At 49.1% G+C, this 244,727-nt stretch overlaps 3 protein-coding genes, 2 long non-coding RNA genes and 2 pseudogenes across 5 annotated transcripts; 3 read left to right on the top strand and 4 right to left on the bottom strand.

The window, feature by feature from the left end:
* The first annotated feature begins 4,181 nt into the window (after positions 1-4,181).
* On the top strand, positions 4,182-82,218 carry LOC144166949 (activating molecule in BECN1-regulated autophagy protein 1-like). The gene is made up of 16 exons (XM_077696384.1): positions 4,182-4,260; positions 5,280-5,665; positions 9,191-9,418; positions 17,692-17,823; positions 18,169-18,359; positions 21,838-21,973; positions 30,964-31,057; positions 34,511-34,618; positions 39,693-39,997; positions 54,283-54,469; positions 54,543-54,626; positions 64,248-64,534; positions 79,439-79,498; positions 81,411-81,589; positions 81,670-81,811; positions 81,963-82,218. Exons 1-16 carry the CDS (start codon positions 4,182-4,184, stop codon positions 82,104-82,106), a joined length of 2,742 nt encoding a protein of 913 aa, XP_077552510.1. The 3' UTR covers positions 82,107-82,218.
* Positions 82,219-89,632: 7,414 nt separating this feature from the next.
* On the bottom strand, positions 89,633-121,799 carry LOC144168701 (heat shock protein 60A-like). The gene is made up of 6 exons (XM_077697638.1): positions 121,642-121,799; positions 113,524-113,687; positions 107,118-107,812; positions 102,015-102,378; positions 96,608-96,943; positions 89,633-90,141 (listed from the first exon to the last, which is right to left on the bottom strand). The coding sequence occupies exons 2-6, from the start codon at positions 113,674-113,676 to the stop codon at positions 89,989-89,991; spliced, it is 1,701 nt and encodes a 566-aa protein (XP_077553764.1). The 5' UTR covers positions 113,677-113,687; positions 121,642-121,799; the 3' UTR covers positions 89,633-89,988.
* LOC144168702 (uncharacterized) lies at positions 92,276-93,643 on the bottom strand (annotated as a pseudogene).
* On the bottom strand, positions 93,901-96,081 carry LOC144170868 (uncharacterized; annotated as a pseudogene).
* A 331-nt stretch (positions 121,800-122,130) lies between the features above and the next one.
* LOC144168703 (10 kDa heat shock protein, mitochondrial-like) lies at positions 122,131-130,902 on the top strand. The gene is made up of 4 exons (XM_077697639.1): positions 122,131-122,289; positions 122,465-122,626; positions 125,887-125,976; positions 130,722-130,902. The coding sequence occupies exons 1-4, from the start codon at positions 122,287-122,289 to the stop codon at positions 130,770-130,772; spliced, it is 306 nt and encodes a 101-aa protein (XP_077553765.1). The 5' UTR covers positions 122,131-122,286; the 3' UTR covers positions 130,773-130,902.
* Positions 130,903-138,880: 7,978 nt separating this feature from the next.
* Positions 138,881-147,784, bottom strand: LOC144168700 (uncharacterized). Its single transcript, XR_013322206.1, has 2 exons — positions 147,697-147,784; positions 138,881-139,030 (listed from the first exon to the last, which is right to left on the bottom strand). It is a non-coding gene; the product is annotated as an uncharacterized LOC144168700 (long non-coding RNA).
* Positions 147,785-203,386: 55,602 nt separating this feature from the next.
* Positions 203,387-211,996, top strand: LOC144168699 (uncharacterized). The gene is made up of 3 exons (XR_013322205.1): positions 203,387-203,658; positions 204,377-204,496; positions 211,538-211,996. It is a non-coding gene; the product is annotated as an uncharacterized LOC144168699 (long non-coding RNA).
* Positions 211,997-244,727: the final 32,731 nt, after the last annotated feature.

Here is a 244,727-nt window from a genome sequence, read left to right as displayed (position 1 = left end):
ACGTCTGGGGCGCGATCGTGTGGTGGCGTTCCACAAACGTTCCCATTGTATTTGCATGGGAATAAACAACGCAGGCTTCGGCTATGCACCTTCTCGCACACAGCCGTAACGAAAGCCAATTTGTTGAGGAAGGGAATGTATGCCATACAGCCTGAAGAAAATATCCACACGATCTTTGTGAGCCTCCCAAACATCCCCAAACCTCCTAATAAGACGTTTGTGGCGGTGCAGATAAATTAATGCGTTGGGCACAGAAAAAAAAAACAACACTCATCTGATACAAGTCAACAACAACAAAAGAAATAGAAGACGGCCGTTTTGTTTCCTGCTGTGGATGCGTGTGTGTGCTTGGTACGTAGCATTATACTGTTGAGTGTTCATAAGAGCATCTCAAAAGTACTTCAGGGAAGCCTCCGCATTTTGAATAATCCTCGAGTAGGTATGAGGACTGAACCTCGCGAGTAAGCTAGAAAGGACGAGCTACACACGATCTTCTGACCGATGCTCTGAAGAAAGTTCTCTATCTCCTCGTGTGTTGCAAACTTGTGGGAGATACAGCTTGAAATTATTTAGATGTGCCAGAAGCTGGCAAAAATAAGTGAGTTACTAGAACTGTGATTTTAATGTACTAAAGCAATTAAAGCGGGCGATTTCTAGCACAGACGCTGCTGCCCCTCACTAGCGGAGTGTAGCAGACGACAGCGGCAAGAGTCCCTAAGCCGATGTCAGAGCCAGGGGGCGCCACTCAAACATCTCGCCGCCAATCACGCTTTCTGGAAAAGAGCTAAAACTTGTACGCATGCGCAGAGATGAGCCCCCGGTAGGACGGTTATCCATATGAGGCCAGTTGGAAGTGCAGCGCAGACCTTTTCTCTCTCTTTTGCACTGTTTCTTTCTCCGATCCTTGTGCCGACATGCCCAGTTTTCCACGTAAATCAGAGCACATAATTCCCTAGGGAGCTCTTCCCGCATAGGTGCCAGAGATCGCCTTTTCTGGAGGTTCTTGATGCCATCAAAAGCATGCCTTTTTAGCAAGGAACAGCCTACATGCCAGAGTATAGGACACAATACTCACTCGCACTTTGACACAGCTCTGCAGTACTCTTTCCATCAGTGGAGTGGGCACAAGCCCTTATGGTAATGGCTTTATTACAGGGTGAAGTTGCCTTCCCAGAAGATATTCGAAGACGCTAGTGTGAACATTCACAGAAGCATCCAAACTTCACTACACATCCATAACACACCTATGCGCCCCCCAAACGCTCATTCCGCAGGCCTCTGGCGCTCTACGCAGCCCCACTGTGATGGGACGAGACTTAAAGGAGCCATGAAGAGAAAATACAACTTCGTTTAATTTGAAAGAACTAGGATTCAGTATCTCACTCAGCTCCATTACAGCCGCAAAATATGATTTTTAACGAAAAAGAAGCAAAAAGTATTTAAAAACTTTCAAATTTTGCGCCACAGTGACGTGTTATGAGCAAGAATGACGTCATACGGGCCAACAATAAAACATAATTTTGAGTGCGTTAACTGCACGTTAGCATTCAAGTGATGCGGTCAAATGGAACTAGAGGCCCCATTACAGACGTCCAGTCAAGTGTCGTCGCGACAGGTCAGTTAGGCGGCCGCCAATCGCACAAACAAGGTACCGTGACGTCAGAGAAAAGTTGCGGGAAATTGGCTAGGGGGTCGCGACTGCTTCACACGTTTTCTTTAATATCTCCGTTATTTGTTCGAAGATTGCGATGATATTGGTATTATTCTTATCGGGACTAAGCCGTCTTTCTAATAAACCCAACTTGTATTTTGTCTTCATGGCTCCTTTAAGGCAGGCGCCAGGCCAAGCCTGGGGTGCCCCTGAGCACCTCGTGAAGCAAAATGGCCGAGTTGGAGTACTCTTCTGACGTCAGTAGGTTCAGAACTGACACATTCACGCCAGACACATAGCATGTCCCTGGTTAACGCAACACTCTAAGACCAGGTACTATCACTACACTTGCACTAGCTTTCCACGTGCGTCCAGTTCCTTTCCCCGCGTACAAACACTTTCCCCGCGTGGGACACCTCGAGTATTCATGGTGACTGTGTCGGCGACACCGCGGACCCCAAACATGAGCTGGAGCCAACCATGGGGGAGTGGGGGTCAAGCTCTGGTGTTCGGGCTCAGGGAGGGAGCAACACTGCTTTATACTATAGCATATGGTATTTTCTACACCCCCTCCCCCCTCCGAAAAGGGGCCACACCCAAGTTTGTTTTCCGTCTCTATCAACCGTTCCTTTCCCAAAGCCAGCTTCCTGATCATTGAACCTGCTGAAAAAGAAAAGTTTGTTGCCTCACTGTCCGTGTGGTTGATCACTAAGTTGGTAGAAGGAATAATCGGAGAGTCCTACAAAGCAAGGAAACAGAGAACTGGAGAACTGCTGGTAGAAGTCAATGCCCAGCAGCAGGCAACAAACTTCCCGAGCCAGACACGCATCTTAGATCTTGACGTCAGGGTCACGCCCCACCGAAGCCTTAAAGGGGCACTGACACAAAAATTTTGTATCTTGTTTTTTTTTTTTTTTTTTTTTTGCAATAAGTAGCTAGTGACCTACTTATCACCTGTAGAAACCTCTACTTCAGCGTGCAACAGTTGTTTAATTAGAGGCATTTTCAATGCGGCCAGTCGCAGTTTTGGTTTCAGTGGGGGCCGCGAAACGATGGATTTTGTGTGAACAAAGCTGACCACCATCGGAGGGATATCACAGAGCAGAGCTGCCGTAGCACTGTCGAATCCGCGTCGCCGGCAGGTTCTGCGAATGCCCCCACGTACTGATCTCGTGAGCCGCTTAATTAAAAAGCGACTGTGGATGTGACGCAGGCGCTGCGAGTGCAAATGCTGCCATGGCTAGAGAACGACGTGTGCCAGACAGTGGGGGACAAAACGCGCGCTGGGAGCAGCCGGCCAGTCTGCCTACAGGTCCGCCTACAGATGTGTTCGGCTTAGCACTGCGGCGGATATTCGAGTGCCGCTCTCGTAAGCGGTGCAGCTGACAATTTTTAATGCAACAGCGGTAACAAGCTATCACTCGAGCTACCTGTGCCGGCCTGCGCCACTTCGCGGCTATGGCCGCCACCTGCACAGCGACCGTGCGGCTCGCTCAGTGGGCTTTTTGTGTCTCCGGCGTGTTTTCGCGCCCAATGTAAATAAAAAGTAATAAAAATAGAGTGCCTGGAATCGCTGTAGAACTTTGGTCGTGGCCAGCCGCCCGATGAGCCGACAAAATCATAGTGCCTTCACCGCCAATGATTGGGTCGTTCGTTCTCGAGAGCAGAAACTTCACCCTCTGATTGGAGCGGCGAGCCGGCGAAAAACGCCGGTAGTGCGGAAGTGGCATACACAAACTCGTGATGTGTTTGGATGTTGTTTATTTACAAAATATCCGGGGGATGTCGATTGCGCGTGGTCCTCTGCTGGCTGCTCGGTTGCGTTTTGCACACTTTAAAATTTGACTTTAAATACGTTCTAGGCTGTATTCGCCGCTGATATTTTTCAGATGATGTATGTGTGTTCCAACATTTTTCGTCTTTTGTCTTCCTCTTCCTGATCTCCCCTCCTGTAGATGGTATTCGTTGAAAAGTTTAGCGGTCAATTTCTTCTCTTGGCAACACTGGAAACGGCCACAGACATGGCCGATGCGCCACGGACATGGACAAGTACCGCCATCCCGCGGAGCCCGACGTAACTAGTGACGGCGCACTCACAGGGTTCCATGGAGGAGAAGAGGGGTGCCTGACCTGGGGGTTGTGTGCACAACGTCGCCTAGCAACAGACGCTTGGCCACAGATATGGCGGCGCACTCGCATGGTTGCCTGCATGCATTCCACACCATTGAATACCGGCCATAGGTTGAAGGGGCACTAAAGGCAACCACCAAGTTGCTTCCAAGCCAGTCTGGCCTTCTCACAGCCATGTGTGGGGTGGAAAGATGCCTCGATTGCTGAGAAACTGCCACTCCAACAACTTTCGCTCGTTTACCTTGCAGCAATTGTGCGACGCAAACAGCGTCGTGCTGAACTGCTATCGAGCGAGGCACTGTGGAGTGGTTTAGAAGCAACCGAATACCACACATCCCCAGCTAGCTGTTCCTTTGTGCTATGGACCGCTCGGCAAAATGGTATCGTGAACCAAGCACCCATGCATAGCTTGCCCCCACAGGCGTGCCTCTTCGCACGGGGAAGTGGCGCCTTTGAGCAGCAGCTAGGGAAGACGTTGGGTGTGCGTACACCTGAAAGGACTGGGTTTTGAAACGTCAGAGCTGGTTAAGCTTTTGCTTGCACCATCTAGCGTTACCAGCGAAAAAATACAGAGAAAAAATACTGAGCACACACGAGCGTGCGCCCCGTGAGGAGTGCGCGACCTCCGACCTTCGAGAACTCTCGGCGTTCGTGGCGTGTGCTGTTCTCCTCGCCACTTCACGTGCATCCGCTCCTGAAGTGGGGAGCACAGACCCCCCCCCCCCGAGTTCGCGAAGCCGGCTGCTGCAAGTTCTAGCGCGTGCTAACACTTTGGGAGAGATGCGAACGCCTGCAGAAAAAATGATCCAGGCTTGCCAGTCGTAGAAGACTTCCAGCTACCAGTTCGGAAATCCACGTGATGTGCAACAGCCGGGTAAATGTGGCTATGCCCACAGCACTGTACAAGAGTGGCACAATTGTCTGGCCGGATATTGCACCGAAATCGGAATGAACTTGTTGGCGTTTGGGGTCATTGCGGGATCTATTGGCTGTACTTTGTTTTTTTTTCCTTGATTTTCAAACATCACACCACAAAATCTTGTAAGTTAAGTTTTTATGAACTTGTGAAACCGTATTGTGAAGATGGTTGTCGAGCAATTTTAACCACGTCCAGTGTTAGACATAGCCAGGGGCGGCAACACCTGCTGTGACGTTTTCGTTCTTGTTTCAGGAGCACTACGCTTGTGCTACTTGTCTTCCCTTGAGCCTTGGCGCTCGCTGAGCGAGAGGCTTTCACTCCACATGTGGTGCTTTGGCCGCACACTGGCTGGCCTTCAGGGGGCCTCTTCGGAAGCTCTCGGATGTCGAGTCTCTCGTGACAAGTGCTTTCTCCAGTCTGGTGTCGGTGCTGTTTTTTTCTCTTGGTGTGGTCCTCGCTGCTCTTGGCCCGCCTTTTGGGGGTTCAGCATTCAGGCTGTTACAGTCCGATGTTCAACTAGAACATAGCATTGCTTTCTGGAGTTGGCTAAGGGGCCGTTAGTCTGACGCTGGCAGTGAGGTGTGGTGACAGGGTCATTCGTGCACTTGTGCAGCACCCGGGTGGCCTCGACGCACGGGGACCACCGGATCCACGTGTGCGAGGTGTCCTCGGGGCGGCTGGCGCACACCCTGGAGGGCCACCCGCGCACCCCGTGGTGCCTGGCCTTCCACCCGACCTGCAACCACATCCTGGCCTCGGGCTGCCTGGCGGGCCAGGTGCGCGTGTGGGACCTGCGCGGCGGCAGCGAGGTGTGGCGCTCGCGCGAGGGCACCGTCATCTCCTCGCTCGCCTTCCACCCGCTCGAGCCCCTGCTGGCCATCGCCACCGCCAACCGGGTGGTGCTCTGGCACTGGCGCCGGGGGGCCGCCCTGGCCACCTGCAAGACGGCCTCGCAGCGTGAGAAGGTGGGCTCGGTGTGCCTTTCGGGCAGCCACGTTTTCTGTGCGCCTCAGGGGAGATGACAAATGACTGGCCCTGTCAAGTCGGATGCGTGTGGGTAAACGACAGTTTTGCTAAAATCAGTAGTCATCTGCCATGACTCGCACCATGCGCAAAATGCAGAAAATGATGTGTTAAGACACCCTTGCTTCGTTGTGATGGTTTCGTGCGAGATGCAATCGCGCGTTTTTATGGTGATGAGTCTTTGAGTTGATGTTACAAGGCAGATCATTTATGTATAGTATGAATAATAAAGGGCCAAGCCCAGAACCCTAGAAAACACCGGAAGGCACACTTGAAACTGATAATTTGGCGCCGTTAAAGTCTACATACTGCAAGCGGTTGCTAAAAAAATGTGAAATCCAGTGACAATTTGCTGTTATTGAAAATGGCTTTTAATTTGCAGATGAGTTTTCCATGAGACACTGTATGAAAAGCTTGCAAAAAGTCTATGAATATTGCATCAGTTTGGTTTCCCAAGTTCATATACAGTAGAATCTCGATGATACGAATCTTGCGGGACTGCGAAGAATATTCGTATCACCCAAAATTCGTATGAACGAATACAGACCAAAAAATTGAGCATTAAAAAATAGTTTTCGTTTATTTCTTTTCTTACTTCCGTGTAAACCCTGTAGACTGCTCGATTGCGGACATGCCGTGATCTTTTTCTAAACCCAGCCGTTTCTCTCAGTTGTGGGAAATGAAGGCCTTGCTTGCTCACCCCTGAGGGTCTGTAGTTCTCCCACATCTCCCCTGTTGGGAACGAGCATCAGGCTGGGGGCACCTTTGCAGTCTTTGATTGACCAGCCTCCATGGCCACGCAGAGCTCGGTCCCCAGCTGTGTCTGAACTGGCCGCCACTGGAATGGGCTCAAGAGGGAGCGCGGAGGAACTCTGCAGCGTTACGTTAGAGGTGGGGCGATGAGGTTGCACGGAATTCCCACAAGGTGTTGGAATCGGCAGCGAATACTGTGAAAGGTGCTGCTTCTGCAAACAAGGGGCATGGGTGCTGGCAGTGTACCGACGACGACCTGGGTCCTGTACAGGACAGTGGGCAGTGGGGATCGCAGAAGGCCGGACGTTCAGAGGGAGAGTAGCCCGGCGTTGAGTCGGCCAGAGTGCACGAGTGCAGAACGAATTTGGGCTTTTAACTGGAGACATGTGCACACTAAATGACAACCCCACGCGGTAATCTGTGTGGGGTTGTCAGTTGTTGAAGAAGCTGAACGTAGGAAGGAGAGAGATGGACTGGGCAAGGTGCAGGTAACTGACAAGGTGGGCCACTGCAAAACGTAGGAGGGGAAAGTTGTCGAGGACACTGGGCACAATTCAGTTGGTGGAGCTGTTGAGTAACAGATGCATTTGTGCCTACAACTTGGCAAGGATTGAGGAAGAGAAGAGGAAGCAAAGGTGTAATGTATGCACTGATAGATGAACAAGGTAACATTATTCACAGCATGGGTAAGGTAATACTAGTAGCAGGGTTATTTTATACCAGGCTATGCGCTAGCAACATACTTGGGATGAATGGCCACGCGAGCGGTTGACCACACAATCGAACCAGCAGGAACTGCAGCAACGACGACAAGAGGAGCCGCACGGTGTTGTGATCGCGAGGGCTTGAATGACGATGGCTGTAAGGCAAGCGGTGGAAGTTACGTGGGGAACGACCCCGGGGGATGCCTGGTCCACCAGTTGCCGACGCTCCGTTCCGGCTGTTGAGCGGCGAGAAACGCATCACGACGGAATGTGAGCGCAATCGCTCCCGGGCATTGCCCTCGGACCTTCCGAACTGCCAGAGTATATTGTGTAGAGTAGACTGTGTTGTGCTTTTTCCCATCGTATCTTATGCTCCCGTCGTGTGCTTGTCCTGCATCTTGTTAAATGCATCTTCAACGTGTTAAGCAGTGTTCGTCTCCCCCTGCATGGTCCTTGGTCCATTTTTCCTGCGGCCACCCCTGTCCAATCGCCACGTGCTCGAAGCGCTGCAAGTACGCGTGTAGGTCGTCGTGTCTTTCATCAAACAGGGGTAGGAGCTTCTGCGGATTCACGACGGGCACATTTGGGTTGATTTCGTTTCCGGCAGTAACGGCGGTGGTGCTTGAAGACGAATCTTCAGCTCCAGGATTGGCATTTCCCTCTTGGCAACTTCGTTGGCTACCTCGGCAGCTTCTCGCCGTCCCTCTTTTTCCTGTTCTGCAGCTTCACGGAGTGCCTCTCTTTCAGCTGCCCGCTGGGTGTCGATCCACTGGCGAAGTTCAGTCATGAGAGACCCAGCTGCGTCCCGATCACCACGAGCTTTTCCACATCCATGATGGAATCTTCAATCACGTGTTTTCACAGCACTCAACTTCTTCCTGCAGATGTCAAGGGTGTGATCCTGGCAGGCTCGCCACTTTTGTTAGCAATGGGCCGAGGAGCACGCAGGCGGAGACGAACGCTGTTTAACACGTTGAAGATGCAGGACAAGCACACGACAGGAGCATAAGACACGATGGGGAAAAGCGCAACACAGTCTACTCTACACGATATACTCTGGCAGTTCGGAAGGTCCGAGGGCAGTGCCCGGGAGCGATTGCGCTCACATTCCGTCGTGATGCGTTTCTCGCCGCTCAACAGCAGGAACGGAGCGTCAGCAACTGGTGGACCAGGCGTCCCCCGGGGTCGTTCCCCACGCAACCGCGCCCTGGTCCGCCGCTTGCCTTACAGCCGTCGTCGTTTGAGCCCTCGCGATCACGACACCACGCGGCTCCTCTTCCTTGTCGTCATTGCTGCAGTTCCTGCTGGTTCGATTGTGCGGTCAACCATTCGCGTGGCCATTCATCACAACCATAATGGAGGGCCTACAAGTCTAGCTTGTGAGTTCCCACTAGTAGCTAGAGAGGAAGTAGAAAAGGCACTCGCAAAGGCAGGAAAAGAGGAAAAGTTGCAGCTGACGATAGGGCAACCGTGGATCCCTTAAAGGAGGAAGGAGATATCGGGCTGGAACTGCTTGCTGTACTATGTATTTTCATTAGGAAACTTTGTCAGATGAATAGAGCACAATCCTGGGAAGAGACTACAGGCGGTGGGATTCGTTATGTTGGCCGGACGGTGCGGCCAAACGGACGCGCTACACCACTCATTGTAGCCCAGACAAAAACGGAACTCTTTGTTCAAGGATGCCTGTCCTCTATGGCATAGTCACGACTGTGTGGCTGTGCTATTCATTCAAGGACACACGTGTCACCTCTTGATGTCTACCTAGAATACCTGAACGGCGGCACCTGGTGCCAGCCCACCACAACACCGCAGGATCCTGCCAGGCTTCGGTGCACGTTTTTGAACGGAGAGTGCCAAGTGCAGTGGTTGGGCCTAGCCTGCCAGGCTGCTTTGTCCCACGATGCTGGCGCAGGGAATGTCAGCGCAGTGTGGCCAACTCAGTTGGCCGATGGTTCGTGTGGATTGGCGGCGGGGTGTCTGATGGTGTGTGTGGCGCCCCCTGCGCAGGTGCGCTTTGTGCAGTTCTGCAGCGGCCCGCGGGGGGACTCGCTGGTGACGGGCATCACCAACGTGGAGGGGGGCCCCTCGGCCTCCCCGCGGGTGCTGGACCCCCTGCTGGGGCCCCAGGTGGGGGCGCTGCGGGTGCCCGCAGCGGACGTGGGCGGCTCGAGCCAGCGGCGCAGCATCCTCACCCGCCTCATGGCCATGTACCAGCACCTCGAGGGGCTCGAGGAGGTGGGTGCTGCAATTGTGGAAAGGCCCGCCGAGCGAGTGCTGGCTGGGGCTGTGCAGAATGGAGCCACCTGTAGTCAGACGGGCAAGTGCACCTTGAGCGACCCCATTGGGTGGTGATTGGTGTTTAGTAAGGAGGGACAGAAAGTATGGCTGCATAAGTCGTAATACTGGCAACACGAATTAGTAAGGTGGGATTAACACAAAATGAGGACGTGTAGTGTGGCCGACAGTAGGATGGGCATACAGTCAGACCCAACTACAGGCGCCTGAATTGTCACCGCGATCAACTCCATTTCCACTGCACTCTGAAAGGCTAATCTTGCTGCTTTGTGCCATCCATTGCAGCAACACTGCAGAAGTGCGCAAAGGACGCAAAACGGCAGTGAATGAGAAAAGCATGGGGACAGCTTGTCTGTCTGAGAAAGCGCAGAGTGGGCCAAAATCATTCTTTTTCGTGGCATGGAGAAGAGGGGGAAAAGGCTTCTGCCGCCCATGAGAAGAAGCTGGGCGAAACCACTTTTACCTTTTCCACAGTGGGGAAAGACCAGCTTGAAGTGGAGCTCCTGCGGCAGCTGACTTTAGGTATACAGTTAAACCTCGATGTAACGAAGTCGGTAAAATTCGTAATTTACTTCGTTACATTGAAATTTCGCTACATTGAAATTCGCGGTTATAATGAAGTGTTCATCCCGTGAAGCGTTTCCTGAAAAAGAAAACGTGGCGCGCATACACGGCCGGCGCACTGTTTCTGTTTCTATCGGTGCTTAATCGTCTACGCGGGCATCAGCGTGATCCGCATGGAGCGTTTTCTTCCCGCAAAAACGCGCCCCGCAAGCCACAGGCGCGCTGACGCAGCCGCGGAGACCACCCGCGCGATGCGGGTAGCACCAGCGACCGATTCTAACCGCTCGCTGAAACGCAACTCGAGGGGCAAACGAGAGGGGTATGCGAGAAAAAAAGCGGATAACGTGGGCGAAATTTTCACTGTAAAACGTCATACACGCCGCTTACGAGAGCGCCCATCAAATATCCTTCGCGGCGGCCTTATCGTCTAGCCAGCCAGCATTCCCGAGCGCTTCGAAGCTCCCGCCGTAGGGTGCGCGCCTCCCCATTGGCGAAACCGTGGCGAAACTGGTCAGGCTCCTCCCACCTCTGCGCGCAGCGCGAGTCACTTCCCGCCGCCGGCACGCAATCGCGGACGCCGGTGTGAAAAAAAAACGCGCGTGCAAGGCTCATAAAGATTCACAAATGCTTGCTGGGACGACGAAACCCAACAAGCATGAGCGAACTCGAACGAAGTGCAAAGCGGCGGCTTGCGGCGGCGGCGGCAACGCCAGTGGCGATTAGGCTTACCACCGCGGAGGATATTTGATGGGCGCTTTCGTAAGTGGCGCGTGTCACGTTTTACAATGAAAATTTCGCCCACGCTATCCCCTTTTTTTCTCGCACGCCCCTCTCATATGCCCCTCGAGTTGCGTTTCAGCGAGAGGTTAGAAGCGGTCGCTGGAGCTACCCGCATCGCGCGGGTGGTCTCCGCGGCTGCGTCAGCGCGCCTATGGCTTGCGGGGCGCGTTTTGCGTTTTTGCAGGGAGAAAACGCTGCGTGCGGTTCACGCTGATGCCGATTAAGCAGTAGACGATTAAGCTCCGACAGAAACAGTGCGCCAGCCGTGTATGTACGCCACCCAGTTTGTAGGCAAGGGACTTAATCAAAGACTCCGTGGCTGGCTGCATCCGCGACATTGGGCGACCCGTGTCGCCGTTCGCGTTTTATTGGGACCCCATTTCGGCGCTTGCGTCTCCCAAAATCTACTTCTACAACTTAAAGGGACACTGAAGTGAATTTGTCAAGCTCCCGTTTTTACTTGCACTGTGTAGACTGGCTCAAATTAACACACTATTCATCGTTTATCTGGTTGACAAATCGGTAATTATTTTACAAAGCGCGAAAGAAGAAAAACTACCATGCGCGGTTTGCGGCGGCCGCACCAACTAATGGCTGTGACGTCAGGAGGGGGGGGCACCGTGATTGGGCGATGCCCAAGGTTAGCAATCAAACAAGTTTCGGTTTCGGTTTCGGTTCTGTAAAACAACATGCTTGACATCCGATGGCGTTGTTGGATGGCCATTCTCGATATCTCAGTAATCGCCGTACCGCGCTTCTGCCATGTTGTCGGCTGTCAAATGTCTAAGATAAACCTCCCAGGGCGGCTTGGAATCGTAGAAATCACTAGACGAGGCCTACGCAGTGGATGAACGCCCTCCGCGTCACCGCAGACTCTCAAATGCCATGCGCTTTTCCCGCATATTCAGAGCTTGCCTCACTCATGTCTGTTCGTAAAAAGCTAGTTCGCACCAGGCCAAGGGTGTGCTGATTGAGGCCTGGGCCCACTGCCCGCAAGCAGTCGGTGCTTGTGGCAACAGCACGCCAACGAGAACTCGCTAGCGCGTCATTGCCAGTATGCGCGCGTTCTGCGATCTCGCTCGTGGAGCAGTGAACGTTACGGCCCAAAAAGGGTGAACTCAGTCCAGAAAACATCGGCCGCATACGAAAAAAAAAAAAAAAAAAAAAAACATGTACTCTCGGGGATTCGAACGTGCGACTTTCAAAACGGTAATCCAGCGCCTCAAACCACTAGGCCATGAACGGGCACTGACCGGGCTGGATATATAAGGTCTATAATGTATAATCAGTTTACACTTTTGTTTATTTTAAGCATTTCAAGTACTTTATGTGACTATTTGTTGTATAGCGCTCCTGCAGTAAGCGTCCCCCAAACTTCCACAATATCTCACGTCTAGCAATTGCATTTTTTTGACGGAAAAGCGTTCGCAGATGTGCGGTCGTGCTGCTGACCGCTGTGCTTGTTTACCCAGCGCAAAAAATGCTTCCTGCTCCCTAGTTTTGCGCTGTACGGTAAAAGTTTCAGTTGATTTTATTTTCATAGTACCTATATTGACTTCGCTGACTCTTCTCCCGCCTGCAATTGGCCTTAGATTTTCCTACTAGCGTAAAGTCAGCGACGCGTCGCATGTGCACTTGTGCAGCGCTTGTGTGGAGCGACCCGGACACTGAGTTTGACACAGTGTACAAACTAACAAAGTAAAGAAAGGCACATTCTTTTATTCACAAAGGTGTTGTGGCTTAGTTTAAATTGAGCGAGCGAATAGCGACGACCCGTCGGCGGCCGGCGGACGAAACGCTGGGCCGACTGACTCGATCGGTAGGTCGGCTCGGCGAACCGTGCAGTAGCGCAGCCATTTTCCAGCTCATCTCCTGCTGACGTCACACGAAAACGCCACAGAAAATGGGCGAGCGTAAAGAGAGGAGGACAGCATTTTCGAATTGATTTTTCTACTAAATAAATTCGCGTAAACGAGGCCAGAGTGGTCGAAACAAGGCCTACGGACTCCGAACTACAGTTTGCGCTAGTAATCCCGCAATGTTTACAAATCACTTCAGTGTCCCTTTAAATATCGTGCCTCGTTTTCCATGAAACTTCGTTACATTGAAATTCCGGCAAACGGGACTTCGTTACACAGAGGGTGAAAATACATGGTGTGCATACGCTTGAAGTTACAAAAAATTCCGTGGTTCGTTACATCGAGGGTTTCGTTACATTGAAGTTCGTTACATCGAGGTTTAACTGTATCATGATTCGCTGCCATTCCTGTTTGATGTAAGCACAGTTTTTGCTATATAGGGTCACTGTGTGCATTCCATGTTCAGAAATAATTCAATTCACAGGATAATGCAATATGCAGTAATCCCTCGTTAACTTGAAGTGCGAGATTTTGGCGCACGTTAAAGATCCCCAAGTGGTAAAAATTAATCCGGAGCTCTCCACTACGGTGCGCCTCATCGCCTGCATTGCGTCGGCGCGTTAAACCCTACAATCACTCAATCAACTCGAGTCGTACAATCCGGTGAAAATTGTGAGATAGGCAGAGTTTCGAGTAAAGTGAAATGCTGAAAATTTGTGGCCAGGTCACAGAAATTAGGGCTAGTGCTGGCAACAAGCTCCATGGCACAGGGGAACTTTTGTGATAAAGGCAAAAAAGTTTGCATTTCGGAAGGAATAACTGCGTGATATTCACCTGTTTTGCGTTCGCACCTGGTCCCAGAAAAGCGTTGTCAAGCTGATCAGTGCATCGCCTCAAGTGTTGATCACCACCGCTACATCCTGCCTTGTTGCGAAGCAGGTGCAGCAGCATCTCTGTCCTCGAGGCTCCTTGTCGTCCGCGTGATCAGCTGCGTTGTCCACAGATGTCTTCCATGACGTAGGACAGCGTTCCACTAACATCGGCCTCGTGCAGTGCTACTCCGAGTAAATTTGCTGTTCAGGAAGGTAAGCATTTGGACGGGGGCTTCATCAGCTGCCTGCAGTGGGCTTTGCCTCGTGTCCTCCTGTGCCGAAATTTCGGGGTGTCCACGGCTTCCCGCAAAAGCCTCTCAAGATCAGGAAGGCCTACGGGAGGTAAACGCAAGGCGAGAAGAGTTTTAGACTCGACTGGTATTTGTCCTTGTGGCTTTGACTGAGCACCCTCGGCGCAATCTAGAAGAATGAGCTCCTGGGCAGCTGCTTACGAAGAGAGCCACTTGATACTGCTTCTGCATGCCAGTGACGACTTTGGAAGTCCCGATTAGTGCAAAGAAGCCACGATGGGAGCGTTCTGAAGTGCAAGGAAGGGTGGGCACAGCGAGGCCCCCCCCCCAGTGGGATTGCTGCACTTGCTCATGTGCAGATGTGGACGGCTTCAGCTGTGACAGGAAGCGCGCTGTCTTCTTGTTTATTATTCTCCCCGACACTCAAGAGGAGGAGCATAATTGGCCGGCTCGGTCGTTCTCCACCTGTGGAGCTAAATAGGAAAACTTCAATGCAGCAAAGACTCGCCACAGTGTGGCGGGGGTGGAGAAATTGGTGGTGGCAAAAGGGGGACCGCCGGCCATTGAGGGGTGGAGGTGATGAAAACCTAAAAGGTGGCGTCGACGGTTTCTTCGCCGGCAATAAGTAGTACAGGCCTTCCATGCCCAAACAGCGCTGCATTAAAGCTTTACGGCTCGCAGGTGGGTGGGTGTGGCTCCCTGATGCCAGGAGATAATTCTTGAAGAGGCCCAAGGTATGGCTGGCTTCCCTGGCGTCGGCGGCAACTCGGGCCAGGCTCATTGGTTCAGAAGCCGGGACAACTGGGTAGTGATCGCAGCAGCCCGTTTATTAGATGCGAACGCATCTCATTCACTCGCCTCGTCCCTGCATCCATCCGGCGTTGTTGCGGCGTCCACCCCTCCCCCATTCTCCTCGCCGCGTGAGCTGCGCTCTCCACCGCTCACCCCCTCTCCTCTCCGATAGCAAACACTCTCTCGCGAGGGGCATTGGATTGGCTTGGATTGGATTTGGATTGGATTAAAGTGGATTGTGTTTGATTGTGTTCCAGCGCCGTTCCTCCTCCGCTGTCCAACGCTGCAACGTGAACCCCCTATGCGTCGCATCTACACAGGGGTTCCTGCGAGGGGAGGTGGGAGTTTTTTAGTTTGTGATGAGCATATGCAAATGTTGGTTACGTAACTGCTGATTATCACACCCTCGCCAGTCCAAAGCGATAAACTGGGATGTCTTCCGGAAAGCAGAACGACAAGAGGGTCCCGGTAACCCGACAGCTCCTTAGATCAGCACAGGAGGCTACTCGACATCTGATGGTAGACAAATCAGCTCCTACCACGGTTAAGCACTTGCCGAACGTGTGGACCACACGGGAGAGCCTTCACAAGGCCTACCTGGCCCATGGCCGGCAATACAGGGATCTCCTCCGAGGGCGCAACAAAACCGCTCAGGCCTGCTAATTCGCCAAGCAGCTCACCCGCTCGAGGTGGTTGAAATACTGCGAAACCTCCGGCAAGCACACAGCGCTCGCAAGTTATGGCAAACCCACCAAGCCATGTCTGGCAAGCGCAAGACATAGAACTCAGCACTGAACATGCAAATGACCATCATGCCAGAGGCATTCAAGGAGGCCGCTGCTAAGGCGTCCTTTTCACAACTCTGTCTAGACTTTGGACGCTATATGCACGTGTCTAGCCCTCCTTACCGGGGGATGCATTCATAGGCGGCGGCCGCCACAACCATGTACTTTCGCCGCACTTTCTAACGATCTGCTTCGTTATGAGTTTACCTAATTAACAAGTGCGTCTTGTGCACCGGTGCGTCTTATACACCGGTGGGACTTGTATACGTTTTTTTTTTTTTTTCGGAAGAACTGTCATTTTGAGGGGGGTGTGACTTATACAAAGGTGCGACCTATAGACCGGAAAATACGGTACCTACGTGTTTTTACGAAAATGGTAAGCCTCTGACAGCGCTTTTCTTAGCAACTTTATTGTATGAAATTTCAACTTTTAAAAATGTTCCAATTTTTTCTGCATATTGAACCCTCCCCCCGAATTCATGCCGAATTTTCTAAAAAAAAAGTGGGTTCATTACGGGAGTAAATATGGTAATGTTACAGTCATCAGTAGGTATGAGCTCTCATTGGAAATGACCTGTCTTCTCTAAAACAACCGCGTAGCCATTCCCAGGTCGTTGCAGAAAATTGTTCTATACCTACTGCACGTAACCACACTAAAAGTAAAATGCCTGAAAACGATGAACATTCTAAAGGTACTATCTCATCCGCCCTGGGGAACGGATACAAAATATCTGCTGGCACTTCTTAATAGTGTTGTTTGGTCAAGAATAGACTACGCCTGCATTGTATACCAGTCTGCAATCAAAACAGCACTCAAAATGTTGGACCCAGTTTACAACTTGGGGCTTCGTTCGAACAGGTGCATATCGAACAAGTCCTATTTCATCCCTTCATGTCGAATCAAATCAGTGGTCTCTAGGGTACCAGCACGCCTACGCTGCTCTGATGTATGCCGCAAAGATCGCTTCTCGGAAGGAACACCCTCTGAATACCGTAATGAAAAATAACGCAACTGATCATCTCTGAAAACCGACCATCCATAGCTCCACCTTTTCCGCTGGCCGCATCACACCTCGTCAGCGAGTTCCAAGTTCCTCTTACTGATGTCTACTGTACCTCAATTTATGATTTGGTTGCTCCGTGGGACACTTTCCCAATCCACTGTGACATGTCCTTTAGAGAAATACAAAAGAAAAATGTACCATGCTTCGTCATCACTCGGCATTTTCTGTTCCTCTGCGACAAATACACAAGGCAGCTGAATTCTACGCAGTTGCTGCAAATGGCCCCCTACTTAATATGTCCAAAACAATGAACAGGAACACAAGTATATTTACTGCGGAGGTGCACGGTATTCTACTGGCTTTGAACCACATTCTTCAAAACAAAATTAAGAACTCGGTTATGTACACAGACTCTCCGAGTGTCGTCTCAAAGCTTTTATCTGTGAAGGTCAGTAGAAAACCTACTTTTAATTGTGTTTTAAGAACTCTCTACTTGGCTTATGGCTTGAAACTCGTTGTCACAGTCTGCTGGGTAGGCCGACTGTAGGCTGCTGCGGCATTGCTGGAAATGAAGCTGCTGACCGTAGTGCCGCAGCTTCCGCCCTTCGAAGCAGCATAGACATAAATGAGGTCCCATATCAAGATCTGAAACCTTTTGTAAAAAGGAAGCTGCGGGACCACTGGCAGAAACAATGGGACAGAGAAGTAGAGACTAAACTACATATCGTTAACCCCAAAATAGAAAAGCCACCTGCTGGAAGACATGACAGATTTGTAGAGGTAGCATTTTGCAGATTAAGAATTGGCCACACACACATCACACACTCGTACCTTTTAACAGACTCAAACAAGTCGCACTGTCATCGGTGGAGGGGGCAGCTCTCAGTTCTTCATATGCTTATTGAATGCGAGATGTGCAACATAGAGAGAAAACATCACTTTCATGAAATATACACTCATTGCATACCCTTGCACCCTTCATTATTTTTATCAGATAGTCCCATGTTTTCTTACAGATGTGTCTTTAATTACCTTGCCGATGTTGACTTCTTAAGGTACATATCATACTCCCCATGACCTCACTTGGCCTCATGTTCCGTCACAAAACAGTGGTGGTATCGTGGAGTTTAAAAAAAAAACACCTTGCATGCCAACATTTCTTACTTTTTTATTATGGCCCTATACACCAACTTGCATAGTTTACAGATCCCATTTTAATATCACCCCATGGCATCCCACCATTGTCGTGGCGCTCTTTGAAAACCCAGAATCATCCTCATTGCAAAGCTGGGGTTACTGGCTGCAGGTGTCTGTGGAAAGCCGGCAGCAGCCGCAGCCGGTGGCCAGCCCTGGTGTGGACGAGGCCCTGCAGCAGGCGCGGGAGTATGCACGCGACGTCACCCGCTTCTCCCAGCGCCTGCACAACCTGCAGCAGCAGGTCAGTCTCCCCTGGGTGCAGGCAGGCCATGCGTGCAGGCGGTCAGAATTGAGCCCAAGTGCCAAAACATAAGCGCCTGCTTTCCAAAACTAAACTGCAAGGGGGGCTGGCCTGCCGCCTACGGCCAAGGCCTTGCGTGTGCGTGGAGTTCCACTTGGCTGAGCCAAAGGCATGGACAGTGCAAGCTGGGACCCTCCGGGGATCTGCAGGCGGGGAATCCATTTTGAAAGGGGCAGTCCATGGGTGGCCCCGCATCCAACGCCTAAGCAATGTCGTTTCCAGGTTCCACCTTTCACAGCAAACAATTGAAAGAGCATTTCCAGAGGGCGTTATTTGTCCTTGCAGCAGCAGCAGCGAGGCGGCGGCGGCGGCTGGGCGGAGGAGGGCTCGTCGGCCGAGGACGAGGAGGGGCCCGCCCCGCGCGTGGGCAGCGGCCGGCACTTCTGGGCCACCTTCTACCGGCTGCGCTCCATCTGCTCCCGCCTGGAGCGCCGCATCCAGCAGCACCACCAACTCAGCTCCGCCACCACCGCTGGGTGAGCAGGAGCACTTTTCAAGGGGGAATTTCATTGTTCCCGTGAGGCATGCGCATAGGAAACTGACTTCCAGGCAAGCCTTGGGGGCCATCATTGAAGTTTGCAACAGTGCACTCGGTGGAGTTTGTAGCCTCTTTCATGAGCTGGTTACTAAGGCTCTCGCACGTCCTTACTCCATGAGAAGAACGTCTTTACCTACAGCCAGTTCTCTTTCTCTCCATGACTTCGTGGAGCGGCAACAAAATGACAAGGACAATCAGGGGGCGACGCGCATTTGCCCGTCGCCCCCTTTGTTTTTGTCGTTTTGTTGGCGCTACATGAAGTCATGGATTACCGCTACCAGCTAGCCCGAACCCAAACTCTAATAAGCTATAATTCTTTCTCTCATTTCTTCTTTTAACACGAAAGTGTTTTCCGCCGGAGTACACGAACCTCACCGACGTCATATCCGTCACAGAAATGACATTACCAGAAAAAGTTCGATTGGCACGGTGGCGCCAGGTTTCGAGCCCACCGATCACTGGCTGCAACGTGAGGTGAGAAAGGCTCTACCGACTGAGCCATGAAGTCATGCCCGGGTAGCTGTACAAATGCGGCTGATGTCCTTCCCTGCAACTTGTCCACTCAGATGGTGCTGCCATCTAGGAGAGGTGAAGTGAAGTAGTGCATCAGGACGCTAATGAGCGCCGATAGTTGGCGCCTCGATAGGGCAGCGTGTAGCAGCGGAAGCTGCTGTGTTTACCCATCCTCCGCCTACGTGCAACGCCGCTCACCCTGGTGGAATGCCGCCTCCGCATTCCACAAGCTGAGCTCGTAGCAACGCAAGTGTCTGGCGTACATGCCACGGAGCAGGACCAAGCACGGAGCAGCGCGCCTGTGGAGTGCGCGGCGCGTTTTCACGAGCAGAAAACAAAACCCTGGCCATTCCTGTAGAACGAGCGACAAAAAGGGGAGAGAGAGCCCGTACGTCGCCGTTGCTTGCTCGCTCGGCAGTCGGGCGCCTCGCCGGCTCGTTCGTATCATCCACCAGGCCGCGCAGGTTCGTGTGTAAGAGCCGAAATTTTTCCCATCGCAAACAATGCAATTTCGCCGGGACATATCAGAAATTCGTATCATCCCGAAATTCGTATCATCGAGATTCCACTGTAGAAGTAAAAGTTGCGCAAAACAAAATACAATGGAGATGGCTGGTGTATAGGGCCAGGATGATTACACGTGATATGACAAGAGTTGCAGAAACTTTACCTCAGCTAAAAACTTAAAAACACGTTGACTAGAAAACATTGGTTCGTCGGCTAAAAAGTATCATGGGTGCAGTGGAATGTGCCGTCTGTATAGTTCAGGCAAGTGTTTGTGTCGTGTTGTGTCAAGTGCCTTGCATGTGACTAGTATGTGGACTACGGATAGGTCCCTTCCACACCTGCTGCACATGGGTCGCGAAGGTCCAGTGAGCAGGTGGGAGTGCGTCGCATGTGTGTGGCCTATCCGCAGCCTAGCTAGGGCGACTTCAGTGTATCTGTTGTGTGAGTCAGTTGTGTAGCGTCCCAGTTGTGGTTTTATTACGTGTAGTTTGTTGTCTGTTTGCTGACTCCAGTGTACCTAGTTGCCACGTGTTACGAAGCTGTCGTTTGATGTGCGTCTTTAGGTCAGTGTGCGGTACTGTTTTTATGTCAACTGTGGTCATGAGAGCAGCAGCACCAGCCATTTGATCGGCGGCCTCATTGTCAGGGATCCCACAGTGCCCTGGTAAACAGCATATAGTTATTTGAAGATTTGAGGCATGTGCAGTCATTATAACCTTTAAAAGAACATTGATTACATAGTTTTTAGACGACCTTCCTGATGACAGTGCCTCCATAACGCTTAGAGAATCTGTGTAAACGATGGACTTGGGAATTTTATGTTTGATGACGTGATTTGAAATGAATAAGATGCCATACGCTTCTGCTGCGTAAATACTGCTATGAAAATTCATTGTTTTAGTAACACTAAAATTTGGTCCGTGTGCTGCACAAGAGACAGTAGAAGCAGTTTTCGACGCGTCGCTGAAGAATTCTGCGCACCCGTACTTGTCCTGCAGGAACAGGAAGTGATGCAGAATTGCACTCCTGGGTACCCTATCTTTTTTCTAGTTGCGTGAATGACAGATCGCATGGTATAGGACGAAGATGCCATGGTGGAATGAAATTATGGATGGGAGTCTTGTGCATGTCTGAAAGGGGGACATTGAGTGCAGAAGCCTCCTCCCCCCCTCTCAGAGAGAGAGGTAAGGAAATAGATGGCCTGTTTAAAAAGAGTTGCGAGTTTGATGTATCGTTCACGATAGGATTAACAGGTTGGTTGGTGAGAGACGCGATCTTAGATGCATACAGCAAGTGAACAACTCCCGCTGATGCCCTAGGCACCATTTGTCGCACTCGATATACAGACTCTCGACAGGGCTAGTGCGGAAAGCGCCGCATGAGAGGCGAAAACCAAGATGCAGCACTGGGTCGAGCATTTTCCGTGCTGTTTTTGTTGCCGACCCATACACGACACTGCCGTAGTCAAGCCGAGACCCTACCAAGGCAGTGCAAAGGTGCAGCAGGAGTTGTTTGTCGGCCCCATAAGATTGCTGTGAGAGGACCTTAAGAATGTTCATTGTTTTTAAGCATTTGCATTTGAGCTGTTTGATATGCGGTATGAATGTAAGCTTTTCATCGAATAAAATACCTAAAAACTTATGCTCCTTGCTCACAGATATCGACACGCTGTTAAGAGTTATGTCTGGGTCTGGACAACACAAGAGCTTTTTCCAGGATTCGGTTTGAAACCATTCTTGTCAGCCCAGCTGGAAAGTTTGTTGACACCAAGCTGGACTTGACGATCGCATATGGACATATGACATGATTTAAAGGATATCTGGACGTCGTCGGCATACATGGAATAAGAGATTGTAGGTGGCAGTGCCTTTCCAAGGGCGGTCATCTTTACTATGAAGAGAGCGCAGCTCAACACATTACCTTGCGGCACGCCATTTTCTTGCACGTGAACCTTTGAGAGTGCACAACCGACTCACTCTCTGGCGGGTACTGTAACAGTTAAAGGGGAACCTTACCCAAGGAAAGCAACAGCAAAGTGCACTGTGGGGCACCTGAATGCGCATCAGCCCAGCCAACCAGCGGCCAGGTTTTTATTGTCATGGCAACGCCCAATTGAGAGAAACGCTTCAGTGAACGCGGCGGGCTAGAAAATTGCGTGTTAGAATCCATCGGCTGCTTTGTAGCACTGTCTTTCTTTTTCGGCCGTCTGTGCATTTGTGAGCGAGCGGTGATAAAAGAAGCGACCAGAAAGTGGAAGTTAAGGCTCGGCCGATTCAAGGATGCCAAACGTTGTGGTGTCACTTGAGCTGGCACCAGCACCCATTTGTTGGCCATTTGCGACTGTTCTGTGGGGAGGAAGCTCGGGGTGCAACAGAGCAGCCGTTGTTGTTGCACAGGCCCTCGACCTCGAGGGGGGGCGACAGCCAGCAGTCCCTGTCCCTGGTGTCCCTGCTGTCCCGGCTGCAGACGTCCCTGCAGAGCCTCAGCAGCGCCGCCCTCACCACAGCCGTGGCCCGCGACCAGATACACCAGGTGGGCCCTGGGGCCTTCTTCCGAGAGGCCCAGTGTCGCTCCATTTCAAGGCACGGGCAAAATATTGCCACAGCCTCTCCAGCAGAGGCTGCTATGTCGGGTAATAAATAATGAGGCCTTATTTCCACTGCATAAATGCAGACACAGAAAAAGGAGTGCTGGGAAAAATCCGCCTACCACAGACAACTGGACAAGGAGGCTGTACTCAACAGCAGCGTCGCGACAAAGCACACGCAGCCAGAAAGATGAATGCTGAAGAGCTTACGGTTGCTCATTTCTTTGCATCACGCGGGGTTCCCATTATACGGGTTCCCAAAGATAGGCGATCGAGAAAGCAAACGAAGGAGACGAAGACAAGGCTAGGCACACATTTTGCTATGCCTGGCACGTACTAGCTGACGCTTCGAGCGTGTGTATACTGCATCAGAATCGCCACACAATGAGTGAGAAGGCAGAGCCCCAGTACTCTGCAGGGACCTCGTTATTCCTCAACTCTTTCGTTGCCAAGAAAAGTTGATTGAATTTCAGAGTTCTAAGAAAACATTTTTTTTTTTGTGCTAAACATATCGATTAGTCACATACTGCAGTGACAAAAAATACAAACAATTTAACGCCCTTGGCAGCAACAGCAGTTTTAATGTTTTCATAAATAATGGTTGCAAAAAAAAAAGATTAAATTTAAAATCTGTCCAGATCTTCAAGAAAATCAAAAAAAAAAATTACTTATACATAGGACTGTGCACACGGACAGGACAGCAAAAAAAGAAGAGACAGGACGATTGCATAACCGCAACTAGTTCATTGAAAAATTTTACGTGCCTACCCACACCAGCACTTTGCAGAAATGTCACCTTCTTAATCGCATAAAAGACTGGTTTAAAAATTTGTACACGTTTCCATGCAAAGATATAGATAGATATAGATGGTTCACCGATACACTGTTCAACATGCTTTCGAATGTAGAAGGCCTAAATTATGTCCCTTGCCACCTGTTCTCTGGCTTTTGCTAAGTGGTTTAGTCTGATTCAGAAACGGCTTGCATGGCTTGCTTTCACACGCTACTCAGTTGTGCTGAATGTGGGAGCCTGTTTTGTTCCGCATAAACAACTGGGGTTCCCTTAACTCTTTCGTTACCACGCCTATTCAAATCGATCACCGGTGATCGATGATTTATATTGCCTATTTCGACATGTTGTAGTCGTTTCTCGTACACCTAATGCAGCCAGTGATTAGTCTAGGCATTGCCCTTTTAGAATCAGTTTAAATTTTCCCGCTCCGGCGACATTGAGATTTTTGGCGGCGTTTTTTGCGGGCTGAGGTGCGCGTGTTTTTGACGAAGGGGGCGTGGCTGCTGCACTTGAGAAAAAAGGATGCAGGTCGTGGTTAAGCTGCATTACCATAATATTTTTTTTTGTCAAAAGGCTCCTGGCAAGTCAAATACCAAATAATGGGGTCAGCTTTGTAATCCGACAGCGTTGAGAGGTGATAATTACTTGAAAATGGCCCCAGCTATTCACTAATGATCTTTGGTTCGGACAAAGGGCAGCTTTATTCTCCCAAAGCTTATTTCTGATGGTCCCCCGCATGTCTAGCAAGTGTGCCTGGCATTTTCAGCCAGTTTCCAGCAGTTTCGGTTTCGTTTTCGCATTGCGAAATTCATATTTGGCGCTACTACGCAGTTACCCAACTACAAGCTCGTTTGCCATGGCGCCTCCGTTGCCCGCTACTGCTCCTCAAAACAAGCATGCCGCTCTCGCTTCCACTCTATCTACGCCTTGCTTCTGCGATAAGAGCTTCCGCTGAAAGTCAAACGATAACACCAAGTCGTCGGGTATCAGTTCAGACGAGGAGAACGCTTCCAATTGGCCTTGAACACCGCCAGCTGTTCACCGGCCAGTTTCGGTTTCATACGGGGGTATTTCCGGAAGTCTAGTGTCGCTTCTTAGTAGTACTGTTTATTCTGACAAAGTCTCCAACAGCCTTGTATTTGTTTCTTTTCGAAATTGTTAGGTGGCGCTGCAATGTAGTAGGCTCGTAGTGCTGAACTCGCTTCACAGCCCGACGGCGGCTTGGTGAAAGCTTGCTGGGCATGATTCTAGAACATCGTACCTTATTCCTGCAAGCAGGGCTACCATAGTGAGTCCGAACATGATAATAAAACGCAAGTGAAAGTTCTGACTGATGAGGGATCATCAGAACGTCAACAAGCATCCACCAAAGAGTTTGGTTCTCAACTCCAAGCGGATTTTTTCACATCGCTTGCTTGCCTTCAATATTGTGCCGGTCATAATCATTGACAAGGTGTTTTTACATCACGTGGAGGCTAATTTGGGCCTTTAATAATGTCAAACCACCAGATTTCTTCTAGAGAACTATCCAAAATAGCAAAACTTGAAATAGAGGTTGGGCTTCACCACATGGCTTGGGCACCACGTGGGCTAACATTTTCTTTTATATCTGACAAATTGTACTGCGCAACTCAATTTTTTTTCTAGGACGGGTTTTTGAAATGTCTGCCTACAAAATGTATATTCTAAATTTTTTCTACTACACGTGGTTTATTATACACAACTTACTTTTTTCTTTTTTCTTCAACGCGCGGACAAAAATTTCGAATTCGATAATTTTTTTCGGAATCATTATTTAGGAAAACATTAATAAAACTGGTGTCGTTGGAAAGCGCGTGGAATAATCTGCATTGTATGTCACTGCAATGTGTGCCTAACCAATATGTATAGCACAAAAAAATGTTTTGTTAGACCCTTCAAAATTGGTCAATTTCCCGCGGTAACGAAAGAGTTAAAGGGGCACTGACACAAAATTTTGAAGGCGAGATAACTTCGGAGGTAGATTGGTGAGAACACATACACATGACCTGCAAAATATCAGCGGCGAACACAGCCTAGAACATATTTAAAATCAATTTTAAAGTGTGCGAAACGCAACCGAGCAGCCAGCAGAGGACCACGTGCAATCGACATCCCGAGGATATGGTGTAAATAAACAACATCTAAACACGTCACGAGTTTGTGTTTGCCGCTTCCGCACTGCCGGCGTTTTTCGCTGGCTTGCCCGGCTCGTCGCTCCAATCGGAGGGCCAGAGGGCGGAGCTTCTGCTCTCGAGAACAACGACCCGATCGTTGGCGGCGGAGGCGCCGTGATTTCGTCAGCTAATCGGGCAGCTGGCCGCGACCAAAGTTCTACAGCGATTCCAGGCACTCTGTTTCTATTACTATTTATTACCATTGGATGCGAAAACGCGCTGGAGGCACGAAAAGCCCACTGAGCTAGCCGCACGGTCGCTGTGCAGGCGGCGGCCACGGCCGCGAAGTGGCCCAGGCCGGCGCAGGTAGCTCGAGTGGTGGCTTGTTACCGCTGCACGAAATTGTCCCCAAGTTCCGACCATGGTGGCTTACATGAGAAAGGAGTTAATGATGCGATGGCGGGTTGCATTAAAAATTGTCATCTGCACCGCTTACGAGAGCGGCACTCGAATATCCGCCGCAGTGCTAAGCCGAACACATCTGTAGGCGGACCTGTAGGCAGACCGGCCGGCTGCTCCCAGCGCGCGTCTTGCCACCCACCGTCTCGAGCGTCGCGCGTCGTTCTTTAGCCGCGGTAGCATTTGCAGCGCCTGCGTCACATCCATGGTCGCTTTTTAATTAAGCGCCTCACGAGATCAGTACGTGGGGGCATTCGCAGAAACTGCCGTCGATGCGGATTCGACAGTGCTATGGCGGCTCTCCTCTGTGATATCCTTCCGACGGTCACGTGGTCATCTTTGTTCACACAAAATCCACAAAATCCATCGTTTCGCGGCACTCGCTGAAACCGAAACTGCGAGTGGCCACATTGAAAATGCCTCTAATTAAACAACCGTTGCACGCTGAAGCAAATGAGGTTTCTACAGGTTATAAGTAGGTCACTAGCTACTTATCGCAACAAAAAAAAAAAAAACAAGATGCAAAATTTTTGTGTCAGTGCCCCTTTAAAGACAGCGGCCCGACTGATGCCAACCCTCCCGCATATGAGCGGGACCATGTACACCACCCCGGTTGCGCACCTCACATATGGCGTTGCATGCCTTTCCAGGCAAGCTGGTGTTTTGTCTGTTCCTTTCAGGATCTTGAGGAACAGGGTACTGGAAAGAAAAAAAAAATGTGTATAACAAACCACCAATAGTAAAAAAAATTTAGAGCCTTTCAAAAACCCATCCTAGAAGAGAAAGCACATAAAAGGCAATTTGTCTGATATATCAATAAATGTTATCATGCGGGGTGAAGCCCAACCTCCATTTGAGTACAGTCGAGTCCACTTATAATGATACTGTTTATAGCAATATATCGGGTATAACGATGAACAGCTATGGCACCGTCCGCTTTTGTATGCTTTTCATGGGAAAATAAACCGCTTATTGCAATGCTCCAGGGCCGCGATATTGGATATAACAATTGAATCGGGTTACAGCAAGCACCGAAAATGCGAGCTGCTGCCGGCTCTCTACGCCAACCACGACGACGCCATGCGCCGCGATGCGCCTCGCATCCCGTCCACCTCTCAGAAAACGAGTCAACTGTGCCGCTTACGAGGAAGCGAGAGGGGGAGGGGATCCTTCCAAACCCCCCTCCCGATGCCGCCGCTTTGGCCCCGTCCCCGTCCTGCTGCTTTGAATTTGACTAGGCGCCTCTTCAACTACGTCTGTTTTTTCGCGGATCAGACGTCGGGGACGATGTTTTAAAAACGTCCGAGTGCCTCACCTAAGAGGCGACCGTTGTGCGGATACGTGTTGCAGACAGCGGTGGCAGTGACAGCTCTGACGACGCGGTTGCACAGCCTACTCGGGTAGCACCTTTGCAGGAGGCCCAATGCGTGACACAGTCCCTCGTGGACTTTGCATCCACCAAGGACCCTTCGCTCAGCTGGGTGAAAAAAATGTGCGCCAGTTTCACGTGCAGCAAACACAGCTGACCGAGTTTGGCTTTTTTTACACAAATTGGTAGCAGTGCAACCTTGCTTGCCTGCAGATAAAATGTTTTGAGCTCTGCTCCCTCTTTTTATTAAGCAACCCGCATATAACGATGGGATTTCCTTGGCACTTGGATATTGTTATAAGTGGACTAGACTGTATGTGCAATTGTGGGTGGTTCTCTGGAAGACATCTGGTGGTTTGGCATTATTAGAGGCACAAATTACAGTCTAGTTCACTTATAACAACATCCAAGTGCCAGGAAAATCCTATCCTTATAACCGATAATTGTTGTGAGTGGGTTGCAAAAAAAAAAAAAAGACTTAAACAGAGCTTAACCAATTTTATTCACAATCAAGCAAGCTGGTACTAGTACTCCTCATTTGCAGAAAAGAAGCCATGGGCGCACATCTTTTTCCAGAGCATCTGTAGGGGCTTCACCTAGCTGAGCAAAGGATCCTTGGCATGGAAATGAAGTCCCTGAGGGGCTCTTTGGCGAAGGTGCAACCTGAGTAAGCAGCGCAACTGCGTCTTCAGAGCCATCGATGTCCCAGCACATATCCACGCAACGATCGCCTCTTCAGTGAAGCACGTTTCCAAAACATCGTCCCTGATGTGCCATCCACAAAACGACGGGTGCAGTTGAAGAGGCACCCCGTCAAATTCCAAGCACTGTGCAGCAAGTGACCCAACAGGGGAATGCGCAGGCAAAAGTGACCCAACACGAATGAGAGCGCGAGGGTCGGCGCAAGGGGGGGTTCGAAAGGAGCACTGCTCCTCCCTTCCTCTTCTTGCCTCCTTGTAAGCGGCGCAGTCGACTCGTTTTCTGACGGCTGGAAGGGATGTCCAATGTATACTCGCCCGCATGTGAGCGGGATCATGTACACCACGCCGATTGTGCACTTCACGTATGGCGTCGCATGTCGTTTTAGGCAGCCTGGTGTCTGTTCCATTCCTTTCAGGATCTTGAGGCACAGGCCAGCCAACTTGTTAGGCGCAGAAAAAAACGGTAGCCACATTTTTGAGGTTGTGTTGTGCCACTCGATGGATGTATGGAACCACCACGGGTTTCTTGCGCCTAAGGTCGTCTGCCCTTTGGGGCGTGTTCCCTTTCAACTTCTGAAGCAAGGACTGCTGTCACAACCATTAAGGGAAACCCAGCAGCAATCAATCGGGCAACCTTAGCATCGAAACTTTCCTGAATCTTGTGATGGCAAGATTTTGTTAGTGCTCCTTGAAAGCAAGAAGAAGCAACTGCCCTTTCTACTGTCTTCCTTACCTTTACGGTTGTTGCCTTACCTGTCTGCGCACTCGAAGACAGTAGAAAGGGCAGTTGCTTCTTCTTGCTTTCAAGGAGCACTAACAAAATCTTGCCATCACAAGATTCAGGAAAGTTTCGATGCTAAGGTTGCCCGATTGATTGCTGCTGGGTTTCCCTTAATGGTTGTGACAGCAGTCCTTGCTTCAGAAGTTGAAAGGGAACACGCCCCAAAGGACAGACGGCCTTAGGCGCAAGAAACCCGTGGTGGTTCCATACATCCATCGAGTGGCACAACACAACCTCAAAAATGTGGCTACCGTTTTTTTCTGCGCCTAACAAGTTGGCTGGCCTGTGCCTCAAGATCCTGAAAGGAATGGAACAGACACCAGGCTGCCTAAAACGACATGCGACGCCATAAGTGAAGTGCACAATCGGCGTGGTGTACATGATCCCGCTCACATGTGGGCGAGTATACATTGGACAAACGGGCCGCTGTCTGAACGACCGTTTAAGGGAACACCAGCTGAATATGCGTAATAAAACTGGATCCCACCTTCCGCACCATTGCATGGCTTGTGAAAGCGAGCCATGCGAGCCATTTTTGACTCAGTCAAAGGTGCTGAGCAGAAGCAGAGAACAGCTGGCAAGGGAATTAATCGAGGCCTTTTTCATTCGAAAGCATGGTGACAAGTGTGTAAGTGAACCATCCATATCTTTGTATGGAAATGAATATGAATTTCTAAACCGTTATATCATGTGATAAAGGTGGTCACATGTGTGCGCATGTGCTGGTGTGGGTATATTAGCATGCTCCATTTTTCAATAAACTAGTTGTGAGTCTGCGCCCGTCCTGTGTCTTCTTTTCCTTGTCCCGTCCGTATGTGCAGTTTTAAGTATGCCTACAAGTAAGCTCGGCCAGCAAACCCTTGCCAGACTTGCGACGCAGCCTATATTGGTGAAACCGGAAACTTCAAGAGGCGCCTAAAGGAGCACAAAAACGACTTTGCTAACGGCCGCACCCAGCTAAACGCCTTGGCAGAACACTGAAACGTAACCGGTCATGTCATTGCTTGGGACTCAGCCAGAATCATTGCCACCGAGAAAATATTATCAACGCGCCTACTCCGAGAATCATTCCACAGCCAATCAACCCCGCACACTCTTAATTGGACGCATGGGCCATGCCTACGACATACGCGTGCGCTTTGCAACGTTCCACGCATGTATAATTACGGCCGAGCCCCTTTTCGTTTCATATGTGAACAAGAAACCCGTACGGGCCCCGAAACGTCATTTGTTTTTACCTATCATTTTTAGCTTTTTGGCGAGTGTCAGTTTGTTCGCGGAAATGTTATTTCCTCGCCATGTCAGTTTGTTCGCGGAAATGTTATTTCCTCGCCAGATGAGTTTTCGTCGGACTTTGGACTACTATATTAACGATAACAATGTAAAAAATGCGCGGGAGGGGAAAGATGCAGAAGGCTTCCTGGCAAGACATTGTTTGAATTGCAAGGACTGTTTGCCAGAATTACAACACACTCACCGTCATTATAAAGTGCAAATCACAGCTCACGTGAAATTGTAGAATCCGAATGGATTTTAACGCTTGGTGAGGCATGCGTCAGCGTGGCCTCTATCACCTTGTCTGAGGAAGAAATTTTCTACGCATGCGCAGATAAGCCTTAGGTTGGATGGCTCTATGTATTGTCTCTCTTTCAAAATAAAACCATTCGCTAGTTCAGCGCAGTCCTTGTCGCATATCTGTCTCTGTCTTCGTGTTTTTCTTGCACTGTTTTGCCTAGATTATGTGCCAACACACCCAGTTATTGTGGGGCTCGACTGTATAGGCCAGTCGGGCTTATTTAAGAGCTGCTTGCGCAAGCCCTTAGAAAAAATGACAGGGCCTGCAATGACAGGCTTCAAGTTGTCCCATGCGAGAGATGCACTCTTCAAGTCTGTACGTAGACAATAACCACAAAGGTATCGAGTCGTGTAATGCGTGTACACGTTGCTGGAGGGAGTCAAAGTCGAGGGGACGAGGGCTTTTTTTTTTTTTTTCGTTGAAAACTGACACCTTGTGAAGTTGCTGGTGAAGCTGGTGTGAAGTTTGTGGGAAGCTCACCAAGGAATGGGGCAATGAGTGTGGGTACCACGGCAAGCATTGTGCACTGTTTTACTGAGTTGCGGCTCGGGTGATGTGTGCTTCTAGGGGCCAGTTCCAGAGGGGACACAATGGCCTCGCGACATGTGCCAGCTGGTGGGGTGGAGCAGAAGAGAGGGGCGACGTGGTGTGGGCAGGCGGAAATGGCTGAAAATGGTTTCGACGCTCCAAAGGGGCCTTTGTAGTAAACAGGCAGAGTCACTGTATCGAAAGACAGTCTGCAGTGGGCCCCCCTGTGCTGGGGCAAACAAGGACAAGCTGGCGAGCCTGCCGTCCGTAGGCAGGAAGTGGGAGTAGTACTCGAGGCTGCTGTCTTGAAAGGATAAAGCTGATGCTCTCTAATTTTACAAGCAAGCTTTATTAGGTTTGGTTGTTCATTGAGTGTTTGGCCCAGTGTCTCCTGGGTGGTGCCCCTCAGTGGAGCAGGGGGCATTTGAAGCGGAGTTTGGCGACTAGCCTACATGTATGGAAGAGCTCTGGCAAACAAGGAGGTGTATCAGTGGGCAGTGGGAGGGCCTCGGGATGTTGTGAGAAGTGTGCTTTGCCTGGGGTGCATGCAGCAGCGCAGGGGTGCTGAGTGGGGACCCGGTGGGGTGGTGCAGGTGCGGCTGCGCATCACGGAGATTCTGGAGCGGCTGTCCAATGTGAGCGGCTACCGGGCGCGCCTGACCAGCATCCGCGACCAGATCTACGAAGGTGGGCCCTCGTGCGCGCAGCTCTGTGGCTGCTCGGGTGTGCGCCTGCCTGTGTGCCACTGGTGGTGCCTCCCTCTCTGGCCTCCTTGTGCTCCTTCCACTAGCCCTGCTGGGCCCCGGAGGGGACGAGAGGCACCACGGCTGCTGCCAGGCACGCCAGTAGTCAGGCTCTGGCCAGGCGCGTCTGTGGCAAACCGCTTTGCACCAGCAGGGGCCTTCTTTAGCCACAACTGCTTCACCGCGAGGCGTGAGGGCGGTCCCTGCACGTGTAACTGCAGCAGCGGGCTGTGCGTCAAAGGAGCTGGGGCCAAAAGGCCGCCGCACGGATCCTGGGGGAATCGAGAGAGGGTTGACGTGGCCCGGAGGTTGCCTTGTGGGGGGAAACGCAGTCAACTCGGCCTGCGGGATTAATTGCCAAACCTGGTTGGGTGCCACCAGAGGGAAGCAAGGAAGAGGCTGCTGCGTTACCTGGCCAGCACCCTAGAGTGCGAGAAGCGAAGCCACTGTCCCCTAGGAGGGGCCACAGAAATGCTTGGCGTGCGTCATTGCTTGGTCAAAATGGGGAACACTCTCTGGAGCCACCACTGGTAAAAGGGGTCGAGCAGCGGGCAGAAAAACCCCCAGGAGGGGAGGACCTCCAAGGGGAGAAGAGGGGGCTGGCATTGCACATGGCCTCCTTCCCCACATGCAGCGACCCCAGTCTCAAACCCCTGAATGCCCTGACAGGCTTTTAGGGTACTGAAAAAAAAAAAAAATGTGTAATGGGGGCATGCTATTTGTACAAGGTATGATCATAGCAGTTGTATACAGTAGCCAACCGATTTTCATACCTGGAGGGGAACGAAAAATAGTCCGAATGAAAGAGCAGTCAGAAAAATCCGCCAGTTGCAAGAACGAGCTTTTATTTCATTTAAATAGGACCGAATTAGTCGCGAATGGTTCGGGACAAACATGATGTTGCCACGTATGACCCTGGCTACGTATGACCCATTTTCGGCTTTTGAGATTGCTTTCGCCGCAGAATATACATGCAAAATTATGGCCTCCAAGATGAAAGTTTGTTACCCCAAGTTAAGCCAATGCCCATGCAATCTGAAGCTAGCCAGGTGGCTTACTGGCATCCTGGGGCCGCACCATGGCTCTGTTGGGGAAAATCTCGCCCAGGAAATCCAACTTTTGGCTTGATTTTGTCCGAAATATTCGTTGTTCATATACGTCACTCCTATGGGACAACTGGCGATTCCTTGGGGAAGTCCGGAATATCCAGCAAGTCAGAATTTTCGGAGTTCGAAAAAACGGTCGGCTACTCAAAACCCCGCAATAACGAGATGCCACGACTACAAAATTCTCACGGCAATGAGACATTTTTGGATCCCCACTAAACGTCCATTGAAGCCCATGTATTTCATATTCCACACTAGCAAAATTTGCTACAACCTAGGTGAAAATATTTATTTCTAGCTGGACTATTGCACCAGAAACTCCGTCCAGCTAGAAATCATTCTAGAAATTTTCTAGCTAAAGCAGCAGCTTCTTTTCCAGCTGGAAAACTTCGAATTCATGCTGGAATGCGGACATTTCCAGCTTCTTTCTAGCTAGAAATGTTTTTTTTTTTCTTTCTAGTTTAAGCAGTGTTACCAGCTGAAAATGTTTCAAGCTTCATTCCCGAGTAGAAATCATTTTTCTAGCTGGAGCCTTGCCATTTCTAGCTAGAATCACCATGATTGCTAGACGTAGATTCGTAATTTCTAGGATGCAGGCAGTAGGCCTACTGCTAGGCTGCAGTAGGCCTAGCAATATTCCTAACGATGTGGACAATAAAAAACCACAAAGGCATAAATGCTGGGTGATTGGTTTCACTGCACACAACAAAAATGTTGAGCTTCCGGCGTACTCCTTGAGCCGAGAGGTGTGAGACCTGCAACAGCGGTAATACTTTTCACATTAAGGCATTAAATAGGAATGTAACAAAGAACCCACAATGAACAGCTCACCAACATTCCCCACTTGTACTCGAACTCTGTGTACACAGGGCTTGCACTGATGAAGGCTGAGTTCTTTCGAAATCTGGCATGGTAAAAAATGCTGCAAGCACAGTAACACATCTTGTGCACAGCTCCATGTGACAGGAAATGTACCTTGGTTGCCTTGCGTGAAGCCCCCGAAAGTGCACCGCCCAAAAGTCTGCTGCACTCCCCGCAGGTGATGCACTTGCAATGGAACACCATCTCTGCCCGATATCAAAGCACCTATCGGAAGACCGTCTTTCTCGGCACCATTTTGCTTGCCATCTCATGTGTACAAAACTGCCGCCCACAATCAGTTATCTTGTCAAAAGGGGTCACCGAAGTTCTCATTTTCTATGTAGTTCACATTTTATGTATGGTTGTTACGACGGTAATTGGAATATGATTGTTACGACAATGGAACGCTTTTTTTTTTTAATGAGCGAACCGTCGCTCGGTTCGCACTCAAACTTCAAGCGAAGGTCACATTTTGTGGTCTATTTTGTTTTGTGTTTTGTGGTCTATCTAACACCGACGGTATTCACCTGTTGTGTTCTGAAAATAAGCAAAAACGATTTTCGCCTGTGGGAAAATGGCAGCCAATTCTGATGTGCGAGCCAGTGCAAGCGGATCTTGGAACAGCGGCGCCACCTGGGGTATGCAGATGGTGTTCTCGCAAGCCCCAGAGCAGGAGTTTGTATCGCTGCAAGGTGTGGCAGCCATCATTGCCCAAGCCAGTGGCCCAAGTGGAAGAGTTCGGAACTGTGTGCAGCTCACTACCATTTTGAAAAGCAAGGCTGCCACTCTGTGGGGGCGCACAGCAAAACGAAGCAGTGATGGCAGCAGCCTTTCCAGCTGTTGATAATGTGGAGTGCACTTTGTTTCATGAACAGCATTGGAACGACGAGTGTCTGGCAGAGGCCATCTGCAGAAGCTGCTGGATTTTGCTTGCATGCTCAGGCATGATCGGGGCTGGGTACCGAGGGATGCCTGGGATGCGTCGGACATGGTGGGGTCGTCGGTAGGCGCTTCTCGTAGTTTGTGAGCTGAGCTGTGAAGTTGGTGCATGGAAAGGCTCGCAAAGTAGTATGGCCTACCCCTCGAAATAAATATCCGGTTTTGGGGGGACTTTCCTGTCGTTTATAGTATTTCATTCACGCGGCAACGAAATTCTTGCAGAAGGGAGTTTTTTTGGCTTTCCCCGGTGGCTTTGGTGTGGCGAGGTTTGGCTGTAGAGGGGGCAAATAGGTGCACCCGTTAGTGGCGCTTGCACGGACATTGGCGTGAGTTGGGAGGAGAAGGCAGCTGCAGGCGCGTAGAATTGCGCCTACCTGTGCAGCCTGGTAGGCAGCCTCGATCCTGGCCTGGCAACAGTGCCGCTGTGAGTGGGCCGCTGTTGCGTGGCTCTTGCCAGTGCCTCCAGTGGAGCCCTGCTTTCTCGTGCGCAGCGGCTGCAGCGGGCCCCCCCTGGCCAGGGCCCCCGTGGCAGCAGGAGCCCCCCCAGCAGGGAGTGGTCGTCCAGCACTGGGACCTGGCCTACTGCCTCTGGCTCGTCGGTGAGTGGGGGCACTATGGGCAGAACGGCGGTACCAGAAGGCAAGCTGCGTCGTGCGGGGGAAAGAACCGATGGGGAGCGAGGGTCCCTTTTTTTCAATGAAAAAAAAAATGTATGCGGAGAACTCGTGTTGCATCCAGCGCCACGTATAAGTTTTCAAATCAACTAAACAATTATTTGACAGGTTTTACAAAACTTTACATCATGAAATAAAGAACTGTTTAGGGCCATGGATAAGGAGAAATTTAACAAACAAAGCTTCTAAGACCAACTGGTAAGCAGCGGCCACCAGGAGCACCGCTTACAACGGGAGTCCACCTGTAGAAATTTTCATCGCAAAAGGGACGCCCCTAATCAGCCCCGAACGACACACCTCTCTGTTCTAGTACACTGTAATGGTACCGAACTCATTAATGCCATCCTCCTGACATCCTCCTGGCCATAGGAGAACGACGACTGGCGCTTTTCATGAGAGATGGCACAGGCGTGGCCGTATACATAGCTCCTTGTGCACAGGGGAAAACAAGCCTGAAGTTATTTTTTGGGGAAAAAATTTCTCCTTCCTCAAAAAGATTACCAAAGTCGGCTCGGGTCACTGAGTGCCCTGCGGAAAATTTGGAACTTCTGCTACTGTAAAAGAAAAACTACTGCAGCAGCTGCCCTAGTTTTTTTTAATGTGAGGATTTTACGTGCTCTCAAATGATTTAACGCATTCATCGTTGGCCTGCGGAGCGAATTCTTCTTAATAAAAATTTTGAATTAGAAAAATTTTAAAGATTGGGCCAAATGTCGCGCCTTTTTCTTCTGCATCTAAACAAGCTAGGTGGTTCAACATTTTTAGTGCTATTTTTCTATTATTGCCCAATCTTCGGGCCAATTTTAGTTTCTGGGCTCAAGGCGGTTCAATTTCGAAAAAGCACTACTGTAGCTAGGAGCAGAATGCACAAAAACCGATTGTTGCGCATGAAAACCAATTTGCAGAGTGTGTCGAAGGTACCATGTATTCCATTCCGCTGTCTTGTGGAAAAACGATTGTATGCCAAACGGGATGATGCCAGAGTGAAAGAATAAAAGAACATGACTATGGTGTACATAAGGTGATTGGTGGCCACTTAGTTGTCCACTGTCAGGATAGCCAAGGCTGCGCCCCGATCTTTCACAAAACACAAGGATGAAATAACCCGAGAAATAGTTGAGGCTGCAGAAATAGAGTGCCAGGGATTTTTTGTTCCACAGATAGCACGTGTGTGTGGCACAAGGTGTTGGTACAGTGTGCTTGGGTTATCTCCAGCTTCGAATCATGTCATTTCTGCTCTCTTGATTCTTTGACTGTCAGCGTGTATATGTGGCATGACGAAAAATAAAAATTCAGTTGTAAGTCAGCGCCACTTTCTTGTGTTTCATCGGTGTTGCCTGTTCCCCAAGATTCGCTTGGGCCTTAACCATTGCAATCGCTACTAATCAGTGTGTTGAACCGAAAAAAATATTGGTTCGGTTACGGTTCTGGCTCAGGCGAAACCATTTCGTTCTGGTTCAGTTCCGGTTCAACAAAATCACGAACCGAACCGGTTTGCAAACCGGTTCGGGAGCTTGAACCGGTTTCACAAACTGGTTCGATGAGTTGAATTATCACTGAAATTAAAAAAAAAACACAGTTAGTAGTTTAAAACGACAGCCAAATCAAAATACCGTATTTATTCAAATCTAGGCCGGCCCCGATTCTAAGCCGACCCCCGAAAATCCGAAGCCACGAAAAAAAAAAAAAAAAACTTGAATGTAGGCCGAACAAAAGGCGAAGTCAGCGTTCACAAAAAGAAAACACGTTTATTGAACATGAAGATGCGGTGCTCATTCTAAGTCGTCATCGCTGCCAGCCTCTGAATGCCATCCTCGTTGCGGCGCACGCAAATATCCTCTCCCGTTGCGTCCTCCAACGACGGACATTTTTTTTCATCCACGCCGAAGTCCCGCCCGGCTTGAATGTTCGACGACAACTCCGCGGCTAAAACAACTTTTCTTTTAAAAGCGGCACTATAATGGCACCGCTTGTTTGGTGCTATTGCGCTGTCAAAACCAAACGCCACACCGCACGCAGGCCACTATCCGCACAGTTCAAAATGGCGGCATCGCCCCCAGCTATGGCCCCTTAAGTGGCTACTGGTTTGTCTAGTAATGGCTACAATACTTTCTTTTCTGGTTGGCGCTAGCTACGCGCCACTTCCCTCAATTTCACTTGGAAATTGGCGCGTGTTTCAAAATCCTCGAATCCAAGCTGACCCTGGAGTTTGATATATCAGTATTTCAAAAAAACTGTCGGCTTAGATTCGAATAAATACAGTAGCTGAAGTGTTGCTACGGCAATTTTGCAAACGCAGCAAAGCTGGATCGTTGGTTTTTTTGAAGTTTTTGAAAACTATCGCTGGATCTAACTTTCTGCCGCCCCCTGCAACGCTTGCCTTCTCTAGGCATCCACTGTGTTACCCTTAATGACCAGCGGTTACCTTGCCTTCGGATTACATGCCCTGCCCACACCGATTTCTTCTTCTTAATTTCTACTAATATATCCTTAACACGCGTTCGTTCCCTGACCCACTCCGCTCTCTTCTTGTCCCTTAATATTACACCTATCATCTTCCGCTCCATTGCCCGCTGAGTCGTCCTCAATTTAAGTTGTGACCAAAATGCAGATTTGGTGGAAGTTCCACCTTTAATCGTTATAATGGCATAAATGGAGATCATTGGTCTCATTGGGATCTGACAAAATCAAAATCTGACAAAATCAAAATTATGCACCTTGTACATCTCCCCCAAAACAAGACAATAAACAATACTTTCTGCAAGACAACATTAAAAATACAAAAAAAAATAGCGTAAATGGACCAAATCTGCAGTGCGCCTTGCATCTTCGGTAAAAAAATCATAATTTCTGACGTGAAGGCACTTGATCGCTATAATGGTATAAATTTACATGTTTGGCAAAAAGACACAAAAGGAAACCTCAAACGAATAAAGTAATGCAACGGCTTTCGCTACTCATAACCACATCTCGGCATAAGGAACTCGCGCTCGAGACAAGCGGCACAAGAATGCTACACATCAGTGGACAATTCTCTGCATTCCTGCAGATTTTTTTTTTTTTTTTCGCCATTGTCTTCGCTTTCTCTTTTTTGGTTAGGGGAGGGTTGCTTTGTAATCAGGCACATTTCTGGACTGTAACTTAAAACCGCCACCTTTTTGTCTTGCGGACATCTTTCTTTCTTATCACTCTGAGAACCTTTGTTTCTAAGCGAGAACAGGCCCGTCACCATATGCCTGTAGCTGTGTCAACTATGTTAATCATATGTAAAATAAATATGTGAAAATGTGAATATTAAATGTTCGCTGTGAATGAGTTTCTATGAGTGCACACGTGAGGAGCAATGTGTAAAGCCGAGAATTATTAAGAAATACTCCAACTGCCGTTCCCATTCTAAACTTGAATTCTACAACCAACAATTGTTTCCATCAGAAACCAGAAGCGCTCGCGAGAGTGATATTTGTTTCATGGAGTCCAATAACGCCAAGGCTTTGAGTCTTAAAAAAGTGCACTATGACACCCCACTTCACCTCAGTGGTGCATAAAAGGAAAGCATTGAAGAAGGCGAGTCCGAAAGGAGCTCAAAAGAAATAATTGTCTTCCGGTGCAAACTCCTCCTTTTGCACCGCGTCAATATGTCTTTCAGTCCTTGGGGTTCAGTCCTTGCAGGCGTCGGAAATTAGTTCCGCATGTGACTCGGGAACGAAGTCGGGAAAGAATTTACACCATCTCGAAACCCGATTCCCCCTAAAGTCTTCCACGCATGGGGACTTCAGAGAAGTTTCTCAGAATCGAACCCAGACATCAGTCAACAGTTTTGAGCTTGCGTTCTGCCTCATACGGATTTCTTGTAAGGGTTGCAATTAAAAGACTTTCATTACGGCTTCGTTTTGTAGCAAAAGTTCAGGGTATAGTTACCAACAGTGCGTTTCTGTCGAGAAAGTGCCGCCAAAGGTGGGCTCTGGTTCTGCCGCGTGGGTGCACACATGGAACAGCGGCGGCTGCCCGATGCCCTCCCCGAAACTTGGGCGGGAGTTTCATGACCAGAAAGGCATTAATTAACGCTGTCGATAATGAAAAAAAAATAGGCCGCCATCGCAAGAAGTGTAGGCCTGTCCAAGCAGGCGGTCCACTCGACCATCAGGAACAGGGATGCTGCCGAAAAACGCGACTCCGGTGAGATTGAAGAACACTCTTTCGAATACACTAAGTGGCGCTAAGTGGTGTGTGCCTCTTAAAGGCATACTAGGAGAGCGGCTGTCCCGGGCTTGGCCGAGAGCGTGGATCTCCAGGAGCTCGCTGAGCCGCTCACTTGGCCCGTCTCCCGAGGGGAGACTTGCCCTGTTGGGGCAGCCCTTGCGCAGGTCGACTGTGCGCCGAGAAAGGAGAGGACACGTGCAGTGGACCGAGTGCCAGAAGGAACCGCAGTTGCTATGGGCGCTGCACGGACAAAAAAAACTGTTCACCTAATAAGCGTTGCGGATATAATGAACAGAACAGAACATGACAACCCTCTACCACTGAGCCTTTTTAAGTTACCGGCGCTCAGTACAAGAGCTACGATGAACGATTGCTTTAATTTACCGGTTGCTAAAAATGTATGCAGTCGGCGGCCAATAGAATTTCATGGTGCTCTTATTTGGAGTGCTGTACAGGCAGATGTGAAAGCCACACACAACTTTTCTGCGGCCATGAAGTGTTTTATGTTATAGGATAGTTACTGTAGTTTGAGTAATAATCTGCACTTTCCTTTGTCCCCAAAAATGCGTTGTGTAATCCAGTATAGTATGTGTTTGTACCTGTTCCGTTTGCCACTGGCTACCATTTGCCGAGTTATGCGGTGTCTAACCATTGGTCCCGACACTAGGCAGCCAGGCTATGAGATTTTTTTGCATCAAATGTTGAAAGTGACAATAAAAAACAAAGAAGTCCAGGGCCTTTAGATGGTCCGAATGTGCCGGGAACCGAAGCTTCACTCGAGCGTACTGTGGCGGTGCAGAGATGAGCCTGCAGCTGACGCGGCAGATGCAGCGCATCCTGGCGGCCGACTACCGGCTGACCCAGCTGCACCTGAGCGCCTCGTCGTCCCCCCCGGCCTCGGCCTCGGCCTCTGCCGGGCCCCCGTGGCTCGGCCGGCGGCCCGGGGGGGAGGAGTCGTCCTCCGACTCGCTCGACTCGTCCGACGAGGAGAGCCTCAGCTTTGGCCGGTCCCTGTCCAGGTCCCGGGTGCAGCGGCTGGCGGCGGGACGCTTCTGGGTGGCCTCCCCGCCACCCCCGGCCGGCGACCACCAGCCCGCTCCCGAGGTGGGCGCTTTGACGAGGCTACTTCTAGGCACTCGGCCCTCGCAAATTGGGAAGGTCAGGCGGCTGCTTTCTTCCCCCCGGAAAGTGGTACATGGTGTCACTCACAGCGTTTAGCTACAGTGTGGCACAGCGATAAATGAGCGAACTTTTTTCGAGCTGCTGCCTTCCCACTCAAACTTCACTCCAAGGTCACCCTGTGTGGTCCATTGGGCTTAACACTCAAGAATGGCAGCATTCCTGAAAACAACAACGGGAAATAAATGAAAAAATTTTGGCCTATAGGGGAGCCAGCACCTATTTCAGACATCATGGCCATCTTGGAAAGACAAACACTTGCGTGTCGACGTTTTGGCACTCTTAAAGGGACACTGAAGTGAATTTGTCAAGCTCCCGTTTTTGCTTGCACTGCGTAGACTGGCTCAAATTAGCACACTTTTCATCGTTTATCCGGTTGACAAATCGGTAATTATTTTACAAAGCGCGAAAGAAGAAAAACTACCATGCGCGGTTTGCGGCGGTCGCACCAACTAAGGCTGTGACGTTGGGAGGAGGGGCGCCGTGATTGGACGATGCCCAAGGTTAGCAATCACACAAGTTTCGGTTTCGGTTTCGGTTCTGTAAAACATAACCAATGGCGTTGTTGGATGGGCATTCTCAATATCTCAGTAATCATCGTACCGCGCTTCTGCCATGTTGTCAGCTGTAAAAATGCATAAAGACAAGCCTCCTAGGACGGCTTGGAATCGTAGCATTCACTAGCAGAGGCCTACGCAGTGCATGGACGCCCTCCGCGTACCCGCAGACGCCCAAATGTCATGCGCTTTTCCCCCATATTTGGAGCTTGCCTCACTCATGCCTGTACCGTAAAAAGCGTGTTCGCACCAGGCCAAGGTCTGTTCATTCTGGCCTGTGCCCACTGCCTGCAAGCAGTCGGTGCTTATGGCAACAGCACGCCAACGAGAACTCGCTAGCGCGCCAGTGCCAGCCTGCGCGCGTTCGTGGAGCCATGAACTAGTTCGTGGAGTCATGAACAATGCGGCCCAAAAAAAGGTGAACTCAATGTAGAAAACATCGGCAGAAAACGAAAAAGTTAACTTACAAAAAAAAAAAAAAAGCACGTACCTGCGGGGACTCGAACTCGTGACTTGCAAAACACTTGTGGTGACATACCTAGCGCCCCAGACCACTCGGCCATGGGACGGGCTCCGCCAACCTTGGTAATATAAGATATATATTGTACAACAAGTTTACACTTTTATTTAGTTTTGGCATTTCAAGCAGCTTAGGTGACTATTTGTTGTATTGCGCTCGTGCAGTAAGCGTCCCCCGAGTTTCCACAATAGCTCAAGTCTAGCAATTGCATTTCGTAGACGGAAAAGCGTTCGCAGATGCGTAGTCGTGCTGCTGACCACTCTGCTTGTTCGCCCAGCGCAAAAAAGTGCTTCCCGCACCCTATTTTTACGCTGTACGGTAAAAATATCAGTTGATTTTATTTCCTTAGTACCTATATTGACTTCGCTGACTCTTCTCCCGCCTTCAAGAGGCCTTATATTTTCCTACTGGCGTACCAGTCAGCGAAGCGTCGCATGTGCGCTTGTGCAGCGCTTGTGTGAAGCGACCTTGACTTGGAGCTAGATACAGTGTACAAACTAACCAAGTAAAGAAAGGCCCATTCTTCCATTCACAAACGTGTCCTGGCTTCGTTTCAACTGAGCGAACGAATTGCGACGACCCGTCGGCGGCCGGCGGACGAAACGCTGCGCCGACTGACTCTGTCTGAAGGCCGGGGAGCCGTGCAGTAGCGCAGCCAATCCGCCTCTTTCATTGCGGTGTGCTGCCACCTAGCGTGCCTAGCGGAAGTTGAAGCCGTAGGGTTTGCCGGCGTTTCCTCCGGCTGCGTTCTCGTTGTATGCACGGCAATCCCACATTACGGCGAGGAGCAGCCGAAGTTTTTCTTCTGTGTTGGTGTTTTAACGCCTTAAGACGACAGCCCCTGGTCATCACATAATGCCAGGCGGCTTCTTATCACTGAATGAGGGCTGGCAGAGAAATCTCGGACAGATCCGTATGCCGTCCGAGTGGCAGCTCGAGCAGTACTTGGAGTCGTCTGGCATGAAGTGCGATCGCCAGTTCAACAAAGGCCGGCAGTTCGCAAAATGCCTTTAAGCGCTGGACACATGTACGATTGGTACACGCGATTCGCATGCGACTGATCATTACGACTGTCGCCACTAGTCGTACGCGTGAATTTGAGACGGCCCGATGCGCGCATGAGATGCGTCGTCGGCGTCGCTCCACCCACAGTTTTTGCACCATGGTCAACTACGACGATCGCTGAGCTGAATTTGTAGATTCTGCGCGTTTGTTCGCAAGAAATGGATAAAGCAAGCAATCGTGAAGCGTTTTCTGCCTTCGGAAACAGTCCGCGCACACGCCGGCCGCGCCTGCCAGCTCGGCACACTCAGCGGCTCGAACCGGCGCAGACCACGGTAGCAACCGCGCTTGTCGCTGCTCTTCTGAATCAATCTGATCGCTAAAAAGCTCCACATGCGAGAAAGTAGGTGTTAGTGTGGTGAAAAATTGTGCTAGGGATTGTTGTCAGGGCTTATTTTAAAAGCGGCGATCAGATATATCTGCCGCGATGCAAGCCTACGCTGACCGCTCGCCGCGGCGCGCGGTGCGCCGAGCAGCCGAGAGATGGCGATACCTGCGCAGAAGCATCGAAACAGGCTACGCAGATGTCTTGGTCACCGATCGCTCAAACGGCAGTTATAACTTAAATAGAGTTCCACATGCGAGAAAGGGTATTATAGTGTAGTGAAAAGTTGTGTTGTGGATTGTCATTCGCAGTTGCACAGATAGCAGCGATCAAATATCCGCCAGGATGCTAAGCCTACAGTTCCCATCACCCGAGCCGACGCGAGCGACGCAAGCCACCGTAGCCGATCGCGTGCGGCCGACGGGAAGCGATAGAAGCCGGCACCGTTCCCTTTTCGGCACTCCGAGTTACAGCGGAACGCAGCACAAGTTGTGGGCATTGTTCCGCGCACAACGAGCGCACACAAAAAATCAAACGATGTAAATACAACCACGACCCCTTCCCCCTTGTGCGGGAGCTGTGGGGAATGTCGTCTGCTGCCCCTACTGGACTGCTTAGGGACTTGGCCGCTAGGGGATTGCGCATGCGCAGTGGGGTTGTGAAAGAGGCGGATTGCGAGCTCGGCTCCTTTCGACGTCACACGAAAACACCGCAGAAAATGGGCGAGCGTAAAGAGAGGAGGACAGCATTTTCGAATTAATTTTTCTACTAAATAAAATCTCGTAGACGCGCCCAGAGTGGTCGTAACATGGCCTGGGGACTCCGGACTACAATTTGCGCAAGTAGTCCCGCAATGTTTACATATCACTTCAGTGTCCCTTTAACTCCTTCCTTACAGGGTCATAAGCCATCGAACACAGAGTTCCGATGCATCGGAACATCTCGCGAAAGCTAAAAACTGCGCCTTGTGGACAACTGACACCATCTGGCGTATTTATTGGCAACAAGAGAATGTCTTGTTGACATTTCACGTGCGGAGACAGCGCTGTGGGTGAAATTTGAACCCCCAATAACGGCGAGTTGTGCAAAAATGGCGTCCGCTTCACGGCACGCTCCACAAAAGGGGAAAGCTGTGGCAGGGACTTCGACAGCTGCTGCTGCTGATGATTTTTGTTACCCCAGCAGCAGTGATGACTCCGCCAACGATGTGGATTTGTTAGATTTTAGTTCTGACGAAGGCGCTCCCATTCAAATGCCTCGGGCTTCGACAGGTGCTGCCAGGTGGGTTCATTTTTAGATGCGACTGCATCTCATTCACTCGCCTTGTCCATGCAGCATTGGCGTTGTTGTCGTCCGCCCCTCCCCCATTCTCCTCGCCGCGCGAGCTGCGCTCTCCGCCGCTCACCCCCTCTCCTCTCCGATGCCCCTCTCTCGTCCACACCCCTCCCTCTACACTATAAAAAAAATAATAGTTAGCGGCGCCCGGTTTCGATCCCACGACCCTGTGGGCGGAACGCGAGGTACATGGTGCTGTTCCCACTGCGCCACAAAACCGAGACAGAATCAAATGCTACGAACGCGCCTTATATCCTTGACTCATTCAAACTACGTCAAGAAGCTACTGATACAACGCATGATGGGGCAATGATTAACACTTGCAATAAAAGAAAAGAAGCTCTCACTTACAGCAACAATGATGGAGTAAAGGTCGTTGCGACAGCGAAGCCCCAAGCATACCACTTAGAGAGATTGACCAAGATTGGCCAATAAAACATAATAATAATAATAAAACATAATAATCATGCACGTTCCCGACACGTTTCACGCGATTTCAGAACCAATCCAACGGAAACACCAAGTGAACCCCACGATGCGTCGCATCTACACAGGGTTCCCCTCGTGGGGAGGTGGGCGCAATTTTTTCACTTCGCTATGTATTTATACAGTTGAACCTCGTTATAAGAGACATGGATGTAAGAGACAAATGGGTATAAGAGACACTATTCACCGACATGGTTGGCTGCCCTATCTTTCCCATTAAATTGACCTCTTTTATAACAGACATCGGATGTAGAAGATTGGTTATAAGGGACAGGTCATCCTGGAACTTTAATCAATAATCTCACTTGTAACAGACATTTTAACTTCAGATGCAGAGCCACCGGTCACTAATTGCAGTTGCTTCCATTCTGGAAACACAGGTGGATGACAAATGCCTGCAGTCACTATTTATTATAATTTCAGAAAACACAAAGTGGTTCAGTCAGCTATGAAATGACAATGAGAAGCCCTGCCAATGGAAATGCATCTTACAGAAGTGGTTGAAGCTTACTGCCATCCATTGGAGCGTGATTGCACATGCGGGCTCTCCCACTCACGTAGCTCCCAATCAAGAAGCATCGCAAATGTTGAGTCCTGCAAGCATAACGAATAGCCTGAGCACACAGCGGAAGAAGCTGTGCGCCCTGGCTATTCATCAGGCTTGTGAACTCAACATCTACGATTCATCTTCCACAAACAGTGAAAGAAGAAAAAGCTTGTAGAATCGGTTGTAAAAAACAGTGTAAGTACAGTCATGAAGCAAACAAAGATTCAGAACTGTTTCATAAATTCTGGGGGCCAAACATAAATTAGAATGCATCTTTTGAAACATACTGTAGCGTTCTTTTGAGCTTGTTTTAGTCATACGGTGCCCACATTGAACTAGGGTCTGATTAGTAAGTGAAAACATGGTTCCCTGCTTATAAGAGACATCTCATATAAGAGACAGAAACTGCTCCCCGGTACGTGTCTCTTATAAAGGGGTTCAACTGTAACCAGAACGTGCTTCCTATCTGACGACTGCAGTTTTACTTTGATGTGCAGGGTCTGGACAGTGTACGGCGGAGATATTTGGCAAATTCACCACACCGTATCACATTATCACCTTTAAAGGAGCCATGAAGAGAAAACACAAGTTTGGTTCATTCAAAAGATTGTCTCGTTAGAATCATACTGACACCACTTTTAACGTAAACTTCGCTCAAATAAGCTACATAATTAGGAAAAACGGGAATGGTCATGTGACCCACCAGCTCATTTCCCGCAACAGAACCTATGATGTCACATGAGCTAAGCTCTGCGATTGGGCTGGCAGAAGCAGACGCAAATTAGGTAGAGCTTACAAACTAGACGAACGAGCGATTTGCGCTTTATGCAAATCGCTATGGCAATATGGCAATATGCTCTACGGTTTCCCGATCCCAGCCGCAGCATACACAAGTTTTGTCCTGCTCCCTGTAGATGGCCGTGTTTGTCCATGTTCGGAGACGCCCCCGCCCATGCTTCAAAGAGCAATGCACTGCCTTGCGACAACCCTTTCCATTCTCTGTACCCAATTCGTAGTCTCTGCTGCTTTTACCTGCTTTTTAACTGTTGCGTATACCCCACTTTCCCTTACCGACTTTCCGTACCGGTTAGTCGGCTGTCTGGTTCTCCGTCTCCACGCGTGTCCATGCTCCTCATACGCAGGCACCTGAACACTCCCATGGCCCATTTTTCCTCCCACATGTCTCGTAGCCTTTCCTCAAATTTTGTCTTCTTCTGCGCCTCCCTTGCCTCAAAGGACGGCCAGCCCATATCCCCCTGTACCGCTCCATTCGTCGTTTTGCCATGGGCCTACCGCGCCGATACCAACAGGCCCGCGCAAGTGAGCCAGCTTCGGGAGGGGCCGGTCTTCGCACTTCCCCTTCTAACCACCTTGTCCCGGAAGTCGCACCGTGGTTTTGTCGCCGAAATTGTTGTCTGGAAAATCGAACATTTGGCTTTATTTTGTCCAAAATATCGGTTCATATACACTACTCATGTAGGACAACTGGCGGTCCCTCGGGAAAGTCTGGAATATCCAGCAAGTCCGAATTGTCGGAGTCCGGAAAAACGCTCGGCTGCTGTAGTAGCTGTGTTAGAAAATGTATTCTGGTTCGTAGCTTCAAATCAGGCACATACCTACGCAGAGATTGGACAGCAGGTTCCCTACCTAATTAGTCGGAACGCACGCACAAACTTCTTCTTTTCTTTGGGGTATGTGTCAATAAACACCTCATGTTCGATGGGACTGTTCGACGGGTTCTGGACTCTGGTCTTTTCGCAAAAGTTTGGTGCCGAAATCCCCCTGAAGACTCGACGAAACCTCTCCTGAAGACCACTGAAGAAGCAGCCTGCACGACTGAAGCAACAAACGGCGCTTCTACAATGTGTTTAGTCCTGACCCGACGTTTCTAGCTGCCCTCGAGCCTCACGCCGCCTCCGCCTCAACGCAGTGGTGTGCTACGCCGTTCCTGATTACGCGGAGTCGATTCCACGCCAAAGCCCTCCACAGAATGGATCGACACAAGCGCAAGCGGGCCACCCTTCGAGCTGGCGTGACGAAGACCATTAGTGACAGCAACGCTTTGTTGGACTCCCAGACTGCGTCTATCGGTGAGCTGCAGGACTTTTTGAATGTTCTTGTGATGAAAGAATCAGCACTCCGAGACATAGACAAACAAATTGAAGACACCGTTGATGAACAGAATTTAGAACAAGAGTGGGAAGCTGCGGAAGGGTATTACGTTTCGATATGTGTGGCAAAGTCCAAGCTCTCCCGAAGAATCGAAGAAATTCAGCGCCCACAAGCATCCAACAGCCCAATAAACAACGTAGAGCCATCGAGCGCAGTTCGTGTGCACTCAAGCGCCTCTATTAAGTTCCCTCGAATGGAACTAGGAAAATTTGATGGAACCATTCAAGGCTGGCGTTCCTTTTGAGACCAGATGAGGCCACCATACACCGGAACTCGCAGCTGTCGACCATTGACAAGTTTAAATATCTCAAAGGCTGCCTTGTTGGTACGGCGCAGGATACGATCAGTGGACTTTCCCTGACTGAAAGTAACTACCAGATAGCGATAGATCTACTGGAGGAGCGCTTTGGACGGAAGGACCTTGCGATCAACGACCACATGACTCGTCTCCTACAACTGGAGGCTGTTGATTCAGCGCAAGACGTTGGGGCACTGCGACGCCTTTACGATGAAGTTGGAAAGAACGTCAGGAGTCTTGAAGCACTAGGGGTGAAGCAGGAGCAGTACAGTGCTCTGCTCAGGGTGGCTATCGAGAAGCGGCTACCTCACGAGCTTGTACTTCGGTACTGTCAACAGAAGCCTGAGGAAGCTGACACTCATAGCACATTTTCAGCGCTTCTAGACTTCCTGAAGAAGGAAGTTCGCAGCAGGGAGGAGGCCATAGAAATCGCATCGGACGGGTCAACAGTCCACAAGAAACTCCACGACAAAGCGCGACGCCACTATGTACCTTCAGCAGCCACCTTTACCACCACTTCCGGATGGGACAAAGAACCGTGTTATTTCTGCAGTTCTGAAGAACACTCCTTTACTGCGTGTGATAAAACGTTAACCCTTGAGGAAAAGAAGAACATACTCAAGCGAAGCGGCCGATGCTTTAAGTGCTGCAAAAAATTCCACCGAGCCAAGGACTGTCGAAACTCGAGATTTCTGCGTTGTCAGAACTGCCAAGGCCGACACTTCACGTTCCTCTGCGACTCCAAATACGTTGCTCCTTCGGCAATTGACACTCAGAGGCAGTTCGTCACGAAAGGAATTCAAGTGACCAGTGCTGTGACTCAGGCCCAAGATACTATTCTTCTACAAACAGCTAAAGTTTGGGCACGTGGCTCCACTCAGCCACGACTTGTCCGCTGCCTTCTGGACGGTGGTAGTCAACGAACGTTCGTCACGGAAGACACAGCCAAGAACCTTAGCTGCAAGGAAGTCGGAAAGGAGACTCTGAATGTGCAAACGTTCGGAGCAATGGGCCCATCTAAGCAGACTCTACGACGCGTGGAACTGTCGATTACAAGCCATCACGACACCGAGGCCATTCTGATCGAAGCCCTCGAGGTGCCAACAATATGCGGTGGAACTCCGTTCTCAGTTCCTACTTCTTGCATGGGAGAGGACGTTCGGGATCTTCGCCTCGCTGATGATGCTGATGCTCCAACAGATGACACTATTCATGTACTTATAGGATCAGACTATTACTGGAAAGTCACAACTGGAAAAATTCGGCGGCTTACAAACGGCTTAACTGCCGTTGAGACGTCTTTCGGGTGGACGCTACAGGGCCCGGTAAAAAGCACGGAGAATATCCGAGGAACGTTTTCCACTAGCGTCATGAATATATTGGCCCAGAATTTCAGTGACGACAACGAAAAACTGTCTCAACAGCTGCAAGCCTTTTGGGAGGTTGAGCAGATGGGTATCCTTAACCACAAGGATGAAGAATCTGTCGAGGATCCAGTTCTCACTGAATTCAGAAGAAAAATAAGGAGAAAGGATGAAAAGTACGAAGTTTGTCTTCCCTGGAAGGATAACGCTCCGGAGCTTGATTGCAGTGTAAAGGAAGCGAAAGATCGGCTTGCCAAGCTCACGCGACGTCTTCAGAAAAACGAAGAGCTTCTCATTCGGTACGATGCGACGATACGCGAATATGTTGAGAACAACTTCGCCGAACCCGCAACGACACAAGAAGCAGCCGGTCCAGTCTACTACCTGCTGCACCGAGCAGTCATCCCCAACGACAGGGAAACAACCAAGACTCGAATTGTCTTTGACGCGTCATCTAGTTCACCTGGAAAACTGTCACTGAATGACGTGTTACACTCTGGTCCGAACCTGAATCCATCGGTACTTTCCCTGCTTCTGAAGTTCAGGATGTACAGAGTCGCCGTAACAGCCGACATAGAGAAAGCATTCTTGCAAATTTTGTTGTCGGAGAACGACCGTGACGCACTTCGGTACTTTTGGTATGAACACCCGCCGACTCCTGGACAGACCTTGCCGAAACAACTTGTCTGGAGAATGAACCGTGTTCCCTTTGGTGCTACCTCAAGTCCCTTTCTACTGAGCGCCACGCTGCACTACCATTTTGAAACTTCGACAGGTCCGCATGATGAACTTACAAAGGCCATGAAAAATCAATTTTACGTTGACGATTTTGTGACAGGCGCCGACTCTACCGAGAATGCCTTGTTGTTATGTGACAATGCAGCCAAAGTCATTAGCAAAGCAGGCATGCACCTCAGAAAATGGACGACTAATGAACCGCAACTGAAGGCCGCTACTGAAGGGGACAACAACGTTAACTTTGATGTTGAGTTCACGATCCCTCAAAAGAAGAAAGTTCTAGGCGTGTTATGGCACCCGGACGAGGATACCTACGGGTTCGACACGTCTGAAATTATGCAACTGGTAGCCTCAATTCCAAGCACGAAGAGGAATATGCTCTGAAAATCATAGCCAAAATATACGATCCATACGGCTTTATTACTCCGTACACAGTGAAGGCGAAGGTACTCTTTCAGAGGGCTTGGAAGAGGAAGGTGAACTGGGACGGAAATTTGCCGGATGACTTAAAAACTGAATGGGACAAGTGGTGCGAAGACCTTCGTCTTCTTAACGTGATACATAGGGATGGGCGAATATTCGGTATTGTCGAATATTCGATCGAATAGCTCTCTATTCGTTATTCGCTTCGATCCGAATGCAGGTATTCGATATTTTCGAATTATTCGATGCTCCCGAATAGGCAGCTGAAAGCCAAGCTTTTCGGTCAAGCTTTCCGAGAGTTACCCCAGGCTTGGCTCAAGACCCACCGACGCGGACATTTCTATTATCAGTGCCGGCACTGCCGAGTTGCTGCCTTGCCTAAAGGTTCGACGAAGCTCTCGGCCGCCAGCACACTTTAGGTTAAAAAAAAAGGCGGCACTGAAACGACACCGCTCCGAACATCGCGGCACCAAGCCAGCAGACTTGTACAGGCCGCCATTTTGAATAGGCATGCCGCCATTTTGAATAGGCTCGCACAGCGCGGCAGTACGCCGCACTAAGCGAGCCTATTCAAAATGGCGGCCAGCCACTTGCGCTTTGCTTGGCTACGGCCGAGGATACTAGTGGCTACAATACTTCTTTTTTTAAGGGGGCTCACTGGTCTTAAACCAAAAAAGTTTATTTTTGCAGTCATGATGATGAAAATTGGGGGGCACATGTAGTTTCTCATTCTGATTGTAGATATCAAGCTTGTTTTTGAGTAAAATGATTATATTCAAATTTATTTGGATTTTTATATTCACTTTTTGACAGCCTTTGTAAAAAAACGCTGGAGGGATGCAGCTAAACAGGGAACCAGTGAACTGCGCACAAATCAAAGAGTGCAATAAGACTAACATTATCATTCTATCTGGTCTGTAGCAGAAGTTACGACCATTTGAAGTTTGGGCCTGGAAGATGGCAACCAGAAAAACCGGTTTTGCCTTCCAGGCCCAAACTTCAAGTGGTCGTAACTTCTGCTACAGACCAGATATAATGATAATGTTAGTCTTATTGCACTCTTTGATTTGTGCGCAGTTTACTGGTTCCCTGTTTAGCTGCATCCCTCCAGCAGTTCTTTTACAAAGGCTGTCACAAAATTGAATATAAAAATCCAAATAAATTTGAACATAATCATTTTACTCAAAAACAAATTTGATATCTACAATTAGAATGAGAAACTACATGTGCCCCCCCCCCCCCCAATTTTCATCATCATAACTGCAAAAATAAAGTTTTTGATCAAAGACCCTTGTGCCCCCTTACTTCTAGGCGGCGCTTAACTTTGCGAGTTTCTAGGCGGCGCTTAAACTTGTGAATGAGCAGCCGGCGGAAACTGCTGCACCTAGAGCATGTGGCGCAACAGGCATTTCTTCATGAAAACTTGTGAATACAGCAAAGGAAAGCTGTGTGTAAGATTTCGCAATACATGTTCAACTGGTAATAGTTTTACACAATGCTGTGACTACGTGTGTTCTAATTATTAGAAAAAAATGTGTACATTAGTCAGGTCACAAGTTGCTCATTTGTCTTTGTGATTTGCAATGTGCACTATTCGAACTATTCGATTCGAAATTATTCGACCAAATCACTATTCGCTTCGAATTCGCTTCGAACCTCAAAATCTATATTCGCCCATCCCTAGTGATACAGGTACCACGCTTTGTGCTGTCAAATGAACCCAGCAAAACAACCTTCCACGTGTTCTCTGATGCAAGCACCTCAGCTTATGGATCTGCGGTCTACGTGCGAGTCAAAACTACCAGTGGCATAATGACTAGACTGCTCATCGCCAAGACAAGAGTCGCCCCCGTGAAAACGCAGACCCTACCAAGGTTGGAACTTCTTGGGGCTCTAACAGCAGTTCGGCTGATGTCAACCGTACAGAAGGAGTATGGTACCCGCGGCCAAGTTTCGTTCTGGACAGACTCATCTGCGGTTCTAGGATGGTTGAACTCGAGCCCAGGAAAGTGGAATACGTTCGTGGCAAACAGAGTGAGTGAGATCCATTCCCTAACCGATATTGAACAGTGGCGTTACTGCCCGACAGATCAGAACCCTGCAGATTTACTAACGCGGGGAATATCGGCTAAGAAATTGCAAGAAAGCAAACTTTGGTGGGAAGGACCTGACTGGCTGCTCAAAGGAAGTGACAAATGGCCAAATAGAACATTTCGCGGCGAACCGTATGCGGAAACCACAGAAGAACGGACACAAGTTTTACCCGTAACTGAAAGGAATATTTCCGAGCTTTTTGACCTCGCAAGGATCAACAACCTGACAAAGGTCTTGAACATCACGGCTTGGATAATGCGGTTTGTCCACAATTCTCGTAACCCTCGCGGAAAAATAACTGGACCCCTAATCACTTACGAAACTGAAAACGCCAAGAAATTTTGGATTTACAAAGCTCGAGAACGGGTGTTTTGTCCTCAATATTTGACCCATCAGCAAATTTTTGCCCTACCGTGATGAGGATCGTTTGATTAGAGTGGGAGGACGGCTACAGAATTCCGACTTCACGACCAGCGAGCAACACCCAATCGTACTTCCTCCAGACGACGAATTTACAAGATTAATAATTGAAAACGAGCACAGACGGCTTTTTCATGCCGGCGTTCGAGATACGTTGGTGCAGTTACGTGAGCAATATTGGATCATCAGAGGTCGTTAAATGGTTAAAAAAGTGATCAGTCAGTGCAGTACATGCAAGAGACATTCAGCGAAGGCAATGAGCGAGCCATTCGCCCCTCTCCCAAGGGATAGAGTCACCAAATGCGAACCGTTCAGTATCATTGGAGTTGACTTTACTGGACCATTGTACCATCGAGAAGGAGACGGAGCCAAGAAATGTTACGTTGTCATCTTCACTTGTGCCGTCGTGCGAGCAGTACACCTCGAGCTTGTGCGAAGCCTCAGCATGCAAGACTTTTTAGATGCATTCCGTCGTTTTACAGCCAGGAGAGGAATATGCAAGACAGTGTATTCAGACAACAGCCTCACTTTCAAAAGAGCTTCGAAAGATTTGAAAACTATTTGGAGGACGATACGAGACAAGGGAACATTGAAGTACTTTAGGGAAAACCAAATCCACTGGAAATTCATAGCCAAACGAGCCGCCTGGTGGGGCGGATTTTGGGAAAGACTTATAAGAACGATCAAGGAATCACTGAGAAAAGTTTTAAAAGCTAATTGTTTTGACTATGATGAGCTGTACACTTTACTTATAGAAGTTGAAGCCATTGTAAACTCGCGGCCACTGACTACCCTTTCAGCGTCCCTAGAGGAGGAACCCTTAACTCCTGCACATTTTTTGATCGGCAGAAGACTGCTGTCGGTACCGGACGGTGGAATCTTAGACATCCAGAAGAAGTCATCACAAGAAGAATTTCGGGGACGCTGGCGACGACGGAAAGAGTTACTAGATGCCTTTTGGAGTAGGTGGCGTAGAGAATACATACTGCAGCTGCCATCCGCCCACACTGTATATAATGCATCTTCAAGCGACGCTAAAGTTGGCGATGTTGTCCTCATTGTGAACGAGAAAACACCTAGGTCGCTTTGGGATCTGGTGGTGATCGAAAAAACTTTTCCGGGCTCTGACAACAAAGTTCGTCTTTGCCTTCTCAAGAAGTCGGACGGATCTCGTATTCGACGTGCAGTGCAACATCTGTATCGCGTGGAAGCTTCGAGTTAATGCTCCTCTTTTCGCCGGCGGGAGGATGTTAGAAAATGTATTCTGGTTCGTAGCTTCAAATCAGGCACATACCTACGCAGAGATTGGACAGCAGGTTCCCTACCAAATTAGTCGGAACGCACGCACAAACTTCTTCTTTTCTTTGGGGTATGTGTCAATAAACACCTCATGTTCGATGGGACTGTTCGACGGGTTCTGGACTCTGGTCTTTTCGCAAAAAGCTGTACTCTGAATACGGTCCACGTGCATATTTAGATCCGCATTTCTCCAAGTCATGTTGACCGAATTTCGTTAGTGCGGATGGGATCAGAAGTGGCCAGTGCATTGGGTGTAACACCAGTTTGAAATCATCAGCTGGCAGGGGAGTGAGCTTGCTCAGTGCTTGCTCAGCGCTGCTGCATGTTGAGGCCCGCTTGGATGGTGCGTTGCTGGATGTGGCTGTGAAGCGTAGCCCTGCCTGTCTGCGTTCCCCACTCTTGGTCGCTTGCTCGGGCCTGTTTTGCACTCGGAGGTCAACAGCTGGCCGAATGAAGGGTAATCGGTCCACTGTGGCATGCCTTCAGTGCAGTAAAGGCGATTTTGGGCATTTCTGGATGAATGGCTCCTCCAGGGGAATAATTGGCACTGTCCACTGTTGCCCCGTGCAGGCGGCCACCCTGCGGCAACGGCGGCGGCGGCCCCCGGCCCCGGCCCCCTCATCGCGGGCCCGCTCGCCCCCGCTTCCTCCGGTGATCCTGTCAGGGCCCTCCTCGCGGCCGCCGCCACCAGACCCGTGGAGTGCGCCCGCCTACGTGTCCGTGCCCTACGAGGGCAGCTTCCGGCCACGGCTCAGTAGTGAGTGGGGCCTCTCCTTCCCTTGGGGCTGGGGATGATGGCCACTAGAGTGATTCCCCTTTCTCCCTGCCAGGCGTGTACGAGGCGGGACCCAACCTGACCCACCGCATCCAGTGCTGGGACATCACGGGCTCCCAGCTGCCCGACATTGGCGATGGTGAGTGCCTTCTCGGGGACCCGTTCTCTGAAGCCGTTTCAAGAGCCCTAACCACCTGCTGTGCATCTTGTTCCTTCTGCCGATTCTTGTGGAGCCACTTTAGCTGCTTCCTGCCAGGTATATCGCTTGCAGGAGCTTGGGCACTCTTAGTCGTAGGTTATTGACTTCGCTAATTGCATGCCAAGGCTTTTCAAAAACGAAACTGAAACCGGCATGGCTGACTGAATACTGAGGGAAGCAGCGTGCCTCGCAGTGTATAAAAACTGTACTTTGTGTTTGGATATGATGAGCTCACGGAAAGCTTTGGTTTATGTTTATTTCACGTGTTCAACCACTTGGGAACTTTTTTTTTCCCAGGAAAAGATCTGTAGGTGCTTATCCAATGAGTGCTCACCGTTCATCACTTTTGTGACGTCACAAACCGTAGTACCCAAATGCTTGTTGGGCTCCGTCCCCTGTTCTCACATTTCTGCCTTATTAAATCACTTGGTTTGACTTCCTCTTCATCAGCATCGTAGCAGACGACGCTAATCATCGTTATTTCATTGCGCTCGTCACGAGCGGCTCACGCGCGCCGCTTTCTAGCAGATTCCATTGGAGCCTCATCCTATCAAGACGTGTCTGAGCATCGCGCTGCAGCTGGAGGACCCAGACTTCGAACACATGGTGCCGGGACTTCTGGACGACGCCAAGCCCATCAACGCACGGAGCCGCAAAAGCCGAGGAAAAGACTGCGATCTTGGCGAATTCTCAGCTGCGTGCGACCGAATGGAACGGCAGCCTACGGGCGCAACTGGATGGCCTTCTAGCGGAAGCGGAGGGCCGCATGCAGAGGCGACGGCAGGAGCGCTGAGTGTACGGCTCGAGCCAATCGGTGCACTTTGTGGCCAGGTAGAGAAGTTGGACGAGACCTAGTGAACAGCAGGACGACAGACGCTGGTCAGCACTGCCGCGAATCTTCGTCTCAAGCTGCAAGAATGCCGGCTTTCAATACCACGTCCGACGACCGTCCACGCATTACTAACCGGCAAATGCAAGCTTCCCCAGCTAGAGCTCCTCAAATTTGACGGGAACCGCAGATCATGGCAGCGATTCTGGACTCAGTTTTCGGCGGCCGTCGACGAGCTCAGCACGGCTGACAAGTTTAACTACTTGAGCAGCCTCGTGACTGGAGCAGCTGCAGCAGCCACAGCCGAACTGCAGGCTACCCAAGACTGCTACAAGGACACCATCGAGATATTGAAGAAGTGCTTCGGAGATGACCGCACCATCGTGCAATATCATCTGTGGGGCCTGCTGGACTTGAAGCCGGTGTCGTCGTCATCCGGCGTCCGGCAACTGAGGCAACTTTACGATCGGGTCCAGGTTCATATCCAGAGCCTCAAGGCGCTTGGCATGAGCTCCACGACCTAGTGCACTATGCTGCGTGAAATCCTGCTAAGGGTCCTGCCGACAGACATGGTCCCGCAGTTCCACGAGGGGCACAGGACGCTGTTTTCCTCAGATGGGGCTTTATCAAGCCCATACCGCGACTCCTGTAGTGGAACGGCCCCTCCAGATAAGGAGCTTGAAGTGCTTTTGGAATTCTTCGACCACCAGCTTGTGTGTCGAGAAGTCGTGGCTGAACGCGCGGCAGAGAAAATTCAACGCACCCCAGAGAAAGAAACACGAAAACCCAACCGCCCGTGTGACGTTCCCACGGCAGCTGCTCTGCAAAGCTACGTGAGCAGGCCACGGCAGGGCTTTTTCTGCCACTCGGGAAAGCCTGCGATTTGACAGAACTCGGCCTTTCACGCGAAAAGGAGACACTCGCCAAAACAGGGCGAGGCTTCCCTTGCCTCAGGAAGAGGGGCCACATGGCTAAACAGTGCAGAAGCCAGCCTAAGTGTGGCAAGGGCTCGAGGAGGCATGCAACAGGCGTGTGCGCCTCAGACAGTACTGAGAACGACGAGGGCAAGGTTACCTCGACCCCCCTCAACTGGGTCTCCAAACAAGAGGGCTCAGTCGTGCCGCTGCAGACTCACAGCCAAAGTGGGAGGCGTGAAAACGTCCGGACGCTACCGAGTTCTCTTCGATGGAGGAAGCCAGCGGAGCCTCATTATAGCCAGTGCTTCGTAAAGACTCAGTTGCCAACCGCTGGGCGAGGGCCGTAGGTGTGTTTGGAGGTCAACACGTGCGGAAAACAATGACAAAGGTGCGAGTCTTCATTTTCGCTGGAGGCGATCAGTATCGAAGCCCTGGAAATGCACACGATTTGCAGCAAAAAGGTTCCTGTACCAGAAGAAAGAGTTCTAAAGAAAATGGATAATATGCACATCGATACAAGGATTGGAGGATAAACAGATTGCGGTCCGATCAGACTATCAGTGAGGCCTAGAGACCTAATTAGGATGGACTGTGCAAGGCCCATTGCCTGTAGCCAGTGCTGTTGTGCTGCGATCGTACTAAACTTTTCCCTCCTTTCTGGGACATTGGAAGCATCATCGGAGTTGGTGCTGCCGAATTGCGAGCAAAACACCACAAAGAAAGACATCCCCACAACCAGAGCATCCGCTACCCGGCTTATACGCCTGGAAAATGACTAGCCTTTTGGAGCTAATTCGAGTCCTGTCCTCATGAAGGCTACCTTGAAGCACCACTTTCAACTCTCTGAAAACCGCTACCCACTGGCAGACCGACCAGCACAATACTCCATATATACGAACGATCCGCTCATAACGAAGAAACGATGGCGAACCAGGAATGACTTCCACGAACCGGCCACGAACCGGCCAGCAACACCCCTGCTGTAGTTTCTACCTTCGAACAAGGAATGACTCCGCCGGAAAAATCCCTCTACTTCCCTCCTGGAGCCCTAAAATTGCTCGGCCTTCTTCAGAACCAGTGCTTGGATACCTTTTCGTTCAAGCCCCAGAACATCCTGCACTCCATCAAGGAAACAAAGGCAACAGAAAATCTTCGTGAGTGAACGTCTGCAATACGAACCGAGTCGGAGAGACACAAACGCAAAAAGAAAGAGCGAGCCAGGAGAAGTCATGCTTCCCAAAGTGAGGCTTCTAGGGAAAATGTACGTGGTCCAGACAAGCACAAACACTTCTGGCGCTCTAACCAGGAACCTGGCTTGCAAACACACTGTGTCATGACCCGAAGGTGCAACAGCAATTTGTCAGACGGTGTAAACACCGATGGCGGAGAAAGCTGGAGGATCGATGCTCGGAAATTTCTCCTGGAAACAAGAAAAGCGCCTACTCATTGAAGCAAGACAGTATGCTACTCTGCAAAACTGTGTAGTTTCGGAAAGAAAAGATTTCATCGGCGGACAGACACGATGGCTTCATCTGTCATCTGCCTGCGGGGCGGACTGTTGCGACTTCCTCATCAGCATCGTAGCTGACGACGCTAATCGGCACGAGCGCCCGCTTTCTAGCAGATTCCATTAGAGCCTCATCCTATCAAGACGTGTCGCTCCGCTGTCTGAGCATCGCGCCGCAGCGGGAGGACCCAGAGGTCCCACACAACTGCTAGTTGTCAGAATGGTGAATCTGGATTTTGGGCGCCATAATCTACCAATGGAGGCCAACTTGTTTCCACCCTTTAGTGTCCCTTCAAACAGTCCAAGTCAAAGGGGGTATCTAAGATAAAGAGCATCCGCTGGATGTCCAAGTCGTGGTCATGAGGGCTTCCAGGGCGTATTATGACGCCCTCCGGTGGCCGGGGTTGGGAGTGGAGTTTGGGTAGAAATCGGCTGGTCCCATCTCAGGTGGCCTCGGGTATCTGCGCCAATGCAGATGTGAAGAGGCAGGCGTTTCACACCGCGAGTTTGCCGGCGTGGCTGTCCAAGGGAAGTCGCGAGTACGGCGGCAGGCTTGACAAGGAATCGGGACGATGGTTTCCACCGCATGCCTGTTGTGGGGCAGTCCCTGTGTGCAGGAGGCGACGACGAGGGTGACACTGACGATGGGTCCAGTGCCCTCATCGTTGGTACAGTCGGCCAACTTGTCGTGCAAGCGCAGGAGACTGCCTTCGTGGGCAGCACTGGTGACATTTAAGCTCGATGGGGCAAAATGCTAGCCGGGGTCGCTTAACCCTTTCGCTGTCACTGACGTACCGGTATGTTTTCACATTTCTCCTCTGCAGTGTCACTGACATACCGGGACATTTTCCATCTTGCGTTCAGAAATTCGTGCCATAGCGCAAAGCTGCCTTGCCTGGACTGTTTGCGCCATCTGTCGAATCTTTCTAGTAGCTCGTATTTTCACTCGCAAGCTCAATACACGGTGTATGGTCTACACTTGTTACAGCGGATCCAGTAGCAATGGACTTCCGGTTACAAGAGACTATTTCTGTTCGTTTGTTTGGTCCCCATGCATTTTAAATAGGGTCCTCTCCGCTCATAACGGACTAGAGCAGACTATTTTAGGCGAAAATTGTTTCGACTGAATGTTTATAGTGGACTTCTGCGGGGGCCAGCATCCAATATGCTTCTTCTTTGATTAGTTTGGTATGAAAACTGTTATGTCTGGCAACATTGTTGGCAGCTGGTTTGTTGGTGCAGCCAAGCCAAGCCAGTGGCCTTTTTTTTTTTTTTTGCGACCAGTGGCATGAGCGGCAGGGTAACTGATTTCACTGTCGGATAAATTGGGCATAATTAATGCTGTCGAACATGGGGGAAAAACAGACCGACATCGCCAGAAGTAGAGACCTATCTATACGGACGGTACGATCGACTGTCAAGAAGAAGGCCGGTGCCGTTAAACGCGATTCCAGTGACATTGAACTACAGCACTATCGGATACGTAAAGTAGTGCACCGGGGTTGAGTCTGCCCTCGTCACAGTTTTTTTTTATGTAATAAAGAACTTGGGTTCAGTGAAGTTCGGTCTTTATTTTATTATTCCCACGCGTGCATCGTTCGCGTTTCTTCAGTGAAAAAGGTAAAAAGCAGGGGGTTGCTTCCCATCCATTGTGTGCAATCTGCCAGTGGCTGTGCGCAATCCAACAGGTCTAACTTCCGATTTCACAGCTGTCCATCAGATCAGCTGTTTCAGTGACCAGACTAAAATCATAAAAAATGTGGGAGCTGTCTTGGGGGAACGTCAGGCAGCGATCTGATTTGCTTCATGAACGGTTTCGGGTTAACCTGCTTTGTCATGAAGGACGTACAAGAAGGACGTACAGAGGACGTACATGTATGTCCTCTGCAAACATCTTCAGAAAGGTCAATAACGTACATGTACGTCATCGCTTGTATGTTTAAAAAGCACGCCTTTTTCGCCAACTTCTCTTGCTTGGCATGTGCTGCCACACCGCGGAAATACCTGTATTTACATGATTGTAAGTTGACTCGAATGTAGGTTGACCTTCCCAAAATCGCGTCTCTCAAAATAAAAAAAAAAAAGAAAGAAATGCGAGCGCAGAAAGCAGCCCATTGAACGCTGCTGTAAACGAATGCCGAAAGAGAAGCTGTTCCGTCAACTGCCAATCAACTGCCGTCAACTGCCCCTACGGCGGCTCTTCCATCAATGATCGATGCTCCCCCAAGAGCCGTACGCTTGTGGTGCGTACAGTAGATGTTAAAAAAGAGAAGCTTCTGTGTGAGCAGGCGGAATAACGATGTGCTGTGGGTTTAGCGGGAAACTTCACTTCTAATCATGAGAACACATTCGCTGCGAGATCACAACGATAGAAACTACCGGCAGCGGCCACTGCCGCGCGATATCAAAACAAATATGGCGGCTGAAGAAGCGGCCGCTCGCGATTTCCTTTTATTCGTGAGTGCATTATTCGCATTCAAGAAGCGTTTTGTTCGTTCCTAATAAATAAATTAAGTATTAGCGAATTCCTTGATTCAGTGCGCGGCGCTAATGGAGCCACAATCATATCACGTTGTTCAGTACACTTCCGAAACGCAATGGTGGGAGGTTAATCGCACAAAGGGCACAGATCGCGAACGCTAACTTTCAATGTCGGTATGACCTTTGTTGACGCTAGAATGTATGCAACAGTAAATTAAGGGGAGCACTAGTCTTGAGGACCGAAAATTTGCCAAAAAATCAATTTTCTGTATTAATTTTATTTGCAGTCTGCAGGTCCCAAAGAATGTACCTGCAAAATATTATAGCTGTTTCATAAGTATTCACAAAGCTGTCGCCCTTTGAAGTCACCTAAATGACCATTTTTACCCATGTTTCCAAACTTTGTGCCCTGTTTTCTCAGAACCAATATTTTCCCCACATGGTCAGCTGTCGGGTACAATATCTTGGGATGTACTGGTTCGATTTGTATCATTTTCACTGCATTTGAAAGCGTATGAACTGAACAATGCAATAAAACTACAAAAGTTTAGAATTTCTTTTTGCTGGTGCGAGATTTTATGCAGTTAATTTCACAAAAACATTGGAAATTGATGACCTGACATTTATGAAGTACACAGCGCTTTCAGACACAAGGCTAAAGTTACTGCTATGGTATAGTTGCACTCCCTGGTCCTTCTAGAGCACAAAGGGATAAAAGTTATTTGAGTACTTCATAGGTAGATAATGAAAATATTGCCCGAAATGGAGTGGCATAACATGTTGCACAACGCTAAACTTACACCCCATAGATGAAAACTATTTGGGCTCAGGACGTTGAAATACACTCAATGTGTAAATCTGAAGCTCATAAGTTAAAAAATAACAAAAATGTCCTCAAGACCAGTGTCCCCCCGTAATACGCTACGCTTCGACCGTAACCATGGAAACGAGGGTGCAAGGCTCTCCCCATCTTGTAGCACACCCGATTTCTCGTTTCCCTTGCCGTTACTAGCGGTGCACGATTTGATTTCGATTCTAAGTCGACCTCCCAACACTGGGTAGTCAAATTTGAAAAAAAGGGTCGAAAAATGGTGTAAATACGGTACGTCAAATTATTTTTTTGCGCCGATGGCTCTTCTTTCTATTTTTTTTATTTACTTCAGCGGCGCACCGGCTATCGCTGCACATCTGGTAACGAGGGGGCGCGCTGGGTATCGCCCACCTAAGCCCCCTTACGCCCACCGGGCGCCTCCAGCTTTGCGCCTGCCACAGACCAAGGGCGCCTGCGAAACTGATGAGGTTCTTTTCTCCTTTTTTTGTGTGTATTTTTAGAGGCGGTGCGCCGTCTATCACTCGCGCATCCGGCCGCGTGCGCAGACGTAGCAGCTGGTTTTGGTATCTTCCTCCGGGCGCTTCCCGCTTTTTGCGCCCGCGAAACTGATGTCTATCTGATTTCGATTCACTCGAAAGGTGCCGGCTTGTTACTCTCCCGTTTTTATTTAGAATTTTTCTTGTGTTACCTGTGAATAAACCACATCTATGTTACAACACACAATTTTTTTGTCACTTTATGGTCACCCTAAAAAAATTACGATAATTTTTTCTCGAAATAGATTCATCCGAAGAATTTAAATCGGCAATAAAAAGGATCGACCCTGGGGGGTCGCATTTGACGAAAAAATTCGACCCTCACAGGGTCAAAAGAGCCCAGCTAATTCTGATGGCCACGACTGATTTTTTATAGCTGGTTAATAATTGCTCCAAATTATATTCTTTCTGTATTTGCTCAGCTCATCGTGCATCTTTCCACAATTGACCGCATGCGCAAGGCTTTTGTGCTAAGCTTTGGAAACGGTTTGTAGGCGGTTATTTGCCCTCAAGCGAGCACTCTGCAGAGGTGCTGTGGACGTGTAGAAAGAATATGCTTATGCAATACTGTCAGAGTACCCACTTTTGCGCTCATATACCCTCCCTTCCTGGGTACTGCATGCTCCGGCTATAGCGGACTTTTTTTGTTTGTTTGTTTTCCGAATTAAAATGGTCTGTTGTAACAGGTGTAGACAGTATTGAAGAGCACGGAGCGACCATGCCGACCCTATGTTTCTGGGGGCCATGGCTGCTCCGCACGCCGAGATGAGTGACCATGCGGCACGTGTGCTTTTTTAAATTTTTTTTTCCCCCATTCTGTTTCCACGTCTGCTACAACGCGCCAGGTAAGTCCAGCGCACCGTTGCCTCTCCAATAGACTGAAACGTGACTCAATCATGGGTTTCGCTCGTCCGCTGCGCTCTCACTTGCCGCTGTCAGGAGCAAACCAGGTTGTTGTTTCAATCCCCTTTTTATCTCTATCTGCGATCATAATTTTGCAACGCATCATTTCTGTGTGCCGTGTGGGCTGCTGAAAGTGCTCCCTCCATACGCGCAGCTACTTTTGTCTGGCTGACTGCGCGGGGCCTTTGAATGTGGACGGGGGCGATGGTTCTTTCGATTCCGATCCGAATACGAGCTGAGCTCGGATTCGCATTCTGAGAGTTTCTCATCCAAGGAAGGGACGCGAGTTCCGCAGTGTCAGATTCTGATGTTGAAACGGTGGGCTCAACGTCCCGGAAGCGTGCACAACAAACTGAAAAGGCGATTTCTCACCCTTGCTGTTTCCTTTGGACGTGTTACGTTAAGCCACTCCTTCCCTGATATTCCGGAAACCGAGCCGGCTCTGGGGGTGCGTCCCGGCCTGGCAGGGAAACGTTCGGAGAAGGTTTGTTTTCGACACGGTGACCTTGTGGTCAATTCTTGGGACATGCCGAGACCCGTGTCTCGCAAACTCTGCATCCACTAAGCCATGCTGGTCATGCATGTGAACGCCGCACTGTAGAGTCATCTGGCTGGAGTTTGTTGCATGGGCCAGAGGGTTGTCGGTGATGTCCCTCCTGTCGGGACAGGGGCAGCTTGCCGGAGATGGGGCTTTCGTTGTGTTTGGTAGTGTGTACCACAGTGTGCGTCTTGTGAGTGCTGTGTGGCAGGAACTGTTGAGCGCTAGTAGACGCGCCAGCAGCATCGCAGATGGTCGAAATGCGTGGTGAAGCAGTGTCTTCAGCTGAATTCTTCAGGTGGACAAACAGGGCGGGGTGGTTGCCGAAATCTCACTTGGGTCCTCAGGAGCTGCTTTCGTGACAGGTGGTAAACAAGGTTTCTTCAGAGACAGTCCCGGGGTTTGATTGTGTGGGGCTGCTGGCATGCAGTCGGTGTTTGTTGTCGATCCATGGGGCAGGGTGCTTGACAAGAGGCCCTCAACGGGTGTGGTACAAGGCTGGCCGGCTGGCACGTGTGGTTCTAGGAACCGACGGTGGCGCTCAAGCAGGACTGCCCTGAGCTTGTCGTAGGGCTGGGCTTCAGGCTGTTGCAGAGTGGAGGCTAAGCTTGTACACCAGTGAGTAACGGTCCTGCTGCGCTATTATACAGTCAAAGAAGCATTCCATCTGCCCGAGTCGCACAACGAGGTTCTTGGGGCCGAACGGCAGCAAGGTGGCAAGGAGTGAAAGGGTGGGAGCACCAAGAGTTGAGTGGCTCGGCACGGAGAAAGTGGCCGGGTGGTGGTGCCTTTGCTCTTGGGTTGGAGAGTTGTTAGGGCACAGGGGGGCGCTGCATGCGAGGAAGCAGGGGCTGATGCGTCGTCATTGTGGTGTGTGCCTGCTCACAACGTCGGTCGTGTCGTGAATGACAAAGTGCGCTTCCATTTGGAGGGCAGGCGAAGCGGGGATCTGGGTCACCGATTAATGCCGGAGCGCGTGCGGCTGACCTTGCCAATGCGATTCGGTGGCACCCCGCAGCCCAGGCGTGCGTGGTGGCCCCCCGGTGCAAGATCCACAACGACTCGAGCGTGGCCCTGTGCGGGGAGCTGCTGGCGGCGCTGGTGCCCTGCGGCCTGCTGGGCGCCTCGCTGTGCGTCTACGGCCTGCACCAGCGGCCCCCGCAGCTGCTGCACACCTGGAGCTTCGGGGCCAACGCCATCTCTGTCAGCCTCTCGCCCCTGGCCCGCTACCTGGTCGTCGGCTTTGCCTCCACCCGCCACCACCACCAGGGCTACTTTGCCCCCCCGCCCCCGCACGACCGCGAGGTGAGGCACGGGGCCCGTGGTTCTCTCTGGGGTTTCGTGAAGAGGTACGCGCGGGAAACTAAAGAAGAAAAAAATGAAGGAAGCTCACTCTAACGCGCAAGGCTTGATAGTAGCGAAGCTATGCACAAGCTTCACAGCCATCATGACACAGTTTCAGTCCATAACTGCAGCCGATTTACTTCTTCTTCACTGTCACAACGACCTTTACTCCACCATTGTTGCTATAAGTGCGAGCTCCCTTCATTGTCTTTGCAAGTTACAGTGTAACCCCAATGATACGGCTTTCAAGGGACTGTGCAAGAGCGGCATATGACCGGGGTGCGGATAAATGCCGGCCTAGTGGACGGTCACACACTAAGAACTTATTTAAATCCTTATGTTTAGCACATTCTTGCGTGATTTGTGAACCTTTAGCTAAAATCCCAAGTTTAAAAAAGACAAAATGCCTATTTTGTGCCTCCCACCCACGGAGTCCGAGCTAGCCCGCCAGCCGAGCACCGTGCACCACGTGACCCGCATGCCATCCGGCGCTATTTGTAGTCCGCCGGCCTAGAGCCGTGTGTGCGCAAGACGAGGCCCTCGTGGTCGAGCAAACTGAGCGGGGGAACAAGTGAGTGTGCATCTGCCAAGGCCAAGCAAAACGAGGGGGTACCAGGCGGCGATGGAAAAAATGCGGCAAAGAAAGAAGGGGGGCAACAACACCGCTTTCAAAGACACTGGTCAGCAGAAAGCAGAGGTAGAGAGTGAAAGAGCGTCGAGAAAAGAAGAAACTTAGATCGCACGGGCGAGGAAAGCGGGGGTTCAGTCATGGCCGTGGAGTTGCGTCGAATGTTTTCGCGTTCGTTGGCGGCTTGTTGGGAGCTTCAAATTCACAGTCCGCCAGCCACCTCAACTTTGACTTCTCGCAGTTGGCTCGTTGGCGTTCTGCTGCTCCCACGCGGGGCCGTCCAAGGTAAACTCCTGCTCACGAGTACCCGTATGAAACGGAAGCGCGAAGAAACGACGACAACCAGAAGGAACGATTACAATGGGACGGAGCGCTACTATCAGCTAAACTTTTATTAAAAAAAACATGAAGAAAAGACACAATAAGATGCTGCATCACTTGGGCCAGACACAAGCGAACCTTTTGTTAGGTAACATCCAGGTAGCCTACTTCAAGATTAGACAGACATACACTTATCACCCATTTTCGCAATGTGAGCTGCCTCCACGATTTTGCGCATCTTTTTTTTTTTTTTTCAAATCAAATCAAATGAAGCTTATTATTTCAACAAAAGAATACAGGCGGTTATGTTTTGCAGACAAGGGTCCCAAAGTCCAGGGACTGCGATGGGACCCTCGATAAGGAAATGCAACGAATGCAGTCAATATGCAGGGTAGCAGCAGAGGTGAATGCAAAAAAATAAAACACTCTTTAAATGTAATTTATGCAAAAATGATTAAAAGTTGATAAAGAAAATGCCAGTAACATATGCAAAAAAAAAACGCTGCAAGGGTACAGACGTTCAGTGAATGTGATACAGTTAAACCTCGATGTAACGAACTTCAATGTAACGAAACCCTCGATGTAACGAACCACGGAAATGTTTTTTAACTTCAAGTGTATGCACACCATGTATTTTCACTCTCTGTGTAACGAAGTCCCGTTTGCCGGAATTTCAATGTAACGAAGTTTCATGGAGAACTAGGCACGAAATTTAAGTTGTAGAGGTATATTTTGGGAGACGCAAGCGCCGAAATGGGGTCTCAATAAAACGCGAACGGCAGCACGGGCCGCCCAATGCCGCGGATGCAGCGAGCCACGGGTCTGCGAGCGAGCCCCTTGCCTACAAACTGCGTGGCGTGCATACACGGCTGGGCTGGCGCACTGTTTCTGTTTCTGTCGTAGCTTAATCGTCTACACGGGCACCAGCGTGAACCACATGGAGCGTTTTCTCCCCGCAAAAACTCAAAACGCACCCCGCAAGCCACAGGCGCGCTGACGCAGCCGCAGAGACCACCCGCGCTATGTGGGTAGCTCCAGCGACCGCTTCCAAACGCTCGCTGAAATGCAACTCGAGGGGCAAATGAGAGGGGCGCGCGAGAAAAAAAAAAAGCAGATAACGTTGGTGAAATTTTCACAGTAAAACGTCATGCGCGCCGCTTACGAAAGCGCCCATCAAACATCCTCCGCGGTGGTAAGCCTAATCGCCTCTTGCGGGGCCGCCATGCGCCCTTCGTTCGAGTTCGCTCATGCTTGTTGGGTTTCACCGTTCCAGCAAGCATTTGTGAATCTTTATGAGCCTTGTGCGCGCTTTTTTTCACACCCGCGTCCGCGATTGCGCGCCGGCGGCGGCTTCTGCGCCAGGAAGCGGCTCGCGCTGCACGCGGCAGTGGGAGGAGCCTGACCAGTTTCGCCAATGGGGAGGCGCGCTCCCTATGGCGGGAGCTTCGAAGCGCTCGGGCATGCCGAGGATATTTGATGGGCGCTTTTGTAAGCGGCGCGTATGGCGCTTTACAGTGAAAATTTCGCCCACGTTACCCGTTTTTTTTTCTCGCATGCCCCTCTCGTTTGCCCCTCTAGTTGCGTTTCAGCGAGCGGAAGCGGTCGCTGGAGCTACTCGCATCGCGCGGGTCGTCTCCGCGGCTGCGTCAGCGCGCCTGTGGCTTGCGGGGCGCGCTTTTGCGGGGAGAAAACGCTCCATGCGGTTCACTCTGATGCCCGCGTAGACGATTAAGCTCCGATAGAAACAGAAAGAGTGCGCCAGCCGTGTATGCGCGCCACGTTTTCTTTTGCAGGAAATGCTTCACGGGATGAACACTTCATTAAAACCGCGAATTTCAATGTAGCGAAATTTCAATGTAACGAAGTAAATTACGAATTTTACCGACTTCGTTACATCGAGGTTTAACTGTAGTGAAAGTGATAAAAAATGATACAAAGCAAGAACACTGAAAAAAAAAAAACAGTCAAGAGTTGGATAATTGACAGCAAAAGAAAAAAACCAGCAAAACAACAAAAACGAAAGGAAAGGAACCAAAAAAAAAGGGGGGGGGGGGAACCATACAGTTAACTCTTTCGGGACCGCCCGAAAAAGTGATGAAAAAGTGAGGTCTCGCTACAAATTTTTTATTACATAAAGCAAAGGCACCATCCTACCTTAGCATATACCAAAATGCAGCTAATTATATGTTCTTTGACATACAATACCAAGTTTTACTTCAACACTGACGATAGAACCATGAAAAAATCTTAAAGTAAGAACTTTGTAAAAAAACTACAGAAAAAGATAGAAAAAAGCGTAAATATACAAATATTAAAAAGAATAAAATTATTTCAGGATACACAAAATCTAACACAATGCTTTGTTTCTTCATCGTGAAAGTTTGATGCGGCTAGGTGTAACTGGTTTTTTGTTTTGTGCGTGATCTCTTTGGCACTAGGGACATGGCTACGTCGTCGCCCAGGTACACGCCGGGCTTTCGTCTCGGCGAAAACTTGATCCCTTTCTGAGATGGTGGCAGGAGATCACCACCATAGGTAGTTAACACCCTATCGAACAAATATAAACCAGCCAGAACATATTTCAAGCGCACATACCTACTCCAGAGACAATTGAAACAGAAACCAACATTCACCTTTGAGCGCGATTTGATGTTCCAGGCTGATCGACACCCAAATCCTCACTCGAGCTGTAATCCGACCTCTAAAGCCGCATTCTGACTCTTCACTGCCACTCTCATCGTTAAAATCCACAGTAGAAGGCGAAGATATGCCAGACGAGACGAGGCGGATTTCTTATCGCGCTCGCGCGAGTATGACACCATGTTTGTTTACATTCGAAACCACTGCCCGTCAGAATAAAATATCTGATGCGTTGCCGCCTGGTGATAAAAAAAGAAACTTCACAAAAGAGAAAACTCCAGTTTTCAAACTATCTTCTAGATGTCGCTAGGTGTTCCATTGAGCGAAAATTTGTATTCTGCAGGCTTGCGAAACCATCGATCATATGTGATCGATGGCCTATGGAGCGGTCCCGAAAGAGTTAACACGGTCACGGTCTTTTGGTGACAGTGTCGATATAAGATAGTAGTTGCATTGAACAAGGGATGGCATCCACACGACGAGCAATGCGTGGACATGTTTGAAAGCTTATCTGTTTTTAGGGCCCTTTCATGTTTGTGCAGCCGGATATTCAAACAGCATCCAGTTTTCCCAATTTGGGCAAGTTTGCACTTCAGCGGTATCTTGTAGACCACCGCCACGCGGCAGCCCACGCATGAATGAGTGTGTTTGACAGAACAAAGGCCGGACCCTGAGCATGATATGGCCTTTCTTTCACAGCTGCCGCACAAATACGAGAAATCTTACCCGGAGCACTAAACAAAACATCAACCAACATCAAAACATTTTGCCACTTTTTTCCAATCCTATGCATGCAGGGCACCGCCGCTATCTTTCTTTTTCTAATTTCATCCCTGTCTCGGTTGGGCTCGGAACAACACCAGAATTTACCCACTTCACACGCTTCTCACGTACACTCGACAACAGGTTATCGGGAAACCCAGCAGCCTTCAACCTCACAGAATGGGGACAGAATTTTGAGAGGGCAGACGTGATGCACGAGAGCGCGATGCCATTCCTAACAACTTTTGAGTGGGCCGATCCGTACTTTAGGAGCGGTCTGGAGGACCTAAGCCAGAACCACCAACATCGTAAATCAAGAAACAGGAGAACATTGTCCTTAGGCAACTCAAAGGTGAAATTCAATCCAAAGCCGCACTCTGGAAAAATTTTTTAAGATGCCAACGCAAACTCTGTGGTAATCGTGCCTACCTGACAGAACTAGAAAGTCGTCAATGCAACGAAATACACGTTTATGCAGCCCATGGAGATACCTCTCCAATAGGCGATCCACCCTGCTAAGGAAGATTTCACAAAGGATAAGGGCAACCCTCGAGCCTGTGCAAACACCCGGCTTTTCCAAAAAAATAACTTCATTCTGCCATCCTGCAAAGGTGGAAGGAGAACAGTTCCAGAAAACTTTCCATAGTCCTGAAGGCCATTTTCTTCAGTGATGCACAGTTTCACACTCTCCATAAGTTTATCATGCGGCAGGGAGTAAAAGGATACTGAAACCATAACAAGAACCGGGATTTTCATTTTGTAGGAATTCAACTACAGTCTCAGAATTGCGTACGCGAAACGGGTCCCGAATTTTCAACGAGGAACGATGGCGCTGTAGAAACCCAGACACCACGTGTTGCCAGGGGCCCCTTTCAGACACAGTAGCACGAAAAGGGATGTCAGGCTTGTGCGTTTTTGCGGAAAAAAAGATTTGGAGGTGAAGCCCTTCAGAACTATTTACAACAGAGGCCTTGGAGGTTCATTCCTCCCACAAGGCCCGTTCTCTGACCCTCTCTTCTTGTCATGTGGATGCCGTCCCTTGTTCAATGAAACTACTGTCTTGTATCGACACCGTGACCGAAAGAAATCGTGGAGGCAGCTCACATCGCAAAAATGGGTGATAAGTGTATCTCTGTCTAATCTTGAAGTAGGCTACCTGGATGTTACCTAACAAAAGGTTCGCTTGTGTCTGGCCCAAGTGATGCAGCATCTTATTTGTGTCTTTTCTTCGTGTTTTCTTTTTTTCAATAAAAGTTTAATTGATTACAGTAGCGCTCCATCCCGTTGTAATCGTTCCTTCTGGTTGTCGCTCGCTTCCGTTTCATTATGAGCTCTTAGCGACTCTCCCAGCTTTCTGTGTTACTTCACGAGTACCCGGCTGCCTGTGGAGCTTTGCACGTCAAGCAGCGTCGAACGGGGGCCAAGAATAAAGACGGGTCGAGACGAGGTGGTGGAGCGGTGTAAAAGCGAGGGAAAAACACCGAGGGTTCGTCGTATGAAGCGGACCGCTTGCAATCGAGCATTATATCAGGGGGAGTTTGCTGGCACCGGTCAGGGGACGTATCAAGTCAAATTTATTTTCCCCGAGCATGCAGCAGCCACAAAAAGCTGCACTGCGTGGCAGCTCGACGAGGCAGCTGACGAGGCAGCTGCGAGGCAGCCGAGGCAGGGAATAGGGAATTGTAAAATAAAAGCCTTATTTTTTCAGGTTATACCATTTTTTCTCGCATATGAACCCATTCGGGTAATGAACCCTCCCCCCCACTTTTCTTCTTGAGAATTTACTTTTTTGTCCCTTGGAATAAAAAATGCAGGGGGGATCTGTTTTCATCTCAGCATGGTTGCTGATGCTGTAGGCGATCGCAGTAACTTGGTATCATGCCACAGAACACGCAGAAACGCTAAAAACGCCTTCGAACAAAAAGAAATCTCAACAGTAGCCCTAGACGTGAGCGGGAATGCCGTGGCTCACAATTTAAAAATTGCGCACTTTCGCACACAAAACAAACCTTGCGCCACACAAACGTTGCAGCGTGCGAACAAAGCGCAAAACGTACTCCGCACTCCTTCCCTGCTCTTTGCCGTTCCGGCTGGTTTTGGCGGCATGCGAACAAAGCACTAAATGTACTCTGCACTGCCCTCCTCTTGCTGTTCCACGACTTCGCCATGACGCTCCGTGGTGGTGGTGTTCAGCTGTGTTCCGACCTTTTTTTGTGCTCCTGGTGCGTGCCTTACGATGGGCCAGTGCATGAGCTGCACAGCCGGATTTAAACTGACTGTGGTGGGGCATGCGTTGATGCACATGGAAACCGCGCGGCTGGGCGCCACTTCATGTGACCCACTGCGTGTAGGCTACGGGCGAAAACAAGGTTTTTGGTCGGTGAACAAGGATTGTCGTGTGTTTCGTGGGCCCAAAGAAGGGAAGTTTCCGGGTGAGAAAATAACATCTGGGGTGCCTTGACGGCCCGGAAGACAGTGCGCTGTGGGCAGACTACGAATGTGAAGCCACAATCGGGTTCAGTGAGGAGGACAGCTCCATGGCGAGTATGGGGGGGGCCACTGGCATGTTCAGAATAAGAAAGAAATTCCATTACATAATCACCCAGGCGTTTTTACGAAACTAATAAGGCTCTGACGCGCTTCTTCTAGCAACTTGATTGTGTGGAATTTCAGCTTTTAAAAAATCTGTTGCCATTTCTTCCCGCATAATGAACCCTCCCCCCAAATGCATGCCGAATTTTCTGGAAAAAAGTGGGTTCATTACGCGAGTAAACGCGGTATATGAGGGGTTCTATTTAGCGTCCCAATTATTCTACACATTTTTATTTTTTGAATTCGCTAGCATTAATGTCCCAAGGTACTAGAAAAGCGCACTCCTAGCACTGTCATAGTCTCAACTATAGCCACCTCTTTTGTACCAAGCATTGATTTAGGAAGAGGTACTATATTTTTCGGCCTAAATAGTATGCCTTTTGTTTTGTCAGCATTAATACAAAGGCAAGTATCTGTCCACTTTAGAAAAATGGGTAACATTTCTTGACAAATGCTGTCAATATCCATTGTACTTTTTCTTGCAATTAGAAGAGTGGTGTCATCAGCATAGCATATGGTTAACTTCAGGGCGTGTAACAATACAGTGCAGATCGCTAATGTGCAGGAAAAAATAACAGGGGACCTGCGGTACTCCTGTTTTTACGCATCTAAGTTGGTATGAAAATTTACCGAAGGATATGTACTGTTGTTGGTTATTTGAGTAAGATGTAAGTAAGAGCAGTACTGCGAATTCCATAGGTGTGCAATTTATTAAGCAGAACCTTATGACTCAATGAATCAAAAGCTTTGGATAAATCACTATAAATTCCCAGTATTAATAAATTTTCGGGAAAATTTTTTACCGTATAATGCGGAATATAGGTCGAGGCGGAATATAGGTCGACCCCCTTACCTTGTAGCCGAAAAATGCCAAAAAAATAATTAGGTAACAACCATGTTTTTATTGAGACTATAACTTGTTTCGTCTCAGATTACTCATTTAAAACTGTCTGAAGTATCGTCGGACGACTGCTTCTGGCTCGCTGTTGTCCACACAGCAGGTCGTCTTGGGTGCAGTCCAGGCACTTCTTAAACACACTCAAGACAATGTCATCGTGAAGCGAGGGCAAAGCATGGGACACTCGTGTGCAGACCGGAGCGACAGCCAGTCTGTGCAGGCGGTCAGCAAACATCTTGGGGTATCCATTTGTAGAGACATCGCACGACGCTAGCGGACAAAATTTGCCCCTTTTGTAGAGCAGCACAGGTGCACAGAGCAGCGCCCATGAAATGATGCCTTCCGAGCGTTGCATACCCAGAGCTGCCCCTTCAGCTAACGCCGCTAGCAATACTTCTTTTGGTGATTCCGAACTGGCGCAAGGCGGACACGTCATTGGCCTTGGGAAACCCCCAACTTTTCTTTTAAATGCTGCTGTGAACTCGCACCAAGTGCCTAAACTCATTTCGAGCAAGAAGAAAATAGCACGGTCACATTCGCCGACAGTGAGAGAAGCAACAAAACAAAGATGGCGTCGCATACGATTGATGGTGGTGGCGATGGTGCCCTTGCGGTGTGGATGGGCTCAATGGGCTGCCCGGTGGCCCGGTCGCCACATGACAACTGCCAGTGACTGCAATATAGGTCGAGGGGTGACTTTTCGACACATTTTTCTGTAAAAAATCTCGACCTATATTCCGCATTATACGGTAGTACTATTGTTTCTTTTTTGTTTAAGTAACGCATTTTCGGTAGAACAATGCGTGCGAAAACCATGTTGAAAACAGGGAAGCAAACTATTTTTAAAGAGATATTTAGAGAACCTACAATATGTAATCTTTTCAGTCGCCTTCGAAAAAAACGGGTTATATTGAAGCGCTGACGAGCAACTGGTGAAATTTGATAGAGTTGGCAATAAATAGAAGGAAACAACGTCATCATACGCCAGTGCGAGAAAAAAAATCGAGATAAACAAAGCTTGAAAAGCGGCGTCGGCTATAAAATGTGATAAAACACACAAACATTCTTTTCATCCAGCCAGCTACACAAATCTCCCGCTCAACGAGCGCCACAGAAGGCGAATTCGCGCATGCCTCCCCCTTAATGCTTATAACTGAAGCTTCAAAGATTTCGCGGGATCGGGCATCCCGGTACCGTTTTAAGATGTGGGTTTCGTTGAGCTTGGGGTAGCAGTCTTTGCAATTCTTGCAGTGTAAGGCTGTTCCTGTGCGCATGTCGTATGCGTGCTCACGAAGGCGGTCATTAACGCACCTGCCACTCTGGCCTGTGTAGAGCCGCTCGCACGAAAGTGGGATCTCGTATACTATCCAGTCCACGCATTTAACACACTGTTTTTCATGCTTCTTAGCCCTGGTATCCTTTCCATCATTGACTATGGCGCACAAGGTGGCTAGTTTGTTGGGCGCTGAAAAAAACTGTCCGCACTCCTGCCTTGTCGCCTATCTTCAGGGGGTGTGAAACGCCGTGAACATAGGGGATGACGTTGAGGCAGCCCCTGGTCTGAAGGTAATGCCAGGGGCCGCCTCAATGTCATCCCCTACGTTCACGGCGCTTCTTTGTTCATCTCGATTTTCTTTCTCGCACTGGTGTTTGATTATGTTGTTTCCTTCTTCTATTTATTGCCAACTCTAATCAAATTCCCTCTCTCTGTCCAAGTTTGTCGCGCTGTTTCCTAAGGTGTCGGGTGTACCCAACCACCCCAAAGTCAAGCTTTAGTTACTAGAAAATATGGAAGCTAAGCGGGCGCTAAACAGGGTTCCAAAGGTTGCGATTTTATGTGCGCAATTGCCGGAGTACTATCCGAGGAATGTCCTGCCGCAAAAATGGTTTAAAAGCATTGAGTATTAGCCGAGTTATTGTTCGTTAAAAAGGGCCCGCAATAAAATACCCCCTCACGGCCGCCTCCGAAGCTGTGAAGCTGTGACGTCACTGGCCACCTAGAAAAACGGGGCCAGTTCGAGATGCACGCAGCCACTGGCTCCGCCTACGACAGCCGCTGCCGCTCCGAGGGGCCGGTCAGTGGTCGGCCTGTGTGGAAAGGCCGTGCGGCTGTATGCCCCATATAATAGCGGAAACAAGCTCTTGAAGGCCACATAGGGGGGTTCCAAACAGGAGCGATATCGGAGATTACCACTAGTGCAGGGATTTATACGCCCCCCAACACCTCCCCCTCCAGGAGGATACCAACACCTCACTCCCCTCGAAAAAAAAAAGATTCCTCAACCACGAGCCCAGGGATTTATGCACACTCTCCCAACATCCCCCAACACCCTCTGAGGAAACTTGTCAACGCATAAATGTGGGCTAGTTGGTTCAAACTGTGAAACATGGTTAAGTTGCGCGGAATAGATGGGATGAGTTGATGTCCAGCGCTAGTCCTGTGCAGTCTCTTTGTTGTCCCATCTATTCCATGCTACTTCACCAGGTCCCCCAGAAGAATTTCAACCCCACCTCCCCCTTGAAAATAGAAATTGTGGACAAACCCCTGCGCAAGCGTTTCTGCGTGCGGGTCACGGGGAACTGGTCCCTCCGAGGTCGGAGAAAAGGCTTAGCATCACCGCAGTCATTCAGACACCGCTTTACGAAGCCACGCCGACGACCATCACCAGCGTAGTCTTTCACTGCACTATCACCCCCTCTCGCGCATTTATAAACAGATCTTCAGCGATAGTCCCGCTCTGGCGGGCGGTGACAAGTTTTAGCAGCTGTGGTGCATGCTGTATCAAGCATACACCACTGCACAGTGGGCTGATTGTCAACCAAGCAGGCAGATGTTTTCCGCGGTCGCGCGTGTAGCGGCATCATACGACACGCTACATGTACAAACTTGGCTAAGCTCGTGTGACGGATGGCGACGATTGGCATTCATCCCTACTTGAGGTATGCCGTGCCGTCGGTGCCTGAGCGCCGCTCACCAGAACCGCGCTCGCGTTTCCCCCAGAGCCAAGCACACTGATTGGGTACAGTATTTAAAGGGCCCGCCAATAGCGGCGCCGTACTGTTCGGTGCTTCGTGCGTCATAAAGGCTGCATGAGAGCATTCTGCCGCACGTCAGAGCTTGGCAGTATGGCAACAAGGATCGGTAGGTAAGCAAGGAAAAAAAAGAAGGGATCTTTTTTGCATCATCCTTGTGCAGCCCCTGCTTTACGCAGGGGTGTAATATTTGGTATACGTTGTTGTGATGGGGTACTCTAGCGATTGCACGATTGAAATGGCGACCTTCAGAAGCTTGTTTAGGGCCCCTTTGAGCAGGAGCGATCTTCTGCGACATGCAAATCGTTTTGGCAAAATTTTGAGCCTGCGCATTGATTCACAAAAAATTTATTGAATAGATTTGCTAACGGACGCCCCGAGATAGGCTTATCAGGGCGTCAACCAACCGGGAAAACAGGGAAAACCGGGAATTCTCAGGGATTTTGAATAGTCTGGAAAAACTCGGGGAAAACTCATGGAATTTGGGCTTCTATCAGGGAAAATTAGCTGTACTTTATAAAGGAAGTGAAATTCACGGTAATGCTGGCTCAAGTAACAGCAAATCAAAGGTGGACAGCCCTCCGGAGCTGTCGCTGGTGGCGCCGCCTGGCTCCAGTGAGAACTAGCTTCATACAGCTTGCAAGTCACCTCCCCGCCCCCTGCCAACCCCGTGTACACTCCCTTCATGTTCTGGCTTGTTTCCCAGACTCCTGAAAGGTGTAAGAAAATGTTGCGCGCCACGATAGCTTGTTGTGGCAAGGGAGTCTACAGGAACACCTGGCACCATCTACTCTGGATTCTAGTGAGTTGACGCATGTCGCGAATCTTTGAGTTGTGAATCTGGCGTAATAATAAAAGCACATTTCTCTCAATTTTCAACTGTAAAAGTTCACGTCTGTGTTCAGATTAAGTCTTAAGTATCGAGTATAGACATTGTACCCCGTTTTAAGAGTGTCTTTTAACTGCAAGCCGGCACTATATTCCGCTGCGCAGAAAGACAGCGTGTTTCGGCTCTGTAGCTTTCGCTGCGCGCCAAAAGAACTTCACATGGAGTCACCATAGCGGGCTGTAGTTGGGGGTGTTTCCGATTTCGAATGTGAATGTGAAACTTTTCCCGCTCCTGGGAGGCTCCTTTAAAATAAAAAAAGAAATTTTGGCTCGGGCGGGGTCGAACTGCCGATCCTCCATTCGGGCGACGGGCAAGGTGCAAGAACTTGGTGCACAATGCCTGGGCATTGTCAGTGCTGCCACTCCTGCGCCAAATGCGCCAATTTGCGCCAAATGAGGTATCCTGCGCCATCCTGATAAAAAACCACGATTTTGCAAGCAAGTGCGCCAAAAGTGCGCCAAAATTTGTGTTGCGCAAATCGCGTGCAGCCTGTTACAAGCACTACTTCACAGTGGTCTCTAGACATGTATAACTAATTCGGGTTGATAACTTGAACTCCCTAGCACCCGTCATCGTGTTTTCCGCGGTGAGTTTGGTTGGCGCCGTCACTGTACCGCCGATACAGTGTTTTCGTCTAGCAAGTCATTGCAGCGCTGGCGTACCGTGGTTAAAAACTTTCCTTCTTGCTGTAGTTTCCAATAATTCCTCCTATAAACAATAGGTAGCTTTAGGTGGCGTTTATTGCCGGCCCTCTCCGCTCCGGGATCCAGTGGGAGCGCCGTTTCGCGGCATACGTGACGCGCTCGGCTGCAAGCTCTCGCTTCGCTTGTTGGGCTCGCGGAGGGGACCGCCGCAAGTGAAGCGGGCTGTGAAAAACGGCCAGTCTCTCTAAAGCATGAACCTCATGGAGCGTTTTCTGCTCGCGAAAACGCGCCGCGTAAATACGCTGCGCGCGGCGTGGCAACATGGTGGCGGCTTCGGCCGCGAAGTGGTGTGGGGAGCTCGAGCGACCACTTTTAAGCGCTCTCTAAAACATCGCTCAAGGCACGCACGAAGTTGCTTGTGTGGTAAAGGAGCTTATAATGTGGGCGAAATCGGTACTATAAAACATCATGCGCGTCGCTAGTGAAAGCGTCCATGCAATACCTGCCGGTGTGGTAATCCTAAAAACCGGAGCCAGCCGGCCGTGACGGGGCTGTCTCGAGCGCTTCAAAACCGCCGCCATGAGGCACGCGCCTCCCCATTGGGGCAAGTCGCCAGGCTCCTCCCACTGCCGCGCGCGACGCGCCTCATTTTCTGAGCGTGGCAGAAACTGCCGCGTGCGTGGAATCGTCGACGCGGGCGTGAAAAAATCGCACGCGCAACGCCGACGCGCACGAATCGCATGCAAAAGCTCCATGCGCATTTCTCATGCACATTTCCAGCTAGCGTGGAAATGCGCACGAGGACTGCTAGCAAGCGCCTGCATCTAATAAAATGAAAAAGTAAAACACGAGGGCTTGCCTCAACAATTAATAAACTAGAAAAGAGGCGCGTTGTTTTTTTGCTAGGCAGGTTTGTCGAAGCCTTTCAAAATTCATTATCGTGTTGCAGGTTGTCTTTTATCCACACCAGAAAGGAACTAAATACCTTGAAAATTATGTTTTGTTGCACTTTTGCTATTGCGTGGATACTTAGGGGATTTGATTGCATCAAACTTCTGGCGACTTCTAGCGACTGTTTCAAAATAAGTGGAAAAAAAATCCCATTGCCCCAGGAATGCCAGTTTGAGCTATAAAGAGCCTAATTTGGCTACTTTTTCTTGTGGTAGTAGAAATTTTCTTTATTGGCTATTTGGCTATTCTCGGGCTATTGGGAGAGCTGACTGTGAAAGCTATTTTTAATGCATGTTTGAGCCTGCCAACTATGAAGCGTTTTCAGTGACTTCTTGAAAAAGTCTTCCACTGGTAGGGACAAGGAGACCATTATTCTTCAGCTGTGTCCACCATTTGTGATCGCATGTGTGAAAATCACATTGAAGCCCATTCAATGGCGACCTCCACATCAATTACTGGACGATACTGGTCAATTTTTAGTGTTGAGAGATGCTTTGGACACATCTAGCAGTTGATGTTTAGTTGCTCCAAGGTGCTCCAAAACTGGCATTTAGGTGCTCCAAATTGCTCCAAAATTAATAATTTACTGATACAAAAATTGCTCCAAATCACCGTTCATCAGTGGCACCACTGCATTGTGCACCATGTGTGTGTGCAGTTTTTGTCATTTTTCAGATATTGGCAGTGATGACGTCTGTTCATCACGACCGGGTCTTGCAGATGAGCCCCGTCGTGCTGGCACTGCCAGAAGTGAAGCCAGAGCTCGCTCGTTTGACTCGTGGAGAGCTATCGCACAGTTGCAATACTCCCGACGCAGGAGGCCTTTCCATCAAAAATAGCTTGGTTGAATTTGTCTCATGGCAGCCGATTGCTGCTAGAGAGAGAAAAAAAGGAGAAGGTGAATGGAATGGTGCTTCCCAGTGAAGAGCACGTCCCCGAACGTTCAGACGCTTGGGCCGGACTGAAAGCACCGAGTCTGCCGTACGCTTGCAGGTGCTGAGAGCAGAGAAAGCGGCTCATCGTAACACGGCTTGGAAGTACTTGAAAGGGCACACAAGCGCTTGAAGTGTCTGCCCTTGCCACTATCTGCGGTTAAGTTTTATGCTTCCTTTAAAATGTGCCCTACAGCATCATTTAGGCTCGTTAGGTTGATAAAGTGACCTGTACAAAATATTGCAAGTTCAGCCAATCGTAGGGTGTGCGCGTTGCGCTGTCATATCCGGAGGCTTTGGGTGTGACGTAGGCAGTGCCGCATTTGCTTGTATTTGTAGGTGTAAAAAGTGAACACCTTTCTTATTTTGGCACCGATCCTGATAGTTATTTTTGCGTCTGTATCTGAACGACATGAGGAGCCGATGTGGGGCGAGAAAAGTACCTGTGAGGAAAGCGTTGCAGAGGTAGTAAGCAGCAGCAGCAGCACGTCCACTGCTGTCCCAGCTCCTTCCCTCCCTGCGCTGGCTTCCACCATAGTCGGCACACCCACACTTGGGGGCCCTGGCCTGTGCAGGTGGTGGCGCAGATCTTCAAGCTGAGCCCTGCCGACTCGGATGGGCCGTCGTCGTCGTCGGTGAGTAGTGCTCTGGGGCCCAGACTGTCGCGACCTGCTGCGTAGCAGTTGCTGCACTCAAAAGGGCCACGGAAACCTTTTTGCTAACGGGATGATGGGCACAGCACTTTCAGTGGTACGCTGCTGAAGTTACTGCCGTGATGTACGTGCACACTTTCTCGCCCTCAGGCGGACGTCGGGTCTTCCAGTATTCAATGGGTACACTGTGAAAAGTGGGCAGCAGGACAGCAGTACAGACTTGGGCCGCACAGCCATTACGTATTTGTGCTCAGAATGTGCCCTGAAAGTGCCCCGGGTGCACAGTTACGAAGTGTCTTCAAGGGCACAAAGTTGACATTGCAGATGGGGTGTGTACTGTTGGGCCTTTCAGAACTCATTCTCAGCTATTGAAATTAAGAGTTGGATGGATCTGGTCGGGATAACATGGGACAACAATTAAAAACTGACTCCGAGCGCGAAATTTTCTAAAAACAAAGATGCTTCAGCTCCTGAATGGAAGCCTTGTTCACAATGAAAAGGGGGGTGTGGAGGTGATCCAGTTGTGTAGACTCCAAGATGCAATGTAGGCACGTGCGTACACGTGGGGGAAGTTGCCATCATTGCCATTAAAGAGACCCTAGAGGGTGGAAACAAGTTGTCCTGTATCGACAGATTGCGGTGCTGACAATGTAAATGCACCATTCTCGCTACTAGCAGTGTAAATAAGGCAGAAAATCCTAGAAACGTGAAAACAGCTGCCGACACCCCATATGCTTTTGGGTGCTACGTTTTGTGACGTCACCAGAGTTGTAAACGGTGAGAGTTAATTGGAGAAGCATGCATGGGCATCGGCAGGATTTTGTCTTGGAGGGGGCAAACCCATTGTATTGAGCGTTGCCGGGAGCAGTTGTTCTGGGCTGGCTCGGGCGTGCAAGGGCCCCTTTTGCACCCCCCTGCCGACGCCTGTGGAAGCATCAGTAAATGTTTTACAAGCAAGCTCTCAGCCTACCACCCACCGCAGCAACTGGCAAGCTCCTGTCTTTAGTTGTCCAAAGCACACCCTATAAGCCAGCAGAAACGTCCCACGCTCGCTCCTACTGGCAGACGTGTGGGATATTCCACCAACACTGGGCCGTAAAGACCTCGAGCTCGGGGAGAAACTCAGCGTGGCACCCCGAGCAGCGTACGGGGCGAGTATCGGCGAGAGCCAAATTCCGTCAGGTTGAGGTTCACGGATGCAGCCAAGCATGTGCACTGGCCAGCGATGGCAACGCCTGTCATCGACCCACACCTGCAGAAGACGCACCCCCGGCTAGAGCTATGCTGGGCTCTCTTCTAGAGCGTGGCCTCTCTTCGTGGTCACCAGCGCCGCCCCAGCGCAGGTGGCTCACCCGACAAGCCTTTCCTCCTCTGCACAAGTCCTTCACGAGAGACACACGCACCCTCCCGCTCCCAGGAACTGCACGCACCCTTCAAACAGATGGCCTTCCTGCATGGCTCAGTATGCCTCCCTTCACCACATGATGCGGGCCTGCCCTAACATTCCCCGAATACCCAACCCAGCTCTTGAGCACCAGTGGGAGGCTGCGCTGCTCAGCTCGGACCCAGATTAGCGACAGCCGCTGATGCGGGCCACGAGTGCGGCCAGAGCTACAGGGGCCCCGGAATGAGGACACCTCCCTCCCTCAAGCAAAGGACACCCTTTCTTCTTTGCCAGTGTAAAATAACCTCCTCAGATAAACAGTTTTTAAGTGGCTGGGCATGTGAAGTGATTGGGAATCAAAAGTTTCTGTGGGCTGATCTTATTTAAAGAACACAGACTGAGCTTTTATACATCGCCAGACAGGCTGCTTTCCCGTTCTGCTTCGGTCACGCTTCAGCTAACCATTTATGCGACCCCAACCATTTAGTGTTGTTCCCCCCCCCCCGGCAGTGCCCCCGTGGCCAGCTGCAGCAGGTGGGCAACCTGAGCCAGCCGGGCCCCCCGCAGCAGCAGCAGGGCGGGGGGGGAGGAGCCCCCGTGAGCCTCAACTCGGTGCGCTGGCTGCCCCGTCCCGGAGAGGGGCTCATCTACGGCACCAACCGGGGCTCCCTGTGCATCTGCCGCCCGCTGTGAGTAGCACCACCGCTTCAAGCTCCTCGGCGGCCGCTGCTTTGCCGCGCCGGCTCACGAGTGGACTGCGCTGTTGCAGGAGGCCCATCTGCCGGGCGGGGGAGGAGGAGGAGGGGGCCCCGCCGCCCTCGTCGCACGGGGGCCCCACCCGGGACGCCACCAGCCCCTTTGTCATGCTCACCGACCAGGTGGACCGGGCCGCCAGGGACACCACCATCCGGGTGAGCAGCAGGGGCGTTGCAGGGCAGTGTGGCAGTGCCGGTGTGTGCCACGGAAGAAGCTCGTGGCCACGCAGGGGAGAAGGGTTTTGCAGTTTGCAGCCCCAATTGGGTGTGTCGGCACGGGAGTGCAGGAGCTGGACGTGCTGCGCAGGTGCTGTCCACCGCTTCCCAGACGGCGGGGCCCCGGACGCAGACCACGGGCACGCAGACGACCCTCCGGGGCTCGGCCATCCTTGTGGGGCAGCCCCGCACCCGGGAGGAGTACGAGGCGGCCGGCTGGTTTGTCTCCTCCTAGCCTGATCTCAGCAACCACCACTACCTCCAAGCGTGTGTGCCGTGGCACTCTACGGGTCCCCCAAGCGCCCCTGCTCCCACTGCGGCAAATAAAGTTCCCCTGTTCAGCCCAGGCCGTGTTGCCATTCCAAGGTCCACCAGCATAAGGGGGCGCAGCAGAGACGCAGCAGCGAGGCACGATTCTTTCTTGTATTGATGGGAGCCACACACCCGGAGTATCTTTTGCAGGCTGACAACAAGTACGCAATCGGTTTTGACACCAGGATGCAGTGCCGTGCTGCGCCACCCCATTGCAGCGAGGTTCTTGGTCAGCTATCTGCCAGATGCTACCTGCCTGCATTATCAAAGGACCCAGGAGTTGTCTTTACTTTCCACGCCACATAAAGTATGGCTTCGTGAAATTTCGTGTTACAAAGGGGCAATATAAAGTGCAGAACGTCTTACACTTCTGCCGTGACGTGGATCATTTCCACAGCTCAATCCATTTGGTGAGGTTTGACATGCGGCAAAGTGAAATGTGACCTGCACACGCTGGGATATTGCGGGCAGCGGCTGATTCCACAGCACATCGTGGGAAAGGGAGCAAGTTCGAGCAACGTAGGTCAGAAATGGAGGCAAACGAGGTCATTTATGCAAACATTGTGCGTAAGCTGTTTTTTGTAGTTCTCTTCTTTACGCCGATTATACCAGGGTCTCCTCTTGAGTGCTCTTTAAGTATGACGTAACTTTACGGTATGACTGGAAGGTTGCATTTGTGGTCGGTCACTTCTGCGGGAAATATGCACAGACGTTTCTTGTTTTTCTCTTAGGATGCCCCATGGCGTGTGGGTTAAATGCAGGGGCTGGTTGTACACTTGAAAATGTGGTACGCACACAGTTGAACCCTGGTTTTGCAGCTCTTCCCACATGGTAGCACTTGTCGTCCCGAGACACTCATCGTGGATCTTACGAGCCAAACTGACCACCTAGGAATATTTTAGGAAGAAAACGGGCAACCAGGTGCAGTCGTGCAGCGGGCCCATGTCAAGCTTGTTGCTTGTGTAGGCATTCCCCACTGATCGGTGAAGCTCAGCCGTGCCGCATGTCCCTTGTGTTTCCCTCTTGTCTGCTGTGGCCTGCGAAGGGCAAGTCCCGATGAGCGTGCGCTCTGGCCTATGGGCCTACGATGAGCGTGCGCTCTGGCCTATGGCCCTACGCAGGGCTGTGTCCGCGATGCGTGTCGCAATAGAGTAGGGTGCTGTGTACGTACTGCACATGCACGGCTGTTCAGAGCAACTGGTGAACTTTGTGGTGTGTGTCGTGCCAGCCACTGGGCGCGCATGATTAAAGTGATTTTTCCCCGTGATTCCGTGTGACTAGCACCGCAAGCTCTTAGTTGGATGAGGGCAGGCAAGTTCTGTGCCGCCTTGAGCACGATCCTGCAGTCCTGTTTCGGGCGAAGCCTGCGGCAGTGTTGTGGAGGAAAAGGCTTTTCTCGCGAGACATGCATGCACGTTTAATGGTGGCAAAAATTTTATTCCTTGAGCACAGGTTAACCTTGTGAGTAGGGAAAAGACATTTCCCCTTTTCAGTAAAACTGCAAAAGCTGGCTCGGCCCACAAGCCACGTTGGATGCATTGCATGATATCAAACACAAACTGTTGCAGCTATTGCCGCAGGTACTTTTCTGTGGACATTTTGCATACATACTTTCAAACGAGTCGATGTGCTCATTTTTTATTTTCACTGAAGTTCCCAGTAAAATCTACAAACAACACATCTTCAAATATTGCCAAAATGTCAGGCCCTGTTTCTCTGTATCTAAACAAGCTAGGGAGCTGTATTTTCTAAAGTATTATTCCCCCAACCTTTTTAATTCTTGCAAATTTTAGTTTATTTGTAAAAAGGATTTTCTGTGAAAAATGTGCTGCATTGCAGGTAAGTCTCATTTTTCTCAAATTAAAAACCTAATATAAACAAAGGACATTTTCGAGTTCTTCCAAACTTTCATTAATCGAAGCGAAAGTTGCTCTCTATTAGGGGCTTCAAAAACATGTTGCGCCATTTTTATAGTTTCGTATCTACAAAGCACTTTCTAACTGTGCTGCGGTGACACAGCAGCAAACATGATGGCAGCACACGAGAAATGGACAGTACTACTAAAATAGTACCAAAGTGCAATTGAGGGAACCATGCTCTCTTGCTATTTGGGCTCAAGCCCAAACTTCAGCGTTCACCTGCTCATTCAGAAAGTAAATAAAAATGACGTTTGCCTGTAGGCATGGAGGGAAGAAGGTTGACTTGGCCCTTTTTTTTTGCACTTGGTCTCGCCCGCACTGTGTTCTGTCCATGTGCCCTGCGAAAGCAGAAGACGCGCCTCCAGCGCGTCGTCTGCTCCGAGGTTCAAGCAGCTAGCAGGGGTCGTCGTCGACTGGCGCGAATGCGCTGCCGGCAGTGAGTTGGGGAAGTGTAGCCGCAGCATATCCAATCGCGATGGGGGAAAATGCGAACATGGAGCGCCAGGTATTTGGTGCATACAGCTCAGTCTGGCGGCGCACAGCTGATCTGATGATTTGGGTCGATTTTGATATGCACTGGCTGTTGTAGGAAGTGTGCGTTCCCCAAGCACGAACTGACAACGGCTTTATTTCTCTTGGTCGCAAAAGTGCCCTTGTTTTGGGATGAGCACTGCACACACGGTGCTTCACCACACAATCGCAAGTGCAGCCTGCTGGGCCTCGGGATCACTCTTCCATGCCCAGACACACGAAGAAGCAAACACTTGAAGACTGTGACTGGGGTGAAGCGAAACGGACTGCGTAGGAGGAACTAGCTCTGGCCTTCTGGCATTAGACTCGCTGCCAACACAGACCCTCCAACACGGGGATGCTGGACACTGGGACGAGGTGTAGCCGATTACGTCGGGTAACTCCCTTCGGGGTCTCCAAGACTTAGCACCGGGGACGTTACACTGGTTGCAGAACCAACATGGGGCTATTTATGTCTCGCACCCAGACTTGCTCATCATACTTGAGGGGGCGTTGTCCTTCGGTGAAGTCCAGTGCTTCCTGCTTCCTTCGACTGGCTTGATTACCCAGGTTGAAGGACTGAGGCCATGGTAGCTCGAGCTGCTGCAAAGTCTTGGAACTCTCTCGAACTCTTGGAGTCGTGCAGGGCTTACCCTGTTGATGCCCGGAGTGTCCCTGTAGCTGATTAAGGCGGACTTCTGGGCAAGTTGGTATTCCATTGCAAAACCGTTTGAAGCGCAAAACATAAACGAGGGACGACGAGAGAGCACAGGGACACGCGTTGCTTCCAACTAAGATTTATTAGGAAAAGAAGGCATATATATGCACAGAAAATCTAGGCAAGCAGTGCCAAGTAAGGATCATCCGCATTGCGCAGCAGGTCCTTGATGGTCCGCACCATTCTCTCCAATTCGCTGTTGGACTGCGGGAACCTGGGGCTACTGGTGACATGCTCGAAGCCTGTGTGAGTGTAGAAAAGTGCTTGGTTGAGAACTGTGGCTTGTCACTACGGACCACCTTTGGGACGCCATGATTTGCTGCAATGACAGCCGGTGACGTGGTCAAGCGCATACTGATGACTTCAGGAAAGTGTGACCTGTAGTCAGCCAGCAAAACATAACCTTGACCTTTCAGGTGGAAAAGGTCTACTCCAACCTCCTCCCAGGGAAGACTTGGAATCTGAGAAGCCATCATTGGGTTTCAGCACATCTGACACAGAGACGAGGGTCTCGATGTGGCTGCTCCCCACCATGCCGACTCCTAAGCAATGGCTTTGCGTCGGTTGATACCTTGATGCGTGTCAGGAATGAGATCAAGCATAGAACAGCACCACAATGCGGACTTCTTTCAGAAGCCCCCCGTCGTGGACACTACTCCTTGACAGGAAAGCGGCAGCTCTGACTGCCTAGGCCAGCCCCTGGTGCAGTATTTAAGTAGAAGGCTGCACTCGCCATCGTCGGCTTGGGCATCTTTCCGGGGAGAGATGAAGTGAGCTCTCCAACAAAGAGCGAAACTTGATCAGCAGAGTGCCGTGGTGGAGGATCATCCAGCGGTGCACACGAGAGAGTGTCTGTCGTGGCTAGAAGCTTGCCGGGTGTGTGGAGGACCTGGAACTGGAACCGTATCAGCTTCAATCTGAACTGTTGAATCCGCGGAGGCAGCACGAGCGCTGGCTGGCAGTCTGTTTCAGTGAAGAAGCTTGGACAACGGACATACTGGTCGCAACGAATCACACCATCCCGTTCTAGCTTGTCCAATTCCACCTCGCAAGGGCAGGTGTCCCGTATGCTTAAGAGTCGCGTCAAGTTTCAGGCAGATAGTGTAGGAAGCGTTCCAAGTTCTTAAAAAATAGCGACAGTCAAGTCTCGGCTGACCACAGGGTTATAGAGCCTTGGAGACGTAGTCTAAAAACTTGCAGACGCCCAGGGATTAAATGGGCGGGCAGCCAAGCAGAGGAACTGTACCCACTGCCAAGACGTAAAGCTGCCGCTTGGCCAACTTAATTGCCATGCCACGTCAAAGTAGGGCTGTTGGTTCCCACTCCCAGAACTGGTAGGACGTCATTGCCCAGGCCCTTCAGCTTGCCCTCAGGATCCCGAAGCTTGGCAGAAGTGCTGGGAAATGCTGGACGCTCAACAACTGAGACTCAACAACTGGACGCTCAACAACTGGGCACCTTGAACGATGGCACGTGACCATCTACAAGCACTTCAATGAACACGAAGTTCATTGAAGTGCTTAGGTTAGGTTAGACAATACCATATAGCATAGTATAGCATAGCATACTATAGCAGGGGACGGGGGTACTTTCTTCGCTCGGGTTACCCTGATACCGAGAGAGGTCCCGGAGGCCCCTGCCTGGTAAACAGACGGGGAGCGCATCTGCTGGAGCTTGACCTGGGCCCATTTGCCCATACGCATAAGTTCCCCATTTAATTCCCGCTAACGAATAAGACGCCAATAAGTCGAATTCGGCCACGGCAAATAAGCCGGTTGCCAGAAAACCCGACACAAATGCTACCTTAACCTAGCGTTTGTATGTTTTGAGCAAACGACTTATTACCTACGTAGCGCTACAGTCGTAGTTGAGAACTTATTCCCACACTTTTTGCGTTCGGGCAAACGGGCCCTGGGCTCCGACGGCCACCGCTTGTGGTTTCTTACCCTTCACCTCTAAACACATTACCACGGTAGGTCACAACTTATGTTGGGGGGCTCGGGATCCGTGGTGTCGCCAATACCATCACCAAGATTGCTCAAGGTGCCCCGAGCAGGGATTCTGCCCAATTAATTACACCATTTACACCATTATGACGATTAGGTGGATTAATTCCTCCAATCGTTATCGTACAAATGCAGGATTACACAGTTGGTCCGCGGTCACCGTTATTTATTCGTGTTTCGAGTGCTTTTTTCCAGACTATTTTTCTAGCATGATTTTGGGAGATGCATATTCTTTATTCCGTTTTTATAAAATATTATTTCAATATTGCTCGATTGTTCAAAATTTGTTTTCTCCATTTACTCAGTTACGACGATTGTGTGTTACTTCCACCAATTGCGCATCCCTGTGCAAAGGTGTTACATGCTCTTAGCTGTTGGGGAATGCTACCCAGTAAAAAATTTATAACCTTTTTTTACCCAAGTCGTGCATTGGTATTATATACATATAGCACAGCCTACGGAGTGCACGAAAGAAAATGCGCTTGTATTTTGCAATGCTGCCAGCTTCCCAGAAATTAGCTGACTAAAACTTTGAAGGACTGGAATTTGTCGTGCTTGTCTAGCAGACAAACACGGCAAGTTCCCGTGCCCCTCCCGCAGCACACATAGTGACGGGAACAGATGGGAACTCCGCAATATTTACAACTTCACTGCGAACTATGCAATCATGAAAGCGGATAAAACTTTGCACAACGTTGAAGTCACCTTGGAAGCCAATTGCCACATAAGTGATTTCAGGATAGCGTTGGTAAAATCAGTTACAATACAGCTGTTTTCTGTAACAATACTTTCTCTGTAGACAGCAATGCGTAGACCACAGATGGGAATTCTGTAATGTTTAACCCTTCCACGTTCCATGTTTAACCCTTCCACAAGAACATGAATCTCAACATAATGATAAAAGTCTTAGCAATAATCAGCTCTGCCTCTGCACGGCATCTTGCGAAGCCAGCAATGTATGCCCCGGTGAGATAAAAGGAAAACAACAATAGTGCAAGTCACGCCGCGAGTGCATTCAAAAGATTTGATGTTTTGTGTTATAAAAAGTCTTACACCAGCAAAACGCGAGGTGGGTAAGCATCACGAGATGAGTGACTGTACTCTGTCCTCCACTCAATGTGCTCCCTCGATGCCTTTTGCATGCGAAAATCTCCTCCGAGGATCTCCTAGACTGGAGGCTCGAGTGGAGGGGGCACTCGGAATACCAGCAGGGTGAATGAAGTTCTGCACACGCTTCTCGCAGAGCTACCCCCGTAACCGTGCTCGATGCCGTTTCCGGGGAGCTCGAACATTCTTCGCCTGTGGCAGCTAAGGCAATTGTGCAGGGACTATGCTGCAGCCGTTGGACACACTGCAGGCAACAGCCACAAATTGTGCCTCATCAACTCCTACGCCCCCAGACCAACTTTGGTCATGCCCCGGCACTAGCCGACATTTGTGATAAACAAGCCATTGAGAGTTTGAAGCTACCACCACCTGAAAAATTAGCAGTGGCTTAGCTCGGCTATGCCAGGGTATACGTATCGTGGGCCAAGGCTCAGCTGGTTATTCTGAGGTTTCCTGGTTGTCTAGGATTAGCAGATTATGCTTACTGCTGCTAAAACGATTTCCAATCCAATCCAATCTGGTCCAGTCGTCACTGCTCCTCGCACATGCGCAGCACAGCTCTTCAGGAGCCACGCGAAACGGCTATCAAGTGGCTCCTGTGCAGCGTCAGACTTTGCTACTGCACAACGGAGGCGCACAGCTAGGCACGCGCCGGCGCCAGTGCGTCTGCCGCGGCTATGATGTCACTCCCCTGGAATGCACACACCGGCGAATGTGCATACCCAATTCTCTACACACCCGTACTCCAATTGGATTAGTACATTGCAATCCAACAAAATCCACTTTAATTCAATCCAATCCGATCCAAACCAATCTTAATGCTCCTCGCTTGTGCAGAACGGCCCTTCACGGCCCACGCGAAACTGCTCAACCTCGGCCTGTGTAGCTTACGCTACAAAAAGTTGACAACACTTACAACCATAACTCTTACTCAGTGCATTAATACACTTTTCCTAGTTGGAATGCGCATGCTGCCGGACTACAAGTTCAGGCCACAGACTACTGGTTGTTGGCACAAGTCCAACAAGAGTGATTCGTCTAACAGCTTAGAGGACGGACACGCGCCGCACTGGTGGCTTATGCACAGGAGAAAAAAGGGGTATTGCCGAAGGTTGAATCTTGAATGTGAATTTAGGTCTGCAGTACTTTGGTACACACATGCGAGAAAAAGACACCACACTTGTCCCCATTCAATATGAAAATGACAAAATCGCGCTTTTATTTTTACACGTCATCTCTATGAACAATAATAACAGGGCGAAAATGGGCGGCTTCCCCGCTCCGACAGCGGGAAAACCCAGACTATGCACACAATGGGTGTGGGGGGGATGGTCCCGAGCAGTTTGTCGAGTCACTACACTGATGTCCTGACGACCGTGGGCAAGCACTGCAGCCAACCAGGCACCACTCAACACGGGGGCGGCTGCACTTCTCGGAGCCTCCGGACTACATCATCCCACAAGTCCTGCGATGCGAGCGGGAGACTGGCCAGTCCCAGTCAGCTGCAGCGCTGCCAGACAGGGCCCAAGGGGAGTACTCTGCTGCTCACATGCCCATGCCCCCCATGCCTCCCATGCCACCACCCATGCCGGCCATGGGGTCGGCCTTGTCTTCCTTGGGAAGCTCCACCACCACGGCCTCCGCTGTTGTCAACAGCGACGCCACGCCCGACGCGTCCAGCAACGCTGTCCGCACCACCTGCACACGCAAAGACTCGGGTCAGTCACCACTGCGCCAGTGCCCCCGTTGGCCTGCATCCCATTAAAAAAAGTTTCGAGCAGCCTTCGTTGGTTGCTCTGCTCAGCAACCACAAGCAGTTTTTGTACAAACCTTTCTTGGCCCATCGCATGCGGCTTGGCTGCATTCCTGCCTATCATTCAGCCTCGTCTGTAGACACTGGCCGGGCACTTTGCCCGCTGACGCTAGATGACTCCAACAGAAAACACCATCTAAGTCACTGGCAACTGAAAATTATTTCGCTAAATCAGGACGGTCAGTTTACAGGCAGTTGGTTCCTAAATTCGATGTCTAAAGTGAGGCACATCCCCGCAGCTGCCATGACACCCAACTGCGGCGGCACTCGCCTGCCGATAATTTTAGCTAGTGCACGGTGAAAATAACAATAAATGGCTCGGGGTTCTGGGAAAAACAAGTTTCTTTCCTCGCACGAAAGCCTGGGATTCTTGCCTACATGCGCTTGGCTAGCATTGGGCAGACAGACTTTTCGTAGGTAGCCCCAGCAAGGCGCCTGAGCCAGTCAATAGTGCCCGTCTACTGGCCTGGGGCGGGCACAGGAACTTGACCAACCTCCGACACCTTGTGTGCGCAAGAAACTGCGCAATCGTTCACAACCTCCACCGTGTCCGCACTCAGGTACCGTCTTTACTCGTATCTAGGCCGATACTTTTGAAAAAAAAAAGTCGTTTACGAAAGTTGGGGGGTCGGCTTAGATTCGAGGGTGCGGCTTTCCTGTCACCACTAGCCACTCAACGCCCTCTCGCGGCCATAAGCTTGCAGCCTGCAGGATTGCAGGCGCCATTTTGTTCATTTGAACGTTGTGAACTCGGCTCTGAGTGCTCTGTGTCTGCTTGCGTTCGTTGCTGCGTGACCTCGAGAAGCGCCCGTGTTTGCGGCAAAATGGCACCCACCAAGCGGCGCCACTACACCGCGGCTTTGAAGCGGAAGGTAGTCTTGGAAATCGAGAAAACTTCAAACCTTCAAGCACAGCGCAAATTCAGCGTCGATGAGAACAACGTGCGCCGATGGCGGAAGCAACGAATTGAACTTTTCAGCTGAGCTGCCAAGCGAATGGCCTTCAGGACCCAAGAAAGGTCAACACCACGAGGTGGACAAGGAATTCGTTGACTTTATCTGGCAGCAAAGAGAGGGTGGAATTCCTGTGACGACGGATAAATCAGGCGAAGGCGAGGGAGATCGCAAGCGTACGAGGCGTTGCGCGGACTCGGTTCAAGGCCAGCAGGGATTGGGTCACTCGCTTTACGAAGCGGTTCGGGTTTAGCCTGTGACGGCGGACGTCTGTGTGCCAAAAGCTGCCCCCTGACTTTGAGGAGAAGCTGTTTGCATTCCAGCACTTTGTCATCAAGAAGCAGGTGGAAAAGGAGTACCGAGTGGGCCAGATCGGCAACGCCGACCGGACCCCGGTGTATTTCGACCTACACTGTGAATGACAAGGGCACGAAAGAAGTCAAGGTCAAAACTGCAGGCCACGAGAAGCAGCACGCCACCGTTGCATGGCCGAGAGGCAAAAGCTGCCACCGTACACTATTTTTAAAGGGACCCTGCAACACTTGCCATCGACTACTAGTAATGTATTTTGGGATAAAGTCTATTGTCCCAGAAATCTCCTCCCGCAAGAATTATGAAAATCCGTTCACAATTAACGAAACTACGTGCGATGAGAAATCGCGCATAATCGTTCCCTCTCAACTCGACCGTGGTCAACACGACGAAAGCTGCGCGCTCTCTCCCGGAGAGGGGGGCGGCTCGCGGCGTTCTCTTCGGCGGCCTTCGATATATCACATGCCGGGTAATTTTCTCCTTTTCTCCGCAACGCGGAGGGGCCTATTTCCGGTCTGGTGCCACAAAAAAAGCAGGCATGGGTGCCTGTTCGCAAGTGCGCGCTCGGGCTGGTAGGGCGTTTTTGAAGCAATAAACGTTTGTAGTCGAGTGATCCCGTTGAAAGGGAAGTATTGAGCTCATCACTCAAACTCCGCGCGCACTCAAAACACAAAAGAAACGGCAAAACTGTGCCTACAGGTTCAGGCATAGAAGAGGTTCGTACACAGCGATGACGACGACGGAAATGGGAGAATCTAGCCGCGAAGTTGACCAGTGACAGCCGGTCGGGCAGCCATGGCCTATGTGACGTCCCTTAGGCCATGCATAATGAGGGCAACTGAAGAGAGAGCGGTTGGTTTTTCCGCGTCTTTCACATCGATTTGCGCGCTCACCGCTTCACGTGCACGTGTAATATTTGGCTCAGGTATTCCTGACAGTGTAATCTAAACGTCGTGCAGGTTTATTTGCACTGCTCAAAGAGTGTTGTAGGGTCCCTTTAAGAGGAGGACTCTTGCGTTGTGTGAGCCCACGAGAATGGTTGGATGAGTGGTGCCCTCGTCGAAGATTGGGTCGGGACTGTTTGGCAGTGATGTGCCGGTGCTCTGCTGTTTAAGGAGTAACTCCTGGTTCTGGACTCCTACCGTGGCCACTTGACAGATGCCATTAAGTCCGTGCTTTTGGAGGGCAGTACGGATATAGAAGCTATCTCCAGCTTTTTTTCTTTTGTAGTTCGGCGAAAGCTGTTTGCCTTGACTAAGTAGGTGAAGTCGTTTTTCGCTACAGCCCCTTCCGAAAAACGGTCCGTGGATTCCAGCAGGCACTTGAGTTTTTTGAAGCTTTGACTTCCTCCCTTGCATTGTATTGGGCTCTTTTCTCTTTGAAGTTGTCTGCCATGACAGTGCTTGTTTCTGGATACCTATGCCGGGCTTAACTCTTCTGAAATGGGAACGTTCAGCAGGCCGCCATGGTTTTTTGCAGCCTCGCAGATACGCGACAGCTCTGCCAAATTCTCGACCGCAACCTGCCTGTGGATGCTGAAGCCTCTTTCCACTGAGGCCTGCCCCAGAACTGCGAGGAAGAAGCATCGTGCTTCAGCAGCCGCACGAGAAAAGTGCCCTGACGTTCATGACCTTTTCCACAGTTTTCCAAGGCAAAACCGTGCGCACACAATGTCTCGTTTGTGCTCAGGGTTGTCGATCAGGCAGTCAGGCACAATTCTCAGCTTCCCAAGGCAGGGGTCGAAACATGAGCCCATGAACAACAGGGCACCTCACACTTCCCGGATCAGGTTCACCAGGAACTTCCGGCACTCTACTTTGTAGACTGTGGTTGGGAGTGACCTTCACGAAAGCCTACTCCTTCCTCATCGGGATGGCCAGCAGCGCCCACTGTGACGCTTGCGGGGCGGAAGAGACTATAGAACATGTGCTGTGTCGCTGCCCCGAATACTCGTCAGAGAGGAGCGTGCTTGCCACCGCGCTGAGCCGATTGGACAATCAACCATTTACGGTGGAAACTATTCCAAGTCATCGGTCTTTACCATCGACCTCGCAGAAGGCAACGAAAGCCCTTTTACATTTCCCGAGTGAAACGAACTTGCGTGAAAGACTATAGTGCCCGAAACGGGACTAGAGTGCGCGCTTTTCCCCCCCCCTTCCCCCCCCCCCCCCTTTATTCCCTGAGCCCCATTCCCCCAGTGCAGGGTAGCAAACCGGGCTCTACACCTGGTTGACCTCCCGGCCTTTCCTTTCTTTTTTTCTTCTTCTTCCGGCACTCGCTTTGCTGCTTTGCAAAATCTCCTCAGCTGCTCCACCTTTTCAAATTCTGCGTAAAAGCATACCTGCCAACCTGGTGACATAGAAATTCGTAATATCTGCGGACTGGGAGAAGTGGTGGGCAGCACACTTGAATTTTTAAGTCTAAAATGATTCACCTTTTCTTCACGTGTTCTCATGTTTTCAGAACCATACATGAAAATTGTCAGTGTTGAAGAGTAATGAGCAGCAACTTCATTGGGAAGGGCAGCAAATTCGGATATCTACGATTTCGAGAACACTTGGTAGTGCTTTCGCGGCTTCGAGCCCGCCTTTGCACTGCGAAGCAACTACCGCAGTCGTACCACGCACAGGACGTGGCAGTCATACAAAGAGCGCCACGAACATGGAAGTCGTAACCGGCCCGTGGACAACATGCTATAAGCAGGCTTGCCGAGGTAGCAGCGAGTTCACCCCGCTGCGTAGCCCACCCCGAGAAGACGACAGAAATCGCAGCTTCGCAGATGGTGATAACAAGACTACGTATTGCTTTCTCGTGGTGGCGCAGGTTCCACAGTGTCGTTTAAATGGATGGTCCCAGTTTTTTTGAAAATTCGCAAGATTTCAGGCAGGATTTGTAAAATCGTAAGACGCGTCAAAATGCGTACATTTTACGGAAAATTCGGAAGAGTTGGCAGGTATGGTAAAAAGCAGCATCTTCAACATCAATTCGCAGCAGCTTCGTGATGCTGCTGGCTTCTGTCATTGCGGAGCGCTTTAGGCCCCTCAGAACACTTTCAAGTTCTTTTGCCGGCAAAAATGTCTCGGGAGAATCACTCTGGAAAAACAGCCAGGAAAGGCTGCAACATTTAGGGAAAAGTTCAGTTTTGCAGCTGGTCATTTAAAAAAGCACCGACGTTTTCATATGCTCTGCATTTTGGCGCGGGTAGCCTGCGGCCACTCACTGCTTCAGTGTATCGCTTCAAGTGCTCCCAAGTGGCCAGAGCGCTTTCCAGAATGGGCACGCTCGCGATCCAATGGTGAGATACGAAAGCAAATGCAGACAAACTGCTCCCTGTCTCTTGAACAAAATATTCACCCCTGGCCGGTGCATCATGAAACAGTGAGAATACGGTACGCGTCAACTGGCCAGCCCGTTGCGTGCATTCCAGCTTTGTAGGCATTATGCACTGTGTGAAGGCCACACGATCCATTATCCAAACACTGAACTTAGAAGTCATTTTTCATGTGCTGCTGTAACTTGTGGAAAAGACTCCGGTTGACATCGGGACCATCCATGGAAAGCTGTACAATTTTGCTCATCGGAAAGGACACCAGCGCTTCCGTCAAATTCTTCATGAGAACGCCCGCTGTGCTGTGACCCACGAATGCCGATGACACATATCTTGTTGTCACCTCAGCATTGTTCCACAGTCTCACGTGAACATCATGTTGTTTCTTTTGCAGGTATTCGTTCAACGTATCATCGAAAAGGACAACGAAATGGTCAGATTTCTCCATCATGTCTAAGACTTGAGAAGTGAAAAATGAGCGCAGACCATGGCCCGCGACGTGCGCGCATTTTGTTTCCAAACAAGTGAAGTTTTTTACGACATCGTTATCCAGAAAAATCTTGTAGAATAGTTCAGAAACTGACCCACTGGAGCTGTATAACGCACAACTTTCATCATCCACAAAATTTCGGCTTCAATCACGGAGTCATGCCTTCCGCAATCTTCATCAATGGTCACAGCTCGAGAGGATGTTTCCGTGTTTTCCCACTGAAAAGTCGTTTCTGTGATGTTTGCCGCTTGCAAAAACCTCGTGGTGGAAGAGCAGCCCTCGCCTGCCACAACTTTGGATCGGTACTTGGCACTTTTCTAATGGCTCTTCAAGGCAGACTCCCCCATTATTGTGTTGCAATGTCAACCAACTTCCGACATACTGCGCACTTCGCTCGATAAGGACCGCTAGCCTCCGGCCTCACCCCGTGACGATATTCACTGTGTTCCAGCCACGCAGACTGAAACTGGCACTCTGCGCCTGGCATCCCATCAAAGTAAAGTTGCAGGCATGGCACGCAGCACAAACGCGAACCTCCGCTGAAAATGACACGAGAGACCGGCGCACGGACCGAGTACCGACCGCCCGTTGATATAATTATTATATTGGATCGTATTGGATTATATTGGATTTCTGGCTTGCATTTGTTGCCAGACGACGCAGGCATTGCAGGTTTCAAAACCAAACTTGCCGTTATTGCCCTTCTGTCAAGACTGCTTGTTTTCGTGGTCAGTAAACGCATTTTTGAAATCAGCGTGACTTACGCAACCAAGTTGTTCATTTGCTTTATTGCATTACATTCCTTAGTGAACAGTTCAGGTCGTGACTCTTGGTCTTCCCGGTTTGTTTTTTGTGATTTTTTTAATCAAATAGTCGTTCACAGTCGACATGCCTGTTGCACATTAACCTCTAAAAAAATGAAAACTAAAATACATTGTGTTGTACAAAAAAATTCTAGAACTGTCACGACCTCATCCATTCATTTTGGAATGCAAAGCACTCTGAACAAGTTTTCTATCATGTTTTATAAGTTGCTCCAGCTCGGTACAAGCGGAACAGAAAGAAAATTTATTAAATAAAAGAGTTATCAAAATAGTACCTTGAAATTTTTACGGTGTTATCACAGAAGTATTACCAGTTGCAGTGCCAATTTTCATCGGAATCCACAAAGAAATAAAAAAGTTGATTTTGAAAGCCCTCAAGGGGAAAGCACTGCTGCTCCAGGGAACCCTGTCTCCCTACACCAACCAACGCCCTTCCCGACGCACCTTGGTGGGGTCGATGATGCCGGCGTCGATCATGTTGACGTACTCGTTGCGCATGGCATCGTAGCCGAAGTCGGCCTTGCCCTCGACGACCTTCTGGACGACGACGGCGGCGTCGACGCCCGCATTCTGGGCGATCTGCATGCAGGGCTGCTTGAGGGCCTTGCGCACAATGCCCACGCCCGTGCGCTGGTCCTCGTTGTCGGCCCCCAGGGCCTCCAGGGCGGGCAGGCAGCGCAGCAGGGCCGTGCCGCCCCCGGGCACAATGCCCTCCTCCACGGCCGCCCGCGTCGCGTTCAGCGCGTCGTTCACCCGGTCCTTCTTCTCGTTCACCTCCACCTGCACGCACACCACAGCGTCAGCTGGGTTCACCAGCTGTTGTAGCTCCCCACACACAGGCCTTCTCGTTTGCTGCCTCACACCACGGAAGTGCAACAAGTTTACACAAGACGAGAGCTTTTCCTTTTTTTTCACCGCCTGCTCAAGTTTATCGCAGATGCATCCTAGCAATGGCACCGAAAGGCTGGCCCACAAAAGCCCCAGCCCAGCCCAATCCAGAGGTTAGTGGGAGGGCCGACGTTTCCAGCTTCGTAATGGAGGGCATGGCTTCTCAACTTTTCTGACCTCACGGGGCAGTGAAGGATTCTAAATAGTGCTCTCATCGAAATAGTTGACAGTCAGTGCTGGCTGTCCTCTTGACCGTGAATCCCACAGCCTGTTTAAATTACAAGGCACACAAGCAATGTGTAATTTACTGAACAAACTTCTACTGTCCCTTTGATGACCTGGTCTGCGTGTTCAAAAAGCACGGGAGAGCTGACAAGTGTTCCATGCAAATGACTGGATTGCAGTGCCACATGAGGCATACACAAAGGCACAAACAAATACAATACGTATGAAAAAATTTTTGTTTGCAAGGCGCACTTGAGATTTGTGATACAAGGAAGGAAACAGCTGCCCGTAATTCACCAGGGATTTACACAGCTACAAACCTCCTCTTCTGGTTTGTTTTCAGTGCATTTTCAAGGCATTTCCTTCTCACTTGCTTGCCGCAATCTTGTTGTTAGGAAAAGGGTTTGCAATCACTACCACTTTCTCGTTGAATTCAATTTAAACCGATTTTTCAGTAAAAATAGCACAACAGTGGAAAACAAGCACCGCCAACGATGCATGCCAGCCTGTTGACTGTTTCTTCGGTGCTTGAGCACAAGTTCGACGCAATAAACGCCAATTCCTAAAAGAACCTCCGTTAGCTTTTCACTGGGTACAGTGACACGCGATGGGCACATTCCGCTTGCTACGAGATGGCGTCCTGCTGGGCGCATGTGCAGGCAGCCCCAAAGTGCAACCTTTCCCAACTCGCATGCAAACGAGCCTTTCATGACTAAGTTTCCCATGCCTATGTCAAATCTATCAATGGACAGCTGTACCTTGGACACACGAGAACCTCGCTTCTTTCTTCTAAGGTAAGTGCTCTCTACACACTTCAAGGCTGATACAGCTGCCGAGTTAACCAAGTTTGCTGTCCTGCCAGAAGGAACCCAGGCAAACACTGCCGCCACCAACACTACAGTGCAAGAAGCCACTTTGGCCATCATTCAAGCCCCGAGAACCACCACCCTTCAGGGGTCCCCTGGTGAAGGCCCGGAAGAACGGTTGGAGAGGCTGGTGCGCATCTAGATATTAAACAGGTGGCCCAACACTTGGGCATAGTCTCTTTCACGGAGAAAGATAAACAGGAGCGCCGACTTCGCTCTCTCCTGCGGGCTCTTAATGTCCATAACTCGCGGAGCACAATGTAGATGGCGCAGCGAAAGGGACCTTAGCCGGCGGCGGCTAAGCGGCCGGCGTTCCCCGTGCGCCGGCGGGCGAGTTGGCGGAACGCATTCCGTCGGCTCTGTCGTCTGCTTCGGCGACGGTAGTTTTGGGCACGGACTGCTTTGGGCCTGCTTTGGCGCCGCTTCGCGTTCATTGCGCGCCTCCTCCGCACAGTTGATTAACTTGTTCGACAGCACCTTCCGGGTAACCCGGGCCCGAAGGAATTGAGTGGCCGTACGGCAGATACGTTAAGGATTGGTTTGCATGGCGGGAAAACAAAATATAGAGACCACATACAAACATATGGCTGCTATACAAACACTACCTTTGGCGCGGTGCTTGCCGAAAATGTGGCTCCGTTTTGTAAATTTGGGAATACCAATTTGGCTGTGTTTTAACAGGTTTTACAAAAGGCGAAAGGAGCAACTGGTTCTGATCACTGGCGATTATAAAAGTTCCCTCAGCTTTCTCGCAGTTCTGCAACTTGCGTCCAAAACAGAGTGCGCCTAGAACACGGGCCGGCACTTACACGCTCATCAGAAAAGAACAGAAATGCGATAACATCACCCGCGACTGCCCGCGACGCAGCAATCTGCTCAAGATCAAGTCCCTGACAGTGCGGTCTTTTCACAAGCCTTCATTTCGCGATAACTCGCCGAAAGAAAAGGTTTAACGAGCCGCTTGTTTTGCTGGTCAGCCGCTTAACGAAAAAAAAAAAAAAAAAACGCCGGGAACCCTGGTAGGCCAAAAAATTGCAGCCATACAAATCGCAGCATTTTATTTGGAGACCGCGGTGTTACCGACGAGATAACACGACCGTAGAGCGACAGTGAACATCGGGCGGTAAGTTGCGGCATGAGTTAAAATTAAGTATGCGTTTGATATTCTTGGGTTCCTTATCAAGCTGACAGTGTTTTTGTACACTTGATACAACAGGGCAGCTGTCCAATTCAGTCATTGGCACAGAAATGTGCATCATTGCCGTTTGCCGATGGAGTCTCCGGGCGACCCTCGTAAGCGTTGTCCGTGCGCAGAAGCAGCATAAATAATTAAGCACGCGGCCGGAGAGCGGGATAACAACAGAGGGTAACCTTTGCGCTGCATCGATTCGTCGTAAGCAGAATCAGGCTAGACTGTGTTGTGGCGTTCCATATTACTCTTGCTCATTCTTTGGTGCTTCTGAAGTCGTCGTCGTTCAGTTGCGTCTTACATGTGCTGGGTTAGTACAATATTTTTAGTGGATATTCATAATGTCAGACTAAACGTTCCGGGAATAAGCGATCGCCATGTATGCGGCGGCGTGCGATTATCTGCGCCGTCTATTGCGGCCGCTCACGGGTGTTTAAATTCCGCGCGTGCACGCATGCCTCCTGCATAGTAGGACAGGCATAAGACAGACGTCGCTGCGCAAGAAAAGATGCCTCTGGGGAGAGCGAAGAAGGGAAGAGCCATGTACAGAGGCACAGAGACGAGAGGGCGAACGAAGGAGGAAGAGAGCAAAGGGAAAGCTGGGCGGCCGCCGGCGCGTGGACATTATCGGCCCGAGCAAAAGATTTTTTCTGGGCCACAGTCGGCGCTCCTCTTTATATCTTGCTCCGTGGTCTCTTTACTCTCTATTCTTTACTCTTTATTTATTTATTCTGCTCCAAATTAGTTCCGTGTCCATGATAGGCTCCCGTACGACTGGGGTGCTTTTCAACAGCGAGTTCTTGAAGACATTCACTGCCGTCGTACGAAAGGAATGAGCCGAGCTTTCGCTGCAGACACGCACGCAACACCCCAATCAAGTGGTCCCTATTTTTGTTAAGGGGACGAGACTATTTCACCATGCTGACCCGCATATGAGTGAAGAGAAAGAAGTGCAGTTCTTGATGCGCGGAATAAAGCAAGAATTCTTTGTTGGCCTTGCCCACAGCCTACTGAAAACTGCTAAATTTCTCTCAGATGCAGTCAGGATCAAGAAGGCCCTTGACATGCACTTAAGGGGGGACGACCGGCAAATCAATGCTTTACCCCCATAGATGTCCTCTGTGCAAGCTGGCCAGATCTAGCGTCACTGCCCTTACAATAAACTCAGTCTGCGAGGTTTTCCGGTCAACGCCCGAATGAGACGAATACCTGTCGCACACCAGCTGACGCCTGCAGCGCTTCAACTGCTCGCCATATGCAGAGATTGCCAAGTTGCTGCAACGGCACTGACTTGGAGCACGGAAGGTCGCCCAGTTGACATAGAAGGGAAACTAAAAGCAGCAGCTTCTGGACAGCAGCGACAGAATGCAAACCCTCCAGCGCCGCAACGACACAAACCCTGATGATGCAAACCCTGTGGGCATTCCGTATCCTTAATCCTTGACATTAGCATTAAGGAACAGGATAGAGTAATAGAATAACGCGCCGTCGTTATTCTCACTGCTCTCGCGCAGCACCGAACTGGCCTGCCGAGAGACTCTGCCCACAACGAGTTCGAGAGCGAGCCACGACTCTTGCCGCGTGCGTACGTTGTCAGTCACTTCAAAGGAAGCGAGATATTTCATAGTACAGGGGTTTATACGCGAGAAACCATGATACAAACGCTACGCCGCACTACGCACCTAGCCCCTGGGGCATACAGCCGTCAGCGTGTGCCCAGTCCGTAGTCGGGCAGCAATTAGCGTCCGCGGGCGTTGGCCGGCCGCAATGCTCGCTGACGTAGGAGAAGGGGGCTCTCTGTGGCCGCTACACTTTTCAAGCCACTGGACTCGACCGGGCGGCATCGGCGCTCGTCCACTGACCTTAGACAGCGCAAGCCGTCACATCGCGGACGTGGGGGCAACCCATCAATGAGTGGAATATGCCCGCGGAGACTCGCCGAGCATCCTAGATAAACGCACTGATGCAAATCGAGGCATGCGCTAATCGACAAGGTGGGTACCGTGACCCAAGGAAGTGGGAAACAACGGCCAATGCAAGACACGGCCAAAAGTGGCCAAAGGGCATTTACGTACTGTGCGATCGCTGCGCGTCCCAAGGGCGGTCTCACCGGGGAGTCTCCTGCGCGCATCCCCCGTCGCCTCGTAGGGAGAGGAGGGAAGTGCGCGAGGATCGTCCTCGCCCCACCAAGGAGGAGGACGTCGCTATCGCTAGCGCCTCCTCGCCCCGATTTGAGGGGCTTGGCCCCCACAACCCGACGTGACCAAAGCATCACCCACAAAACACCGACTGACCAGCGCACGCCAGCAGAGATGTGATGTCGATGACGCAGCCTCAGTGAGAAGCTTCTCGCATCTTGGACCATACATCTAATTTGTCTACGAGGTTGTCCGATGGCGACTGCGGCACATCCCGAGAATGCACGTGGCTTGAAGTCATCCACATGATTTGCCTCAAGCCATGCTACGCCATATGACGGACGGTGAACCTTGTCTGATTTTACTTGTGTTTTTAGTTAACCGCCTGGTCCCATTTTTCTTTCTTATCTCGTGTTTTAAGCATTGCCTTCCTTCTTTGTAGGCCACACCGGCCACCTTGTCCTCAAAGGGAAAGGTTAGCTAAATCGAAAATGTTCCCGACTCCCATTTAGGTTTCCAGTAACAAGAGCAAAGTGGAGCCTCACCTCGCTGGAGCCCCCGACGCGCAGCACGGCCACCCCGCTGGCCAGGCGGGCCAGGCGCTCGCCCAGCTTCTCCTTCTCGTACTCGGAGTTGGAGAGCTCGATCTCGTCGCGGATCTGGGCCACCCGGCGGTCCACGTCCTCCTTCTTGCCCTTGCCCTTGAGCACCAGGGTGTCATCCTTAGTGATGACCACCTCGCCGGCCTGGCCCAGGTCCCCGGCCTGGACGTCCTCCAGCTTCACCAGGTTGGCCTCGTCGCCAAACACCAGGCCCCCCGTGGCCACCGCCATGTCCTGCAGGGTGGCCTTGCGGTTGTCCCCGAAGCCAGGCGCCTTGACCGCCGCCACCTGCAGGCCCACCTTCAGCCTGCACGCACAAGGCAACCGGACCACCGTTCACGGCCAGGGCGGTGTTGGCCCACATCAGCTAGGATTTAACGCGCCGACGCAGTAGTGGAGGGCTCCGCATTAGTTTTGACCACCTGCGCCGAAATCTCGTACATTTTCGCTTTTCGCCCCCATCAGGAAAGCGGCCACTGCAGCCGGGAATCAAACCCGCATCCTCGTGCTCAGCAGCACAATGCCACTGTCTTTAGTTATCATCAGCCTGTCCACGCCCACTGCAGGGCAAAGGCCTCTCCCATGGATCTCCAATTATCCCGGTCCTGTGCTAACTGCGACCGATTTCTCCCCGCAAACCTTTTGTTCTCATCTGCCCACCTAACTTTCTGCCCCCCCCTGCCAACGCTGGCCTTCTCTAGGGATCCACTCAGTTATCCGTAATGACCAACGGTTATCTAGCCTTTGCATTACACGCCCTGCCTACGTCCATTTCTTCTTGTTAATTTCCACTAGTACGTCCCGTTGCGATGCTGTTACACAACCCGGCTTCAGCGCTCAGGTGAACCACCCAAAAACCTGCTGCCGGTCTTTCCTCATCGGCTTTCCACGACCCGGCGTGTTCACAGTGGCGAACTGTGCAGCTACTTGACAATAGCCTTCAAGGGGGGACGCGGCGTTCAGCTTCGGAAAAATGACCAAAACATCGTTTTTTTGAAAGCCACATATTCGGCTTCTATGTTTCCTATTCTGTGCGTCTGCAAAGTTTTTCCACTGAAAAGCGTCGCAAAGTGACAAAAAAATACTTTTGCCAGGCGCGGTGACAAAATATCAGCGCAAAAGGGCCACAAAAAATGGCAATTTTCGGAGCGCTGTATCTGCGCAGCAGTGCCACCGTGCGTGGCCATTTTGATATTGTTAGATCGGCCGAGCAATTGTCTTTCCGGTTTTGCTCATCTCTTTTATCTTCGTTCATTCACAAACGCACAAACGGCAGAAAAGAAACGATGCACAAACGAAGCTAGGAATAGATGCTGAAGCACTATTGGCCCTCTGGTCGGGGTGCACTAATACGACCCTCCTGATTGGGTGTCGCGGAGGCAACGCAAGACGGCAGCCGCGTGAACTCCGTACTGCGCGTTTTGAGTTCATTTTCGCTGCTTCGCTTGGCCAAGTTTCTGTTCAGTCTTCCGGCAAATTCGATTAAGCAATTACTTTTATGCCCACTGAGCCCTAAAGAAGCCGACTTCTCCACATCACAGCTGTCTAACGAACATGGGTGAAACGAAGATGACCACGTTCAAAGACAGCAATGCATTGCCACCAGCACTCGATGTTTAAGCCGTAGTGAAGAATTCCGTAAGCTGTGCTTGGCGTTTCTTGACCTCGTATGCTGACAGCACTAACAAGGCTTGCTCGTAAACATTCGCGTGCGCCTGCGTGCCTCCGCAGAACGTCGATGGCATCCGTCCCTTCCATATCACTTCAGTGGCCATCGACCTACCGTCGGTTTCACCGACACTTCCTCAGGCTCTTGTTCGGAACACTTTTCCTTCCCTTGGAGTGCTCACGCTGCTTACAAGACTCACCTAATGATGCACGAACAAAATATTAATGTGGTTATCAGTGAGCACAACCTAGCGCAGCAGCACCGTGAGGAAGGACGCGTACAAAAAAAGCTTGAAGTAGGCTTCAGCAGCCTAAGCATAGAGGGCGCTGGCGTAGGCAACGATGGAGACGTTAAAATGGTGGCTGCACTATTCAACCGTCTATGACCGCTAGCGGTTTGAGCAGCTTCTTTCATCGCTTTTAAATTGTTGTCAATCACAGATTTCACCGCTTTTCTTTCACCTTAGCCGTTTAAGAGTTAATGCGGGTACTGAATGTTTTCAATGTAGGCTCTGAGAGGCAAAATAAAACTTGCCTCGACCGGAATTTTGTTCTTCCTTTCTTGCCGCAACTTCATTAAATCGGAAACGCCACACGAAATTACTTCGTAAAATCGAGATAAACATACATGCATTTAGCAAAATTTTGATAGAAAACTTGAAAAAATTTGTTGTATCGCGAATTTCGTTAAATCGAGGTTCGTTATATCGAGGTTCAACTGTGTTTTGTCTTCATGGCCCCTAAGACCAACCAAAGTAAAAATTTACTTGCACCAAATTTAGATCCAATGTGTGGAATACAGGCCTAAAGTTTCTTGTGATCCAATTTTAAGTTCCACACATGCACAGCAGCTGACGCATCAGCTAGCAAAGTGTGGCCACTACAGCAAACTGAAATACGTGATGTCGAAGTCTCATCCCTTCGTCTCTCCTCAGTAGCCCTTGTCATGAGTGGGCAGTGTAACTCGTGCCTCGTGTGGTTGGGGACAAATCTTCACGCAATGCCAACCACAACGTGACTTTCTCCAGCAAAGAACCCCTCGGCAACACCAGGAATAAGTTCTCGTGCCTTCTCGAAATGCGAGAAGCTGAAGAAGAGCTGGGTTACCGCGATGAAGACAGCAAATTCAAATACAGACTGGGCGAGGAGTCTATGCGAGGTGATACACCACCGGAAAGCTGGCAAGTGCTGCAGTTGCATGATGCCCGATTCTGTGGTTTTGGGTCGACTCTACGACCACGGGAGACACGAGTAAAACCGATGCAAGGCGAGGCACTGTTGGTGCGGCCAATCCACTCGACGCCTACACAAGAATGACTGATGCAAGGCAATACCGTTGGCGTGGGAACGAGTACGGCAGTCGTGCAACGCATTGCACGTGCACAGCCGGTCGAGGACGGTACCCTGCTGGTGCGACCAGTCGACCATACGAGATGATACACTGTTGGTGCGGCCATTCGGAACGGGGTTCATTGCGGCAGCTGCACGCACACAGCTGGTCGACTCTACGAATACGCAAGAAATGAGTATGGCCGAAGCGAGACACACTGTTGGAGCAAGGTGGGTCGACCCTACAAGCACGCAAGACAGTACAGCCGACGCATCATGATGCACTGTCCATGCGATCGGTCAGCGCATGGATGGGTACGACAGCTAAGCAGTGCACTGCACACGCGCAGCCGGTCAACTCTACCACCACGCAAGGCATGTGTACGGCAAATGCAAGATGATACACTGTTGGCACAACCGGTCAACTCTACCACCAAGCAAGACCAACAGATGCGAGGCGGTACACTGTTGCCACAGCCAGCCTGCGTGGGAACGAGTACGGCAGCTGGATTGGTGCACTGCACGGAATTGTTTCAGTTCAAAATCATGTAAAAAAATAAAATCTGGCCGCTGTTACCGACAGTGAGCAGAACAGTAAAAAAAAATCAAAAAGGAAAGGGCTGCTACACAATTGCCAGAAAGCGGGCCGGTGACAATACCAGTGCCACACGAGTGTTTCAAAGCTCCTTTGAGTTAGTCGAATGGCCTTTGAAGCTTGAAATGCCATTGGAACTGGAAGGAGTTCCGCTGCTCTACCCGACAATTTGAGGGCAGTTGAGTTTTCACATTCCCCTGCCATGTTTTGGTGTCGCCACAGCTGCCCAAATTTGTTCTCGTAACTTGACAAAAAGTTCAATATTAGAGTTAAACTTGGCTAAAAAATAAAAAACAGTTACTAGTGGCAGAACTGATAAAACCTACCAGCACGCTCAAACAGGCAGTTTTTCTTTTTTTGCACCACCTGTGTACCGAACCAGGTCACACTCTAATCCCATATCAAGTGTTGGAAAACAGAAACAAGTGAAAAGTTATTACGATCAAGCTCTTTAAAATCGTTCTAGACTTAAATAATTGTTTTTCTAACTACAGTTTCAAAGTCTTTTGAGAACCCCAAAGTCCCGTTTGCTGAAATTTTAATGTAATGAAGTTTGGTTATAGAAGTAGATTTTGGGAGACACAAGAGCTGAAACAGGTGTCGATAAAACTCAAACGGCAACACGGGCCACCCAATGCCACGAGCGAGCTCCTTGCCTACTGTGTATGGCCTTCGATCAAGTTCGCTCATGCTTGTTGGGTTCCATCGTTCCAGCAAGCGCGCGGCAAAGCATTTGTGGGCCTTTATCAGCCCCTTGCTCCCGTTTTTTCACGGCTGTGTCCGCAATAGTGCACAGGCGGCAGCTTCTGCCTCGGCCAGAAAGCGACTCGCGCCGTGCGCAGCAGTGGGAGGAGCCCGACTTTCGCCAATGGGGATGTGCACACACTATGGCAAGAGATTAGAAGCGTGCGGGGATGCCGGCTGGCCCCGCCAGACGATTAGGCCTACCACTGCGGAGGATATTCGATGGGTGCTTTCCTAAGCGGTGCGGATGCCGTTTTACAGTGTAATTTTGGCCACATTACTAGCTTCTTGCCTGCATGAGTAACTTCGTTTGCCGCACGTGTAGCGTTTCAGAGAGCGGTTAGAAGCGGTCGCTTGAGCTACCCACAACACGCAAGTGGTCTCCTGCGCGTATGCATCAGCGTGCTCGTGACTCGCGAGGCGCGTTGTTGCATGCAGAAAATGCTCCATGCGGTTATGGCCGCGTAGATGATTAAGCTCCAACTAATGAGGTTAAAAAAAATCCTTGGCTCTGACAGTGCCAGCACAAACACAAACAGTGCGCCAGCCACGTTTTCGTTAGCAGGAACTGTTCCACACGGTTAACACTTCATTTTAACCACGAATTTCAATGTAGTGAAGTTTCAGTTTCACCAACTTCATTACATCAAGGTTTGACTGCACTGACAAAGCGACTCTGAACAGCCCTCCCAACGGCCCCAGGTGCACACCTGTTAAGCACGAGCGTGCTGAGGGCCTCGCCATCGACGTCCTCGGCAACGATGACCAGGGGCCGCCGCTGGGCATTGGCCAGCTCCAGGGCCGGGATGATGGACTGCACCGAGGAGATCTTCTTCTCACTGAGCAGCAGCAGCGCGTCCTGGAACTCCACCTTGGCCCCCTTGCTGGTGTTGATGAAGTAGGGCGAGATGTAGCCCCGGTCAAACTTCATGCCCTCGATCACCTCCAGCTCATCGTTGAGCGTCTTGCCATCCTTGACGGTGATGACGCCGTCACGGCCCACCTTCTTCATGGCGTCGGAGATGAGGTCCCCGACGGCCTTGTCCCCGTTGGCCGAGATGGTGGCCACCTGGGCAATCTCCTCGGGCGTGGTGACGGGCTTGGAGAGCTTGCGCAGCTCCTCGACCACCCGCTCGACGGCCAGCATGACCCCCTTGCGGATCTCGATGGGGTTGGCCCCCTTGGAGATGCGCTCAAAGCCCTCGCGGGCGATGGACCGCGCCAGCACCGTGGCCGTCGTGGTGCCGTCCCCGGCCTCCTCGTTGGTGTTGTTGGCCACGTCCTGCACCAGCTTGGCCCCGATGTTTTGGAAGCGGTCCTTCAGCTCAATGGCCTTGGCCACCGTCACGCCGTCCTTGGTGATCTTGGGCGACCCCCACGACTGCTCCAGGATCACGTTGCGGCCCTGCGCAAAGACGGCAGGCAGGAGGGTCAAACATGGGGCTGGGGTGCAAGGCAGAGGTTTTTTTTTTCTTTCCCATTTACTTCTATGGAAGACAAACACTCCAAGCAGACGATAACACATGGAGTTAAAGCCTCAGCTCTGATCTCCCACAAAAGAGTGGTAGGGTCAGCGTGCTGTCGGACTGCGGAAGTTGTTCTCGAGTGCATGCTCAGCACGAACAGTGACCATAGAGATAATATACTGACTCTAGAGGGAAAGCGCGCCGCTGAGCCAATGCATTGGAACCGTATGACACACAGTGGCAGACATGATACAACGATTTGAAGGTTGCCAGCTGAGCTTTTGCTTACTAAAAACGGCAAAAGCGATGGGTTGTAATCCGGCAATGTGCTGCTGTGGCGTTTCCGCGTCCGGCTAGCGAAGCATGTCGGGATTAATTGTAACATGGCGGCCCGCTGGCCAGGCGGATGTTGTGTAGGCGGCGTCGACAGCATTGCGTAGTTTATCTCCTGTGGGTAGGTAACCAACGTGCTTTCGGTTTAGCGTGCGACATATATGTACTGATACTATTTGAACAAGATGTGGCAACGCTCACACAACACTTAAGCTCGAATGCGACGGATCGTATGCATGAGGACGCCAAGGAATCAGCTGATCCGCACTGAGATGCACAGAAAAATGAATCTCCATCACGATCTTCGTGCATTTTTGCACTGTGCCGCTTTATTTGCCATTCTGTGACATTTTGCAAGGCGCTCAATGCTTTTCAAATGAAGTGAAGTGAACTGTGGCTTTAGCTGAATGTGAAACCTTTATTGACACACACACAAAAAAGAAAACGTTTTCACATGTGCCAACGCTCATATTGCCGGTGAGTCGCGGTCCCTTTGAAGCACAGGAACGAAAGAGCACGGTCGATCGCAGGCCAACGGAGTGGCAGAATGCATGCCAAGGGAGTATGCGAAATACAATCAGCGGCGTGTCCCGTTTTCCTTTCTGTCTGTATTCGTCAAGTTGTAGCTGCTTTCCACCACTTCAAACGAAAAGCTTGCGGGACTGAATGGGGGCGTAACTTGCCGCACAGAGCGCGCGAGGAGAGAATATTGACTTATTGTGACTGATTAAAAAAAGAAACCTCATTTCGTTACATATTTTTTCGTTCTACCTTCACGAAGGTTTGCGCTAAAGTTCGAAGCACGGAGAGCCGTTCCATGAATAAAACAACTGAAGCGGAACGATTATAAAAGCTCCTTTTATTTCTTTTCCAATGGGAACGACCACTGGCTGCCACTCCGTAGCCTGTAGTGAACTTGCGGTAGTCAAGTTCAGATCAGAATCACTGTTCCAGCGTCAGTTCAGGGGCAATAGATAAGGTGCTTAACGTGAAGAAACGAATGACGGCCTAGCAAGCGCCCAGGGAGGCAGTTGTTCAGCGCGTGCATCCGAGTTGTTCCCGTTGTACACGTTTTGCACGCACGCGATCTGAGCTGGAGACTGCACACACAGACACTGTGCAAGCCAGGCGCAAGGGCCTCGCCACTTCCTAGTACACTTAAAAAAAATCGAAACCAAAACTGAGCGTACTCTTTGTTTGCACTTTGTTTCAAAGACTGCATGTGTCAAATCTGGCATTCCCCAAGGCTCTGTCTTGGGTCCTTTGCTTTTCTTGGTCTACATAAATGACATTGACACTAACATGACTTCAACTATATGGCTTTTTGCTGATGATTGTGTTTTGTACAGGCAGATATCTACCCCAGATGATGCTACTGATCTTCAGGATGACCTAAATAAGATAACTGAGTGGTGTGAGAGATGGCAAATGCAAGTAAATACCGAAAAAACAAAACACATGACATTTTCTGTGCTTTCTAGAACCCCTACGAACTCTTATGTAGTAAACGGCACTGTTATTGAAAACGTAACTAAACTTAAATATTTGGGCATCTTCTTAACGTCTGATATGTCATGGCGAGCTCATATAGAATCAATTACCAATAAGGCTTTGAAAAAATTAGGTTTTCTTAACTCTTTCGGGACCGCTCCATAGGTCATCAATCACATATGATCGATGGTTTCGAGAGCCTGCAGAATACAAATTTTCGCTCGATGGAACACCTAGCGACATCTAGGAGATAGTTTGAAAACTGGAGTTTTCTGTTCTGTGAAGTTTCTTTTTTTATCGCCAGGCGGCAACGCATCAGATATTTTATTCTGACGGGCAGTGGTTTCGAATGTAAACAAACATGGCGTCATACTCGCGCGAGCGCGATAAGACATCCACCTCGTCTCGTCTCGCATATCTTCGCCTTCTACTGTTGATTTTAACGATGAGAGTGGCAGTGAAGAGTCCGAATGCGGCTTTAGAGATCAGATTTCAGCTCGAGTGAGGTTTCGAATGTCGATCAGCCTGGAACATCAAATCGCGCTCAAAGGTGAATGTTGGTTTCCATTTCAATTGTCTCTGGAGTAGGTATGTGCGCTTGAAATATGTTCTGGCTGGTTTATATTTGTTCGCTAGGGTGTTAACTACCTATGGTGGTGATCTCCTGCCACCATCTCAGAAAGGGATCAAGTTTTCGCCGAGACGAAAGCCCGGCGTGTACCTGGGCGACGACGTAGCCATGGCCCTAGTGCCAAAGAGATCACGCACAAAACAAAAAACCAGTCACACCTAGCCGCATCAAACTTTCGCGATAAAGAAACAAAGCATTGTGTTGGATTTTGTATATCCTGAAATAATTTTATTCTTTTTTAATGTTTTTATATTTGCGCTTTTTTCTATCTTTTTCTTCAGTTTCTTTACGAAGTTCTTACTTTCAGATTTTTTCATGGTTCTGTCGTCAGTGTTGAAGTAAAACTTGGTATTCTATGTCAAAGAACATATAATTAGCTGCATTTTGGTATATGCTAAGGCAGGATGGTGCCTTTGCTTTATGTAATAAAAAATTTGTACCGAGACCTCCCTTTTTCATCACTTCTTCCGGCGGTCCCGAAAGAGTTAAACGAAGCTTATTTTTAGCCAATGCTGATACTAGACTTCATGCGTACACTACTCTGATCCGGTCACCTCTAGAATACGCATCGATCATCTGGAATCCTCAACAAGACAATTTGACTAACATACTCGAGGCAGTCCAGAACAAAGCTGCAATGTTTATTTTGCGTTCTTACTCTCGAGACCAAAGTGTATCGGCCCTTAAAAATTCTCTAGGTCTTGTAAACCTTAACGTGTGTCGTAAATTATCTCGCCTTGTTTATTTCCACTCACTGTATTACAACGGCTCGCTATTTTCTTCAAAACATATTTTTTCCAGCGCATCACATCTCGTTACGTGTTGATCATGCGCACAAGGTGTCACCAGTTTTTGCCCGGACAGAAAAATTCAAATCATCTCCCCTCCTCCTTTCAATAAATGACTGGAACCATCTACCCGCCAGTATAGCATCCCTAGCGGATGCTTCTTTATTTGAGGCCGCGTTACTCGGTCACCTTCAAGCGGAAAGTGCTGTTCAATTCTTCCTGTAGCGCTTCTTTTTCCTTACCTTACTTTGGTCACACCGTTTATACTGTTCCATGTTTTTTTTTTTTTTGCCGCCTGTGTACCTTTATCTTGCGATGTTTCTTTGTGTTCACACTTGTATCAATTGTTTATCTTTACTTTTTTTGCATTCTGTGTTGTAGAAAATCCCCCCCTATGTAATGCCCTGACGGGCCCTTAGGGTACTGAAATAAATAAATACTGTTTGCTAATTAAAGCTTAATTTCACTAAAAGTTTTTTATAAAGCTAGTTTTAATTACTGAGGCAATTGTGTGTAACCGTTTTCCTTCAGTTCATTGTTTTAGATAAATAATTACAGAACAACTTTTTAGAGGCCTGAATACAATTGCTCTGGCAACCATGGGAATTGTATCATGTCAGCGCCCACGATTCGTACGGTCTCGGAGCTCGCTTTACCCCCCTGACAGACACTGGGCCAGTTCAGCAGTGTCCTCTCTGTGTCCTGCAGCAAAGCATCGCAATGCAAGCACGCCCACAGAAGCGTACAAGCTTGCCCAAAGCGATGCGATTCCCCATCTGCTGCTTCAGTTCGACAAAGCTGGAGGCGCCAGGCATGCTTTTCCTTGCTCAATCTGCACTGCATGGGCATTCCAGCCTTTCCCACTAACCTTTTCAGATTACACCCACAGAGCGCTGACAGCCGGCTACCGTTACATTCAAGTGCAGATTCGAAAACAATGCTGGGTGTTTCAATTAACAAGCCCCTCGTGCCATCTACCATTCTGCGAGAAAAATGCAGCCAGGTGGCAATCCTGCAAAAATCCCAAATGGGATTGGCAGTATGTTAAAATAAATAAATAAATAAAGAAATTTTTAAAACCCACAGCAAAAGGTGAAACTGCATATCAGTTGCGGAACAAGATGGCCCTGTGTGCAGTGTGATGCAAGCTATAAAATGCCACAAATCGCGCGATACCACTGCGTCTTCGGTGAATTTCAACAATTTTAAAAGCAGAAATTAGGATGTGGACGATGCGACATTATTGAAGCTCAGTTCCTAGAGGGGTAACCAGTAAGTTTCTGTTACTTTTTGGAGTTTGTTTGGCGTACTCTGTAGCCGGTTGAGGTGCTTTACGGATGCCACAAACGTTATTTATCTTATCTGACAGTGTAAACATCATGTAAACAGGACTTGCTGCCTTCTCATCTTGAGGAGAGACCCAGTGCTATGCCAAATGGCATGCACAGCTGAAAGGCTGGCAGTCATGTGTTCCGACTCAAAGACCACTCAAGCAAAGACTTCAAATTTTACCCGGAATTCCATATGAAGAATAAGACTGTATACTTCAAAATGCGATTAGTTGGTTTGTTTGCTTTTTGAGATACAGTCGACACCCGTAAAAGAGACACTACGGCGATTTCTAAACACTGCTGAATTACTTGTGCAAATTGTAGTCTGGAGTCTCTAGGCCATGTTTCGACCCCTCGTTGTGTCTACGTGACTATTTAGTAGAGAAATCAATTTGAGAGTGCTGTCCTCCTCTCTGCACCCTCCGTGCCAATTTCCTACGACGCTCACTGGAGATGGCGTGGCTTGAGTGCGCTACTACTGCGTGGCTCGCTGACCCTCCAACAGAGTCAGTCGCAGCGTGGTTGGGGCACTTTTTCGGGACATTTACGACTGCTCCCGTGCAATCGAGAGTCTGGGAAAATTGAGAGAGTTGGCAGGTATGTAAACCGCTCACACAGTGCTGTGTGCAACAAAGTCTCCTGCATATTTTTTCCATTCTGCGACGCAGTCTTTTCATAAAGTATCAAAACCAGCATGCCCAAGTTTCCACTGTGCAACAAAGCCGGCTGAGAACCTCAAAAAAGAGACGCGTGTTTCAACTGGCCTGTCGCTTCATCAGCTTGTCAGTTGCAGTGCCGCCAACAACAGTACAGAACACGGCCCTGTTTTTGTGCTAGACAATTTGAATTTTGTCGAAAAGTGGTGGTCACCTCCATGCTTCACACTTGGAGCAGCTCCCGATTTAACTAGCAACTATCTAGCAAGTATCGATAAATTTCTGCCACTGGATTGCACGTACCATTGCCGGGACCAGCCCAAATTCCAATCAAGCAACTAGGAATTATCGAGAGTCAGCTGTATAAGCACTCGTCAAAAGAAGCAGGGGGGCATGAGAAAAAGAGAGGGGCAGGCCCACCTTGGGTCCCATGGTGACAGCCACGGCATCGGCCAGCACGTCGACGCCCTGCAGCATGGCGGCGCGCACATCGGGGCCGAAGCGGACGTCCTTGGCGTAGTGGCGGCGCAGGGCCTGGGACACCCACCCGCGCACGGGCACTCGGCGGTACATGGCAGCAGTGGCTGCACGGGCACGGGTGAGAACCGCATTTGCTCCACACTCCCTTTCTCAGACAAGGAGGTTGTTGAAAAACACACCAAACAAAAGCATGCCAACGCAGCACTGTATTCAAAACAAGGTGCGGCAATGAATGTTAAGAACAGACCTCTAACAGCAGAGCTGCTTAGAGGCCCACCATGCCCTCCGTCTGCTGTCATGCTCCCAGTATGGAAAAATTCGCAGCAAAATAAAATGTCTGTCCGGCAGCACATTGGTGTTTACAGGCAAGACTGGTTGGCTTGGTCCTTGTCAGCTGCTGAGGACTTCGAGTGTGACGGAGAAATTCAAGGCGGCAGAAAACAATTCACTGGCAATCGCGCAAGCCTCCTTGCCAGCTTCAACGCTCCCATTTCTTTGCTACTACCTGCTCACTGCATTGCAATGCACTCCTTGCACAGCCCTTCAGCTACCCTCATGCTGGCTCTCCCGTATGAAACAGGGGTGAACTGCTAGAACAGTTGGCAGTGGCCACAAACACCGCCAGGAAAACCCTTGGCCCAAAAGTGGGGCTGATTGCACTGTGCACACCTAGGCAGCAAGACTGCCATTGTTTGAGGTGCGGAGTACCTTAGGACTGCACCTTTGTGCACATAGCATTTACAACCTTAGGACCGTCCGTGCGCATAGCATTTACAATCACAAAAAATCCTACAGGCACCAGCAGGATTCCAGCCTGTGTCTGGTAGACCAGACAGAGTTAGTGTCAGCCGTCTTACCCATGGGGCTACGATCACAAGTTAGTACCCGAGATTCAAACAGCTTACTTCCCCGCCTGTAATGATGTGGAGTATACATACCATAGGACCTCCCAATGTCCGCCCGCGTCCATGCATGCGCACACCACCATCAAGTGAAATTCGATTTGAGCCGTGAGTTGTAGTTTCACTCAGGGCTCAAACTGAATGACGGTCGGGGCACAAATCGCATGTCACTCGGGATGCAACTTGGATGTCATTTTGAGTCCCCGTACTCCGCACCCTTGCCATCATCGATGCTGCCATTTTTCGGGAGCTTCAGCCCACTGGGTCTTCCGCTTGGGGGGGGGCTAGAGATGACGACCTCCCATTCTGGGAAGAATGAAGGACGAGACGAGTTCTACGCGATCCCAATATGTCTGGGCACGACCAAATGACGACGTGACACGGGGTTTGTCCTACTGAACTCCGAGATGAAGAGTGGGAAGGGAGAGCTGCCCGAGAAGGACCGAGCAATGGAGGCAGTGGCGAAAATGGCCCAGGATATCACCACAACTGTAACGAGGTGCCACAACCCGCTCCAGGCACTCCGAAGTGGCACAACATGTGCCCACACATTGCATCCCCCACCTTTGAGACACTTGGATGGAACTGAAAACCCGGTGCACCAATGTCGGAGGCAAGTCATCAGCTACAGTTGCTCCTGCCAGCACTTCCCCATGTCCCCACATTCAGGGCGAGACAATGAACAAAAAATTACAGGGGGTGGAGTCCTGGGAGCAGGCAAAATTGCCTTTTGGAGCAGGCTTGGAGCAGCCAGGAAGGCCGTTGGGCTGGGGCTGGCACAAGCTTCTGTGGCAGCCCCCGGCCGATTATGTTCCAGCTATTTATGCCACATTAAGCATTCTACCTTGCACTAGAACCTACTCCAAACCAGGAACACGGTTCCACTACATCTGAAAGTTTGCAATAGGTGAAGTAATCTACCTCCGGACCCAGCGAGTGCACACAGTTACATCACCCTTCAAAGGGTAAACCTCACGCACAGAGTGAAGGGGATCACATAACAGAACCCTTTTACCAGCCAAAAAAGACAGGGACCTAGAGAGAAGCAAACAGGACAATTGCTAGATTTTTGATGCCTTTTGAACAATTCTTAAATATTCCTAAGACTCTTTCTATCACTTGCTGTCTGGCCTGACTGCTGTCCCCTTTCACAAAAACTATGAAGTCATCCCCATATCTAAAACACTTCACGATACTACGGTCAAGGCACGCTCCGATACGTTTGTCACAGTACGCTAGAAATATTTCGCAAAGCATAGGGGCAATACACGAACCAACGCACACACCATCCCTCTGCACAAAGTACCGGTCATTAAAGGAAACACAGGTGGGTTCAAGGTAAAAGCTTGAAAGGTTCATAAAATCGCTGACAGACAACCCGCTAGCATTCTGGAATGTGATTGGTCCAGTTTCTTCAATTAAAGTCCTCACTGTGTCAACCATTTCTCTTTGAGGCACACTATAAAATAAATCCTCAACGTCTATAGAGAAAGCAAAGTTAGCTCCAGTGCTGCCTGATTTTGCTGAAAATACTACTAGCTCGAATGAATTGCGGATACGAAATGGGTCTTCCATGGAGAGGTTGCTTAAGTGCTTTTGAATAAACTGCCATACCCGCCGCGGTGGCTCAGTGGCTAAGGCGGCGTTGCGCTGCTGAGCACGGGGTCGCGGGTTCGTCTCCCAACCGCGGCGGCCGCTTTTCTGATGGAGGCGAAAAGCAAAAACGCCCGTGTGTACAAGATTTCGGCGCATGTTAAAGATCCCCAGGTGGTAAAAATTAATCCGGAGCCCTCCACTACGGCGCGCCTCATCGCCTGCGTTGTGTCGGCGCATTAAAACACTACAATCAATCAATCAATAAACTGCCATGACTCCCCTCTCAGAAACAGTGGCCCTAAGGGGCAACCCTTCCTTGTGGGTTTTTACTGAAAAGAATATTTTTGAACTGTCCGTCTTTGCAGCCTGAATGCCTTTTTTTGCAGGGGAAGCAGGTTCATTTGTCCCCACTAGTTAGCTGCCTCTTTCTCAATTGGTCTTTTGCCGGTTGAAAGCAACAAAGTTTCTATCGAGTGCCTGACTAGCTTTTTCCTCGTACACTGAACGGGGCATAACAACAAAACCGCCTTTTTTATCCGCCGTCAGCAAGGCTAGTTGTTCGTCTTTTTTGACACTCAACGGCTTCTCTAAGTGCCTGTCTTTTTTTCCTGGTAAAATGATTCTAAGTCAATACCAACTAGCCAAACTTTCAGCCTTATCAGACAACGGGCCACCACTTCTGGCAGTGTCAAGTGAACTCACGGTAGCATTCCGTAAAACAAGGCGGTTGCCTGCATTTTTCTTCTACCGAATAGCGGTTTCCTTGCTGGCAAAGCAGAACGTAGCTTTGCCTTCGCCCATCACGGGTTTGCGAGTCGACGAACGTGTGCCATACACTACACAACAAGAGCAGGTTAGAAGGAATACTTAATGCTGGACCTTCCCCAACATAAGCAAAGCTAAGCGAAATTGAGTAATTACCTCACCTCAAAGGCGAATTGAACTACAACGCGAGGGAAAAGCGTCCAAGACCCTCCTTGTTCGATGCATGCTGCTACGCTCACCCAGAAGGAATGACAAAAGTAAAGTCCCCCTTTAATAAACTGCAACCTTTCATTGGTTATCTTTCACTGACTGTGGTGCAGCGACCGGCACTGGAAAACTGAACCGTGCAAACGCAACACAAATAGGCCTAAAGTGAAAGCGGAGAAGGCACTTAGTCCCTGCAGTCTTACAGCCAAGCAAAAGCCACCTCCCATAGCCGCATTGAAACCGAAAACACAATGTTTCAGCCACATTTTCAGGCACAGAGCATCTCGGTGGTCCCATCTCGTAGCTCCACTTGGAATCTGTGGCGCAGGACGGCGCTGATAAGCGAGCTTGGCGCAATAGAGGATCGGCGCAGGAGGGCGCAGGTGAACTAGTTTGGCGCTCAATGGCGCAGCCGTTCCAGCCCTGTTTCTACACTCTGTACACAGACCACGAGCAATGCCAGGATTGATTTTTGCAAAGATTCAATCCACAGTCGCCTCAACAATAGGTGCAAGTGAGAGGAACTGCTGCCCATCTCTCTTCATCACTGACAACAGGACCACTATGCTTGTGGCCGTAAAAGCCAGAGGTGCCACTCGCTGCTAAGTGCTGCCAGCAAACTAACTTAACAAGAGCGGGCCATACTCAAGTATGGAATTTGTGGCCAGCTGCTTGGTGAAGGGAGAGGAGGAAAGCTACGCTGCAGCATGGCAACAAAATGCAGTGCACAGCCCCTTACAATGGCCAGTGGCGCACACAGGATTTCATTTCGGCAGGGGCTCGCCAAAAAACAAGAGGAAAGGGCAAACATGGAGGAGGAAAAAAATTAAAAAGAGAGAGAGTTAAAGAAAGGAACTTACTCAAACAGGCTAAAAAAAAAAATCTCCGGGATGGTGGTAGACGTAATGTACATAACCTCCGCATAGGTCTGTTAATTTTTTTCCCCCAGTTAAGCTGCCAAAATGCTCATCGCCATGAGGAAGGATCCCACAGTGAAAACACACATGGTTGGTGCGCTGCATGCGAGCCGAATTTAATTATCGGTTGTCACTGCTCGATGCTGACTGAAGTTAGTGGCACCATACGCTTAAAAGGAGCACCAGCCTTGTAAACAGTGAACTACTATTGCTGCCATCTTTTGGTTACACAGCGGCCACCCTCATTGCAACTGGCATGGCAATTATCGCAACTTCTGATGTTGCAGTCTGCTCGAAGCTGAAAAGCTATCAGGTGCATGCTGTTGCTGCGAGGAGTATTGGAAGTGAAACACAACCAGGTACGCCCTCCCCAGATTAGGTGCACAGTGTTGGTTGCAAATGCCCCATGCATAGGCATGGCGGGATTAATGCACTTGTTCAGAACACTCCCTCATACATGCTCGAAGGAAAGGCCACAGGTGGAGGCCACTACAATTTGCACTTATTAGGCCAGTCAGATTGGTTTGCCTTGCCCAGACAGCACTATGCTCTTCCGGCGGAAGCGATGCCCGTGTGCCAAGAGTTTGGCTCATGTTGGGGACCTCTAGGTGGCACAAATGGTTCCCTATTCTAGGGCATGCCCCACTGTTCAGGTGCACCTTCTGAGCGTAAATATGTGCAAACAAAACACTAAGACCCCGTTTTCAAGGAACCTGGCACGCCCTCTAGGGGGGGGCCACTGAACGGGAGCAGAGAAGGGACCCTTGCAGGACAGGGGCGATGAAGCCCCGTCAGGCCCCTGTATGCGTTTTGCACGCCCCCATGCTGTTGGCAAACACCAATGAGCGGGCACCTTACACGGACGAATCCCATAGTGACACAAAAGGAGGACACAGGCTTCCATGCAGACAAAATATGCTCGTTTCATTCGAAAGATTTCGTGGTTTGGAGTGCCCCCACCGCTTGCCCTGCACCAAACGGTGCCGTCTTCACCGAGAAATCTATCAATTTGTGTTAAAATTTTTATTTTCCTGCCAAATAGCGCGTTTTCATGACGTCTGCCAGGAAGTCACAAGGGCGGGCATTCACACGAACTTCCAGTGCACCCTTAGGCTCTGCAGCCTTGCACACCGACAGTCCTCTCAGATGGCACTACCATACGGAGCCGCGGACCATTGTCCGCTGTTGCTTTCTTTTTGACCATATTTGCACCTGGATTGTTTTTGTTACGGCAGAAAGTAATTGTTTTGTGAAGCATAGGCTATGCTCAACAAACAATACCACGTAAGATGTCGCGTATGCCAATCGGCCAGTGTTGTGCAAGACAACTCTAAAGCGGCGGACTGCTGTGCAGCTAAAACAAGCATAGTGCACCCAGTACCAACAGCAGTGTGCACCACTACTTCTACGTTTATATGTTTTTGTTGTGATATGTATTTGTTAATCCTAATTACACTCTGTGCCTTGACCTTTGTCATCGGAGGGGGAGATGGGGGAAGGGAGTTGGAGGAAGAGTGTCCCGACTAAATGTGGTCCTGTGCAGTCTCGAAGATATATGAGAAGAGAGTCGAGGACCATCGTCCTGTGTTCTGTAGACCCTAAGGAAGATGGCTCCACTCCCACAGCATTTGTGGCCAGACTGGAGGAGGAATGAGCGCATGTGCGTGGTTTCTCTGGTCCTTCAAGGCAGGGCAGCTCCAGAGCAGATGGTCAAGGTCAGCGACCTGTTGGCTGTCAGGCGATCTGCACTGTTTGCAGGTACCGTCACTGGGGTGTAGACGAAAGCGTGCCATGATGTGCGGCGTTACGGCAGTGTTTGTCCAAATGCGTCAGACTGTGACCGTTGCCCACCGGTTATAGCCGGATGGAACAGGGTCATCCTCTTCGGGTAGACGAAGCCGAAGCGCTGCACGTCGCTCAGCACGTACTTTGGCAATAGCTTCTTCGTAGTCATACCCTTCCTTTTCCAACTCGTCGGGCAGCAGCTCCAAGATGGAGGTGTCGACACTTGGAGAGCGGGGAAGACGTTTGTCGGTCGTGACGGGGGTTTCTGGCAATTATCGGGGTTGGAAAGCATCTCCCGTGCTGCCTTGTGTGCCTCCTCGTTGCCCGGTATCCCGTTATGTCCAGGGCCCCAGCGAATTGTAATTGTGCGGCCGACTTGTCAAAGGCCTCCTGGACTACGCGTGTTATTTTTCCCGCATTCTCTCACGGCTTCCTTGGAGTCCGTGTAGAGCAGGAAAGTTTACATCTATTCTCGTAGCTTTCATTGCTTACCCCGCCATTCTTACTGTTGTAAAATGAATATCCGTTATATTTAAGCGCAAATAGCTCGTCTGTCTAACTTACAAGCCCTGCCTAATTTGCGTTTGCTTTTGCCGACCTATGTAGGTTCTACATCATAGGTTCTGTTGCAGGAAGCTATTGGGTCGCATGGCCATTCCCTTTTTTCCGAATTATATAGCTTATTTGTTCACGAGGGTGCTGATTTGGGCCTGTTGATATAACATAACGGAGAATTGAAGCGCTAGGACACAGGGACAAGCGAGTGGGACACACAAGGCAAGCGCCTTGTGTGTCCCACTCGCTTGTCCCTGTGTCCTAGCGCTTCATTTCTCCGTCAGCTTATTTGTGCGAAGTGTGTATTAAAAGTGGTGTCAGTATGACTCTAACCAGGCAATCTTTCGAACGAACCGAACTTGCGTTTTGTCTGCATGGCCCCTCAAGTGGAAACCCTGTGACATGGGAGGGCAGCAAACCCTCGTTCCCCTTCTACCTCGGACTACGGCTGCCTATTCAGGGTAATGTGAGGTAGCCGCATGGAAGAGGCCTTCCCCCAACGCGTTTCTTTCGCCTGAACTGCTTTCCACACTACGTCCTTGAAGTCGTCCACAACGTGTGTAACAAGGACTTCACCACTCCGTGGAAAAAAGCGCATCACGTGACGGCACTCCACAAAATCGCACAAGCGTGCGTAGCGGAAAAAAAAAAGATCGACTCCTGTTGTAACCGCCCTTAGGTTAGTCTAGTCCACGGGTTTGTAACTTAAAAAAAAGCGCTGGTGAAAATGCAGCCATCGGAACCTCCATTTGCTTCACTAAAACACAATTTTACGCAAGCGGGGTCATACTGCAAAAACTCATACACGCGACGACTAAGGAAGGACGACGGGAAAAGCCCTCTCTTATTTGCCCCACGATCCACAAGCCACCGCCTTTGCATACAAAAACGTTAATAGTATTTCCCTTGGGCTATCAGGTCATGATTTCGATATATTAAAATTCTCACCGATCCTGAAAACTGCGGACCGCCTGTTGTAGTTCCCTTCATCCCTGGCTACCACCGCGCTCGAGCTGCATCGTGCGGTCCGCGAGCGCGATGGCCTCACGCGAGCACGAGACACTCGCAGCGCGGCGTTCCTCGTGCAATAGCTCAGTGTCGCACGCCAGCAACGCGCGTTTGCTCTCCCCGCGCACCACTCCTACTAACCGCCAAGTGACCACCCGGAAACCTCACTGAGCACCGGCACGCCGGCACTACGTCGCCTGCTACACGTGGGTTTAGGGCTAGATCTCGTACTACGCAAAGCTAAAACAAAGTGCGGGCGATGCTAGCCCCCGGACATCACAGAGCGGACGAACTACGAGGCATTCTTGGTTTGCTCTACTCACTTTTTTAGCAGAACGACGTGAAAAATGGACAAACTTTGGTCTCCCGACTCGCCGCGAACCACGCTGCTCGTCGCCTGCTTCTGGAGCTTTCGGCAACTGGCGAGTGCGATTGGCAAAGGTGGAAAAAAAAAACGAAAGTTGTTATCTGCGGCCCCGAAACAGCATAGGCTGCTTCCCTTGCCAAAACACTAAATTAAATTGTATATATTTTTAATCTGCCTGTATGTTTTAATTTAAAAATAATAAACTTATAGTATGTGTCAAGTAAATGTCAGCTTGATGCAGTATTTTTCGCAATAAGCTTAATGTTGTTAGTTATCCTCTTCTGGGGCCTAAACGTTCTAGAAACTACCAGAGACAAAATAATGTTTCAGCACTGCTTAATTAATGTGTTTTAGTTAATCTTAAAACTAATTTGAAAATAAATTATTGCGACTGATATTTTATATTCAAATTTTTTGCTCTTTTTAGCGGGGCTAATGGGTTGTCTGCTGTTGTGCGCATGCGCCGTGTTGGATAAGAAACCCATGTGCTCGCCGCAGTCGCCCTTCAACCAGCATACACCGGTTCGCAGCCGTTAGGTTTACGGTTTCTAGAAACTTCGCGTTTCGCCCTCAAGTTAGCGCACACCGTTAAAGTCCAGTCATGGTAAGTAGCTTCGCGCACACAGAGAGCCACGTTCGACACGATCAGTGCGTTCTTGACGCTGTGTGCTTTCTACTGGCGCTTCCGGGCAGTAGCATCGCGTGCGCACGTGCGGCCGTTCTGGAAATGGTCGTGGCGTGCGAGGCCCCCCGCTTCAAGCCCCACTCTCTGGTCGCAGGCTGGCGTGGGCAAGCGTCTGATCCCGCTGCTGGACCGCATCCTGGTTGAACGGTTCGTGCCGGAGGCCAAGACCAAGGGCGGCATCATGATTCCCGAGAAGGCACAGGCCAAGGTTCACAGCGCTACCGTCGTCGCCGTCGGACCCGGAGGCCGCACAGACGTGAGTGCGACTGGCCGGCGGAGCGCGTGTTAGGGTGTTCCGCGCGGCTCAGCGCGGGTACACTCCGTCATTGATTTCACTTTTGGAAAACGAATGATCAGTTCTCACGTTTTTTTTCTATGAGCGAAAATGAACTCCACCTCTCCGGCGGTCCCCACCCAGAGCCGGAAAATATGTATGAATAGTTACCGTCCAGCGGCCACCGGGCGCCACTCTCCCTATCGCATTTGAGAGTAATGTTTTGTGTTGTTGTTCTGCTCGCGTTAGCACCAAGGTCCGAAAGCCGGCATGTACTATCGTGATACATTGAAATACGAACAACGGAGTGCGTGGCTTTCAGTACATGCCGCGCGTCCTGGCGACGGGCCGCGTATGGGCAGCAGGAGCAAATTAAGTTACGAGAGTTCGTGACCAACCTTGGTGTGGAAAGGCCATTGTCTTCCCATCCGCTGTTGAGCGCTCGGTACCAAATAAAAAAAAGAAAAAAGAAAACAGGAATATGCAGTTGACTCAAACTGATGTCTCGATATATTGGTCAACTCGAAACTTTTTTCCCGTGCAATTACCTCTCAGGAGCTATGTATTTGCCCCCCCACCCCCCACCTTTATCTCGAAACTGTTTTTTCGTGGGACTGCGCACTGCTTGAAATGTCGACAGAGAGGACACAAGGCAAAGACTGCGCTACAGACAGCTGATAAGGTCTCCGTGCTAACACTTCGCTCCCACTAAGCGCCGTACACGGTCGTGAACGGCAAGTTTATGCTGTACGAGGTCGATGTTCCTGTAACCGGAATGCTGTCTGATGCCTACATCGTTGAGAGTGCTGTGGATGATGCAGCTGAGCATGAGGACGAAGAGGACCCTGGAGAAGTGCCGACAACGACAGAAACAACAAAGATGCTGTGCCTGCTTCGCAACAAGGTAGAATGTAGTGGTGGCGACCAACAATTGATGCGATGCAGCTTGAGAAAGCTTTTCTGGGACCAGGTGCGAACGCACAACTGGCGAGCTCCACGCAGTTCTCTCTTGCGCAGTAATAAAATTTGTTTGTCCTGCCAACTTTGTTGCTTTTATTGCGAAAGCTTCCCTGTAGAGTGGCGCTTACGTTACCAACATTAGCTCCTGTTTCAGTGACTTGGCCACAAATTTTCGGCATTTCGCTTCTCTCGAAATTTTCGGTGCGTTTTACGACTTTGAGTTAACGAGGGACTACTGTAGCTGTGTGCGCTGTTTTCACTTAGTGTAGGTCTGAAATTAGATGATCGCGTGAGCGGGTGCCGAATGCGGTGGCAAGACAACCCAAAATGCTGGCACGCCGAACGATGGTCTTTCCATACCAAGGTTGGACACAAACTCTCGTAACTTGTTCGTACTGCGCATGCGTGGCCCGTCACCGGGATGCGCGGCATGGACGCACTCCATTGTTCGCATTTCAATGTGTCGCAATAGTACAGCCATGAGCTTAACTTTACGGACCGCGAGAGCAGTGGCCAAAACTAATTGCTGCGCCATCTGGTTGCTGTTGCAGGTGCAGCCTGTCAGTACGAACCCCATGCCACTATCGCTCACCTTTGTGTAACTGCCTTATGCATCGATAACCCGCCACGGTCGCTCAATCAATGGCTCGCGCGTTCTGCTGCTAAGCACGAGGTCGCGGGTTCGATTCCCGGCCGTGGCAGCCACTTTTCTGGTGGAGGCGAAAAGCAAAAACGCCCATGTGTACGAGATTGCGGCGCACGTTAAAGGAGCCATGAGGAGAGGAGGACGAGGAGAATAAACATTTATTGAGCATAAGTGCTGATAGCAGGGCACTTGCCCGGTTGAGGGCATCCTTATTCCGGGATACCCAGGCTGCGACTTGCCGTCCAGGCCCTCTAAACAGAAGTTCGGTTCATTCGAGAGATTGCCTCGATAGAATCATACTGACACCACTGTTAACGCACACTTCGCTTAAATAAGCTACATAACTAGGAAAAAACGGAATGGCCATGCGACCCACCAGCTCATTTCCCGCAACAGAACCTATGATGTCATATGAGCCCACCTGTGCGATTGGCTGAGGACGAGAAAAGCAAACACAAATTAGGCACGGCTTATAGGCTTTCTGAACGACCTATTTGCGCTTAAGTGTAATGCATATTCATTTTTCAGCAGTAAGAACGGTGCGGTAAACAACGAAAGTTATGAAAACGCACGTAAACATAGAAATACCGATTCACACTGCTGTTGGTACTGGGCGCACTATGCTTGTTTTAGCTGCACAGCACTCTGGCTGTAGAACATAACAGAGCTTTAGAATGTTAGGAGTGGTTGAAATCACCTGTCAGGGATGACACCTGTCCCTTGTGTACCGGCCTCAGACATGTGGTGCTGTTATTTGAACCCCAGGGCATGAAGCGGGCTAGCGGTAGCCTGCGCAGCATCAGAGAAAATGGGGCGTGCTCTTCCACCAAACCTTGACCAGTTTCTAAGAAAGCAATTGAGGCAGTTCATCCGTGAGCGATTTGACCACAGAATAGCAGGTTAGGAGCACATGGGGGGCTAGCACAAGCAACAATCGCCTCCTCACAATGGCAGCCGGTGTCAAAAAATTTTATGCTATGCACAGGCGGGCATCTTGCTACAAATGGCTGACGAATTTCTAGTCTGGCTGCATGATTTACACTGCTTGTTTCGTTGTGCAATACCGAAAACCACCTTTGAGTTTTTTCGATGAAAAGAGAAAGTGGACTGCAAAGTAGTCATAACTATGACCGTTATCTTGGTGGTGTTCTGGGCAACTTCATCATGCCCTGAAGATTAGTTGGTGTGCGACTGAAACATAATTTCAGTAGACCCTCGTCAATACAAACTCGGTTATGACAAATCCTGTGGTTAAGACGGACAAAAAGTTTGCTCTTATGCGACATCCACAATGCAAAAAATGTATGCCTAAAGCAGATTTCTCATAACGCAAACGAATTCTGGCAGCGGGAGTTTACTGGTTGGCTCTTCACTGCCATTGGCCTATTTTATGTTTTGCGCAGGATCAAAGCCTCTTGCTCCAATCTTGCAAAGGTTGGAAGGTGGAGAATGGGAACACTGTGCAGCTATGAAAATTTTTCAACAAGTGTAGAAGAAAGGGAAAGTGCAGACTAGCAACTAAACTTTCATTGCGGAGAACAAACTCTTCATTTTAGAAATCGAACGCGTGCATTTTATTGCGTAAAAGTGTTTGTTTTATATTCTCTACAACTCGCTACTGCCCTGGCTATTGCAGTCTGGCCAGACGATCCCGATCTCCGTGAAGGCTGGCGACAAAGTCCTCCTGCCTGAATACGGCGGCACCAAGGTCGAGATTGAGAACAAGGCAAGCCTCTTTGTGCTCGTGCAAGCTGCATCGCAGTGGCTTAGGCATGCACAGGGGGGAAAATATCAGCATCTCCATTGGCAGCCTTGTTCGTGGTAATCTTGGGTGTGAAGACTGTTACAGAGATGCGTCCACACACCAATGTTCTCTCCAAATGGCTTACGGAGGGTGCGTGAAAACTTGAGCGCACCTTAAAGCGACCATTCCCGAGGCAACTTTATTATTGAAGACCGGAAGTTAAGGTACAAAAAAGTCAAGGTGTCGGGCACCTATAACACTGCAAAGTGTCATTTAGGCATATATGGGCGTTAAAACGTAGTTTACGCGCGTATATAGGCCCAATTCGTATTTACTTCAGCTGTGTATTTTCTCAAAGAGAGGGAAACAAAAAGAAAGAAAGAAGGGAAGGAAGAACAAATTGAAGGAAGGAAGGAAAAAACGACGGAAACAGCGGACAAATCTTGTGCTATGGGGAAGTAATTTTATTTTCTTTGTGAAATGCACCATGCAAGAGGCTTCATTTAACAAATTTACGTGAAAATTGGGTGATTAAAGGTGTTGTGCCACCAAATTTTAACTCTGTAAAAAGCCTGCTGTAGGCTTCCTCTGCATGCAACGACCCTCAACACGAAGTGCTTAATATATATTTTAATTCGCTTCTAAAAATTACCTAAATGCTCTTCTGGAAATTGGGACCCATCGCTAGTGCCACTAACCATGACGTCAGTGAATTGCCAGCATAGCAAAGTTTGTGACATCATACAACTTTAGCGACTCAAGCGACGTCAACGTGAACTCCAGTTACCACAGTTTGTTTGGTCGCTTGGTCGTATCGACACACTATGCCGATACGACGGCGACGCCGATGAGTCGCCAAACCATCGGCCAACTGCCGAATTACCAGACCGCATTGTCACACTACGCCGACGGCGACACAAACACGTCGGCCGATGGACAGTTGCCGTAGTGTGACTGACTCGCCGACTGAAGACGCCAACAAAACCGGTCGCCTGACTGGTCGCACGACGCGTCGTCGGGAATCGACCGAGAAGCGAAAACTGCGCCCCAACAGCATTCGTGCCGCAATGAACGCGGCTCTATTTTGTTAGTTTCTGGAGGGTAATAAACTCAGTAAGTTCCATGAAGCCCATACAACTCAACACTAGCGCTAATGCGATCCGTATTTTGGCGTTCGACGCTTCGGCCGTGCTCTTCGGCGACGCCGCTACCCCAGAATGCGTGTGCGATCGGCTCGCCTGTAGAAAATATAAGGTCAGTTTCGTGCAGAAGAACAGTTACGTAGGGTAATTTGGGTAATAAGAGATCAGTATCGGCAAAGGTTTTTAACGTAAAACGTAAAACCAAAGTACGGCAAGCACTATCCCTTCAGTGCAAAATCGCAGTCGCAGCCGGGCACACTTATTTTTGCGAGCGCTTTCGCAGAAGAGCAGAGTTGATGGCGACAAGCTGTTGCGGGGGCTTCGCGGAACCTTGCTGCGCAAGCGCTATTTAAGAAATTTGAGTTTACAAGCCAGGAATTCTGTAAACTAGCTAGTAAACACCGACGTACGACTCCAAGGATGGGCCTCCATCTAGTACACCGGCTTTATCCCGGCGTGAAGCCGTTTGTTCACTGGCTCAATGGTCTCGCGCGTTGCGCCCGCGCGGTCAACGTTGAGGGTTCGATTTGCGGCTGGGGCAACATTTTTTTGCGTTTTTTTTTTTTAGCATTTTCATGGTTTGCATATCCATGGTTTTCATTTGTCTGCATCCTCGGATGCAGACAAAGAATCTGTGTCGGAGCTGTCGCGGCTTGACGTGACGAGTCGGCGTGTTTACTTCCGTGGTGAAGCATGTATGTGGGGGAGCAGACGCCGCAGTAAAGTCGCAACGTACTGCAGCGCCGCATGGTAGACACACGTAGCAGAGCCTCCTCGCAACACTGTGACGTCACTGCTTGAATCGGCGCCCAGAAACCGAAACCGAATCCTGTTCACATGAATCGTGCGATAATATATTTTTTACTCAGAATATGTGCATGTGAGAGCATGTATCATGCTTTCTAACGAATTATAAAATGTTTGCAACAAAGAATGCACAAGCAACAAATTTGGTGGCACAACACCTTTAAGCACTACAATAACAGTTTTTTGGCCACGATAATCCAGCCGTTGGAATGTTTTATGGCACGATCCTTCAAGTCAATATTTGGGTGCAAAAACAAAACACTGAACGTCCACTGAAGTTGGCGGAAGCGTACTTGTACTTTGGAACGCTCCATGATCTAATTCCATCTGCAATATCAATGTTTGGTGCTCGAACCTTTGGAAGTTCTTCCACCGCAGATTATCCAGGAACGTTATGGCGTACGTTTGAGACAGCTGTAAGATTCAGAATGGCTCTGTCAGAATGGCTCGGTCCTTCGGGTGTGGCGGCAGACCTGTCCCGTACCTTCAAAATGAGCTCCGCACTCCGATTTAGAGTGCTGCCCACTGCTGAGTGCTTTCCGCTGAGAACGGGAAATAAGCACGCGAATGGGCCAAGTTGCGTCAAGTGTAGCGTGGTCTGTTCCGCTGAAAAGCTGCGCATAACCGAGAAGTGTGTGTGGTGAAAGTTCTCAGGGGGCAACAGCAGCCTCTGGTGGAGCAGCCACAATGGGTGACTGCCCCTTGACGACAACTCTGGTGGATAACACCACGAATAGTGCAGTGAAGTCCAGATTCTAAAAAAAATTGAGTCTTGCTGTCGTGCAGAATGGGATGCCCAGCAAAGCTGCTGGAAATAACACCATTTAGTAGCTGTGTTCTTCATGCCGATCAAAAACACTAGGCAGCAGGTGAGAATATTTTCAACTAACCCTTGGTGCTAGATTGTGAACGACCTTGAAAGATGCCCGGCACGGAGGTGCCCACTCTAACCTCTCTCTCCCGTTCCTCCTTTTTCCCATTCGTGCTGCTTCTTGGCTGCATCTTGGCGGCTATGTCCCCATGGTTGGCTGCACCTTGAAACTTTCACGTGTCGGATGTTCACACGGTTTTCCCCTTGAGCGGCACATGCGCAGTTTGTTGTATTTAATCCCGTCTTCACTTCTTTTGTATTGCATTAGCGGTGGACTGGGCATGTGGGGGAAAGTTCTAGCCATTGATACCCGGACACATCGCGACAGAATAGCACAGAACCAAAAGTTCATGTGGACAGCTGGCGGTGATGTTGGCTGCGGTGTCGATGCGTTCGGGCCTCTGGTGGCCTAGTTTAGTTTCTCGGCGTAGCTCAACGCGAAGTTGCAACAGCTCAAGCATGGGTTACAGCGTCACCTCCTTGCAAACAGCACGAGTCAAACCGAGTTGCAGGTTTCTGAAGCGAGAACAGTTGGCCAATCTCGCATTTAGGGAGATTGGCCTACATTGGCCACAAAACAACTCCAGCGTTTGCCATATTATGGCCACACTTGTTGGAACGAGAAAGACATGTCATAGTGTACACTCCCTCATTCGTTCGATCTTGTGCCACATGCACGCACTGTGTACCTTAGAAGAGCCACAACTTGAATGTCGAAGTTGCTGTAGGTGATCATTGACTCTGCGTGGGCCGGCTGCGAATACATGTGCATGGCCAAGGAAGAGGCCGCGCTTCAAGGGGCTTGGCGTGCAAAGCATCCACTAGAGACGATAAGTCGCACTAGCAGAGTGGTGTACGAAAACGTCAACAAAAAGTAGCAGTGGCTTAGCTCGGCTATGCCAGGATATACGTAGCGTGAGCTAAGGTTCAGCTGGTTATTCTTAGCTTTCCTGGTTGTCTAGGATTAGCTGATTATCATGCTTACTGTTGCTAAAAAACGATTTCCAAACCAATCCAGTCCAGTCCAGTTCAGTCACTGCTCCTCGCACATGGCTCCTCCCGCAGCACGGCTCTCCAGGAGCCACGCGAAACGGCTATCAAGCGGCTCGGCACAACGTCAGACTTGGCTATGGTGCAACAGAGGCGCACAGCTAGGCACGCGCCGGCGCCAGTGCATCCGCTGTGGCTATAACGTCACTCCTCTGGAATGCGCAGACCGGCGAATGTGCAGACTCAATTCTCTACACACGAGTACTCCAATTGGATTGGATTTCAATCCAACACAATCCAAGCCGATCCGATCCAAACCAATCCAATGCTCCTCGCACTTGCGCAGAATGGCCCTTCATGGCCCACGCGAAACTGCTCATCCTCGGCCAGTGTAGCTTACGCTACAAAAACGACAAGCTCACTCTGGCCTTGCTCAACTTAAGGTTATTGAAATGCTATGCTGCCGACATCAACCACGACACCACAACGATAATGAAGCTCAACTTTGTTACCTACAGCAGCTTTTCCATTCAAGCCTTCCGTGTGAGTGGAAGCTTCAGCAATTTTTTATGGGGGAACGTGCATGCGAAAAAACCCTGAAAAGGAATATATAACCCAAAAACGGCATTTTCAGTTGCTAAAAAGCCCACATAGGCAGGAACCTCAAAATAGGCACAATAAAGTATTGGTTATAGTGTTCCTTTTCCCTTAATTCATGCTTAAATGTTGAACAGGCTTGATACAGACTCTAGAAACAAAAAAAGGGCATTTTCCCTAAGTTTGCGGTATCTATATTTCTCTGCTCTGGATGGTGTAACTCAGTGGTAGCTGCAAGTGTCGGCTGCCATGGTTGCAGTGCTGCGCTGTTTTTGTCGTCGTGCTCAGCCCTTTCCCTGCTGGGCTGTCTCTGTGTGCAGGAGTTCTACATCTTCAGGGACAGCGATGTCTTGGGCAAGTGGGCCGACTGAGCAACTTCCTGGCCACTCCTCTTCCATAGTGTGTCATCATCTCTCTCATAGGGCCTCCGTCATGCTGCTGTGCTGCACCAGCCTCTTTCTTTCGTTCCCTTTTGTACACAAATAAAGAGCTTCTACTGTTCTCCGCAGTCACAACTGTGCACTGAGCCCACCCAGCACTCGGTTGGTGTGGGGCCATGTGCAATGGGTGAGGGAGAAGAGACGCGCACCATTGGCGTGCCAGTTTGGGCTGCCGATCATGGCATGAAGCACTCTCGCGAAGCGATGGAGTGCAGTGCGGGGATCTCGTCAAGGTCGGAGGTTCCGGGCGAGAAGTCGCTGCCCAGCATGAACACGCTGAGCTGGCAACTTCGCCTTCACTAGCGTGTGAACGTGGTGCTCACTAAACGTGAGCAATGGTTGAAACAACTTGTCAATGTGGAAAAAAAATTTTTTCTTGAACGCATTCTGCCCCATAGTTTCATACTAACATACACTAGAGGGTCACTGGCGCTAGTGTCTATGCCGCCGGTTGTCTGCTTCAAGGAGGTTTATAAAAATTGGTCTGCTTCAATCAAACCCCATGAGGGCGGCCATGCTATGGTGGCTGATGGACGTGTGATTTTCGAACTTGGCTTGACTCGGCCGTCATCTTTACTTTGATCAAAATACTTTTTTTAAATAGAACGTTTATTAGTGCATAAATTATTAGTCCAGCAAACAACTTGTACTATATGTTAAGTCTAAATTAAGGTTTAGAAGTATTCTTTTATAAGACAGGAAGAGATTTGTGCTCTATAAACGGCTGCATTTAGCCAAGCGGAACCAGCGATTCGGCGGCGAAGGGCTTTTTTTTTTGGCTGCGTCTGCTGCAACCCGGGGCTTCCGAGCACGAGAGCTTCGCCGCTGCGACATTCCACAATAAAAAAAATCAAAACATCCCCCTCGCGAGGGGCACGATCAAATGCAGAGCATATCCGCGGGGGGCGTGCCTGCAAGTCTTATGGATTACTTATTGGTTGTTGTTTTTGTAATTGTTGTCTTCCAGCGTAGACATTGTCGATGAAGTCGATGGTGAAACGTGAAACGTGCCGTGAACCCCCTGCCGCGGCTATTACGCAACGTGGAGAGGCTACGACGCAACGTGGCGCGGCTATGACGCAACACAATCCACTTTAATCCAACCCAATCCAAGCCAATCCAATCGAATCCAATCCAATCAAATGCCCTTCGCGAGAGAGTGTTATAGCGCCGAAATCGCGCCACCACATGAACGCGAACCGAACGCGGCGACAGAAGGTGTTGCGAGCGGAGAGAAGGCGAGGAGGACGCGGGGGAGAGGGCGCACCTGTGGCCGACGGTTGAATGAGTCAAGGATATTGGCGGTGAGCGCGAACACAGGCGGCGCTGCGAAGCGCGCCTCCGTGACGTCAGCTTAGGGATTCTTGCATTTGTCGTCTGCTTCACTCAGGATCGCTCTCCCTGCTGTTTCTTTGCGCTCGGTCAACGTCTGATGCTTGTCCGCACCAGAATTGGCGTGTGGGTAACTTTTTATCATAATAATAGGCTTAAAATCGCATACACTAGCTCATGGGCTCATGGTGTCAATTAAAGTATAGTTTTGGATACCGCTCCGGGAGAAACATTGCCGGCGCCACCCCATTCCTTGCGAAGCCGGTCCTGTGCGGAGCGCGAAGAGTCGGAGCTAGGCGTCAGCTTCTCATGTAAGCATTCGAACAAAAGGAACAGTCAGCTGCTAATAACCGACAACAGCGAAAATGGAAGACCAAAACAAATTCTAGGCCTTCAGGGCTGTCGGCTTTGGCAGAAGGCATCACGATTCCCGGTAATCATATGTAAGGTAAAACAGTTTTTGCAACCTTGCCGAACGCTCGAACGTGTTTTGTCACATCACTTTACGTTTTCAAGGCATGAAAGTTTGCCGACGTGCACTATAGACTGCAAAAACTGTAGGTTGAGTTCCAAATAACCCAGTGTGCATATACGCGCGTTCTGATTCTATACCAGGCATCTAACCAGTATGGAGGTTTATTGAGCAAAAAGAGTCACGTCTTTGTTAAATTTATAGTAACACATATATGTTTGTTAAGACCTGGAGGGATATTTCGGAACATTTTGCACAGCCACATCTTCCCGATATTCGGATATGCGTTATAGGAAAACTGCACTCAAGAGGAGGAGGAGGAGTAAGGGGAGGAGGGGAAAACTTTGTTTAACAATTAAATCGATCTGGTTAGTGGGCCGGGTCCTCAGTCCAGGACAAGAGAGTAAAAGTAATTTTCTTCAAATCATAGAAAGCCATCCCGAGTAAAATAGGATTTGTTCTTCGCGCCTGGAAGGGTCAATAAAGAGCTACTTGGAATTCTTCTTCGGTTTCGAGTCTTGTAATATATGCAGGTATACTATTTATTACGTTAGTTAGCGAGTATATCATGCCTTCAACACTGTAATCATGTCATCATTGTTCGAGTTGAGAGTCAGTTCGTTTGATAACTATATAATTATGATAGAAATTCGGAGCACAAAAGCCGCCTTCGAGTGCTGTGGACCACGTTGTTTAGGGCGCGATCGCGGTGGCGTAGCACAAACCTTCTTATTGTATTTGCATGTGAATAAACAAAGCACGCTGTGGATATGCACCTTCTTGCACGCAGCCGTAATGAAAGCCAATTTGTGAAGACGGGAATGTATGCCATACAAAATGAAGGAAATATCCACACGACCTTTGTGAGGCTCCCAAACATCCCGAAACCTCCTAATAAGAAGTTGGTGACGGCGCAGAAAAATTAATGCATTGGGCAGAAAAAAAAGCAAGAAACATTAATCTGATACAAGACAACAACGAAAGAAACAGATGAAAGCCGCTTTATTTCCTGCTGTGCGATGAGCGTGTAGAGGCCGCTGCTTGGTACGTAGTATTAGACTGTTGAGTCTTCGTAGGAGCATCTCAAAAATACTGCAGGGAAGCCTACGTATTTTGAATACTTATCAAGAAGCTCTGATCGCTGATCCTCGCGAATAAGCAAGAAAGGACGAGTTACACACATCTTCTGACCGATACTCTGAAGAAAGTTGTTCTCTATCTCTTAGTGTGTTGCAAACTTGCGGGGATACAGCTTCAAATTATTCAGATGCGTCAGAAGCTGGCAAAACAACTGAGTCGCTAGAAATACGCTTTTTAACGCACTACAGCAACGAAGCGGGCGATTTCTAGCCCAGGCACTGTTGCCCCTCACAAGCGGAGTGTAGCAGACGACAGCGGCGCGAATCCCTAAGCCGACGTCAGAGCCAGGGGGCGCCACTCAAAGATCTCATCGCCAATAGGGCGCGTGCGTAACCTTCCATTCTGTGTCGGCTCCGTGGAGCAGTCGGCAAAGTGCCGTGTACCTTGCGTTCCGCCCGCAGAGTCGTGGGATCGAAACCTGGCGCCGGAAGGTATTATTTCTTTATATAGTGTAGGGTGCGGACTACGTAGTGATGCGGACTACGGTCGCCAACGCGGGTGACATCGTGAGTTACTAAAATGCTCTGCATTTAAAACACAATAAAAACAACGTACTCTACTCTCGCTACCAGACCACTGCTCGGTCGTGATCTCTGCGCCCTCAAGCGTGTTTTTTTTTTGTCTTTTTTTTTGTCTTTCCCGGCATGGCGGCTTCTTGTCGCGTATGTGCGGTCGTCGCTTTTCAGCAGCGGCGGGTTAACCAACGGATCGCCAGCGATGCGACATGGCGAGTGTGGTGAGTACATACGACCAGTTTGTTACGATTCAATGCTTTGAATACCTCTACGCTTCCTTCTTTGCTGTCCCGCCCCGAGACTGTTGTCGCGAGGTTTCACACTCGATCCGCGAGGACAAATTAAACGGACGAACATTGTAAATTTACCGCAGCATCTAGTGACTGTTAGAATCCGTTGACATTAGCTGTTAATAGTGCCAGTCTTTGGTGTTTCGCGGACAAGCTGGTTGCCCAACCTGAATGCAAACGAATGAAAACGCAGCACACATTAGGTATGGAGGGAGCCAGCGACGCGGATGCGACAACTGGCTGCCTTGGCATTTAATTACAGCAAAATGTTTGCACCAAGAAAATTGATGAGCTATAGCGATCGCCATTCATCACGTTAAAACCACATTCTCGCAATCTGTGTTCCTTAACTGAAAGGTACAAACGTTGCTTTGTACATTGTTCGCGACCCTGCTTCGTCTCACTTTCTCTCGCAGTTTTTTTCAGTCTCTCGCAGGGCATATTGTCGCGGCATTAGTTTAGTATGCACTCTTACGGCTAAAGTCAAGCCTAGGGATTGTCACGCGATGAAAGACTTCGCAACCCCTTTGGCTCTTACTCGGAAATAATGTTGGGGCGTTGCTATACCCAGCACACAACAAAACAGAGTACAGTGCATGTGCCACACACTTGTCTGTAACAGCGAGCCTCTGAAAACGGCGGAAACAATCTTTTACAAAAACTGTGAGGCCAAAAGTGGTCGGTAAGATTTAAGAACGCCATGCCATAGTAGTTTTCTTTATATTCTTTTCGGGCGAGGAAGGATGAGGCTAGAAGTACGACAGTTGTGTTATAGATAAGTGTGTTGCTCTCTGTACATACTATATCACCGGTGGTTAAGGAGCTAGGGATAAAGGAGTGACAAAGAGGGAAAGGAAAACTGTTCAAGTTGGCTATCATTTTTGACAAGTGACTTTAAGGCACCCTCAACATTTTTGAAAGTACAAGGGCAGTCTCACCAAAACTGATTTAATGTGACGGGTTGGCCTAGTTTATATTCCATTGCTCGAACAGTGGAGGGCAATAAAATGGACAGGGGCTGTGAAAGGACAACACAAGTGCGCTACTACAACTGCAGTTTATTATACAGACACTCTTTTTAAAAACAAGCTAAGGACAAATAAAACTGTGCAGAAAGAAAAAGAACAAATAAAGGGGTAATCACGTGTGATTAATTCTGCACGCTCAGACACCCGTCAACCCATGCGCCATCTACAAAATTGATTTCAATTCAATTTCTCTGCCTGATGGTGCAAGTGATACACACCGATACACCTGTCTTATGCAGTCTTGAGTATTTGCTGCTTCTACTTTTTATTTTTTAATTGTTGAAGTTTGCTAATCGGCATAAAAACTACCTCCCTACTGTGCCGATCGCTCGATCGACTGCAGCGGGTGGAGCTGAGATTGGGTAAACCATTCAGGCATCATGGGACCCACTGCAGTGGCTATGGTGTTGTGCTGCTGAGCCCAAGGACGCGAGTTCGATTCCCGGCCATGGCGGCTGCATTTCGGATGGAGGCGGAAAGCAAAAACGCCCGTACGGTCGAGATTCGGTGCACGCTAAAGATCCCCAGGTGGTCAAAATTAATCCCGAGCCCTCCACTACAGTGTGCCTTTAGCGAAGGTGTAGCTTTGGCACAAACCCCACAAACAATTATTCAAGCATTGTACCAGGTGAAGAAAAAATAACGTAAAAAGGCAAATAAGTTTGAATTGTTTTCCTTTCATGCAAATAAATTAAACGTGCTGCTGGTCATAGCAGAAATTTTAGGGTTCAGTTTTTTTGTATGAAGGCCTCTGGTACTAGTGCTCCCTTTAGTACGTGTGATCAAATGCTGTGTGCTGGCCACCAGACCCACCCGCAGCTTGGAGAACATCTTCTACAGCCTTCTGCTCAGTTATTGTTGGCTTGGCCATTTTTCCGGGTGCAGCATGATTAGGCTTCCGTTTCGTAGAAACAAATCTGAGCTTTTTTTGTTGCTTGGAGTATTCGCCACCGGATGCTGCACCTAAGAGCTGCTTGAGAAGTAGTGCGCGTGTGTGTGTGTGCGAGTGTTGAGTCATGCAAATCAGTTGTAATGTAAACTCAAGGGTAGGCATGCAGGTGAAAGTGTTATTTGGTGTGTTAAACCCGAAATTAGACTGCTTATCCTTCCGGTTTATCAACCATTCTTTGGTGCTGTCTTCGTGTGGCACCCAACTTGTGATTCCCATTATAGCTACTCAGGACCATAGCCAGATTTTTTTGGGGGGGGGTATGGATTTTGGGAAGGAGGTAGTTTTCCCGAAACAACAGTAAGTATTGCTTACATGCTGCCTGGAAACGATTTCGGGAGGGGTTCAAACCCCCAAACTCCCCCTCTGGGTACGGCCCTGTAGCTACTGCATGTAATTCAGAGTTCAGCTGACCATCATCTGAAGTGAAACTTTGCTTCTTTTGCAGCTGACCATGGCCACGGTGACTGCGACACACTGGGCCATCTTTGGATGTGCAGAAAAATGGAGCAATAAATTTGTACGCTTTATTAACAAAATACTTCTGTTGAATGGTTACCTGTGTTACCAGAAAACTTTTTCTTTGAGATTTATGGGCCGATCAAAATTCATCACATTGAGGTAATGGCAGGGCATTATTTTCTAGTACCAGGGTCCTTTCACCTGACTGTGGTTCCCAAGAAAGACACGGGGTCCCTGGAAAACCACACCTTTACTTGAAGTCCCGTTCCCCCAAGGTGCGATCATCAGCAGGTCACGCTGTGCACACCTAGTCCAGCACTGTTGGCCATGTTCTAATCCAGGCCATGTGATGCCACATCTTCGTCTTCCCCTGGGACATATCCCGTGGGATTGACCACCGCCACCGTTGTCCGGTTACCACAATTTGAAACGACGCGCAAGGAGCAGTATAATGGATGAGCAGTTGTGCACAAGCAAATTACATAGGCAAAGTTACACATGCCGTGATCCACGGCTAGTCATCATTTGTCTGGCTGAAGTGCAGAATAAATGTCTTTCCATTTCTGACCATTTTGGTGTTGCCATGTCACTTCCTCAGCAAGTGTGACAGGTCATGCGAGGCAACAAAATGAGCCATAATGGAGTAAGGGATACAACAGGAGTTGCAAGTTATTTGTTTTCATAACGTTACTATTAGTAGACTACCTATAACAAAGCTACCTTTCAGTTCTTATGAGGTTTCACTGTAAATGCCACGAAAAAGTAAATCCCTGTTAGTCCATGAAGAAAAAATGAATGTTTGGTTCATTGGAATGACTGCCTCATTAGTATGACACTGGCACGCATTATGGGACGCAGTGCAACTGGCTGATGCCAGCAAAAGCAAGCGCAAGTTGTTAGGCAGAGCTTATGAGCTTGAAAAACAAGTTTTTTTTTTTTTCATTTTATCATAGTAAGAATCGGGAGAACAATGGAACTTGAAAAAAATATGTAAAATAAACAAAAGTACCAGTGTGCACTGTTGTGCTGTGCACACTATGCTTGTTAGAGCTGCTCAGCAGTATGGCGCTTTGGAGTTTTCTCAACACTGGCCGATTGGCGTAAGCGACATCGTCTTGCATGACCCTATTTCTTGAGCATACCCTATATTTCACGAAACGATTACTACATGCTGTAACAAAGACAAGCCAGAAATACAAGCCAGGTGCACATACGCTCAAAAACAAAGTGAGTATGGACAGTGGGCCTGAGTTGTATTCATGCGCCATCTAGAGGACCAGCGGTAAACGAAGAAATGAAATTATAAGGCATTTATTTTGCCACAGGGCATAGATGAGGGAGTAGGAGTTGATGATGACAAAAGTTAATTGAACATAGAAATGTTCACTTCGCAGATGAAGTCCAAGAGAGAATGATGATGAGGCCCATGTATCCATGTAGTGTATGCAGTTGCGTCGCCTACGCGGAGGCCTGTCACCGCAAGATGTTGCATCCTTGTCGGATGCAAGGCAAGGTTTCCCCATCTGCTGCAGCCCTAGGTAACGTGCTCAACATTCATTTCAAATGCCTGCCCTGGATACATCATCGCTGACATCACAAGAGACATATTTAGCGAGAGGATTGAAACTTTGGCTTAAATTGTGTAATCTCTTAATGAATAAAACATTATTCGCTGCTTGGCAAGCAGTAGGGGCTCTATAAGACACCCAATGTTGTGAGTGAAACTGGTATTTTGTCCTAATGGCCCCTTTAACATGAATAAAAGGTTTGCTCTACAACAGGATTTGTAGCAACTGCGAAACTTAGCAAAGAACTGTAATGTTGTGGCACAGCAGATAAGACGAACCATGGTTGAAGGTTATGAGCGATCTATTTACATCATTTACAAAATGGCCATGAGAGAGTCAGTGCTGGCTTCGCCCCCACGCAGCTTCTCCCTCGTAATTGTCATCAATGGTCAGCCATGGGAATTGTCCACCATGCCCCGTGACAGAATGGCACCTGGAAAAATCAAGGAATGGTCAGGGTTACTCATTAAAGGCCAACGGTACTCACATTTCAGCTCGGCCAGATTTATCAATTTGTAGTAAGTACCACCCAACGCCGCCTGTATAAACATTGCTTGACACGTCGCGTGCTTTTCAATAGGAAGGGTAGGGACGCTTAGTTCAGCCACTCATCCGCTATGTGGTGCGCGCCGGCGGACATTTCTCCTTACGTCGCTGCTCTGGAGTCGCAAACGCTGCACCCACTTTTGACGCATGTCTGTCGGCTTGCCTGTTGGGTTTCAAGAGCCGTTTCGGTCACATCTTAGGCGCGACGGGGTGATAGTTCTGGGGCGCGCTGGGGATCTCGTTCAACATGTTGCTCGCTTTATACTTGCTGCATTTTTCCAAAGATAACTGACGGAGGAGGAACTGAAATATATGTGTAAGAACATATTAATTGTCAGGTAGATAAATAGTGAACAGAAACACTATATTTTAGGAAGGTGCAGCCATTATTTTACTGATGTTTTTTTCTCTCTGGAGGATTTAGGGAAGAAAAAATTGCCTGCACATTTTTCATTCAGGCGCTCGCTTCCACCATTACTTTCGCAAAATATCACGTGCTTGTAAAGTTTAGAAGATTATAGAAAAAAAAGGATAAGCAGCTGAGGGTTCCGCCACGCTGTCCGGACACCTCTACAGTACAGTCCTCAATTTTAAAAGTGCATACCGATGCGGAGTGCGAACAGCGGGGAGAAAACAAGACCGAAATGCGGAGGGGACAGAGGGGGGTATGCCCCACTCAGAAAATTTCGGGGCCCGTGATTCAAGTAGATAAGAGCGCAAAGCTGGCACCAGCCTGCGGCAGCACAAGTGATTTTGCTCCGAGAGAGAGAGAAACAACTTTGGCTGAGCCCATTTCAGGTGACGCTCGCAGGCGTCAGACGGGGTGGAACCCTAGTCACGAGTCCCATATGAGTCCAATAGCTCCTGGCCCCTGGACGCGAGCTCTTGCTGCGTCGACAGGTCGGGGCTGGACATCAAGATCTCCCATCGCTCGGGTAGGGGGGGAAGGGGAAGGGGGAGGGAAGGTAGAGGATTCTTGAGCTCAGTACACTCCGCCAGTATGTGCGGCAGGGTGCCTTCCGTCTTTTTGCAGAACGGGCAGATGGGGTCGTGTTCTGCCGGGAACATCTTGTTCAATAAAGCTGGGTGCGCCAGTGACCCCGCTTGTGCGCGGCGCACTATTGTTTGTTGCTTGCGGTCGAGTTGCTGGTGCGGCACAGGAAGCCTGCACCTGGCGCTCCTGTACAGCGTGGTAATCTCGCGGTAGCTCGTGACTGGGTGCGGTAGCTCCGACTCGTCCTCGGCCCGGTCTGCTAGTTCGCGGGCGTAGTGGTCGGCGAGGGCGTTGCCTTCCACTGTCGAGTGCGCCGGAACCCACACGAGCTCTACGTCTCGTCCCGGTGGGCTGCGCTTTGCGAGAATTGCCATGGCCGCGTGGGAGACGATCCCCTTGCGGTAGTTGCCGTAAGCCGTCTTGGAATCAGTGACGATCGTATGCACGTCTCCGTGCGTGAGGGCGAGAGCGATGGCCATCTCTTCTGCTTGGCTGGCATCTGTCGTCCGTAGCGACGCGCTGGTCACCAGCTTGTCGATGGTCGTGACGGCGGCCACTGCTTTGCTGCTGTGCTGGGGAAGTGAGGCGTCCACGGGCAAAGGCGGTTTTATCAGGGACAGACCAAGACAGACAGGCATGGTGAAATGATGATGATGATGATGATGATTAAAGGCCTCCCCTTTGAATCGGGGTGATGGCGTGCGCCATCTAGCCTATCTTAGTAGTTTGAATTTAAATTTAGTCCCTCAACTCGGATTTCTTTTTACTTCTGCCCTGCCGCTACCCCTGGCTGCGATGTTATTTTATCGACTTCCCTGCTTTTTTTCCACCAATACTCTAGCCGCTGCTTAGTAATACCTACTGCTGACCAGTTAATGCTTCCATCATTTGCGAAGCCCAGTGCCTCAGGAAGTAGGACTTTCCCCCCAATTCTATCCGGCTGAATCTTTTGGCATCCTATTACTATGTGGTCGATTGTTTCTTTATCCCTGCCACATACAACACATGTATCATCCTGGGACGAATATTTGGCGTAGGAGCGCCACCTGGGGAACCCTAAACAAACTTTAAACTATTTTGCATAGTTTCCGAGAAGCGGTGCTGGCGGGCGGACATGAAAGCACAAAGGAAGGCTACGGAGCGGGGAAGGGTAGGAGAGAGCAACAGGAGAGTGGCTGTTTGCCCATTTTTCCGCTCACGTGTTAGGCAGTAATCATACAGACGGCGCTGGTACCACCAAATCAGCTGGGACACTAGTGGTGGCCCCGCGAAACGCTTTGTTAATCAGTCGGAAGAAAGCTATGCGTCAGACCACGCTACACCTGCCAGAGCATCACAAACAGCCATGACGCGCCTGTTATGCTCCAGCCAGCCACGCAACTGGAGAACCAGTCGAGCTCTGCTGTGAACACTTCACCCATTTGCTGCCCCATGCGCACGCAGAACTTGCGCGCTGGACAGCCGCAACATCACTCCAATGGCTGCGCTCTTCTCGATTTTGGTTTCAAAATCGACAATTTTTGCTGACCGCTTGCGGCTTCCACGCAAGCATTTCAGCTGTTGTATTTTCATCTCACTTTCTTTTTCAGAAGACCATACAGGAATATCGTTTTCAAGAGGTTGAAATTTTAGTGCAGTTGGCCTTTAAGAAAAAAATATTTTGGTGAGGGTAGTTTGCAAATTTTAACACTGCATAATTAGTGTTTACTCTATTGCTAAGTTCCAAGCACATTTGCAGCATTGTTGAAAACATTTATTAAAATAAGGGGAAGGGGAAACAGAAAAAGAAGCAGTGGGTGGTTATTCCAGTCCCATAGGTGGTAGGCTGCGTGCATTCACAGCTGTACTGCCCTGGGAGATCATCAACTCACTGTCTGAGCAAGTTGCTGTGCAGCAAGCCCTTCCACTGCTTTGAGGAGGGGGAGAGAGGTAGGGAGTTTGTGGGAGAGCCATGCCAGGTGGGGTATAGTGTGAGGGGGTATTGAGGTAGTAACAGCAATTGTTGTGTTAGATGAAATCCTGTGAAGTTTGCGCAAAGGTGGTGATAGTGAGCGTGGGTTTAACGATCGTTTTAGACGCACCCATCTGCCATGGAAAAAGAGTGGGGGGGTGGGGGGAGAGAGGTGGGAGGCCCGGCAGAGGTAAACATTCTTAGCTTGGAGAAAAGGTACAGGATGGGACAGTCTTGGAGCAGGGTGTAAATGCCTTGAATGCAAGGTCACAGAGCACGTGCCACATTATTCCAATGAAGAGATGCATGGGCAGGGACAATGACAGTCTAGGGCCACTGAAAGGAAATGGTCGCTGTGAAAGCCCCAAGGAAAAGCACCCGCATGCTGCCTGCAAGTTTGTGAGTACGCTAATACAGGAGGAAGAGCCAATGCAATGGCTGCTGCTTCGGCTGGGTCTCGAAGATGGTGAGGAATCGAGGAATAGGAAGAGTTACACCACTGGCATGGATGGCTTTTCCACATTACACCAGAGCTGTGCAGAACAGCCCTGAATATGTGGGTAAGTTTCAAAAAAAAAAAAAAAGCAGTAATTGTGAATTGTTTTTTTGATCACGCACGCCAGGCACAGAAGTGCCGTCTTTCTTCCGTTACCCCTCCTGGCTACCTGGCTCTGGCTCCCCCGATGCCTCGCTCTGCGGAAGTATTCGTCAACAAAGCTAGGGCCAACGCAGCTCTCACACCCCACATCACTGTTATATACTGATGGTTGCTGATGGAATGAGGGACAACGGCTAGCTTTAAAGTTGGGTTTCACAGGCCGCCATCGTGTGTGTCTCTGCCGACGCTAGGCCTGTCTTTATTGACAAAAGAACCGGCACCCAGAGGGCGCTAGTGATGATACATATATAACATGCCACCACACAAGTAATAAAAACATAAACAGTTAATGACTGACAGGATCTTAGTACAAAAATCTTGACGGAACTCTCACAGATCTTCCTGAACGAGTCTGGCGCTGCTGTGCTTGCAGTGGCAAGTCTCTTGGGTTTGACTGACTGGGGGAGTCACTGGAAATGAGCGAAAAGTCTAGAGGATAGTAGTCCTCGGCCGTCAGTTGGGGGTTTCTCGAGTCTACTTCCTGGTTCCGCTCGGCCTTGGGCTCTCCTGAGCATGTTCTTATTCGGAGGTGATGGCGGTTGCGTGCGTAGCTCTGGCCATCAGATGATGTCACCTTGTATCTCCGCGGTGCTGGACCCACTTGGGTCACAACTGCTTGTCTCCAGCTTTTCCCATGCCAGAACCATACTGGCTGTTTCTTGTGCAGAGGAGGCAGCTCTTGCGCATGCTGATCCCCATGCTTATGTTGTGCACGCTGCCTAGCTTGAAGCTGCTTGGAGAATGACTTGTGTGGATAGTGTGGTAGCAAGGTGCTTGGGGAGGCTGGTATTAGAGTCCTTATCCTTCTTCCCATCAGCATTTCTGCTGGGGATGGAAGGCCGTTACTTGGGGTTGCTCTATAGGTCATCAGTACCAGTGCCAAGTCCTTTCCTTCAGAGAGTGCCCTGGTCATTGTGGCCTTGATGGTTTGTATTGTCCTCTCTGCCTGTCCATTGGACCTTGGAAAGAGTGGTGAACTTGGATTGTGGACAATGTCCCATTCCTTGTTGAAACTTCTGTACTCCGCAGAGTCAAATGGAGGGCCTTGATCACTCACGATTTCATTTGGTATGCCGTGACGTGCATACAGATCCTTGAGCACAGCTATAAGAGCAGATGCTGTTGTAGTCGGCATTTTCTCAACTTCCACAAACTTTGAGTAGTAATCGACTACAAGCAAATAAGTGGTGCCGCTGTGGTGGAAGAAATCCATGGCCACTTTCTCCCATGGACGTGTTGGTAGGTCTCGGTCGAGAAGTGGTTCTTTCTGATTTGCTCTTTGATGTCGTTGGCAAACTTCACAGCCGCTGACCAGCTCCTCGATGTCTTGGTTTAACCTGGGCCAGAAGACACTTTGAGAGGCCAGGTTCTTGCATGCAACGATGCCACGATGGGTGATGTGGAGTCTTGAGAGGACATCCTTCTGGCATGCTTGTGGAACTACTAGTCGTTCACCATAACAGACGAAGCCATCTGTTACGTAGAGTTCACTTCTTCTTGAGTAGAAGGGCTTGACCGATGGGTGAACCTTCGAGATTTTGTTTGGCCAACCGTGCTCGATGTAGGTCATTACACGCTTCAGGACGTCATCTGCTGCCGTGCTAGCTTGGATTTCAGCCAGCTTTGCCGTGGATGGTCGAACCAAGGTGCAGACCAGGACACCCTGTTCTTCATCAGCTGTGCTGATGCTCTGTGCTGGGTCAGGCGTGCGAGAGAGTGCATCGGCAACTGCCAAAAGTTTTCCAGGTATATGAACCAACTTCAGAGTGAAACGCTGAATGCGAAGAAGCAATCTCTGAAGTCTGGGGGAAACCTTGTGGAAGTCTTTTTTGTGTAATCCAATGAGGGGTTTGTGGTCTGTCTCAACAACGATGCTGCGACCACAGATGTAGTAGTAAAACTGTTCACAAGCAAACACTACGGCCAACAGTTCCTTTTCAATTTGCGCATAGCGCTGCTGTGCTGGCGTCAGTGCTGCTGATGCATATGCCACTGGGAATCCGTTCTGGAGAAGGACGCTGCCAATTCCATACGAGCTAGCATCGGTCGATATGACAATTGGTTGAGCTGGATCGAAGTAGTGCAGCACTGGTGCAGTTGTCAGGCTGCCTTTGATTTCGTTGAATGCATCTGACATCTCACGGGTCCAATGCCACGCGACGTCAGACTTCAGGAGCTCACGCAAAGGTTGCGTCTTTAATGAAAAGTTTGGAACGAACTTCATTAGGTATGTTGCCATCCCAAGGAATCGAAGGAGCTCTGCCTTTTCAGTTGGTGGTTGTATGGCATTGATTGCCTTTACCTTGTCGGGGTCAGGGGCAATGCCGTCTTGGGTAAGCTGGTGTCCAAGGTAGGTTACTGAAGACAATCCCAGCTTGAGCTTGTCTTTGTTCAGCTTGAGGTTGTTGTTGCGTGCTGTCATAAGCACCTTTCGCAGATGGGTTGTGTGCTCACTCGATGTTCTGGAAGCTACCAAGATGTCGTCGAAGTACGGCATCACGATTGTTTGACGCTCAAAGACTCTGTCGATGGGTTGTTGAAAAAGCTCTGGGGCTGTGCTGAGGCCAAAAGGTACTCTCCGGAATCTGTAGCGACCCCAAGGCGTGGCGAATGTGCACAGGTACGAACTCTCTTCATCAAGAGCTAGCTGCCAAAAGGCGCTCTTTGCATCAAGCACCGAGAACACAGTGCACCCAGATAGTTGTGCAAAGAGTTCTTCTGGAACTGGGATGCGGTAGTGGTGCCGCTTGACTGCTGCGTTCAGGTTTCTTGGATCCAGACAGATTCGCACAGTTCCATCCTTCTTTGTGATGATGACGATGGGATGGACCCAATCTGTTGGTTCTGTCACAGCCGTGATGATGCCATTGTGTTCCATTTGTGCAAGCTCAGACTTAACAGTCTCTTCAAGAGCACTTGGCACTCGGCGAGGGGCAGTCACTGTAGGCTTTACGTCAGGCTTGAGGTGAATGCTGTATTCTCCTGGTAGTCTACCGATGCCCTTGAATACATCTGGAAATTCTTGAAGGACGTCTTCAAAGTCTGATGCAGGGTGAGGGGCCTTCTTCGTTGCCTCGACGAGCCTCACTCGATGCAACCGGTCTAAGGCTGTGCACGCAGATGCTCCAAGTATAGGCTTCAAATTTCCTTTTACAAGCAAAAACTTGAGGTTGGATTGGGTGTTCTTCACAGTGCAAAGGAACTGGCACTCATTCTCGATGTCGAGTTGCTCTCCTAGGTAGGTCGTGACCTTTGCTTTAGTTTTCTTGACCGCTGGATGGGGCTTCCATTTGGACACAAGTTGCTCTGGGAGAATGTTGACATCGGATCCCGTGTCCAGCTTGAACGTCACTGGGTTGCCGCTGACGTTGACAGTCTCAAGCCAGTCCGAGTGCGACTCTTCTGTGATGTCGTTTACAGTCAGGCTGCCCAGTCCAAAATCTTGAACAGCTACATCTTCCTCCATATCTAACATTCGGACGTGCCGCGGTGCTGCTCGCTGTTTCTGTCGGCAAACGTTTTGAAAATGCCCGAACTTCCCACAGGCGTAGCAGGTTGTGCCATATGCAGGGCACTGTCGGGGCAGGTGGGTGGTTCCACACCTACCACAACTTTTCTGGGGCTTGGCTTCTGAATGTTGAGGCTGGTTGCTTCTTTGTTGAAACCGGGGCTGTCTTTTCGGCTGTTGCCTGTTCTGCTGTCGATGTGGCTGCCTGCAGCGGTTCAGGTTGTCGACCACCACTTCTTGTTTGTCAAGAGTCGTCGCCAGGGAAGACACGTGCTGTTTCGAGATCTCAGCCGCTCTGCATGTCGTGATGATCTTTTCTAAAGTCAAGTCCCTCTCCCGAAACAGGCGTTCTCGCAGAGCTGCGTCGCGGATTCCGATGATAATCCTGTCGCCTAGAAGGCGGTTGTGCTGGTCGCCAAAATCGCACTTTCTCGACTGGCACTGCAGCTCAGCTATGAAGTCGTCAACTGGCTGATTTTCCTTTTGGTACATGCAGTTGAAAACAGCTGCCGCCTGCGTAACGTTTTTGTACGGCAGGTACTTTTCATCAAACTTCGTAAAAATGGCAGCGACGGTGTCGGTAATTGGCTCACCGCTTGCTGGGGCTGTAAAGCTGAAGGTGTCGACGATTTTCCGTGCAGCGGGGCCGATAACGTGTAGTAGTAGTGCTCTCCTTGTTGCTGGTGGCTTTGTTGTGTACTCACACGCTGCTTCGTAGAGTTCGTAAGCCGTCTTCCATTCCGACCACGTTTCGGCGGGATTGCTGCCCGGCTCGAACGGCTTCGGCGGTTGGATCAGGGGAAATGCCATCACAATTTCCTCGTTGCTCTACTGTAGTTGCTTTGTAGAGTTGCTGCGTTGCGAAATTTTAACTTCTGACACCATGTTATATACTGATGGTTGCTGATGGAATGAGGGACAACGGCTAGCTTTAAAGTTGGGTTTCACAGGCCGCAATCGTGTGTCATAGAGTTTCATACTAATATACACTAGAGGGGACACTGGCGCTAGTGTCTATGCGAGCCGTTGATCGTCTGCTTCAACCCATAGAGTTTCATACTAAAGTGTATATTAGTATGAAACTCTATGTCGTGTGTGTCTCTGCCGACGCTAGGCCTGTCTTTATTCACAAAAGAACCGGCACCCAGAGGGCGCTAGTGATGATACATATATAACAATCACTAGAAAATTGATTTACCCAACGGGATCTCCACCTGTCCCCATTGCCGGATGACCCTATTCGCCACCTTTGACCAACACCACAACGAATGTGATGCATTGTGCGGAAGAAGCAGGACATGGAATAAATATTATTGGGGCTCTTCGATTGAGTGTGAAACCTCGCGACAACAGTCTCGGGGCGGGACAGCAAAGAAGGAAGCATAGAGGTATTAAAAGCATTGAATCGTAACAAACTGGTCGTATGTATTCACCACACTCACCATGTCGCATCGCTGGCGATCCGTTGGTTAACCGGCCGCTGCTGAAAAACGACGACCGCACCTGCGCTACAACACAGCCGCCATCGCGCCGATTCGAGAGACAAAAAAAAAAAAGGCAAAGGCTGCTGCACCCCGGGGATCATTTCCCCCGGGGTGCTCCAGCCTCGCCCGATCGGGGCTGGCTGGAGCGCCCCACGGAAGTGACGTCACCTGTTTTTTGTTATTATTTCTTGGATTTGGTCGTCGTTGTTGATCGCCGAAATTAGTACTAAGTACCATGCCGGCCATGCAAAGCGGCCGTGCCGGCACTCATGTTTAGGTCGGCTGTGCTTTCGTTGTGTACGATGAAAAGCACGCGCTTTTTGTACGCGCAGTAAGCGCAGGCTGATAACTCTTCTCCTTGGTACATCGGCTGTCGTTCGGTACGTGTTGTAGCATCTACGGCGCACCGGCGGGCAAGGCAAAACCACTCCGAGTGGAGGATTCGGAGGATTGTGTTGCACGTTTAAATTCGCCGGCTTTTGTAACCGCACTTCTTTCTTTCTTTTTATTTGGAAGGTGTGTGCGCGCCCCATATCACGCCATCAGGTTTGATCTGCTGTGGCTCAATAGGGAAGAATGGGTCTGTGTCCTCAAACGTGGGCACTGGCTGAAGGCTCTGCCGGCAAATGTCTAAATAGTGTTGCACGAAGGCTGCTTGCGCTCCCATTTAGATCATAGAATCTGTGGCTTTTGTGGGGAGAAGAATAGGCCGAAGGAATACCTTCGAAGGCCCTCATTTGACAAGAGTTCTCTTGGGTCTAGATTACTGGTGCCCAGTGCACTTGATCTTCGACTCTGGTGCACTGTAGTACGCGCCGCTGAACACCAGCGTTTTTGTCCGTATAGTTTCGGCGCAGCAGCCTAAAATGTTTTGAAACCTCACCATACTTTCTGTGCATAAAAAGACCAGCAGGTGCCTTATTTTGGGGAGTGAAATCAGCCCAGCTGGGACAAAAGAGGCCTGAATTATATTAGATGTGACAAAAAGATGTTTGGAGTAAACGCGTGTTAATATGCCTCTTTTCGTCATGCCTACAACTCTATATTTGGTCATGTTGTACCAACTTTTCCGAGCTCCCAAAGTTACAAGGTACACTGCAGTGTTACAAGTACTGATCACAATTAAAGTGTCAAAAAATTTGGCTTCTGGCACAAGCACAACTTGGCACCCTTGTTAGTGATGGCCTGGAAAGAATCACGCCGAAGCAGTGCACCGACCAATCCAGGAGATACACTCTACTTCATTTCACCAACTTCACACACCGTTGTAAAAATTGCGCTGGCAACTAATAAACAGCGTGAGCACAGCGCTGTACCACACGCTGGTAAGGGCAGCGCCAATATAGTCTCGCCCACAGCTCCTGTCAACACCAAATTGATAAAAGCGTTGTTGCACATAATTTGTATACAAACGTCATGTAAGTAGTGCGCATGTTGCTTCTGGTCATAGCAGCAGCTGTCCAACAGCCTACCACTGCAAGTGATGAAGAACCGGCCAACCATGTGACGTTTGTTGATTGATTGATTGTGGGGTTTAACGCGCCGACGCAACGCAGGCGATGAGGCGCGCCGTAGTGGAGGGCTCCGGATTAATTTTGACCACCTGGGGATCTTTATCGTGCGCCGAAATCTTGTACACACGGGCATTTTTGCTTTTCGCCTCCATCAGAAAAGCGGCCGCCGCGGCCGGGAATCGAACCCGCGACCCATGTGACGTTTGTTGTCCAAAAAGAAAGAAGCATACAGGCCTTCGTTTTCTAACAAGCAGACTGGATGCTCATCACGCTGAAGTTCCCGAGAAGTCAGAGCTGTGTGTGCGCATCCGTTTACGCGTATACGTGCTGCCACGTGCACCTGCAGCTGGCAGCACGTGGCAGCAAGGTTCCATTCTGCCAAGGTGCCGGTTTAGCACCGTAGTGAGAGGATTTGGCTGCTTCTCTGGCGAAATGAGTTCAAGTACACCAGTCCATACAGCGGTGGCCCCGCCGACGCCACGTATATGTACAGTCGGTAAAACGCTTGTCTATAACAGCAATTTCAACTTCAACCGGCTACTACCGAAAACTGCCGAAACATACGCGTTCCAAACATGTCGGAGGCAAAAGCGAAGGGCTAAGACTTCAGAATTCCGCAGTCGTTTTATTCAAATCCCGCTCCGTCGGGGCAGAATAGGGCTGAGAGTACGAAAGCTGTGTTATAGACAAGCCTTTTACCGGCTGTACGGTCAGTTTTCGCGTTTGATGTTACACCTTCGTCTTTAAAACTGGCGAAACTTGCACTAAGTGACGCAAGGCGAGCTGGAGGATTTCTTTTTAGATCCTCCTGAAGCACTGAATGACACACCACCACGTATTGCGCGAAATTTGTTTATTTACGTGTTCCGTCGTCGCTTCTCACTGTGGCAGTAGTAGTCATGAGGTCCATAAAATTATCGTCATATCCATCTTCCGCATGCATGACTGGCTGACCCGGATTGCTTTGTCCGCAGGCTTTCCCATTCCTCCTAAAGTGAAATGCGTCGGCACGCGGTAGAACCGGCTTCGCGAGCTGGGCGTCTGTGAGGTGTCTTGTGCTCATCCTTGTGGCGCAGACGTACGTGACTGTTTTCCTGGTATTTTTCCGAGCACCACGGGCAAGCCAGGTTGATGCCGCACGCTCATCGCAAAACGCGTGCACACGTGCGGGGTAAACGGTGGGAGTAACTATGACATGATGTTTTCTGATGACGTCGCACACATTACGGCCAGCAACGTATGGCGGCTGGTCGCAATTACTGTGCATTTTAGAATGGGCACAATAGCAGTATTGTCGTAAAAAAGAACTGCAGCTAAATTATAAATCCTAATTGTTGTATGCTAGTGACATGTTGCAAGAAAATCGGAAATGTAAGTTATATCCCTTCGCTCACCAGCTGTACAAGTTGTACCTGCCCCATGAACCTTCAAATGCTGATTAGTCTCATGGCCAACACATGAGCCATACATGCTCAACTGTTCCCAAAAGGACTAAGCAAACACACCTCCAAGAAAACACATCCGGCATTGGGAAGAAACATTTAAAAATGGCTCACTTTATTTGACCAACAACCAGTACATTTTGCTTATATAGCCCACAAAAGACCATCGCCAGCACTGCATTATGGCTGAAGAACTTTTCTGCAGTTGGCTTTGGCAACAAGCAGAATGCACCATTATGAACTGGAAACACATATGACAAGCCACAGCTTTTACCAGACCATTGGTTGCACTGGGTGTCAAGAGATAAAAAGGAAGAACCAGCAAAAATGCTTTAATGTATGCACAATGATCAAACATTAATTCAGAGTGTAGAAAAACATCCCTTCCAGCATGTTCGGCTGATCAACCCATTTGGGACAGCCTTATCGAAGTGAAGGCAAGAACGAGTCCGTGGCAGGATGTCGATGTGGGCTTTAAGAACTGTAGGCTGTCTGCAGTCATAATTACTATTGTGCGCCAAACACCCTAGTACACTGAGTGCAGTGAACTTCAGCAAAGTAGTCATAAGAAATTTTTATCGTATGGTGACCGTTGCGAATCCTAGTAAACCGCTACAAGCACCTGGCATGCTGGCAAGAGAGAGGTAGAGATAGTAAAAGATTTTTGAAAGGAGAAGAGGCCAGCCTGAGAAACTGAACTTGGGCCTGCTACTTAAATCCCACTGGGGCAAGGAAGGTACTGAATACTGAGGGTATGAGAAATGACAGTGCAATCAACCAATGAACTTTGTACACTTAAAGCATGTATGGGGCGCAGAAACAGACTAATCACTGCATAATTCGCATAACTTATTTACCGACCATAAACCGCAGTTTGTGAAATTTCACCACATAGACCCAAGAGTCCTGACAGGACAAGCAGCGATTTGACAGCTCGATCTTGCTTCTTCGTGTCAGCCCACGTGCCAAAAATCTTTCGTTCAGACAGAGGGTAAGCATTCAAGCGTAGTAAGGCTGCTTCAAGGTGTTTTCACCCACTAGTATACCTTGGTCAAAAACTATGCAAATGATCAATTGTCTCTGTACAGTCTTACACAGAAGGCAGTCTGGGCTGTCCTCGCGTCCGATTGTGTGCAGATACTTTCAGGTCAATGCTACTTTAAGCCGCAGCCTGTGTAACAAGGTTTCATTGACTTCTGTGAAGTTGAGGGGCATGAGCGAGCCAGAACCTTTGCTCGGGATCAGTCCTGGGGAGCTGTTCCTGTCAATTCTGTGGGTCAGACCAATGCAAGGCAGCAGCTTGTGCACGGGCTCTGTAGAGTATTGCATTGCTATCTTGTCTTATGATGTGTGTAGCCAAAACAGTGTATATCCTCTAGCCGGCACAAGGCAGCATTTCCTTCACAGAAAATTAGTTCTATAATTGCAATTACACTAGCTAGTTTCTAATAATTTTTTCAAAGAGCACGACTACAAAGTGTAACAAAGGGAAGGGACAGCAACGACTTCCAGCTAGTGCCTTGTTTGAAACGTATGACCCATATAAATACCATGCGCTTTATAACATCAACATAGCAAAAACAGCACGGCGTCATGCTGCAACTTTCTTCTACGACCCCCATGAGCACTGCCAGCTTTCATGTCCGCAACCTCGTTAAACTCGGTTTCCCCTTGAGAACATGATTTTAGTGCTAAAGATGACAGACACACTTTACTGGTGCTTGCATCTATCAATCAAACACCAGCAAACGTCAGTTAATTTGAAATGATACGGGGTAAACTTGGAAGCTGGCACAACTAGGTGGGATGGGAGTGGCAACAAAAATCTGTGCACAATACAACCCTGTTGTGGCATTTTTCAGCACGGCGACAGTTGTCACACTGCCCTTGTTAACCTATATTCGAATCTCCTGATACTATGGAGAGACTTGTTGCATTGGTGGCACACTGGAATTACCACTGTGTTGAACCATGGAGCCTGCCAGTTGCCATTCGAGTATGAGAGTCTGCCGATGGAAATTTTTTCTGGTGACTGTTGCACTGCCCTGCAGTGCTTCATGAATTATTTCCTGCTGGCACAGCCATTCCATTCCACGCAGACAAACAAAATGCGCACAGGCCGCATGCAACAGGCATGTGTTTGTGTTGTGTGGGAAGCAGGTTTGCCAACGGGTACCAGTCAGCTGCGCAGTAGTACCCAATGTATGCTTAGATGCAGATATACCTAGCGGGTCCACCTTGGTTCATTCCACGGAGGCAAAAGCAACGCTTTCTCATGTTTCTCTGATGGTGCTTTTATATGGCCTCAACTTTGCATAGCATTAAACAACGAGACAGAGAAATATTTTATGGATTTGCGAGCAGAAGGATGTTAGGGCTTCCACCCCGTGAGAGCCGTTCTTAGTCCAAATGCACTGAAACCCACAAGCGCCGTCAAAGTCGCCCACCCCGGACTTTCACTACCGCCTTCACCATCGCTACAGTTACATCTGGATTTTTTGAATTATTAGTAATGATTAATTATTAATAGTGACTCTAAATGGCTAGTCAGTGAGTGGAAGTGGCTTGGTTTGTTGGGTAAAAATCAGACCAGACTGCTTTCACTATATGTTGTGAAGTGGGCGTGACAGTGACCCTGGCTCGTCAGTGAGCAGAAGTGGTTTTGCCGGTTGGGTAAAAATCAAACATGACTGCGTTGAGGGGCAGACGAAGAGTGTGGAGCACGTCAGACATACTTTTAGCCTGTGCGATCAGTGTACGTGCTTTGTGCCATTGAGAAATTTAGCAGGTGTATTGTTTTTTACAAGTTTGTCCAACATAAGCGTTAAATCATTCATTCCTTTTAAAAGCAACACGAAGCCAGCAGGTGAGAAAGAAAAAGGTATGCTAGTAATACTAAAGGAAATTCAGGCTATTAGCAATGGTTCAGAATGACATGCAAACAATCTTTGCTAGCATGCAGAGTAGCTGACGAAATACTGCAGGGTAACAGTAGCACATGCACACGTGATTACAAAGAGGGTTATGGCATGTACAGGTAAGTGTGTAAGGTTGATTTAGTGCTAATATGCTGCGTGCACACGTAAATAAAAATACCCTGCAAAAAAGATGAACGAGGCAACTGAGGTCAGAGCAAATAGAAACAACAACTACGCAGAGTCACCTAGATGGTATGCTTAGAATGTAGATATAACAGTTCAACACAGCACGAAGCATCTGTTATTGCTGAAGCCACTGACGCATCACCTAGCCTGTCATAAATGGGCACGATCACGTACGTTTGGCGACATCGTAAATTTTGGAGCACACGAACACAACACACACGGAAAATGCCACAGTAACTCCCGACAGATATCCGGCGCATTTTTTGGCCACGCTTGTAACGACAGGGATCACGGCAAGTTGAAGCGAACGAACTCGCTGTCACTGCGACGCACCATTGCTAGCTGATGCTCTAGATTTTTCACGTATACACTCCTGCAGCGACACGAATCTGGACACTTGCAAGTCGAGTACGGAGCAGTATCAAAGTATTTGCCTCGCGTTGTGATACCGACACAACACCGTGTATAACAATGACTGTGATGATAGCATCGATGACTGCGGCGCCAGGAGCTTCACACAAACAAACCTCTGGAAAACTATGACGCACCACACACATCGGTCACGTTTTGAAGGAAACACGGTGCTTCGTACTTTACTGCACATTTTGGGGCAACATTTGGTTCTGATACGTACGTATTTGATATGAAAACATTGCGCTCTGCGCAAGCGCTGACCAGCACTTCGCGTTGCTGCCACGAATAGACATCGGACTTTGAAGACTGTGAATTACTGCAGAAGATACAAGCGCGGTGACACAGGCTTGGAGCTGAACACCTCATATGAAACGAAAACACAGCGCAGCACCGCACCGCTCGTGAGCGACTCCACACAACGGCGACGCTCGTAACATTCTTGCTTGCCTCGGCACCGCGCGAAGCCGGAATGAACAAACTCGGGACAAGCCCGTACTAGAGTGAACTCTACCCGTACGTATGCCAATACGGGGCCAAAATTCGCTCTTCGATAGAATTCGGCCTCTTCTCCATGCCGCTCGTCCGTAGGTCATCCGTAAAACCCGTGGTAAATCTATAAAAAGTGCTTTGTTTACACAACTTCTTCTACGCGAGTGTCAAAAACAATAACAAACTCGAGTTTCGCAGAGAAAAATATAATGCAAACATCTACAAAGCGTGTCCATGACGTCACGGTGAGTTGGTGACGTCATATTAAAAGATAATAAACTCAGGCTAAAAATAAATCTTGATATTGTAATATTAGTGTGTCACTGCCAAAAATATATGCAATACTATTGAAGTAATTGCAATGTAATGCAATTACGCAATTTTTTTGTTGACGTACGTCACTTCCGTGGGGCGCAGCAGCCAGTTCGGGGGGAATCGGCTCGGAAGCCCCGGGTTGCAGCAGACGCAGCCAAAAAAAAAAGAAAAAAAAGTACGCTTGAGGGCGCAGAGATCACGACCGAGCAGTGGTCTGGTAGCGAGAGTAGAGTACGTTGTTTTTATTGTGTTTTATTGTGGAATGTCGCAGCGGCGAAGCTCTCGTCTTCCGAGCCGATTCCCCCCGAACTGGCTGCTGCGCCCCACGGAAGTGACGTACGTCAACAAAAAAATTGCGTAATTGCATTACATTGCAATTACTTCAATAATATTGCATATATTTTTGGCAGTGACACACTAATATTACAGTATCAAGATTTATTTTTAGCCTGAGTTTATTGTCTTTTAATATGACGTCACCTAGTCACCGTGACGTCATGGACATGCTTTGTAGATGTTTGCATTATATTTTTCTCTGCGAAACTCGAGTTTGTTAGACACTCGCGTAGAAGTTGTGTAAACAAAGCACTTTTTATAGATTTACCACGGGTTTTACGGATGACCTACGGACGAGCGGCATGGAGCAGAGGCCGAATTCCATCGAAGAGCGAATTTTGGCCCCGTATTGGCATACGTACGGGTAGAGTTCACTCTAGTACGGGCTTGTCTGTTCCGAGTTTGTTCCGTTGGCCTATTTCAAATATTCCGGCTTCGCGCGGTGCCGAGGCAAGCAAGAATGTTACGAGCGTCGGCGTTGTGTGGAGTCGCTCACGAGTGGTGCGGTGCTGCGCTGTGTTTTCGTTTCATATGAGGTGTTCAGCTCCAAGCCTGTGTCACCGCGCTTGTATATTCTGCAGTAATTTACAGTCTTCAAAGTCCAAATGACTATTCGTGGCAGCAACGCGAAGTGCTGGTCAGCGCTTGCGCAGAGCGCAATGTTTTCATATCAAATACGTACATGTACGTATCAGAACCAAATGTTCCCCAAAATGTGCAGTAAAGTACGAAGCACCGTGTTGCCTTCAAAACGTGACCGATGTGTGTGGTGCGTCATAGTTTTCCAGAGGTTTGTTTGTGTGAAGCTGCTGGCGCCGCAGTCATCGATGCTATCATCACAGTCATTGTTATACACGGTGTTATGTCGGCATCACAACGCGAGGCAAATACTTTGATACTGCTCCGTACTCGACTTGCAAGTGTCCAGATTCGTGTCGCTGCAGGAGTGTATACGTGAATAATCTAGAGCCCCATCAGCTAGCAATGGTGCGTCGCAGTGACAGCGAGTTTTCGTTCGTTCGCTTCAACTTGCCGTGATCCCTGTCGTTACAAGCGTGGCCAAAAAATGCGCCGGATATCTGTCGTGAGTTACTGTGGCATTTTCCGTGTGTGTTGTGTTCGTGTGCTCCAAAATTTACGATGTCGCCAAACGTACGTGATCGTGCCCATTTCTGACAGGCTTGGTGATGCGTCAGTGGCTTCAGCAATAACAGATGCTACGTGCTGTGTTGAACTGTTATATCTACATTCTAAGCATACCATCTAGGTGACTCTGCGTAGTTGTTGTTTCTATTTGCTCTAACCTCAGTTGCCTTGTTCATCTTTTTTCCAGGATATTTTTATTTACGTGTGCACGCAGCATATTAGCACTAAATCAACCTTACACACTTACCTGTTCATGCCATAACCCTCTTTGTAATCACGTGTGCATGTGCTACTGTTACCCTGCAGTATTTCGTCAGCTACTGTGCATGCTAGCAAAGATTGTTTGCATGTCGTTCTGAACCATTGCTAATAGCCTGAATTTCCTTTAGTATTACTAGCATACCTTTTTCTTTCTCACCTGCTGGCTTCGTGTTGCTTTTAAAAGGAATGAATGATTTAACGCTTATGTCGGACAAACTTGTAAAAAACAATACACGGGATATACCTGCTAAATTTCTCAATGGCACAAAGCACATACACTGATCGCACAGGCTAAAAGTATGTCTGACGTGCTCCACACTCTTCGTCTGCCCCTCAACGCAGTCATGTTTGATTTTTACCCAACCGGCAAAACCACTTCTGCTCACTGACGAGCCAGGGTCACTGTCACGCCCACTTCACAACATATAGTGAAAGCAGTCTGTTCTGATTTTTACCCAACAAACCAAACCACTTCCACTCACTGACTAGCCATGTAGAGTCACTGTTAATAATTAATCGTTACTAATAATTAAAAAAATCCAGATGTAACTGTAGCGATGGTGAAGGTGGTAGTGTAAGTCCGGGGTGGGCGACTTTGACGGCGCTTGTGGGTTTCAGTGCATTTGAACTAAGAACGGCTCTCACAGGGTGGAAGTCCTAACATCCCTCTGCTCGCAAATCCATAAAATATTTCTCTGTCTCGTTGTTTAATGCAATGCAAAGTTGAGGCCATTGAAAAGCACCATCAGAGAAACATGAGAAAGCGTTACTTTTGCCTCCGTGGATTAAACCAAGGTGGACCCGCTAGGTATATCTGCATCTAAGCATACATTGGGTGCTACTGCGCAGCCGACTGGTACCCGTTGGCAAACCTGCTTCCCACACAACAACACAAACACATGCCTGTTGCATGCGGCCTATGCGCATTTTGTTTGTCTGCGTGGAATGGAATGGCTGTGCCAGCAGGAAATAATTCATGAAGCACTGCAGGGCAGTGCAACAGTCGCCAGAAAAAATTTCCATCGGCAGACTCGCATACTCGAATGGCAACTGGCAGGCTCCATGGTTCAACACAGTGGTAATTCCAGTGTGCCACCAATGCAACAAGTCTCTCCATAGTATCAGGAGATTCGATTATAGGTTAACAAGGGCGGTGTGACAACTGTCGCCGTGCTGAAAAATGCCACAACAGGGCTGTATTGTGCACAGATTTTTGTTGCCACTCCCATCCTACCTAGTTGTGCCAGCTTCCAAGTTTACCCCGTATCATTTCAAACTAACTGACATTTGCTGGTGTTTGATTGATAGATGCAAGCACCAGTAAAGTGTGTCTGTCATCTTTAGCACTAAAATCATGTTCTCAAGAGGAAACCGAGTTTAACGAGGTTGCGGACATGAAAGCTGGCAGTGCTCATGGGGGTCGTAGCAGAAAAGTAGCAGCATGGCGTCGTGCTGTTTTTGCTATGTTGATGTTATAAAGCGCATGGTATTTATATGGGTCATACGTTTCAAACAAGGCACTAGCTGGAAGTCGTTGCTGTCCCTTCTCTTTGTTACACTTTGTAGTCATGCTCTTTGTTTGAAAAAATTATTAGAAACTAGCTAGTGTAATTACAATTATAGAACTAATTTTCTGTGAAGGAAATGCTGCCTTGTGCCGGCTAAAGGATATACACTGTTTTGGCTACACACATCATAAGACAAGATAGCAATGCAATACTCTACAGAGCCCGTGCACAAGCTGCTGCCTTGCATTGGTCTGACCCACAGAATTGACAGGAACAGCTCCCCAGGACTGATCCCGAGCAAAGGTTCTGGCTCGCTCATGCCCCTCAACTTCACAGAAGTCAATGAAACCTTGTTACACAGGCTGCGGCTTAAAGTAGCATTGACCTGAAAGTTTCTGCACACAATCGTACGCGAGGACAGCCCAGACTGCCTTCTGTGTAAGGCTGTACATAGACAATTGATCATTTGCATAGTTTTTGACCAAGGTATACTAGTGGGTGAAAAGACCTTGAAGCAGCCTTACTACGCTTGAATGCTTACCCTCTGTCTGAACGAAAGATTTTTGGCATGTGGACTGACACGAAGAAGCAAGATCGAGCTGTCAAATCGCTGCTTGTCCTGTCGGGACTCTTGGGTCTGTGTGGTGAAATTTCACAAACTGCGGAACTTTTTTTTATGGTCAGTAAATAAGTTATGCGAATTATGCAGTGATTAGTCTGTTTCTGCGCCCCATTGTATGTTATACATGCTTTAAGTGTACAAAGTTTATTGGTTGATTTCACTGTCATTTCTCATACCCTCAGTATTCAGTACCTTCCTTGCCCCAGTGGGATTTAAGTAGCAGGCCCAAGTTCAGTTTCTCAGGCTGGCCTCTTCTCCTTTCAAAAATCTTTTACTCTCTCAGCATGCCAGGTGCTTGTAACGGTTTACTAGGATTCGCAACGGTCACCATACGATAAAAATTTCTTATGACTACTTTCATTGCTGAAGTTCACTGCACTCAGTGTACTAGGGTGTTTGGCGCACAATAGTAATTATGACTTCAGACAGCCTACAGTTCTTAAAGCCCACATCGAAATCCTGCCACGGACTCGTTCTTGCCTTCACTTCGATAAGGCTGTCACAAATGGGTTGATCAGCCGAACATGCTGAAGGGATGTTTTTCTACACTCTGAATTAATGTTTGATCATTGTGCATACATTTTTGCTGGTTCTTCCTTTTTATCTCTTGACACCCAGTGGCATATGACAAAGCTGTGGCTTGTCATATGTGTTTCCAGTTCATAATGGTGCATTCTGCTTGTTGCCAAAGCCAACTGCAGAAAAGTTCTTCAGCCATAATGCAGTGCTGGCGATGGTCTTTTGTGGGCTACAAAAACTAAAATGTACTGGTTGTTGGTCAAATAAAGTGAGCCAATTTTAAATGTTTCTTCCCAATGCCGGATGTGTTTTCTTGGAGGTTGTGTGTCTGCTTAGTCCTTTTGGGAGCAGTTGAGCATGTATGGCTCATGTGTTGGCCATGAAACTAATCATCATTTGAAGGTTCATGGGGCAGGTACAACTTGTACAGCTGGTGAGCGAAGAGATATAACTATTACGTTTCCGATTTTCTTGCAACATGTCACTAGCATACAACAATTAGGATTTATAATTTAGCTGCAGTTCTTTTTTACGACAATACTGCTATTGTGCCCATTATAAAATGGATAATAATTACGACCAGCCGCCATACGTTGCTGACCGTAATGTGTGCGGCGTCATCAGAAAACATCATGTCCTAGTTACTCCCGCCGTTTACCGCGCACGTGTGCACGCGTTTTGCGATGAGCGTGCGGCATCAACCTGGCTTGCCCGTGGTGCTCGGAAAAATACCAGGAAAACAGTCACGTACGTCTGCGCCACAAGGATGAGCACAAGACACCTCGCAGACGCTCAGCTCGCGAAGCCGGTTCTACCGCGTGCCGACACATTTCACTTTAGGAGGAATGGGAAAGCCTGCGGACAAAGCAATCCGGGTCAGCCAGACATGCATGCGGAAGATGGATATGACGATAATTTTAGGGACCTTATATGACGATGACTACTACTGCCACAGTGAGAAGCGACGACGGAACACGTAAATAAACAAATTTCGCAATACGTGGTGGTGTGTCATTCAGTGCTTCAGGAGGATCTAAAAAGAAATCCTCCAGCTCGCCTTGCGTCACTTAGTGTAAGTTTCGCCAGTTTTAAAGACGAAGGTGTAACATCAAACGCGAAAACTGACCGTACATATACATGGCGTCGGCGGGGCCACCGCTGTGGACTGGTGTACTTGAACTCATTTCGCCAGAGCAGCAGCCAAATCCTCTCACTACGGCGCTAAATCGGCACCTTGGCAGAATGGAACCTTGCTGCCACGTGCTGCCAGCTGCAGGTGCACGTGGCAGCATGTATACGCATAAACGGATGCGCACAAACAGCTCTGACTGCTGGGGAACTTCAGCGTGATGAGCATCCAGTCTCCTTGTCAGAAAACGAAGATATGCTTCTTTCTTTTTGGACAACAAACGTCACATGGTTGGCGAGTTCTTCATCACTTGCAGTGGTAGGCTGTTGGACAGCTGCTGCTATGACCAGAAGCAACATGCGCACTACTTACATGACGTTTGTATACAAATTATGTGCAACAACGCTTTTATCAATTTGGTGTTGACAGGAGCTGTGGGCACAGTTTATGTGGGAGACTATATTGGCGCTACATTTGCTGCCCTTACCAGCGTGTGGTACAGCGCTGTGCTCTCGCGCGCTGTTTATTAGTTACCAGCACAATTTTTACAACGGTGTGTGAAGTTGGTGAAATGAAGTACAGTGTATCTCCTGGATTGGTCGGTGCTTCCTGCTTCGGCGTGATTCTTTCCAGGCCATCACTAACAAGGGTGGCAAAGTTGTGCTTGTGCCAGAAGCCAAATTTTTTGACACTTTGTGATCAGTACTTGTAGCACGTGTCTTTGTAACTTTGCAATTGTAACTTTGCAAGCTCGGAAAAGTTGGTACAACATGACCAAATATACAGAGTTGTAGGCACGACGAAAAGAGGCATATTAAGTTCACGCGTTTACTCCAAACATCTTTCAGGCCTCTTTTGTCCCAGCTGTGCTGATTTCACTCCCCAAAATAAGGCACCTGCTGGTCTTTTTATGCACAGAAAGTATGGTGAGGTTTCAAAACATATCAGGCTGCTCCGCCAAAACTATACGGACAAAAACGCTGGTGTTCAGCGGCGCGTACTACAGTGCACCAGAGTGGAAGATCAAGTGCACTGGGCACCAGTAATCTAGACCCAAGAGAACTCTTGTCAAATGAGGGCCTTCAAAGGTATTCCTTCGGCCTATTCTTCTCCCCACAAAAGCCACAGATTCTATGATCTAAATGGGAGCGCAAGCAGCCTTCGTGCAACACTATTTAGACCTTTAATTGCCGGCAGAGTCTTCAGCCAGTGCCCACGTTTGAGGACACAGACCCATTCTTCCCTTTTGAGCCACAGCAGATTAAACCTGATGGCGTGATATGGGGCGCGCACACACCTTCCAAAATAAAAAGAAAGAAAGAAGTGCGGTTACAAAAGCCGGCGAATTTAAACGTGCAACACAATCCTCCGAATCCTCCACTCGGAGTGGTTTTGCCTTGCCCGCAGGTGCGCCGTAGATAACACAACACTGAACGACAGCCAATGTACCAAGAATTAAGGAGAGTTATCAGCCTGCGCTTACGACGCGTAAAGAATGAAAAGCACAGCCGACCTAAACATGAGTGCCGGCACGACCGCTTTGCACGGCCGGCATGGTACTTCGTACTAGTTTCGGCGATCAACAACGGCGACCAAATCCAAGAAATAATAACAAAAAACAGGTGACGTCACTTCCGTGGGGCGCTCCAGCCAGCCCCGATCGGGCGAGGCTGGAGCGCCCCGGGGGAAAGGATCCCCGGGGTGCAGCAGCCTTTGCCTTTTTTTTTTTGGCTGCATCTGCCGCAACAGTGGAAATAATAAGGGCGGAAACAAAAAGCTGCTAAGAAGCAACTTGGCAGGGTTTCTGCCCCGTTTTGACAGCAAAAGAACAGCAGAAAAATTAATACAAATGGTTGAACTTTTTTTGGATGAAAAGAGCATACACAAAAGAATAATTGTCACGTGGATGCATCTAAATACAAATAAAAATGTACATTAGCAGTCATATGGACACTGGGATATACTATATAATAAGAAAGTAGATACAAACTCACATAACATATACATACAAATATTTGTTTAATGTACCTGATGCAATATGATGCAACGGATGTTCATTAGTACCTACCATATGGTAAGTACTAATAAACATTCGTACCAAGTGGAAAAACAAACAACCTGTGTAGTAAAAACATACAGCCAGAGAAATAATATAGGCTCATGTAACAAACTAAAAGAGAACATTTTCGGTGAACAAAAAACAGGGAAAAACAAATTGCATTATAGGAAATGTTTCGGAGAGAAATCCATTCAAAAGAATATAATTGCGGTGTGCGTGGCCGCGTTACAAATTTATTAGTGTCATAAGCGAATACCATTTCTATGACGTGCTCTTTCCATTTTCTGGTGGAGATAATATTTATTTGGTTATTTTTGCTAGCTAAATTATTTAAGAGACTGGGCATACAGTACTGTAGCCTGCGAAATCCGTGGTTTGTACGTGAGAAAGGAGTCATCCAAGGATTTTTATGTCTGATATTATATATAACTTCCAAAGGTGTTGTAAGGTTGGATAAAGTGAGGAAACATTTGTTATTGTAATGGACAGCCTTGTATTTCATCCCAAGATTATAATTATATAAGCTCGGCAGAGGCAACACCTTAAATTCTGAAAAAAGTTTTGCAGTGTGGGCGTCGTATGAAACGTTTGCAATATGGCGAAGCGCTTTCTTTTGCAAGAAAATAATTTAGTCATGCTTGCTTGAGATGTGGTGCCCCATACAAGATGGCAGTAATTTAGGTGGGGGGGAGTGCGTTGTATAGGAGCAGTTTCGTTTTGGTGGGGATAACATGTCGCAGTCTGGAAAGAATACCGCAAGCATACCCCTGTCACACGGGCACTTTCAATCGCGATTGAAGTGAATCGCGATCGAGTTTTCGAGCGCGCTCGACGTACTGCCGCTGCTACACGGCACGTTTCAATCGCGATTGAGAAGTTGCACGGGTTGCGCTCGTGTTCGCCAGATGGCGCTAACCATGTACTTGCGGCCGGCGTCTGGTAACTTCGCGCGGTCGTAGGTATACGTAACTATGTAAATATTACCTCACGCTTATTTGGGTCAAGTTATTTGACACAATTTGTGGCGTTAGTTGAAGTTGTCACATTCTGTACCATTACTGAGCGGAGACGAGAGTATCGCCGCTTTCGTTCGATCGCGCTTGGAAGCCTCGATCGCGCTTGAGAAACCAGGATTGAGTTCGAGCGGGATCGAGCTCGATCGCGATTGAAACTGCCGTGTAGCAGGTGCCCGATCCGGATTGAGCTCGATCCGGATCGACTCAATCGCGATTGAAAGTGCCCGTGTGACAGGGGTATTAGCCAAGCTTCCTCCTACGCGTTGAACGTGTGTATCCCAAAATAAATGTTCATTGAAGGTTACTCCCAGGGTTTTGACTTCTTTTACAACCTCTACTTTCTCGGATCCAAGGTATAGGTTTAAATCCGAAGTAATGTTTTTTTTGTGCAGTAGAAAATAGTACAGCTTTCGTTTTTCTTGTTTATTTCAAGGGCGTTTAACTCACACCACTTCAGCAAATTTTTAAGGGTCATATTGGCTGAGTTTGAAAGTTCATTTAGGTCATATCAGACTGAAAAAAGAGGCTGGTATCGTCAGCGCAGACGACATCATGGGCACATTCACTAATATTGAATATATGATTTATAAAAATATTAAATAAAATAGGACCGAGAATGCTACCTTGCGGAACTCCCGCTGTTACGTTCCTTAGCGAAGATCTATTCTTTAATCCTGACACATTGTTTCCTGAAATTCAGAAAAGACTTTATAAGTTCTAGAGTAACGCCACGAAAACCGTAGTGTTCTAGCTTGGTTAGCATAATTTCATGGTTTATCCTGTCAAAAGCTTTCGACAAATCGATAAAAATGCCTAAAGTAATTTTTTTTTTCGAATCCGGTATGTGTTCTTTTTGGGTTAATTAGCAGGGCGAGTTCTGTAGACATACCTCTTCGGAAGCCAAATTGATTCGGTGATATAATGCAATGTTTCTCACAGAAGGACGGTTACAAATTATTTTTTCCAATCCTTTCGACATTACAGGCAATATAGAAATAGGTCGATAATTGCCAAATTCATTTTGGTTTCCAGATTTAAACAACACCGTAACTAAGGCGTGCTGCATATTTTTTGGAAAAGCACCCGTGGATAAAGATAGGTTAAAAATATGGCAAGCACGGGCACCAACAAGTCAAGTACAAATTTTAGATGTTTTATTTGAAGGTCATTAATATCGCGCGCTGTGCTATTCTTTAGGGACATATGAAGACTGAATAAACCTCAGAGGGAGTAGTTGGCTCGAAAAAGGCCGAGTAACTGTTTGGTGGACCCAAAAACTGTTTCAAACGGTTTGTATTAAGCACTAAGGTTGTAAAATATGTATTGAAACTGTTCGCCAGCTCGACACCCTGTATCGTTCTATCACCGATTAATAATTCAAGTTTTTCAGCCTGCCTTGACCCACGGTTTAGGAGCTTGTTTATTTCACGCCATATGACGTCATTACGGGAGCGAGAAAAAATATTCTCAAAGTGAGTTTTCTTCGCCTTACGCAGGAACTTCGACACAAAATTGCGATACTTCTTAAAAGTTTTGAAATCATCCGGCTTCTTTGTTTTGATGAACTTCGAAAAAAGGGAGTTTTTCTTTCTAATAATCTCAAGGCATTCATTTGTTAACCATGCTTTCCTTATCTTTTTAGATGTTCGTACTGTCTTTAGATTAAAGCAGTTATGATAAACTGCCTTAAGAGTCAAGACTATGCTCAGCTTTTACTTTTCCGAGTGTTTCGTTGCGCTTATGAAAAATGTAGATGGGAAAATGATCGCCCAAGTCCGACATAATAGTCCCAGATACTATGCTATCAGACATGTTATTTGTCACAAACAAGTCCAAAAGGCTTTCAGAGTGGCAGGTGATATATGCGTAGGCTGCGTAATCACATTCTTGCACGAAAAGGAATCGAGTAGCAAAAGCAAATCTCGAGATACTTTTGTGCACTGCAAAAGATCAATATTGCAGTCACCACCTATTACTATATCTAGGTTGTTCAGAGGCACAAAAGAAAGCAGCTTTTCCAGAAAAGAGTAAAATTGATCCGTTTTCTCATCGGGTGGGCGGTAAACAACCGACAAAATTAACCTATTGCAGGGTCAGAACTTCAAAATCTGATGTTATGGTTGAAAAACCTCCCACCTCCCCTCGCGGGAACCCCTGTGTAGATGCGACGCATAAGCGGAGCGGCGAAGGGGCCGCGTTTTATAGCGCGCATAACGTTGAGGGGACTGCGTAAGCCGGTCCCAGACGATGACGACATTGGCGTACTTGTAAAGCGGCGTGGACTCTAGGTGTTTGAGCCAAGCGTGGATGTTGCTTCGCCGGAGAACGGTACACCGGTTATATGCGCAGCGCGCCCGAAGGAGAGGAAACCGCGGAAGAGAGAGTATTGCACATGCGCCGGCCCCAGCGCGTCTGCCGCGGCTATGACGCAACACAATCCAACACAATCCACTTTAATCCAATCTAAGCCAAGCCAATCCAATCGAATCCAATCCAATGCCCCTCGCGAGAGAGTGTTCGCTATCGGAGAGGAGAGGGGGTGAGCGGCGGAGAGCGCAGCTGGCGCGGCGAGGAGAATGGGGGAGGGGCGGACAACGCCGCCGCCGACGACGACGACGCCGGAGGGACAAGGCGAGTGAATCAGATGCTCTGCATCTAAAATCTGCTAGCATGCTGCATGCCAGCTCATTTGATACCAGCTGCATGACACCGCCGCCGCGTCGAGATGATCTATAAAACTATTCAAGCATATGGTCCTCCACTGCCCTAACGAAGAGGTATGTCAGGAATGTGGCATAGTTCATGCCTTGAAAGAGAATGATATCTGCAAAAACGCTTGCTACTGCTCCGTATGCAAAGAAACAGGCCACTTAGCCACCAGTAATAGCTGCCCAAACCGGAGAAAGCAGAAAAAAGGGCCCATCTCCCCGCGAGGGGGACTCGAGTAAATGCGTCGCATAGGGGGTGGGTGTATTGCGTTAACGTTTAGTGTTTGGGGAGTTGGTGGTAGTGAATGCGTTGTATCAGCAGCTTCTTGACGTAGTTTGAATGAGTCAAGGATATAAGGCGCGTTCGTAGCCTTTCATTCTGTGTCGGTTTTGTGGCGCAGTGGGAAGAGCACCATGTACCTCGCGTTCCGCCCACAGGTAGTGAATGCGTTGTATCAGCAGCTTCTTGACGTAGTTTGAATGAGTCAAGGATATAAGGCGCGTTCGTAGCCTTCCATTCTGTGTCGGCTTTGTGGCGCAGTGGGTAGGGCACCATGTACCTTGCGTTCCGCCCGCAGGGTCGTGGGATCGAAACTAGGCGTCGGTAAGTATTATTTTTTTATATAGTGTAGGGGGAGGGGTGCGGACCTGTTGTTGAGAGCGAGGAGGGTAGCGTGATGCGGGAGAGGAGGAGTGGGGGAGAGGGCGCACCTGGAACGGCTGTTGCGGACGCCGAGGCACGCCAACGCCGGGTGACCTCGTGAGTTAAAGAAATGCCCTGCATTTAAAACAACAAAACAATCATTCGACCGACGCACCAACAGAGCCAGGAAGCGCTCGCGTTCGGGGTCCCATTCCCGCTCCCGAAGCAAGACTCGCAAAGATACAGCAAACAGTGCCAACAACTCGTCAGGCATGGACCTAAATGCCTCCAAACAATGATCCGACGTCGTCTCTGACCAGTAGCCAGTTACGTCGCGACTACGCGACAAGGAAAGACGCCTCCAAGAGCTGACTCGTATGATTGACGACTTGCAGAAGACATTAGAAACTGCGAGGCAGGAAATGACAGCGCTCACGACGGAAATTAACCTTGAACGCAACCGCCAGGTGCGAATAGTCTCCCCACCAGGATATCGGCGTGAGAACTCCAAACAGCATTCCCAGACACACTCGTCAGCGCCACCTAAACAGTCAACCTTAGCTACGAAATCGGATCTCTTTCAAATTAAAGCGCAGGTTCTCCACGAAAATTCAAAGGAAACTCACAAAGAAATGCAAACCCTCAACGCGAAACTCGACAACAGTAAGCAGATCCACCGCACCGAAACGGAAGCCTACCAAACGAGAATAAACATCATTGAAACGAAAGTTAATGACATCGCTGGAGCAATCAGCAACCTCAACACCACAATCATGGCCCTGCAGGAGAGAGGGGAATCGCTAGTACCTTTGCATCAAACCCCAAGTCAAGGAAAGACCCCTTCCACTCATCGCGCTCCAAATCGATCCGCTCCGTACCCACCCGTGAATGGGACGTAATTACCCTACCATTTTGCAATGGAATTGCCGCAGCCTCACATCAAATGGCACAGACTTGAAAACTCGGCTCACGGAACAATTATCCTATGCGAAACGCCCCATCGCCATCCTTCTACAGGAGACTCGAACAGCCAACCTTCACATTCCTGGATACATCAGCCATTTTCTTCCTACGATTACACATAAGGCGACAGAAAAGCCTGCGGGACAGAATGGGATGTTCATTCGCTCCGACCAAGTATACACCCTCATCGACACACGCAAATACTGCACCTGCATGCAGGAGGTCATCGCAGCACCCATACAGCTGGCCACCGGCTCAAGAAAATTTAAGACGTACCTCCTGGTATCGGCATACTACCGCCCAGAAACTAGCAAGAGCACAAAAGGGTCCTTCGAGTGGGTCGGAGAACAGACCACATCATCATAGATGGGGATTTTAACGCCAAGAACACCACCTGGAACTATACCACAAACTCCCCGCGAGGCAACGACCTGCAGGCTTCCATGGAAGCGTATGGGTTCTACCTTCAGATTAATATTGCCACCCATACCAGAATCGGTTTGCACGTGAAACAAGGGACACTAACCCAGATTTGACTTGGGCAGACGTCCCCCTCGTCCATGACTGGCACGTTGAAACAGACCCTTGGGGTAGTGATCACTACCCCATATGGTTTGGACTTAAACGAGCTCAACTCCGGCAGGGCACACGGCGAATCACCACCACCAATTGGGAAGCCTTTCGATCCTGCTCCATCTGCCCAACTAAAGCGCACGAGATAACTAGTCTCGGTAACGAAATACAGCGCGCTTATCAAACAAGCTCTCAATGTTCCACAGTAGATGAAGACTGTCCTTGCCCTGACCGGCACTTGCAAAACCTATGGGATACCTACAACATACTCGTGAACAACTACAAATGTAATGGGAGGCGATTTCGAGACCTGAATCGAGCCCGGATCAAACATAAAGAAATTAAGCGATACGAAAAAGAACTGTCTTTCTTGCGTTGGACGGAATACTGCGATAGCTTCAACAAAGACACCTCTACTAAAAAGCTGTGGCACACATTTCGATCCCTTAACGGCAAGAAAAAGACTGGTAACTGTATTGTCAAAATTGCTCTTAACATTGGCTGTTCTATCGAAACATTTGAACAAGAGGCGGCTTACAACTTCTTCCCCAACGCCAGCCTTACGCCTCCACCTCCCCACCCTCGCGTAACGGTTACGGACGAGGACAATGAAGAATCACTGTTCACTATGGCGGAAATGGAGACTGCCCTCCACCAGGTTAACAAGCGTAGCGCTCCTGGTAAAGACGGTATCACTTGGACTATACTTCAGAATTTAAACGAACAAAACAAACAACTCCTCCTCCAACTCCTCAACGATGTTTGGAAATCTGGCTCCATCCCTACCTCCATGAAACACTCGGTTATACAACCTGTCCCCAAACAAGGGAAACCAACAAACCATGTCCGTAACCTCCGACCAGTCTCTCTAACATCTACGATAGGTAAACTTCTTGAAAGGATGGCTGCTAAGCGTCTCACTTACCACTTTGAACAAATTACCAACCACTTTCACCCTGGTCAGACTGGTTTCTGCCCCAACATGGGGACTCATGACAGTCTGTGGCTTCTAAGACGGCTCATCAATTCAGCTCGACCAGGCCCGCCATCAGGACAACCACATATTCTGGTGCAGTTGATCTGCAGAAGGCCTTCGACATGGTGTCGCACGAAGCCATATTGGCCGAAATCGAGAACCATTATCCGGGCAAGAGGATGTACAACTACGTTGCCAGTTTTCTAGAAAATAGAACGTTCGAGATCCGAACGGGCAACGACCATCCGAAGACCTACTACAATGACCGCGGAGTACCACAAGGGTCCATAATATCACCCCTCCTATTCAATTTGGTGATGAGAAAGGTGGCAATTGACATACACAAAACCAGCACCAGCGGCGCGCGCCTCACCGTCTATGCGGATGATATCACGCTGTGGACGGAGCGAGACGATTATCCTACCACCGAGGAGGCGTGCATAGACCTTCAAGCAGCCCTTTTTGCCCTAGAAAACGCCATCCAGGCAGCAGGAATGCATCCCTCACCGGAAAAGTTCACTTTACTGCTTTTGGGTGGCAAAGAACAGGAAAGGCAAAAAGTCCATCTTTACCTTGAAAATCAAGAGATTCCGCTATCCTCGCAAGGTTGGATCCGCCTACTCGGCGTTCCTATCAGTCAAAAAGGCAACGCCACAGAATGGCTCAAGCAGGTCCGACAGGGCTGGGATTCTATACAGCCCACCTTATCCACAGAATCGGCACAAAATTCGGTGGCGCAAGCACCGCCCTCATACGGAACATCGGTAGAGCCATTCTAACTTCCCGGCTAGCATATGGCGGGACCTGCTTTAACCTGTTAAATAAAGTTCGAACTTTACATCACAAACTGCTTCGAGTCATCACCGGACTCCCTCGGCACACCAAGCTAAATGACTTGTATACTTTTGCATCGCTTGCACCAATTGAAGCAACACTGGAAGCATCGCGCGACAACCATTCCGACCGTCGCGAACTCACCGTTCAGGGCCGTCATCTCATCGCCTACGATGAGACACGAACTTTTATACCTGGCCCGTCAGCAGACATTTCTTTGACCCGAAACCCGCCTTGGCAATGGACACAGCCGGTAAATCACAAACCAAGGTCGACAAAAGAGCGCAAAAGGCACAAGCATCAAAGAAACACCCTATCTCGCTTTCAGCACCTACTAGAACCAGGCACATATGCCATCTACACTGATGCCGCACTAGCATGACCGATTTACGTGCGGGATACACCACGTCAACGATCCGAGCTTGACAGAGTACATGACGTTCTCTACGAAATCCGAAATCGACCCACTTACAGCAGAACTTAAAGCCATTTTACTGGCCACCCCCTACTTAAGAGGGATCTCCCGTCCATCAAGACAAAACACAATCCTTCTAAAGTCGTCATATATACTGAGGAGTTCTATAGGGATCTGTACAGTAGCCGGGACATACAGGATAATGCCGAACGAGACAGTAGTTCAGAGGAGATAGACATCCCACCAGTAACGACCGAAGAAGTAAGGAAGGCTTTGAAAGAAATGAAAGGGGGCAAAGCACCTGGTGAGGATCAGATAACAGCAGACCTCTTGAAGGATGGCGGAGAAATTGTACTTGAAAAACTGGCAAACCTGTATACGCAATGCCTAATGACCGCAATGGTACCGGAATCTTGGAAGAACGCGAACATCATCCTAATCCATAAGAAAGGCGACATGAAAGACTTGAAAAACTACAGGCCGATCAGCTTACTGTCAGTCGTCTACAAGGTATTTACCAAGGTAATCGCTAACCGAATCTCTGCAACCTTAGATTTCAGTCAACCTAAAGAACAAGCAGGGTTCCGTAAAGGTTATTCAACAATGGACCATATTCACACGATCAATCAGGTGATAGAGAAGTGCGCTGAGTATACTCAACCCCTATATATAGCCTTCATAGATTATGAGAAAGCATTTGACTCGGTCGAAACCCTAGCAGTCATTCAGGCATTACGGAACCAGGGGGTAGATGAGCATTATGTAAGAATACTAGAGGATATCTATAATGGGTCTACAGCTACTATCATCCTCCATAAGGAGAGCAGTAAAATACCTATAAGGAAGGGTGTCAGACAAGGAGACACAATCTCTCCAATGTTATTCACAGCATGCTTACAAGAAGTATTCAGAACGTTGGATTGGGAACAGGTGGGAGTAAGGGTTAATGGAGAATACCTCAGTAACCTCAGATTTGCTGATGACGTTGCCTTGCTAAGTAACTCGGGGGACGAATTCCAAAGCATGCTTTCCGCACTGGGCGAACAGAGTAGAACCGTGGGCCTGAAAATTAATATGCAGAAAACTAAAGTAATGATCAATAACCTCGGGACAGCACAGCAGTTTGAGATAGATGGCGAGGCAGTGGAAGTGGTAAGCGAATACATATACTTAGGCCAAGTTGTGACCCCACATCCCAACCATGAGGCAGAGATAATTAGAAGGATCAGAATGGGGTGGGGTGCATATGGCAGACATTATCAGATAATGAATAGCAGCCTACCATTGTCGTTGAAGAAGAAAGTGTATGACAGCTGCATCTTACCGGTACTCTCCTACGGGGCAGAAACTTGGAGGCTCACTAAGAGGGTTCAACTTAAATTGAGAACGACTCAGCGGGCAATGGAGCGGAAAATGATAGGTGTAACATTAAGGGACAAGAAGAGAGCGGAGTGGGTCAGGGAGCAAACTGGTGTTAAAGACATATTAGTAGAAATTAAGAAGAAGAAATGGACTTGGGCAGGGCATGTAATGCGAAGGCAAGATAACCGCTGGTCATTAAGGGTAACAGAGTGGATCCCTAGAGAAGGCAAGCGCTGCAGGGGGAGGCAGAAAGTTAGATGGGCAGATGAGATCAAGAAGTTTGCGGGGATAAATTGGTCACAGTTGGCACAGGACCGAGGTAATTGGAGAATAATGGGAGAGGCCTTTGCCCTGCAGTGGGCGTAGACAGGCTGGTGATGATGATGATGATACTGACAATGCAGAGGCAAACAGCACAATGCACTCTCCAGATCCGCATGACTACATCTCCAATGCAATTAGACGAACCATCGACAACCTTGCCGAAATGAATGACACCACAATTCTTATAGAATGGACCCCCGGCCACCAGTTCAACCCTGGGAACGAGACGGCCCATCGCATGGCATCTGTGTCACTTCGTACCTCCCAGAACTCTCATGCGACGCCCGCCCCACTTCCCGAACCTGCCCTCAACAACCCAGTCGTTGAACGCCGTATCCGAAAAATGCGGCGACACCGCCACCTCAAGGAAACGACCCCAAGGCCAGACCCACCAGTTCCCGAGGACATCCCGCAAGGCCTCCAGGTCCTTCTACACAAGGCCCGCTCCGGCACAGCGGTCACTCCTGACGTCCGCGACCGATGGACCTGGTACCGGCGTTTCGGCAGAAAAAGACCAGATGGCTCCACACCTGTTCCCCCTCCTACCCTTCCCTGTCCCCTGTGCAGTGCCGACCAACCCACCATACAGCACCTTCTCCGGGACTGTGCCGGACTCTCCGAGGAACGGCGTAGGTGTCTACCTTCTCACGTCACGTCCCTTCAAGAATGGATAACGCCGTCGAGCGACGTGAAAGAAACTTTACTGACCCTGTGGGCATTTGCTGAACGTACAGGTCTAGTGAAAATGACCTAAATCAAGTGGTCCGTGTGCGGGGCGGACATGCGTTGTCCCAATCCCCCCGCTGGTTTATTTCCCCTCCTCTTCTTCACCTTCCCCTGCACGAGGCGTTCGACCTCTCCCTTCTAAATAAATTCATTCATTCAAGCCAGGCAGACGGAACACTTCGTCTTCACACGTGTACCAAGTTTCGGTGGGCATGACTACTTTGAAATTAAAGTGAAACTCGTTTAAAAAATCTCCCACCTCCTGTGTAGATGCGACGCATAGGGGGTTCACGTTGCAGCGTTGGACAGCGGAGGAGGAACGGCGCTGGAACGATGGAGCAGAGCGGCGCAGGCACCGCGTTTTATAGCGCGCATAACGGTGAGGGGACGCGCCGGCGCCAGTGCATCTGCCGCGGCTATGACGCAACACAATCCAACACAATCCACTTTAATCCAATCCAATACAAGCCAATTCATTCGAATCCAATCCAATGCCCCTCGCGAGAGTGTGTTCGCTATCGGAGAGGAGAGGGGTGAGTGGCGGAGAGCGCAGCTCACGCGGCGAGGAGAATGGGGGAAGGGCGGACGCCGACAACAACGCCGACGCCGGATGCAGGGACAAGGCGAGTGAATGAGATGCAGTCGCATCTAAAAAATGGTAAGATCGTCGTCTTTGTTGCGTGCAGACTGCGCATTGCAGTGCAAGAAGGAAAGATAGCGACCATAGGATACTTGATATCGGCAGGTGATGCCATCGTCGAAAGGAAGCTCACGTACGCCTTAACACTACATTATTCACAAGGAGTGGACGGGACGGGAGTGGTATCGTGCATCTTTCCCAGATCTGCTTCACAAGTTATTTGAATGGCCCTTGAAATTCCGTTTTCCGAGCAAAGACTTTGCCGCCTATTGACCATGCGAAGCGTAAGTTCAGTTCTATTTTCTTTGCAATTGTCATTCCCAACAGTTTCTTTATTTTCGGGCAGAGGTGTTCATTTACATAAACAGAGGTTTTATGTAAATAGAGACAGAGGTGTTCATTTACACCTATAGGTGGCGCCGCTGAAGTTAGGGGGAAATATAAAAGAACCGACAATTGGGCGAGTTGGTACTTATTCATCTTCCCTAACAGCGCGCACACACGAAGAATAAGGCAAAGAAGGGGACAGGACGAGCGCTGACTCACAACTGACTCATGTCTTTCTTATTGAAGAAAGACATGGAATTATACACCATTTTCCATAAGCAGCCGTGAAAGGAGGAAAATACTCTCAAACCAGTTCTCTCGGCGGCCGACCAGTGTTGCCTGTGCGCGCTGGGCTGCTAGCATCGCTCGGCGCGGTATGCTCCGCTGCGTATACAGGGGGTATTTGGCACCGCGTGCTTATTTTTTGCGGAACTTTCAACTGTTTTAGCCAATGCTGCGATGCCGTTCAAGGCGCAAACGTCACTTGGTCAGCACTGCGCAGTGGTGGGTTATTGAACAACCAGAGAAAGTGAGAAACAGTCGCTGACAGCACGCATGTGCACGACACTGCCTGGAGAAAATGCAGTGCGGTTGCGGCGTGTTTTTGCTACATCGCTTCCCAACACACACCGAGTTGAGATATTGGTGGATGCCGCTGATAAATCGCAACGACTTTGTACCAACGACCAACTCCAGGGTTTGTTGGGTGCACTTGGACGGCAAGCAGACGGAGCAAAATCCATTTATAACACGCAAAGCTGCGACAGGAAACGGAACCCCCTGAAATGTTAGAAGCAACTTTATCCTTTACCATACAGCATTGATTGATTGGTTGATTGATTAATTGATTCATTATGGTGTTTAACGCCCCGACGCTTCATGGGTGATGAGGCGCGCCGTAGTGGAGGGCTCCGGGTTAATTTTGACCACCTGGGGATCTTTCACGAGCGCCGATACAATACAACATTACAATAACTTCTGGTTCCTTGTAGTCAATTTAAAATACCATATATTGTTTGGTCATTACAGCCGATTGGCATTAAACAATACCCTTTTCATCTAATCTAACCTTTAAAATCACGGCATTTTGTTTACTTTTTTTCAGGCCAACGCATTACACTGCCAAACCAGATAACTTTCTCCATCGCACACTGCTGGTCGATAGCAGGATAAGCAGGCAGCCCAATGTGGAAACGAAGCTCGAGATACGCGTGAACGCTGCATTTGGAAAATAGCTCAACCTGTTTACAACGCGGTCAAAGGAAAAGCTTCTAATCCTTTTGCGTTGTCACGGAGGTAATTACAATTACAAAACAGTTACTGCTGGTCGCGTAAAGCATTTGTGGTGCAAGCAGCGGTTTCACAAAGGTGGGCTCCGAGCGACAGGCCACATGCGCTGCGCAGAGTTAGGTCAATCATAATCACGATCATGATCAACGAGAATTAACTCGCCCGAACGTCGACCCTTCTGCTCAACCTTCGAAGAATAGTAATTTGACTGGTTGTGCGGTCGTGTTATTTTTCCGCCCAGGTAATTTCGTTTCGTCAGTAACCGTCATAAGTCTAGTTAAGAAAGATTATATTACATTGCAATGTCAACAGCGTAGCAATCGCCTCGTCGAAAGTCCATCGCGAGCACGGATCACCGTGACCCACATATGTGCGCGCTTCGCATTCGACGTCCGCGCTTCCGTAAACGTGACTAATCGGTGAACATAACGAGCACGGTGGCATTGAAAACACGTATTTACTCCCCGATATCGTTTTCTATGTCAGTCGGTGCTATACCGGTACGTTTGCATCGCGGAACTGCGGAGCACCACCGACACCACCACCACACTGCTACTGCTGCTCGCAACAGCCGGGATCGGCATTTTACGCTCTGGCAGCAAATTAGGACCTAAAATTCGTCCGCAGATGATGAAAACAAAACAGAACACACACACATACAAACACTGCAACCGCTAACTTAACGCCAAACCACTACGGTTCACTTGGTAATGCACGGGTACCGAGCAGACGCACGGAAAGAACGGAGCACTTAAAGGGGTCCTGAAATACCTCCCGCCGATGCATGGATGTACATGTACCCAATAAAGCAATGTATTTGCAATCTCCTCCCGCAAGAATTTTGTTAAAGCGGTGAGTATTAGCTGAGAAATCGTAAATCAAAAACCGCGCATTATCGTCGCTCCGCGTTTCCTCCTCCTTTCGACTTACTCTCCGCTGTTGACGGCGCGAGAGCCTTGCCTCCCATGATGCTGCGCTCCGCAGCGGTGACGTACTTCCGCTATTGCGCTGCTCAGACTGTCGTCTGCTACGGGCAAGCTTTGTTGACACCATGAATCCCGCACTCCGCTCAAGGCTGGAAAAGCGAACGAAAAATCGGGCCGCGGCCTGGCCTTGCCCTTTCGCGGTGTACGTTGCTGGCGGCACATGACTTTTTATCGGCGGCGAACTCGCAGCCGCACGGGGAGGGTCGTGCGCTCGTTCCCTTGATGCACCGCGCACTGTTTATCCAAAAAGCGCCGTATCAGATGTGGCCCCGCTGGTGCCGGGCGGCGGTGGTAATTCCTGCCGGCGGCATGTGAAAAAGTCATATTAAACCGGTACAGAACCCGTGCACAAAACGCTTCAATCATGTGACTAGACCAGTTCAGCTTGGGGCGACGCGTGGTGGAGAGCGCAACGTTGGCAAAACATGCTCCGTCGCGGCTCAGAGCTTTCTAGCGCTGGAGCGAGCGCCATTTCTTTGACAATCTCAAACATCGGTTGCCTTGGCAACAAGGCACAAACCGCTCCAGAAGTCAGTTACGGTTGCGTGATCCCGGTTCAGCTTGGGGCTCCACTTCGCGACATGTGGGCACTGCAGGCGTACCACTCACTCCCATTGGGAAGTGCGAGATGCGTTTGGCATTACAGGAGGCGATGGTGTGTGTGTTGTGGACGGCTTTGTTTCGCGATGAAATGCGACGTTGTGCTTCTGCGGGTGGATAGTGCTTCCCATGGCCTGGATTATCTTTCTCGAGCGACGTACGACTCAACCTCGCATGGGGTATGTGCAGTGTGCGTGGCTAAAAGCCATCGGCTTGTGCGCCAGAGTTAAGTGACTTGCTGTTCGTCCCAGCAAACCGCGCGCGAGGTGAGTACCGAATTTACGACGGGCAGGAGGCAACCCATCCTCTGTCAATCGTGGTTCAGACTTTCAACGCATGTTGTGACGTTGTGTTCGTTAGAAACGCATCTCTGGATTGTTTTGAAGTTGAATAAAATGTATGCGTCAAACCCGGGCATTCGGCTCAGGGCGTTCTCTGCGATTGCACGAAAGAAGTGCCACGGGGCTTCAACGCTTTCTTTATGGAACGTACTCAGGTAAGAGAATATCCATGTCGTGTTATGGCCATGTTGCATTCAATACAAACGGTTAAGCGTTTGTTTTACACTTGTTTCGTTTGTCGTAAAATGCCCAAGCACTCTGGCACTCCGCTGGCAGATCGCCGGCGAGCCGACGCTGAGCAGACGACTCATCTCTTTGCCGGAAGTGCGTGAAAAAGCCGCCCAATAGCAGGATGTCTAGCTCATGACGAACATCTGGGAATCGATGATGCAGACATGTGAAGATGGCGGCGTCCAAAAACACGAAGGAAAGGTGAGAAAAAAACGACAAACTTTGCAACAAAAGTGTGAGCTTTCCGCTGCGCGTAAAAGAGTAATACTTGGCACAGAGGACGTTGACGACCCAATCTAACGGTTGCGCTAGTTCATTTAGTGTGCTCAAAATGCCTTTCAGGGCCCCTTTAACAGCCCAGCGCGGAAGTTTCGGCGGTCGCTTCATAGACGGCGCTAGCGTCCGGTCAGAAAAAGCAAATGGCGGCGCCCACCTCTAGCAAGGAAAATGGTGTATACACTAACAAAACACAAGCTGCGCATGACAATACAAAGGAAAAGCATCAGATGAACATAGAGCTTGATATGGATATGGAGTGACAGCTGTCTACGTAAATTCGGGCACTCCCTTACGCGTGTACGAACGCCACAGCGGCGTTCCCGAGAGAGCGTGAGCTCGAGGTGTTATACGCCACCTGCCCTTCAGGGGAGGAATTAACCGACCGTTTCGGCGGGTGAGGATGAGCGCTAGGCGGATGTGACGTCACGTTTGTTCCCAGCGCTCCCGCGCGGTATGTTTACATTTTTCCGAGTGCTGCCTACACGGCGTGCGCGCCGTAGAGATTCAAGTAGCCGCGTTGGACTTTTGCTGTCAACGCGAGTGTGAATGGTTGTCGCCCTGTCAATCGTCGTTCAACAGCTCCAGCGTCTTCTGGCTCTACGGCTGTGCAATCAGCCGTGGGCGTTCAACTGTACACCATCGGCCGACTCAGGTGAGCGCTCCTTTTTGGCGGGTTTGCAATCAGTTCGCATATCTCCTACTGAAAAGCTCAATTGCTTTCTGCTCGCTGCAGTTATATTAGCGACGTTTACGAAATTCTTAACGGCGCGTTCTCACCGTCTTGCGTCATTGTCACTGTTTATGCTGCTCTGTTCGCCTCTGTCGGCGATCGCGAGCTGTTGACGGTTTGTTGCACGCCGCAGAAACTCGCTCGCATGCAAACCCGTCTCGCCCATGGCGTTTCTTTGTCTCTTCTTTAATGTGGCGTCATTAAAATCACTTGTTAGCCTCGAGGCTTTTTCTAGACAACGTGCCTTGTGCTAACCGTGTTGTAACGAAAATGAACTTGCAGTACGATCTATTGGTGAAGTTAGGAGCGTGACAGGACGCTGTTGGGAAGGTTTTCGTGTGTGCGTGTGGTTCGTGAGGGCGTTGTAACACACTGCTTTAGCCTGTTGCACTCGTTACTGCATCCAGCACTTTTGCTTGCCAGGAGTGCCTGCCAAGGGATGCTGACTTCGTTATGTGTTTTCATCTTTAATAGTGAGGCCAGTCGGCGTTCAATAACCAATGGAAATTCAGCGGGAACGACCCGGATAACGCAGGGCGGGCAAGAGCACTGCTTGTGTGGTCTTCTCTGTCGTTTGACCTTTTTTTACTCATCCTAGACTGTTTATTTACTGCTGCCTGAACGGTGTTTCATTCCTCATGTTCCATTTCTTTCTCTTGCAGCATCTCTTGACTGCAGTCACGGTACCCCTAGCCTGCCTGCAGCACTCATCCTGCCATTCCAGTGGGAACTAATGTTCGCAGGCCACTTGTCACAACCTAACGGGTTCCCGCACTTGCCTGGCTTGTAATTTATGGTATACTTGCGTTCACCACCATTCCACCATTGCGTTCTCACTCTGCGTACATTTCAAGTGAGGGTTTACAGTAACACGGTAGTTGATAGCCATGAAGACAGCAGCGTGCGTACTGGAAATCAAACTCAGTTATTTAGGCCAATGTCAATACCACCCTGGTCTACGTATCCATTCCAGCCTGACATTTTCAAGCACAAGTTTTTCAGTAAGTAGTGAAACAATGAAGAGGTAGGGATAGCTTATGCACTGCTTATTTACTACCTTTATTTTTTTACTGTTGAAAATGTATGGACGATGCCATATGTACCACCTAGTGAAGTCCCACCAGAAATTGTTATATGCACTATCGATATCGCGCAATCTATGAGGCAGGCTGGCGTGACCTTCGTGCAAACGGCATCGTACGTGGTTTCCGTCACGACAAAGTTTGCACTGTAGTCTTGGATGTGTAATGGGTTATGGCTGACCACAGGGCTATTTACGGCGCCTTTCACATTCCAGTGGAGGCAGGCACAGAAATTACGTGGTCGGCCAGGACACAATACATGGTGTTGGTCAACACCGTAGATATACGTGCCTTGGCTGCCCACGTCATTTTTTTTACTTTTGAGTTTTGTGTAAGCAAGTATGTATCTAGTGCCCCTATGCTGTCTATCCTTGGGTTTTGTAAACCCTCTAAATAATATCACACGGTAGCTTTATTCATCTTCATGAGATTTCTGAGGTGCCAGATTGCTCAGATCTCTCATGGTCTCCTGTGGCTGCAGGGATGTACAATGTCTGGGGTTCGATTCCTGGCTGCCGAGGCTGCATTGAATTTACAAAGCCAAAAAAATTACCTTTTGTACGCGATGTCTTGGTTTACGCTGAAGATCCTCGAGTGAGAGGTCTACTACGCTGCCCTGTGCCTCATAGTGCGAAGTGCCTTCAGTTTTACTCGATTATGCAGCAGTCAATTAATGCCTGCTCATGCAAACTCTTGAGTGCAAACGGGAGAAGGTGCGCCTACCTTGCCTTGAGCTGCTAGACCAAGTTGGCTTTTTCACACGACGTCTAAGCTGTGCGAGAAAGCCATACAAGGCTAAGAATATTGTAAAATACGCCTTTTATGTGAAGCAGCTCATCCATAGCATTTAAAAAAAAAGCTTAAAGGAGCCATGAAGACAAAACACAAGTTTGTGTTATTCGAAAGATGTCGTGTTTATAGGGCCCCCAGCGCTTGTCCGCATGCAAACGGTGCTTTATTCACTGAGAAATTAGTTAATGCAAGTTAAAATTTTGATTTTCCCACTAAATGCGTTTTCGTGGTCTGCAATGACATCACAGGGCCTTGTTTACCGTTAGTGAACCTAGATGACACCACCACACCGCGGCAAGCCATTTTCTGCCCTTGGTTTGTTTGTGAACGTATTTGTACCTGGCTTGTTTTGTTCATGGAGACAATCGTTTCGTGAAACATGGTGCTCCCTCGACAAATACGGTCATGCAAGACATCATCACTTGCGTCAATCGGCCAATGTCGTCTGAAACAATCCCAAAGCCCCGCAGTCCTGTGCAGCTAGACCAAGCATAGTGCAACAGCAGTACGCATCGGTACTTCTATGTTTACGTGTGCTTTCGTAACCTCCACTGTTTGTCCCACCATTCTTAGTGCTTTAAAAAGAATGTGCCCTCAATTTAAGCGCAAATAGCTCGTTCTGCAAGCTTATAAGCTCTGCCTAATTTGCGTTTGCCTTTGCCGCTCTCAGCCAATCGCAGGGCTGTCTGGTATGACATCATAGGTTCTGTTGCGAAAAATGAGCTAGTGGGTCACATGGCCATTCCCTTTTTTCCTAATTATGTAGCTTATTTGAGCAAAGTTTACGGTAAAAGTGGTGTCAGTATGATTTTAACGAGACAATCTTTTGAATGAACCAAACTTGTGTTTTCTCTTCATGGCTCCTTTAAGGCACATTATTTTGCAATGCGATCATTAAACGTTTTACACCCTCCTACCACCCTGCTTTTATTGTTAATAAACGCGCTTTGTATTGTAGACACAGGAAAATGAAGCAGGAAGACTTTTAGATATTTTTTTCAGCTGCACAGTGTCCCAGGCTATGCACCTGATGTAATGCTGTTTCTTCATCACGGTTTGCATTGTGCTTTGAAACAGTTTGTTACCAAGATCCAAAGACTCAGTTGGAGATTTCATGTCATGAATGATACAAAAAGATCATCTGTGGAAGCAATGCCCATCTTATTCTTGTCATTTTGTAGTTTATGAGAGCTGCTGCATCCAAGCATTGTATGGTATATTTATGAACTAGAAAATACATGGAAAAGGCAGTCTCTAAGCTGGAGGAAAACTGTCGAGTAGCATCTGCATTTAGTTTAAATAGTGGCGTGTTGCCCAACTGCTGGGCAACCGGTACTAATTTTATGCCATGTGAACTCTTAGGCGGTTACATGTTGATAAAAAAATTACGTGGTATCTTCAGTCATTCACTGCAACTCGTTTGTGCTCATGGGGAGCATTCGGAGTGTGACGCTTAGCATGACAAAAATCAGAACGCGCCTAATCAGTTGGACTCAAGCTATACCTGATCATGATGCGTCTACTTCTGAATGCTTAAATACCTGGTCATATATGAAAAACGGCCAACTTAACAAGCTGAAGGGAAGGAAGCAGCCCCACCCCTTCACCGTAGAATAAAAAGAATGTTTGCTGGTAATTAAAAATAGGTCTGCATTCAAAAGGTCCAAGGGACAAGGGAGGCTGTTGTTTCTTACGCATTCAAGAATACATCAATACTGTTATTGTTTTACAATATAAAGTGGATTTTTTTACACTACTTCCTCGGCTTCAGTTGGTGTTGTCCTTTCTGGGTGACCTATGAGACCAAAGGTACAATGTAATTAACAGCACGGCAATACTGGTTGTAAACGTGATACAGGAAGAGCACAAAAATATCCATGGCAAAACTCAGGACTTCTGTTGTGTTGTTTTTAACTATAATTATTAGTTAATTTTGTTTCGTCCTATGGCACGATTCAATTCTCGAAACCAGCTTTCCTGCGAAACTTATTGAGCACATTTTTCATACCAGGCAATATTATGTGCAATGGCTGCACAACACTTTCTGCTGAATATAAATGTGGCCAAAAAATGTCTTTGTTATTTTGAAGCAGGCAGTTTTCATTGCCAGTCAGACAAAATGGGGCCAGATGCCATCTGTGCAGAACCGCATGTGACCGCACCATGGGAAGTGTTGTCCAGTTTTTTGCAAATCACTTGTTAGCCCTGCGGGAACCACAGCACGTCTAGTGACCGCCATAATCTTTTTCTCAGCCATATAAATTGACGTGAACCTTTCTCGTCCTTATTTAAAACTGATTTCCTTTTTTATTGTTTGAACCCTTTTTACAGTAAGCGCTATTTTTTTTGTAGAGAAAAGGAACTGCCACCTAAAGAAAACCACCTCTGTTTCGAAAATGATATGCTCAAGATTAGTATCATACTACACAATGAGAACATATAAATGTTAAAATGTAAAACATTAGCCATATACACAAATAACTTATGAAGTGTGCCTCTGGGCAAATTGGTTTTCAATACATAAACAAAGGAGTGCTTCAAAAAGAAAGAATGGTCTGTTTCACCACAACCTAAAATGATGTTTCGGCTCTGAGGAAGATTAAGTACACTATTTATATGGTACTAGGAAATGTCTAAGCAGCATTCCTGACTCGCCCAGTCTTTCTCCGAGCATTACTGACAGTTTCTCTCTTGTTGATCAAAGGAAGTAGTGAAATGCACTGAAAGCATCAAATCTGCATTCGCACCGTTCAGTTGCATGGTCTGGTTCATTAACAAGGAACCACACGACGTACAGACATGCTCGCACGTCAGCTCAGAGTTGTGTATCGAGAAAGTCTGGGCGAGCTAGAGAAGCTGTTGAGGAAATATAAGCTTGCCAGTCGACACAGGTGTTGAACTTAAACATCAGTAAAGCACGCATTATGGGCCAAACCAACGATGCCAGAAATAGCTACATTCATACTGGGCAAGTGTTCGAACCACTGTGGTGGGTGTACGCCGCGATCGTAAAGTTGCCCCGCCAGCTTGACAGCCCTGGCGCGAATTTTGTGTGTCAGTCCAGCCCACAATTGAAGACTTCCACGTTATTATTGCGATTTGTGGCAGCCAGATTGGTGGGATCAGCCCATGGATGATCGGTCAGAAGCAGTGACCAGCAGCCATGTTGACCCTCCGAATGCTTAAAAGTACGTGAACACATATAAAAAAGTGTTTCTGACTGCACCTAGATAATGCTATATTGGTGTTGGGTATAGCAAAATGTGGTGGGACTGTGGGACTTCACTACGTAGTACATATAGCATCGTCCAAAATTTATAATAGGTTACATCAATACTTTTTCACACTTATAGGTTTTGATCATGGAGTATCCACAAGCTCGAATCCACACATTGAAAACTGGGAACTTTTTACTGCAAAGCAGTACATGTCTAACCCCCCCCCCCCCCCCCCCAGTTTTTTTTCATTCCGGTGTCATCGATTTACTCGGCGCTGCTCCGGGGTTCCTCCTCACCACCGCTCACCCCTCTTTCACAACTATTTTCCCCCTCGCCTCTGCCGATGCCCCTTTGGCAAGTTACACAGTCGGCAGCTAACAGCGGTGGTGCGGTTATCAGATGATTGCGAAAAATAAACAGAAGCAGGGACTGGCGTAAAAATGCACTCATGATTACTACACTCCCTAATATGAAATATGTGCGCAGCGCGAGCTGCAGTCTTTTCGGTCATGGCGCATTTCTGCTGAGTCTCAGGAAGTGTTCGCGTTATCAGTGAACATACGGCGGCGTGGGTTACTCTGCTGCTACCTCGTAGTGCGCCGCCGCCGCCGGCCAGCATGTTGCAAATCATTTTCGAACCTCCCGCGCAATAGTCACATGGTTCGGATTAGCCCGGCACAATTGAGCAGCGAGCATGTTGCTGCATATGGTGTTTGAACCACCCGCGCAAACGTCACGTGGTTTGGATTAGCGGAGAATGGAACAGCGTCTGGGGAAAGTGTCAGGGGGAGGGCACTCCTTGGTGGCGGTGCATAAGACGTGCGAGGGAAAGGCAGTGAAAGAGGTGACGCCATAGCCGCACGTGTCGTACTCCCCTTCAGCCTCCGCCAGACACTCCTCTCCGTTTTCTTCCTTTCGTCCCTGCTGTGTTCGCTCACTAGGATACGTGGACAAAAACAGACGCCGCTCTCGCGAAGCCCAGGTAGCGGTTACCAAAGGGCAGCCCCCTAAAACGACCGAAACTCACCGTCACTGTTGACGCTCAAATTCACTTCGCCAAATAGCTGCGAATCCCTGCCGGTAAAAGAGAAACTTCCCCAGTGGGAATGCCGGCTTGAGCCCATATTTCTTTTTGAGCTTGGAAGGCCTTCCGAGCGACATTTTCGCCGGTGTCTTTCACGCCTAAGTATGCGCCATCATCGGTGGCCGGTTTATGCGTGCACAGTGTGCGGGTAAAAAAGGGGGGTGTGCACGCACAGCTAGGCTTCTTGCCGCTGCTACTGAAATGCCGGTGGCGCTGGTGCGAGATTTAGATGTCAAAATTACATGGCTCTATGCAGTTAGTTGGCTGTCCTCCTTAATCAAGCGGTTCGGGTGGGGGTTGATGTGTTACACATACATCTTACACACACAGGAAGATCCATACGAGCGGGAAGGAAAACGTACAGCCACATCTTTGTCCTGGAGAATAGAGCTCAAGGGCTTTAAGGTTTTAAATCGTTATGTGACGGATGCATGCCGTTTGTTTGGAGGACGAAGAGCAAGAATTGAAGCGTTGGCCCGATCACAAGCGCCAATGGGCACAAAAACAACAGAAAGCTGCTGGCGGCGCCGTTACCGCACCAAGTTCACCTCTTCGAGTAGCGACAAATCCCTTCCGGATGAACAACAGCTTGCCCGCTTGGAGCGCCAGCGTGAGCCAATATCACTTCAGAGGGCTATCAGGGGATATTTTCGACGGTGTCTGTCACTTTTAAGCACGTGCACATGTCTGGCTGCCGGTTTACGCGTGCGCAGGTTTGTAGTGAAGAATAATGGGAGGGAGGAGGGGGGGCGGGCACGCGCAGCCATGGGTTTCTTGCCCGCCCTGATGGATGGAATGTCCGTTGTGCTGGTGTGAGGTTTAAACGCGGACGTTAAACGGCCCAATGGGAACTGTCCGGAGCCCTTAGTGGTACAGCGGATTGGGTTTGTATGTTAAGCTAGACTACCGACGCAAAAGCCGCATCGTGATCTATGGACGAAAAAAATGGCATGTCACGCAGTTCGTTTGGCTGAGACGTGAAATGACGTCATTCTTTAAAGTTATTACGACAGTTGTGGCAACAGTCTGAACCCGGCGTTACACAAAGAGTAAGATGGTTACGACGCGGGAGGGACACAGGCAGGACCATGTTTATCTGCAAGAACAAAGCTTGGATCCTTCAGAGGTTCATTCAGCTAATTGGCTAGGAAGGATGCTCCATCGCAAATTACGACAAACGTGTTTTGTTTCGTGCACTCCGTGGACTGCATCCAGCTTTGCAGGTCATCCTTCACACAGTGGAAGGGCACTCATTTTTTAATTGAAATTCAGTGGAGATGAGGTTGACAGAAAACAAAAGGACTAGGCTGCACTTCAAAATAATTAACACAGAATAAAGCTTCTTCCCACCACAACGAAGCATGTAAAGTTGAGCAGCTTTATGCGGCAAAAATGGTTTAATATACCAAGTAATTCGGAGTACGAGGAACTGCCTACAAGAAACATGGTAAACCTTTCGCCAGTTCGTACCTTTCGTGTCTTTCGTTACGTGTGTACTCTTCATGCAAGTACCAAGAATTTTATCACGGTAGTTGATAGGCACACTTAGCTGCCAATTGTTGCAGGGGTCCAAGCTGAACGGAGATGCATTCCTTCTGTGAACGAAAAGTTCGACATCCTTCTGAAGTGCAGCCGTACAGTAACAAAGGAAAACTGCACACCTTTGCGGGAAACTTGGAAGTAAGGAAATACGAAAAATTTGTCCTTCGGAATTGTTGTCAAACATTTTCATCGCAGAAGCTTGCTCCGTCTTGGGTGTTACCCCGTTTGTCCTAGATGAGTTTTGTAGTAGAAATTGTACATTTTTGTCTAGTGGGTTTCACAAAGCGATCAGGGTGACAAGCAAAAGCACATCAAGCACCTCAATAAGAAACGCTTCCCGTGGTCGTAATGGAACCAGCATCCCTTGCATTATGAAACCATTGTCTGTCAGACTGCGCCATTCTGACACGGTCGAAGCAGTTTAGATTTCTGACTTTGACTCAAGTTGCAAGAGTGAAAGCTTCGAGTTAAGGAGGCACATCGGTCTTTGATCAAAAACATTATTTTTACAGGTATGACAATATATTTTGGGGGACATGTAGTTTTTCATTCTGAATATAGCTATCAAATTTGTTTCTGTGTAATGCGATTATATTCAAATTTATTTGGATTTTTATGCTTGATTTTACGACAGCCTAAAAAAAACTGCTGGAGGGACGCTGCTGAACAAAGTACCAGTGAACTGTGCACAAGTCAAGGAGTGCAATAATACTAACATTATCATTCTGTAGCAGGGGTTACAACCATTTGAAGTTTGGGCCTAGAAGGTGGGAACCAGAAAAACTGGTGTTGCCGTCCAGGCCCAAACTCCAAACAGCTGTTACTTCTGCTACAGACCATATATTATGATAATGTTAGTCTTATGGCAGTCAGTCCTTGATGTGTGCACAGTTCACCGGTATTGTTCAGCTGCATCCCTCCAGCAGTTTTTTTACACGCTCTCTCTTTACCTTCTCCTTTTTTTACTGCTTTTCATCTTTTTTCCCATTGTTCCCCTTCCCCACGTGTAGGAAAGCAAACTAGGCCACAGCCTGGTTGACATTCCTGCCTTTCCTTTACTTTTATTCCTTCCTTCCTTCCTTACAAAGGCTGTCAAAAAATCAATCATAAAAATCCAAATAAGTTCGAATATAGTTGTTTTACACAGAAAGAAATTTCATATCTACAGTTTCAATGAAAAATTACACCTATCCCTCGATTTTTATCGTCCTAACTTTTAAACCCATGTTTTTTTGGTTTAAGACCAGTGTGCCCCCTTAAAAAAATAATTTGATTTTTGGTAGACAGCTCGGTAAAAGACCTCCTAAAAGCAAAGATTGAGGTGTGTTTCCACCATACTACTCTAGGGTGCTGGTGGCAACTGCCCGGGATGAACCTCTTTTAAACTTTATTTCAGGAAATGAGTGAAGGTCAATCCCCTTTTACGGTGGGGCGCTACATGAATGATTCATTTTTAGCCACTAGATCCAAATGTCATGTCTTCATCTTCTCTTTAAGGGGTTTTGGCACCTCCCCTTAAGGGTGATTGACCTTGACTTGTGACAGCCACGCAGCACTTTTTCCATTTGTAACATCCTGCCGATTTGCAGCCCCACTTCCAGTTTGGTTCCTCCTACTGTGCACTGTGGAGTACAGACTACTGGGTGGTAGTAGTGTCGCCAGCAAGCAGTCCTCTAGCTCCCGTGTTGCTGTTCATCTATTCCATCCAGCCACACGCCTGGTTGACGGGAAAGTACAGTGGCTACTAAGACTCCCAACCCTTAATTTCGTCCATTTGCCTTATTCTCCCTCCCTGTTCGGCTGTGTGGGAAGGTTCAGACGCAACTGCTGTGCTCCTCTACTGCTCCCTTTCCTGTCCAGACAGTGCCTCTCCAGATTTCCTTCTCTGCAATAGGCATGTGCAAATCTGTGGCTGTTGTCAGTTTCATCATTGCTCCTTGCTCTCCGTTACTTGTTCTTTCATGTGTTCATTAATTGACATAATTACAAGTAAAAAAACATCCACCCCTTTGTCTTACGACAACAATGGTTAACTCGGTTTTCTCGTGAGGGATTCCTTGCTTTATTGTCATCTGAGCTTAAACATTGACTCGTTGAGCTATCACTTCGACTTGCACGCAGTTTGGACTTTTGTTCGCAGTGGCTTTGAAACTTCGCCGCTTGATTTTGCATGACGAAAGCTTCGCATTCAACTGCCGTCGTCGTTAGATTGCGAGGTACACTATTTTTGTCTAATTTCAGGACCCTCACACCACAGAAACGAATCAGGACCCTCACGAATCAGGACCCTCACACTGCGAGGGTCCTCATTCGTTTCTGACTACAGGAAGCGTTTTATTTTCTGCACTTCTTCACCCACGATCACTATCATTGTCAGAGAAAGTTGGCTTTTCTGCAATGCCTTTTTGGCATGGCATATTCCACTGGTGAGACATAAAAAGTTTTGCTTTAAAATCAGGGGTCTTCCAGGACTTTTGGTCCAGTGAGTAGCAATCTGCACCTATTTAGAGCCATACAATACTTAGCAAGCACCCTTTGGTCCTTCCTGTCTTGTGCTAGCAGTCTAGTCATCTAACACATAAAGGTGCTCTCGACTTTTGTCCACACTTTTCACTTATCCCACAAACTGACCCAAACTCTTTTGTTGATTTCCAGTTGTGCACGTCACATTTGCATTCAGGGTCACCTTGGGGCAAATAAGTGCCTGTTTGTATTTTTATCAAGTGGTATTAGCCACAAAGCATGCTTTGCACTCTTGCGTGAGCAGCGTTATGGGGCCTTGTTGCATGTCGAGCAAGTGATGTGATGCCATGTCAATAAACATTCTTCAGTGTTTGTGACGACTTTGGTGTTTTCTTGGCTTCACTTTCACATTGTAAGAGTTCCTATCCATCAAGAAGCATACACTTACAAATGCTAGGTATTCTTTTTTTTTTCTTGGAGGTGACATTTACAGTTTCCTTGGCAACACAGCATAACATCAAAACAAACAAAACCAACTAAAATGGCAAATTTGGCGTATTTTTAAAAATAATAAACAGTGCAAAAACAACAAAGCACGGGAGAGAGAGAGAGAGCACGAAAAGTGACAGCACTGCCTGTTTGTACTGTTTTGTTGTTTTCGTGCTAAAATTTTCAAATAAATAAATATGCAAGTAATGCAGATAAAGAAGGGTAACTTTTTATTCGAGTTCGTTCCTTGGACATACAAGTACATTTCTTGAATCAATTGCTGGAATCCTGGATGCAATTTTCGATATTAGGCAAGCACTGGATTCTCGAAGGGACACAACAGTAAGTTGGTTCAATTCTTATTTGCAGTTGCATAGTGCAGTTTCACCCGTACAAAACATTTTGGCCAGTCCAAAGCATTGGTTTAGGTAGAACAAAAAAAAATGCCTGTGTGCCAAGTTTTCGAAGCATGTCAAAAGATTCATAGGTGGCCTGACTTAACCTATAGCCCTCCACTGCAGTACACCTCATAGTTGGCCCAAGCTATGCCGAGCTTTGCCATGTGAAACCTAAAAAGTCGAATTTTGACGTTTACAGCTATGCTGTGCAATGTATAAGCCAAGCATAATTTACTCTTCAGTATTTTGGCTCTATCCAGGTTTTCTGTTTATTACACCACAATCAAAGTGCGCAGTCAGTGTTGAATTGATGAGAGTCAACCCATTCAGGTTGAAAGCACGAAATGCTATCCAACAGAAACGGCAGTCTTCACATGTGATCAAATACATAGTTCTTTAACACTAAACAAGGGCAATGCAGAATGCCAGGAGCGTAAAATATACTCGACGAGGTGCAGTTGGCCAGTGTGTAATTTAAGCAGCATTGTTTTAAGACAAACGGGGATTGGTGAAACAGCCGTGAGCTTCTGACAGCAGCTATCATCGTGACTGGCCAATTCACCTGAGTGGGGATGTTATGGCTATGTGTTGTAGCTTGAGCGTGACCTAATGAATCGCCAAGAAATTTCAAACTCATAGTATCTCGGGTTGCTTGTACCTCTGGACGTTTTTTCAGTTTAAGGTCACAATGCGCTCCCTGGGTCCACCTTTAGTCAGCTAGAGCCACTGAGCTATAGTGGTGTCAAGGATGTAATGCTGGATTTGCACTAGGGACGTCCTGGGTTTGGTTCCTATGCGGTTTCAACTCTTCCCAAAGTTGTTTTGAACTCAATTCACTCTTTGCACTGCCGGCCAATTTAGGAGCTGTTGTGCTAGCACAGACAGTGGATAGTGGCTGCTTAGTCAATGGGCCACATATTGCTTTCGCGTTGATAAGGTAGCGTTTTCAAGATTATGTGTTATGGTCGGCTACAGTTGCTACATTTAGGGTGCTTAAATCCGACCATGTGCAAGTTGCAGGCCTGTGATAAATAGGTACAGGTGATTATCTAGATGCACAAAACTGCGCTTACTGTCAAGGCATGCCGTGAATTTGTTGGTGGAATGGACATTTACAAACATGCATTGACATGGTTTACACTGCAGCATAAAAATTGAGGCTCCCTATATGACGACACAAAAGGTGCATTGTACGATTGGACTACGGTAGCGTTGTCTATGGGTCAGCCACTAAAACATTCCTCAGAATGCTGGACCCTGTGCCTCATCTAGGGCTCCGTTTGGCGTGTGGTGCCTTCCGGACTAGTCCAGTTGAAAGCATGTATGTGGAGTGCAACAAATGGAACCTACAACGCCAGCGAGCATACACAGATCTCCTTTACGCTTTTAAAATTTCATCCATGCCTCGCCATCCTTTTAAATCAGTTTTTCATGACACATCGATGACTGAACTCCTTTAAAATCAAACATCGTTCTCTGCGCCCTTCTCTTACAGAGTTAGAGAGGAAGCGTCAGAGCTTGCTGTCTACTTTTTAGATACAATCCGAAGTTCTCTAACATATTTTATAGCACCATGGCATCTCCGCCCTGTATCGTGCGACACATCTTTCACACACGTAGATAAAAACCGAGCTCCCACATGTGCAAATCTGCAGCACTTCTTGTATTTGCAGCAGAAGCATCAGTGTTCTGAATTTTATACGGATAACATGACAATTCCAACAGGGACAAGACCACTGTGTTTTGGGGATCTTTACCCAAAAAGACCATGGCACTTGGCAACGAAAAGAGCCCCAGCAGAAAACAGAGCAAGGCCTCACGGCTTGTAGAGGATGCCCTCATGGTAGAATGAATGATCCAGCAGTAACTGCCTGACATCATGTGATTTCGATTGCCGAGGCGTCTTCGCCGCTGTATTGGCATTGAAGGAAGGCGACAGGAAAGTGTCCACAAAGTCGTGCGCCAAGGCTACTATTCCTGTTGACAATGTCCAGACAAAAGCCAAAATTACTACTAAACTAGTTTTCTGCACAACAAAGAGGTCACTTTCTTGCTTTGCCAGAGTTAATAACTTGCCCTTAAATAATCCATGCACAACGTATCTTCATCACAGATGGGTTTGGGTGCATCAAATTATTTGTTATACAGAACCTTTTTTACTGCACTAAGCAGTGCGAACTCGCAGGAAGCAGTTTTATTTCGTGTAAAGTATTTCCAAGAGCAGCGCAATCACTTTGTTCTCTGTCTACCTTACTCATACTATCAATTCTTAAATTTATACCAGCAAATAGATAACAAATAGATGGAAGAACACAATTCTGCACACGAGATATCCCCAGCTGTTCATTGCTTTGATTCTCGCAGAAAGACTTGTAACGGTCAAGCTGGCATAGATCCGTAGATCGTTTGGTTTTGTTTTCACTGGCAGGCATTTCCAGTACACACGCTGCTGTCTTCATGGCTATCTACTGCCACGTTAGTGTAAACACTCGCTTTAAATGTACGCACAGAGTGAGAACGCAATGGTGGATCTAAAGTATACCATAAATTACAAGCCAGGCAAGTGCGGGAACCCGTTAGGTTGTGACAAGTGGCCTGCGAACATTAGTTCCCACTGGAATGGCAGGATGAGTGCTGCAGGCAGGCTAGGGGCACCGCGACTGCAGTCAAAAGATGCTGCAAGAGAAAGAAATGGAACATGAGGAATGAAACACCGTTGGTTACAACGCCCTCACGAACCACACGCACACACGAAAACCTTCCCAACAGCGGACGGACATCATCATCGTCGTCGTCGATGAACCTAGCTTCGTTCAGACTCTGCGAAAAACGCATCAAAATCGCGGAAAAGTCCTCATCTCCCCCGAAAAACCATCTGACCACCCGCCCAACATCGCGAGGACCTCGGGGAACCCAACATTGTTGCTGTAAGTCAAGATTTCATGAACTTACGGCCATCTGAAGTTTCGAAGCGGGAGCTCACGAGCTAAGCCTACTTTGGAACAGGCCGGCTCAGACGTGTCTCCCGATGGCACCGCCAGCTCTGGTCGGGGACGCAGCAGCTTCCGTGGCGGTGGAGACCGATCGACTTGAAGACACGCGCATGGAGTTGAATCAGCATGATCAAGAGAGCGACGACGAAGGGACTTCCCAAGGCAACTGGATCGAGGTAGTCAGTAAGTCAAAGAGAAAGAAGAACAAGAACGAACTGCAGGGAGACCAAGCAAAGCTTCGTCCCACCACAACTACATCCCAGGGAGCAATAAAAGCCAAGCCTCGCGTTTCCCCGAAGCCGCCACCGCTACCGAAAGACGACTTTAAAATGGTTATCAGGCCCATGGAGGGTCTTGACTTCCGCAGATACCAAGCTGCCACCATCTCCGACAGCATACTCAACGCCGCTCAACTCTCGTGGAAGCAAGCAAGCATCAAGATCAGAATAGACTACGAACAAAACATCGCGACCGTCAGCACTCCTCACGAGCTCGCAGCAAGAAAACTTGACAAAATTACACAGCTCAACATCCAAGGCAAGTGTTTCAAAGTTAATCATTACGGACTCTTCCCCCAGGATTCAAGTAAAGGCGTCTTGCATGACATACCGATTGAGTACACCCCCCAAGATATTCTCGATGATTTATGGATGCCCGGATACGAATTCGCGGCATGCCGACGACTTGGACAATCGGGCTCGGTGGTGATTACCATCCTGGGACAGAGAGTCCCCTTCTACGTCTACTACAAAGGAGTAGAGACTCGTTGTTATCTCTACAAGAAAACCCTCCCGTACTGCTTCAAGTGCTTCAAGCAAGGCCACCGCTCCGACGTGTGCCCCACGCCAGACGTTATAGCATGCGAACGCTGCGGTGCCCGTGACCCACTACCTGACCACCTGTGCAACCCCAAATGTGAGCTGTGCCAGGGGGACCACATTACAGCGAGCAAGGAATGCAGGATGCGGTTCCGGGAGCCGTACCTTCTCCGAAAGAAGAAATGGGAACGCGACCACCCCTCCACTCAGACGGAGTCCGCCCACCGGTCCCGCAGTGCCACCCGGGGAAACAGTGGGTCAGCCGGGCGCTCAAAGTCCCGATCAACCGTCCGACTACAGGGGAGCCGCTCACGGTCCCGGTCAAAGTCCAGACAGCAAGGGGAGAAGCGAGAGCGGCAGTACAACGACACTGAGCGCAACAAGGTGAGCTGGGCATCCGTTCTCTCTCCCACTGCTCGTCAGTCCACTCCACAATGTAGTGAGTGTGATAAACTGCAAAAAGAAATCAGGACACTCAGGGCCGAAATTCAATCACTCAAATCCCTCATGACACAACAACTCGAGAAAGCGTCCGCACCAACTCCACAATCACAACCGGGTACACTCCCTGGAGCTGTCTCAGTAGAACCCATCACGACACCTCTGACACAACAGCTTATGGAAAAGAAACGAAGGCGACAACAAGCGTCACCCATGCAGGAGGAAAACGACCCAAGCTACATAACTAAAGAAGAATTACAGACCAGTCTCGAGCAACTCACCACCCTTGTTCAGGACGAGCTGAAGTCCATTTCTATTCAGCTGGGACAAGTTGGAAGTCAAGTTGCACAGCTGTCGGGACAAATGCAGGGCACACAAGCCAGAATCGAGCGCCTAGAGTTTCAGCACCCGGCAGGCCCCGGCCGACATCCAAGAAGGGAGAAACCATACCTCCGCCCAGGACAGAACGACACGATGGCTGAAAACTACACCACCACTCATGATGACTAACTTCAAGCAGAACGCACGATCCCCACTACTAATCTGGCAATGGAATTGTCGAAGTTTTAAGCTTAAGAAGGGGGACTTACAACAATATGTAGATAGCCAATCTGATCCCCCCGACGTAATAGCGCTACAAGAAACAAACCAACATGCAAAAATTCCCGGCTACACAACCCACATCACCCCATACGGGAACGACGTCTGCACCCTAATTCGAAAAGACATTACGGCGATTCAACACCATCTGGCAACAAGTACTCATCATAATATCCTAACAGAACTGGTTCCACAAAACATTAAAAAATCTCGAAGCATTTTCATTCTGAACATCTATTGCCGGCCGAAAAGCAAGGCCTCGGGGCTGGCGGATATCATTCGGCGGGCGAAGAGTCTTGTGGGCTCTAGCCCCTTTGTCATTGTAGGGGACTTTAACGCCGCGCACCCAGCCTGGGGCTACACTTATCAAACCAAACGAGGCAGAGAACTTTCAGATATCCTACACGAAGAGAATCTCACCCTTATTAATGACCCATTCACGCCTACTAGGATCGGCACAAGCACAACGAGAGATACCTGCCCGGATCTCACGTTAACAGCAAACCTCTCCAATGTCAGTTGGAGGAGCCATGAAGAAAATTTGGGCAGTGATCATATGATCATCGAGACCAAAGTGTATGGGCCGTACTACAGAAGAAAAATAGGAGAAGCGAAATTAACAGACTGGGATGCGATAAGGAAAAAGAGAAATCAGGCACAGACGAACACGATAGAAGACATACGCGCATGGACCGAAGAATTATGCAACGACATTACGAACCATACAAAGAAAATTCAAATGTCTAATCAAACACCGGCGGTAGACAATCACTTGCTTCATCTCTGGGAAGCCCGGCGCAGCCTACTCCGGAGATGGAGAAAGCAAAGGCATAACAGGAAGCTTCGCTTAAGAATCGCCAAACTAAACAAGGAAGCGGCCCAGTACGCGGCGGACCTCAGCCGCCAAAATTGGCTAAACATGTGTGAGAGCTTCAACGGAAGACTCACCACTTCCAAGACCTGGAACATTCTTAGATGCCTTATAGATCCCACCAAGAGCAGGGGAGAAAGTAAAAAGACGATGCGGACTATCATACATCAATACCCAGGCTCTGAAAAAGACCTCATGTGTACCCTGAAGGATAAATATTTCCCAGCCACCCCCAAGGATCCTGCTCCGCCATACACTGGATCTCCGAACTCCACTCTTGATCAGCCAATAACAACGGCTGAGGTGCGGGCGGCCCTGGCTAAGATCCGGCGGAACACCTCACCGGGTATGGACAAAATAACGAACAAGGCTCTGGCAAACCTAGACGACGCTTCCATCGGTGCTCTAACCTCCTACATGAATGAGTGCTGGACTGCCAGCATCCTCCCGACTGCATGGAAGGAGGCAGAGGTGAGATTTCTACCAAAACCGGGCAAGACGCCATGCGTCGACAACCTCCGCCCGATCTCCCTCACCTCCTGCGTCGGGAAGGTTATGGAGCACGTTGTTCTAGACAGGCTACAAAGATATTTAGAAAGAACTGAACAAATGCCACATACGATGTTCGGGTTTCGTCCTCACCTTTCAACACAAGACATCCTACTGCAACTGAAAACCGACATCTTCGAATCGGCCAGTAAGACCACGCCCAAGGCCATCCTCACGTTAGACCTCAAGGGGGCCTTCGACAATGTTGCTCATGCCGCCATCCTAACGAACCTCAGCTACCTCGGCTGCGGCGAAAAAATGTACGGATACGTCCGCGACTTTCTTACGGGCCGGCAAGCTGTCATCAAGGTGGGCGACCTGCGATCCGACCCCTTCATATGCGGAAGTAGGGGTACGCCGCAAGGCGCTGTCTTGTCTCCAATACTTTTCAATATAGCCCTGATAAACCTGCCAAAAGAGTTGAACAAAATCCCGGACATTAAGCACGGCATTTACGCCGATGATATCACTATCTGGATAAGCAAAGGGTCCGCAGGAGCCATGCAGGACCGCCTCCAACAGGCTGCAGACGTGGTGAATGCCTACGCCAAAGGGTGTGGTCTCACCTGTGCGCCTGAGAAATCGGAACTTGTCATGGTGCAAAAACGCCGCCGAGATACAACCACGGACATCTATATCACAATGGATGGGACCAAAATCCATCCCACCCCAACCATCAAAATACTCGGCATGACATATCAGGCAGATTGCAAAAACACCCAACTAATCAAAAAACTGGACTCGTCCACCACCCAAATTGTCAGGATGCTTCGCCGCATTGCCAACCAAAATCATGGCATGAAGGAACAGGACATGCTGCGTCTGGTCCAAGCCTTCATAATATCGAGAATAACGTACGTCGTTCCCTACGCCACCCTCCTGGCAACAGAACGCCGGAAGATTGACACCATCATACGCAAGGCCTACAAACAAGCCCTCGCACTTCCTACCAGCACTTCTACCGCTCGCCTGATGGCTCTGGGAGTACATAACACCCTAGACGAACTTGCGGAAGCGCACCTGAATGCCCAAAAAGCGCGACTAAGTACTACGCCCACAGGACGCCAAGTACTCTCGAACGTGGGGCTCATGTCGCCAACGGAAGCAGATACTGCGATAGACATACCCTGGGATATAAGATCCAAGCTATACGTTCCCCCACTTCCAAGAAACATGAGCCCCCAGCATCACGAAGGCAGAAGAACGGCCAGGGCGCTGGCCCTCGAAAGACAATACGGCGACTCGAGTACGACAGTCTTCACCGACGCAGCGGACTACGCGCGTGAAAACACTAAAACAGCGGTCGTCGCCACCCCCACTTCTCTCATTACAAGTGTCACCCTTCGTAAGTCCAGCATCCTCGAAGCAGAAGAAGTGGCACTTGCACTAGCCATAACGCAGACCCAAGCCACGACCATCATTACGGACTCACAAGCGGCGTGTCGAACGTACACGGCTGGAAGAATTTCTAAGGTAGCCGCACGAATTATAACCCAGAACCCCCCCAAGAGAACAGTCAAGATTATCTGGACACCTGCTCACTCGTCTCTTTGCGGTAATCAAGCGGCGCACGCTTACGCCCGAGAACTTGCTCGCCGGGCACCGCAAGAGGACGATGAGAGGACCCGTCACTCACTCATCACATACAGCGACATCACCCAACACTACATGCTCACACGACGCACCTTCCCGCCGCCGGCCGACCAGCTAACAAAAGAACAACAAGTCACCCTTCGACGGCTTCAAACCAACACATTTCCACACCCCACGCGGCTACACACCATCCACCCCACGTTATACTACCCCCTGTGCAAATACTGCGGCAGCCAAGCTACGCTATACCATATGGTTTGGGCCTGCCAGTCAAACCCAGACCTTGATCCAATCCCTGATGCAACTCACGAGCAGTGGGAGAGTGAGCTTGCCAGCTCAGACCTGTGTAAGCAGCTTTGGCTCGCTGAAAGGGCGAAGACGGCAGGCCGCACCAACGGAGTCCTGGAATGAGGACCCCGACCACGATCCCGCTCGACTTCACTGTTAATAAAGTTTGTTCCTCCTTCCCAACAGCGTCCTGTCACGCTCCTACTGCAAGTTCATTTTCGTTACAACACGGTTAGCACAAGGCACATTGTCTAGAAAAGGCCTCGAGGCTAACAAGTGATTTTAATGACGGCACATTAAAGAAGAGACAAAGAAACGCCATGGGCGAGACGGGTTTGCATGCGAGCGAGTTTCTGCGGCGTGCAACAAACCGTCAACAGCTCGCGATCACCGACAGAGGCGAACAGAGCAGCATAAACAGTGACAATGACGCAAGACGGTGAGAACGTGACGTTAAGAATTTCGTAAACGTCGCTAATATAACTGCAGCGAGCAGAAAGCAATTGAGCTTTTCAGTAGGTGATATGCGAACTGATTGCAAACCCGCCAAAAAGGAGCGCTCACCTGAGTCGGCCGATGGTGTACAGTTGAACGCCGACGGCTGATTGCACAGCCGTAGAGCCAGAAGACGCTGGAGCTGTTGAACGACGATTGACAGGGCGACAACCATTCACACTTGCGTTGACAGCAAAAGTCCAACGCGGCTACTTGAGTCTCTACGGCGCGCACGCCGTGTAGGCAGCACTCGGAAAAATATAAACATACCGCGCGGGAGCGCTGGGAACAAACGTGACGTCACATCCGTCTAGCGCTCATCCTCACCCGCCGAAACGGTCGGTTAATTCCTCCCCTAAAGGGCAGGTTTATACGCCTCGAGCTTCACGATCACTGCGCCGCCTGCCGCCGCTTCTCAGCGGCGTTTACGGGATTAGCGCTGCGTGGCTAATAGGTGGTCATGCAATGTTTTGGTTCTCTTTCGCTTGTCTTTGCTTTTCTGCGCACTAAAAACTTATTATGGTGACGTCTGTAAGCACATTGCACGTTTAGGGCACGTTTAGGGCTCGGTGGGCAACATTGTGTGGGGCTGGCGAAATTAGAGTGAACTAGTATTCTAGTTCACTCTAGGCGAAATAAACACCGCCGAGCACAGCAGCTCGCGGTCAGTCACCATCACCACCAGCACGCTGCAGGTCGTCTCTCTTCTGAAGGGTACCCCTACCCTCCCAGGTTCACGAACGCGGGGCTAAATCGTGACACTGGCGACGAAGGAAGAAGCCCGCGGAGCGGCCGAAACCACCGAGAGCGCCGCCACCGAGAACGCCGAGACACCGCCCCCTCAAGCCAGCCGCCATTACGCCATGCCGCTGTACGGGAGGCTCGAGCCGTCCGACGGTGAAGGGTCCGCCTGGCCGGTCTACGAGGAACAAGTCGGCGTGTTTTTCCGGGCGAACGACACACCCGAGGCAAAACAGCGCGACAGCTTCCTAGTCAGCTGCGGGACCCGCGTCTTCGCCCTCCTGCTCGACCTGCTCAAGCCGGCCACGACGCACGACAAGTCGCTGGGTGAGCTGCTCGCCACGCTGCGCTCACACTTCAGCCCGGCTCCGTCGACGTTAATGGATCGTTTTCGCTTCAACAACCGGAGCCGCCGAGACGGAGAGACGCTCGGGCAGTTCGTCGCAGCGCTGCGAGGGTTGGCGAGCGGTTGCGCCTTCGGGGAGCAGCTCGACTCGCTGCTCCGGGACCGTTTCGTCTGCGGCATCAACGACCCCGCCATGCAGACGCGACACCTGGAGCTGCCCGACCCCTCGCTGGACGACGCCGTGAAGGCAGCGCTGGCGATGGAGGCTGCGGCCAAGGACGCGGGCGAGATAGCACGTGCGGCCGGCTCACCGTCGGCGGAGGCGGCGGTGAACAAGATGGCGACACGGCATGGCAGGTGCAGTCGCTGCGGTGGTGGCCACCCCCCCTCACAGTGCCAGTTCGCGGAAGCGGAGTGCTTTGCGTGCGGAACAACTGGGCACATTGCTCGGGCGTGCCGAGGGGGGACGACGGCGGGTGGACGGAAGCAGCAGCCGGCGTCGAGCACAGGTTCCGCGCCATCCCACGGCCAAGGAAATCGGCGCAAGGGTAGGCGGCGGGGGCGTGCGGCAGCAGCTTCGGGTGCAACGGCTAGGCTTCACGTCGTGGCTGAAGACCCGCAGATTTTCGACATGTGGTACGCGGGCACAGTGCATCTGTCGGTGCCACCATACTTGCTGACCGTCGAAGTCAGCGGGCGCCCCATCTCCATGGATCTGGACACAGGGGCCAGTGTGTCGGTCATGGCCGGGAAAGCCTTCAAGCGCACCTTTCCCGGAGTGTCCGTCGAGGCGTCGGGCGTCATGCTGCGCAGCTACTCCGGACAGCTCGCCCAAGTCGAGGGTCAAGCCCAGGTCAGCGTTCGCCTTGGCAGCAGGGAGGCCACCCTGCCCCTGTATTTGACCGAGGGGCCGTCACCGACGCTGCTGGGCCGGAACTGGATCCAGGCTTTGGGTGTGCGGCTGCCAGAGTACCAGGAAGCAGTGCGTGCGGTGGAAGACATCCCGAGCCTCCTGACCAAGTACCAGGCCCTGTTCCACCCCGGGGTGAGCACATTCACCGGCACGGCGGCGAGCATTCATGTGCCAGAGGGAGCCAAGCCCCGATTTTTCAAGCCCCGCCCGCTGCCGTTCGCCCTGAAGGACGGGGTCACCCAGGAGCTGTAACGGCTGTAGCGAGACGAGATCCTGGTGCCCGTCAAATCTTCCGAGTGGGCTGCTCCCATCGTGCCAGTCCTGAAGCAAAACGGCAGTGTAAGGATCTGCGGGGACTTCAAGGTCACTATCAACCCCGTCGCTACGGTCGAAAAGTACCCGCTGCCCCGCATTGAAGATCTCTGGTCGGTGCTGTCCGGGGGACAGAAGTTCACCAAGCTCGACCTCAGAGATGCGTACCAGCAGCTGGTGCTCCAGGAGTCGTCCCGGAAGTATGTCACTATATCGACTACGTTGGGACTCTTCCAGCACACGCGCCTAAAGTTCGGCGTGGCCTCAGCTTCTGCCATTTTCCAAAGGGAGATGGACAACCTGTTCAGGGGCATGAGGCATGTGGTGGTGTACTTGGACGACATCCTGGTAACCGGTACCGACGACAAGGACCACCTGCAGAACCTACACAACGTCCTGGCACGATTGCAGGATGTCGGGCTGAAGCTCAAGCTTGAGAAATACATTTTCTTGACCCCCAGCGTTGAGTACCTAGGCCACGTCATTTCCCAGGCAGGCCTAGCCCCGGCACCCCGCAAGGTTGAGGCTGTGCTCAAGGCGCCCAAGCCCCAGAACAAGAAAGAGCTGCAGAGCTACCTCGGCCTCATCAATTTCTATAGGAGCTTCCTGCCGAACCTGTAGTCGCATCTGCAGCCGCTGCATCTTCTGCTTCGAGATGGACAGCAGTGGGCGTGGAAGAAGGAGCAGGACTTGGCCGTCCAGCGCAGCAAGGAGCTGATCACCAAGGCTCCAGTGTTGGTGCACTTCGATCCGGCCAAGCCTGTCGTCCTGACGCAGTACGGCGTGGGAGCTGTCCTGGCCCACCGAGAGAAGAATGGCCAGGAACGCCCTGTATCGTTTGCGTCCCGTCGGCTTCATGCGGCAGAGCAGCGATACAGCCAGCTGGACAAGGAAGGCCTGGCCCTCATATTCGGGGTCGAGCGCTTCCACCAGTACCTGTGGGGCCGAAAGTTCGAGGCGGTCACGGACCACAAGCCGCTGCTGGGACAGCTGGGGCCTGACAAGGCGGTTCCAGTGCAGGCATCGCCTCGAGTGGTGCGCTGGGCCCTGAGTCTCGCGGCCTACAGCTACCGGCTGGTCTACCGCCCGGGGAAGGACATGGCATCACTGCGAGCCGGCCTAGTTGGAACTGTCCGTGTGTTCCTTTCTTTGTCCCCGTTTCTGTGCGCTATTAACTTCAAAAGGACCTGGCACCTGCTGACGCCCTGAGCCGACTACCCCTGCCGGAGGTGCCTGCTGCTGTTCCTGAACATGCCGAAGTGTTCATACTGGAGCACGCTTACCCGGAGGTGCTGTTAAGATCGGCAGTGTCGCAGGCGACCAGCCGGGACCCAGTCCTGTCGCAGGTGGTCAAGGCAGTGTCCCGAGGGGAGGAGTTGGCTGAGCGGACGTACAGCCACAAGGCCGCCGAGCTGAGCCTGCAGCAGGGCTGCCTGCTGTGGGGTTCCAGGGTGGTGATTCCGCAGAGCCTGCGGTCCAGGGTCCTGCAGTTGCTGCACGCGGGTCATCCAGGCATGGAGAAGACCAAGATGGTGGCCCGGTCCCACGTTTGGTGGCCTGGCCTGGACCAGGACATTGCTCGCATGGTGCAGAGCTGCCAAGTCTGCCAGGAGAACCAGCGAGCCTCGCGCCATGTGGAGATAACCCCCTGGCCGTTCCCGGAGAGACCCTGGTTCCGCCTACACGTGGATTACGGGGGGCCGTTCAAGGGCCACTACTTCCTGGTGGTGGTGGACGCCCTCTCCAAGTGGGTGGAGGTACTGCCGGTCACCATCGGCAGGAGCAACCATTGCGGTGCTGCGGCAAGTCTTCGCAGCCCAGGGGTTGCCGGACGTCATAGTGTCCGACAATGGACCCGCTTTCGCCAGCGAGGAGTACCTGGCCCGGCTGACGAAGAACGGAATCCGTCGGATGATGGTTTCGCCTTATCACCCTGCGTCGAATGGTGCTGCCGAGGGGGTGGTGCAAACGGTGAAAGACAAGCTCAAGAAGAGCAAGGCTGGGGATTTCCGGACATAGGTTGCCCGAGTCCTGTTCCAGTACCGGACCACACCCCATGATGTCACAGGCCGTGCCCCCTGCGAGCTCCTATTGGGCCGGATGGTGAAGACACCGTTGGTCATGTTACATCCGGACCTCCGGACCACAGCGCTTCTGAAGCAGAAGCTGGCTGCTGACCGAGGTTGCCATCCTGGGCCTTTGCCAGAATCAGGGGCTCTGGTCTTTGCCAGGAACTTCCGGCCTGGTCCACCCTGGTCCGCTGGACTTGTGCTCTCTCCAGGGAGTGCGTCATCATTACTCGTCCGCATGTCGTACGGGACCACGTGGCACCGGCATGCTGACCATGTGAGGCCACGCCTGGCAACCTCAGCCGCCCCTTCAGGAAGCCAGCAGGCAGGAGAGCCAGCTACACCGACCGCTGCCAGCACAGCACCAGGGGGTGCTACTCACGCCACTGTGGCGCCACGTGCAAGTCCTGCGACACCTGCAAGGCTGACGGACGGTGCGAGAGTGATACAGGCGGCACCCGATGCTGCCACACCTGCATCGACACCTGTGCTCAGGCGGAGTGCGAGACTACGGAGACCGCCAGACCGTTACTCGCCGGGGTGACAGGTGTTGTTTCGTGTTTGTGTAGGACAAACAAACTTGGGGTGAGGGGTGTGACAAGTGTGTGGCGACCCCCAACCGTGATCTTCGTTGGCCGCTAGGTCCAGTAGCCCCATAGAGTTTCATACAAATAACATTGTAAGAAACTCTATGCAGTAGCCCACCTGCCCTTCAGGAGAGGAATTAACCGACCTTTTGGGCGGGTGAGGAGCATTGCTAGGCGGATGTGACGTCACGTTTGCTCGCAGCGTTCCCGCGCGGTATGTTTACATTTTTCCGAGTGCTGCCTACACGGCGTACGTGCCGTAGCGATTCAAGTAGTCGCGTTCACAACGCAAGAATTCATAAACTGGCGATGGTTGTCGCCCTGTCAGTCGTCGTTCAACAGCTCCAGCGTCTTCTGGCACTACAGCTTTGCAGTTATCTGTGGGCGTTCAACTGTCCACCATCGGCCGACCAGGTGAGTGTTTTTTGGCGGGTTTGCAATCAGTTCGCATATCTCCTACTGCGAAGCTTGCTTTCTGCTCGCGGCAGTTATATTAGCGTCGTTTACGAAATTCTTAACGGCGCGTTCTCACCGTCTTGCATTCTCTGTTCGCGTCTGTCGGCGATCGCGAGCTGTTGACGGTTTGTTGCACGGCGCGGGAACTCGCTCGCATTGCAAACCCGTCTCGCCCATGACGTTTCCTTGTCTCTTTAATGTGGCGTCATTAACATCACTTGTTCTCCTCGACGCTTTTTCTAGACAACGTGCCTTGTGCTAACCGATCTTAATATTGTAACAAAAATGAACTTGCAGTACGATCTGTTGGTGAAGTTAGGAGCGTGACAGGTCCCTGTTGGCAAGGTTTTCGTGTGTGCGTGTTGTTCGTGAGGGCGTTGTAACACGCTACTTTAGCCTGTTGCACTCGTTGCTGCATCCAGCACTTTTGCTGCCCGGAGTGCCTGCCAAGGGATGCTTACGTCGTTATGTGTTTTCATCTTTAATAGTGGGGCCAATCGGCGTTCAATAACCGATGGAAATTCAGCGGGAACGACCTGGATAACGCAGGGCGGGCAAGAGCACTGCTTGTGTGGTCTTCGCTTTCGTTTGCCCTTTTTTTAGTCATCCTAGATTGTTTACTTACTGCTGCCTCAACGGTGCTTCATTCCTCATGTTCCATTTATTTCTCTTGCAGCATCTCCTGACTGCAGTCACGGTGCCCCTAGCCTGCCTGCAGCACTCATCCTGCCATTCTAGTGCAGGCCACTTGTCACAACCAAACGGGTTCCCGACTTTTCCTGGCTTCTATTTGATGGTATACTTTAGATCCACCAGTGCGTTCTCACTCCGTGTACATTTCAAGCGAGGGTTTACAGTAACACGGTAGTTGATAGCCATGAAGACAGCAGCGTGTGTACTAAAAATCAAGTTTAGTTATTTATGCCAATGTCAAAAAACCAACCTGGTCTATGCATCCATTCCAGCCTGACATTTTCAAATACAAGTCTTTCAGTAACTAGTGAAACAATGAAGAGGTAGGGATAGCTCATGCACTGCTTAATTACTACCTTCATTTTTTTACTGTTGAAAATTTATGGATGATGCTATATGTACCACCTAGTGAAGTCCCACCAGAAATTGTTATATGCACTACCGATATAGCACAATCTATGAGGTGGGCTGGCGTGACCTTCGTGCAAACAGCACCGTACGTGGTTTCCGTCACGACAGTTTGCACTGTAGTCTTGGGCGTGTAATGGGTTATGGCTGACCACAGGGCCGTTTACAGTGCTTTCCAGCTTCCAGTGGAGGCAGGAACATAAATTATGTGGTCGGCCAGGGCACAGTACATGGTGTTAGTCAACACCATAGATATACCGTGCCTCGGATGCCCGCGTCATATATACATATTTTTTAATTTTACTCTTGAGTTTTGTGTAAGCAAGGATGTATCTAGTGCCCCTATGCTGTCTATCATTGGTTTTTGTAAACACTAAGTAATATCGCACGGTAGCTTTATTCATCTTAATGAGATTTCTCAGGTGCCAGATTGCTCAGATCTCACATTGTTTCCTATGGCTGCAGGGATGTACAATGTCTTGGGTTCGATTCTTGGCTCCTGGGGCTGCATTGAATTTATAAAGCCAAAAAAATTAACCTTCTGTACACGATGTCTTGGTTTACGCTAAAGATCCTTGGGTGAGAGTTCTACCACACTGCCCTGTGCCTCATAGTGTGAAGTGACCTCAGTTTACTCGATTATGATGCAATTACTTAATGCCTTTTCATGTAAACTCTTGAGTGCAAACGGGAGAAGGTGCACCTACCTCGCCTTGAGCTGTTAGACTAAGTTGCGTTTTTCGCACGACATCTAAGCTGTGTGAGAAAGCCATACAGGGCTAAGAATGTTGTAAGAAATGCCTCTTACGTGAGGCAGCTCATACATAATTTAAAAAAAAACCGTGTCACATTATTTTGCAGTGCGCTCTTTAAACGTTTTACACCCCTCCTACCGCCCTGCTTTTATTGTTAATAAAGGCACTTTGCATATGTAGACACGGGAAAATGAAGCAGAAAGACATTAGATATTTTTTTCAGCTGGACAGTGTCGCAGGCTATGCACCTGACGCAATGCTGTTTGTTCATCACGGTTTGCACTGTGCTTTGAAACAATTTGTTACCAAGGTCAAAAGATTCACTTGGCTATTTCATGTCAGGAATGATACAAAGGGATCATCTGTGGAAGCAATGCCCATCTTATTCTTGTCATTTTGTAATTTATGAGAGCTGCTGCAGCCAAGCATTCTATGGTATATTTATGAACTAGAAAATACATGGAAAAGGCAGTCTCTAAGCTGGAGGGAAACTATCGAGTAACATATGCATTTAGTTTAAATAGTGGCGTGTTGCCCAACTGCTGGGCAACCGCATTAAGTTTATGGTGTGCTTGTGATTTGTTCAAGTATGTGAACTAGTCTTAGGCATTTACGTGTTGATAAAAGAATTCCGTGCTATCTTCATTCATTCACTGCAACTCGTTTGTGCTCATGGGGAGCATTCGGAATATGACCCTTAGCATGATAAAAATCAGAATACGCTTTAATCAGTTGGACTCAAGATATACCTGATCAGGACACGTCTACTGATGAATGCTTAAATACCTGATCACATAAAAAATGGCCAACTTAACAAGCTGCAGGAAAAGAAGCAGCCCCATTCCTTCACCATAAAATAAAAAGAAGACAAGAAGAAACTATTTTACATTTGAAAAAGGTCCAGGCGAGGCTGTTGTTTCTTACGCTTTCAAGAATACATTAATACTGTTGTTGTTTTACAATATAAAGTGAATTTTCCTTACACTACTTCCTCGACTTCAGTTGATTTCCTTTCTGGGTGACCTATGAGACCAAAGGTGCAATGTAATTAACAGTATGGCTATGTTGGTTGTAAACATGATAGAAAAGGAGCACAAAAATATGCATGGCAAAACTCAGGACTTTTGTTGTGTTGTTTTTCATTTATAGTTAATTTTGTTTTGTCCTATGGCACAATGCAATTCTCGAAACCAGCTTTCCTCAGAAACCTATTGAGCACAATTTTTCATACTAGGCAACATTACATGCAATGGCTGCACAACACTTTTTGCCTGAATATAAATGTGGCTTAAAAATGTCTTTGTTATTTTGAAGCAGGCAGTTTTCATTGCCAGTCAGACAAAATGGGGCCAGATGCCATCTGTGCAGAACCGCGTGTGACTTCACCATGGGAGGAGGAGGACAAACATTTTATTGAGCCTTTAAAGGCCCCTTAGGGGACGTGGTGACCGGCGTACCGGTGTCCGCAGCAGCCCTCGCCGTGACCACCCGTTGGGTAGACAGGTCGGAGCTGCCCAGTGCCTCAGCCGAGTGCCCACCGTCTGCTAAGAGAGGATAGGGGTTGTGGGGACAGTTCCAAAGAAGATGGTCCAGTGTTTCCACTGCTCCACAGGCCGTGCAGTTGGTGGAGGGGTAGACGGAAGGATAAATATGGTGCAGGTGGTAGCGACATGGGAGGGTATGGGTTTGCACCAGTCGCCATAGCCGTTCTTCCCTGTTGGATAAATCCGGGTGTGCGGGGGGGAGCTGGCGGCGTGAGAGGCGGTAATGTGCCGTAATGTCTTGGAAGGTCAAGAGACTGTCCCGAGCTGATAGGGCTCTGTGAAAGGGTTCGAGGCTAGGGCCTGCTCGGACGGTGAGCTCTCGAGCGGCCCTATGTGCTGCCTCATTTCCCCCCACACCCATGTGGGCCGGAGTCCAGATCAGCTTTATTTGTATGGTAGGAGGATTTTTGAGGAGAATTCCGAGCGCCAGGGGCGAGATCATGCCTCTGGCGTAATTTCGAATGGCCGTTTTCGAATCCGAGACGATAGTGATAGGGGGCGGCCTATGTGTAAGGGCTAGCGCAATAGGTGACCGATAAAAAGCGCAAAGGCTCATGGGTACGTTGTCTGCTCCAGCCACTTCCGGTTCGAGATCTCGCCTGGTCTCCCGTACGCCGGCGGCTTTCACGTGCGTGTGTGCGTGTTGTTTATTTATCACAGAGTGCTAACCTTTCAGAGAAGCCCCTAGTAGAATTCATTGTTGTTACACCTTGAATGTGCGAAGCATGAGCGGTTTTTTTTTTCAGTGGAAACAGATAAACAACAAGCACAAGCGCGCGTGAAAGCCGTCGGCGTATGTGAGGTCAGGAGAGCTCTCGAACCGGAAGTAACAGAACTCCGCGGGAGCAGACAATGCACCCATGAGCATTTGCGCTTTTTACCGGTCACCTATGGCCGCCTCTTCCGCCTCAGCGGGTCAGTTGGTGCGGTCTGTTTGGGATTTAAGAGGAGGAGTGTTGGGATAGTTGATTACTACTGCGACAGCGTATGCATCCTGCCATCGATAGCAAGCTGCGTCCACGTAAACTGTAGTGAGGTGGACGGGGTATTTCTCTGTAAGTGCTTGTGCTCGTAGTTCCCTACGCTGCTTGTTGAAAACAGGGTGATATTGCGCGGTAAAGGGTAAATAGTGAGGGAGCCATGAATGTCGGCTGGTACCGGGAGCCTGTCATCGCAGAGGATAGGGGCTTTAAGGTTAAGAGTAACAAGGAGAGTGTGACCGGTGGGGGTGGATGAGAGCCTATTTAGCTGACCGATAAGGTGGGCTTCAATGAGTTCCTCCGCAGTATTGTAAATGCCGAGTTTCTCGAGTCTGGCAGTGGTAGTGCTCTGAGGGATTTGTAGCGCCGTTTTTTAGGTCTTTCGAATGAGGCAGTTGACTTTAGAGAGTTCGGTACGCGAGGGCAAGAGATACGGGAGAGAGTAAGTGAGAAGGCTGAGCCCAAATGCCTGTATCAGCCGGATACGCTCCGTTTCTTTGAACCCCTTGTAGCGGGCAGCAATCCTGCGGATGAGGGCGATCGTCTGATTCACCTGAGAAGTCAGCTGTGCTAGGTACTTAATGTTTGCACAATTGCGCTGTATGCAGAGCCCAAGTATTTTCAGGACTACCACTTGGGGAACATCTCTACCATCAATCCGGACCTCAATGGTGGGTGTCTGGGCTGGGTTGCCGGTTGATTTGGCAGGGAGGATTAAAAGCTCAGATTTTTCAGGTGAGCATCCAAGCCCAACTTGCGCGGCGGCGGTAACTAAGTCAGCTCCCTGTTAGAGAACCTCCTCGATTTGAAAGTCGCTGCCTCTGGTGGTCCACAGCGTGATATTATCGGCGTATATGCTGTGGAGTAAGCGAGGGATCGCGGCGAGCTTACTGGGAAGGTGAATTAGGGCAATGTTAAATAGGAGTGGGGATAATACTGCGCCTTGAGGCGTGCCAATGGTTGGGAAATGGATAGTGTCGGATTGTAGGTCACCGAGCTGAATAACAGCCGTGTGGTCCGAAAGGAAGTTACGGATATAGTTGTATGTGCAACGACCCGGAGTGAAAGTGGCAACGTTACACAAAATAGCCTGGTGTGATACGCGATCAAAGCTTTCTAAAGATCAAGTGCCAAAATGGTTCAATTAACTACCTTTGAAGGGGCAGCGATAATTCCGTGTTTTAATTTGCAGGAGTACATCTTCGGTTTCCGCACCATGGGAAGTGTTGTCCAGTTTTTTGCAAATCGCTTGTTAGCCCTACGGGAACCGCAAAACGTGTAGTGAGTGCCATAATCTTTGTCTCAGCCAATTGACGTGAAACCTTTTTCCTCCTTACTTAAAACAGATTTCCTTTTTTGTTGTTTGATGCTGTTTACAGCAAGCACTTTTTTGTAGAGAAAAGGAACTGTCACCTGAAGAAAACACCTCTGCTTCAAAAATGCACTGATCAAGATTAGTATCATACTACAATGAGAACATATAAATGTTAAAATGTGAAAAATTAGCCATATACACAAATAACTAATGAAGTGTGCCGCTGCACAAATTGGTTTTCAATACATAAACAAAGGAGTGCTTCAAAGAGAACGGACAAGAAAAAGGGCAGGGGTGTTTTCTGGTCTGTTTCACTACAACCTAAAATGATGCTTTGGCTCTCGGGAAGATTAAGTACACTATTTATATGGTACTAGGAAGTGTCCAAGCAGCATTTCTGACTCGCCCTGTCTTTCTACGAGCATTACTGACAGTTTCTCTCTTGTTGATCGAAGAAAAAAGTGAAACGTGCTGAAAGCATCAAATCTGCATTCGCACCGTTCAGTTGCATGGTCTGGCTCATTAACAAGGAACCACACGACAAACAGACGTGCTCACACGTCAGCTCAGAGTTGCGTATCGAGAAATTCTGGGCGAGCTAGAGAAGCTTGCCAGGTCTTGAACTTAAACATCAATAAAGCATGCATTATGCGACAAACCAACGACGACAGAAATAGCTACCTTCATACTGGGAAAGTGTTCGAACCACTGTGGCGTGTTAACGCCGCGATCAGAAAGTTGCCACACCAGCTTGACAGCCCTGGCGCGAATCGTGTGTGTCAGTCCGGCCCACAATTGAAGACTTCCGCGTTATTACCGTGATTTGTGGCAGCCAGATTGGTGGGATCGACCCATGGATGATCGGTCAGAAGCAGTGACAAGCAGCCATGTTGACCCTCCGAACGCTTGAAAGTACGTGTAAACATATAAAAAAGTGTTTCTGACTGCACCTAGATAATGCTATATTGGTGGTGGGTATAGCACTTCATAGGTTGTATTCACTGGTGTGGCCCACAAGTGGGCGACCCTGTGTGTGCGCCGCCATGTATGTGCCGCAGCGTCTGTGATACGTCGGACTCCATGAGATTGCAGTAATGGACCTTTTTCTATTACCAATCTGCACATGCGCGGGCTGGTAATCCGCCATTCTAGGCAGTCGTCTCGGGCAAAACAAACAAAAGGGTGCCCCCTCCACTTGTTGCTGGGGTAGCAGCTATGCTTTCTAGTGATGCACGTTTTTATTTCTTCTTTTTCGATAGCATGTGGTGAGTTGTGCGTGTACACAAAGGATTTCAAAGGAAAGGGGTGAAGACTTGAGGTTGACCACGGTACGAGCACATGGCTACCAGCAAGGGGGTGAGCGGTGCAAGCATGGCACAACTCGGGAGATGGCATCACGTGCACTGGCTTCATTTAATATAAATATAGAATATAAATATAAACCGGCGTGTGCATAAAGCATTTCTTCGAAAGCAATATTTGGTTTTTGTTTTCAACTGTTCATTAAATGGCACTTGTGTCAACATCGGTAGTCGCAGGCGACTGCAGCGTTGCCTCTGGCATGCCGTGTCGCTTTCGCTCATAGCCGCAGTTTCACTCTACAGTGATGCAAAGTTCTTGAGGGCAAGGAGAGCACCACCACGTAATTTGAGTGCAATTAATAGGTCTTCTCTTAATACTAAGGCCGACAATCAGGTTGAAGTGGTGCAGACGATATGCACCGAGGTTTTCTTTTTTCTGCGAGGTGTGGGCACAATGCGCAGGCACAGACGTGGTGGTTTCCAGTGTTGTCGGGTGAAGAAATCTCCCTCTGAAATTTTCAGTGAATACCATCTATTGGGTTGCAGTCCAGTATTTCTGAAAGGTTCTCTGGTATTGTGTCAAATTTTTTAGAGCAGTCATGGTCGCTAAGATGGTAGTCATGAGAAGCTGAATCGCTGTTCCAGAGGAGGCTGGAACAACTGCGCTATTGCTCCGCTTGTTCCCAGGCTTGGGTTATGACATCAGTGTCCTGACAGCACCACACCTAGCTTGCTCATCCCAGAGCTTGCAGTCTCCTCCTGATGCATTTTTCTTGCTCTTTGCTCCACCTCCTTTCCATCTTGAGGTTCGTGCTTAAATACTCTCATCATGTCTTTGCAGCACCTGCTGACTGGGCTCTAGCCTGTGCCTGCTGGTGAAGAGAAGTTTGCTGTGAGACGAGGGTCTTGACAAGCACGTAACTCCTGTTGTTAAAGTGAAGCTTTCAGGACCTCACTGATTACATTCAATGTGGCTACATAATGCACTGCAGGAAAGCTAACTTTACACAGTGAGTTTCACAAAGCGATGAGGATAAGCAAAAGCACATCAAGCACCTCAAGAAAAAACGCTTTCCATGGTCATAATGGAACCAGTGTCCCTTGCATTATGAAACCATTGTCTGTCAGACTGCACCCTTCTGATACGGTCGAAGCAGTTTAGATTTTGGACTTTGGCTCAAGTCGCAAGAGAGAGAGAGAGAATAAACTTTAATTAAATGCGCAAAATGCTTCAGAGAGGTGTCCTCATTCCAGGATGCCTTGAGCTCAAGCCGCGTTGACAGTCCTTTTGATCAGGCGCAGCTGACCTTTTGAGGCCGGAGCTGGCCAGAAAGCTTCGAGTTAAAAAGGAACATCAGTTTTTGATCAAAAACTTTATTTTTACAGTTATGATGATAAGAATCGGGGGATGCATGTGGGTTTTCATTGAAACTGTAGATATGAAATTTGTTTCTGTGTAATACGACTCTATTCACATTTATTTGGATTTGTATGTTTGATGTTAAGACAGCCTTTATAAAAAAACTGCTGGAGGGGCGCTGCTGAATAAAGTACCAGTTAACTGTGCACAAGTCAAGGAGTGCAATAATACTAGCATTATCATTCTATCTGGTCTGTAGCAGAAGTTACAGCCATGTGAAGTTTGGGCCTAGAAAATGGGAACCAGGAAAACTGGTGTTGCCATCCAGGCCCAAACTTCAAACAGCTGTCATTTCAGCTACAGACCATATATAATGATAATGTTAGTCTTATGGCAGTCAGTCCTTGATTTGTGCACAGTTCACCGGTACCTTGTTCAGCTGCATCCCTCAAGCAGTTTTTTTACAAAGGCTGTCAAAAAATCAAACATAAAAGCCAAATAAAGTTGAATATAGTTGTTTTACACAGAAACAAACTTCATATCTACAATTTCAATGAAAAACCACATGCATCACCCAATTTTTATCGTCCTAACTGTAAAAACTATGTTGTGTTTTTCGTTTAAGACCAGGGTGCCCCCTTAGAAAAAAAGAATTTGAGTTTTTTGGTAGACAGCCCGGTAAAAGACCCCAAAAGCAAAGATTGTGGTGTGTTTCCACCATACTACTCTAGGGTGCTGGTGGCAACTGCCCTGGATGAATTGCTTTTAAACTTTATTTCAGGAAATGAGTGAAGATCAATCCCCTTTTGCGGTGGGGTGCTACATGAATGGTTCATTTTTAGCCACTAGATTCAAATGTCATGTCTTCATCCTCTCTCTAAGTCTTCATCCCCTCTCTAAGGGGTTTTGGCACCTCCCCTTAAGGGTGATTGACCTTGACTTGTGACAGCCATGCAGCACTTTTTTCATTTGTAACATCATGGCAATTCGCAGTCCCACTTCCAGTTTGTTTCCTCCTACTGTGTACTGTGGAGTACAGACTACTGGGTGGTAGTAGTGTCGCCAGCAAGCAGTCCTCTAGCTCCCACGTTGCTGTTCATCTATACCATCCAGCCATACGCCTGGTTGATAAGAAAGTACAGTGGCTACTAAGACTCCCAACCCTTAATTTTGTCCATTTGCCGTATTCTTCGTCTCTGTTCAGCTGCGTGGGAAGGTTCAGCCGCAGCTGCTGTGCTCTTCTATTGCTCAGTCTTCTATCCAGAGAGTTCCTCTCCACAGTTATGTGCAAATCTGTGGTTGTCACTTTCATCATTGCTCTCTGTTACTTGTTCTGTCATGTGTTCATTAGTTGCTATAATTGCAAGGAAAAAAAAAACGTGCACGCTTTTGTCTTACGACAATAATGGCTTTTTTTTATTAACGTTTATTGAAATGTAAAAAAAAACACCCGGGGGCCTCTTGCTAGTGCATCAGACCCCCTTAGAAGTAGCGATTAGTTAAAGTTCACGACGGGTATGGGTGGGAAATAGCAAGGGAAAAATAGTGGGTCGGTATATGAAATGCAGGAGTGTGTCCCACACTGCCTCCGCTAAATTAGGTGGGTACAAGGGACGCAAGAGATCATTTAAGGAATTTGGTTATAAGTTAGTGGGAAGGGTGTCTAGGAGAACCTGCCTTTCAGTTTAACTCAGTTTTCTCGTAAGGGATTCCTTGCTTGATTGTCATCTGAGCTTGGACGTTGCCTGTTTGAGCTATCACTTTTACTTGCATGCTGTTTGGACTTTTGATCGCAGTGGCTTTGAAACTTCGCCGCTTGATTTTGCTTGACGAAAGCTTCGTGTTCAACTGTCGTCGTCATTAGAATGTGAGGTGCACCATTTTTGTCTAATTTTGCATCTCGATGCACCGCTATCCAGATTCAAACTACTTTGACCATGTTGCAATGGTGTCACGGAATAGATGTTGGTTTCACACCGCGAGGGTCCTGATTTGTTTCTGACTGCAGGAAGCGTTTTTTTCTTTCAGCACTTCTTTACCCACGATCATTATCATTGTCAGAAAAAGTTGGCTTTTCTGCAATGCCTTTTTGGCATGGCATATTCCACTGGTGAGTCATAGAAAGTTTTGGTTTAAAATCAGGGTCTTCAAGCACTTTTGGTCCAGTGAGTAGCAATCTGCACGTATTTGTAACCATACAATACTGAGTTACCACCCTTCGATCCTTCCCGTCTTGTGCCAGCAGTCTCGTCATCCAACACATGAAAGTGCCCTCGACTTTTGCCCGCACTTTTCACTTATGCCTGACCCAATAACTTTTGTTGATTTCCAGTGTTGCGCATGTCACATTTTCATTCAGGGTCACCTTGGGGCAGATAAGCGCCTGCTTGTATTTTTATCAAGTGGTTTTAGCCGCGGAGCATGCTTCGCACTCTTGTGTGAGCAGCATTATGGTGCCTTGTTGCTTGTCCAGCAAGTGATGTGATGCCATGTCAATAAACATTCTTCAGTGTTTGTGATGACTTTGGTGTTTTCTTGGCTTCACTTTCATATAGTGAGAGTTGCTATCCATCAAGAAGCATACACTTACAAATGCTAGGTATTCATATTTTTTCTTGGGAAGACATTTACAAAGTTTCGTTGGCAACACAGCATAACATCAAAACAAATAAAAACAACTAAAATGGCAAATGTGGCATATTTTTAAAATTAATAAACGGTGGAAAAACAACACAGCACGAGAGAGAGAGCACGAAAAGTGACAGCACTGCCTGTTTGTACCATTCTGTTGTTTTCGTGCTAAATATTTTCAAATAAATAAATATGCAAGGAATGCAGTTGAAGTAGGGTAACTTTTTATTTGAGCTTGTCTCTTGGACATACAAGTACATTTCTTGAATTGATTGCTGGAGGCAATTTTCGATATTGGGCAAGCACTGGATTCTCGAATGGACACAACAGTACGTTTGTTCAATTCTTATTTGGAATTGCATTGTGCAGTTTAACCCGTACAAAACATTTGGCCAAAGTCCAAAGCATTGGTTTAGGTAGAACAGAAAAAAAATGCCTGTGTGCCAAGATTTCGAAGCATGTCAAAGATTTATAGGTGGCCTGACTTAACCTATAGCCCTCCACTGCAGTTAACCTTCATAGCTGGCCCAAGTTATGCTGAGCTTTTCCTCGTGAAACCTAAAAAGTTGAATTTTGATGCTTACAGCTACGCTGTGCAATGTATAAGCCTAGCATAATTTACTCTTCAGTATTTTTACTCTATCCTGGTTTTATGTTTATTACACCACAATCAGTTTGCAGCCAGTGTTGAATTGACGAGCGTCAACCAATTCAGGTTGAAAGCACAAAATGCTTTAACAGAAATCGCAGTCTTCACATGTGATCAAATACGTAGTTCTTTAACACTAAACAAGGCTACTGCAGAATGCTAGGAGCGTAAAATATACTCGATGAGGTGCAGTTGGCCAGTTTGTAATTTAAGCAGCATTGTTTTAAGACAAACGGAAATTGGTGAAATAGCCATAAGCTTCTGACAGCAGCTATCATCGTGACTGGCCAATTCACCTGAGTGGGGATGTTACGGCTATGTGCTGTAGCTTAAAGGCCAACTGCACTCAAATTTTTGTTTGTCCAAATTTAATTCAGATAAGTAGTCTATGCTCTTGAAGTCACCATGGCGAAATCCTTAGCTCCGGTATTACAGAGCACGCCAGGTACCTTCGTTCAAAGCACCCCCGAGCAGACGACGTATGCACCTGGCGGAGAGTCGCCGAAACCAGTTCCGAGCGGCCTTGTGACGGAGGTTGGGGAACCTGTCCGTGAAGCTCGCGCTTCTCTGGCGACTTGCATGGCGCTGCGCCGGCTGCAGGGATGCGTTCGGCCGGGATTTCTCTGCTACACCAGCACGCTGTACTGCCGTCATCATCACATGTTTAAAACTAACCGCATAGGTAGCAATATCCGCCTTTTTTTTTCAATGCTATGAAAGAGGTTAGAAGCCTACAAACTATTTTTACTTGAAAATAATATTTTTACTCAAGGGAAAACAAAGCGCAAAACGAGCAGTTGCCCTACATTTGTCACTTCTTTTGCACCTACCACAGAAAGAGATATTATAAATTCTTGACCATTTGCACTTCCCCGTCCAATATCGGCCATATTTGGGCTGCCCCAACGCCACCTTTTAGACCTTTCCAAAAGTTTCACGACCTAACTAGAGTTGCTGTACACGCAGGTATAAACATTTTGGCGTCTTTTGCCTCACTCGCTAAGTGAACCAAAATCAGCCTTTCTCATAGTAACAAATACATCCGCACAAATATCGGCCGTCCTCCTCGTGGAGTGCGAAAGCTAACGAAACTGCTTTTCTCCTAAACAATAAACTAGATTTTTTGTTCAATTCTCAAGGGAAGTATTTACTAGTGGTAGAGCGTTAGATATAGTTCACTTGAAAGTAAAGTGTTTTCAGCAGCACATGCCTCTGGTGAAAGTAGAAAACAGTGCCACATATAGGAAACTTTTTTGTGTTTTAGTACATCATTTAGATGTGGAAGCTGGCTTATAGTTTCAGACCACTTCTTAAATTCGATTCTCGATGTGCAGCAAGGTGAAAAATACTGGGCCGATATTCACGAAGCTGTTTGTACCTAATGTATTGTAGAAATAGTGATTGATCTCCGCCTGCTTGCAGTTTGTTCTCTTCAAACTGAGCGATGTGATTTCCGAGGCGCCGGCTAACGAAAGCTACTTTTCGATATCGTAGAAGCAGGTAGCCTTGTAAATCAGGGTCCACTTTTTTACTCGCAATGCCAAGAATCGCCACTCCGGCAGTTATTCTGGTGGAAAAAAATCACGCCATATCCACGGAATGAATTGCCAAGAAATTTAAAACTCATTGTATGTCGGGTTGCTTGTACCTGTGGACTTTTTTCAGTTTAAGGGCATAATGCGCTCCCTGGGTCCACCTTTAGTCAGCTAGACCCACTGAGCTATAGTGGTGTCAAGGATGTGGTGCTGGACTTGCACTAGGGATGTCCTGGGTTTGATTCCCATGTGGTTTGAACTCTTCCCAAAGTTTTGAACTCAATCCACTCTTTGCTCTCTTTGCACTGCCGGCCGATTTAGGAGCTGTTGTGCTAGTACAGACAGCGGATAGTGGCTTCTTAGTCAATGGGCCACTTATTGCTTTCGCGTTGATAAGGTACAGTTTTCAAGATTGTGTGTTACGGTCGGTTACACTTGCCACATTTAGGGTGCTTAAATCCGACCATGTGCAAATTGCAGGCCTGTGATAAATGGGTACAGGTGATTATCTAGATGCATAAAACTGCACCTACTGTCAAGGCATGCCGTGAATTTGTTGGTGGAATGGACATTTACAAACATGCATTCGCATGATTTCTACTGCAGCATAAAAAAATTGAGGTAGAAAAGGTGCATTGTAATAAAAGGTGCATTGTAATTTTGCAGCTCCAAAGTACTAAACTACATAAGACCAGCACTGCTTCCCCTTGTGGTGCTTTGGACGGCTCACAGCAAAGTCCACTAAGCATCAGAATCAGGTAGTGCTTGATGTAGTTGCTACATCTATTCCCTTTGAAACGCAAGCTGCTGGACACCAGATTTCCCTACACTAATAACATTAGAATTGGGTTAGAAAAGTGAAATGAACTGGAAAGCTGTGGGTGAAAGGTATGATCAACATGACAATTCCAACAGGGACAAGACCACCTTGTTTTGGGAGCTTTACCCAAAAAGACCAAGGCACTTGGCAACAAAAGGAGCCCCAACTGAAAACAGAGCAAGGCCTCACGGCTTATGGAGGGTGCTTCTCGTGGTAGAGTATAACTGCCTGTCATCATGCGATTTCGACTGCCCAGGAGTCTTCACCACCACTGTGTTGACATTGAAGGAAGGTGACAGGAAAGTGTCCGCAAAGTCGCGCATCAAGGCTACTATTCCTGTTGACACTGGACAGATAAGAGCCAAAATCACAACTAAACTAGTTTTCTGCACAAGAAAGAGGTCACTTTCTTGTTTTTCCAAAGCTAATAACATGCCCTTAAATAATCCATGCATGACATATGTTCATCACAGATGGGTTTGGGTGCACCAAATTATTTGTTATACGGAACCTTTTTTCCCCGCACTGAGCAGTGCGAACTCGCAGGAAGCAGTTTTATTTCGTGTAAGGCATTTCTAAGAGCAACGCAATCACTTTGTTCTCTGTCTACTTTACTCATACTATCAATTCGTAAATTTATACCAGCAAATAGAAAACAAACAGAAAGAAGAACACAATTTAGCGCACGAGATATCCCCAGCTGTCCATTGCTTTGACACTCGCTGAAAGATTTGTAATGGTCAAGCTGGCATAGATCGTAGATCGTTTGGTTTTGTTTTCACTGGCATTACCAGTACACACGCTGCTGTCTTCATGGCTATCCACTGCTGTGTTAGTGCAAACAGTCGCTTTAAATGTATGCAGAGAGAGAACGCAGCAGTGTATCTGAAGTATACCATCAATTATAAGCCAGGCAAGGGCGGGAACCCGTTAGGTCGTGACAAGTGGCCTGCGAACAACAGTTCCCACTAGAATGGCAGGATGAGTGCTGCACGCAGGCTAGGGGCACCGTGACTGCAGTCAGGAGATGCTGCAAGAGAAAAATGAAAGGTGAAGAATCAAACAACGTTCACGCAACAGTAAATAATCTACGACGACTGAAAAGAAGGGCAAACGACAGAGAAGACCACACAAGCACTGCCCCTGCCCTGCGTAGTTATCGGGGTCGTTCCGCCTGCATTTGCATCAGTTATATGATGATCGTTGGTGTTTAATGGCGCAAGGCCGACGAGGGCAAAGAGCGCCAGAGAAGTCATTTAATGAAAAGAAGTGATTACCACAAAAGGTAGGTATAAAACGTGTAAACTATACATAGTAAGATCAATAAAGATAATGGTGATGACTGGTGTATAGGGCCAGATTTGATTATGCGTGATAGCAAATGAGGTTTAAAAACTTGACGTCAGACAAATACTCAAACACACGTTTCACGGAAACAATGGCATCATCACCTAGGAAAAACGATGGATGTAGGGGAATATGTTGTCTGTAGAGTTCTCTGAAGTGTTTGTGTCGTGTTGTGTGAAGTGCCTTGCATGTGATTAGTATGTGCACTACGGATAGGGCCTCTCCGCACCTGCTGCACTGGGGTCTAGAAGATCCCGTCAGCAGATACGAGTGAGTTGCATGGGTGTGCCCTATCCGCAGCCTACCCAAGGCGACTTCTGTGTGTCTGTTGCGTGTGTCAGTGGTGTATGGTCCCAAGCGTGGTTTTATAGCGTGTAACTTGTTATCTGTCTGTTCACTCCAGTGTGTTTGCCATGTTCTACGCAAGTGTTGTCTTATGTGTGGCTTGAGGTCTGTATATGGTACGGTTGTTATGTCTACAGTGTTCCTGAGTGCAGCAGCAGCTGCCCTCTCGTCTGCCAACTCGTTTCCAGCGATCCCAGCGTGTCCTGGGACCCAGCAGAGGAGCAGCTGATGCTTCTGCGCATACACAGACATGATAGATTTAAATACAAGATTAGCTATGTGGTTTTTGGGGGGTGTATGCGATGACAGTGCGCGAACAACACTCAAGGAATCTGTGTAGATGATAGAATTGGGAATTTGATTTTCAAGGATATGTCGTACAATCAGTAGAATTCCGTACGCTTCTGCTGAAAAAATTGTTGTGTGCACGCTCATGGTTCTGGATGCATTGAAATTTGGACCATGAGCAGCGCACGACACCATAGTGGAGGTTTTAGAAGCGTCACTGTAGAATTCAGCACGTGGGTATTTGAACTGCAAAGAAAGAAAGTGCTGAAGTATTGCAGCTCGCGGTACCCGATTTTTGTCAAGCTTTATAAAAGAAAGGTCACAGGACACAGGGCGAACTTGCCAAGGCGGTAAAATGTTTAAAGAGGATGACCTGTACACGTCTAAAAACGAAGCGCTCAGATCCGAGGCTCGCTCTCTCACTCGAAGTGAAAAGGGCAGAGGAACGGATGGGCGATTTACAAAAAGCACAGATGTGGATGTGTCGTTAAAGACAGGATAAAAAGGATGGTTATTCAGCGATGAAATTTTAAAAGCATAAAGTAAGTCCATGTACGTCCGTTGGTTCTCAAGGCTCCACTTATTACACTTGGCATACAGACTCTCGACAGGGCTAGTGCGAAAAGCACCCGACGCAAGCCGCAGCCCCAAGTGTAACACTGGGTCAAGCATTCGCAACGCTGTTTTAGTCGCCGACCCATATACCACACTGCCGTAGTCTAAACGAGACCCAACCAAAGCAGTATAGAGCCGTAGTAGGAGTTCTTTGTCGGAACCATACGATTGATGGGAGAGAACCTTAAGTATATTCATTGTTTTGAGACATTTATTTTTAAGTTCCTTGATGTGGGGAATGAATGTGAGTTTGTGATCAAACACAACACCTAAGAACTTGTGCTCCTTGTTCACAGGAAGCGACACGCCATTCAGAGTAATGTCTGGGTCCGGATGGACCCCGCGCTTCCTGGAGAACACAACGCAGGAGCTTTTTGCAGGATTCAATTTAAACCCATTCTTGTCTGCCCAGCCAGCAAGCTTCTTGACCCCAAGCTGGACTTGACGTTCGCATATTGACATATTACATGATTTAAAAGATATTTGTACGTCGTCTACATACATAGAATAAGAGATTGTTGGTGGCAGTGCCTTTCCAAGAGAGTTCATCTTTACGATAAAGAGAGTGCAACTCAACACGCCACCATGCGGCACGCCATTTTCTTGGACGTGAACCTTTGAAAGTGCACAACCAACTCTTACTCTGAACGTTCTCTCCGACAAATAACTTTCAAGGGTGTTCAACATATTACCCGAAACACCGAATGACCTGAGGTCACTAAGGATCCCATAACGCCAAGCGGTGTCGTAGGCCTTCTCGAGGTCGAAAAAGACAGTTAAGCAGTACTGCTTATGCACGAAGGCATCCTTGATGTATGAGTCCAGTGCAACCAGTTGATCGTTTGTCGATCGCCCCACCCTAAAGCCTGCCTGGCAGCTCTCGAGAAGACCATTGTACTCGAGGAAGTACACGAGCCTGCGATTGATCATCTTCTCGAAGAGCTTGCACAGGCAGCTCGTCAGGGCTATTGGACGGTAACTTGAGGGGGACGACGGGTCCTTTCCCTCCTTCAAGAAAGCCACTACAATGGCCTCCCTCCAAGAGTGTGGAATGTGCCCCGAAAGCCATATTTTATTATAAAGATGTAGAAGTACTTCAAGTGTGTCTGCGTGTAGGTGTTGTATCATTGTGTATGTAATGTTGTCTGGGCCTGGAGCTGAGGGTTTACACGTGCTCAGAGCAGCCCTCAGCTCATGTAGTGAAAACAGGGAGTTGTACGAAGTCTGTGATTTGTTGTTGTCGTGTAGGGACTTCTTTTCACAAGAGGCTTTATGTTTCAGGAAAGTGTTCGTGTAGTGTGCTGAACTGGACACGTGTTGGAAGTGTTGTGCGAGTGTGTCAGCCTGGTCTTCCAGAGTGTCCCCTGTTGTACTGACCAGGGGCAGGCTGTGTGTCTGTTGTCCTTTAAGTTTGCGTATACGTGTCCATACTTTCCGTGTGTCTGTGTAGGAGTTTATTGATGTTATGAATGTACGCCAACTCTCTCGTTTTGCCTCACGGCGCACACGTTTTCCTAATGCCTTCGCCCGTTTGAACAAGAGGAGGTTTCCCGACGTGGGGTACCGACGAAGGATACCCCACGCCTTGTTCTGGGCCTCTCGCGCCCGCCTACAGTCCTCATTCCACCACGGCCTCCGCTGGTTGCGCGGGGCACCAGAGACGTGGGGAATGGACTTTTCGGCGGCGTCGAGGATGTGCGCCGTGAGGAGTTGGGTAGCTTCTTCAACGTGTAGGTGTCCTATGGATGTGTGGTGTAGTTTGGATGTCTCTGTAAATGTATTCCAGTTAGCTCGTGCTTCATTGAACCTATTATGGGAAGATGAACTGCTTGGGCCTTTACCTATATATGTAAGTGAGGTGGGGAAGTGGTCACTGCCATATGGGTCAGTTCCCACACCCCACTCGAGAAGAGGAAAGAGAACTGCAGAGCCAATCGCCAAGTCAAGACATGAGTATGTGTTGTGTCCTATGTTATGGTATGTAGGCTGTTTACTGTTGAAAAGGCATGCTCCTGAAGATGTAACGAATTTCTCTATGAGGCGACCTCGGGCATCCGTGCGAGAAGAGCCCCAAAGAGTGTTGTGAGCATTAAGGTCGCCTGTCAGGATGTATGGTTCGGGCAGCTGGTCAACCAGCGCCTCGAAGTCAGACCTTAAAAGTGAAACATCAGGAGGAATGTATATGGAGCATACCGTTATCAACCTATTAAATAATATCAAGCGTATTGCTACAGCCTCAAGGATAGTGTTCAGAGTGACAGGGTGGCAGGCTAAGGATTACCGGGCAATTATGGCCACACCGCCAGAAGAGTGTGTGCAGCCATCCCTGTCCTTTCTGAAGACCATGTAACTATTCAAGAAATTTGTGTGCCTGGAATTCAAATGTGTTTCCTGAACACACATTACACTTGGCTGATTAGCATGCAGTAGTTCGTATACATCGTCAAGATTTTTAAGAAGGCCTCTACAGTTCCATTGAATTATGTTTTCTCTTCCCATTATTTAGTGTGAGAGCTACTGGAGTGTGTGTGTTTGTTTATGTGTCGTCTTTCGGGGCTGTGACTCTCGCCTCTTTTGGCTTGTCGGGAGGCTTTGGCGTCGGGACGCGTTCCTTGCGCTGCGTTGCAAGCAGGAACGGCCCGACATCCATGTCGTCGTCGGATGTCCGAGGGGTGGCCGACGGACCGGGCCCCCCGGACTTGGCCCCCCTCGGGAGCCCTTCGTTTGAGCCGCCACCGCCGAGGGCATCCGGGGCGCCAGAGGTGGCACGGGCGGTGCGGTGGCGGTGGGAACTGGTGCGGGGCCCGTGGTGTCCATCACCTCGGTACCCTCCAACGGACTGGAGGACGGGGAAACAGAGGCGGGAGCGGCACCGGTCCCGACGAAAGAGGTTGCCACCACAACCGCTGCTGCCTCAGCAAGCGGCGTGATGGCGGGTTGGGCTGCCAGAGGCAACCCAGGGGGGGCCTGGGGAGGGACCAGGTCAGACTCGCTGAACTGGGTCCCTGTGGAAACGAGACGCCGCTCCGCCCCCCGGCGAGCTGCGTCGGCGTACCTCCCCAGGGGGAAAGAGGCGAACCTCTTTCGCGCCTCTGGGAAGGTAAGGTTCTCAGTGACTTTCACCTTGATGATCTCCTTCTCCTGTTTGAATTTCTCGCATGTTCTAGAGTAGGCCCCGTGGGGCCCCTGGCAGTTAGCACACATGAGGGTTTGCGATGGGCAATTGTCTGATGGATGATCGTGTTGTGCGCACTTGGCGCATGTTAGTCGACCACGGCAGGCGGTAGTGCCATGCCCAAACCGCTGGCATTTAAAACACCGGCGGGGGTTGGGGATGTATGGCCTGACGGGGCAATGAATGAAACCTGCATTTACTGATTCAGGAACTGTGGAATGGTCAAAAGTCAATATTACATGTTTTGTTAGGATTTTATCTCTACGAATCATGATACGCCTCACTGCTGTCACACCTTGGTCCTTAAGGCCTTCCAACAGATCGGTGTCAGTTTCATTAATTAGATCTGACTCAGAGATCACACCCTGGGAGCTATTAAGGCTGCGGTGGGGTGTGACCCTGATGTCGAGATCTGCGATGCGAGTTTGAGTCAAGAGATTTGTAGCTTGTTGTTTGTTATTCACTTCTACAAGAACTTCTCCTGTTCTGAGTTTTTTGGCTTTGTAGGACTGACCAACAATGCCCTCAAGAAATTTGGAGATCAGGAAGACAGACTTTGTGGCAAGGGGGTTCGACGCATCAACAGATTCGATTACCAAAAACCTAGCATAGTTGTCCGGCTTTCGGAAACTCGTCGTTGACAACGGAGGAAAGGATACTTCGGTGCGGCCCCTTTTAGAGGGCCGAGCTTTGGATTTGGAAAATTTGGAAGCCATATATCATAGTATAAAAGCAGGGAGACGGGGGTACTTTCTTCTTTGACCTTACCCTGGTAGCCAAAGAGGTCCCGGAGCTTCCTGCCTGGTGAACAGACAGGGAGCCCATCCGCCGGAGCTTGACCTGGGCTCCGACGGCCACCGTTCGTGGTTTCTAACCCTTCACCTATAAACACATCGCCACGGTTGGATCCAGCTTATGTTTGGGGGCTCGGGGTCCGCGGTATCGCCAGTACCGTCACCAAGATTACTCAAGGTGCCCCGTGCGGGGTGCATCAGTTATAGAACGCTGAGTGGTTCACTATTAAATATGAAAACACATAACGAAGTAACCATCCCTTGGCAGGCACTCCTGGCAAGCAAGAGTACTAGATGCAGGAAAGAGGTGCAAGAGGCTAAAGCAGCGTGTTACAACGCCCTCACGAACCACACGCGCACACGAAAACCTTGCCAACAGCGTTCTGTCACGCTCTAACTTCACGTATAGGGACCGGGCAGCTGGACGGGTGGCGCCACCACTCGGCGCTCCCCTCGTCAGTGGAATGAGCCGGTGCATTGGACTACACAGCCTCCCGTTGTTTTTGTCGTGTTTGCTTCGGTGCTTTGTATGTTTTGGTGGCGTTGTGAGCAGACATGTGAGATGAAACGAAGTCTAAACAGATGTGTTGGGTTCTTAGATGCAGTAATGACTACGTAAACTTGTCGGACGCGTCTAAAGTTGGGTATCGGCTGCAATGGCATGAGCGCTTTTTGCAGCGATCTGCGCTTGGCTCCACCCGTTCTGAGTACGAATAAAACTACTATTATTAGTATTATTTTCTTCTTAAATGCTCTCACGGCTACGCAAACTTATTGGATGCTTGTAAGGTTGGGGAAGGGCTACATTGGCACGAGCGCTTTTTGCAGCGCTCTGCGCCTGGCTGCGCGCGATCTGAGTAGGAATAAAACTATTAGGAATATTATAAATCTTTTCTACCACCTTAAATTATCTTCACTGGTTTCAATGACTACGGTTTCCACGCCAGCCTTAGCGCTGGGATACCTCGATACGTGTGCTTTAAATAGAAAGGCACCTGCATACGAGATGGATTACCGTGTAGCCGTAGAAATGTTGCGGTAGTTTACACTTTCTGTAACCGTGATCTTTGTACCTTCGGTTTTGGTGAGCGACACTGTGACAGCATGGGAGCCTGAAAGCCGAAGTGGAAATCCCACGTTTGTGGTGGTCATTTTATCAAGAGCCAAAGTTATTCACCAACTCAACAGCCCAAGCTACAAACCATCCCTCCTCCTCTTCCCGTTTTACCCCCTGCGTAGAATAAAGGCTGGCACCGATAGTTAAAAAATGTGGCAATGTTAACGTCAGCCGGTGTTTTTTAATGCTTAAGTATTATTTACAGAGTACCTATAAAAATCGTGTAATGCCTGGTGAAGACACCAAAAACGCGCGATTAGTTGCCTCAAATATAAGTCCATGAGCCCGAGTCCTCCACCACAGACACATTTCCGGCACGCTGGAAAAAGTTTAGATTTGGAGAGGGGGCATGGAAGTTCAAAATTAAACAGCAAAATAGGGGGCATGGAAGTTCAAAATTAAACAGCAAAATCATCTAGCCCTCGGTCTAATGATTATGGTGGTTGAACACAAAGCTTTCTTCGTGCGAAATCGAATGGGAAATGGTCAAAGTCAAAGACGCTGCGATCGTAAGACCCAACTTCGTGCTGGTCAAATTCGACGCTTAACTAGTCAAAGTTTAAATCCAGAAGGCAACCAAGGAAACCCATACGATAGAGCTTTGCGATAAACCATCATCGTCGTTAGACGGAGGTGTGCATGATTTTTCAAGCGTAGGTAGCAGCTTGTAAACCGACCGCAGCATTCAGTTGTGAAGCTGAGTACAGGTTTCGGGCACCCTCCTGTCGTGCGTCCTTCAGCCACGCAGGAATTATTTTTTGAAAAACCATTTACCAACTAGCCAGCAACCATTGCAATTCTTGTAAACCAATGCTTCTCCACGACAAGCAATAACATTCTTCTATCATGCGGTATTTATTCTATCAATGATTCCCGATGACTGTAGTAAGAGCATTTCTGTGAAATTAAACACGTTTCAGCCGTAGGTAATGAAGATACGGAAGCGTCGTCCGTCACAATTTCTGTTTTGAGGTAAATCTTCGAAGACACCCTCCAACTTTATCTTTCGCTTGTGCACGACGTCGGCGCCGTTTCGTCATCAACTGCCAAAGGCCAGCGCCGGAGCATTCCTAGATCGGTTGCACACACGGGTTTGTGGGAGCATTTAGCGGCAATATACTCCTCGATTCGCGAAACTGCATGCAGGCATGAAAAAATTGCATGAAGCAACGAACTTTCACTTCCAGCTTGACTTCCAGCTTGGCGCATTGAGCGTCGTCTGCTATTTGTAAATACTGAGTATGGGCGTAAATAACACACATGGCATGCCTCGTAAACATCACATCCACACTCAAGATTTACCGATCTGAAAAATGCACGTGGGGTTACGTTCGCTTTGCAAGCCGCACCGCAAAAAAACGAAAGAAAGCCATGCACAACTACGCTGCGCTGACCGCCACCGGCATTCCACTGACGAGCGGTTCGCCACGGGCGGCGCTGTTCGCTGAAACGACGGTGGTGCCATACAACGGCCGCCCGGTCCCTATAGATCGCACAGCAAGTTCATTTTCGTTACAACATTAAGAGAGGTTAGCACAAGGCACGTTGCTTAGAAAAATCGTATAGGATAACAAGCGATGTTAATGACGCCACATTGAAGAAGAGACAAAGAAGCGCCACGGGCGAGACGGGTTTCCGCGCCGTGCAACAAACCGCCAACAGCTTGCGATCGCCGACAGACGCGAACAGAGCAGCATAAACAGCAACAATAATGCAAGACGGTGAGAACGCGCCGTTAACAATTTCGTAAACGTCGCTAATATAACTGCCGCAAACAGAAAGCACGCTTTGCAGTAGGAGATATGCGAACTGATTGCAAACCCGCCAAAAAACACTCACCTGGTCGGCCGATGGTAACTGGCCGATGGTAACAGATAACTGCAAAGCTGTTGTGCCAGAAGATGCTGGAGCTGTTGAACGACGACTGACAGGGCGACAACCATCGCCAGTTTATGAATTCTTGCGTTGTCGAACGCGACTACTTGAATCGCTACGGCACGTACGCCGTGTAGGCAGCACTCGGAAAAATGTAAACATACCGCGCGGGAACGCTGCGAGCAAACGTGACGTCACATCCGCCTAGCGATGCTCCTCACCCGCCCAAGAGGTTGGTTAATTCCTCTCCTGAAGGGCAGGTCAGTAGCCCCACCAGGACCGGTGGGCACATTGTGTGGGGCTGGCGAAATAAACACCGCCGAGCACAGCAGCTCGCGGTCAGTCACCATCACCACCAGCACGCTGCAGGTCGTCTCTCGGCTGGAGTGTACCCCTACCCTCTCAGGTTCACGAACGCGGGCCAAATCGTGACAATATGCTTCGGAAATGTGATAACCCCATAGCTGACAATAACTTGTGCCTTTTCTGGGAATATAAGCCACGGGAAATGTTAAGTACACTCAAAGGCTGTGCGTTGTTAAATATGTGCCCACTCACGCCTTATATATAGCAATAACCAAGGTATAAGTTAATGAAACCACGGAAAAATAAATGGTCTGCGCAAGTCAGAAATAAATAAAATGGTCGTACGGGAATGAAAAAAAAAAAAAAAAACCCAGTGCAGCTTCGGAAATGCTAAAGACATTTGTTTAAGCAATGTAGTATTCACCAGACCACCCAGATGCGAAATGCACTCATATTTTGCAAGACATGGGGGGGGGTGAGGAGGGGGACGCTCAACTATCGTTGTTTACAAATGCGGAGCGAAATCAACGAATGAACGTTTTAGTACTCACACACACAAGCTGCGTGTTCACTTTCCGTTTGTTTTTCGCCGTCAACGAACGGCTGATCACTCGGCGGAATCATTTTTTGAAGAATACAAAGATTGGACGTCGCAAGCGATACAAGGTGTCGTTGTAAGAGTTGATTGATTGATTGTATACGGTTTAACGCGGCGACGCAACGGACGCGATGAGGCGCTCCGTAGTGGAGGGCTCCTAACGTGCGCCGAAATCTCGTTGCAAGCGTTTGGTATCTGATGAGGCCTTCTGCTTTCGGTTTATGCTGGGTTATGCAGTCTTCCCGTATCGTATGACGGTGTTTCGAAGAAGAGTTTAGTCGCGGACGCGGATTACTCTATAAGCCCGTCTCCGCGGTTCTCGTGGAGGATAAATGTAACAATATTTGCGAGCGCTCACCTCGTGACAAGACGACCTAGCATTAAATTTGTCGTCGTGGGCTGACTCCCGAGTATAATTTTGCATTAACCATCGTGCTTCTTTCGTAGAATGTTTGTGAAATTTATGGCGCATTGGCTTGTCCAGGGCAGTGATCAATATCTGATATGTGATATTGGCAAGCGTAACTTGCGTGCTGTCAGCTATGAGTGCTCCGCTAGATTATGTAAGCGCACAAAGCCGATTTACATCATAGTGTATGGCCGCAACATGACCACCGGAGGAAACACTGCTTACGGAGACACTGCCACTAAATTTCAGCTGCATGCATATGCCGGCTTCGGTACGCTGGCCTGTGACACACACCTGGCGCTCATACAGACCGAATGTACCACACTAAGATCACGTCATAAACGTTTATACTCTCGTAAACACAACACGCTTGCAAACAGAGTGCCTACTCCACATTATTCTGTATTTCGAACGCGTACAAACGGTAAATCGCAGTCGTGAATGAGCCCCAAAAGCAACGGCAACAGGGGGGAGCCGGCCGGAGACTCCCGCGGCTGCTTTCGAAACGGGCCGCTAGGGGGATTTCAGTAGCGCCCCTACAGGCCGCGCTCGTGGCGTATAAGGCCGAACTTGGCCGTTAGAAATCGTTCTTGTCTGAGCGCTGAGCTGGGCAGTTCCCGGCGGGACAAGGAGTCTCGACCGTTAAAACTAGGTTGGGATTTGTGAGCCCCCTAGGCTAGAGGTTAAGGTCGCGTCGGAAGTTTAGGGTACAGCGCCGTACCGGGCAACTAGACGGATCTTGCGGCGAGACAGAGTCTCGGCCGTCGTTTCGCGAGCGGTTTGTGTACGCTCCGAGAATAGGAGAGTTAGACGAAGTTGAGGAGCTCGAGTGATTTGTGCGCACTCGGAGCTAGCGTCTAGCTGAAGTTTGAAGTTTTTCCTTTTTCTACTCATGTACCCAGTTTTCCTACTGTATATAGCTGTATATAAACACTTCGTTTCATTTAATCAACCCCAACGCCTCGAGTTCGTCAATTCGACCGCCGTCTCCAAGAACTTCAACACCATTGCCCTGCCAGCCCCCTGCCAAATCAACCGGAGCCCGGGCGATTGGGTTCCTGATCGACACCGGACTTCGGGGAAACGAACCGCAACCATCTTTACTCCGTGTGATAGTTATATGCATATAGGGGACGACGGCAAACCTTTTTCTTTCTCTTTGAAGCGTGCTTTCGGGAACGTCAGCAGACTGCGTACCCTTCAGCCACGTAATGAGGTTCTGACTTCTTCGCGCCAAAACCTCATCAGGGTAACCAGCCGACTTCAGCCTGGTTCCAAGTACGCCTCTTCAACCGTGTGTGAACAAGACTTCTGGAGTGAGGATCGAAGGCAAGACTTTGCAACATCGCCTTTTACATTCTTAGAGTGCCCCGAATCAAACTTCAGCAGTGGCTTGACAGATCTTGGTCTGTAAAGCCAGCACACATGACTGCTCAAGGGAAGTCCATGGAGCAATCAGGCGCCCAGGCTGCCGGGTGAATCACAAAGACTCATTTGTTCCGTGTTGCACGGGGGTGGTTTACAGCATTCCGTTGGTATGCGGGAGCCAACATATAGACCAAACCGGGTGGTGCCTTAATGTGCGCCTAATGGAGCACAGGAATAGCTTAAAAAATGACGCGCAGGCACACCTGTCAATGCATTGCGAAACTTGTCCTTCACAGTGCTACCCTCATTTCAGAGAAACTAAAGTACTATTTAAACATAAAGATAGGATGACTCGTGAGTTGGTGGAGGCATTCCATATCTCCAAATTGGGCAAAACGTGCGTCAGCCATCCCTCGATATCGCTTAGCCACGAGGAATTCGAGTTTTTAGATAACCGATGAAGTTTTGTTTCTTGCAGTGGCGTAACCTTTTGATGATTTGGCTTTGGTTATCCATATCAAGCTTTATGTTCATCTGATGTTTTTCCTTTGTATTGCCATGCGCAGCTGGTGTTTTGTTAGTATATAATTTCATGTCTTTCTTCAATAAAAAAATCCCCGCACCTCCCCGAGGGGGATTGTGAGGATGCAGAAATGCATTGGGTGCACCGATGAGTGTGATGCGATTAATGGCGAAGAGAGAGGCGAGAGTGTGAGCGTAATCATTTATTTTTTTCTTTTCCTACACCCGTCATTTCCGCTTCGTTATAGAGAAGCGTCTTCGAGACCGCGTTGAACGCAACCGCCAACTGCAGAGGATCGTTCCCGTCAAAGTCGTCGGGAATCGTTTCGAACTCACCGTCAGCATCATCGACGTCGTCTTCCTGCGGTTCCTCTCGTTCGCCGCCGTCATCGAAGTGATCGAGCCGACTCCAATCGACCCGAACGTTGATGGCGCGATACAGTGGGGTGTGTTCCAGCTGCTTGAGCCAAGCCAGGATGTTGCCGCGCTTCACCAACCCGCGCTTGTACGTTGCCTGACTCATCAGCCTCCGCTTGATGTGAACGTCGAACGCAACGTCCTCGGGTACCATGCGAGGACGGCACCGCACAACCTTCGATACGTCGATGGGCATGTTCACCGCCTGTCCCTTGATTCCAAACTGCCCGTTGCCTCGAGTCAGCCGCCTGATGCTCATGAAGGGGAGTCGAGGCGCGATGAGCTGCTCTTCGACCGGGTTCAGATCGGGAAGATGCGCCGGCCGAGGAGGATAACGGTAGCCAAAACTCACGCAGCCCTCCTCTTCGCAGCTTTGTTGTTGTTGTTGTTGTTGTTCCTTTGTATATTGGCGCATACCCAATCAGGGGATCGGCCAAACATCAGTGGTTAATTCGAATGTGATTCAAAGAAAATTAGAAAATTAGAATGATTCAAAGAAAATTATAAAAATTTGGAAGCTTTTCTTTTTCTTGTGTTGGAGGAATTGAGTTTGGAATTTGGGTAATATTGAAAAAAAAGGAAATAAGTAAATAAATAATTAAATAAAGAAAAATAAGAAGAGGAAGAAGAAGGAGGGAGAGGAGGAGAAAAAAATAAAAATAAAAATCAGAAATGGATGCTTTTGGAGGGCTCAGGTGAGGAGCCAGAACAAGATACGAATTAGGTTGTAAATCTTTTGGAATTTTCTATGAAGCGCAGAAGAGCAGAACAAACATCCCGGCGGCAATAACCCGTTTCTGAAGCCCCAAATGATAAAAGAGCCGGCACTGATAATACCAACCCCAGGCGATGAAGCGGCACTTCAAGGAGCTGACGTCTGAGGCTTGAAAATCGCCGACATGACAAAAGGAAATGGTCGACAGACTCTTCTTCATTACAGTAACTGCACATGGCAGTCTGCGCCAGACGAGACCTGTGGAGGTATCTGTTCAACTGGGGCACACGACATCGAAGGCTCGTTACAATCGCCTCCAGGTCGCGTGAGGGGCACCAATTCGGATTCCAGGAGAATTTTAGATGAGAAAAATCTCACATTGACAATAAGACTGATTCGTGCTGCCCTTGCAGCTTCAACAATCTACGGAATCTTACAGCGGCTAATAAAGGCGTTGTCTCAATGACATCGACAACAGGCCCGGAGAGTGCTAACTCTTGCCAGTGAATCTGCGGTTTCATTAAAGGTGATTCCCGCATGCCCAGGGCCCAAAGAAGGTCAATTTCAGTAATATGAGGTGGTAGAAGGGATCGAAACGTCCGTAGAAGAGGCGAGTCTTTCGGAGAAGAAAGGGCTAAGCCTACGGATAGGGAATCTGTAATTATAAGTGGAGACGACACCGATATGTCAAGCTTTCGTATTGCCAAGACAATTGCCAAGAATTCCGCATAGAATATAGGGATAAAATCCACCAGACGAACCGAAAAGTACCAATTTAAGGAAGGGGAAACTATACCTATTCCGGATTTTTCATCTCGTTGAGGAGCATCTGTATATATGATAGTACCTTGCTGAATTGAGGCCAAATGATCTTGTAGGATACTATTGAGCAGTCTGGCAGGTAGCATTTTAGCATTTTGGGGAAAGATGTTCCGGAAGTTGACCGTTATCGTATGACCCCTATCAAGAGATGGAAGTACGTTATTGAGCGCAACCCCTAATGGAGACACCAAGCTTTGTGCTAGAGTAACTTGCGGTCGATAGGACCTGGGCCACTGGGCCGCCAAAAACACAGCTGGCTCAGCTACAAAGATAAATTGTGCCCTGTTAACCCCCGCGCCATAGGCTCTCAGGAAAGTATCCACAGTGAGTATTCTAAATCGGTGTATCAGAGGGGGAACTCGGGCTTCCTAATAAAGTAACGCATTAGATGCATTTTTAGGTAGCCCTAAACAGCAGCGAAGAGCCTGGCGTTCCAGGAGAACTAGGCGATGGAGCTTATACGTAGCAGCACCCGAGAATAGAACACACCCGAACTCTAAAATAGGCCGCACGTACATACGGTATATCATCAGAAGAGATTCACGGCGCATTCCCCTCTTTCTATGGCTGAGGCGCCTCAACATGCCCACAGCACGTGCTCCTTTAGTAGCTATACGCTCTATATGTGGACTCCAGTCAAGTTGGCTGGTGTATACTACCCCAAGGTATTTTAAAGAATCAACCTGGGGTATGATGTGCTGACGGTAACAGAGAGTGATACTAAAGGAAAAAGTGGACTGAAAAGCTAGCACAGAGCATTTGCTGGCATTTATTGTGAGAGAGATGCTATCTAACCAGGAATCTAAAGAATTCAGATATGACTGCATTAATACATACAGTTCGTGTATGTCAGAAGCTGACGCGAAAAACGCGATATCGTCGGCATAAACATAAGTCTGGACACCCGAAACCACAGGGACCGAGCTTAACAAGATATTAAAAAGAACCGGCGAAAGGACAGCTCCTTGTGGTACACCTCTTTTCTGTGAGTGCCGAGAGGAACAAATGTTACCCCTCACACACCAGAACTGCCTGTCGTTTAGGAATTCACGCAGCCATGCTATAATGTATCTAGGGAAATTTAATTTCTGCAAGCGAGACATTAACACGGGGTACTCCACGCTGTCGTATGCTTTTGCTATATCCAAGGTCACTAGAGCCGCCACCTGTTTATATCGACGGGCAAGTTTTATACGACTTTCAAGGTCGATGTGGGCACTCCAAATAGAACAACCTGGGCGAAATCCAATTTGACTTGGGCTGAGGATATTATACTCAGACAAAAATTCCATAATTCGGTGAAGCAAAATCCGCTCAATTAGTTTTACTACGTTCGAAGTCAGAGAGATAGGCCTGATATTATCAACAGCGAGGCCCTGACCAACAGTCTTCGGTATAGGAAGTATTTTAGCTATCCGCCACACATCGGGAATCCATGCATTCCTGAGAGAATAATTAATCATACTCAGCATGTCATCCGGTGCATGATCGTATAGTAGTTTTAACATTTCAGTAGTAATGTGATCCGGACCAGGGGCCGCTGCTGGCATTTTTGACATAGCATCAAAAAGCTCCGCATGCGTAATTTCTGCGAAGTCCTCTACCACTATAGGTGGAGGAGGCGAGGTAGCTAGAGCAGACGAAAAACGAATTTGCAGACCCCTAGCAATCAACTCTAGAGACTCGGAGATTTCATTGGAAGATAACACTATAGAGTCTAAATTATCAGATTGGGGAACCGCTTTCCTAGACCGAAGAAATCGAAAAAGGGCCCGCTTATTAGTGGGTTCAGAAAGAATTGAGCAGCGGTGACAGTCATAGGCCTGTTTGGCATTAGAAACTGCTCGTTTGAACATCGCGGAATGATACTTATAATTGCTCCAGTTAAGCGGGCAGTGGTTATAGCAAAGCTTCTTCCAGGCTGCCTTCCTGCGTCTAAAGTTGCGTGTACATTCTTCATTCCACCAGGGGCTAGGTGACACAGCTAGCTTAGACCGTACTTCAAATAACGAGGACTGCGCCGAAGTGGTTAGGGCAGCACAAAGACCCGTCGCCCGTTCAGTTGTGTCTTCTGCAGGCAGAGAAGATACGGCCTCCTTCAGAGAGATTTGGAATTTCTTATAATCTACAAAAGTGCAACTTCGCCGGATGAGAGAGCGAACAGGGCACTGAATCTCAAACAATATTGGAATGTGGTCACTGCTAGTCCCGCTGTCAACAGTAGACCATGAGGAAACTTTAACACCCCTAGAACAAATAGTTAAATCTAAAACAGATCGAGTTATTCCCTGTATGTAGGTAGGAGAAACTGAATTTATACATGCCAAATTGTTGTCCGTAATCCAATCTAACAAGCGAAGACCGCAGGAATCCGTTCGGTAGCCCCAAGAAATATGATGGGAATTAAAGTCTCCCGCAACAACGACGGGAGGTACAGCCGCAGCAAGAGCGAGATCTAGGGGTTCCGAATCAATAACCCCCAGTGGAAAGTAAACGTTCGCCAAAGAGAAAGGAAGACAGCCAGGGAGTCTGATCTCTAATACCAAAATTTCACAATCTGATCTTCGAAGCTGGAAGGATACTTTGGCCTTATGAGCGAATTTTGTTGAAACTAGAATCAAAAGGCCTCCCCCTCGTGAAAGTCTGTCTAGTCTGAACGTGTGGTAATTACATAAGCTAAAGCTTTGATTGCTATTGAGCCAGGTTTCCTGAAGCAACATTAGATCTGGATTGAACTGGGAGCTCAGACAAAGCAAGTCCGCGAATCCGGCTGTAACAGATCTGCAGTTCCATTGGAGTACTTTAAGGGACCCTATGACTCGGGGAGACCAGCCGCTGCAACTGCAGCGTCTAATATGCTTTCTTTGATCACTGTTCGCGTTTTATTTTTCTTGTTCTTTGGTTTCGGTTGAGTATCTAGGGACCCAGTACCTGGGGAGCCCGATCGTTTACTGGAGTGAGAGATTGAACCCAGAGGCCAACTTTGAAATTCCATGTCCGAATCTGAAGTGGGGGAAGCCGGAGGTAAGCACTCCGAGCCAGTTTTGGGATAAGACGAGGAGCCTGCATCTGAACAAGGAAGCTGCGCGGGTTCATCTCTTGGAGGCGTGACAACCGGTACTTCGTTAGCGGAGCTGGGGGCAGAACACTCTGCTGGCGGTAACGAAATGTCCGCAATAGAGGACACCTGTGGAATGCTATTTGGAGGAGAGTTGTAAGTGGCCGGAGCCAGCGGCAGGAATGGCGCCATCTGAGCCACTACTGTCCGGGACACACACTCCGTGATGCTAGCTGTTAACTGAGTCACCACTGAGGACACAACTTTCTCCACAGCCGCTGCTATAAGCGAAGCAAAAGCTGGATCAGCTAGCGAAGGCTGTTGAACCTTGGACACCGCTTTTTCAACTGCCGCACCGATGGCGTTCAACACAGCGGGCTCGGTCAGCGATGAAGTTTGTTTGGCGGCTATTCCAGCGTAGCCATGCGCCCTTTCTTTAAAAATGCCGAACGCTTCCTTACGTGAGCAGCGGCGCTTTTCTATGATATCAAGCACTTGGGCTTCTTGAGCCCTCACAGGACAATTAGAGTAATCTGCTGGATGACCAGCGCCGCACAAACAACATTTGACGTTCTCAGAGGAGCACGAGTCGGCAGAATGGCTGTCACCGCACGAACGACAGCGGGTAGACGATTTGCACGCCTTAGCAGTGTGGCCAAAACGCCAGCAACTGAGACACTGAAGAGGCCGAGGAGAGAGACGCTCGACTCGGTAAACCAGAGGCCAAGCTTTAATCTCAGTGGGGCATGAGGAGCCCACAAATGTGGCGATCACGGACTCTGTTGGGACCCTGTTGCTCTCCACAACGCGGCTGCAACGGTACACTGATGTCACTCCTGCCACCGCAAACTCATCGAGTATCTCGTGCGGAGTTATCTGAACATCGACACCGCGAATAATGCCCTTCACGCATGCCAGGTGGGGGGGAACAAATGCACTCACCTGGTGAGAAGCGAATGTTGTGCATTTGAGGAGGTCTGCCACACAGGTCTCATCTGATGACTTACAGAGGATGCCGCCCTTTCCAAACGGCCGAACCTCGGATATTTGTTCAAACCTCTCAGTAACAGCACGAAGCGCCGCCTGCACGATCCGGGGGTTCTTTAACCGGATGGCTCCGCCGCTCACTGGGACCAGAGCTACCGGGATGCAAGTCACTCCACTGCGCTTTAGAGTCTCCACCGGCAAGTCCTGAGGTCGAATGGAGGCCGCCCAGGGGGAACTCCCCCAGCCCGGCGAGTCACGAGACATCCCTGCGCAGCTAAGTGCACCTGGAAGGCAACACAGAGAAGCGACAAACGACCAAAGAAACAAAAACCGCCTGACGGTTGGCCGATCACCTGCAGCGCCAAACCTCTAGGGCGAAACTACGTCCTAGCAAGCAACCACGCTGGCAGACACGTCAGCTGTTCTCTTCTTCTCCTTCTTCTTCTTCAGAGGTTCCCCTACGGAAAGATGACGATGGTGGTTGAACGCGAAGCTATCTCGTGATGGATTGTTTGGTTGGCCAATCCCTAGGAGCATCATGCCACAATCATCATCAGACGCGCTGAGCACGCCGGCCAATGGACGCACGACAACCCCCGACTATAATGCATTTCTGCATAAAAGTAGTTGTGAGTCAGCGCTCGTCCTGTCCCCTTCTTTGCCTCAGTTTTCGTGTGTGCGCGCTGTTAGGGAAGATGAATAAGTACCAACTCGCCCAATTGTCGGTTCTTTTGCATTTCATTTCTAGTACAACGGGCTCTTTTCTATGTGCTAATTTGGATCTGATTAACCCAGCTGTACTGGCGCCTTTGATCGCCATTTGCCAATGCAAGGCCAAAACCGCTACCTGGCACGTCAGACATGGCACAAGCCCGCAGGATCTTCAGTTACCTTGTGGCTTTCTGCAACCATCGAGTGGACACACAAGAAGAATGCGCCGCATGTGGTCGTCGGAGTGGAGACGCCAGGCGTACTTCTTCCGGGACTGTCTCAGATCAGCGTGTGATTTGGCAGGCGGGGGAAGACGCCATTCGCGCGTGTACAGCGAATATTGCGAAAACTCTGGCCAACTCACGCAGTTTCTCTGGAACTCGACCCGGCCGTTTCTTCCTACAAGAAACAAGACCCCGACCATGGCCCGAGAAGCCTCAGTACGGGTGCTAGGTGAGCAGAGCATTCCGGAAAAGTATGGCAAGGTTCTTGGACTGGGCCCTAAGTTCCCGTTTGAGCCCCGGCTCAACCCTCCGGAGCAGTTGGTGCTGTCCAAGGCAGTTTCTAACCTGGTTCCGCAGGATGTTCGAGCGCGTTGCTCCCATGAGTGTGTTGATGTTTTGAAACGAACGGGGGCGCCAGGCCTAAGCGCAACCCAGTTGGTTCCATTGCGAGCTGGTGTGCTTCTAATGGGCTCCGTGTTGTACTATCGGACAAAGAAGGGTGCTTTACTGTCTTAAAGGGCTTTCTCATGAAAAGGCATGTGCTGCAATTGAAAAGAATTTTAGGCTTGTTTCTGTTAACGAGAGTAGGATTAAGGAACAGGCCTTGTGCGGTGGTTAAGTTTTTGAAGGATGATAATCCTGGTGTGTGTCATGCATTCAGCGTCGATGTAGAGGATTTGTTTTATTCTATACCGCATGATGCCTTGTTGAAGTCTATAAAAGACTATAACGGAGGATAATGACAAGGCCCTGTTTAGGCAGAGCTGTGGAATTTCTGTTGAGGCATTTTTAGAGTTACTGTCTTTTTACCTCTAGTCCACAGTTGTTGGTTGGCATGATCGGTTTTATGTACAAAGTCTGGAGTTTGCATTGGCTCCTGCGTCGCGCCTGCTCTCAGCAACATTTTTCTTGGTAGAATAGACAGGGCACTGGAGCAGAGTTTGGGGGACATGCACATCAGGACATTCCGGTTTGTTGACGATTATCTGGTGTTCAAAAAAAACAACAAAAAAAAAACAAGGGTTTGAGGATAGGATGGCGCACATTCTGGACATGTTCAGGGAACGGGGGTTGGGGTTGCGCTTACGTTTGAAGTACCACAGCCTACTGAATTGCAATACTTGGACTTAACTCTCCGTTTCTTGAGCAGTCATGTGTGCTGGCTTTACAGACCAAGATTTGTCAAGCCACTGTTGAAATTTGATTCGGGGCACTCTAAGAATGTAAAAGGTGGTGTTGCAAAGTGTTGCCTTCGATCCTCACTCCAGAAGTCTTGTTCAAAGACTGTTGAAGAGGCGTTCTTGGAACAAGTAACCAGGCTGAAGTCGGCTGGTTACCCTGATGAGGTTTTGGCGCGAAGCAGTCAGAACCTCATTACGTGGATGAAGGGTATGCAGTCGGCTGGCGTGCCCGAAATCACGCTTTAAAGAGAAAGAAAAAGGTTAGCCGTCGTCCCCTATATGCATAAACTATCACATGGTTTGAAGAATGTTGGAAAAAGGTATGGGGTAGATGTGGTCCCTTCAGCGCCTGTTAAGCTAAGCGGTGTGTGTCAGGCGGTTGAAAGGAGGGGGGTACGTGACAGTTCATCGAACGCCGTTTCATCGAACGTCGTTTTATCGAACTGACGTCGCCCGATTTATCGAATGCTGTTCGGGCGCTGCGGTCGCGATTAGTATTGTGTCTAGAAAAGTTTATGCTCTCTCGTCATAAAGAACATAAGAAGTGCATGAAGCTTGAAGGCTTTGTAATTTAGGGTCGCGTGAGAAAACCGCGTACTTTTCAAGCACGAGTCATTGTCACTGCCACTTCCCTGATAATAGGCAACATGTAATTATAGTTGAAGTTGCTCCGGGTCATGGCGCGTTTTCTGTTGTGATTATTGAAGTTAGTTATTATTGCCTCTCTTTAGGTTTTCTGAAACTGTGTTTATACAAAGTAATTGATCGTACAAGTCATCAGTAGGCACACATTACAGGACACACTAAAAATTTATCGGCCGACTGCCAGAAATCATAAAAAGTTCATATAGCAAGAAAGATACGAGATGTATGTGTAACTGCAATGTACAATGACATAAAAATGTAGGGAAACGCTGTAACTCTTTTTATTGATGGTCATTTGCCCTAAAAAAATCCTTTGCTAGCATGTTTCTCCGGTAGTTCGAGATGCGCTCGAGGGCCTCTTTTTGGCTATCACCGCCTTCCTCTGCTGAAGCGGCTGCTGGATACGGAAAAGTGGTTTGAGCTGGTCGTCCGTAGCTTTTTGTTCCTGTTGCAGGGGGCGCGCAGGGACCGCCCAACACCGGAACGTCAGATTCGAACAACTTTCGAAACCCTGCAGTGGGAACTTTCTACAGATGTATTTCCTCCTGGTAACCGTTGTTCTGCTAAGGGCTGAACGAAGCAGAAGGCAGGCCCAACCGAGGTGGCGCGCAGATAGCCAGTCCACCGGCATCTCGGTCAGCTCCGTGGCTTTCCCTCGACGTAATTTTATCCGAACCAGCATACCAGCTCGGTGACGGCTGGCGGAAACTCCTTGTTACAAAATGTGATCTAATTGGTTGCAAGACGACGACACCGAAGTGAAGACGAGCAGCGACCGCACGAGAAGCGAGGCTCGAGACATCTTCTCCATCAAGCGAAGAACGCTAGCCGCTCGAACGTCGTCAATAAAGCGGCGTCCTCTTACCCTCGCTTGCTTCCTGGTTTTCAACAATTTGGTGCCGTGACCAGGATGAAAGGATTACACCGTTGGAGACCCCTACCGAAGAAGCAGGCCCATTGAAGAGGACACAACGGTCACGAACGGCGCATCGAATCAGCTCCCGCCAGAGCCATTTCTACGTACCGAGCCCCATCATGGATCGTCCGAAACGGAAGCGTAATGTGCTTCGCGCCTCGACTACAAGGGTCATGAGCGAGATGAAGTCCATGATGGAGGTGACTCCACTACTGACCGGTGCGCTGGCTGAGCAACTTCATATGCTTAGACGGAAAGAGGCTGCTTTAACCGAACTAGACAAAGAGATAGAGGACCTCGTTCCCGATGACGAACTAGACGATGAACTGGGAACTGTAGAAGATTACAGAGATTCTATTGCACGCATGGTCTTCCGCGCTGAAAGACATCTTCCAGCCGAATGCACTATAACGACTAACGGTGTGGTACAGGCCGCAACGTCACCTCAAGAACGAGTTAAAGTTAAATTGCCCAAACTTGAGATCCAACCTTTTGACGGAGAATTCATACGGTGGCCTGCATTTTTGGACCAGTTAGAGTCAACGATACATAAGAACCTGTGCCTAACAGACGTTGACAAATTCAAGTATCTTCGCAGTTACCTGAAGGGGAAAGCGCAAGGCGTAATCAGCGGATTGCCTACAACTAACGACAGCTACCCCTTAGCCATCGAACTGTTGCAGCAACGTTTTGGAAACAAAACCCTCATAATCAACGATCACATGAGCAAACTGCTAAACCTCCCGAAAGTGATTTCCTACGAAGACTTGAACGACCTTCAGACGCTTCATGAATGTGTACACACTCATGTTAGATCACTTGAGAACCTCGGAGTACATATTGATTCGTACGGCATTATGTTGAAGACTGCACTATTGCAGAAGTTGCCCTATGAGCTCGTGCTCAGGTTCAACCAGTTAACGTTAACGACGCCACAAGCACAGGGAAAAGAACAGGCTGGTGAAGTACCGAGGTTACTTGAACTTTTGAACCTGGAAGTGCGAAGTCGGGAGATCACTTCACTAATGACGGGATCAGACATGCCTGCCAGAACAAAACCACACCGGAACCAGGTCAAAGAAAACATGCAAGGTTCTTCTTCCGCACTAACGTTAACGATATCCCGCCATGGATGTCTTCTCTGCGAATCGAACCACCACCTCACAGAAGACTGCCGCGCTCAAATTACATTAGAAGAAAAGAAAGCGAAATTGCGAAAACAAGGTTGTTGCTTTCGCTGCGACAGGCACTTTCACCGCGCCAAGAATTGCAAAAATGCGAGAAGCGTCTCATGTCGGAATTGCAAGGGACGCCACATAACTTCCTTGTGCGATCCAAATTGGAAACGACCAACACCAGAAAAACTGACGACTATGTCCACATCGACGGCTGAATCAGATACGTCCCAGGAAACGGCTTTTGGGTTTACAGTGCCTGGAGACGCGAAGTTTTCAAAAGAAGTGACATGTTCGCACGTAGCAACTGAAGAGCCAGTGTTTGAGCAGGAAAAGGCTTCTTTGGAGGTGGATTAACCAAGAACTACAGACAAAGGAGGATGTTCCAAAGAACGTCCACGGGCCTCACAAGTCCTCACCGAAAACGAACGAAAAGCAGAATATTTATGCTCCACTTCAGCGCCTGAAGCTTCATCGGCTGAGACACTTTGTGCAAGATGGAAGCATGGAGAGCACCTTTTTGACAGACCATGGCAATTAGGCCGCCGGAACAAAGACCTGCTTTTGTTTAGCCCTGCGGAAATGACTCCAACGAAGTCTCCAGTTCTTCTCGACTACGGAAGCACCAATCAATCGCCAATCCATTGCCAGGTTCAAGATTTTAGCCAGCTGAAGCCAACCAGATCCATATAATTGCGCCGGCCCGGAGCCTGTTACAAAATGTGATCTGGTTGGTTGCAAGACGACGACACCGAAGTGAAGACGAGCAGCGACCGCACGAGAAGCGAGGCTCGAGACATCTTCTTCATCAAGCGAAGAACGCTAGCCGCTCGAACGTCGTCAGTAAAGCGGCGTCCTCTTACCCTCGCTTGCTTCCTGGTTTTCAACACTCCTTCAGCTCGTCAAACGCCTGCTAGCCCGTAAGATTTCAGCAATACGCGCAGTAGCTGTAGTCTATTGACATTCAGTCGAATTCTATGGTGTGGCAGGACGGTCAAACCGCAGGTTTGTCGGACGGAGGCCGAAAAATCGGCGTCGCTTGCTGAGGCTGAGACACTTACGTAGATTCCAGTATATAGCGAACTCACGAAAGCTTAGCTACATGTCAAAGTGCTTGGTCCCACGCTTCAACAAAATAAATAAGTGATTTCTTATGTATTAAAATGGCCATACCAAAACGATCAGCATGAAGATAAAAGCGCGCAAAAAATAGCAATCTTATTTGTTGCTGTCCATGCTACCCCATGGTTCTTCTCTATTGTGTACGACCAAATTCGATGAAATGTCCTCGATGAAACGTCCTTCTACAAAACGGCGTTCGATGAAACGGTGTTCGATGAAACGGCGTCAATGAAGTGGTGTTCGACGTAACCGCGTTCGATGAACGGTCTGCAACCCGAAGGAGGGAAGTCCATGGAGCAATCAGGCGCCGAGGCTGCGGGGTGAATCACAAAGACCCATTTGTTCCGTGTTGCACGGGGGTGGTTTACAGCATTCCGTTGGTATGCAGGAACCAACATATAAGCCAAACCGGGCGGTGCCTTAATGTGCGCCTAATGGAGCTCAGGAATAGCTTAAAAAATGACGCGCAGGCGCACCTGTCAATGCATTGCGAAACTTCTCCTTCACAGTGCTACCCTCATTACAGATAAACTAAAGTACTATTTAAACATAAAGATAGGATGACTCGTGAGGTGGTGGAGGCATTCCATATCTCCAAATTGGGCAAAACGTGCGTCAGCCATCCGTCGATATCGCTTAGCCACGAGGAATTCGAGTTTTTAGATAACCGGTGAAGTTTTGTTTCCTGCAGTGGCGTAACCTTAATGATTTGGCTTTGGTTATCCATATCAAGCTTTATGTTCATCTGATGCTTTTCCTTTGTATTGTCATGCGCAGCTGGTGTTTTGTTAGTATATAATTCCATGTCTTTCTTCAATAAAAAGTAGTTGTGAGTCAGCGCTCGTCCTGTCCCCTTCTTTTAGTCTTTGTGTGTGCGCTCTGTTAGGAAAGATGAATAGGGGGAAAGATGGTTAGCGTGGTGATGGAGAAGGCGAAAGAGCAGGTGTGGGACACAATGACAGAGAAGCACCTAGTGGTGATAACGGGGGGCTTAAACGACGTGCTTCAGGGAAGAGGACGAGGCATAGCGAAGCAGCTGGCGAACGGGGTCAGTGAACTCCGGGCGATTTCGGACGACGTCCATTCGCGGTCTGCACGGTACCGGAAGTTGAGGGCAGAGGAGGCCACGTAGCAAGGGCAGTGGTAGAAGCCAACAGGGAAATTTGGACGCTCGCTAAAGCAATGAATTTTGAAGTGGTTGACCTCAACCGGGAAGTGCACCGTGCGGGCCGGGGCCGGGCGTTTGTTAGGGACGGAGTACATTTCACTGAGGGCGTAGCGGAGCCGGTGGGGAGGCGACTCGCTGCGCGGGCGGTAGCTTTTTAGGGGGGGGGCCAAGAGCATCCCGGAAGCTGCAGACTAAATAACAGGCACAGTGAAAATGCGACAGGGACAAGCGATTGCGATTGAAGTCGAATGTACAGCGCAAAGGAAAGTACCAAAGTTAGCACACAGGGCGCACAAAAGCTTAGAAAGGGGTATGAGGTAGCAATGCAGGCGAGCGAGGAGGCAATTCGTCCCTCCGGTGACCGACTCTTATCCCAAACATCGGAAAAGAATTTACCAAAAGAAAAAGCCTGGGGTGACTAAGATTAACTACATAAACATGCACGGTGGCAGATCACGGGAAAAATGGTTAGAGGTTCGCGGTCAACTAGAAAAAGAAAAAACTGAAGTATATATGCCTTTACAGAAACTTTTCTTGGAGATTTAGAAGAGCCCCCACCAATGCATGAATATATATGGCAAGGCTGTAACAGAACTGTAGGTACTAGAAGGGGGGAGGGGTGGGCATGCTTATTCAACAGGGAGCCGATTGGCACAGAGTAAACGAAAACTGTGAAGAACATATGTGGGTACGATAGCGGGAAGAGAAACGCTGTTGGGAGTCGCCTCTCTGTGGACAGGTGATGACAGGGAGGTTAGAGAAAATAATGAAAAACTGGTAGGATGCATTAAGCGGGACCTCGATCGGTTAAGGCAATCGGGAGAAGTGATTCTAGTGGGAGACATGAATGCCCACATTGAGGACCTGGACGGATACACAGACCACAACGGCAAACTCGTACTAGATATGTGTGAAGAACATAATCTCATTGCAGTAAACAGAGAGAATAAATGTGAGGGACAAATTACTTGGGAACGATGGGAAAAGCAGTCCACTATAGACTACAGCCTCCTTTCAGAAGGAGTGTATGAAAGGTTGACTCTAATGGAAATAGATGAAATAGGTGCCCACAGCTTAGGAAGTGACCATAAACGGATAACATTGACTTTTGGAAAAATGGATGGTCAAAACCAGAA

This window comes from Haemaphysalis longicornis, unplaced genomic scaffold, assembly GCF_048455015.1.
Source record: "Haemaphysalis longicornis isolate Haplotype H1 unplaced genomic scaffold, Haemaphysalis longicornis Haplotype H1 scaffold_2, whole genome shotgun sequence".
Lineage (NCBI taxonomy): Eukaryota > Metazoa > Arthropoda > Arachnida > Ixodida > Ixodidae > Haemaphysalis > Haemaphysalis longicornis.
Note: the sequence above shows the minus strand (reverse complement) of the source record. Positions and strands in the feature narration are given on the sequence as shown.

Excerpts from the sequence above, each read along its gene's own strand:
- LOC144168701 (XM_077697638.1), bottom strand. The coding sequence starts at position 113,676 with ATGTACCGCCGAGTGCCCGTGCGCGGGTGGGTGTCCCAGGCCCTGCGC. Across the intron at positions 107,813-113,523 it reads CTGTCACCATGGGACCCAAG|GGCCGCAACGTGATCCTGGA; the intron begins GTGGGCCTGCCC and ends GTCTTTGCGCAG. Across the intron at positions 90,142-96,607 it reads GCATCATCGACCCCACCAAG|GTGGTGCGGACAGCGTTGCT; the intron begins GTGCGTCGGGAA and ends TTGCGTGTGCAG.
- LOC144168703 (XM_077697639.1), top strand. Across the intron at positions 122,627-125,886 it reads GACCCGGAGGCCGCACAGAC|TCTGGCCAGACGATCCCGAT; the intron begins GTGAGTGCGACT and ends TGGCTATTGCAG. Across the intron at positions 125,977-130,721 it reads AGGTCGAGATTGAGAACAAG|GAGTTCTACATCTTCAGGGA; the intron begins GCAAGCCTCTTT and ends CTCTGTGTGCAG.
- LOC144166949 (XM_077696384.1), top strand. The coding sequence starts at position 4,182 with ATGCATAGCTTGCCCCCACAGGCGTGCCTCTTCGCACGGGGAAGTGGC. Across the intron at positions 21,974-30,963 it reads CCCGCGACCAGATACACCAG|GTGCGGCTGCGCATCACGGA; the intron begins GTGGGCCCTGGG and ends GGGGTGGTGCAG. Across the intron at positions 54,470-54,542 it reads CTTCCGGCCACGGCTCAGTA|GCGTGTACGAGGCGGGACCC; the intron begins GTGAGTGGGGCC and ends TCTCCCTGCCAG.